This window comes from Mauremys mutica, chromosome 1 (assembly GCF_020497125.1).
Source record: "Mauremys mutica isolate MM-2020 ecotype Southern chromosome 1, ASM2049712v1, whole genome shotgun sequence".
Lineage (NCBI taxonomy): Eukaryota > Metazoa > Chordata > Testudines > Geoemydidae > Mauremys > Mauremys mutica.
Window position 1 is genome coordinate 84,097,763 of NC_059072.1, and position 288,358 is coordinate 84,386,120.

General features: G+C 45.1%; 5 protein-coding genes, 1 long non-coding RNA gene and 2 other non-coding genes across 16 annotated transcripts; 3 read left to right on the forward strand and 5 right to left on the reverse strand.

The window, feature by feature from the left end:
* Nucleotides 1-12,558: 12,558 nt before the first annotated feature.
* Nucleotides 12,559-21,070, reverse strand: LOC123376087. Its single transcript, XR_006581680.1, has 3 exons — nucleotides 20,991-21,070; nucleotides 13,842-13,925; nucleotides 12,559-12,662 (listed from the first exon to the last, which is right to left on the reverse strand). It is a non-coding gene; the product is annotated as an uncharacterized LOC123376087 (long non-coding RNA).
* Nucleotides 21,071-73,617: 52,547 nt separating this feature from the next.
* Nucleotides 73,618-73,781, reverse strand: LOC123362305. The gene has a single exon (XR_006576413.1). It is a non-coding gene; the product is annotated as a U1 spliceosomal RNA (small nuclear RNA).
* Nucleotides 73,755-76,584, forward strand: SNRPF (small nuclear ribonucleoprotein polypeptide F). The gene is made up of 5 exons (XM_044978814.1): nucleotides 73,755-73,773; nucleotides 74,174-74,385; nucleotides 74,558-74,683; nucleotides 75,420-75,484; nucleotides 76,478-76,584. Exons 1-5 carry the CDS (start codon nucleotides 73,755-73,757, stop codon nucleotides 76,542-76,544), a joined length of 489 nt encoding a protein of 162 aa, XP_044834749.1. The 3' UTR covers nucleotides 76,545-76,584.
* On the reverse strand, nucleotides 75,067-127,902 carry CCDC38 (coiled-coil domain containing 38). 6 transcript variants are annotated; one of them, XM_044981305.1, is made up of 15 exons: nucleotides 127,819-127,902; nucleotides 123,086-123,415; nucleotides 122,687-122,781; nucleotides 118,423-118,597; nucleotides 117,379-117,446; nucleotides 116,051-116,391; nucleotides 109,828-110,096; nucleotides 108,650-108,775; nucleotides 95,044-95,155; nucleotides 93,689-93,752; nucleotides 93,162-93,313; nucleotides 88,663-88,798; nucleotides 85,432-85,637; nucleotides 80,210-80,303; nucleotides 75,067-77,430 (listed from the first exon to the last, which is right to left on the reverse strand). In XM_044981305.1, the coding sequence occupies exons 2-15, from the start codon at nucleotides 123,150-123,152 to the stop codon at nucleotides 77,323-77,325; spliced, it is 2,013 nt and encodes a 670-aa protein (XP_044837240.1). In that variant the 5' UTR covers nucleotides 123,153-123,415; nucleotides 127,819-127,902; the 3' UTR covers nucleotides 75,067-77,322. The 6 variants fall into 6 exon arrangements, with proteins under 6 accessions (XP_044837240.1, XP_044837249.1, XP_044837233.1 ...); XM_044981314.1 differs by lacking the exon at nucleotides 127,819-127,902 and having other exon boundaries at nucleotides 123,086-123,179; nucleotides 123,349-123,809; XM_044981298.1 differs by lacking the exon at nucleotides 127,819-127,902 and having other exon boundaries at nucleotides 123,086-123,182; nucleotides 123,349-123,809.
* Nucleotides 127,903-128,176: 274 nt separating this feature from the next.
* AMDHD1 (amidohydrolase domain containing 1) lies at nucleotides 128,177-160,995 on the forward strand. Of its 2 annotated transcripts, XM_044981351.1 has the most exons (9): nucleotides 128,177-128,484; nucleotides 138,282-138,388; nucleotides 142,369-142,433; nucleotides 151,568-151,845; nucleotides 156,610-156,835; nucleotides 157,820-157,944; nucleotides 159,613-159,706; nucleotides 160,129-160,289; nucleotides 160,713-160,995. In XM_044981351.1, exons 1-9 carry the CDS (start codon nucleotides 128,348-128,350, stop codon nucleotides 160,816-160,818), a joined length of 1,299 nt encoding a protein of 432 aa, XP_044837286.1. In that variant the 5' UTR covers nucleotides 128,177-128,347; the 3' UTR covers nucleotides 160,819-160,995. The 2 variants fall into 2 exon arrangements, with proteins under 2 accessions (XP_044837286.1, XP_044837293.1); XM_044981358.1 differs by lacking the exons at nucleotides 128,177-128,484; nucleotides 142,369-142,433 and having other exon boundaries at nucleotides 138,293-138,388.
* Nucleotides 160,996-165,598: 4,603 nt separating this feature from the next.
* Nucleotides 165,599-192,330, reverse strand: HAL (histidine ammonia-lyase). Of its 3 annotated transcripts, none has more exons than XM_044981365.1 (20): nucleotides 192,028-192,327; nucleotides 191,560-191,620; nucleotides 191,360-191,387; nucleotides 190,739-190,813; nucleotides 190,566-190,638; nucleotides 190,405-190,471; nucleotides 190,172-190,209; nucleotides 189,961-190,086; nucleotides 181,299-181,438; nucleotides 179,601-179,648; nucleotides 177,385-177,532; nucleotides 177,201-177,296; nucleotides 177,027-177,085; nucleotides 176,254-176,334; nucleotides 175,343-175,408; nucleotides 175,092-175,257; nucleotides 169,960-170,094; nucleotides 168,606-168,714; nucleotides 168,434-168,503; nucleotides 165,599-166,440 (listed from the first exon to the last, which is right to left on the reverse strand). In XM_044981365.1, exons 1-20 carry the CDS (start codon nucleotides 192,272-192,274, stop codon nucleotides 166,291-166,293), a joined length of 1,983 nt encoding a protein of 660 aa, XP_044837300.1. In that variant the 5' UTR covers nucleotides 192,275-192,327; the 3' UTR covers nucleotides 165,599-166,290. The 3 variants fall into 3 exon arrangements, with proteins under 3 accessions (XP_044837300.1, XP_044837305.1, XP_044837313.1); XM_044981370.1 differs by having other exon boundaries at nucleotides 192,267-192,287; XM_044981378.1 differs by lacking the exons at nucleotides 165,599-166,440; nucleotides 168,434-168,503 and having other exon boundaries at nucleotides 168,605-168,714; nucleotides 169,960-170,039; nucleotides 192,028-192,330.
* An 11,209-nt stretch (nucleotides 192,331-203,539) lies between these two features.
* Nucleotides 203,540-235,658, reverse strand: LTA4H (leukotriene A4 hydrolase). The gene is made up of 19 exons (XM_044981390.1): nucleotides 235,480-235,658; nucleotides 230,652-230,782; nucleotides 223,148-223,268; nucleotides 221,476-221,544; nucleotides 218,500-218,604; nucleotides 216,068-216,120; nucleotides 215,117-215,189; nucleotides 214,650-214,790; nucleotides 214,402-214,425; nucleotides 212,244-212,314; nucleotides 212,019-212,130; nucleotides 210,002-210,146; nucleotides 209,809-209,912; nucleotides 209,325-209,395; nucleotides 208,078-208,132; nucleotides 206,714-206,809; nucleotides 205,870-205,952; nucleotides 204,620-204,724; nucleotides 203,540-204,206 (listed from the first exon to the last, which is right to left on the reverse strand). The coding sequence occupies exons 1-19, from the start codon at nucleotides 235,630-235,632 to the stop codon at nucleotides 204,074-204,076; spliced, it is 1,845 nt and encodes a 614-aa protein (XP_044837325.1). The 5' UTR covers nucleotides 235,633-235,658; the 3' UTR covers nucleotides 203,540-204,073.
* A 250-nt stretch (nucleotides 235,659-235,908) lies between these two features.
* Nucleotides 235,909-235,980, forward strand: TRNAD-GUC. Its single transcript has one exon. It is a non-coding gene; the product is annotated as a tRNA-Asp (tRNA).
* Nucleotides 235,981-288,358: the final 52,378 nt, after the last annotated feature.

Genomic DNA, 288,358 nt, shown 5'->3' on the forward strand with positions numbered 1-288,358 from the left:
ATGGCGGTCAGCTGAACCCCGAGCATGCGGGCAAGACTCTCCAGCCATACCCTCTGGAAAAAGGTTAAGAATATCATATCATTGACCCATTGTACTATTTACCAGTTTGGCACTTAATTGACCTATTGACTAAGCCCGTTATCCTATTATACCATCTCCTCCATAAACTTATCTAGCTTAATCTTAAAGTCATGAAGGTCCTTCGCCCCTACTGTTTCCCTCGGTAGGCTGTTCCAGTATTGCACTCCCCTGATGGTTAGAAACCTTCGTCTAATTTCAAGCCTAAATTTCCTCACTGACAATTTATATCCGTTTGTCCTCGTGTCTACATTAGCACTGAGCTGAAATAATTCCTCTCCTTCCCTGGTATTTATCCCTCTGATATATTTAAAGAGTGCAATCATATCTCCCCTTATCCTTCTTTTGGTTAAGGAAAACAAACCGAGCTCCTCAAGTCTCCTTTCATACGACAGGCCTTCCATTCCTCGGATCATTCTAGTGGCCCTTCTTTGTACCCGTTCCAGTTTTAACTCATCCTTCTTAAACATGGGAGACCAAAACTGCACACAGTACTCCAAATGAGGTCTCACACCAACGCCTTATATAACGGGACTAGCACTTCCTTATCCCTACTAGAAATACCTCGCCTAATGCAACCCAAGACCGCATTAGCTTTTTTAACGGCCACATCACATTGCCTACTCATAGTCATCCTACGATCAACCAGGACTCCCAGGTCCTTCTCCTCCTCCGTTACTTCCAACTGGTGCGTCCCTAGCTTATAACTAAAATTCTTGTTAGTCATCCCTAAATGCATAACCTTACACTTCTCACTATTGAATTTCATCCTGTTACTAATACTCCAGTTTACAAGGTCATCCAAATCTCCCTGGAGGATATCCCGATCCTTCTCCGAATTGGCAATACCTCCCAACTTGGTGTCATCCGCAAACTTTATCAGCCCACTCCTACTCTTGGTTCCCAGGTCAGCAATAAATAGATTGAATAAAATAGGACCCAAAACCGAACCTTGAGGAACTCCACTGGTAACCCCCCTCCAACCCGACAGTTCCCCTTTCAGTACTACCCTCTGCAGTCTCCCCTTTAACCAGCTCCTTATCCACCTCTGGATTTTCATTTCGATCCCCATCTTTTCCAATTTAACCAATAATTCCTCATGCGGTACCGTATCAAACGCCTTACTGAAATCCAGATATATTAGATCCACCGCATTTCCCTTGTCTAAAAAATCTGTTACTTTCTCAAAGAAGGAGATCAGATTGGTTTGGCACGATCTACCTTTCGTAAATCCATGCTGTAATCTATCCCAGTTGCCATCGGCCTCCTACTCCGTAACCACTCTCTCTTTTAAAATTTTTTCCATTACTTTGCATACTACAGATGTTAAACTAACAGGCCTGTAGTTACCCGGGTCACTTTTTTTCCCCTTCTTGAATATAGGAACTACATTAGCTAATCTCCAGTCAAACGGTACAATCCCCGAATTCAGAGATTTATTAAAAATCATCGCTAACGGGCTAGCAATATCACTCGCCAATTCCCTTAGTATTCTAGGATGAAGATTATCCGGGCCCCCCAATTTACTTCCGTTAAGCTGTTCAAGTTTGGCCTCCACCTCAGATACCGTAATGTCTACCCCCATATCTTCATTCCCATCGGTCCCTCTATCACTATTCCTTAGCCCTTCATTAGCCTCATTAAAGACCGAGGCAAAATATTCATTCAGATATTGTGCCATTCCAAGATTATCCCTAATCTCCACTCCGTTTAAAGTTTTAAGCGGTCCCACTTCTTCCTTCTTGGTTTTCTTCCTATTTATATGGCTAAAAAACCTTTTGCTATTGGTTTTAATCCCCTTCGCTAGGTCCATCTCCACCCGTCGCTTTGCCTTTCTCACTGCATCCCTACACCCTCTGACCTCAATAAGGTAGGTTTCTTTGCTGATCCCTCCCATTTTCCACTCCTGGTATGCTTTCTGTTTTTTCTTAATGACCCCTCTAAGACGCTTGGTCATCCAGCTCGGTCTAAAACTGCTACCTACGAGCCGTTTTCCCTTTCTCGGGATACATGCCTCTGACAACTCCTGCAATTTCAACCTGAAGTAACCCCAGGCGTCATCTGCCTTTAGATTCCTAAATATGTTGGTCCAGTCCACTTCCCTAACTAGTCGCCTTAATTTAGTAAAGTTAGCCCTTTTGAAATCGTAAACCCTAGTCTCAGATGCAATATTGATTATCCTCTCATTAATTTTGAAACGAATTAGCTCATGATCACTCGAGCCAAGGTTGTCCCCTACAACTATTTCCTCAACAAGGTCCTCATTACTCACCAAAATCAGATCTAAAATGGCATCCCCCCTCGTCGGTTCAGCAACTACTTGATGGAGGAATTCATCAGCTATTACGTCTAGGAAAAGCTGAGCCCTATTGTTATTACTAGCATTTGTTTCCCAATCTATATCTGGGAAGTTAAAGTCTCCCATGATCAAGCAGTTCCTATTAGTGTTTACCTCCTTGAAAACATTAAAGAGCTCTCTATCCGTCTCCAAGCTAGATCCCGGCGGTCTATAGCACACCCCAATCACTATCCCTGGTGAGGCTCTGGTAGTTTTCTTCCCCAATGTGACCATTGCCCACACAGACTCCGTATTATCCATTGCATTGCTAGTTATTTCATTACATTTCACCTCATTATTGATATACAATGCTACTCCCCCACCTTTACCTTTGCATCGGTCTTTTCTAAACAGCACATACCCTTCCATACCTGTACTCCAGTCATGGCTATCGTTCCACCATGTTTCGGTTATTCCTACGATATCCGGTTTCAATTCTCGGACCAGGAGCTCCAGTTCCTCCATTTTATTACCTAAGCTTCTTGCATTGGTGAACAAACATCCTAACTTTTGCTGTTGGGCTCCTCTCACTCTTTTCACCCCGCTCGGTAGGGACACAGTACTAACAGTATGACCTGTCGATCTAGTATCCGTCCCCCCCCTCTTCCTTACACCTAACCGTCCCCCTCTGGCTATATCTGTTTTCCAACACTGGCCTATGTCAGATGCTTCAGAGAGCATGAGCAGAATAGGGCAATTATCGAGTGATCCATCTCCTGACATCCAGTCCCACCTTCTGTCAGCTAGTGGTTTAGGGACACCCAGAGCATGAAGTTACATCCCTGACAATCTTGGCTACTAGCTATTAGAATCATAGAAATATAGGACTGGAAGGGACCTCGGTAGGTCATCTAGTGCAGTCCCCTGCACTGAGGCCAGACTAAGTATTATCTACACCATCTTTAATTGGTGTTTGTCTAACCTGTTCTTAAAAACCATCAATGACAGAGATCCCATACCCTCCCTAGGTAACTTGTTCCAGTGCTTAATTATCCTTACAGTTAGGAATTCTTTCCTAATGTCTAATCTAAATCTCCCTTGCTGCAATATAAACCCATTACTTCTTGCCATGTCCTCAGTGATTAAGGAGAACAATTTATCACCCTGCACTTTATACCAACCTTTTACATACTTGAAAACTATGTCCCCACTCAGTCTTCTCTTCTCGAGACTAAACAAACCCATTTTTTTAATTCTTTCCTCATTTTCTATACCTTTAATCATTTTAGATTAGCTTTCCTCTGGACTTTCTCCAGTTTGTCCACATCTTTCCTGAAATGTGGTGCCCAAAATTGGATACAGTACTCCAGTTCAGCCTCATAGTGCTGAGTAGAGTGGAAGAATTACTTGTCATGTCTTGCTTTCAACATTTCTGCTAATGCAGAATGTTGTTCATCATTTTTGCAGCAATATAACACTGTTGGCTCATATTTAGTTTGTGATCCACTGTACCCCCTGATCCATTTAGGCAGTACTCCTTCATAGACAGTCATTTCCCATTTTGTATTTGTGCAATTGATAAGGCCTTCCTAAGTGCAGCACGTTGCATTTGTCCTTATTGAATTTCATCCTCTTTATTTCAAACCATTTTTGCAGTTTGTCAAGATCATTTTGAATTCTAATCCTGTCCTCCAAAGCACTTGCAATCCCTTTCAGGTTGGTACCATTTGCAAACTTTTTCAGTGTATTCTCTATGCCATTATCCAAGTAATTTATGAAGATATTGAACAGAACTGGATGTAGGACAGATCAATGCAGGACCTCACTCAATATGCCCTTTCAGCTTAACTGTGAACCATTGATAACTACTCATTGAGTATAGTTTTCCAACCATGCATCCGATGAAGTGGGTATTCGCCCATGAAAGCTCATGCTCCAATATGTCTGTTAGTCTATAAGGTGCCACAGGACTCTTTGCTGCTTTTACAGATCCAGACTAACACGGCTACCCCTCTGATACTTGACATCTTACAGTAGGTTCACTGAGGCTGTATTTCCCTAGTTTGCTTATGAGAAGGTCCTATGAGACAGTATGAAAAGCCTTACTGAACTCGAGAAATATGATTACAAAATAGTGGACATGATGGACCTATCCTCCATGCTAATATTTCTTATACAATATTGGAATTGCAAGAGCTACTTAAAGAGCGATCACATAATCTGAATGTATTTGTTAATGACTTAGGCCTAGATTGTCCCCCACTAGCTCCACACAAGAAGGGTCTCCTTTGCACATGGGAGCTCCTGCCCCTTCTCCCAAAAGGGGGCTCAGCCACCACATCAGCAGATGCTAGAGAAAGGGATGGAGACTCAGCGTGCGGAGAGGGACAGGAATGAGTGGGTCTGTCACAGGGCCAGGAGAATACATATTGTCCTCTCTCAAGCACTGTGGAAATTAATCAGAAAAAATAATGCATCCTGGGAGCGCTGGTGTTTGCCACTGCCAGGGAAAGGCCATGGTAACATGGCTGCAATGGAGCTGTGCTGCCAGGTTGTTGTGGGAGCCACATAGGAGCAGAACCAGTGCAGGGGCAAAGGGACTCACACAGATGATTCTGGCCTCCTGTGGTTTCTCTGGAACTTCTACAGATCCTGGGGATCTCACCCACATTTGAGAAGAGTCCTTTAGCCTTTGCTGCTGGGACCAAATCCCGACCTCCCAATAGGATGAGCTAAGGGAATTCTGTGAGGGCCTCTTTGTGGGAAGGATGTTCTGGGGCTGACTTTTAACAGCACGCATACCAAGCTAATTTTAGACAAATACTTCCCTGAAATGACCCCCATTGCCCTATTAAATCAGTTTGGACTGTATGCATATTTTTGCATACAATCTCAAAAAAAAGTAAAAAAAATAAGGTTTACTTTTTAACTAGAAGTCTGTTCAAAGATCACCCCTCTCTGTATTGGCATCCATATGTGTATTCCTGTTATAGTTTAACAAAGAGCCTTTAGGTGAGGTGCAGTTTTACAGATATTCCGCTTAAAGTAATCAGATATAAGCACTGTTGTGTGTGTCATTTGGCTTTTGCCAGTGAGTTCACTCCCAGTTCCAGAGAGGAGAATGGTGGGAAGTTCAATCCTGTATCCTATTATCCAAAGGGAACATCACTGTCTAGTGCTAGAGAGGGGGGATAAGACATGAACATTCTTCCCCAATGAACATACCTGCAGGATAACTAGATTTAGTAGAGATGTTTTAATTATGATACACAATCTCATTAGCCCACAAGAATGCCCGCGGGTTTTTTCTGTCCTACAGCTATGCAGCATTCATTCCTCTAAAAACAAAAGTATCATTTGGTACAATAAAATTCATCAGCAGATGTTCTAGCGGGATGGCACAGTGCAGTGAAAATGTACTGCAGCTTTAGAATCCATGGGGCCACACTCTCAGCTGATCTAGATTGATATAGTTCCATAGAAGTCAATGGCATGATGCTGGTTCACATGGATCTGACCCAAAAGGTAATCAGATATTGCAGCATCAGGCCATCTGCCACTAAATGGACAATGTCTTATAAATTGTGTCTTAAGCTTCCAAAACATTTCCATGTGACAGTCATGCTAATCAGCTCTTTTGCACTATTCCTGAATGGCACTAGCAAAACGCGAGTGTAGCCTGATTTGGGGTGTGTTAATAATGCTGATTTAATTTATCCACTTAATGTAATTAATTTTTAATTAATTAATAATATTAATACATATTACTAATAATTATTATTGATATCAATTAGTATGGGTTTAGGCTCGCCAATTTGTTTGATCAGAAGATAAAGTTCATCCTGAATCAGGCTTCACATAGTTTAGAAAAGGACCTTCGGGGGTATGACAGGAAGCTTACACTGAGACAGATATAGTCATAAAGACCTTTTATTAAAATCAATGAAATAGTAAGCAAATGGTAAAACAGTTAGAATTACAGAATTACAATTGAATTACTGTTATTCAAGAGATACATATGATAATACAATATTATGTGCTGCAAACTTTGGTTAATACTCACACTCTGTTTTAATAACCCGGTGTTGGAAGATAAGGGACCACGCCTTTGGCGGTTCCGTTTTTACACCTCTAGCAGAGGAAGCTAATGAAGAGCTGTTAAAGCTGTTTACTCTTTAACTTAACTCAATTAGCCTTAAGCTGAAATAAAGCTTTAGGGAAACCAAGCTTAGCCTAGTCCCCTTAAAGCTTAAAGCTTAAAGTTTGAAAAGAAACAAAGTACGGCCTATTAATAGTTAATAGCCGTCGTAGAGGGGTAGCATCGATACGTTGTTGAAGGTGGAGACAATGAAGAGTAGACGGGTGGGTAGATTGCCTCCCAAATGGCGAGATGAATCATCTTTTTATAGGGCATTGGTCAGAAATCCTTCCTCTTATGCCCAAATTTCATCCTTCCCCCACAGAAATGTTAGGGTACACTTATCCCATAGGCTAATATGTATGTGCATATGGATGACAGGTATGTATGCACTTGTGGTGTACTTGTTAGGTCTGTGGATACCACTTTGAAAAATCCCCTTTGCTATCTTTCATTGTCTATTGGTTTAGGCAAAAGGTCTCTAGACATCTGCATGGGTGTTTTATCTATTTTTACTTTTCTGGGTAAGTGTCCCAAAATGTGCCTTAGCTTAACATATAGGGTTTTGGCCTGTAGGTCTCTTGCATTCCTGCCAAACTTATTTTTAATATAAATCTATAACCCTATTACATCAAATACTCAAATTTATAAGAAAAGATATATTTATACAAACAAGCAGATTAATCCTTAGGGCTACAAGAGGAATCCAGATTAATTCACTACGCACCCAGTTGTAGATTATTCCATGTTTGCATTCTGACAGGGTGAAATTCACCTCAGTGGAGAAGAAGGCCTGCCCACAGAGTGCCCTCTGGAACACTTAAGTTTGAGAGCTACTGGCTTATCATTCATTCATTCATCATTCATGCCCGTCACCCCAACCGGGGTATGGGCCGCCAACCACAGATCTCCAGAGTCTTCTATCCTGGGCCATTCGCTCTAGCTGGTTCCAGGTATAGCCCATTTTTTGCTATCAACCTGAAGGTCGCGTCGCCAGGTATTTCTTGGGCGGCCTCTTTTCCGCTAATGCCTAGTAGGGTCAGGTTGTTGCTCCTCATCTCTGCTGCAACCTGCGCCGTCTTTCCTGACTCGTACATCGTCCTCACGTTCCATGTGCCGATGGTAATCCTCCTGGTTGTAAGAAGGGTGATCGGCTTAGTGGCTTCCTCGCGGCTTTCACCACCCAGCGTCATGCGTCTTCGAGTTGAAGACCCTTCTTTTTCCAGGCTAAAAGTCTCTGTTAACTCTATTGTTGGCGTTTCTGTAGCAAGCTGATTTTTACGGGGTGGAGTTGCTAGCCCCACGCCCAACCCTCCTCCTTTACCCTGACTTGGGACAGGCAGATGGCCCCAAAGGACCTCTCTGGTGAAGTTGCTACTGGCTTAAGGGTGCTCATTTGATCGCGCCCCCCACGCTTCTTTGTGTCTGTAGTCATTTACGCCCCACCCCCGCCACACAAGTACATATACTGCTATATGCTGCAGCGATGCGTCACTTGAATAATTTTTGGCTTCTTTGTTTTTCACTGGAGTTGGGTTTTTTCCCTGCTGCATGAATGAGCCAACCATCCATTGTAATAAGAGCTAAAGCAAAATTGCGATTTTGGTCCATGCTTACAATTAAATGTGCAACGCTGCATTGTAGAAAACGGATTAAATGTACAGATGGCAACTACTTTGTATAATGCTATGCAAACAACAGAAATCTGTCAAAATGCACAGCGCCTTCTGAGGACCTGATATGCCTGGAGGAATCAGCTTTGCTCGTTATTCATTGCTGTGGGGAAAATGTGCACCGTAAGTTGTTTTTTCCCCCCTAAAGCTTCTCATGACCCCTCCCAATACATTCCACACCCCCATGGGGGACCGCCCTCCGGTTTGAGAACCTCTGCCTTAAGCTCTGAATTAAAGGCTAAAGTGATGAACAGGGGGTCTTCTGCAATGGAGTGAATTTCAGCCACAGGTCATGAAAAGCACACCAAAGAGATTTCTGACTCATATTTTTGCTGTGTTTTCTGTAAATATTTGGCGACTGACATAAAAGGGGTTTTAATTGTTGGGTGTGTGTGAATGGCAGTGAACAAAGTATTGGAAAAGCGAGGAGTCTGCAGCATTACAATATCCACTCTCCACTCCTTTCAGTAAGTAGACTGAAGTGATATGTTGCAATATAATACAAAAGGATCACAAGACTAGGGTTCTTACACTTGTAAAGACATGTGGTTCGTGTATTGTCTTGTGGCTTGGTTTATCCTTACATTGTGTGTGCTAGAAGAAGAACACTTATGGTGTCAGTAATGAGAGACTAATTAGGATGTTTGAGTGAGGTTTCCCACATATCTACAACTGAACCCTCAAGGGATGAGTAGTAAGGAGGTCCCTAAGATCTTGTCTACACAGGTTTATAAAAGTGATTGAACCTGCCTGAGGCTTTTGACTCCAATTGGTTTTGAAAAGGAACCTGGTTAGAATGTCTAGGAGAATTCCCCAATGTAAACAAGACATATGAAGCTACATCTTTAGTCCACTTCACAAGGGCAAGCAATTCCACTCTGTTCATAGTGGCATGGGCAGAAGGAAGAGTCTTTCTCTGTGGAAAACCTCAAAATTTTGGTAGATCTGGGTCCTGTATAAACTTAAGCCACTGCTGAAGTAAGGGGAAGAATCTGATCCTCTGGCTACAAGCTGAGGCTTTTAAAGTCTGTATATTAGTATGTCATTTTACAGAGAGTTTGTCACTAGGACTAGAGATTTGCCTATTTTAAGAAAATAAGAGCCTGAATCAAATTCCACTGAAATTAATGGGAGTCTTTCCAATGATTTCCAGGGATTTTGGATCAGACCCTAAGTTAGCTAGCTCTTGGACTTTCAAACGAGACCCATCTCTAATTTTTTTAAAGCCTTTGGTTTATAACCCTTGTGCTTTTTTTCTTTTTTGCAGACTACTGAAATTCTTCCAACTGTTATCAAGCAAGTAGAGAAAGCACTTCACTGACTCATCACATTTTGAGACAGTTTGGCTCTTCAGTTTCCTGTGAGCAAGTTAGCTACAGGACAGTGCAAAGCAGTGCCTAAAGACTCACTCACACTTCCTCATTCAGTTCTTTTTTAAGCTAAGCTGTGTTTTGATATTAGTCAGAACCCCAGTAATAAATGAAGAAACCAGAGAACTTTACTTTTCACTGTACACTGTGATCAGCTTTTTGAGCAAAGTATTTGGCATGCTGGACCAGCATGCAAGGCAGATTGAAAGCCCATTCATGGGATTTAGTGTAATTGGAAGTCAAGTCACAGTAACATTATAGCAATGATAGCACTATTCCTAAGAAGCCTGTAAGGAGAATGGAATGCACCCAGTTTCTGCCTGCCACTGGGAAAAATGTAGAGATTCATTAGGGAACATGAAAAGAGAGAGGAAATCCCAGAGTTTTTCCATCAAAATCTTAATATAAGCTATGTAGAATCAAAGCTGAGGCAGTGTGGGTGTGTGGATTCTTCTTCTACCTCTTGCATGTGACTACAAAAAGGGATGATCCTTTTATCAATCACACACTGGCCTGCTTCTGAAATGGGCTGCCAAAGCACTGACTCCTTTTAACTTTTCCTCTTTACCACACATTTTGGACAAGCTGGAATGAAGGGGAACCAGCTAATCTGCACATGGATCGGGGGGAGAAGAGAAAGATGTTGGTGGGGAGTAAACATGACTTGCAGTAGAATCCACAATTTACTCACTAGATTATTGCAGTCACCATTTTCTTTGGATCTGATGTAACCTTTGCTCCTGCTGGCTCCCTTGCTTTTCTGCATTATTGACCTCTAACTATCAAAAAGATTATGAAATTTAGGTGCCAAAACAACCTATGACAGTGAAACATTTTAATTCAATTGTCTGGTCCCTAGTACTTACAGTAAGTCATTACTGAGCACTGTTACCATCCAGTTCAGCTTCCATCCAGGAGAGGGCTCACTAACAAGCACAAGAAAGTACTACAGTAACTCCTCACTTAACGTCCTGTCCCGCTTAACGTTGTTTCAAAGTTACGTCGCTGCTCCATTAGGGAACATACTCATTTAAAGTTGTGCAATGCTCCCTTATAACATTGTTTGGCTGACTTTACAAGGGAGCATTGCACAAGTTCCTCTTCTCAGCCTCCTCCCCCTCCCTTCTTCCCTCCCTCCCTCCCGGCGCTTAGGACTTTCTGGCAGGGAGGGAGCAGGGAAGCTGCCCCACCCCCCGGGCAGGCAGGGCCACCCAGAATGCAGGGGCTTTAGGGCCCTGGGCTAAGGGGGCCCTGGGCCCCTGGCCTGCAGCTCTAAAGCCCCTTTCGGAATGCAGCCTTGTGAGCACGGGCCGGAGGACTCAGGAGGAGCAGGGGCAGCCGCGCAGCCAGCGGCCGGAGAGAAGCGGCGCTTTCCCCATCAAAGGCGGCTGGAGAGAAGCGGCGCTTTGAAGGGGAAAGCGCCACTTCTCTCCGGCCGCTGGCTGCGCGGCTGCCCCTGCTCATCCTGAGTCCTCCGGCCCGTGCTTGCAGGGCCGCATTCCGAAAGGGGCTTTAGAGCTGCAGGCCAGGGGCCCAGGGCCCCCTTAGCACAGGGCCATGCAGCCCCTAAAGCCCCTGCATACCGGGTGGCCCTGCCTGCCCGGGGGGTGGGGGGGGAGGGCGGGCAGCTCCCAGAATCGTGGCTCTCAGAATCGTGGCCATGGGGGTGGTGCTGTGCTGCACGGAGCCACCTGCGCACCCCCTGCACCAAACAGGAGCTGCCCCAGTAAGTGCTCTGCACCTCCTGCCTGCCCCAGTGCTGAGCCTCCTCCCGCACCCCCACCCTGAGCGCCCTCCCGCACCCTAATGCCCTCCCAGACCCTGCATCCCTACACTGAGTGCCCTCCCACACCCTAACTCACTCCCAGACCCTGCACCCCCAGCCCTGAGCCCCAGGGGTAAGCCAGAGGCACCTCCCCACCACAGTACAGTACATAATGTCTTTTGTCTGCCCCCAAAACATTTCCTTGGAACCTAACCCCCTGCATTTACATTAAATCTTATAGGAAAATTGGATTCGTTTAACATCGTTTCACTTAAAGTTGCATTTTTCAGGAAGATAACTACAACATTAAGTGAAGAGTTACTGTATTTGAGGACAGAGGAGACCTGGCTCAGGGGAGAGCTGGGAGCAGCCTTAGAGCCAGAGTAGCAGGCCAGAAACAGGAGCTTGGGAGCTGGCTATGCAGGGAAGGCTGGATAGCAGACAGCGTGGGAGCGTGCAGGAATCCACAGGATCTTACTTCATTCATAGCCTGCAGTCTGAGAGCTAGAACTGGAAGGCTTGAGAGCTGGATAGAGACACACTGTGTTGCTGACTCAGGAAGCCAGGAGTAGCCTCAGCAGGAGGACAAAGGGCTGCAGTACGCAGGCAAGAGGACCGTGTGGAGGGGTTACACTGGGACGTCATTCCCCTGTACTGGGCTACAATAGGAGCAGGGCTGACATCTGTAACTAAATAATTGCATCGTTGATCTCAGGCAGCCTTAATTAAGGAATCCCCAGTTATTTCTTGGGAATCTGGGAGCATTTATGGGAAACCACCCAAGAGCAAGAGAGTCTGAAGGGCCTCGGGCTTGGAACACCTACAGTGCTTCCCTCCAATCATGTGGTATACCCAGCATGATGAACATGTCCATGATATACTACTGAGCTGGGAAATCTTTCTGCGGGTACTACTGCTTTATGTGAACCATGAAAAAGCCCCCCACTCCTACACTAAACTGCAAAGTCTTTATCAAAATCCTCTGAAGTTACAGTAGAACCTCAGAGTTACAAACACCTCGGGAATGTTTGTAACTCTGAACAAAATGTTTCAAAAGTTTACAACTGAACATTGACTTAATACAGCTTTGAAACCATACTGTGCAGAAGAAAAATGCTTCTTTTAACCATCTTAATATAAATAACAAGCACAGAAACAAATCTTGTCAAACCTTTTTTTAAAATAACTTCCCCTTTTTTAGTAGTTTACATTTAACAGTACTGTACAATATTTGCTTCCCCTCCCCCCCACCACCTGTGCTGCCTGATTGCGTACTTCCGGTTCCAAATGAGGTGTGTGGTTGACCGGTCAGTGTTCGTAACTCTGTATTCATTGTTGTGCAGATGAATTCATTTGTCCACTAGGGAAAGAAAGTGACATCTAGTGTCAGCTATGAGACAAAGACCATGGCGACATGCATATACAATTGTAGCACTAAGTACCACAGCCAGGGATTGGCAGACTAGGGCGTGTGCTGGTTACACTCACTATGTTGGTAGAAGAAAAAGTAGGGACGTAGGGTCTGCTATGCTGACTGTACACAGCCACAGGATTCCTCTTGGACTTGGCTGATATTCCTGGGGCCGGATACATTGGCTTTACAGCCAGAATTTGCTGACGTGTGGTACAAAGTGGCCAACGGACTGATCATGTATTGGGACCTCTGAGTTAGCTGAAAAATATGTAAGCTGACATATAGGTGCTGGGGACTATTTTTGGGATTGAGAAGTAGAAACTTTGTTGTAGATTCTTGTCCTGGCTCTGCCACTGATTCATTCTGTGGCCTGGGGCAAATTCTCTCTGGAACAGATCAATCTCTGGTGTAGCACCCATGATTTCAATTAATTTAATCAGGCTTAAATTTGGCTCTGTGTCTGTTTCCCCATCTGTAAAAATGCTTAACTGGTTAATGTTTGTATAATTCTCTGAAAATATAAAATATCATATGTGATAAAGTAGTAGCTTCCTACTGTCTAGGTATCTGAGGAGACAAAAGTGCATTGGTTTATCCTAGGCAATATATGAAATATCTAGTGCTGATGAACTTGTACCCCCCATATGCTAATTTTAAGCAGGAGTATGTGAATAACTGGTGTCTAGGGCTAAGAGCTCTCACACTTGGTCAAGTTACAACCCTGTCTTCAGAATTTTGAGCACAGGCTTGTTAGACTGGGTTCGATGCCTATCCATCCCAATACACCTTTTCCCAGTATTGGTATCCCAGCACAGCTTTCACTTAGGCTATTGGTAGCCCCTCCAGACATACTGTATGTCTTGCTTTTTGATGCTATGCACATGCAGAATCGAGCCCTGAGCATAACTGATCTCTGATAAATCTACAGAGGATGGAATCTGAATGATCAAAAGACAGATTAACCACCCTTTAATGTAGTAGCATCCAGGAGAAGGGAAACGGGAGAAGGGACACATTTCCCCCTGAAATGGTATGATGCATCTGATGTTTTTCTGAGAGTGATTTTCAGTCATGACTTTAAGCAGAATGAAGAATATAACGTGGAATAGATCATTAGAGGCTTACCAATCCCATTCATGCACCTTGCTTATGCTGGCAGCTCTCCACGCTTCCCATACTGAAGGCCTGATCCTGAATTCCTGACTTATCCTAGGAAGGTCAAGGGAAGATGGGATTGAGTAAGGGATTCAGGACTGGGCATCAAGTGCAGAGATCACTTCGCCCACGACTGAAATGCAGCCACTTCTGGGGTGAAAGACAATAGATCAAGACTTCAGATTGAATGCCATTACACATAGGCCTGCTTAAATACATGGAGATTTTATATGATAAAACCCACACACAGGACCACTTCCATTAGGCAACCCGTTCCTTAAGGGACCACTTTAAAGTAAACCCAGTGTTTCCAGAATAATTTTGTTCACTTGCAGTTAAAGGCTACCTCTACTGGGAAACTGACTTTTCTGATCCTTCGGGCTGTTAGTTAAGATCATTTTCATTGTACATACATTTATGGGTTGTGAGGGGGAGTAGAGAAGAAGAGAAAGAGCACATCAGATGGCAATTAGGAGTGACCTGAAAATACGTAGCAGGATGCTACTTCATTTTTAGGCATGACAGTTCTAACATCCTACAACAGTTGTACACAGGATGGGTTAATCTATATACTACCTCTACCAAAACAGTCTGTGTGGGTGGGGGAGTACAAGTGAACAAGCCTTCATGTCTGTGTCTTTTTCTCACCATTGTCACTGTTTTCCTGGGTCCCAGTCTTTCCTTCGTCTTCTATGTCTCTCCCCAGATCCCACATATATTTCCCTCCCACCATGTTCTGTATATTTTCCCTCATTGTCTAGCTCCCCACCTGCTCTCTATCTCCCTCTGTATCCCCAGTCTAGCACCAATTCTTTCCCTCCCTTTCTCTTTCCCTTCTCAGGGTTCCCCCCTCCACATTTCTTTTGCCAAATTATGTTAGGAGATTGTGTGGGAGAAATTATTGCCAAAGAGTACAAGACAATTAAGTAATAAGGGAGACATTAACGCATGGCAGACTATACTTTTCTGGGCAATTATTACATATCTCGTTTTGTGGTATAAGGCACGAGTCCAAAAGTCAAATCATTTTAGGTTCACAAGAAAAGAGAACACTATTCCACCCCTTCCCCCCACCTTTTTTTAAAGGAATTTAGATCTAGTGAAAAGTGCCCTGTGACAGCCCTGAAATCCTCTATCCTCACAACTGGGACAGCTGTGATAGTGGTAGCGCAAGTATCCCCTACAGTGCCTCACCCTCAAGTCACTTCTGCAAGGACCACTTCCAAAGACAAGAGGGTAGTTTAGGCCCCCATCCCACAAAGAGTTACGCTCATGCTTAACTTTAGGCACTGTGAGGAGTCCCACTGAAGCCAATGGCCCTATCACTGTGGACTAAAGATAAGCACATGCATAAGTATTACTGGAGCCTAAGTCTTCATGCCCAGTTTAGCGCAAACTGCTGAGCCAATTAGTGTACTGGTATCAGGGGCTGCTCCAGGCACCAGCGCAGCAAGCGCGTACCTGGGGCGGCAAGCTGCGGGGGGTGGGCTGCCGGTCACTGTGAGGGTGGCAGTCAGGCAGCCTTCGGTGGCATTTCTGCGGGAGGTCTGCCGGTCCCGTGGTTTTGGCGGCAATTCGGCGGCTGGTACGACGAAGGCGCGGGACGGGCAGATCACCCGCAGAACTGCGTGACCGGTGGACCGCAGAAACGCCGCCGAAGGCTGCCTGACTGCTGTGCTTGGGGCAGCAAAAAACAGAGCTGCCCCTGACTGGTATGTTTTCACCTTAAAAGCTCTATCATAAAATATAACAAAAATTGACAGCATGTGTAAATAATAAGAACACAAGAATGGCCATACTGAGTCAGACCAAAGGTCCAGCTAGCCCAGTATCCCGTCTTCTGACAGTGGCCAATGCCAGGTGCCCCAGAGGGAATGAATAGAGCAGGTAATCATCACGTGATCCATCTCCTGTCACCCATTCCCAGCTTCTGGCAAACAGAGGCTAGGGACACCATCCCTGCCCATCCTGGCTAATGGTCATTGATGGACCTATCCTCCATGAATTTATCTAGTTCTTTTTCGAACCCTGTTATTGTCTTGGCCTTCACAGCATCTTCTGGCAAAGAGTTACACAGGTTGACTGCGTTGTGTGAAAAAACACTTCCTTTTGTTTTAAACCTGCTGCCTATTAATTTCTTTGGGTGACCCCTAGTTTTTGTGTTATGAGAAGGAGTAAATAACACTTCCTTATTCACTTTCTACAAATCAGTCATGATTTTATAGACCTCTGTCATATCCCCGCCTTAGTCGTCTCTCTCCCAAGCTGAAAAGTCCCAGTCTTATTAATCTCTCCTCATACAGAAGCTGTTCCATACCCCTAATCATTTTTGTTGCCCTTTTCCAATTCTAATATATCTTTTTTGAGATGGGGCGACCATATCTGCATGCAATATTCAAGATGTGGGCATACCGTGGATTTATGTAGTGGCAATACGATATTTTCTGTCTTATTATCCATCCCTTTCTTAATGATTCCCAACATTCTGTTCGCTTTTTTGACTGCCGCTGCATATTGAGTGGATGTTTTCAAAGCACAATCCACAATGACTCCACAATCTCCTTCTTTGAGTGGTAACAGTTAATTTAGACCCCATCATTTTATATGTATAGCTGGGATTGTGTTTTACAATGGGCATTACTTTGCATTTATCAACATTGAATTTCAGCTGCCATTTTGTTGCCCTGTCACCCAGTTTTGTGAGATCCTTTTGTAGCTTGGGACTTAACTGAGTAGTTTTGTATCATCGTCTGAAAATTTTGCCACCTCACTGTTTACCGCTTTTTCCAGATCATTTATGAATATGTTGAATAGGACTGGTCCCCATACAGACCCTTGGGGGGACATCACTATTTACCTCTCTCCATTCTGAAAGCTGACCATTTATTCCTACCATTTATTTCCTGTCTTTTAACCAGTTACCATGACTAAGAGGACCATCACTCTTATTCCATTGGTGAGGGAACTTGTCAAAGGCTTTCTGAAGTACACTATATCCACTGGATCCCGCTTGTCCACATGCTTGTTGACCTCCTCAAAGAGAAGAGAAGTTTAACCCAGGGTTTTAGGAAGAAATTAGGAGTGAGCCAGGAATTTATTAGGTTTATAAGTTTCTTATAGGCTTGTAATCTTGGTGATATGAATGTACTTTGGATTTTACCTAAGGGATGAGATCACAAAACATCTGGAGATAAGTGAGCTGATTAGAAACTAGTCAGTGTGGTGTAAGGATGAATTTAGAAATATAGTGATATGTTTTAAGCAAAAACCACAGAAATCAGATAGGATGAAGCAGTGGATTGCTAAAAGGAGATTGACTCAGTTATAAAATAGACTAGAACACTCAAGCTGCACTCGTAGGGCATCATTTTTCAATGGATGCGCAGATGGATGCAGAGTTACAGTAGTTTAAGATAAGTTAGAAAGTTAACAAAAGGACCAATGCTGCACAATGCTGAGAGCACCCAGGACTGGATTAAAACACTGCCACTATGGACTAACTAGGGTACTAACTCCTGGAGTCCGTGATAATTTGAAAAAAAAATCAGTTTTAATTAAAAATTGTTTCTAACTCTCATAGTTGCAGCACTAATCTTGAAATAATGAACAAAGACATCTGCCAGAGTCTGCAGAGAGCCTGAAACAATAGCTCTGAGAATTGTCGACTGCCTGCCTCATCTTTCTGGGTTGTTAACTCTGAAACCCTGTGCCAACGCTACCCTAACAGAGGGCTCTATGTGTGTAGTGCCCTCACTGTAACTAGCCCCTCATGTCTCTCCAGGGTATTATCAGAAGGGGCCCCCATATTCAGAGGGGTGAATAAGGGCTGAGTTCTCCGTCCTCCAGGACGTATCCCAGGCTGCCTGAAGAGATGGACCAGAGGTCCAGGTAGTGCAGAGGCTCACCTGCTCAAACAGCTTTGGTAGGCTCCCATCAACCCAACAAGACAGCTCTTGCTTGAGGAGCCCCTACTGCTACCATCCCTGGGAAGGTTAGGGCCCTGCTGGAGGAAATCTAGTCAGGACACCAGGGCAGGGCCAAAAGGGGATCCAGGTGAGGTTGTGCCTCGGTTGTCTTAATCTTACCCTGAGCACACACTAAGGTTCTGCATCATCAAAACACAAATAGGGTACTTAAGAAATGTTGCGCTAGCCAGAGAGGCCATGGTGGATGATGTCACACCAGACAACTGTGTAGTGAAGTTCTCAGATGTGGCTCGGTCCTGTGAATCCACAAAACTCTGTGTGTGTGTGGGGGGGTCCTCCCTGGGGCAACGCCAGATTGGGTCAGGGAATGTGCCCGTTCACATGTCAGTGGAGAGTTTGAGACCATGGTGTGCTGGGGTGGTTTTTGTCCATCCCAGTGACATGGCTGAAGAACATGCAGCGCCAGTTTTCAGTACAATGATCAACTGAAAGAAGGCTAGATGTCTGCAAGGATTATGACTTTTACAAAGTAAACCAGTTTATGCTAAGGATTTGGTGCTGACAGCACATAGGGAATGTGCTTAGCTGCTCAGAGTCTGACTGTAAGAGGGCCCAGGTTTCTGACCTGAATAGCAATACAGGTAATATGCAGGTTTGTTAGATCCTGAAGTTTGTCTCAGTGTGAAGACGTTTGTGTGTCCATAAGCAAGACAGAGACTTCAAGCAGGAGGCAGTGAGACCTGTTTGTCAAAGAACGTCCTGTTTGCTGCTACCATTTGAACTCTGCTTGCAGCCTAGGTCAATGAACTCATCAGCGCGCTCCATGGCATTTGATCACACCTGCGCCAGTGATTCTGGTATCCTAGCTCTGAGGTTCTGGAGTCTTCTGCCATAAGGCATTCAACCCCATAATGTTGGCAGCATCTTTGAGATCTTTAATTGAAGTGAATTTTCTTCATTTTGGATTGACTTGAAACTACATTTTCCCATTCTGAACCAATTTCAACAGAATGTTTTGACCAAAATATTTTTTTCATTTTGTTCTCAATTTTTCAAGCAAAATGTTTAGCACTTATCCAGCTGTTTGCATCTTCATATCACTGCATAACATTAATCCTCACAATAGGGAAAGAAGCAGGTAGTGCTGTATGTATTGTAAAAATGGGGGAATAGAGAGAAGTTCATTGAACTACCCAGGAGTACACAGCAAGCCAATGGCAGAGCCAGGATTACAGATGCAGAACAGAAGTTAGGTAAAAAAAAAATGGTGGTACTTTATGTGGGATTTGTTAGATTATATTTATAATAAAATGCCCCTTTCTGTGCACACTCTTAACTCCCATTACTCTTTATCTCCAAGCATAGAAGTCTTCACATTTCCAATCTCTGGGTTGATTATTTCAGTGAATAATGCTTACACCCTGTGTATACAGCTTCCAGAGAAAAATGTGGGTTTGATTCCGACCTCTGACACTGAGGGGTACTGTGCCTTGTAAAAGCAACATTTATTGCAAATTCACAACTGGACTGCGTAAAGCAGTACCTTGTAAAATCAGCTACTGCAAGTGGCTCTGTGTGTATGAAATATGCTTTGGGATTTATTTAAGTATAATAAATTCAAGATTTCTTTAAAGAAGGAAAATAAAGCCAGTAAAGAAACAACTTAGTGTTTCCATAGAAACAACACTGATATTGTTGCTGGGACGTGGGGTTTCTTTACATTATCATAGGTTCTTGGTGTAAGAATTTTAATTTATGAGTTAAAAGCTTGTGCTAGCTTGTACCCAAGACCTTGTGTAATATTAACTGAATTATGTCAAGCATTTTCTGTCAGCTATGAGATTTGTCATAAATCACAAGAAATCTTGTAATAATGTAGTTCTGGGTTTTATGTCTCCAAAAAGCCCCTTTCATAATGGGAAATACTGACTCTTATGTTCTTTAATGTCTTTCTTTCCTCCCTCCCCTTAGGCTATCCTTTTTTCTTTCTTTCTTCCCTTTCAGGGAAGTTAGAGCTTTTCCTTTTGAATGACTGGAGAAAAATCAAATATTTAGTTCAAATCCATGTTTGTGTCTTCTCTGTCACTCTGTAATGGGACAATTTCCCAACGTCTGCACAGGTGTTTTAATACTTGGGGCCCCATTTCAGATTTGAACACCTCCAATCATTCCACATTTCAGCTGTCAAAGCAGCACTTACAAATCAAAGATAGGCTCACACTGAACATCTGGAATTGAATACTTCTGCACTACATTCACATCTGAATCTCAATCCAGATTTTAATCCAAACTTTGCGGCTCTACAATGACTTATACCAACATTGCAGATCCAGACATCCCCAAATGTTGTTGAAGTTGGTGTGACCTGCTACTTGCAGATTCCCCCAGCGTAAGGCTAATTCATGGGGATCAGAGTCATTCCTATATTCTCTCATAAGGCCAAGAAAGAAACCACCACCTTTCTGACACAAAGGACAGCGAAAAAAAGGTAACATCTGCACAAAACCAAGGAGAAAGAACTAGACTGTGCAACCCGCATACTGGGGAGCGCTTACTCACACATGTAGGTCCTGGGCATGCTCGCAGCTGTAAGAGTGCAGAGTTCAGTCTATAATGATCAAATGCAGGCCAACCAAAATAAATGAGACTTGCAGCATGTCCAAAAGGAAGCCACTGAGAGGACTCCCTTTGGAAGGAAGTCCATACTGGAGGACCCCAGCCAGGAAAGCCCTGATTTGAGCTGAAGCTAGGGACCAAACACAGATTTGTTTCAGATGACTATAACCGCTAGGCAATGACATAAAGCAAAAGGCGATTGCTTAAGTGTTCATGGCTGTACAGTGGCCAGCCACCTCCTTAGCAGCCCCATGTGGCCTGTCTGTGGTGCCATACTACCAATTTTTTTCTTATTCAGGGCCCCTTAACTCACACTTTACAGGTACTGTAATTTAAAACATTCCCCTCCTGGGGTCCCATTTATTTAGTCCTTAAAAACTGTCCCTCCAGGCCCCCAACCTGAGTTCATTCACTCTCTCTCTTTAGGTAAGGCAATCCGTAGCCCTTCTTCCCAGAGGAAGGCCCCAACTCATAGTCTCTCTGGCTTTACCTGTGTGGAGCTCAGCCCTCTGACTTCTAGGCCTCCAAACCCTTCTGCTAATCAGTATCTTTAGTAGGAGCTTGGCCTAGTACTTACTGAGCTGAAACTCAGCCTTCCGGTTCTGGCTTCCAGGCCCAAACCTTTCTCTCAGCAAGGGTCTCTAGGAGGAGCTCTTCTCTGTTACAGCTCCCTTAGCTTCAGAGTCCTCCCTGCAGAAGCATTTCACAATTTTCTGTACTTCCTTCCTTATTACAGCCTCCTGCTGCACTTTATATGGCAATCATCCTGATCTCTCTCAACTGTGACTTCTTCTGTAATCAGGGTTGGCTAGCTCCAGCCCTTAACAGGCAAGCCACCATGTTACAAGATCCTAAATCAGAAAGGACTTTTTATTAGGGTTGCCAGGTGTCTGATTTTTTACCAGAACGCCTGGTCGAAAAGGGATTCTGGTGGCTCCGGTCAGCACCACTGACTGGGCCGTTAAAGGTCCAGTTGGCAGTGCTAAGGCAGGCTAGTCCCTACCTGTCCTGCCTCCGCGCTGCACCCCGGAAGTGGCCAGCAGGTCCAGCTCCTAGGCGGGAGAGGCACAAGGATCTGCATGCTTCCCCCACCCCAAGCACCGGCTCTGCACTCCCATAGGCCGGGAACTGCAGCCAATGGGAGCTGGGGGTGGGAGGGCATGCCTGTGGGTGAGAGCAGCATGCAGAGCCCCCTGGCCCCCACACCTAGGAGCGAGACCAGCTGGCCGCTTCTGGGGCGCAGTGCAGTGCCAGGACAGACAGGGAGCATGCCTCAGCCCTACTGCTAACCAGTAGCCACATGAGGTAAGCCTGTGCCCCAACCCTGAGCTCCCCGCAAACCCAGAGCCCCCTTCTGCATCCCAAACCCCTCCTCCTCGGCCCCACCCCAGAGCCTTCACCAACAGCCCAGAGCCCTCACCCCCTCCCAAACTCCAAATCCCTGCCTCAACCCACAGCCCCTCCCACATTCTGAATCCCTCGGCCCCACCCCCCCGCCTGGAGTCCCCTCCTGCATCCCAAACCCCTCGTCGCCAGCCCCACCCCAGAGCCCGCACCCCCAGTTAGAGCCCTCATCCTCTCCCACACCACAACCCCCCTGCCCAAGCCCAGTGAAAGTGAATGAGGGTGGGGAGAGTGAAGTCAACGAGGGGGGGGGAATGTAGTGAGTGAGGGGCGGGGCCTTGGGGAAGGGTAGGGGCTAGGTGTTCACTTTTGTGTGATTAGGAAGTTGGCAACCCTACTTTTTATAACAAAACTGAGACCCCATGTTTGATCCTGTAGCATATTGATAGCCAATGCAGATCTGGAAAAGTAGGATTGCCAACCCTCCAGATTGTCATAGAATCTCCAGGAATTACAGGTTAATCTTTAATTAAACATTATGTCATAGGATGAAACCTCCAGGAATATGTCCAACCAAAATTGGCATCCCTAGGATGGAATAACACATTTCCTTGCTTCAGTGCAAAAGAGCAACTATATTTTGCAATTGTTGCAGCCTCTGAACCAGTTTAAGTGGAAGCCTAATTAGTCTGGCTTTAACTAGCCAAAACGAACACAGGCCAACTTGGTAGAGAGTTTGTCTGAGTCGTCCCCCTCACCCCCGCCTCCTCCTGGATTTCAGCAAGGGAGACGTACTAGAAATAGAATCAACCCAGCAGTTTTTCAGCCTGAGCAAATAATTGACTATCATAAACAATCAGTTTATGCTCAGTACCTTATTATTCCCAGAGAGCGCTTAACGTACAGTACATTCCAATTTCAAAATATGAAATCAATAAATTAATGAGTCCATCAAATGTAGAAATCTCCAACATATTCTCCGTAGTAGAAACACATGAGAACTCAAGTTGCATCTGGTTTGACTTGATTATAATAAATACAGCTTGCTGTTCCATATAAAATAAAAAATGTAAGCATAGCCATGAAAGTTTACCCAACATTTATGGAGGGGCAGTGGAGGAAAGTCAGTCTTGAGGTCTAATATTTCTTGCTTATAAAACAGCTGCCATTTTTCAAGTTGATGTTGGCCTCGAAACATTGGGGAGAAAACACATTCCTCACCAGTGGGAGAATGCATTTCTGCAGTTGAGTCATATTTTAAGAACTCAATCACAGCTAAGTCTTCAGGGAAAAAATGAGCATCAGCATTCTCCTTTGGACTTGTCAGGTCCAGAGGTCTCTACAATAGCATTCACAGATGAGCAATTTTCCATTCTGTTTCTTTTCCATGCTAAACCACACATCTTCTTAGCTGCACAAAAAATGTGGTGGTCTCTCTCCCATCCCGACCAGAGATTTAAAAGCAAAAGGTGTAGTGAAAACCTATATTACTAAGAGTATTTTGCTCAAATATATTATACTACATTTACCAGGAGGATATCAACGTATTATCCTCAGTTAAAAGTAAACTACAACTGGAAAAATAAATGACATCTTGTGATGCATAAACATTGCTTTTTCAATGTGTTTGTCTACAATGACCCTGCTTCTTCAGTCTATCCCTATTCAGCAAAGCATTTATGCACTGTGCTGAATTGGGACCTTAGGCCTGATGTACCACTGAAGTTCCATTTAAGAACTGAAGATGGCTTTTAGGGGGGAATTAACTGATATGCATAGGCCTTATGCTGGCCCTCTGCAGAGGAGTGAATTACACCCTCACAGAGCTAGTCAAATATTGTATAATGGATTTAAGCCATTTTTGTTTGTGAATCATTTGTGAACCAATTTTGATTTCTGTGCACTTATTTGTAAATATTTGCTGACTAGCTGGGCAAATTATTTTCAGACTCCGGGTGGCTCACAAACTGTTCACTACAAGCACTGACTAATCATTATTTGCAATTCATGATGCGTGAATGCTAACATGGTATTGCTTTTGATCACTCTCTCAATGACTAAACTTTCTAACATGAAAATGACAGATGGTGAATAGTGACTAATGAACACCTGGTATGACTCCTTGACACTTTTGGGATTCACAAATATTCTGAAGAATTCTGGCAGTTACCCAAATATTTGCAAATACTGATGAGCTTGCCACCATAGTTAGCAGGGAATTTAATCTGAATTGTTTATTCACCTATATATTTTTCTGAAGCTGTTTTTTCTATCATACAGCTACTTGCTAATTTGAAAAATTCAGTAATTCTCAGTAGAACTCCAAGTCATAATATGAATCAGTGAGGCTCTCCTATACCTATATTAAAAATTTTTATCTGTAATCTTGAACTGTCTTCAGGGATAAGTATTTTACTGACTCATTCTCCATTCCCCATTGTGTTTGGGGAAGTTCTTGCTCTCTCTTTCTTTTATTCCCATCCCAATCCATGTGGGTGAAATGTTCCCAAGATAGATCCTTCTCTCTCCCCTAATGCATCCTTGGATTGTAGTGTTCAGTAGCTACACTAGGTGGTTCATAGGCCACTGAGCTATGGTAGCAGAAAGCAGAGGGGGAGCACTGGTTTGACCAGTACTCAGAGTGGTGATCAGCAAGTTGAAACCCTATTTCTTCCTCTGCCTCCCATGTGCAGCACTCAATCATTAGACACTAGCAACAGTAATGTCAGCTACAAGCAGCAGCATAATGGAAGAAGCCCAGCCAGAATGTTGTATCAGTTGAGGCCTTGTATTTTGGTCTCAAAGTGAGGCAAGATGCATCTAAAAAGGGTTTTCTACATTTTCAGGCTTGGCAAGAAATGCTGAATATACTCTTCCTGTGACAGTGTATTTTAAGTCAGGCTCTTGTATTAACATCGGTACTAGTTAAAACTGAAAGAATTTAGTTTACTTTTATGCTGTCTAGCACCTGACTGTTTGGGAGAGGAGGGATTTATCTGGAATATCATTCAGCTGGGGAAGTGATGCTAGGCTGATTTGATGCAGGGCTGCATCCTGTTCACTTCATTCATATGAGAATTCCCACTGATTTCTATGGATCTACTCCTGTAAGTAAAGCAAGCAGGATTTTCCCCAGGATTGGTTTTGCCTTCTAATGCTCAGGTGCTAGCAGAATTCTGCAGAGTTTGGATTGCAAATAAGGGAGGGGGATGTTAATTTTAGCTTCCCTCCCCTAATCCCTCCTCCCCACCCTGAATAAATTCTTCTTCTGATTTTAAAAATGTAGGTTTTGTGAAATCTTTTCTAGGCTAAGAGGGAGATTTCCAGATGTGCCCAAGAGATTTAGGAGCTTAAGTACCATTTTCAACAATGAATTAGCCATTTAGGCACCTCAATCCCCATGACTTTCAATGAGATTTAAGCTCCTGAATCACCCTTGAAAATGGGGCTAAGAGCTTGTCTTTATAGGGCGTTATTATGGAATAGCAATGCCTGAGTAACTCCTGAATACCTCAGTGTGCGGATGCTCTTATTCCCATTAGCTTAATCCACTTTAAATTCACACCCTACCTAATTCTGGATTACCTTGCATGTACAAATAAGCCTTTAGATGCTTTTGAAAATATTACCTTAAGGCCCGATTCTGATCTCACATATGCTAGATTTACACCAGTGTAATTATTGATTTCAGAAGAATGAGCCCAGATTTGCACCAGCATAAGTTTTAAAATCAGGACTTTCCTTCCATGTTAGCAAAGGTATGTTTCTGCACATCCAGCTTATGTTCCACACTGCCCTGTGAAAGTAGAGGAATGACATGCATTTTAACAAGGCATGTGTGTGAATTCCATGCAGGATGGGACTAGGAATGCTGCCTACAGGTTTTCTTGTGCAGATATGCACGGGAGCCTTACATCCACCTGAATTACTTCTGCTGGGCCATCCCATCTGTTTCTTATTTTTTTTAAATGATAAAAGGATTTAACTAACACACTAAACCAAAAGAAGAGGAAAACAAATGGTTGATGTTGCCAGATGGAATCTTGTTTGTTTTATTCTGCATGCAGTAGGCACAACAGCTCTAGCCTTTATATGTTGCTCTACAGGACTCAAGCTCTTGGTAGCCTGATTAGCATTACATCATGAGAAATAAATAACCGAGATAGAAACAGAAATAACAAATAGCACAGGGCAATTGCAGTAAAATATTGCTTAAGGGGAAAATCATAGTTCCGGAGGCTGTGGAATACAGTAAAGCCAAAGGCTGAGAGAAATTAACTCAAACAGAGAAATTATTTTGACTGCTGTTGACCTCACAGTCAGTCAATATAATATTTTCCTTCCCCAGCCCCGTTGGGGGAAGGCCACTGGCTGGAGCAATCTTCAAAAGCTAGAGGAATGGGGCAGGTTCTGGAGCCTTCTGTCCATTATTTGAGCAGCTTGGGGCATCCTTAATGAGAGAGGTTGAGCTGACAAGGTTCTTGGGCTCTCCTCAGAAACAGAAGTCAGGCAGGGGCAGACTTGGGAGTGGGGCATTTTCTCTCAAGCGAGCGGGGAGGATGGGGGCGGGGGGGAAGAGGAGGAGGGCATGCTTCATGAAACTCCTTCCCCAGCAGGACACATCAGCACAGTTGTTTTTCCTCTCTAACAGCAGCCTATGCCTGCTCTGCTCCTCTCCCTACTGCCAGCTGGCTCGTTCCTTGGCTGCAGATGGGCCAGCTCAGGCCACTAAGATATCTGGGGGAGGGAGTTGCAGGCCTAAAATAGCAAAAGAATGTCCATGTCATGTGCCATTTTAATGCTGCTGCAGGTGTTGGCCTCTTCCAGGTGCAACATTAGATGACATCAGTGGTGGTGGTGGCATTCACCTAACAGCATTGCCCTGCTGTGTGTGCTGTTACTCACTTTGGAGGACAATAGTATGATCAATGTGCCTGATCCAAAGTTCCTTGAACCCAACAGGAGTCTTTCCATTGACTTCAGATGAGGCCCTGTATTTGGTCACATGACCCATTTTTTACCACTAGGATTTGGAAAAATAAATCCCAACAGATGATAAGTCTCTTTCCTCCTCAATGGAGCCTGTCATGGGGTGCATCCCTCACTGCCAGACTGGTGCCTCCTCCTGGTCACTTTGGGGATTAGCTCAAGGCCAATGCCCTACCTCCAGTTTGCACACCATTGCTCTGACTCTCCGTCTGGTCCGTGGCCCCTCTCTCAGCCTCAGGAACTGCCATATCTTCTTCATACTCAGGCCTCTGGCCTTGCCACCATCTATGTTCCTCCCTTCTGGGAGGGGTGAGAGGAAGGACATATCACAGTCTTATTGTCCAGCCACTTCTCCAGAGGCAAGTGGGGGGGACCCAGGCCCACAGGGGACCTCAGGGCACTTGGATCAGCCCCACAGCCAGCCAAGAGCTCCCTCTTGCTCCCCCAGTTCCTCCCAGCAGCTGCTCTGTCCAAGGTGCTTACAGGTCTCTCAGCCCTCTAGCAACACAGTCCTTATTCCATGAGCTGCCAGCAGCAACTGACCCACTCTGGCTCTGCAACTCCTTTTACTGAACTCACTGGGCCCTGATTGGTTGCTCCTTGTATCCTCTCTCTGATTGGCTGTGCCTTATGCAGCCTCTCTGGGCTGCATGGACCACTCACCTCCCCTGCTCCTTCTGAGACAGGGCATAGTTAACCCTTTCTATACCTGTGTGGGGTAGGCACCTCATCACAGAGTCCCTGATGTTTTTGTCATGAACAAGCCATAGTTGTAAGGGTTTTCCAAGAAAACCAGCAGCATTTAGCTAGAAGTGCCTGCTGGCAGCAGCTTGGCATTAGGTTTCTTTGTCAAAGGATGACAGATCGCACGTTTTTCAGGAGGAAGTGAAGTCCTTTTGATATAATACTATCATGCCAGGCAGACAGCCCTGCCTGTGTAATCCACTTTGTGCACAATAACACATTGTAGCATCCTGACTAGGGATGGATGGAGGTGTGATGAAGTGGGAATTTTCTGTAGTATTTTTATGAGTTCTATTTTGTGCCGTAAGTTTCTCCCTATATGTTGCATGGCTACCTGATGAGGTAGCAGGAGGACTAAGTTTGCGCTCAGCACAGACTAAAAGACAAAGGTGTGTGTGTCAACTCCCTGTCTGGGTGGAATGAAGAGTACATCAGGAACTGGTTGAAACTCACCCAGATCAACAAAGTGGCCAGAGAGACAATGCTAACTCCAATGACTCATTAATTGCCCTGTCTCTCAGCAGGGAAGCTGAACAGGCAGGGCCGGCTCCAGGCACCAGCGCAGCAAGCAGGTGCATGGGGCAGCCAACGGAGAGGAGCGGCACTTCCGGCTCTTGGGCAGCAATTCAGCGGCGGGTCCCTCTCGCCCCTTTTGGAGGGAAGAACCTGCTGCCGAATTGCCGCTAAAGAACAATGCAGCGGCGGTAGAACTGCTGCTGAAGTGCCGCCGATCATGGCTTTTGGGCGGGGGCACCAAAATGCTGGAGCCGGCCCTGTGAACAGAGACACCTTCAGAACAAAGGGTAGTGATCAATGGTTCCATGTCTAGTTGGCAGCCGGTATCAAGTGGGGTGCCCCAAGGGTCGGTGCTGGGGCCGGTTTTATTCAATATCTTCATTAACGATCTGGAGGATGGTGTGGACTGCACCCTTAGCAAGTTTGCAGATGACACTAAACTGGGAGGAGTGGTTGATACGCTGGAGGGTAGGGATAGGATACAGAGGGACCTAGACAAATTAGAGGATTGGTCCCAAAGAAATCTGATGAGGTTCAACAAAGACAAGTGCAGAGTCCTGCACTTAGGACGGAAGAATCCCATGCACTGCTACAGACTAGGGACCGAATGGCTGGGCAGCAGTTCTGCAGAAAAGGACCTAGGGGTTACGGTGGATGAAAAGCTGAATATGAGTCAGTGTGCCCTCATTGCCAAGAAGGCTAATGGCATTTTGGGTTGTATAAGTAGGGGCATTTCCAGCAGATCGAGGGAAGTGATCATTCCCCTCTATTCAGCACTGGTGAGGCCTCATCTGGAGTACTGTGTCCAGTTTTGGGCCCCACACTACAAGAAGGATGTGGATAAATTGGAGAGAGTCCAGCAGAGGGCAACAAAAATGATTAGGGGGCTGGAACACATGACTTATGAGGAGAGGCTGAGGGAACTGGGATTGTTTAGCCTGCAGAAGAGAAGAATGAGGGGGCATTTGATAGCTGCTTTCAACTACCTGAAAGGGGGTTCCAAAGAGGATGGATCTAGACTGTTCTCAGTGGTAGAAGATGACAGAACAAGGAGTAATGGTCTCAAGTTGCAGAGGGGGAGGTTTAGGTTGGATATTAGGAAAAACTTTTTCACTAGTAGGGTGGTGAAGAACTGGAATGGGTTACCTAGGGAGGTGGTGGAATCTCCTTCCTTAGAGGTTTTTAAGGTCAGGCTTGACAAAGCCCTGGCTGGGATGATTTAGTTGGGTTTGGTCCTGCTTTGAGCAGGGGGTTGGACTAGATGACCTCCTGAGGTCCCTTCCAACCCTGAGATTCTATGATTCTATGATTTTATGAGGCTGGGGAAGCTGGGAGCTCTCTCAGTTGGGGACTGACTGAGAGAGAGACACAGAGAGAGCCTAAAAATGGAGTTTCATTACAGCTTGTCTGAGGCTCTGAGCTGACCAAAATGGACTCTGCTTTAACCTGCATTTATCTGTGCTAACCTAATTACTTCCAATGCTGTGTTCCAGTTGAGGACTAAACCCTACTGTTTTGAGAAAAAAAAATGCTGCTTGAGTGTCTCTGTAAATACTTGGTGAGATGCATTAATCCCTCAAGAGTGGATTAGTCTCTACCAAGAGTCTGGCTCAGTTGGACTCACTGATTAGACCTCACAGTGTGAAGCAGGAGTGCTGAAGCCCAGATGTTCAGTTTCCAGCAGTGGGGAGACCACCTAGCCTACCCTGCAGGAAAAGCAAGAACCCACCTCTTGGAGTCTTGCACATGGAAGGGGCTCCTGCTAGAGACTGTTCCAAAGCTGGAGTTTGGCACTGACCTCGTGGATCCGGGACAGTAAGCACTTCACTGCGGAGCTCATCACAGTATGACAATCATGGTTTTGGAGGATATTGTGAAAATTTTTTCATGCTAGTTTTTGTTTGTTTTTTTCAATGAACAACAAACAATTTTTTTTTCAGATTTTGAAAAAAACATTGTCAGTAAAATATATTTGATGGGTGGAGAGGGGGCACGGGGGAGGGGAAATAATCAGTTTTCAAAAACCAAAAATATTTGCTGAAAATTGAACCAAAACCTGAAAATGTTGATCAAACAGCAACATTTTTACTGAAAATTTTGGTTTAAAAATTGGGAAACAGTGACCAAAATGAACAATTTAAATTTTGCTCAAAAAGCCATTTTTCACTGAAAAAATGTTTTGATGAAAAAATTTCAACCGGCTCTATTTGTTTTCCTGAATCAGGCTCCTAATAATGAATAAATCAGCTGTCCAGTGGAGCTTCCTTTCTTTTTAGATATATGCAGTCACAGCATCATGCCCCTTCCATTTCTTTTTTATATTTGTTGTACAATAGAAGAATAGTTTTGCTAGATTTGTAGTAGAACATGCCTTGGGCCAAGTTCTACACAGTTATATTGGTGTAAAACTGGAATAACATCACCACCAATGTATATCCAGCATAAGAGCAGAATCTGCCCCATTTTCAAAAGTTGCTCAGACAGTGGTAATGGTAGCAAAATGACCACGTGCAGCTGTAATAGGAGCAGCCAGGGCCAGCTCCAGGCACCAGCATAGCAAGCAGGTGCGTGGGGCGGCCACTGAAGAGGGGGGTGGCACGTCCGGCCTTTCGGTGGCAATTCGGCAGCGGGGCCATCACTCCCTCTCCGAGCAAAGGACCTGCCGCCGATCGTAGCTTTGTGTGTGTGCGCACGCGCTTGGGGCGGCAAAAACACTAGAGCCAGCCCTGGGAGCAGCATACAGTACGCCTGCCTGGTGGTGGTTGTTGATGACTGCATTAGAAGTGTCATAACATACTCTATCATTAAGCAACTGCTTTTGATATGACATGGCAAGAGAATGAGTTTGAACAGCAAAAAACAAACAAACAAAAAAAACAGAATCAAAAGCTCATGCCAAAAACAAAACAAAAACAAAACACCCTCTTTCAAGGGTGATACTTGGAGAAATGTTATCAGGAACTTGGAAGGATTCAGGTAGCAAGATACATGTCCCACCCAAAAACATCCTCACTCTGAGGTATACATATTTTCCCAAACATACTTTGGCTCAGGTAGGTTTATTGCTGAAATCCTGGTTACCTAGCGTAATAGCAAAGCTAGTTTGTAATTATGGTGTCAAGCTCTGAGTACTACTAAGATATGATCTTTTCATATTATCTGTTTCTTCTGTGTTTAAGAATACTCCTCATTTCAGAAAGAGAAAAAGTTCCTTTATTCGTAGGGTTACGGTGATCAACAGACTGTATTTATTAGTGTACTTTTAAGATTGCCATGGTTGCTCAGTTTTGGATGAGTGTTCATATATTGTAGATAAGTGGAAATAATAAATAAATATTAGAGCATTGCATATCAGGTGAACCTGTCATTACAATTTACTATCATTACGCTGGTCCACGGCCATGTTCAATCAAATGTTCTAGATATTATAGTAAACAAGGGAAAACATAAGCTAAGCTCTGGTAATTATGTACATTGCTCACAAAGAAGAGACGGCTTCTTTTAATGTTAAAATGGAAACATGATAGTTTCTGCCTATCTAGTATCAGGACTTGGCTGTAAGTTGCATACTGATATTACTAGCATTATGTAAACAGAATTAGACTTTGCTTGCAAAAATCTTGATTTTTATTCTGTGGTCTTTAGCAAATAACACATGGCTTTTGCTTATTCCCAGCTGGTTAAGAGCCAAAAAGCTGACACAGTAAAAATGCCTGATGATTGTTTCACTTTGCAAAGAGTTAAAAGATAGAATTGTGCTCATTTTGGTGTGCTGGAGTTTGCATGAACACTTTTCTTTGGTTTATAATCGGTAAGTTTGACCCCCTCACCTTTGCATTGAGTTTCAGTGAACCCAAAATGGAACTTAGTTGAAACCATGAGATAGTCGAGGTTTCAACAAAAAACCATCAAGTGGCCCAAGCTTGCTGGAAACTGGACTCAGATTTTCTGAAAAGGTTCATGAACCTTAGTAAATGTTTGGCCATATCTGAGCTGAGTTTCATGTTTGTAACAAAACCAGGTGAGTTTCATATGCTTTGGGGCTTTGTAACAAATGTTTTGCTGCATAGCTTTTAAATAAACATGTTCTAACCTCTCCTCTAGTTGCAGAGCATTATTCTTCAATGAGAATGCCTCTTGGGGTTGGTGTTTCTTTACAGCACTAAGCTGTTTGCAAAACCCACAGAAGGCCAAACTCTATTCTCTGTTACACTGCTGTAAATCCAGCATAATTCCATCAGTTCCGCTGAAGCCATGTTTAAGTGGTGGAAAGGTCTCAGGCTGGCCTTCTACAGAAAGGGGAGTCATTCACACCACAGAAAGTGGGTAATGGTAGCACAATTAAGTGAATCTAAGGATTTCATATCTGAGCAGGAGTGCAAGGGGAATTTAGGTAGGCAGAATGTCTCCATGCTGGAATTTAACCAGGGCACTGTGGTTAGCATCCCTTCTCTGGCAAAAAGGGCTATTAATGACTATAAGTGAGCAGGATCTTAGTTTTCCATCTCATTCAAAAGAGCATCTCCAGCAGCACAGCATTTGCTCACACCATTTTTATTATTTATTCATAGAGGGGGACACTGAAATCCACCCCCGGGCAGAGAGCTAGCACAGGCCCGTGCATCACTTAAATTCCTCCTAAATCCTACCTTGAGGACTTACATGGTACTTAAATGGTGACCAGACCTTGTGCTGGCCCTCTCCATAGGGCTGGATTTCACCCTCAGCACCTAGAAGTGTGCTAGGTGCCACACAGACAAATAAAAGAGGTGCTGTTCCTGCCCTTTAGAGCTGTCAAATTAGACTGGGGCTTTGGTTCAATACTGATTTAGAGGGAAAGAATCACCTATTGAATTTCCCAGACCACTCCCCAGAGCACCATGGGGTTTTCCAGTACTTCCCACCCAAGCACTGACCAGGCCTGAACATGCTTTACTTGTGAGATCTGAGGAGCAAAAAGCCTCAGGTTGAATTATCACTATTGCATAGTGTGAGTCCAAATTTGGAAACAATGATACATGCATAGCCCAGAATTTAAAAGCAGTATGTAAACTGACTTAGACTTTGCTTGCAAAAACTTGATCTTTTCTTTATGATAAGGTTAGAGAAAGGGATGGGGGAACATACAGTAGATGCGAAAGCTTTTGTAAGTTAGAGAGAAACTTTAAAAAAAATGTTTAATTACTTTCTGTAAAATATGTCAGATTACAAGCTTAGCCATCAGCTCCTGATCAAACACAAACTATACACTGATGTGGGTATTAAGTTCCAGAGGTTGCAGTGTCTTTAGTCATAGCTGCATGAGAAAGCCATGGATGTCCTAAAAACCAGGATTCTGCAACTCTGTGCAACAAACACATTGCTTGAAATGTATGCCAGTATGGCCCCCTTTCCAATGACCATCAGTTCCAGCAATTATCACCCTTAGTAAGAACTCTGAGCTAACTAGAATTCCCTCATCTGTATTTCCTCTTTAGAAAGAGGTGAATGTCTGCTCTTTCTTATTTTATGCTCCTTTCCTTTGCTAACTTATCTGAAGATGTTTGGGGGATGGGGTGGGGAATGAACCTTCCAATTGACGAACAAGAGACAAGATTTGATTTAGTTACATTTGAGCTATCCACTCCTCGCAAAACTATCCAGACTTTTGTTGCTAAATCGGATCATTAAGGCTAAAATACTCACACACTGGTTTCATTATTTCTAGTGAGAATTATTTGCTATGTACTTATAAAAAGCGGTCTGAAAAGTATTTTCCCCCTATATATAATGAGCAGGGATTTTTGTGTGTGTGTAAAGATCTCTACAGACTACAGATGTGATTTTGCAGTTCTTGCCTCAGACAGATTAAGAGATAAATATCTTAATCCTGAAAGGTATCTAAAATGTTATAAAAGGGGTTAGAAAAGACAATGAGAACTTAGGGCTGTCCCATTTTCTTGAAACTCATTCAGTTACAATGAAAGAAATGCTTTAACTTCTGTAAGGAGTGTTTAATGGTCTTGGAAGAAAGTGCACAAAAGCTAAAAAACATCTCCTGGAGAGTTTAAAACCCACTCTCCTTTTAAGATTTTTTTTCCCTATTGAAAAGTACTTTCAGAGGAGCACATTCAAGTGTTTGTCTGTAGAGGCTTTTCATAAGTAATTAAAAGTTTTTCTGTAGAGCCACCATATCATAAAGTGGCGGTGGTGGGGAGAAGTCCTTCCCCAGAAATTGGTCTTTCCATGCTAAAGCACATGTACACCCAATAACTGTAACTTGTGCATATGCCAATAGACATGACATCTGCTTCTCCCTATGAATAGTTCCCAAGGCTCATCAGGCGATTCACTGTTGGTCATATTTGTCCTGTGGTTTTGTGCTGACCACAGCCTTTAGGCTTCTGATCTTATTTCCATCTCACTTGCAAATCCTTTGTCTGAAGCACAATGAGGTGGCTATTGGTGCAGATCATTTGATATGAAATTATAAAATAATAGTGTCCCTGGTGCTTGCCCCTAAGACACTAACAGTTGCTCAGACATGCAACTCTACAACCTTTGTTCTTTGGATCTTTTTCTTTGGGTTATTTTTGGCCTGGTTGAGCTTTGCATTTTCCCTCTTTGACTCCACTTCAGCTTTGATGCTACAACATGAACAAGATACTTTGAAATGACCTTTGTTTTCTAGTTAGGGCTGTAGTGCTGTAAGATGCTGCACCACCAAGTAAAGCCCATCTATTTGAGAGTGCAGAAATCAATTTCAAATGATAGTTTGTATCATCAATCCAATGCCTTTGAAACCAGAGGCTGATGGCCTTCAAAACCTGACTGATAGCAATATGAGTAACTTTAGGAAAGTGAGGAATCTTTAGGAAAATGAATGATTTCCTTCTTAGAGGAAGCCTCAGAAGGTCAGGAGCTGATTATATCCAAACTGGTTTCTCGTTCCTGGAACTGAGTAGCTCCTTGGGAACTGGATATTGGTGCCTGGGCTGAGATTTCTGGAAAAGAGGGGATTGTCTGCATGCTGTTTGGAGGGTCTCAGTTCGGGACTGATGTGTTTGTGTAAATAAAGTAAATTTGACTTAGAGTATCATTGATTTCTTTCACAGGAAAGTCGATCTGCAAGGACCTAGAATTCTGCTACCACTTGGCAGAGGGATAATACTGGTGTCACAAGAGGGACACTGATGTCAGAAGAACAAAACAACAAGATATACTGGGAAGCACCTGAAAAGAGCTCAGAACAAAAATTTAGCCCATGAGGTTTGTAAATTTCTAGGCTGGATTATAATTATGAAATGAATCTGGAACATTTCAATACAGATTGGCTGCTTGAGACAAGGAGAGCCAGAACCTCTCACTGAATTCGCAAGCTATTTATGCAAGAGACTAATACTGCTGCTTTATATTTCCTTATCTAAACAAAATAAGTTCCCAAAGGCACCAAGAATGGTGGAGTCTATTGCACAGAAACCTTTGAATATTAGCTTCTGTTTCAGTTTTCATGTGACATTGTATAACAGGGGGCACTCACCTTTTGAGCGCCTCCTGTGGCTGTGTGTGGTACTGCAGTCTTTTTCCTTCTCTTGGCACCCCTGTAGGTTATCAACCTCGCTTGGTGGGTCTTCAGTGGCGTAGCCCTCTGGTTGTGTGTCAAAATGCGGGTAGCAAAGAGTCCAACAAATACAGTCTATCTGCCCTCACTAGGGTCTTCCGCCCCAGCTCTGAGTCCTTTAATTTCCTTCCCAGCAAGCCTTGTTCCCTTCTTAGGATTTATACCATTTCGCTGGCGGGGGAACCTGGGCCTGCCCACTACCCTGGGTTCCAACCCAGGGACCCTATAAACAGCAGCCACATACTGCTCAAGTTGACTTGTTGCTGCTGCTGCTGCCCTGGGCCTCTTCCCACCTGGCCCCTTTATCTTCCCCCTTAGCTCAGGGTTAAAGTTCTCAGGTCCTCTCTCTCCCAGCTTAAGTAAATGCAGCTAGGACCAAACTCTGGCTATCCCTCAAGTGCCCTTGGCCATCTGCTCCCAGCCAGGCACTGACCTCCTGCTAAGTCCCTGCAGCTCCTTTTATCTGAGCCTGATGGGCTCTATTTCGCTGCTTCCGTGCAGTCTAGGCAGGCCTGGAGGACCCATTTTGTTGCTCCTTTCCTGTGGTGGTGTGTTGTAGGACAGCAGGGCCTCTGGCAGGTGGCTATGAAGGCTTGATACACCCTGTCGCACATTGGTATTAGGAACTGCAGCAATTGGAAGTTTATCTAAGCTTTGCTATATATGCCAGGGGAAGGTAGACCTCATGCTCTTCTTAAAGAGCTGGACTGCTCTGTCACGTGCCTAGACTTGGTTTTCACTACTCAGAAAAGCCTCATTGTTTGTACACTCATAAGCTGAGGACCACCTCCATGAACATAATTTTATCTTGCTGCAGTCACACGCGTACGTTTTTCCATGAGTATACGCGATCATATCCACTTGGGTTTATTTCAAGCTCTTTTTATCAAACGGCTTCTGTTCTGGAGTTGAGGAACATCTTTGGAGAGAATGATCCATCTGTTCTCACTGGGGGTAAAATTCACCACCGTGCAGACAGCCAGAACAAAATGGGGTCATGAGTGTTGCACCGGCCTGCCCTGGCTGGAACTTTGCACAAGGGTGAATGCCCTGGTGTATTTAACTCTGGGACGTAAGGCTGTGCTTTTTTAATGACGTTGTGTGATTAGAGAGAGACAATCTCATTTCAAGTCCTAGAATGGATTGGAGCTCAAAGTATCGATTGCTTTTGCTGCCCCATCACAATCGAAACGTATCCATTTTGCTATCTACTCTCACCCGAGGTCACTTTTCGCATTACTGCTTTCCAGGTTCCGCCTTCAAACTGAATGGCCAGATCCTCTGCCGTGGCTGAAGAGCACATAGTGCCCGCCAGGGCCGCCCAGAGGATTCCGGGGGCCCGGGGTCTTCGGCGGCGGGGGGCCCTTCCGTTCCGGGACCCGCCGCCAAAGTGCCCGAAGACCCACGGCGGGAGCCCCCCGCCGCCGAATTACCGCCGAAGCAGGACCTGCCGCCGAAGCGCAGCCCGGTCTTCTGTGGTAATTCGGTGGCGGGGGGGGTCCCCGCCGCGGGCCTTCGGGGCACTTCGGCGGCGGGTCCCGGAACAGAAGGGGCCCCCCGCCACCGAAGACCAGGCTGCGCTTCGGCGGCGGCGGTAGGTCCCGCTTCCCCCCCGCCCCGGCCCCAGCCTCTTACCCGAGCCCGTCTCCGGCGGGGCCAAAGCTCCGTCCCACTCAGAGCTGCGTGGTGAGGGGGCGGGGCTGGGAGCTCAGCCCGGAGCTCACAGCCCCGCCCGCTCCCCACGCTGCTCTGAGCGGGGCGGGGCTCAGGCCCCGTTGGAGCTCCCAGCCCCGCCCCCTCATCACGCGGCTCGGATCGGGGCGGGGCTCAGGGGCTCGGCCGGAGGCTCCAGGAGAGGGGCAGAGGCGGGAGCCTCCGCTCTTCTCTTGGGGGCCCCTGCGGAGCCCGGGGCCCGGGGCAAATTGCCCCCTTTTCCCCCCCCTCTGGGCGGCCCTGGTGCCTGCTAGGGGATGGAGGGATGTAAAGGTGATGTAAAGCTTACCATTGCATCTCCCAGCTCCCCCAGCCCCAAGGGGCTGAAACAGGGAGAGCCCAGCCATGCCTCCTTTCCGCCAGCCATGCCCTCTATGCTGGTAACAGGGGACAGGTGGCTGAAGAGCATCTATGATATCTCTATGCTACAGATGGATTCCCCTACATGGGGTGATCCTTTCGTGGCTAATTCCACCAGCTTTATGGCTTAGCAGTAGTATGGACCAAAGCAGCTCCGCCACACCCAAGAACCTCAGCCAATATGTTTTCCTTACTTCTCTCTAGCTGAATTTCATTCCATTAGTTCCTGTCCATGTTGACAACCTCTGCACTTACCTCAGTATAAAGTTGGCTATCAGCACAGGTGTTTGCAACACCTCCAAATTTAGCATCATCGGTTAATTTAATTGCTATGTTGCTTACAGGTCTCCATTTCCAGCTCATTAATGAAGACGTTACAACCTCTCAGAAGCTTTCAGTATCATGTACTCCGTGTTGTTGCTCCAGTGTCTGTTGGAGATTACTGGTGGGCAAGGAATGTCTCCATTGTGGCTGGAATATCTGTGCATCTCCCTAGTTCAAATCCTGCCTATGAGATATGAACTATACACTGTGATTTTGAACAACTGTGCACAGACTGTAAATACCTAGAGAGCGAGGCCATTCTTCCTCTGTGCTTGCACATCTCAAGGAACATGAGTTCCTCATGAGTGTAGTGTTTTGTGGTTTAGATTACTTCAGGAAGTGTGATTCAGGAACATTTCATTATTACCTCCAATACAGCTGATCTGTAGCAATGGCCCACATTAGTTCACCTTCCCTCCCACCCTGCATTATTAGCCTAAAGTATTTCTTTTAGCATCATCACTGCCAAGTTGTATTTCACTGATATTTATGACATTTGTCATGTACAGCAGAACCTCAGATACAAACACCGAGTTACGGACTTACCGGTCAACTTGACACCCTGTGAAACTGGAAGTCATCAATCAGCTAGTGGCGGAGACCAAAAAACCCAAACAAACCAGCAAATACTGTACTGCCTTGGGGGTTTAGCTCTGGGGCTCACAGCTTCAGCCATGGGGGGGTTGGGGCTGCAGCCACAAGGGAGTTTGGAGGACTGGGGTTCAGGCAGGAGGGATCTGGGGGCTTCTGACCCTTGGGAGCACTGGGGCTCAGGGTTTTAGACTGGGAGGAAGCACTGGGGCTTGGGGTTTCAGTCACAGAATATCAGGGTTGGGAGGGACCTCAGGAGGTCATCTAGTCCAAGCCCCTGCTCAAAGCAGGACCAATCCCCAGATAGATTTTTGCCCCAGATCCTTAAATGGCCCCCTCAAGGATTGAACTCACAACCCTGGGTTTAGCAGGCCAATGCTCAAACCACTGAGCTATCTCTCCCCCTCAGTCCCACAGTTCTGTTCCCGGCTTCAGCCGCGCAGGGGTCACTGGGGCTCGGGAATTTAGCTACAAGGGGACTACTGGTTTCAGCCCCAGTGCTCCCCACCCCATAGCTAAAACCCCGAGCCCTGGCACCCTCTGCAGGGCTGAAGCCCCAAGCCCCAGCACCCCCTGAGAGGCTGAAACTGGGAATGGAGCCATGGGACTGAAGCCCCAGGTGCTCCCCCCAAGGTCTAAAGCCCCGAGCCCTTTGCTGGGAGTTCTCACAGCCCCTAGGGTCAGAAGCCCCACCCCACCCCCTGTGCCCGGAGTTAGGGTACATTGTTCTGGAGCATTGTTCTGGGGTCTCCAGGAATTAAAGATTATGTCATTTGCTGAAACCTCCAGGAATACATCCAACCAAAATTGGCAATTCTGCCTGGAATCCTGACCCCTCCAGCCCCCGCGTGACTGTGGCCCCAACTCCCTGGTGGCTGAAGTCCGTAACATCATGTTCAGAGTTACAGACAGACAACCTCCATTCCCGAGGTGTCCATAACTCTGAAGTTCTACTGTACTGCCTGCCATCGCTCACTTTCTTCTTTCCTTCCTATCTGTCCTCTATAGATTGTACCCATCAAGAGGCAAAATAATTCTGAGAAGTTTTGCAGTAAGCCATAATTACTACCAACAATAATTCTTCTTGTTCTCACTACCCCATTCCTTTCATATATAGATACTTCATCACAAAAATATTAAAGTTCTAATACATGTTCTGTTGCAGAACACCTCTATCTGCTGTATTATTTTAGTGGTTGTAAGTTTATACTGTACAGGTGGAGTTACAGTAAGCAAAGCTGCCTCTCTTGCCCTTCCTATTGTCTTTAAAGCCAGCCTAACAAGCCTGGTTTGATCCCAGGCTGTTAATTTAAATCATATACAGAAATGGGTTATTTTCCTTTGAAATGACAGAAATTCTCAATTACAGCCACTGGCCACTTTCAAAGATGTTTTTAACAGAGTTACAGCAAACTTTGATCATTTTCCTGTGATCTAGGTGTGCGGTAACGCTACTGAAAATCAACCCGAGGAAGGCTGTTGTATCCAAAAACCAAAGGATTTCTTTAGTTATAAAAAGAGTCCAATTCTCTTCTTTGATATGCATAAAAAGCTGGTTTTCTTAATGGGTTGTCAATTTTGCAATAAAGCATGTAATGTAATGAAGATATGGAAATAAATGAAGATACTTCCAAGAATGGTTTGACATTTCTCCACAAGTATAGGCCAACATTTTTTAATTTCGGAGCCTAAAGTTAAGCACTTATTTTTATGCACCTATATGAAAAGTAGCCTACATTTCTGATTAGTGGAACAGCAGCAGATGTTCCTGCTGCTGCTAATTTCAACATGGTTGTGCTGCTGAAAAGGGCTAGTGACTTTCACTGATATATGTACACTATATTATGAATGTTTGCAGTATAAGAAAAAAAAGGCTTTTCTTAAAAGTGAAGCCATTTCACTGTGTGTGTGTGTGTGTGTGTGTGTGTGTTAGAATTGGTAGGAAACAAGATGTAGGTCATCAGACCTTAATTACCCACCAGTGATGAGTCAATAGGGAGCCAGAGTACTCAATAACCACAGAGTTTGCACTCTGCAAACTCAGATTAAATATCCATCTTCTCTGTTACCAACCTCTAAGTCAATGACAGGTACCATATTTCAGGCCCTTAGTCTGTGCACCAAACTTGTATTGACATCAAGAGAGTCCAATATGTGACGAAGGCAGCATGTGATCCTTACTGATGTCTCATGTAACCGCTCACAGCGGATTAGAAGCAAAAACATCTCTCTCATATACAATGAATATTTTACTCTGCAGTATCCTTCTTGGGTTCTTAGGTGAAATTCACTCCTATGCAAATTCCTTCCTCTCCCCTGCTTTAAAGGTTTGTGAAGCAGTAGCTTAAAGTTAAAGTGCAGTTATAGTCAGAAACGACCACTTCCGGCTTACCTGCTCCCTCCCGGTGTATGTTTTTGGGTTAGGGTTACTGCCAAAAACAAGATTTTACTCGTTCACATTACAAACAGCACAGCTGGGGAAGAGCAAGTTTGGGATTCTATTCTGCCTCATGCTTCATCAGCAAAATCGTCAGCTAAGCTCTGATTGCAGAATCAGAATTACTGGTGATTATGTAACTGACAGGGTACAACCCTACTTTCAGACTGGCGTTGCAGATAGCAGTGAAGTGCTATCACTTAGGTAAATCATCTTTTGACTAGAGAATCAAGAACGGTTTATATGGATGTTACAGAGATAATAAGTATGGAGATTGACATTGCAACGTTTCCCCCCACACTTTAGACAACCTTTAATTTTGAACTTTAGGTGTGCTAATGTGGATGGACAAGGTCACCTGCCATCAGATGTGTGAGGTCAGAAGGGCCCCTGGTAAACAGTGGACCATTGCTAGAGCCCCATGTTTTTTGCTAACATGCAATAAAATGAAAAACAAAATAAAACTAAAACTTTGTCCCAGCAACTTCCGTAGCTCCTGATGATGCAGAGAGTGGACAGGCCAAATCTGAGTGAGTGCTCCTGTGACCTGGTCGATGGGATTGCAGCGCCACTCACTCATATTTGGCCAGCCACCCCGCACTGTTATCATGATGGAGCAGCAGCTGGGCCAAACCTGAGCAGTGCTGCGACCCTGTGTGCCATGCCCAGAGCAGAGAGCTGGGCCCAGCCCTGCGGGACAGGAGCTACAGCAGCTGCCACTGTGGGATGAGGTTTTAGTTTTATTTTGTTTTTCATTTTATTGCATGTTAATGTTATTTCACATTATCAAAAAAGACAGGACTCTAGCAATGATCCACTGTTTACCACGGGACCTTCTGACCTCACACATCTGACTTTAGGTGAATTATCCATCTACATTGTCACACTCATAGTTCAAAATTAGACTGAACCTTTAAATTAGACTGCAGCTGCTGCTATGGGGTGAAGTGCAAGACAGACTTGCTCTGCATTCCCCCAGGATCTTCCCACCCCCCAGGCCTCCCACACCTGTTGGGCAGGAGAAAGGAGGAGAGTCGAGACAATGAAATGCCAAGAAATCTCCCCCAACCACCACAAAAAAACCTATAAAATTCTAAACAATACAAAGAATTTCAGGAGCCGGAGTCATTGGCGGGATTTTTCACACCACTGACTCATGCAGCTATGTTGACCTAAATGTTAACTGTAGACCAGGCCTGTGACTTGGACTACATGCCTGCACGTGGGAGTAAGGGTGGAGGTTAGGAGGAACATGGGGATGGGGGGGTGTTGCCTCCCAAACTGGATACGTCACACAGGCAACATGGGGGGGGCACCCAGATTTCTCCCTTTATTTGGCCCTGCTTCCTCCCCGTGGAGGAACGTCCGGGGGAGCAAGTGGTGATGCCGGGAGGGCTACGTAAGGGCAGGGCAGGAGAGCAGCTCCTGACCCTCACTGCAGGGCTCCACCTTGGGGCCATTTCAATTTTACTAGCCTATAAAATAAGAGACTTGCCCCAGAAACACAGACATCGAGACACAGAGGCCACATTCTAATCAGAGCCGGTAACATTGTAGCAAGTGAACATAAGCTCTGAGCTGCTTCCCAAGTGCCTGTGTAGTTACAGCATTGACTGTGTCAAGCCCAGTGAGTGACAGTGACCAGGGAAGGTTACCTGTGAGTGGAATGTGCTTAGGCAGATAGGCAAAGGGGCAGGCTTTAGCGATGGATTTGTTTGATGTGTGCATTGGATGTTTATGTATTTCTAAAACTAGGGAGACATGATTCAGAGCTACATGAAAGTGCTCGGTTCTGGTTATACAAGAATTTGTTTTTATGCTAATGTTGATTTTTAAGTGGTAGCTGGTAAACATGGCAAATAATTAAGTTAAAACAAAAATTAAGGGTGATTAAATGGACGTAAATTGTTTTTGTGATTCCAAGTGCACTGTAATTGAAGTACCACTAATAATTGGTAAAACCAGAAGTTAGACCTATTATTAGTAGTATTAAGCCCCTTGCTCTCCCTCCCCACATATAGAAGTCAAGCTTATGCCTGTACACATTTGTGTGAGCGACCTGAACCTTCTGTCTGCGAGCATAGGAGCGAGCACACGCTGTGTTCCTAGCTAATCACACAGAGCAGGTGGGTGGAGAGTGCATGAGGAGGGCAAATGAGTGAAGCCTTGACTCCACCTTCTCTATTTGCTTGCAGTACAGCTGAACCAGCCCAATAATGCCATAATTTTCCACTGCTGTAGACCAGTTGGAAACATCTACCCCAACCCCTGGAGCAAGGAGGGAAGCAGGGGGGAATTGGGACTCAGAGGAGGTGAGTCTTTCTCCCAGCACCACTCCTGAGGGGGTGGGACTTAAAAGCCACCTCACCTATTGCTCTGGGCTGGCCTAAAATCACAATCTAGCCCAAAACATTTTTTATTTTAAAAGACAAAACACGGCCTGTAAGAGTAGGCTAATGCCATCTCATCACTGGGATATCAGCTTGTTTTTATTTCTTTTGTAAACTAACATTCTGACCTTGTTTTCTTGATCAAACAACAAAAAGAAGGAAGGAGAGATCGAGAAAGAGAGAGAGAGAGTGAGTGAGTGTGTGTCCTTACATCCGATTGAATAACTATGGTTTTATTATAATCTCATACAACCCCCTACTGGCCTCAATTTTTTCTCCTGTGCGTTTCTTAGAATGGCTCTCTTTCTCTCTCTCTATATATATAAACTCAATATTCTTCACTAAGTCACTCTGTTCAATATCTCTTCTCTAAGGGAAAAGGATAGTTTTATCAAGCAGCACTGGTTCTCTGTACTGTTCTGCCATTCAGCCTTCCTCAGCATCAAACCCTGGTGTCCTATATTATTTTAAGTCACATTAAAATCACAATGGGGACATTTGGCAGGAATTGACTATATCCCAGTCTAATGAGTTGTCAGAATTTCTGCAATGTCACTCGTCTTCCAGGCAGGTTATTATTATGAAGGCTGTCAGAGGTGGGTGAGGATGGGGTGAGCAGTACATTCTCCAGTCAGCAGGGAGCTGAGACTCTGTTCACATGGGATCAGCAGGGAGCTGTGGGAACATGCCTACCATGCAAGCATCCACCAGGACTACCATTTAAGAGAGCTCTAGGGGTTCATGGAAAACTCAGTGAGGTTTCCTCTAATGTATGCCCTAATGAGCCTTAGGAGGGTGTTCTGCCTGCCTGTATGCCTTTAGTGTGGTAAAGCAGAGTGGACATTCTCATACAATAGTAGGCTTAAATTCAGCTTCTCACCAAAGCCTAATTCATGGGCGGAACAGCTTTTCTAATACCTTTAGAAGAGAAGTACAGTAGGTCATTTCAATAACTAATTGGAGTTGACAGTTGCATATCTATCCATCTCTCAGACCTACTGACACGTTGTGAATAACGGGGGTTGCTGTATTCCATTGACACTCAGCCACTTACGGAAGAAGAAGGTTTTATATTTACATGAGCCTAGATCCTCAAAGGATCAATGGACGTTGGGTGCCTAAATACCTTGGAAGATCTGGACCATGGTGCTTTACATGTTCAAAGAGACATAAGCGAATTAATCCTCACCACACCCCCATGCGGCAGGTAGATCAGTTAGTGTTGTTATCCCTCTGTGCCACCAATCCCCATCTGTAAAATGGGGATAATAATGCTCCCTTTCGCCCACCTTTTATTTTATAATCTCTTCAGGGCAGACACTGTCTCTTGCTATGTATTTGTACAGGGCCTAGCACAATGGAGCGCTGAACTGGTTTGGAGGCCTCTAGACACTACCATAATGCCAATAAAATAATAACAACAATGCTGCTTTACAGATAGAGATGCTAAAACCAGAGATTACCAGACTTGCTCGAAGCCATCTGCCAAGCCTGGGACTAGAAACCAGGTCTCTCAACTCCCTATCCCATACTTAATATGCTAGATTGTAGTGTAAACAGTTATGGCTTTTTATTCTGCATTGGTTGATTTTATGTTGGGGGACAGTTCAGCCATCCTTTATCATAAAACAGCATGTCCACCTGCTAGTTCACATACAGATATTGCTGCTGGAGCATGCATAAGGTCAGTACTGTTGACTCTTCCATTAGAAAGCAAGCATGTATCACCCAGATACAACAGTTAACATCCAGAACTCCTCAGTGAAGAACCTCATAACTACTTTGGAACACAATTCTAATTACACATCGAGCTGGCAGTCTTCCTTGTCAATATAACAACATCAAGAATGTCAACAACAAATCAAACACTGTCACTTTACACGTGGAAAGAAGCAACCCTCTCTCCAGGAGTGGTTTGTGCTAGCTTGGGGAATTTTCACTCTGTGTTTACTTAGGTCTACTTTTTATGCTGGTGCCCTTGAAGCTCTCTCAATAAATCGCTCATCTCAAACATCTGATATAAAATCATTTAGCTACATTTTATGCTTCTTCAAAGCCTTCTTCATCACTCATTAATAGTTAATTCCACACCAGATAAGAAATGTAGAGTATGCCAAATTGGTTAGCACTTTGGTCTGGGACCAAAGGAGACTGTATGGACTATAATGCTGCTTGCATTCACACAACAAACCAGTAACATGTCCTTTCCTTATCCACCAAGTTTTAATTGCTATTGATTTTAGAATCTGGATTTTTATTGCGCTCAGATATTACAGTGATGGGCAGCAGTATAAAAGCCTAAAATGGATAAAACAGGAACCAGGTAAATGATCTATGATTTGCCCAAATATTTTCACGTAAGGATCATTTGGAATGCAAAAATATATCAGATTCATTCTTTAAAAAAAACCCAACAACACTGGTAATGTGGGAAATACGTTTTTAAAAACCAAGTAAATGCAACACACACTAGTAAAGAGAGCTCAATTTTGTTATGGTGGTGTGATCACAGAAGCTTTTGCTACCATACACTTTTTAATTAGTCCTCAAAAAAATATTCTGCTTCACTTATATGGAGTACAGTAAACAGCTATATAAAATGCATGAGGAATTAAGTAAATAGGCTTTGTTCATATGTGTTGACCTTTAGAAGACAAAGATGATAAGAGAATGACATTTCTGTTTCCGCTTGTATTTATCATGTAGCAGGTCAATGTTCCCTCATGAAATATACAGTGATTATGATACAAAAATAAACTCAAGTGAAATTCTTCGCTTCACACTTCAACAATCTTCCAGCCGTACAAATGCATTCATGCATGTCTAGCTGTCATTTCCAATCCAGACAATTTTTAATAGCTTTAGTTATTCTGAGGTGCTGCCAGTTTGAGTGACAACCCTGATACCTGTAACTAAACGGTTAATCTGTTCACCATTGTGAATGTAATCAGTGGTCTGAGACAATAGAATTCCAGTTTTTTTGGTGTCTGAAATAAAATGGTTTAGTAACATACATACATTATATATGTCTATTATAACAGAGAAAGAGAAAATATATTTTAAAGATGACAAAAAAATTGATTTTCTTTTTGCCAAAATGGTATATTACATGTAAGATTTAAGGCCTGGTCTGATGTCACTATTCCATTATGGATTTTTTAGTATAATTGAATGTCACATTGCAGTTTCCTTGTTCCAATCTCCATTAATGAATTTAGTGGTATTCTTGACTTGAAAATGCTGTGACCATTACAGGAACCTTACCAAGTGTACCAAGACACGGTGTGCAGTCCCAAAAGTGAGAGAAGAAAAAACAGCAACAGTAGAGGGTATGTAGCTAGTTTTCCTCTCTATACATTCGGTGCATATGCGACAGCTCTTCTCAGGCAACTTTAAATTTGCTGAGCTGGCAGCTCGGAAGCACCTTACCTGAGGTCTTATTCAACTTGGCCCATTACAAAGGTTACATTTTTTCACTTGGATGAGCTATTTTATATCAATACATTTTTCTTCCACATCAGACATTCAGGTCTTCACTATTTTCCACTCAACCTGTCAAACATACTAATTTTGACCATTGCAAGACACACAGCCCCCATCTCACTCAACAACTGAACTTTCCATTTTTCTGACAGTATTTCATGGCCATAAAAACATAAGAATGGCAATACTGGGTCAGACTAATGGTCTCTCTAGCCCAATATCCTGTCTTCCGACAGTGGCTGGTTGCAGATGCTTCAGAGTGAATGAACAGAACAGGGCAATTTATCAAGTGAACCATCCCCTGTCACCCAGTCCCAACTTCTGGCAGTCAGAGGTTTAGGGACACCCAGCACATGGGGTTGTGTTCTTGACCATCTTAGCTAATAGCCACTGATGGACCTATCCTCCATGAACTTACCTCGTTCTTTTTTTCAGCCCAGTTATACTTTTGGCCTTCATAACATCCACGGGCAACAAGTTCCACAGGCTGACTGTGCGTTGTATGAAAAAAGTACTTCCTTATCTTTGTTTTAAACTTGCTGCTTATTGATTTCATTGGGTGACCTCTGGTTCTTCTGTTATGTGAAAGCCTTTTTGATTGCCACTGCGCATTGAGCTGATGTTTTCAGAGAACTATCCACAATGACTCCAAGATCTCGTTCTTGAGTGGTAACAGCTAATTTAGACTCCATCATTTCGTAGGTATAGCTGGGATTATGTTTTTGAAGGTGCATTACTGCACTTGTCATCATTCAATTTCATCTGCCATTTTGTTGCCCAGTCACCCAGTTCTGTGAGATCCCTTTGCAACTCTTTGCGGTCAGTTTTGGGCAATTTATCTTGAGTAATTTTGTATCATCTGCAAATTTTGCCACCTCACTCTTCACCCCCTTTTCCAGATCATTTATGGATATGTTGAACAGCAGAGGTCCCATTACTGATCCTTGGAAGACCCCACTATTTACCTTTCTCCATTGTGAAAACTGACAATTTATTCCTACACTTTGTTTCCTATCTCTTAACCCGTTACTGATCCCATGATTATTTACTTTGCTTAAGAGCCTTTGGTGTAGGGCCTGGTCAAAGGCTTTCTGAACGTCCAGTATCAGGGCTGGCCTTAGGGAAATGGCACCCTAGGCAAACTTGTGTTTTGGTGCCCCTCCCATCACCCCTGGGCCCCACGGGCTTCTTGGGCTCCTCACCCCCCCATCACCTCTGGGCTTCACTGCCTCCCCTCCAGGGTTTAATTTATATTGAAAGAGGTGCCAGAGCTCAGCCCCAGCACAAATTAAGTACTGGAAGGGCAGCCTAATAGCAGTGGCTGTTGGCTGGGCACCCAGCTTTGAAGGCAATGCCACTGCCAGCAGCAGTGAGGAGTAAGGGTGGCATGGTATATGGTGTATTGCCACCCTTACTTCTGCACTACTGCTGTTGCTTGTGGTGCTTGGTGCTGCATCTTGCCAGAGCCCGCAGCCCTCTGGCCACTCCTGGCTCAACAGGGGGGCCATTTCAGATTTTTGAGGGATGGGGGGCAACTTTAACTGTGATTCCAGGGGCAATTTAGGCAATCCCAAATAATCCCAAACATACTGTATAAGTAGCAGATTGGAAGAACTGAGTGTGACAGATAATAATTTAGGAATTAGCTGACAGGAGCACTGTATCTAATTTCTATATAATGAAAGAAAAAAAATATATACAAATTCCAACTTTGTACACTATCTTTGGTAGAGATAAATACAAATAAATAAAATCTGTTTAAAATCTGCTTACTTTGTCTAACAGATAAATGCTATGCTACTGCCATTATCTCCTTTTTTTAATCAATTGTCTTTCACACCACTAAAAACATGTTTATTTAATTTTAACATGTGACTGAGGTTTTTTTCCTCTTTCATTAAGATAGGGAATTTATTTTTATAATTATTTTGGCATTTACATTTACTGATCACAATCATGTACATGACTCACTAACATTTGACTCCATCATTGCTATTAGTATCATACTTGCAACTGCATTTATTTCCATACGAATTTTAAGTTGTTTTACAGCTATAACTAAAAATACTATCTGAAAATAAGCGACCTTCATCTGCACAGTGTCTAAAGTTGTGTGTTTAGTTAATTTTTTTTAAATTGTCACTGCTAAGGTGAGTACAATCTAAATTTACACTCTAGAAGGATACTAGTATTTGATTGTTCCATTTTAAATAATGAATGACAAAGCAGACTATGGTGGTAAAAGTAATAATGATGATTACTCCGGCCAAGACAGGTTAGGCATTTTAGAACTCACGAATCAAAGAATTAAATTTAAACATAAGAGGGAAATAAAATTATGAAAGGCACAGACCAAACTCTTAGGTAAATACATCTGGTCGTGGTGACTTATTACTGTTTAATTTCTCAATTTGTTCCAAAACCTCCTCTAGTAACACCTGTCTGGGACAGTTTCTCAGATTTGTCACCTAAAAGGAATGTGGGAATCTCCCTCACATCCTGTACAGTGAAGACCAATACAGAGAATGAATTTAGCTTCTCCGCAACAGCCTTATCGTCCTTGAGTGCCCCTTTAGCACCTCAATCATCCAGTGGCCCCCACTAATGTTTGGCAGGCTTCCTGCGTCTAATGCCCTTATAACAATTTTTGCTGTTAGTTTTTGTGTCTTTTGTTAGTTGCCTTTCAAATTCTTTTTTGGCCATAAAGGAGTGCCCTTCCTGACTCCGTTAAATGTAGGATTGCCAATAGTATTAATTGCTCTGATGAAAACATACTGTATAAGTAGCAGATTGGAAGAACTGAGTGTGACAGATATTGCAATCCCATGCAATATCTTTGGGGACCACATTGCCCTAAGTTAAGATATCACTGTGGGCCAGGGATTGTATGTCACTCCGGGGGAAGAGTTACAACAGCGCCTCCAAAAACCAAAACGGGGGGGCGGGTGATTAAGATGAATTACTTAGGTTAAGCGCATTTCCAGAGAGCTACCACCTTCTGGAAAGGCTGTATATACTGCTCAAACTAGGTTTTCCAAAGACCAACAGACAAAGAAAAGGCTTTTGACATAAGAAGACTGGACTTAAACTGACTCAGGACCTTCTTTCTAATCCAGCAAATGGACAGGACCTTCTGTCCAAGAGGGCCCCAACCATTGTGGAAGGATTGAAAAAACTTTGGCCTATTAGGGACCCCCAAGCCTGATGGGTGACCCCGGTAAGCTTTTAGTATGCGCATAGGAACTTTATTTTTGTATATGTTTTTTCTATAATTCTTTTACATTAAGAATAAAGGTGCTTGCTTAGAACGAGCTGTGTAGTAGTCTGTGGGCAATACACTTGTCATAGTGCCTGGAGAGAATGCGAAGTGCAGGCACTGGCCTTTAGGCAGACTGCTTTGCTGAGGATATCACAGTGTAAGACAGGGAGCTGTGCAGCTTTAAAACCCTTGGTTGGAAGGGAGTGGGACAAGGGTTCATCCCCAGAGACAGGTGATGGCTGGTCTTGACTGGGCACTCTTGACTAGGACACCTGAGACTTGACTGGGCACTCTTGGAGTGGACCACGGAGGGGGGAATACAGGAGCACTTACCCTGATACTGTGGCACTGAGGTCCATCAAGATCTACCATGGAGACTTACCATGTGGGATAAAGCTATGTGAGTCTGATGAATGATTCTTACTCACAGCTCCCAAAAAAAAAAAAGCAAGGAGAAAAAAACCCCAGAGCTAGATTCTGAGCTGTGCCTCCTGAAAGGTAAATTAAAGAAGGTGCAGCCTTAGGCAGCACTGGGGAGTCTGCTGTAACTGAAAGAAACTCCTGGATTTACTTTAACTTATACAGGAGGCTATTCTGGCCTCAGCTCAGATGAGAATCTGGAGGTTGCCAATGTGGCTTAAAGCCAATTTTCCTTCCCTTTTCCCCAGGCTGAACCTCCATTAGTTTACCTTTCAGGAGGTGCAGTTCAGAATCTAGCCCAAGAATTTAAATGCCCAGATGATTAATTATTTCATAGCTGTAGATCTGAGCAAAGACAACCAGCGAAGTGCTTATCCCTTAATCTCAGCCTGCTTCCTGCACCTGTCCAGTTGGTGCTACAAAAATATCAGTGACATATAAAAACCGCAGCACTGTGAGAACAGCATATAGCAAAATAAACAACACAGGGGCTAAAGGACCAGTAGTATTACTTCCATATTTAATTAATTACATGAAGTTGTCACAGAATTCCCAGTCTGCAGTGCCAGATAGGCACAGACTCTGGGGACCTTGCCATAGGAGATACAGCCAACTTGCTGCAGAGAGTCTTGGGCTAAAGGACCTACATTTGTGGGTTCATGCTCCTGAAATGTGGTCTCTCAGAACACATGCACAGTGAACACTGATAGACTTTAAAAACACTAGGGTATTTTTTCAACTAGGAAAAAACCCTCTACATATGCTAAAACCCAAACACATTCTGCCTCAGCTTAATCTCTAGCTGCTCCTGCCCCTGGTACCATATTTCCCTGGGGAAGCCTGGTACTCAAAAGATGAAATAACTTAAACAGTCACTAGAGGGAGCAATACTAAAAGCAAATATATAGTAATAATAAAGACATAAAGAGGTTACCTTTGATTTAGGGAGTAGGCCCTACGTTTGAATAGTGATTTTGGGAAGCTACTTGAGAAACTTGATAGACCTTTAATAGGGCTTAATTTAACATCAGCCCCTTTAGGGTGACTAAAGTTGATTTTAATGAAGGGGAAAGACACTTTTTCAGATCTTGGGTTATCACTTTTTCCTTGTGACCCCAAGTCACTGCTGTTCCTTGTAAATAAGGCTTACCTTTCCCTCCATTTTTGCATCAGGTGTAATGAAAGATTAGGGTGGCTGAAATATAACAGAAACTGTTGATGTTCCCAATGTGAGCTGATAAAAACAATATTTGTCTTAGATGTATCTACAGGACCCATCAATATAGTAATTCTGTTCTTTCACCAAAGGCTTCCAAACCTGAGAGAGGTACGCTGGGTTGTTTTGGTAGCTGCAATTGTAGTAACTATAATCTTCTTTCATTAGCTATTTGCAAAGAGATAAGCATTCCCTGGCAATGGGTAGGCTGGGACTCATTCTCCTCTGTCCCTCTCCAGCTTTCTGAAGTTTCCCTTTGGGCACTGTCACCTACTTTGTTTCTAAAGTTGCCAACCCTCCTGGTTTTGCCAGGAGCTTCCCAGAATTAGGCTCTCTCTCCCAGAGGCTACTGAAGCCAAACCAGGTGATTTTAGGCTCTAAAAGTCTGGCAGTGCAGCGGGGCTAAGGCAGACTCCCTACCTGCCCCGGCTACGTGCCACTCCTGGAAGCAACCAGCACATCCCTGAAGCTCCTGGGAGCGTGCAGGGGGTCTCTGTGCGCTGCCCCTGCCCCGAGCGCTGACTCCATGGCTCCCATTGGCCGGGAACTGCAGGCAATGGGAGCTGCGGGGGTGGTGCCTGCAGGCAGGGGCAGCACACAGAGACCTCCTGGTCCTCCCCCCCACCCCCCGCCGCCTAGGAGCTGCTGACAGAGGGATGTGCCAGTTGCTTCTGGGAGCCACTCAAGGTAAGCACTGCCCGGCCGGAGCCTGCACCCCTGGCCCCCTCCCACACCTCAGCCCCCTGCCCCAGCTCAGAGCCCGCAACGCTCATACCCTCCTGCACCCAAAGCCCCTCCCAGAGACTGCACCGTGCACCCTTTCCCACACCCCAATCCCCTGCCCCAGCCCACACCCCAACTCCCTCCCAGAGCCTGCACCCCTCACACCTCTTACACCCCAACCTCCTGTCCCAGCCTGGTGAAAGTGAGTGAGGGTGGGGAAGAGAGAGCAACAGAGGGAAGGGGGATGTAATGAGTGGGGCTGGGGGCATGGCCTCAGGGGAAGGGGCAGGGCAAGGGTGTTAGGTTGCCAACTGTCTAATCCCACAAACCCAATTTGTTTCTGAGGGTCATGAATGGAGGACAGCACCAGTGTAAATGAAGTCGACTGACTGACGGCCTTAAGGACTAGAGGGTCACACACTTTGTTGCTTCCTTGCACCCACTAGGGGCTCCTTATATCGCTCCACTCCCCCCACAAGCTCCCTCTTTGCCACCCTCCTGTAACAATCTCGGGGTTAATTAAACAACAAACCACATAAATGAGAAAGGAATACAAACTTTTAACAAAACAAACTGGAGAGTTTCTGTGGTGAACTGCTGCACACAGTCACACGGTGTTCCCCACCCCACCAGGGCACAGCTCTAAATTCCTATGTTCACAATACTGTCCCTTATGAACGAGTATCTCTAAATTATAATCTACTATCAACATATCTCTACATCTCCACTCTCCCTCTATTTAAGGGATTCTCTGCATCTCCTCACCCCTTCTCTCATGCCAGATGCTCTGCATCCCCCCATATCTTCTTCCTTCCATATAATTGTCCCCCATTCTCCCCCAACATGAGGGGCTCCATATGCCCCCATGTGTCCAATTCTCCCCGCACCTCCTTCCCCCTACCAGGGTCCCATTCTTCTCCACTGCCAGAGGTTCTGTGTGCCTCCCCATTGCCCCTTCTCCCCATACTGGGGTCCCTCATCCTCACCTCTATGCCAGAGGCTGTGTGTACCTCCATTCTCCTCTCTGCTACATGCCAGGGTCTCTGTGTGTCCCCCATGACTTCCTCCCCACATATGGGAGAATATGGGACCCTGGTATTGAGAATGGGGGGCATGGGAGAACACAGAGATCCTGGCATGTCCCCCATACTCCCCTCCCCCATGCCAGAGAGTCTGTGTGCCCTCCATGCCCACCTATTACCCCCATGTCCTCCTTTCCCCACCATGCCAGTGTCTCCCATTCTCCCCTTCCCCATCAGGCGTTCCTTATGTTCACCCATTCCTACTCCCCGTCCTCATATGTTGTGCAAATAGAAAAAGAAACAACCACCCCATATGGGAGTGCACAGGGGGATACAAAGCCACATCACCTTAGATGTTACTTTGAGAGGCACAATCTCTTCCCCACTTTCCTGGGATGCAGGGGAGGAAGCACCCGGCACCGTCCTTTGGGCTAGTGCACCCTGCTGCTTTAAGCATTTCAGGCTAGCTCTGTGGGCCGATTCAGGGAAGACAGAGCCAATGACTCAGTGACATTATTTGCATGGGTCACTGCTATTCGGCTGATGTAAGGGTTGCAGACTCAGACCTTTAAGTGGCTAGGTAAGTGACATACAGTAAGACATGGCAGACCTGTATAGATTAGCAATGACTCGTGAGTATTTCTGGAGCAGGAGTCACTTGACAGAGGAGGATGAGGATGACTCAGTATTGATGGATAAGAGAAGAGCTCTGCTTTTTAAATGCATGTTAGCTAGTTAACATTTCAGTGTCATGTACAGATAAAGTGCAGTATTATTCCTTTGACCCACCATTTTTTCCCCAGTGTTAACTACCATGCTGCTGACTTTATAATGAATTGTCTGACAGGTTACTTAAAGTGAGATTATTCAGCCATTAAAATTCTTTGGGTCTCCACACAATAATACAGTTGATTAAAACGGGATTGTTTATCCTTGGATTTGACGTCTACTATTACCTACATCTTTAATTGTGTCATTTAACCCTCTAAATCTCCTTCGCCAGAGGAAAGATTGAATAGGAGCTCTTCTTTGTACATTTATGGCAAGAATCCTTTCCCCACAAAACCACAATATGAGCTGAGGTGTTTTAAACCCCATCCACCTATGCATGTAAAGCCATAGAGTGTCACAGGTATGAACTAGCTTTCCCCCCTCCTAATTACGCACCTGAAGCATTCTGTCAAAGCAAGTAGTCACTTGCCTTCTGCAGAGGGATATCAAAGTAATATCACATCAGTTAGTTACTTTTATTTTCATTGTAATCCACATTGATCAAAAACAACAGATAATACTGATTCCTAAAATGTAAAATCTTTGCCCAGTAGTGCTCAGAATTGTGTACAGATATGCTAAGTGGCTATTGGTCATTTAGCACACGCGATACAGCGTCTTCAGATCCAAGCTGAGATATGGATAGATATTAGATAGAGATAGAGAGATAAAGATACAGGTTGGGCTGGTGGCATTACCTGTTGAGGTTTCCTGACACTTCCCACATGTCACAGCCTTAGGTGAGCTCTCTCTGCTGAACACTCACCTGGCTGCTGTGTTTGGGTCCCAACATGCTGGGCCCATGTACTTTTAAGATTCCCTGCATCTGGGTAGGCTACAGCACGGTCTCTTTCCTTGCTCCCGCTGGCACACTTCCCGGGTGCAGATGCTCTGTCTGCCATCCCTTCATGGAAGTGGGACCTCCCAGGCCATCTGCCTTAGACCCCCCCAGGATTAGTGCTAATTGCCCAGACTCCCAAGTTGCATAAGCACACCCGTTCCCAGAGCGCCGACTTTGTGGGCACTCGGGATTATAGTTGACCTCTCCACGTGATAGTGGAAGGGCATAGAATTCCTTTTGCAAAATCTGTGTGCTAACACAATTGCTCTTTACTCTCGACAGCAGAAGAGACATGCAGATCCAGGCAAAACCATAAAACACCTGCCCACCTTTCCTTATTTCAGTTTTCTCACCATGCTGGAGAGTTCTCTGGCTTAGGTCAGAGTCCTCTGGGATGTCCAGCACCCTCCTGCTGCACACATAGGCAGTGGATATCATAGGCTGGGGGAGGCTGTGCCTCCCCAACAGCTAGACGTGGTCCTGCCCATTCTCTGCCCTAGACTCCCCCCTCCTGCTTCCCACTCTGCATGGCTGGAGTCGTCTCCCTGTGGGGTGGCCCCAGCTCAGGCTGCACCACCTGCCCTCCTGGTGCTCTGGGGCTTGGGAGAGCTAGCTTGGGGCAAGGGCCAGCGGCTGCAGTGGGAAGGAAGGGAGGTCTGGGGTCAGGCACAGAAAAGGTAGGGCCTTAGGCGGAAGGAGTGGGGCTGGGGCTAGCCTTCCCCAGCCAGCGGTTCACGTGCCATTCACAGCCTTGCTTTCTGCTTCTGGTCTTTTCTTTCTGAACTGGTTGGTGAAAGAGTCCTCATTTTATATGGTTGCAGTCTACTCTGTTATGTGACCCCCTCAAGTGTTCAAACTACCCGACTAGATGATCCATTGCCTAGTCACTAGCCCGCCTGGGGGAACCAGCTGTCTTGGTGTGTCTACTGTATTTGTCCAAAGGTGAATTTGAATAGAAGACCATCAAGATTTAACATCCCTCTATTGTTAGCCCTGTGTCACCACCCTTTGGAATTTCCTTGCAAGATAGAGATAAAACAGACCGCAGAGAAGGCAGACTAGCCTTACAATCAAAATGGAGTTTATAGTTTGTTAAAGATATATACAGAGAGTTCATAATCTCACACAGAATTCATTAATTGCACATAGTCAGATTCCCTAAATCATCACACCATTATAAAACCTGTTTTTAGTTGCTTATAACTTTTGCCAAACTGTAAGTTTGGGCTGAAATTTTCCATAGCAGGTGTGTCAGGCTGACTTCTTTTGGAAAATTTCACGAAGGAAAGAAAGCGTAGTCATTTCCGAGAACAAAGCTAGAGAAAAAAGCATTGTTTTCCCCATGTGAAACAATTCAGGTGGCCTTTTCTTTTAAAATCTCTAAAGCCCCAATTATTTGGAGCAGGGATTGGGACGTGGCGAAGACATGACTTTTACCATCACTGGGAAAATCCACCCAAATTTGGCCAAGTTATAAGCCTCTGAAAAACCGTCGTTTGCATGTGCTCAGTGGATACTCTCAGATTTTAGCTAAATTCGTGGAAGTATGGCTCTAGCCTGGGGTTGAGTAGGTCCTTCCTTGCAATGGATGCTCTGGGCTGGGCTGGGTCTGGCTCCAGGCACCTGAACTGAGAGCAGGGAGCCTGTCTCCTTTGTTTTCAATGCCCCCCTGGCTGGGCCAAGGCAGCATGAAGGAGGAAGCTGTCTGACTCAAATGGAGAGGGGACAAGAGCTGCACCTGCAGGGCACAGGGCAGGTGGAGTAGATTGAGACAAGGAGCCTGGTATGTCAGGAGACTGTGACTAGGGGCTGGCCAGGTGGGGAGAGGGAAACTGGGACTGGGAGCCAGGGGTGAAATTGGTCAAGAAGCCTTTGAAAGCAGATTGGAAGTAGGAGCCAGTGGGGATGGGGAACATGGGAAGGCAGCGGAACGAGGGAACTGGAGGCCCAGGCAACGTTAATTCTGGCATTTCCTAAATGCTGAGTGCTTGACTTTGTAATATCAAAGTTCTTTTTAACTGTGTGTGTGTGTGTTTGTGTGTGTGTGTGCGCGCACACACCTCAGCTAATGTAAATGGGCATAACTCCATTGGCTCCAATAGCTACATTGATTTACAGCAGCAGAGGACCTGGCCCTTTAATTACTATCAGACCCTCAAATTCTTAATTTTTTTTCATACAAATTAACAAAAATCCTCAATTCAAATTGTGCTTATATTTTTAAAAGTTCTGCAATTTTGTTCACTAATGTTTGTTACTTATCGCCACCCCACCCCTTATAGTTTTAAAAATCTGTTCAGCAGCGCTGTTAAAAAAGTGTAACCTTAAAAAAAAAATCTTATGTAGATGGAACCCTGAAAGTGACTGATGAAATGATAGATTTGTAATAAATATAGTTAATGTTTAAACATATTATAAGATGTGACCCAAATGTAATCCTGGCTGTACTGCAAGTCAAAACACTAATACAGCCCCATTCTGAATTTCCAGTGCAGCTCATTTACAACAGGGAGGCCTCAGGCTTTGTGAGGAAAGTCTACCAGCAAATCTAGCTCTCCTGGAGAATGGCACTTCTGGACTTATGTGCTGCTTGAAATGACCCATATTCATACTGCTCAAGGGGAAATACATCAATTACACCTCCAAAAGAATCACTTGTTAAGGAGAAGCAACCAGATCCTATTCTTAGTGATTTTAGCAAGAGAAAATGTCTGCTTTATCAATTGTTTAACATTGGAGACTGCCCTTTGAAACTGAAATAAAAAGTTACCAACCATATAGGTTAAAAATATCATGGAAGTTAAAAAAAAATAAAATTAAAAAATCCAGATCAATTTAAATATTACTTCAGTTAGAAATGAGTAACCAACAGCAGTATGTAAAACTCGCTTGTATGTTCCAGTGATTGTTAGTTGGACTGACAATTGTCTCTGATACTTTAATGGATATTTTGCCAACCTCATGTTCAGTAGTTCTGAAAGAGCAGTGACTTTTAAAACTATTTAGTCTGCCTTTTAGAGAAAGATAATTATAATCCAACATATCACACCAAGCAATGCCTGTAAGATTTGGAATTATCCTAACCTAGATTCCCTATGTTATAAAATCCTATTTGGTGCTCTTTTGGCACAAAGCCAGCTACGAGTTTCTGTTGAGAAAACATTTGTGTGAAAGTGCAACTTCCAAATTCCTTCTGTACAATGCTTGATTTCTCCCTCTTCTTTGACCAGCACAAGAATTCCATTTTACTTTTCATACGGATGATTTTGTTTTCCCCACTACATAGTATCAGTTCCAAATCTTTAATGTCAAAACTTAAAAGAAACAACAGCACGTAACACAACAAAACTTTTCCAGAGGCAAAAGACAACAGCTGATAATTAAGGAAGTCCTATTATTACTTGGCACAGTATCCAGTTTTCAGAGACTTTTTAAAGGGCTTTCCTTTAGTGCAGCTGCATAATTTGTGTGCACACCATTTGCACATGCAAATGAAGGTTTTAAATATTAAATCAATATTTATGCATATATGGTTGTAGCGGGGTGGTCACCCACTCCCGCCCTGAAGGGTATAAAGACAGCCCTGGGAGAGGGCTGTTGCAGGGGGAAGCAGCTACTAGGCTGATTGGGGAAGCAGCCACAGCTGGGACATGCCCCAATCAGGCCTCAGCTGGCCCTATATAAGAGGCTGGGATCCAGGTGCTCAGAGACTCCCTCTAGCTTCTGAAAGGGAGGGACCTGAGTGGTGCAGGGCTGGGGAAAGGCAGAGGAGCTCCAGCCTGGAAAGCCCCAGGCTGTGGCCTAGCAGAAGGCCAATGGGGGTTGGAGAGGGCAGCCCAGGGTTAGGCAAAGGCAGCAGGTCCAAACCCAATCTTGCTGGTGATGAGTAGGCTGATACTGCAGTCTGCCCCAGGGTCTGGGGGCTAGACGATGACTGGCAGTAGCCTTATACTGAGGTGAGGTGGGGATAGTAGGTGGGGGTTCCCTGGGGAGGGGAGACCCTGAGACTGAGGGGTATAAGGCCAGGGGGCAGCACCCCAGATAACAGGGTCTGGGAGGGACATGGGGGCCAAGTGGCAGGCGATGCCTGCAGAGGGCTCTCTGGAGGCTGGATGAGCTAATTCCCAGAAGCGACCAGCAGGAGGTGCTGTGGGGTGAGTCTGCACCAGGTTACAATGGTGTACAATACTCACCAGTTGTAAGAGTTTTGTTCCTTTCCTACCACTATGCACATACTTACACTCACATGTGCTTGTCTACTCTGTTTTGAGTATTGTTGTAGCCTGTTGGTCCCAGAATATTAGAGACAAGATGGGTGAAGTACTATCTTTTATTGGACCAACTTCTGTTGGTGAGCAAGAGAAGCTTTGAGCCACACTGTTAGCACATGTAAGGGACCATTCAAGGTAGGTGCGCTAACTACTTATGCGGAACAATCTGTTCTGCCTGGCATTTTGCTGTGACACTGGGAGTTCCTTTCCTAGGCCTGAAGAAGAGCTCTGTGTAAGCTCAACAGCTTGTCTCTCTCACCAACAGGAGTCTCCGTGATACAAAATTAAGCCAAATGGTCTGACTGCATTTGAAAGGCATAGGGGCTCCTGGCTCCCACTCCTCAAGTCCTTTCAGTCCCAGGTTCCCTAACGCCACAAGAGGCAGAGGATAACAGTACCGACTGCCTAAAGTCTCACCTTGGGGCTTGCCGAACCTACCCTGCCTGGCTAGTACATCAGAGTCTAGTGTATCCTTGTAGGCATGGGGGAGATCAGTGGGTGACCTGCTTGAGGACAGTTACCCTGAAGCGTTCCAGAGTCCCTTTTGGGAGATGTAGAGCTACTGTGCTCTCTCCCAGAGCTGTCCAGCAACTGTCTGGAGCTTCCTGCTTTTAAATCCTTAGTCCACCCTTGACATGACTGACAGGCTCAGAGGGCAGGGTCAGCCTTCTCCATGGCAGTTTAATTCCTTTAATTTAATTCCTTTGTCACCAGTGCGGGGTTTATACACTTCATCACACCTCCACAGCTGAAAATAGCAATGAAGCCACAGCAGCACGGACCCTGCATGGACTGCCTGGAACCCTGAGTATGTACCCATATTGCTAGCCCATGATAGGGTCCACGCCACGATGTCTTCATTGTACCTTTAGCCATGCCAGCTAGATTAAAGCTCACACAGGTATGCATACACAAGTGTAGACCTAACCTAGACCTAAAACTTGGTGATATAGCGATACCCACAAAACTCGCCTAGTGGAGACAGCTTATAGCAACAAAACAGTGTTTTTGCCAGTTTAGCTTATCAGTTGGGTGAGCAAAATAAGCTATAATGGCAAAAATACTTTTATGGTGATATAACTTCACCTACACCACAGCTTTTGCTGGTATAGAAATGTTGCAAAAAAATCACACCCCTTACCAACACTGCTTGGGTTCCTTCAGAGAATGCCCCCTTGCCCAAGGTGTTGAGACCTGGCAGAGGCAGTATTCCCAATTTGGGGCCCAATTCCTAAATTTGAAGGGAGACTAGAGATCCTACCACTCTCTGGTCATATTGATAGGCGCTCCACTTGGTGTGCACTGAGAGGCTGATGGAAGAGGGAGAATTGTGGGAAAGAATTTTCCCCATCCACACAGGAATGCCTTTGCTGTCCCTCCCTCACACAAATTCATAGAGGTGGGTGGTTGTTTCTATCTCCCTTAGTCTCGGATACGCCTCTAACCTTCTTCTATGATCCTTTGGAAACTAATGCTCCTCCACTTCACCTTTCAGTCTCTCTTATTTTTGCCCAGCCACTCAATATTCCCTTTTGTCTTCATATTTTCCATTGGTCTTTGCAGACTTTTTCTTTCTTCTCCTCCATGTCACTCTCTCTGGCTGTTTGCAGCATTGTCTGTTAGCTGGGCAACAAATCCCATAATAACTTTTCCCCTTCAGAGAATAAGACCAATGTTCTGAAGAAGCTGAAACACTAAATGGAATTAATGTTCCTTCCTAGAATGAGATCCGCTAACTAAACTTACACAGTTCATAGCCTGCATTTGTGACAGGCTTTACTACTCTGGCCAGAGTGTTTTCCTCCACCAACCTGATCTCTTTCAAATCTGATGCCCATGGGTCTTTTGGCTCTCCTTGTACAAATGCTTGGATTGGGTTATTCAAAGAAAAGTCTGCCTACAGAGGGCATCCCAAGCAACACATTTGTATTGTGACTATCAGAATAACTCAGAAATATACCCTGATTATAAAGTATTTATTAATTCTATGTATTTGAAAGAGGCCCAATCACAAGTTACAGTGACAAAAATAAAATTAAATAGAACTCGGCCCTTACAAACTCTCCTCCCACACCCAACCACATCAAATCCCACCTGCTACAGCAGCCCACATAGATAGATGCACCTTGCAATGTGCCCTGAGGGTCAATGGACCAGGGTTATTTTGGGTCACGGTGGGGAGCTTGTTCCAGAACTGAGTGCCCCTCATGGAGAATGCTTTACTGCCAGACAACCCTCTTAAATCCACGGAGACCCAGTTCAAGAACGTCTGCTGACTGCAACTGTGGCAGGATGGCATGGGGGGAGAGAGAGGAGGTCTCTCAAGTAGTAAGGTCCCAAGCCTTGCTTTGTTGGTTACAAAATCAAAATGACCAATGAAGCTAAAGAACCAAATTCTACTCTGTTACACCAGTAAAAATCAGGATTAACTCTACTGAAGTCAATGAATCTACTTTGGATTTACGCTGATGTAAATACCTGGGAAGGCCCATTACCCTGCTGGACCTCCCCTTCTGGTGACACAACTCCACACTACCCTTTAATCAGGTCTGTGGCTTCAGGTCAGTTACTTTTCTTTGATTGCCACAAGCGCTTATCTACTGTGGGTTTTCTGTACCAGTGTAGCTAAACCAAAGTAGCTGCACCACTGGTGCAACCCCCTAGGGTAGATGCATTGTACAAGTGTAAGACGTGACTTGCTTGAAATGAGAGTAAGGTGCAGCAGTCAAAATTACTATTTACACCGATGCCCCATTTGAAGAAGGTGGAGGGTGGTTTGAACAATAAAGTTTCAGATCAAGAATTGAAAAAGGAACTTGGGTGGCTCTGAAGTGAGTCTAGGGCTGGCAGAATGGGATAATTGCTGGTAGTTCTCTCTCAGCAAATTCAGCTTCAACCAGGAAATAATACTGGACAGCTCAACTTTCTCACAGCAGTGAGAGCTGAACAGGAACCAGCCCTCTCTGGCTGATATTACAGGGTGATGGTGTGTGAGTGATGTCAGTCAGGGTTTGCACTTGCATAGATAACATAGTATAACGTATTTCTGCATTGAAGTGTCACTGCCATCGGATGTCCTGCTGCTTAATGTGTTTCCTTAGGAACAATATGTAGGCAGTTGAGTCAGTTTCCCATCCCTGTGCATAGAAACAAAATTTCATCCATACACATAAGGTTCAAGGGTTGTATTAATCTAAAACAAAAGCTCTTTCCTGATCATTTCCTGTTGAGTATTGGTCTAAATATCCTGGCCTAACGGCAGAGAAGAATACAAGTTGTTACCAAACCAGGGAAAATACAGAGGACAAAAGGGTGAAATTCACCCCTATGCAGAGGGACAGAGCAAGGCCCCCGTAAGAAAACTCTCCAACTCAGAATGATTTTATCCACACAGTAAACAGCAAATTGCTCACTGAGAAAAATGAGTCCATTTCCAGATCAACCAAGCTATGGAGTACTCAGAAGAGTACAATGTAGGACATTATATACAATGACACATTCTATGCTTTCGGCCAAACATCTCTTTCCATCAACAGCACCACACAAAATGGCAATGGACTCAAAAGTACAGTTAGTTAGACTACTGAAGTGTGGTTTAGTGCTCTGAGGAGACTGGGAGCCTACCAACACTGACTTCTTCTATGACCATGGACAACTCACCTAATCTTTTTTCTGGTTTGGCTTCATCCTTGGTAAAATGGAGCTAATAATAATTACCTACCTCTCAGAGGTGTTGTGAGGATTAAATAGGAATGCACCTGATCCTGCACCTGACTCCCAAAACTCTTTTAACAAAGTCAATGGGAGACATGAGTGCTCAGAATTACGAACAACCAGAGTTATGAACAGACCAGTCAGCCACACACCTCATTTGGAAGCGGAAGTATGCAATCAGGCAGCAGCAGAGACAAAAAAAAAAAAAAAGGCAGTACTGTGTTAAACATTAACTATTAAAAAAAATAAAGGGAAAGCAGCATTTTTCTTCTGCATAGTAAAGTTTCAAAGCTGTATTAAGTCAATGTTCAGTTGTAAACTTTTGAAAGAACAACCATAATGTTTTGTTCAGAGTTACGAACAATTTCCATTCCCAAGGTGTTTATAACTCTGAGGTTCTATTGTATGGCCGTCTTGGGCCCCAGTGTCTGCAGCTGAGAAATGCTATACAGGTGTTATCTATTGTACTAGTATTAATAGATACATATTTCTCCTTAGCAATCATATCAGGAAAGAACTAAAGTAGCTTCCACAAAGAAAATCTTCCTAAGCAACTGACCCTAATCTTGCAAATGCTTTGCCACAACACACTGTGTGGCTAATTCTCTGACTTCAGTTAATCTGAAATGTTTGGTTATGTAATATTTCCAAAACATGGTCGTGTTCATGCTTTTACTATATAATACTTCTTCCTATGTTTCCTTCTATTAAATTTACATTCCAATAAGAGTTGCTTTCTCAGCTGGCATATAGTGAGGCTTGGTAATAGAAATGCCAAAAGAATAAACTTCATCTGTTTGATTCTGATATTGCTTCTATTGTTCAACAGACATGGCTCAAGGGGCAATTATATGCATTTTGAGCGCTAACAAAAACAAAGACCTGAGCACACTTTTGGTATTTTATAAATAAAAATAATCATAATCGCCCAAATCTTCCTCCACCCAAATTCCCAGCGGCTGGGCCTGACACAGGAGGCCTCCACAGGGGCTAGGGAAAGAATCTTCCTCCATAGACCGTAAACCAACAGGTTAGCCCAGTGGTCCCCAACGCAGTGCCCGTGGGCACCCTGGCACCCGCCAGGGCATTTATGTGCACCCACCTAGTGCCCAGCAGGGGAGAGAAGCTGCGGCCCCGCGCCTGCTGGGGACAGAGAACTCCGGGGCTGCAGGCTGCGGGCGCCGGTGTTCTCTGTCCCCGGCAGGTGCGGGGCCGTGGCTTCTCTCCAAAGCCGAGAGAAGCCGCGGCCCTGTGCCTGCCGGGGACAGAGAACTCTGGGGTTGCAGACTGCGGGCGCCGGTGTTCTCGGCAGGTGCAGGGGCCACTGTTTAAGCTGGAGAGAAGCTGCGGCGCCGTGCCTGCCGGGGACAGAGAACTCTGGGGTTGCAGGCTGCGGGTACCAGTGTTCTTGGTCCCTAGCAGGTGCGGGACCCGCCTAGTGCCCACCAGGGGAGAGAAGCCAGGGCCCCGCGTCTGCTGGGGACAGAGAACTCTGGGGCTGCAGGCTGTGGGCGCCAGTGTTCTTGGTCCCTAGCAGGTGCGGGGCTGCGGCTTAAGCTGGAGAGAAGCCATGGCCCCGCCCCTACTGGGGACAGAGAACTCTGGGGCTGCAGGGACCAGTGTTCTGTCCTCTCGGCTTCTCTCCGCACTGCCCAGAACTGGTGCCAAAAAAAAAAAAATGCTCCAACTCTGCAGAATGGACAGAATGCTGCCCCGTAGCATGTGCTGCCCCAGGCACGTGCTTGCTCCACTGGTGCCTGGAGCCGGCCCTGTATGTGAGTAATTGTTGGTGCCCGCCAAACTTCTGAAAACATGAATGTGCTTCTGGCCACAAAAAGGTTGGGGACCACTGGGTTAGCCACTCCTTGGTTACTACTGCAGTCCTGAAACTCCAGCAGCCAGAGCCACTCCTGTTGCCCCGGTCTGTGGGAGGCAATATAGAATATAGAAAAGGCCCCTCTCTACCCCAGCCCCAAACCATTCTATGTGGTATGATCCAGAAGGAACTGAGGGCTCATCTACACTGCAAAGTTGCTGACAAAAGTATTTCACGGGTACTTAAAAAAGCCCCCCACGCGAAAGACAAACGTTTTGCCTACGCAAGTGGCAGTGTGAACATGGCTTTGTCAGCAGGAGCACTCTCCTGCCGACAAAGCTACCGCCACTCCCAAGCCTGGAAGTATTTTGTTGGCAAAAGTGCTGACAGAGCGTTTACACACACCGACTTTTAGCGACCAGGCTGTGTCGACACAGCCTGGTCACTAAAAGCGGTGTGGTGTAGACAAGCTCTGAGCGTAGCTGCTTGAGGGAGTAGAACTCAAGTGCTCACACACCCAATCCCACCCACCCAACCTTGCAGCTGAAAAGGATCTGTCCCACTGTATGTAGAGAACGAGGCTTTGATCCCTAAGCCCTTTAGCACCCATCAACCCTCAACCAGGGGGTAGGGCTACTCAGGAAGACCAGGGCTTTAAAAAGCCCACTCCTAAGTGACCAGAGGAGCTAGCAAACAGGAGCGGCTAACAGGAGTTTTGCGAGGGCTGTCTCCAGAGAGGGTGTGTGTGGGGGGGCTACATAAAAACTTAACATTCATAGACTCATAGACTTAAGGTCAGACGGGACCATTATGATCATCTAGTCTGACCTCCTGCACAATGCAGGCCACAGAATCTCACCCACCCACTCCTGTAACAAACCCCTAACCTATGTCTAAGTTATTGAAGTCCTCAAATCGTGGTTTAAAGACCTCAAGGAGCAGAGACTCCTCCAGCAAGTGACCCATGCCCCACACTGCAGAGGAAGGCAAAAAACCTCCAGGGCCTCTGCCAATCTGCCCTGGAGGAAAATTCCTTCCTGATCCCAAATATGGCGATCAGTTAAACCTTAAGCATGGGCAGGACTCACCAGCCAGCGCCCAGGAAAGAATTCTCTGTAGTAACTCAGATCCCACCCCATCTAACATCACATCACAGACCATTGGACATATTTACCTGCTAATAATCAAAGATCAATTAATTTCCAAAATTAGGCTATCCCATCCCCTCCATAAACTTATCTAGCTTAGTCTTGAAGCCAGGTATGTCTTTTGCCCCCACTACTCCCCTTGGAAGGCTGTTCCAGAACTTCACTCATTCCTTAAACTTCTTTAAACTTAAAGCCAAAAACACCCCCTGATAAAAACAACAACAACAACAAAGGAACAAGCTCCAGGAGTAAAAAGAGAATGCAGACAGAAGTCCAGCAACAGAGTGGGGGCTACCCAGTTTATTGCACCCAATGCAGCACGTATGACTACCTGCCCTGTGGGCAGGTGGAGTATGTGTGCATTTGGTGCAAGGAGCTCCTGACCCTCAGACCATGTATGGGCTTTGGAGACCAGGGTGGCTGAGCTGGAGTAGCTAAAGGAGACAGAGAAGTACAAAGATGAGACTTTCCTGGACACAGTAGAACAGTCCCACCCCTGGTCTGACACCCTCTGTGCTGTTGAGGAGGATGAAAGCCTCAGGGAAGTAGAACATCCAACTGGATGGCGGGATTTGATAGCTGCTTTCAACTACCTGAAAGGGGGTTCCAAAGAGGATGAATCTAGACTGTTCTCAATGGTAGCAGATGACAGAACAAGGAGTAATGGTCTCAACTTGCAGTGGGAAAGGTTTAGGTTGGATATTAGGAAAAACTTTTTCATTAGGAGGGTGGTGAAGCACTGGAATGAGTTATCTAGAGAGATGGTGGAATCTACTTCCTTAGAGGTTTTTAAGGTCAGGCTTGACAAAGCCCTGGCTGGGTTGATTTAATTGGGGATTGGTCCTGCTTTGAGCAGGGGGTTGGACTAGATGACCTTCTGAGGTCCCTTCCAGCCCTGATAGTCTATGATTCTGATATTCTATGATTCTATGGAGAAGAAGGAAATGATCCCATAGTTGGGACCCTCTGTGACTTTTTTACATGAACTGTGACCGTATAGATCATTGTTGCAACCAAGGTCCTATAGTTGCACCAAATCTTGTACAAAGGAGGTCAAGTAAGGCGTCTATGGAAAGGTTGTAATTTGCTGGTTATGATTATGCTGTCTGCATGTGTGTATCACTTTTGTATTTGAAGTTATGAATATTGGCTATGTACTTGTATCTCAATGCGTTTGATTCTAAGTAGCATCAATGAAGCATTTAGTCAACTTCTTGAGAATGGGCACTTACTCAGAATAATCCTAGCAAGAAACACTTAACTGACAATGGACTTTGGGAGATGCTAATCCACATCTGAGCTTTCCTGGGAACATTCAAACTAACATGTAAACAATGGCATCGGCCTACAAAAAAGCTGAATCATTCATGGATGTGTGACTTGCTCAGGTGACTACAAACTCCATCTTGTTGCTGTGATTTTTGCACAGAACAACAAAGGGGTTTATGCCCACAAGAGAGAATATAAAAGGTCCTGGAAGCCCCTCCATTTTGTCTTCAGCTGGCTCAAGAGATGGCCTTTCCACCCAAGAGATGCCTGAAAGAAACTGGAACAAAGGTCTGTAACTACGGGGGTGTGAGTGATTGCTGGACCCAGGCCATAAGCCACAATATTAATTTGAAAAGGATTGGGCCCAGACTAGGAAGGAGTCTAGTCTGTGAAAGAAATTTATTGGGACATCTCTGAGGGTGAAATTTACCTGTAATCAGTTTCCTACTGTGTTAGGCTTAGACTTGCCTGTTTTGTTTTATTTTGTTTGGTAACTTACTTTGTTCTGTCTGTTATTACTTGGAACCACTTAAATCCTACTTTTTATACTTAATAAAATTTCGTTTGTTTATTAATTAACCCAGAGTTAGTAATTAATACCTGGGGGAGCAAACAGCTGTGCATAGCTCTCTATCAGTGTTGTAGAGGGCGGACAATTTATGAGTTTATCCTGTATAAGCTTTATACAGATTAAAACTGATTCATTTGGGGTTTAGACTCCCAGAAAGACTGAATACTGGGTGCTGGAAAAGTCCCTGTTAACTGAGAAACCCCTGGGCTAAGTGAATCTTCACTTCTGACCACTGCACAGGGGCATGGCCCAACCTCTTGGTCTGTGGTGTAGCTGACCGGAGTGTCTAACTCAGTGGTACCCCAGCACATCTAGTGACAGTCTTGAGGGAGTTTCTGTGACCCAACCCGTCACATCCTCCTTCCAGATGAGGATACCTGTCTGGGGGAGGGGACTCCAGTTATTAGGAAGAGACAGGTATTAGTAATGGGTGAGTCCATCATTAGAACCATAGATACCTGGGTATGTGATGACTGGGAGAACCGCATGGTGACTTGCCTGCCTGGTGCGAAGGTTGCAGATCTCTTGGGACATCTAAATAGCCTTATGTGTAGTGCCACGACCACCGGCTCCTCCCAGCACATGTAGGTACCAATGACATAGGGAAGGATAGGAGAGAGGTCCTGGAGGCCAAGTTTAGGCTGCTAGGTAAGAGACTGAAGTCCAGGACCTCCATGGTAGCATTCTCTGAAATGCTTCCAGTTCCACGTGCAGAACCAGTTAGGCAGAACTGCAGGGTCTCAATGTGTGGATGAGATGATGGTGTAGAGAGGAGGGGTTTAGATTTATTAGGAACTGGGGAAACTTTTGGGAAAAGGGGAGCCTATACAGGAACGATGGGCGCCACCTAAACCAAAATGGAACCAGATTGCTGGCACTTAAAATTAAAAAGGTCGTAGAGCAGTTTTTAAACTAAGGGCTGGGAGAAAGCCAACAGGTGCGAAGGAGCATGTGGTTTGGACGGAGACATCCCTGAGGAGAGGATCTATAAATGGAGATTCCCTATGTCCTAATAAGGAGGAAAGGGTGGAAGAGGATAAAATACAGGTAAGATCTCATGAGAAAAACAGTCAAAAGAACAAAAGTCCCATTCAATTAAATCATGTAATGGCAGACAGCTAAAGAGTTTTTAAAAGGGCTTATATACCAATGCTAGAAGTTTAAATAATAAAATGGGCGAACTAGAGTGCCTCATATTAAATGAGGATATTGACATAATAGACATCACAGAAACTTGGTGGAATGGGGATAATCAATGGGACACAGTAATACCAGGGTACAAAATATATTGGAAGGACAGTACAGGTCGTGCTGGTGGGGGAAAGGCACTACAGTATATGTGAAAGAAAGTGTAGAATCAAATGAAGTAAAAATCTTAAACGAACCAAACTGTACCATAGAATCTCTATGGATAGTGATACCATGCTTGAATAATAAGAATATAGCGGTAGGGATATAGTACCAACCACCTGACCAGGATGGTGACAGTGACTGTGAAATACTCAGGGAGATTAGAGAGGCTATAAAAATAAAAAACTTCAACTATCCCCATATTGACTGGGTACATATCACCTCAGGACGGGATGCAGAGACAAAGTTTCTTGACACCTTAAATCACTGTTTCTTGGAGCAGCTAGTCCTGGAACCCACAAGAGGAGAGGCAATTCTTGATTTAGTCCAACGTGGAGCACAGGATCAGGTTCAGGAGGTGAAATATAGCTGGACCGCTTGGTAATAGTGACCATAATATAATTAAATTTAACATCCCTGTGGTGGGGAAAAACACCACAGGAGCCCAACACTGTAGCATTTAATTTCAGAAAGGGGAACTACACAAAAATGAGGAGGTTAGTTAAACAGAAATTAAAAGGTACAGCATCAAAAGTAAAATCCCTGCAAGCCGCATGGAAACTTTTTAAAGACACCATAATAGAGGCTCAACTTAAATGTACACCCCAAATTAAAAAAAAACATAGTAAGAGAACCAACCATGTTGTTTAACCACCATGGTTAAACAACAAAGTAAAAGAAGCAGTCAGAGCGAAAAAGGCCTCCTTTAAAAAGTAGAAGTTAAATCCTAATGAGGAAAATAGAAAGGAATATAAACTCTGGCAAATGAAGAGTAAACATATAATTAGGAAGACCAAAAAGAATTGAAAAACAGCTAGCCAAAGACTCAAAAAGTAATAGCAAAAAAAAATTTTTAAGTACATCACAGGCAGGAAGCCTGCTAAACAAACAGTGGGGCCACTGGACAATCAAGATGCTAAAGGAGCACTCAAGAACGATAAGGCCATTGCAGAGAAACTAAATAAATTCTTTGCATCGGTCTTCAAAGTTGAGGATGTGAGGGAGATTCCCAAATCTGAGCCATTCTTTTTAGGTGACAAATCTGAGGAACTGTCCCAGATTGAGGTGTTATTAGAGGTAGTTTTGGAACATTGATAAACTAAACAGTAAGAAGTCACGAGGACCAGATAGTATTCACCCAAGAGTTCTGAAGGAACTCAGAAGTGAAATTGCACGACTACTAACTGTCATTTGTAACCTATCATTTAAATCAGCTTCTGTACCAAATGACTAGAGGATAGCTAATGTGATGCCAATTTTTAAAAAGGGCTCCAGAGGTGACCCCAGCAATTACAGGCCGGTAAGCCTGATTTCAGTACAGGGCAAACTGGTTGAAACTATAGTAAAGAATAAAATTGTCAGACACAGATGAACATAATCTGTTGGGAAACAGTCAACATGATTTTTGTAAAGGGAACTCATACCTCACCAATCTACTAGAATTCTTTGAGGGGGTCAAGAAGCATGTGGACAAGGGGGATCCAGTGGATATAGTGTACTTAGATTTTCAGAAAGCCTTTGACAGGGTCCCTCACCAAAGGCTCTTAAGCAGTCATGAGATAGGAGGGAAAGTTCTCTCGTGGACTGGTAACTGGTTAAGAGGTAGGAAATGAAGGGTAGGCATTAATGGTCAGTTTTCAGAATGGAGAGAGGTCCCCCAGGGGTCTGTATGGGGACCATTCATAAATTATATGGAAAAAGGGGTAAACAGTGAGGTGGCAAAATTTGCAGATGATACAAAACTACTCAAGATAGTTAAGTCCCAGGCAGACTGCAAAGAGCTACAAAGGGATCTCACAAAACAGGGCGACTGTGCAACAAAATGGCAGATGAAATTCCATGTTGATAAATGCAAAGTAATGCACACTGGAAAACATAATCCCAACTACACACATAAAATGATGAGGTCTAAATTAACTCTTACCACTCAAGCAAGAGATCTTGGAGTCATTGTGGATAGTTCTCTGAAAACATCCACTCAATGTGCAGTGGCAGTCAAAAAAGCAAACAGCATATTAGGACTTACTTAAAAAGGGATATATAATAAGACAGAAAATATCATATTGCCTCTATATAAATCCATAGTACACCCACCTCTTGAATACTGCATGTAGATGTGGTTGCCCTATCTCAAAAAGATATATTGGACTTGGAAAAGGTTCAGAAAAGGGCAAAAAAAATGATTAGGGGTATGGAATGGCTACCGTATGAGGAGAGAGTAATAAGACTGGGACTTCTTAGCTTGGAAAAGAGACGACTAAGGGGGGATATGACAGAGGTCTATAAAATCATGACTGATGTGAAGAAAGTAAATAAGGAAGTGTTATTTACTCCTTCTCGTAACACCAAGGAGTTGAAGGCCAAGACTATAACAGGGTTCAAAAAAGAACCAGATAAATTCATGGAGGGTAGGTCCATCAATGGCTATTAGCCAGGATGTGCAGGGATGGTGCACATCCCTAGCCTCTGTTATCCGGAAGCTGGGAGTGGGTGACAGACAGGGGATAGATCACTTGATGATTGCCTGTTCTGTTTGTTCCCTCTGGGGCACCTGGCATTGACCACTGTCGCAGGACAGAATGCTGGGTTCGATAGACCTTTGGTCTGACCCAGTATGGTCGTTCTTATCTCTGTGGCCTCAGAGAAGGGCACATGATTTGGCCCATTAATAATTTAATCAGGGGAAGTACTATTTCTTTGAACAGTATGGAGGCAGAAGGAATTTGCCAATTATTTGGGGGGATAGAAATACATAGAGGAGTGGACACTCCCTGCAAGTCTAGTTGTTTACTGAATATACACATTTTTACTCACAGAGTTGAATATATTGAGCATTAAGCAGAAAAAAATAGCATACTTACTGTGTACAGTAGCCTCAGTCTCAAAAGGACCTATATATTGGGACAAATTCTTGTCTGATCAACTCCTACTAAATTACGATGCTAACACATGGATTACTAAATGTTACAAAGACAATATTTATTAGGGCTTAAGGGAGTTAGGAGTTATAACTACAGCAACACAGCTAAAGTTCATTAAGTGTAAGCAAGCCAGGAAGGGCATTCAGGGCACCCTATTGCCAAGGGCTGGTCCACACTAAGAAGCGGGGTCGAACTAGGGTACGCAAATTCAGCTACATGAATAGCGTAGCTGAATTCGAAGTACCCTAGTTCGAACTACTCACCCGTCCAGACGCCGCGGAATCGAAGTCCGCGGCTCCAAGGTCGACGCCGCCACCGCCGTTTGCAGTGGTGGAGTACCGGAGTCGACCGCGGCGCTTCCGGAGTTCGAACTATCGCGTCCAGATTAGACGCGATAGTTCGAACTCCGAGAAGTCGAACTCACCGCGTCGACCCGGCTGGTAAGTGTAGACTAGCCCCAAGAGAAGTAGCAGTAGTTCTATTGCTTGAGGTTTAAAACTATACTGCAGCTTCCAATCCTGCACTGGCAGGGACATAGACTAGATGAGCTATGTGGTTTTTTCTTGTTTTAGTTTTGATAATTCCATGTCCATATTAATTAAAATATCCTACTCTATACACTACTCTTTTAAAAAGAAATCCAGTTCACTATGCTTTGCTCCACTTCAACATATTGCAAGAAACACGGAACTGGAAAAAGCTGGCTTTATATGAAAAAAAGAGTATAACAGAGTTTCTTACCAGAAGGCTCCACCATACACCTCCAGACAGGCCTAATGCAGGCTAAGCACTGCCACCTTGTGGATAAATATATACACTCACACTACATTCACTTCTGGGATGAGATTGAATCTGGTTTGCAGTTTTGTAACCCCGTTGTTCCCAGTAAAAATGAACGGGAGTACTTGTGGCATCTTAGAGACTAACAAACTTATTTGAGCATAAGCTTCCGTGGGCTACAGCCCACTTCATCGGATGCATAGAATGGAACATATAGTAAGGAGATATATACACGACATACAGAGAACATGAAAAGGTGGGAGTTGCCCTACCAACTCTCAGATGCTAATTAATTAGGATGAGCAATTACTCCCAGGTTATTACAAAGACAATGGGGTTGAGGGAGTATCTTTTACTGCCTGGATCAACTTCAGTTGGTGAATCGGGTGTCTTCCAGAAAAATAAAAAATGAAGTTCTAAGAAGGTGGCAGTGACCCCTTTAGCTCCAATCCTGCAATGAGCTTTCATTTTTTAAAAACATTTTTTTTGCTCAAATTTAACAGGTTCATTCTCAGCTCAGGAATGAATCTATCATTTATTTGGCAATATTTGTAAGCAAAATGGTTGAGTAGTTTTCAAAAACGAAGAGAGCAAAATAAATTCCTTAAAGTTTTTTTTTTCCAGGGGAGAGCGCAAACGCAGTCCCCCACTATCACAAATTACGCAGTCGAGTTTCCCGCATTTGGGGAAATCGCAGGGGTCAGCACACCCGCAGTGCAATGGATGAGCCTCACCCTGGGAAAACCACCTTCGTGATCATGGTATCTCCACTGCCAGGTAAGTTTGTGAGGCACTTGGCTGCTCTGGCCATGGGGGAACTGGAGAAATAATGGGGCATGGAAAAGTCTATGAATTAAATAATCAGCTTCACAGCATTGCAGGGCGCAGTTCTGTGCACTGGGTCAGGCCACGGTAAGTAGTTTGCAGGGAAAGGCCCTGACCCTGCAAGGGGCTCCACGTGCTTTGGCTCCTCCCTGGGCCTTGGGGACAGTCTGTGTCCCCCCCCATCATAAAACCGCTAAGAAAGCGCAGATTCAAATTTTAGTCTCCACATACACGCAGGATTACGGTACGGAACCAGCTGGTACAGGTCGCCCTAACGCAGGGGACGGGGCGTGGCCTTCGACGCTTCCGTCTCCACGAGGGTCGCGTCACCACCCCCATTCCCGCCACTCAGCGCCCGGCTTTTCCGTTCGCGCGCTAGCCCTCGTGCCCAATGGGACTCAGGCTGCCGTGGGCGGGGAAAAGGCGAAAGGTCAGGGCGCCCTCCCGGAAGTGGAGGCGCGGACGTCACTTCCTGCTTTTCTCTTAGGCTCCGGCGGGCGCACGTGCGGCCCTGCGAGTAATTTTTGTTTTTACCGCTGCCTTGTGCCAGGCCGCGTTACCATGGTGAGAGGGGCGCTGCCGCGAGGAGGGGGCTCCCTGGGGGAGGGGGCCTGGGGCGGGTGGGGTGAGGTGAGGTGAGGTGAGGTGAGGTGTCGGGGCGGTGCCGGGCGGGGGGCTGGTCGGGAGCCGGGCCCCTCGCCCTGACCCCGTTGCTGTGGTGACTTGCGCCCCGCAGAGCTTGCCCCTGAACCCCAAGCCCTTCCTGAACGGGCTGACCGGGAAGCCGGTGATGGTGAAGCTGAAGTGGGGGATGGAGTACAAGGGCTACCTGGTGTCTGTCGACGGCTACATGAACATGCAGGTCAGTGGGAGCCGGGACGCGGCCGCCCCGGGGGAGGCCCCGAGGGCTGCTCAGGAGGGATGGGGGGGGGTCAAAGCTGGGTGTGTGTCAGGGGTCAGAGGGGGCCCAGAGGGGGCGTCTGTGTGTCATGGTTGTTCAGAGGGGATGGGGGGGTCCCACAGGCGGTGAGTGGGTGGGTCAGGGTTATACAGTGAGGCTCATAACGGGGGAGTGACTTGCCTGGTATCAAATAAGTCATCTGACAGGTAGGCAGGGAGCCCACTGCTCCTGCTCCGCTTAGCCCTGTGCGGAGTATCCACTCCTGCAGAGCAGCAGAGCAGCAGCTTTGTCCAAGGTGAAGGTAAGATTGGATTGAGAACTGATTAAAAGGGCTGTATAAGAACTGATGATTAGTAGTAGTAATTTATTGCTTTGAAGCCTGATGGCAAATGTATGTTTGTTTTTAATTTCCTCAAAAGTACACTTACAGGAAGTTTAAAAGCAATAGTTCTAAAGCAATAGACAATACTTGGCTATATATTACACACTTGTGGTCAAATTCTTAAATGAAAAGTGAAACATAATAAGCTACATGCATAATAAAATAAAGTGCTCTAATGAGGTATGAGTTACTATTGAACAGACTCAGTCTCCAGAAGGGCCCATTAACCCTTGTAAGGCTAAAGTCACTCTACTGATTGCTGGCTGAGAATTTTCTTCAAACAGTTATGCTAATATATTCTTCTTTTTCTAAAAGCTTGCAAACACAGAAGAATACATCGATGGTGCATTGTCAGGACACCTTGGTGAAGTTTTGATAAGGTAACTAGCAAATTAGAGTATTTCATAAGTTACGTAGTAGACATATTACATTTGTAGATAGACATAACAGTTCAACTCCTAATACTTAGCCTAAAACAATCTGAAAGCTTGCAATGTTAAAGACATTAATTGTAGTATCCATTTCTGTGCTAAACGGTGCCAGACAACACTTTGTTAAAGGATAACACTAAAAACTATATTATTGGGGGGAGGGGGAAAGTAACACTAAAATATACAAATGTTTCATAATTTCTCCTTTTGTAATGATGTCTTTCATTGGTTCTCTTGGTTCTTATTGGATATTTATATGAATCTCTTGTCAATAGCTGAGGAAAATCTCATGCCTAATCAGGAAGTTAAATAGGCACTGAACAGTTTCACAGAAATGATACCTCTCCCTATTTAGAGACCCTTCAACAGGTAGCAGAGACCTCAATAAGTGTGGGGGGAGGGGAGAGTTTCAACAGAGTACTAATAAACTATTACATGCTTAACTTCAAGCACATGACTGTTTGCAGGAGCCAGGCCTTAATATATATTACATCAGATGTGAAAAAACCCCAGAATGTCTTCACTGCTTGTTCAGTAACACCTATTACCACTATCAGCAGAGAAAAATGCCATATATATTAAGGCCTGGCTCCTGCAAACAGTCATGTGCTTGAAGTTAAGCATAGGCATAAGTTTATAGGGTATGGGCCTAAAAATAAATTAGTGTAGTGTACAATGAATCTGTCATTCTTTTAGTAACTTATTTTCTCTGTTATAATGGACTGTTACAAAATGAACTATCTGAAAGTCCCTTGGACTGTGGGATCACCATCAACATATATTAATTGGTTAGACTGATAAACTTGATGTTTGGAGGTTTTTTAAATAGCTGGTCCAAGTTCAATTTGGAAAACATGTAACTTAGCTAAAAGCTAGTGTTCATCTGGGGAATGTCAACAAAAACATCTTTAAAATTAAGAGAACTTCTGGTTCTATTTACAGGTGTAACAATGTCCTGTACATCAGAGGAGTAGAGGAAGAAGAAGAAGATGGGGAAATGAGAGAATAAGTTTGTATATTTCTGGAAAATAAAGATCAGTTTTTCACAACTTTTGTTAAGGAGTCTGAAGTTTTACTGTACAAATTTCTATAAAATTCATAACTTGTTTTGTTTAGTGTATTCTCATATGGAGGGAAACTTTGAACTATATAAACCCATCTAATTTAAAGTCAGACTTTTTAAAGGTTGTTGCAAGATTAATGCTAGAGAGGAAATCTTTCAGTCTGAAACTGAAATAAGATTACATAGTTGATGGGATTAAATGACATTTTAAAATACTAATGTGTACTACTTTATTCTTAAAGGTGACTCTTGCATCTAAGTGGCTTCCCATGGTAAATTTTATCTTTAAAGTTGTGCATATCAACAGGATTGTGGCAAATCACTTTATGTAGCAAAGGGTGTCCTATCTCTTTCATTGCACTGCAGTTGTATTATAGAGCAGCTCAAAAGTCAATGAGGATTTTTTTTTTACTGTTGCAAACAGCTGTCTTTCTAAGTTGACGACACTGGAGTGTACTGAAGAAGTTATGGCATTTTTCTCTGCTGATAGTGGTAATAGGTGTTACTGAATAAGCAGTGAAGACATTCTGGGTTTTTTCCACATCTGATGTACAAAGTAGGTTTATTACTTACACTATGGATCCCTGCATGTTAGTGATAACTCCTCTTTGTTTGTAAGTTCTGTTAAACTACACTACAGAATATTAATCTTTTACTCTAGATGAACTGAGTAGGAAGATATACCTGCAACACCCCCTTTAAGGAGGTACAACTACTTTTAAACTCAAGTGAAAAATAACATATCATCTTGCATTTTTGTGTTGATCTCTTTCAGGCACACCTCCTTTCTAATCTCTGGAGGCTGTGAGCGAAATACCAGTTTTCTTCCCATCTGAAATGTTGGAAAAGGAAAGTGTTGAACATAAACATATACATCTATGGAGACTCATATTTTTATCATAAATTCTATTAATAGACTATATAGGGTTGCATTGTGAAATACTTTCACAGCTCCCTGTTGGGTGTGGAATTGCATTATGCCCCAATGATCCCAAGAGTCATTTTGCCCTGAAGTAGTCAAAGCTCCTGAAGTATGGCTGCTATATTACCTATAGAGAAAATATGGCCTCAGTGGCTGGATGGTGACACAATGGAGATAATCCTCAGCTGTTGTACATTTGCATAGCTCCATTGAAGTCAATGGAGCTATGACAATTTACAGTAGGTGAGGATCTCTCCCAAGGTCTCCTGCTATGCGTAGGTCTGGCACAGCATAGCCTTAGTCTGGTTTATAACATGCAGATTCTTCCTTAAGAATATAACTAAACTTTAAAATTTAAGAATAAAACTGTTAGTTGATTTTTTTAAATAAACGAATGTCTTCAACCACTGCCTGTGCATCTGGCCTGAAGTTCACAGTTGCTTTGCTGTTATCACCAGCTGAAGACCATGACCCTTCTGAGGCTGTGATGGCACATTACATCTAAGAGTGTAAACCCCTATGGATTTAGTTCAGAATGGCAAAGTACAAACCAGAACTAAACAGCTGGGGGTATTAGTGGAGTATGAAGAAAAATTAGTAGAAGAGAGAAGGTTCTGTGAATGCACAGACTGTCAGAAACTGGAGCACATAACAAGCTGTAAGCACCAGCTACTTGCACAGGAAAGAGAATCTTGGGTGGCTCAGTGCTGGGATGGCTCCTTCCCATGGCAGTAACATCAGTATGTGGCACTTACTGCCTTCTCTTTGATATGGCAGTATGCTGCCTTTTATTCTACCATTTACACATGCATTAACGCCTCATTTCCTAGCATGGGTTCCAGCCTGAGGCTATGGAAAGGCTCCCTTCTCAGCTCTGGAAGAAGCACCTCCCAATTCTAGTTTGTCAGCAGGCCTGACAATACTGCTGTTACCAAGATTAGAGGTAGAGAACAGAGAGAAATTGGAATCTACCGCTGTCAGTTTTCAAACCTTGTATTAATCTACACTCTGTAAAAGACTAAAAACACCCAGCTTTAACTATCATATGTCTGAAAGTTTTACCTATTTTTGTTATATGGCACCTAAAACAACTCACTGAAACATTAGAAATAACCTGTTCTTCAGTTTACTCTAATAACTTGCACTGCTTCTGTCATAATCAATTAAGGCTGGAGCTTACAAATACATATATGCATCATTTTACCTGTCGGTGTTACCCATGTACACAAGCATTTGCAGTACCTTAGCTTGCCCCTGTGAAATTCATTTTTCAAAATAGAAAAACATGTCTGCAAGACCCCAGCATAAGTAGAGCACCCACAGCTATTACACCTGCCTAATTTAAAAAACAAGACTATACTTCAAATTGTGTCCCTCTGAAGTTGAGATAAAATCAGACAATCTGGAAACTGCTCAGGTTTTTACATATTAATAGAGGGTCACATTCAATTCTCACACAACCCTGACAACGTGACACTATAACAGGTTGGCAACCTTTCAGAAGTGGTGTGCAGAGTCTTCATTTATTCACTCTAATTTAAGGTTTTGTGTGCCAGTAATACATTTTAACGTTTTTAGCAGGGCTCTTTCTATAAGTCTATAATATATAACTAAACTATTGTTGTATGTAAAGTAAATAAGGTTTTTAAAATGTTTAAGAAGCTTCATTTAAAATTAAATTAAAATGCAGAGCCCTCCCCTACCCTTTCCCCGACCGGTGGCCAGGACCTGGGCAGTGTGAGTGCCACTGAAATCAGCTCACGTGCCACCTTCAGCACGCATGCCGCAGGTTGCCTACCCCTGCTGTATAACAAAGTGAAAATTAGTTATGCTTATATAATCTTATATAATCTTAGATGTGTAATTAGTGTTACTGCATTTGCTTCATTATATAATTAAAATGTTCCTTAATATATACAGTCAGAGGGAAGAAATAAGGTTGGGGTGATAATGTTCTGTCAGTTTTCTGATTTTACACTGTTTTTTGGCTATAATTGAACAGCTGCACAACTCATTCTACATTTACAGACCTACTCAGTTTGAGTAATGATGCTAGCAGAATGTAGAGTAGTACTAGCATCCAGAAAATTATTAACCAGATAGTATTGTACATTTTATATAGTGCAGTTGAGGCCATGGAAACAGTTCAAGTATCACCCTCTTGAAATGTGAATTCTCTGCTGATTTCTAACTGCTAATGATGTGACCTCTTAATTAAATAAAAGGACCTTGAACTGGATCATACCTTAAATTTCCCTCAGCCACCTTCAAGTACTATTTTACTGAAATATTCAATTAGTCACTATTCAAAATAAGGACTAGATATTTTCAGTTAATCCACTAATTGGCTACTTGCATATTTTAGTGCTTTATAATTGAGTTTTCACCAACTACTAGTTAGCTCTTACTCAAAAAGGCCTGTGTGATGTCAAATTAAAAATGACAGTGGATTAACTATTTTTAGTGATCTACTACTACTGCAAATTTTGTAAATTTATTTACAGAATAGGCTAATGATCAGTGGTGTTTTTTGTTTTAGTCATAACTACATGCAAATTTCTCTCCTGCATAGGAAAAGTAAAGCTAATTCTAATATTTAACTTTAAAAGTGCTATAAAGGGACAGGATTTTTATTAAGAAAAATAAACATGGTCTCAGACTTTTCAGAAAAAATAAACTAAATGCAAACCTTCTTCTTTGGTGCTGCAATTGCTCTTTTCAGAGAACACTGCAGTCGTTCTTCCTGAAGTTTCATTTCTTGTTTCTTTTTTTCTTCACGTAACCTGCAATAGGGAAAAATGAAATTTGCTAGTGACTCATAAGGTATTAAAAGGAACAAAAAGGTCTGAAACTTTAACACAAACTCTTTTTGCTTCTTTAAATTTAATTTTGGAGGCAACAAACAGTAGCTTTGAAACAGTAGTTAATTATCTTGATTCAAGGAAGGTGTTTTCCTGAACTACCAGCAAAATGACTAAGGAGAATGAAGTGGGGCAGGTTTGCAGATTAGAATTTTTTTAAATTGGGATCCTATATAGCTTCTTGGTTTTTAGTAGAGTAATATTACTGTTTCAGATATCACATGGGATGATCTGTCCAGGAATTTGATGGAAGCAAAGCTTATTTCTTATAAAAGGGCATCATGTCTAACTTGCAGAGCAGCAGAGAAGAAAAAGGCACCCTGATGTTATTTCCACATAAGGCAGTCATTGCCTTTAATTTTTTTTTCTTCAAGACTTTTTTTTTTTTAAACTATACCCTCTCGTGCTGTGATTACATCAGCTCTCACAAGCTATGTGATGTTGGTCCTAATCAGCACACACCCAGATGGGACACTTCTAAACAACAACTGCATGACAGAAAGTGTTTTGACAGGACGAGACACTCCTCTCTCTCCATCTAAATTGAACTAACCCCACAGACTGGTGAGAAGGGGTATTGTGCTGCTGGAATTGCTGCTTTTGGAGACATAATGCATGACGACAATCGGTGAGGACCTTAAAATTCTCATGGGACTTCTTTGCAAAACAAAAATTAGCCAAACACTGACCTATCCAAATCCGAGCATGGGTAATCACACTGACATTTCAAAAGGAGGCAGATACAATATAGTTACCCAAATTGGGCTTTGGTCAGAACTAGCTAACTTTCTTTCATCTCTTTCAAAAAGGGCTATAAAATCTTTACCACATGTGCTCAGGTGTGGGATTTTATGTCTTCTCTGAAGGATGGCACATCTATCCAAAAGTACAATCTGTCCCTTCACATCATGCTGGGGTACTAGTTTAGTAATGACTCAGAATAAAGAATGGCCTTCCAGCTACATTACTCTCCTTTTTTTTCCAGGCATACTCTTTTGATGCTGTGTGCTTTGTTTATTCTTTTCTGGGGTGGGTATACAGTAGGCTGCAAACTGTAACTTACCAAATGTATGATAATAGGAGAAAACAAAGAGGCTTTACAAAATTCTGGTCACTAATGTAGCTAAAAGTTTTGCACAAAAAGTTTTGTATACTATTTAAGTATCTCATATGCTGATAAATCCCATAAGGGGGCAGTACAGTACAACTATTCACTATATTAGACATCACACCATACTGTTAATGCAAAAGTGTCACTTAAAAACAAAATGGTGACTTTGCAATAATGCAGAGGAATCCTTAATTATTGCTAAAACAAACCAACCCATGAACTCGTTTACTCACTTCACAACAGGCTGCCATGTAGAGAATCAAAGCTCTAGCCCCACATTTAAGCTCTGATCCTGCAAACCTCTATGCATGTCCTCTGAAGTTCTTAAATTACCAGAAATGATTATGCAAAATCTCTCCTCAAAAGAGCAAACCAACTTTTGAAAGAATTGAAACCATTTCAAAAAATTACCACAGTAATAAGCTGGTACTGGAGTTAAACTACCTGCATTACATCAGACTTTCATTCAAAACTCCTTACATTTGTAATAATTTTTTGGTGACTAGACATGATTGTCAAGGCAGGAACCTAATACGCCTGCCAGGTCTTTTATCTCTGTTTTTGCTGGGTAATTTAACACAAGGACAAAGCATGCTGTAACTGCCTTGACATCTATTTAACTTTGGAATTCAGCTAAAACAGATGCCAGTTTCTTTTCCCAGATAGTTACTGCCTTATGGCATCTTGTGGTGTCACACAATAGCAGTAGCTTTATTAATTGTCATATTATCTATGCTCCCACACCCCAAGTCAATGCAATTAGCACTGCTGTGATCGCTACACAAATACTATGTCTTGTTCTGGTGTCCACATTTCAAGAGGGATGTTGAAAAATTGGAAAAGGTTCAGAGAAGAGCCCTGAGAATGCTTAAAGTATTAAAAATCATGCCTTGCAGCAATAGACTCAAGGAGCTCAATCTATTTATCTTAACAAAGAGAAGGTTAAGGGGTGATTTGATTACAATCTATATGTACTTGAATGGAAAACAAATAGTTAATAATGGGCTCTTCAGTCTAGCAGAGAAAGGTAGAACATGAGCCAATGGCTGGAAGTTGAAGCTAGAGAAATGCAGACTGGAAATAAGATGTACATTTTTAACAATGAGATTAATTTCCCATTGGAACAACTTACCAAGAGTCATGGTGGAGTCTCTCACTGACAATTTTAAAATCAAGATTGGATGTTTTTCTAAAAGATCTGCTCTAGGAATTATTTTGGGGATGTTCTATGGCCTGTGTTATAGGAGATCAGACTAGATGATCACAATGGTCCCTTCCAGGCTTGGAATCTATGTGGCTAGTTTCTCAACAAAATGGGACTGTGTGTGTTGGGGGGGTGGGGCAGGATCAGCAGGGCCTTACTCCCTTGCTTCTGTGAAAGTAGTACAGCAAAGGTAACATGCTCACCCTCTCATCAGGAAAAGAATCTCTGCCTTTCAAAGGCAGTTCTCCTGCTGATTCATGGCAAGGAGCATATCTCCTCCGAATCCCTTCCTCCTGGGCTGAGAGGTCTGATACATGCTAAAGGTAGAAACAGCATTCATCTTCTGGTAGAAGAAAATTTAGTGCACCAGGGACTCTATGGCAGTTTAGAACAAGTGGGAGCATTGGGACTTGAAGGACACTTCCAGATGCAAAGGAAAACGCGCTGTTATTTGGAAAAGCCAAATTGTGTTTTTATGTGTGATGTTTTGAACATGGTTGACACTCCCTAATTTTAAATGGGCTATTGGTGTTCCAGAATAGACATCCGGTGCCATGCAGCTGGGGAGTAGTCGTATCTCTGCTTTGTTGTTTTTGTAGATCATCTAAAAGCAACTCACAGTCCTAAAACATTTTAATGTGACCTTGTTTCAACAGATACATCTGGTGTATTGACAGAAAATAAAAACCTTTTAGCTACTTGTATTTTTATTGTAATATTCATATAAAAATGTCAACTATGATATTCCAGTATACCACAGTATAAAGATTTAACTCATGATTTCACTTCCCTAACAAAAAACAAAAGCATTTTTATTATATAACAAAAGACGTGTAGACCTATTACTGCACCAAAAGTGGAAAAAATAATTCCAGAAATGCTTAGAACATAAAAATATAATTGGGGCCTTTTACGAGATCAGTGTTGTATTAAAATAAATATTTCTGAGGCGCTATGTGTATTAAACAGTTTATTTTATGGCTTTTCAAAAACGTGTGTGATATCACATTAAATGAACTGTTTTTCTGACCTGTGGTAAACCCAGCTTTGAAATATACTGTAGTGACATCCAAAGAAGGAGTGTTTGGCAAGATGTTTGCTCCCCTGAGAACTCCAACTCGATGCTATCTCACTATTAGCATATCACACGCTGTCCCCCTAACATAATTCATTTAAAAAACAAGTAACAGGAAAAACAGGAAGAAAAAATTGCCCAATCCATTTGTTTCCATTGGTGCATAGCTGTACAAATATAGTACCTCCAGAAAATGAATAGTAGGCTATTGAGGACCAACCAGACACTCTCATGTACAAAAGGGCAAAAAGTTGAACTCTAGTGCATTGTTAACGACTATAACGTGATGGTGTTCCTCTGTCCCATTATCACTATAACACATGGGTTAGGGTCTGCTCCCTACTCCGACTGACTTCAATGGAGCAGGATCAAGCCCTTAGTGACTTCCCTGGTTGTTTCTCTCTATTGTTCTAGGACTAGATTGCCCATCAAGTCATACGTTTTTGTCCATTTAATAAAAGTAAAAACATCTCACTTTGCTAAACCCAATAGGTTAGACATCCACTGGCTGACATTAGACACCATACAAGTCCTTCATATCCCATGATCAGAGGCGGATTATGGTTTCCAGGGGCCCTGGGCCAGAGCAAGTGGGGGGCCCCTCCCCACCTTTCTGTCTGCAGTCCTGCCCCTTCTGCCTGCGAACCCATCCACAGCCCCACCCCTTTCTGACTCCTCCCTGGGACCCAGCCTCTCTCCCATTCCACCCATCCCACAACCTGTTTGCTCCTTTCTGCCCTCCCCCCACTGCACCCCAAGACTGGAGAGGCTCTGTCCCCAGGGCCGTAGCAGGGAGTGAGAGCTCCTCCAGTCCCAGGGCCGCAGCAGGGATCCAGGTGCTGGGGCTTCCCTGCTACCCTCCGCACTTCTGCAGGGGACCAGGATTGGGGCACTGGGGGCTTCTCCTGCTCCGCCTGCCTGGCGCTTCTGCCAGAGAGTGGGTTCGGCATGGGGGCTTCACATGCTGCCCTGCGGCTTCTGCTGGGGAGGAGGTCAGAGGGGCTTCCCCTGACCCATCTGGCAGGCAGCAGAAGCAGGGGAGGCCCTAGTTGGCTGGGGCCCCTGGGCTCAGGCCCTGGGGCTAGTCTGCCACTGCCCATGCTGTGCTTCTCAGAATGTTGGCTTTATTTATGTCTGAAGGTGCTTTCAGACATGCCTTCACACATAGCTGAAGATCCGCTTGTATATGCCTCTCTAAAAAAAAAGGTGAATCTCCAGATCCTGCATACCATCTGCATTTGTACTGGAGGAGCATCTATTAGAGCATGTGAGCTAATGCATGTGAAAACTACCAACTGCCCTGATTTCACTACAGTTTTACCTCAAGTTAAGAACCTGCCTTTTTTGGGTGGGAGTAGTGAAAACTAGGCTCTAGATGTCTGATGCTGAAAATACCAAAGGTGCACTAGGAAGGCATGTAAAGTTATTTTATTATCTTAAGTACAAAACATTATGCTGCCCCTAATGTGATGCTATGTAGGTAAACATCTAATTTATGCACATCCAAAATATACAGAAACATTTGTTGTCAGAACGTCCACATTTTGCAAGATTAAGACCAATATTGTTAGTTAAATGCCCTTAGCCCGTACAAAGATTGTTCAGAATACAAATCAGGAAAGAGCTTGCTCATTTTATACATATTGAACATTCACTTTACCTTTGCCTTCTTTCTTTCATCTTAATTTTCTCAATTGCTTCAATATTTTCTTTTGGAACTGACTCCAACAATTCACACAATTCTTCAATTCGATTCTCTATTCTCCTCAACATCTGAATGGAATTAATGCTTGATGTGTCTACTTCTCCAACACTAACTCTGTACACTTCTGCAACCTTTTTAGTAAGTGAATGTAGCATTTTGTCCTTAGATTAAACAAAAAGAAATCTGTACGAGCCTATAAAATATTGCACGAGTGATATTTGAATATAATAGCATTTCTGTAAATGCCTTGAAAGCAGCAGACAATAGACACGTGTATTTACTATCAATCTGATAGTCAGATGTGATCACATCAATAAGCAGATGACTTTTGTGTTATGTGAATGGTGAAAAAACAGAAGCATTTTAACCTTATGAAAAACAACAAATACGCAGCCATGGAATCCAAAGAAATTCCACCTTAGTGTTTTGGTGATAAATACCTCACCCTTTCCTGAGCTATGGCTCTAATTCAGCAAAGTACTTATGTACATGCATACGTGTGTATCAATAGGACTTCTCACATGCTTACAGCTGGGCACGTGTTTAAGTCCCCAGCTGAACCGTGGCCCCAAAGGGGCAGCCCTGGGATCACCTGCAGCAGCTATACTGAGGTAAACTACAATTTATCCTGTTTACACTAGGATTTTATAACGTGTTATCTATCATGTGAAATCTACCTTATTACAAACAGCTGGGTTTTTTTTTCTGGTGTAGACATGGCCTTGGAACCAAGAAGCGGGTTTCTTTCACAAGAAATAAGCTGTGACAGTGTCAGAGCGGAATACTAGTTCTGCTACAGTTAAGGTTCGGACCAGTTTTCTGTTTAAAGGCGGACTTGTCTAAGTCCTCTAAAATCCGCAGTTACTCAGATTTCCTTGAAATATGGTGTGTCTTATGGGGGCATGGGTTAGTGATCCAAATTTAGGGTCATTGGACCAAAGGATTCCTGAGACACAGTACCCTCCCCCACAAAAAAACCCAACAGCTTTTCTTAAGGTTGACATATTTTACCAACTTTTTTTTTTTCCCCAGTTGGAGAGATTAAGCCATGGCTCTGAGCCTGGTCAAAATGATCTTAATCACTGGACATTTATGTCAGCTGGTACGTTGCATCCATTAACCTTTGTTAGCAAAATTGAAAACGGTAGTGTCAAGATAGTTAAGATTTCAAGTTAGACGCATGCCTAATGTGCAGGCATTAAATGGATTACTTGGCGCATGTATGAACATAATAACCAACAGAGTTTCTAGCTTGTGTGTTTTCACTGAAGGTGGATAGCTCAATGGGCTATGCAGCAGCCATTAAACCTGACTTCCAACCAGTGTCAATTTGAGTCCAATTTTGGGCAGAAATTTAAGAAAGAATTTAGCACTATGCCTTCTGACCTAGCTTTGTCAGGGGTGTGTGTTATTTTGGGGCAATGTAATGAAACATGAGAATGCTTGCTGAGGGAGAACAGTGGCAGGGAGAGGTTCTGGAGTTGCACTAAGGGAAAGGGGAGGATTTGGGGGATAGAGTAGCCTCAGGTGAGGGAAGACAGTGGGGTTAGGGACAGCTAAAATCCACCAGCTGGGTGACTTTGGGCCAGTCGCTTCACCTCTCTGTGCCTCAGTTTCCTAGCTGTAAAATGGGGAGAATGATGGAAAGTACTTTGAGATCTACTGATTAAAAAATACTATGTAATGGCTAATTCTTTTTGTTATTACCTAACTGCAACAGCGTATCACCCACAAACCTAAGCAAGAACTACAACTGCCTAAATCCTCACTAACTCCTACAACAAACCTTTCTTTCTTTCTGTTAATAAAAGAAAACTAGGAAATTCACTGACAAAACTTTGTGAACACACAGAATTAAGATTTCCTGGTAGTATCTCATGCTCTTTGTCAGAGTCACTGGGTGGCCGGCTGAGGCAGGAGCAGATGCTGGCTGGAGCAGGGGCTGGCTCGTGTGGAAACCCTTATGCACATGATGCCCTCTAACACTGTACTTTCACTTACCCATCATCAAACCACCCTAACTATTGACAAGTCCCATGGCATGAAGATCCCTGTGTCCCACTAGTGACACAACCTACACAACACAGTGCTGAAATGAGGTATATTGGATCTCTCAGTGTAGAGATGCACCTCTTTTCTTTGATCACACACATGGGGGCCAGGTAGAAGGGATCACCCTCATAGCAGCATACCCTCTTGATTGCAGTTTATCACAATCACAGTTCTTCCAAGCTGCTCCAGATAATCTCTCCACCATTCAATACAGCTAACTCAGTGAATGTAGTGGGAGTGCAGGCAGTTAATTCCTAGTGTCTATTACCAGCTTCCGGGAGGCAGAGTTAAGGTGACATGGGCCTCTAATTTAACACTTCATTTACTGGTTTTCAGAAGTTTGAATTTTGCTTGTTGAATTAAACTTTCTGGAAGAGTACGATATATCAATAGTCATCTTTAATTCAGTGTTAACAAAGTTTTTTGTCAGTGAATCAGCATTATTATTATCCAAATATGCATCTATTTACATATGTTCAATTCCTGAAAATAGACTGTGAACAGAATGGATTTTGGAAGCCAGGTATCCCAATTCAGGTTTGCACTGAGAATAAAGCAAAGATTTATGTTACTGTATCTTCTTGATCTCTGTGTATCTTCCTCTAGCACAACCTATATGATATTTTTATTGCAGACTCAGACCCCAGTCCCAGCCCCAGGGACTATGGTGCATATTTATATGAAGTAATTGCACAACTGCATAAAATGTATGTTACATTTATCTATCTTTGTGCTCAAATACTTGAAGTACGCAGTCTAAGGGAAAAAAATATAGGCTCCGATTATCCCTTTCCCCCCACAGTGTTATCTAGTCAGATTTACTGTACCATAGCTAGAAAGAAAAATGTGCTGACTTTACATCAGCAACTTGAATAGCTGCAGATAGTAAATGAAGTAATAATAATAATGAAGTATTAGACACTGCACAACTGATGCTGTTATCTAAACAGGAACAGATTAGGAGAGAGGGGAGGAACCACATGGAATACTTTATGCTACTATTTATTTCAAGGCATAAGAAAATCCCCATATCAGCACTTCTTTTTTTTCCTCTGTGATAAGAATAAGATTTTTTAAAGATGTAATTGCAAAATTTGTTCTCTTGATATAAAACATGTTTTGCAAAAGAATTACCTGGATTTCTGGATTAAACTCTCCAAAAGAAAACATTTTAGCTCTTAGTGCCAAATCTGTGCGTTTTTCCTCTTCATTGATGCAGGCAGCTTTAAGAATTTCTTTATGTCCTACAACAATACTTACTTTTTCTTCTCTGTGGGGAAAAAGAGATCTAGATTTTAGTCATATATTCTATGGATTCATTTTGTTGTGCAGTAACTACCACTCAGCAGTTTAAAATGTTCTTTTCAGACAACTGTTAACAGGGCCGGCCCACAACATTTTGGCACCTGAGGCGGGGAGCTCAAATGACACCCCCATATCCCCTCGCTTGGGCCAAAACTTTGAAAGGTCTCAATTCTGCCTTCTTCCTGTTCTACTCCTCTTATGGTACTGCTCTGATACCTACCCCAATAAAGAAGAACTAACAACTTAAAATGCCTTGTTCAAAAATTTTAAGTAACACTTTACTTTCATCCGACTAAGTGGGTATTCACCCACGAAAGCTCATGCTCCAAAGCATCTGTTAGTCTATAAGGTGCCACAGGACTCTTTGCTGCTTTTACAGATCCAGACTAACACGGCTACCCCTCTAATACTTAACTTTCAAACGCCCGAACAGCAAATGTAACTTTTCTTGTCTGCATAGTAAACACTGGCATTTTTATCTGTTTGAATAATCAAAGTAGTGCTTTCCATGCCTTCTTGGTTGCAAAGATTTGAACTTCTTCCTGTTGAAGGTCCACAGTCTGGGCCAGCTCATGTTCTGTTGAGATGGTTGCAAGGCTGACCAGCCTCTCCTGAGTCATTGTGGAGTGTAGATGTGTTTTTATTAACTTCAACTTGGAGAAGCTGCTTTCTCCACTGGCAACTGTTACAGGAAGTGTTAGACGTATGTGCAGAGCAACAAAAGCATTTGGAAAGAGAGTGGTCATCTTATTTGTGCACATATATTCCAGAACAGCCTTTGGAGTTGATCCTGCTGAAATGTATCTTCAAAGGGTTTTCAGTTTATCACCTAAATCACTCTCATCAATATTGCGCATGTCATCATGTGTCAACACTGTCTCTTGTGCCCTGCATTGCTGGTGTAGGCCTTCTTCAGGTAGAGTGAGGAGTTTTGGAATATCATACAACATCCCAAATATACTGCTGTGTTCCTTGAGCTGCATGAAACGTTCTTCAACTGAATGTATTGCACAATCTAGCACCTGCCTTCTCATGGCATGCCAGATTTCTAGCCAGATTTTTCCAGTCCTTTGTTCCTGTAGAACCCAATGTGGCTGGAACCTTAGACTGGAAGAGTTTACAACAAAAACAGTATGCAGCATTCTGGGTTTTTGAGTACATAAGCCATGGCCTCTCCACTTTGTCACCATTGGGGATATCATGCCAGTAATGTGTTGGATGGTAACTTCTATTTTCATTGTCTTTGGGGAACATGAAGTTTTTCACTTGCTGTCAGGGCCGGCTCCAGGGGTTTTGCTGCCCCAAGCAGCCAAAAAAAAAACCCGTGATTGTGATCTGCGGCAGTTCAGAGGGAGGTCCTTCGCTCCGAGCGGGAGTGAGGGACCCTCCGCCGAATTGCTGCCGAATACCTGAAAGTGCCACCCCGCTCAGGAGTGGCCACCCCAAGCATCTGCTTGATAAGCTGGTGCCTGGAGCCGGCCCTGCTTGCTGTGGCTCATACAGTACAAGGAAGTCCCTCCGGCTACTGCTCAAGTGGGTCCACAGTCCTGGATCATCTAGATTTAAGTAACTAAACTCAGCAGCAGCTGTTTCTTGTGCCTCCAACACACTCTTCTCTGATCTATATTTTTCTTCGGGAATGTACATGGTTACATCCATTTGAGATGGAGATATGGATGCTGCAATAGCTGCCAGGTCACCTGCACTCTGACTAACTGGTAGATCAGGCATCTCCTTACCACTCACATCCTCACTGGGGCTGGAAGGCTCACTGGGAACATTTGTGTCTATGTATCTCAGGAGAGCTCCTTCCTGCTTAGATAGAAAAGCTTCCTTTGCTTTCTTTCTTTTTCTGAATGCTGCCCCAAAGGGGCGTTTTCTTCTTTCACTCATGACTGCTGTTCTGTGCCAGCTACAGTGGCTCTCAACACTCTGTTGAAGGGGACAAACCTGAGTGAGGGAAGATATCAGTGTCTTAAGGGCCTAACTGGCTCCTACTACTTCAGTTGACTGCCTGTTCTCCTCAAGTGGGTTCAGGGAAGCAGCAGGAAACAGGAAGCTCCCTGAGAAGCTGGTGTTAATCAGTCCAAGCTCCTGGGGGTGCTAGAGGGGTACATAAGAGGCTCCTCCTCCTCTCTCTCCCTGCAACTCCTGCTGCTTTCTGCTATTCCCTCTCACCTTTTGTCCTGCCTGCCTGTTATATCTCTTGTGCCCTCCTTCCTCCAGCACAGCACTCCACCATCTCTGTGCATCTAGAGCAGAGAGAATACATATACACCAGCAGCAGACACAATTTTCTATACTCTGGGTCCTAGTGGCCCCCACAGTCTAGCACCTGAGATGGTTGCCTCAGTTCACCTTATGGTAAGACCAGCCCTGACTGCTAATATCTTAGAAACTGGCTATTCTAAGAAAAGGAAGACTTCAGAGCTCCAAAGTCTAAACAATAAATCAGTTTACCCAGGGGCGGCTCCAGGCATCAGCACACCAAGCGCGTGTTTGGGGCGGCACGCCGCGGGGGGCACTCTGCCGGCGCCGTGAGGGTGGCAGGCAGGCTGCCTTCGGCGGCTTGCCTGCGGAGGGTCCGCTGGTCCCGCGGCTTTGGCGGACCTCCCGCAGGCATTCCTGTGGAGGGTTTGCTGGTCCCGCGGCTTTGGCGGACCTCCCGCAGGCAAGCCGCCGAAGGCAGTCTGCCTGCCGTGCTTGGGGCGGCAAAATACCTAGAGCCGCCCCTGAGTTTATCACTTGTATGGAGAAAGAAAATGACAGGAATTCTTTTTTCATATAAGTTAACAATTTGAAAGCATTCTAGGCAGCTAGAACAAATCTTGGCATTATTTAAACTTCACTACAGTGACTGTCATCAGTCATTATCAATTGATACTATAACAAATAAGCATTATGCACTGTAGACATTAGGCAATTAAATAGAGAAAATGAACAAAAAATGGATTTTAAAAACTTTGACGTTAATTAAAAAATAAAATACAAATAAGCTGTGCATTTGTGAAAGGATATTAACACTGCTCACGTGCACCATTAGACAGAAGGCCATAAGGCATCTGTGAAGTAATATCTGCAGCTCACAAAGTAGCTTTCCTCCCAAAGTGCATACAAAATAATATATAGGGGTCACCACACTGTCCAAGGTGGATCCTGATTGCAAAAGGGATGGGGGCAAGGCCCTGACTCCTCCTGCTCCCCCAGTAGGTTGAGGTGTATTCCCACAGTCTGTTGAATGGGCCGGGAGGAGGAAGAAAGAGCCTCCTTGTGCCCTTCTGTAGGAATATAGGCCCTCATTAGATCTGAGAGAATTATGGTTTTAAATTGAGTTGTGATATTAGCATGCATGAAAGGCACAAAGCCTGTGACCAAAAAGAATGAGATCACGAAAAAAGAAGAGGAGTTGTGTTAAACTTGTAGTGAAACTTCAAAATACTTGTGTTATCTTATTTAAGGTTTGGGCTGAAATAATAGAAATAAAACGTGGGTTAATTGGGTACCAGGTGCATTACATAATTGGCTACATAAGAAACTGCTTCATCTGGCCTTAGCTAAAATCTGAGACATGGCAATGACATCACTTGTTTGCTAAGGGGAGTATACAAAAAATAACCTCTGAAAGGATTCATTGCTAATCCCTGCCTGACCATGCTGGAGCTGACCAATATGTGTCTAAGCACCCTGGGTTTAGCCCATTTGCAAGTATCTTGATCAAACACTTGTAAGTGTTCTGTTAGAGCTTGGATGTAGTAACTGCTTATTTGTTAGGCTTTTTAGGCATGTTTAGAGCAATTGTATAAATACCATTCAGCCTGACGAAGTGAGTATTCACTCACCGAAAGCTTATGCTCCAATACATCTGTTAGTCTTTAAGGGACCACAGGACTCTTTGTTGCTCCATTCAGCCTTTATATTTCATAAAGGCATTTATGGTTAAATGAGTGGCATGGTAATATCCTGCATAAATAATAATCTCAGCACCTTCTTCTCCACTCCATCACACTAGGCCAGGGATTATATGGCGCTTACTAATTACAAATGGGACATACATAACATGGAGCATATTTGTCTCCCCAGTCTACCCCTTTGCAACCCAAAAATGCCAAGCTGTGTAGTGAAACTGCTATTTTCTGTTATGTATCTACCTTATTCAGAAACTGTGCTCCTTCAAAATACCATATGAGCCATACTTAAAGCATGACTATGTTGAAAATCTCTCTGCTTTGCTGTTCAGGGAATAGGTCAGGTAATCAAAATATCCAGCGGTGAAGAGGTACCAACGAGCTTCTGAACTACATATTGCTCTCTCTAGTTCAATAACTTACAGTTTTGCCTTTATAATTGTTGCCATCTGCTCAAGTTCATCCATAGTTTCATCTAAGTCTTGGTTATTTTGGATCAATGCAAGATTTTGTTCCTCTAGCTCTGTGAAGATCTGAAGTAACTGTTTTGGATCTGTGAAATATATTTCTGGCACCTAAGATAGAGGAAAGAAAGATACATAGCATCTACTGGAAGAGGAGCATCTGTGGTAACTTCAGTTTTGCTGCAAATAATTCTTTCTAAAATTTAAAACAACAGAAAAGTGTTAATGACATGTACGGGGGGTATCTTAAGGAACTGATTAAGAAAGGTCTGTGGCTGATTTGAGTTGTTGTAGTGATGCAAAGCTGCTGGACCAGAGCTGAGAACCTGGCCAATGGCTTGAACATGTGCAACCAAGTACACAATCTGGCCCAGAATTTCTGCAGTTTTTCCATAAGAAAAATCAAGTCATTAAACGTAAAAAATAAATAAATCTCATTACTTTTCCAGAGTACACATGTTCAATCGAGAACTATAGTTTCATTACCATATCCATGTCCAAGTCTTTCAAGGAATCTTCATGAATTGCACAATCACTTTCGCTTTCCCACCTGATATAAAAGGGAAGGAGAAAAGGAGTCAGTTCCTGGTTTCTAAGCCTAAAATCCCAATCCTATAAAAGCTTTCTGATTTCAATGTGTGGAAAGGGAACTCCCATCATTGAAAAAGATGTTTTCAACTCTTTGAAGACTTAGGCCTTAGTCTTCTCCACATATGCACAATAGTCTTGTTTTCTCAACAACACGAAAGCACGCAGTGGAGAGAAGGGAGGAACTGAAGCTTTAACCAACAGGATTAAATTTGATTTTATAAAGCAACTCTCACACCTATTCCTGCACGGGAACTATTTCAATGCACTGTCCTGTACTTACAGAGTCGTCAGGACTCTATTGTACCTACAAGAATAGTTTCTGCCCTTTTCAACAATAGCTGCTTTAGAAGTGCTTCACAAAGTTGTGTATTATATACAGGTATTAATGACTGTGTAGGCAAACAGCGCAATTGTTGTGAGCTCAATAGCTCACACGTTGCCTTGGATATATCTATTTTTTAAATGGGACAGCCCTTCAGCAGGTTCCAGCACATAATCAAGGGCAGAAACATGGCAAAACGGATGGGCAAAACAGAGACGTCTATCTGCAAAGAAAAACAACATTAACTAAAAGAGGATGAAAAGAACGGCTAACTATATACGATGCTCAATTACAGTTCTCAATTTCATCCGACTCTGCTCCCCTTTGTTTCTCCCAGTCCTCTTGTCTTTCTATTCCACTGCTCTGTAACCAGTGCTGCACCTCCTGTGGGAGCCCCTCAGCCAAGCCTAACTGTGAGCCTTCAGCCACAAGCCAGTTAATTTTGCTGTCCCATCACAGGCACCTTCACCTGATACTGGTCTGGCTCCAGATGTTCACTGACAAAATTTTCATTCAGTCATCATACTTCTCCTGGTGTGAATAATCACAACAAACTCTTGGGCCTTCATCCATAAGTCACCTTAATACTAAGTTGTTGATTTAAAGTTGCTAGCATCGATGATTGTTAAATCCTTCTATCTACCAGATGTCAATGCTCAGAACAGAGGCTGACCTGGGGGCAGAGGAACACATAAATGTGGATCCTTCTAGTTGGCTTTGGCCATTGGTACCACTACCAAATCACTACCACTATGGAGGTGGGAGAATTATTGATAAACGTCCTTACTGTGGTATGTAGGTATCTGTTATAATTGCATTTCTTATTTTCATTTGCTCTCTTACTTGATATATTTTCTTCTTATTGTACACAGGAGGATGGAGAAAGCAAACTGAGAATGGAGAAAGCAAATTTTGTCTGATACTATACCTTGATGATGTCTTTTTTTTATCAGTCAAGATGGATTTGCACTCACTTATCATTTTCACTTCTTCACCCATGTCTGCTTCTGTGAGCTTTCTAGAAGACCTGTGTTCATTTTCTTCAAAATGTGAAGAGATAAAAGGATAAATTTGAAAGTAAATATGTATCCAAATTATAATATTATTCATCTATATGGACATGAACTTACACACTAAGGGGTATATTCTTATCTTGATCCTTGGAATATTACCAGCAATGGTCTCCAGACATTAAGGTGGTGTATTTTACCAGTTTGTCTATAACTATCATATAGTTTCTTTCTAAATATATATTAGATAAATACAAAGAAATCCTGTTTTCATAACTTGTAAATGAAACCAATATTATTTTAAGGCTTTTGAATAACAACAACTTCTTACCCATTTTAGAAAAGTCATTTGTGATGTGTTTTCCTAGCTTTGGACTTGAGGCACCAAGAAATTTTTCCTTTGTGCTGTGATTCAGTTTCTTTTTTCAGTGCCTAGCAGTGAAGCAGCTAAACTTCACCTCCATCTATATGTAGCTCTCTAATCAATACAGGTTGATATTCATCTCAATATACTTATTTTACAGATTTCTTCAGTGAGGAACAGAGTATTTAAGTGCTTTGCCCATGGCCACATAGTGAATCAGTAGCAGAGCTATGTAATCTAGAGTTCATAGCTTTTAACGCCAGAAAGGATCATTAGATTATCTAGCCTGACCTCCTATATGTCACAGGCCATTGAATTTCACCCACTTACCCCTGCATTGAGCTCAATAGCTTGTGTGGGACTAAAGCATATCTTACAAAAAGATGGTTCTATTCACCAGCGGATTGCTTTAGCCGCTAAGGAACATTAACAAATAACTCCTCAATTACAATACTTTTAACTAACTATTCAGTCATAAGTTTTCTTCATATTAACTTTCTATTATAATTTTTATAAAATATCAGAACCCTGAAAAATACACTAGAAAAGATATCTCATCCAAGTTCCATTTCATCATAAAACTTAAGTCTTGTCTGCACTGTATTTGCATAAACAAATTGTTTTGTATTATTATTTTCAATGGTGTTTTATCCTCTTTCGTTTTCCTTCTCTAGATATGGAAAGACGCAAGTCCTAAAATGTTCACTTAGGTCTGATCTGGAAAATGGGTATACACATGCTTAATGTACACCCAGGAGTAGTCCCATTTACGTCAATGGGACTACCTGCAGGTGTAAAGTTAAGTGCATATTTAAGTCTTTACAGGTTTGGGGCAATAAGCTGCAAAACAAGGAGCAGAGCATGGTCCAAAATAGGGATGCAGAGTTTCTAATTTTCCATTGTTTATTTGTATAATCACCATCTCTCATACATATACCATCATGTTTTGTCAATGTAACCTAGGCCTATATTTAGTAAAAGTTTGCTCAGAAAGGGAAAATTCCATTCACATCTCATATAACTCTTGAAAAAACTTTTAAAACTATCCTGGCCACACCTCCTACTTTTTCCTTCCTAGCATGTATTTGGAGAGGGTTCAGAAAAGAGCCACAAGAATGATTAAAGGATTGTAGAACATGCCTTATAGTGACAAACACAAGGAGCTCAATCTGTTTAGTGTATCAAAAAGAAGGTTACGTGGTGACTTGATTCCAGTCTGTAAGTGTGACAGATTGACAATATCCTGAACAAACCTTACAGAATTAAGATAATCTTTACCAAATTAAGTTAAACCTTATTGAGTGAGGGTTAACATTTTTGGAGTTCATGGCATTACAAGTGCAAATGTTTATGTACTATTGTGAAATTGTATGGAACTTCTTTAACAGAAAGACAAGATTATTGCAGTCCCTGGAAGGTAGGAGGAAGTTCAAAGGTTTTTTTGGAACAATACATCTGAAGTGGATTTCCTTAAGAAATATATTGAGGTGAAGGGAATGCAAATTCTCCCCCTACAAAGCCAACCTTTTGAAGCTATGCCCTGGGGGGAGATTCTTTGTATACTAACTACCTGGTTCCGGAGACTCCAGTTCAAAGACCCGAACCATATAATAAGGGAACTGAACATGTTACGAGGGTGCTTGTTCTGAATTGAAGGTCTGAACTTATAACCACAAGGACGCCCCTAGGATGGGTATTAAAAGACTGCACATGTCAGAACCCATGTGAGAGTTGGGATGAACTCTGGTAAGCTTATTACCATGCATGTATGTTCTCTTACTGTTTTTAATGTTTTCTCTGTAATGTTTCTTACCTTGAGAAAAATGAGTTTGCTTAGAAAATACTATGAGGTAACTTATATGTGTAGCAATTGCACTGTTCTCTGTCTTTGAAGAGAAAGCAAGCAAGTGTCCTAGGGCATCTGTCTGTGCTGGGAATGACACAGTGGAGGCAGGGAACTGTCCAGCCTGGGAATGCCCTGGGCGAAGGAAGAGAGACTGGTGTCTCCACCCAAGAGAGGCAACAGCTGGGGTGCTGAAAGCCAAGAGTGGATTCCCTTGCTGAACTACTGAAATACAGGTGCAGTTGGCCTTAACTGTGACAGTAAGAACCTACATGGGGAACAGAAATTTGATAACAGAGGACTCTTCAATCTAGGGAACAAAGTATAACAAGATCCAATGTCTGGAAGCTGAAACTAAACACAAACTCAGAATGAAGCACAAATTTTTAACTGTGAGGGTAATTCACCATCAAAACAACTTACCAAGACTTGCGATGGATTCTCCAACCCGGAACATTTTAAAATCAAGATTGGATGTTTTTCCAAAAGATATGCTCTCATTCAAACGAGAATTAATTCAGGGAAGTCCTGTGTTATACAGGCAGACAAACTAGAGGACCATAATTGTTCCTTTTAGCTTTATAATCTATGATTTTGTGAAAATAATATCTTAATTCCTTAGGGGTTCATTTGAGGAATAAGAATCAGAATACAACCATAACGCTCTGTTTCCTATACCATAATTGCAAAGAGGAGATAGCAATCCTTTATTTTGGGGTACATCAGAGGCAACTTGAGTTCTAGTTTCCCCAGTCTGATCAATTTGAGGTCAACTTGCCCCTCCTCTTTCTTCCACCCCCACCACAAAAAGAGATTCCTTCCACTATAGGGCATTTCCTCAAGTTTCTTCCCTACTTGCAGGAATACCAATACCTAGACTTATAGATGTGGCCATTTAAAACATCAATTCTAGTTTCTGCTGCCCTCATTTTCAAGTCAGAGGTCTTAAGGGCTGCCATAACTCAGAGCTTAGCCAGGTCCATGCATGCTCTAAAGTACTGGCATCTTAAACTACTTCGCTTTTCTTGGTAAAATCATGAGTTTACATGCCCCGTTCAACTTCTCAGATTGGAAATTGACCATGCCAGCAGAGAGCTAATGATGGAAACAAGAAGCACAAATAACTATTAATCATCCTTTCATGCAAGTAAAACATTACTCAATGTTACCTGATTCTTGACAATGTAGCTTCAACTAGCCAACTCCTGAAGTACTGTAGTAGGTGGTATCTGTGTTCCAAGGGAATCAGCAGACAACAAAAAACACCAATAACACTTTCTGGGACCAAGACAGAAGAGGTCGGATACGTCACATAACTTGGCAGCACTGTAAGTGCAACAAGTTAAACAGATGAAGACCTTACAGCCAGAACAGTGAAAGCCAGCATCCCTTCATAATGATAAAACCAATCTGGAGGGCAAAAATCTTGACCTTCAAACAAAACTTCAAATTAACACCACTACTTAGTCAGTCTTACTATGTGGCACCGAAACTTGCAGACTTGTGAAGATCTTATCATCTAAATTCCCATGTTTTCATAAACAGTTGCATTAGACAAATCCACAAACAAAGAGCTCTGGAGGAGGACAAAACAGAAACTGATAGGACAGGAAATTACAGAACGAAAGTGGAGATGGCTAGGACATAAATGGAGGAATGACCTGAACAACATATCCAAGATAGGAGTTGGACAATAACCCTCCCTTCTCCCCAGGGCTAGAGGTGATGAAATAGACCCAGGATAACATGGAAATGCACAAGAGAAGCAGAATTGAAAGCTATCAGATTGACATGGGAAGAAGCTAAGATTGCAGCAAGAGTCTATCAAGGATGGAAGGCTGTGGTGGAGGTTGTATGTTCCGGATGGCATAGAGTAAGTCAGGGTAGCCTAGGAGTGAATGCATACTTCCTTCACTCTGGTAGATGACTAAAAGAGTGAACTTTAATTAAACTGCAGCATTGATCAATATTTTCTATGCAGCTCTTTCATGATGAAATTCATCCTGTCTGCCCCTCTGTAATAGTCCGAGGTAGGGGCCGTGCCGTCTCAGGGGCTCAGGTCCTTGTCCCAGGGGCTGAGCCAACAAGAGTCAGTAAGTCCCAGCCCTAGGTCAGGGTGGGGCAGCACACCAGAATCCAGGGAGCTCAGATCCCACTACAGGGCTGAGCAGCAGTCTACGTCTGTAAAACCCAAGCCCTAGCTCAGGGCAGGCAGCACACAGGAGGCAGGGCTCAGACCCTCAGGCAGGGGCTGAGCACACAAAGTCACTAGTTTAAGCCCCAGCCCTCAGTCAGGGCGGGGCAGCAAAACAGCAGTTCTAGCTCAGGTCCTTAAAGCAGGAGCTGAGCAATAATCATAGTTCAGGGCTCAGGTCCTTAAAGCAGAGGCTGAGCAGTAATCATAGTTCAGGGCTCAGGTCCTTAAAGCAGGAGCTGAGCAGTAATCATAGTTCAGGGCTCAGGTCCTTAAAGCAGGAGCTGAGCAGTAATCAAGTCAAGAAGCCCCAAGCCCTCAATCAGGGCGGGGCACCAAACACAGCAGTTCTAGGCTCAGCTCCTCACAGCAGGGGCTGAGCAACAATAAGAGTTCAGGGCACAGGTCTGTGCAGCAGGGGCTGAGCCAGCAAGAGTCAGTAAGTCCCACCCCTAGGTCAGGGTGGGGCAACAAACAATAGTCCCAGGGGCTCAGGTCCTTGTCCCAGGGGCTGAGCCAACAAGAGTCAGTAAGTCCCAGCCCTAGGTCAGGGTGGGGCAACAAACAATAGTTCAAGGCTCAGGTCCTGGTCTCAGGAGCAGAGCAGCGGCATCAGTCTCAGGAAGCTCAGGTAAGGGCAGGCTTCTCTGCCTGAGTGCTGGCAGGAGGGGGAGTCTGCCACCCGTGAGTGGGGTGGCAGGGGGGACACAGGCCCACCCACTCCACTGTGTCCCAGCCCGGGGCCCTAACAGCGGCGTGGATCCGCTACAGTCAGTGGGGATCCTGGCCGCAACACACTGACATGGGCACATCCGTGCCCTCAGCCGGACAGGGTTCGGCTACCCCCGGGCTGCATTCCATCTCCCCCTCCTCGGGTACCTGCTCGTCGCTGGGCTCGGCAGCGGGGTCCCACACCATGGGTTCCTCAGCGTGGTGAAGGCGGTCTAGGTCGGGCTGCTCCTCCGGACTCGGGTCAGGGGGCCGCTCGGGCCGCTCCTCGGGGTACCGGGCTCGGGGCAAGCTCGGCCAGTCCACCTCGGGGTACCTGGCTCGAGGGAGGCTCGGTCGGTCCGCGTCAGGATACCTGGCTCGAGGGAGGCTTGGTCCATCCACGTCCGGGTACCTGGCTCGGGGCAGGCTCGGTCCAGCAGGAGCCCGATCAGGAGCGTCTGTCCTCTCCGGCTGCTGGGCTCCAACTGAGTGCTGAGGCCGGGCTTTTGTACTTCCTGTCCCGCCCCTTGACTTCCGGGGGGCAGGAACAGGCGGCAGTGGCTCCGCCCACTGAGGTGGCTCCGCCCACTGAGGTGGCTCCGCCCGCTGAGGTGGCTCCGCCCGCTGAGGTGGCTCCGCCCGCTGAGGCGGCTGTTCTGGTTCCTCTCGCTCAGGGGCCGTCGGGAGCCAGGCCGCCTCACTACACGGCCCCCCCCTCAAGGCTGGTTCCCGAGCAGCGGGACCAGCCCATTCCACACCCCCCAGCCGAGAGAGGAAGTCCGCGTTCGCATGGTCCTTACCGGCTCTATGGTGGACCGTGAAGGCAAATGGCTGGAGGGCCAGGTACCAGCGCTGCACCCGCATGTTGTGGTCCTTCATCCGGGCCAACCACTGAAGGGCGGAATGGTCGGTGACCAAGGTGAAGGGGACTCCCAGGATGTAATATCGGAGCGCTTCACAAGCCCACTTTACGGCGAGGGCTTCCTTCTCGACCACCGCATAGTTTTTTTCGCGGGGAAACAGCTTCCGGCTAATGTACAGAACCGGATGCTCCTCACCCCCTACGTCTTGGGACAAGACAGCCCCGAGTCCCACTTCTGAGGCGTCGGTCTGTAAGATAAACGGCTGGTTAAAGTCGGGGCTATACAAGACCGGCTCGCTGCAGAGGCACGTCTTAAGAGTCCGAAAGGCCCTGTCGCACTCAGTAGTCCAGTTCACCTGCCGTGGGCTGTCCTTTGTTAGGAGCCCCGTTAAGGGGGCTGTAATCGTCGCAAATTGGGGAATGAACCGCCTATAATAACCAGCCAAGCCTAGAAACTGCCGCACCTGGCGCTTCGTGGTCGGCGGGGGGCAGTTTGCGATGGCCTGGACTTTGCCGATCAGGGGTTTTACCTGCCCATGCCCGATAGCATACCCCAAGTACTTAGTCTCTTGCCAACCGATGCGACATTTTTTCGGGTTGGCGGTTAAGCCGGCCTTCCTCAGGGACCTCAGGACAGCGGCGACTCTCTCCAGGTGATGCTCCCACTGTGGACTGTAGATTACCACGTCGTCGAGGTAGGCGGCGGCATAGTCCTGATGGGGCTGGAGGAGGCGGTCCATTAGGCGCTGAAAGGTGGCCGGGGCCCCGTGGAGGCCGAAGGGCATCCTGGTGAAGTGGTAGAGACCGGAGGGAGTGGCAAAGGCAGTTTTCTCGCGGGAGGCGGGCTCCAGAGGGATCTGCCAATATCCCTTACTTAGGTCTAGGGTGGTGATATAGTGGGCACTCCCCAGGCGGGCCAACAGCTCATCTATCCGGGGCATGGGATAGGCATCGAATTTGGAGATGGCGTTAACGCGTCGGAAGTCGATACAGAAGCGCTGCGAGCCGTCGGGTTTGGGTACCAACACTACCGGGCTGCGCCACTCACTCTGCGACGGCTCTATCACCCCCAAATCCAACATTGCTCGTACCTCCTTCTCTACGACCTGCTTCCTATGGTAGGACAGGGGTCGGGTCGTCCCCCGGATCACCACCCCCGGCTCTGTCTGGATCCGATGGTATACCAGGGAGGTGTGTCCCGGTTGGTCCGTAAAGGTGTGGGGAAAAAGCTCGGAGGAGGCACCGGGTCTGTCGGAGCTGTTCCTCGGTTAAGGTCTCCCCGAGCTGGGGTTCCTCGGTGTCTCCGGGTTGGGGAACCTGGGGCCCCAGTTCCGGTTCTGGCGGGTAGGGGTTAATCAACAGCCCTTCTCGCTCCTTCCAGGGTTTGAGGAGGTTGATGTGGTAGCGTTGGATCTTCTTCTTCTTCCGGTCCGGCTGATTGATTTCATACGTGACCGGGCCCACCTTTCTGACCACCTCATATGGCCCTTGCCACCGGGCCAGGATTTTTGATTCACTGGACGGGAGGAGGAGTAATACCCGGTCCCCGGGTTGGAAGTCCCGAGTCTGGGCGCCTCGGTTATAGGTCTGGGCTTGCGTGTCCTGGGCGGCTTTCAAGTTTTCCCGTGCCAGATCCCCCGCCTGCTTTAGGCGCTCCTGAAGTTGAAGCACATACTGTAAGAGACCCTGGGCCGGGGAGGGAGCCTGTTCCCAGGTTTCTCTCATGAGATCCAAGAGGCCCCGGGGTCGCCGCCCATACAATAATTCGAAGGGGAGAACTTCGTCGACGCCTGGGGGACTTCTCGGATGGCTAGGAGCAGGGGCGGAAGGAGCTGGTCCCACCGGCGAAGGTCCTCTTGGGGAAACCGACGCAGCATCCCTTTCAGCGTCCGGTTAAACCTCTCCACTAATCCATCAGTCTGGGGATGGTAGACAGAGGTGCGGAGTTGCTTGACCCCCAGGATTTCGCAAACTTGTTTGAGCAGCCGGGACGTGAAATTGGTCCCTTGGTCCGTGAGGAGCTCCCGGGGTAGGCCGACCCTGGCGAAGACCTTCACCAGTTCCATGGCAATGGTGCGGGCTGAGATGTTCCGAAGAGGAATGGCTTCGGGGAACCTGGTGGCATAGTCCATCATCACCAAAATATATTGGAACCCCGCGCTGCTCTTCGGGAGGGGCCCCACCAGGTCCACGGCCACGCGTTCAAAGGGGGTTTCCATTAAAGGCATCGGTATCAACGGTGCCTTAGGGGTCCGGGCAGGGGCGGCCAACTGGCAGTCCGGACACGAATTGCAATAGTCCTTTACTTCTTGGTACACCCCGGGCCAAAAAAAACGCCCCAGGATCCGGGCCAGCGTCTTGTCGTGCCCGAGGTGCCCAGCCGCTGGGACATCGTGGGCCAGCTTCATGACCGCCCGGCGGTGACACCGCGGCACGAGAAGCTGTGTCCGGATCTCCCCGGTGCGGGGGTCTTTCTCCACGCGGTAAAGGCGCTCTTGTTGTAGCTCAAAGTGCGGCCACTGCGCCGCTCGCTGGGGGTCGAGAATAGCCCCATCTACGGAGGCCAGCTGCTCGTAGATCTGTTTAAAGATGGGGTCGGCCCGTTGGTCCCGGCAAAAGTCTGTGGGTGTCGAGGGATCCCCTCTTCCCCCTCGGGGAGGGTCTTCACGTCCTCCCGTGGAACTGGTAGGGACGGGGGTCTCCCCTTCTAATGCCGGCGTGGCCTGCGGGCTACCCTCGAGGTGGCGGCGTAATACAGTGGTGAAGTCGGGCCAGTCCCGACCCAGGATCACCGGGTACGCCAGCCGGGGTGCAAGCCCCACTTTCATCCGCCGGGTGATCCCATCAATGGTCAATTGGGTCTGGGCGCTGGGGTAGGCTCGTATATCTCCGTGGATACACTGCAGTGGAATCTTCTCGAGGTGACCGTCCGCCGGCGGGCCTAAGTCCTGGCAGACCAGCGTTTGGCCACAGCCTGAGTCAAGGAGGGCCACCGCCTGGCGTCCCTCAATGACCACGGGCACGGTGATCTTGGCCACTTGCGGACGTCGGGCACGGCCTTCCCCTGAGTAGACTTGGCCAAATGCACACTCCATTTCAGGGCAATCCCGCTGCAAATGGCCGTAGTTTCCGCAGGAGAAGCAGGGCCCCAAGGTGGCTCGCTCCGTCCGCGCCCGGGGCCCGGGGTCACCACCGGGGGGTTTCCGGCTGTACTCTCTGGCTGTGGGCGCCGGGGTCCGTGTGGGTCTCCCGGAGGGCACGGCCACCCGGGCCCGGCCCTCTACGCTACGGGAGGGAACACTTATGGCTGCCCGTGGGGGCGGCCCCCTCTTTTCCGGGTTGGGGCGCTCCGTCCGGACCGGGACAGCCCGGCCAGTTGACCCCGACGGGGTCTCAGCCGCGAGGAAGTCCTCCATTAAGGCAACGGCCGCGGACACCGTCGTCGGCCTGTGGCGTAGGACCCAGGATCTTCCCCTCGGCGGAAGTACATGGGCAAATTGTTCCAATACAACCTGTTCCATCAGCTCTTCCGGTGTCCGGCGTTCGGGCTGTAGCCACTTTTTGCAGGTCTCCCGTAATTCCTGAGCCACCATCCTCGGCCGGGCCCCCGGGGGATAGGACAGACTCCTAAAGCGTTGTCGGTAGGTCTCGGGGCTCACGTCTAGTGCGTCCAGAATAGCGGCCTTCACTAAGTTGTAGTCCTGGGCCGCTTCCACCGACAGACCTCGGTAGATCGTCTGGGCAGTCCCCGTTAAGTATGGGGCCAGGATGGTGGCCCACTGTTCCTGGTTCCAGCCCGCGACGACAGCCACCCTCTCAAAGGTGACGAGAAAAGCCTCCGGATCATCCTCGGGCCCCATCTTCGTCAACCGAATTGGGGGGTTGGGTCGCGGGGCTCCTGCGGTGCCCCCGGGTAGGGGTTCCCCCGGTCGGGCTAGAGCCGCTGCAAGCTGCTGAACACATTTCTGCTGGAAATCCTGGTGTTGGGTAACCAGGTCCGTAATCAGCTGCCGTTGTTGGACCCCCAGCTGCTCTACGAGTTGCTGCTGCTGCAGCTGGTGGGCGGCCTGGTGCTCCTGTTGGTGTCGCGCCTGGGCCGCCTGCTGTCGTTCCTGGCTCTCAGTGATGAGGGTCAGGCGCTGGGATAGGTCCATCTCTCTTGCGGGAGATCTCTCTCCCGTCGCCCCCTTTTCACCGGTGTCTAGAGTTCGTGCCCACATTCTGGGCAAAAGGGTCCTCAGAGAAGGCACCACGTGTAATAGTCCGAGGTAGGGGCCGTGCCGTCTCAGGGGCTCAGGTCCTTGTCCCAGGGGCTGAGCCAACAAGAGTCAGTAAGTCCCAGCCCTAGGTCAGGGTGGGGCAGCACACCAGAATCCAGGGAGCTCAGATCCCACTACAGGGCTGAGCAGCAGTCTACGTCTGTAAAACCCAAGCCCTAGCTCAGGGCAGGCAGCACACAGGAGGCAGGGCTCAGACCCTCAGGCAGGGGCTGAGCACACAAAGTCACTAGTTTAAGCCCCAGCCCTCAGTCAGGGCGGGGCAGCAAAACAGCAGTTCTAGCTCAGGTCCTTAAAGCAGGAGCTGAGCAATAATCATAGTTCAGGGCTCAGGTCCTTAAAGCAGAGGCTGAGCAGTAATCATAGTTCAGGGCTCAGGTCCTTAAAGCAGGAGCTGAGCAGTAATCATAGTTCAGGGCTCAGGTCCTTAAAGCAGGAGCTGAGCAGTAATCAAGTCAAGAAGCCCCAAGCCCTCAATCAGGGCGGGGCACCAAACACAGCAGTTCTAGGCTCAGCTCCTCACAGCAGGGGCTGAGCAACAATAAGAGTTCAGGGCACAGGTCTGTGCAGCAGGGGCTGAGCCAGCAAGAGTCAGTAAGTCCCACCCCTAGGTCAGGGTGGGGCAACAAACAATAGTCCCAGGGGCTCAGGTCCTTGTCCCAGGGGCTGAGCCAACAAGAGTCAGTAAGTCCCAGCCCTAGGTCAGGGTGGGGCAACAAACAATAGTTCAAGGCTCAGGTCCTGGTCTCAGGAGCAGAGCAGCGGCATCAGTCTCAGGAAGCTCAGGTAAGGGCAGGCTTCTCTGCCTGAGTGCTGGCAGGAGGGGGAGTCTGCCACCCGTGAGTGGGGTGGCAGGGGGGACACAGGCCCACCCACTCCACTGTGTCCCAGCCCGGGGCCCTAACAGCGGCGTGGATCCGCTACAGTCAGTGGGGATCCTGGCCGCAACACACTGACATGGGCACATCCGTGCCCTCAGCCGGACAGGGTTCGGCTACCCCCGGGCTGCATTCCATCTCCCCCTCCTCGGGTACCTGCTCGTCGCTGGGCTCGGCAGCGGGGTCCCACACCATGGGTTCCTCAGCGTGGTGAAGGCGGTCTAGGTCGGGCTGCTCCTCCGGACTCGGGTCAGGGGGCCGCTCGGGCCGCTCCTCGGGGTACCGGGCTCGGGGCAAGCTCGGCCAGTCCACCTCGGGGTACCTGGCTCGAGGGAGGCTCGGTCGGTCCGCGTCAGGATACCTGGCTCGAGGGAGGCTTGGTCCATCCACGTCCGGGTACCTGGCTCGGGGCAGGCTCGGTCCAGCAGGAGCCCGATCAGGAGCGTCTGTCCTCTCCGGCTGCTGGGCTCCAACTGAGTGCTGAGGCCGGGCTTTTGTACTTCCTGTCCCGCCCCTTGACTTCCGGGGGGCAGGAACAGGCGGCAGTGGCTCCGCCCACTGAGGTGGCTCCGCCCGCTGAGGTGGCTCCGCCCACTGAGGCGGCTGTTCTGGTTCCTCTCGCTCAGGGGCCGTCGGGAGCCAGGCCGCCTCACTACACCCTCCCAAAGTCTAAGCCAGGGGTTCTCACAACTAATTGTTTGGTGGCCTCATACCAGAGAATCTGGAGCCAGGGACAGGAACTGCATGGCTGGAGCCAGGAATCAGAGCCCACTGCTGCGCAGCTGGAACCAGGGGCCGGAGGCTGAAGTCCAGCAGCTGGAGGCCAGAGCCGGGGTGTATGTGTGTGTCAGTAACTGCTGCGCCGCAGTCAGAGCCTGGGGCTGCATAGCCAGGTTCCTGAAGTCCTGCCGCTGGAGCCTGCCGCCCAAACCTCCTCCCTACAATGTGGGTCAAGAACTCACCTTGTTCCTGCAGCATTGTGCCCCACCTCTCTCCAGAGGTGGTGTAGGGTGGTGCAATGAGGAGCAACATGGAGAGAGTGGGAGGGGCCAATGTTTCCCCCCCCCGCACCGCCCAGGAGGCTGTTGTGGCTGCATGAAAAGCCCTTGGTGGCTGCATGTGGCCACGATGGCCGCATTTGGTCTAAACAGTCAGGCTTTGTGTTGGGAATTCCGCAACAGCAGCAGGGAGGGAAAGGATGGAATCCATACCCAAACCTGCAGCCAGGCAACAGAGATACAGTGCATAATTTCTATGGCCACTGAACAGTGACTACAGCCCCTTCTAACTCCTATGAAAGGGTGCAGTGAGACTGGATCAGCATAAGCACCAATCTAGTGGTCTTTTACCTGCCTTGCCCCAATAGGCTCTTTTGTGTCAGGCTATTTGAAACTGAGGCCTGGTCTACACTACAGAGTTAGGACGACATAAAGCCGTCGTAAGACGTAAGGTAAACGTTGCTTCCACCGACATAAATCGCCGGCTACACTGACCTCATAACTCCACCTTTGCAAGCAATGTAGCCCTTAGGTGGAGGTAGCCAGGGTGGCAGCGTGTCTGTGTAGACAATGTGTTACTTTGCCTGTTTTTGGCTGTCAACCCCATGCAGGGCTCAAAGCTGGAGACACCCCTACCCTCTCTGGGGCTGACAGTCTCAGCTGTCAGCCCCACATGAGGCTCACAGCTGGAGCCCCCCGCCCCAGGGCAGGAGTGGGGACTCCAGCTGTCAGTGCCCCACATCGTTAAGTTGGTGGAAGTATTTCTGGTGAAGACACACACCACTGACAGAGGGGGCATAGTGTGGACAGGAAACAGGGCCGGCTCCAGACCCCAGCGCGCCAAGCACGCACTTGGGGCAGCATTAGGGCGGCAGGCAGCTCCGGCGGACCTTCCACAGTCATGCCTGTGGGAGGTCCACCGGAGCCGCGGGACCAGCGGACCTCCCGCAGGCATGACTGCGGAGGGTTTGCTGGTCCCGCGGCTCGGGTGGACCTCCCGCAGGCATGACTGCGGAAGGTCCGCTGGAGCCGCCTGCCGCCCTGCCAGCGCACCCTCCGCAGGCAAGTCTGCAAGAGGTCCCCCGGAGCCGCGGGACCGGCAGCGCGCCCCCTGCAGCATGCCGCCCTGCTTGGGGCGGCCAAATTCCTAGAGCCACCCCGACAGGAAGCACCACAGTAAGTACTGCGATCACTGTATGTCAGTTTCACTTAGGTTGACTTAATTTTGTAGTGTGCACTCATATGTCTGGCTGCTTCATCTATGCACCCTCTGTCCCTGCTCCTCACAGACACAACCCTACTAAAGGGAGGACCTTGAATGAACCCCCTATGACTGTGTGAATTTTACCATCAGTGAACAGGAATACCTTCCTCACCCTACTGCATAGACCTCATACCTTTGTTATCATGCACCGCCGTTCTCTGGTGACAACTCGCACTTAGAGCTGATGCTTTCCTATTGTGTCCAGCACTTTTCTCAAAGGAGCTGAAGCGCCTGTCTGTACTTGCTGCATAGAGTCTATCTAAAGATATAAACAGCACTATAACTAAAGAGCTTTACTAAAAGAAATGTGGCTTGACTGACAGTAACAACAAAGCTACTGCTCTGATTTACTGTGAAAGCAAGTGGAGAATATAATGGGATCTAAATAAAGAAAAACGTAAAGGAACTTTTTATCTGAGGTACAGCTTAACCAAAAAAGCTCTTCCAACTGCTACAGGGAAAAACAAATAATAATACAGGAAATGGCCTTTAACAGTAAGGTCTTGTCTGCACAAGAAACTTGCGCTAGTTAAGCTAAAATCAGTTTTTAATTTGATTTAGCTTAACTGGTGCAAACCCCTGTGTAGACACTTCTTATACTGATTTAAACCTGATTTAGAAGATTCCTTACCAGATTAAGCTAAGTCAATGCAAGACAGGCTTAAATTAATTTGAGTATCCACACAGAGGTTTCCACTGCTTTAACTAAATCAATTTAAAAATACACCTTTAATTAAACTTTTAATATAAACAAGGCCTAAGTGAGGTGTCTATAAAAAAATAAACATTCACATTAGAAAGCTAGCCTAAACAGGCTTCAAAAGACACAACTCACTAATGGGGGCTTAGGTCAGTCACATTATTTACCCCGAATTGCCAACCCTACATGTTCAAAAAATCATGAGTCAAGACCCCAAAATCATGAGACTGGCTTAAAAATCATGACTTTTAAAAAAAAAATAGGTAATAAATTTGGGGTTCTTTTTATTTGTCTTCTGGTTTCTGAGTCTTTAAGGTGCACTTGCTTCATTTTTTTTCAAGCTTTTCTCTGTAACCATGAGGGCTAGAAACTTACTTTTTTAAAAACTGAAAGCTGAGCTCTCATACAATCTGTGGATTCCAGAAGCTAGGGTTTTAAGGGAAAAAAACACTGTAATTGCAAGATTTGTGGTAAAATTACGAGAGTTGGCAACGCTGAAAGAGAATCAGCATTTGATCACTTCATTTTTGAAAGGCCTGACTTGTGTGTGTTTAAATTTTCAGCCTTAATCACATTTATATAGATTGTGCTTTATATTTTCAGATACATACTTTGCTTTAAAAAAATAGAACCATGGCGTGGTTGGCGTGGAATTGAAGAACTTATCTTCTCTTTGCGTGCACTTTCTTTTTCTTGGTGTGGAGTGAAAGCACATGTAATCATTTCTCTCTGCATGATCTCTCTTTCTCTCTGTTTATCTATTCTTGCTTTCAATTTTTTTGTTCTCTGTTCTTCTTGCCATTCTTTAGGAGAAAGTTTCATCAAAAAATCTTCATAATATAAACTCTCCATGAGAAGGAATTCGGCATTTGCAATTTCACTACAAAAATATGTTAGAATATACAGTTAATATACAAGCAAATATAAAAAAATGTGAAGTTTAAATTATATCAACTTAAAATGACATTATCTTAGTCACATATTACACTGGCATTTTTCAAAATATCAGTTACTGAGAAACCCTCTCATATCTGGGTCAGGAGGTGACTTCAAAGTTCCTCCTTAGCATATGGGCTCATACTTATTATAGATAGTATGGTGCAGAACTAAAAAGGTATGTTGAACTGTTGACAGCCTTTCAGTGAAACACTAAACACAAGTTCTTTCTGCTGATCTCTCAGGAAAGTGAATGAGAAATTTCTTACCTGATCCTTTTCTTTCTGCTAGCCATCTCTCTCCCCATTTATCCCTAATGGGTTAATGTCCCCCCACTCCAAGTGTTGTTTCTGGATACTGCAGGACTAAGCACCACCCTTCAGGTCAGGCCACCAAGCCATTAGAAGAGATCTTCCAGAGCAAAAGAAACACTCCAGCAACTGATTTATTAGTATTTAGAGAACTTCCTGATATATTATAAAATTATAAAAAGGGGTAAAAAGCAAGGGTGATGTCATGGTAAGGATCTAGTACAGACCACCTAACCAGGAAGAAGAGGTGCCTGAGGCTTTTTTTTTAAACAACTAACAAAATCATCCAAAGCACTGGACTTGGTGGTCATGGGGGACTTCAACTACCCAGACATCTGTTGGGAAAATAACAGAGCAGGGCACAGATTATCCAATACATTTTTGGAATGTATTGGAGACAATTTTTTATTTCAGAAGATGGAGACAGCTATTAGGGGAGAGACTGTTCTAGATTTGATATTGACAAATAAGGAGGACCTGATTGAGAATTTGAAAGTGGAAGGTAGCTTGGGTGACAGTGATCATAAAATGATAGAGTTCATGATTCTAAGGAATGGTCAGAGGGAGAACAGCAAAATAAAGACAATGGATTTCAAGAAGGAAGACTTTAGCATCCTCAGGGAGTTGGTAGGTAAGATCCCATGGGAAGCAAGTCTAAGGGGAAAAACAGTAGAAGACAGTTGGCAGCTTTTTAAAGAGACATTATTAAGGGCACAAAAGCAAACTATCCCACTGTATAGAAAAGATAAGAAGTATGGCAAGAGATCGCCCTGGCTTACCCAGGCTTCAATGATCTAAAAATAAAAAAAGAGTCCTACAAAAAGTGGAAACTAGGTCAAATTACAAAGGATGATGTCAAGGTTCCTTCCTCACTCTAAACTCTAGGGTACAGATGTGGGGACCTGCATGAGAACCTCTAAGCTTAACTACCAGATTAGATCTGGTTTTGCTGCCACCACCCAAATTATTTATGAGCCATTTGGGAAACTCTGTCTACCTCCCCCGCAGAATATCTCCCTCCCAACTATAACCCTTCCCTGGGTAGCCTTGAGAGACTTTGCCACCAATTTCCTGGTGAACACCGATCCAAACCCTTGGATCTTAAAACAAGGAGAAATTAACCATCCCCTTTCCTTTCCCCCACCAATTCCTGGTGAGTCCAGATCCAACCCCCTTGGATCTTAAAACAAGGAAAAATCAATCAGGTTCTTAAAAAGAAAGAAAGAAAGAAAGAAAGAAAGAAAGAAAGAAAGAAAGGTAAAAATCATCTCTGTAAAATCAGGATGGAAAATAACTTTACAGGATAATCAGATTCAAAGAACCCAGAGAAACCCCCTCTAGCCTTAGGTTCAAAGTTACAGCAAACAGAGGTAAACTCTCTAGAAAAAGGAACATTTATAAGTTGAGAAAACAAAGATAAACCTAACACACCTTGCCTGGCTGTTACTTACAAGTTTGAAATATGAGAGACTTGTCCAGAAAGATTTGGAGACCATGGATTGATGTCCGGTTCCTCTTAGTCCCAAGAGCGAACAACCCCCAAAACAAAGAGCACAAACAAATGCCTTCTCCCCTCAAGATTTGAAAGTATCTTGTCCCCTTATTGGTCCTTTGGGTCAGGTGTCAGCCAGGTTACCTGAGCTTCTTAACCCTTTACAGGTAAAAGGATTTTAGTGTCTCTGGCCAGGAGGGATTTTATAGTATTGTACACAGGAGGGCTGTTCCCTTCCCTTTATAGTTATGACAGATGAATATAAACAAATAACACAAGCATGTAGGGACAAAATTAGAAAGGCCCAGGCATAAAACGAGATCAAACTAGCTAGAGACATAAAGGGTAACAAGAAAACATTCTACAAATACATTAGAAGCAAGAGGAAGCCCAAGGACAGGATAGGCCCGTTACTCAATGGGGAGTGGGAGGGGAAATAATATCAGAAAATGTGGAAATGGCAGAGGTGCTTAATGACTTATTTGTTTCGGTTTTCATCAAGAAAGTTGGTGGTGATTGGACATCTAACGTAGTCAATGCCAATGAAAATGAGGTAGGATCAGAAGAGGCTAAAACCCTCTATTTATCCTTTTGTCAGCACTCTCTGATATTTACTGTGAAGGTTCCTGAAACTGACGGCGGGAAGCCAACACAAATGTATCCTCCTCAAGATCCACTCAACCCAAGTCCATAAGATGATCACCTGCAAACTCAATCATGTGAAGCATGGATAGCGTGTGAAGCAGAAAGTGACGTGCACACTAAAATACACAATTGTACGTATGTACAGATCCAAAGAAGAAAGAACACACTAACACTTAAGAAAACGAAAAACACAGGAGCGAAGGCACTACAAGACTGAGCGTGCTGTACTGTAAACAAAAGATGGTGGCCTTCCGGCTATTACCAGCCAAGGAGGACACTATATATGATGTCACTCCTAGGATGTCCCATATGAGTAAAAGCTTGGCAGGACTGCTCTTCATGACACTGCCATCTCTGACGTCACATTTTTCCTGATTTTATCGGCAGTTAGATTATTTATTTATTTAAAAAAGTTTTGAAAGCACAGTCAGGATTTTACCCGTAGCAGCTGACCAACAAAACACTGCCTTAGGAGGCTGATAGCAGGCTTATTTGTAGAAATCCTAATTTTACCAGTGCAACTATCATTTTTTCTCAGCCCTGGCCTCCTGCCTGTCAATAATGAACAATTAGTGAAGGGTAAGGGCAGGATAGAGTAAGGGAATTTGTGTAGCCAGATGTGTATATTTTGTCATATTTGAACGAAAATGTCTATATTTAGAGAGAATCTTCTTTTCCTATATCTCCTTTATTTATCAACCAATTTTGATAAAATTTGAAATGGAATCAGTTTTTTCTTTTTTAGAGGCCCCTCATATTGCGAGGCCCTAAACTGTAGTTTAGTTAGTTTATGTCTTAATCCGGCACTGTCTGAAGACCTTGGCATTTTGGATCGAATGAGATGAACAGGGTACAAGTGGCATGTGTTCTCCATATATGCTTGAGATATATCTTTAGATCACTAGAAATGCCCATTTGGCACAACTTTCCAAAGGAGTGCTAAAGGTTAGAACAAAACGATGGAAGAACTATGACCAAGGAATTGTGGAAAGAGAAATTTATCTTGACCAGAAAGATTTCTGGAGCTATAAGAACAGTGGTGGGTAACCTGCAGGCTGCACCAGCATGTCAGGGTAATCCGCTGGTGGGCCGCGAGACTGTTTGTTTATGCTGACCGTACGCAGGCATGGCCGCCTGCAGCTCCCAGTGGCTACGGTTCACCGTTCCCGGCCACTGGGAGCTGCGGGGAGCAACAGCCAGCACATCCCTGCAGCCCGTGCTGCTTCCCCCAGCTCCCATTGGCCAGAAACGGCAAACCATGGCCACTGCGAGCTGCGGGTGGCCATGCTTGAGGACAGTCAATGTAAAAAAACCGTCTTGCAGCCTGCCAGTGGATTACCTTGACAGACCGCAGGTCACCCACCACTGTATAAGAATATCCTTTTCCTCAACATCAGCGGTGTGGTTTTCATACAGAGGAACCAATTAAAAAACCCGCTTTTCTGAGGTAATGGTGACTAGAAAGGCCAGCCCTTGGCTTGTCTAACCTGTCATTCTGATTAATCTTGGCATCTGATAATACCCAAATAGAGAAGCCAATGTACCTCCCTACAGAATGCCACTATGGCCAATACTCATGTTTCTATGGTGCTTACACCTCTACCCTGATATAATGCTGTCCTCAGGAGCCAAAAAATCTTATCGCGTTATAGGTGAAACCGCGTTATATCAAACTTGCTGTGATCCACCGGAGTGTGCAGCCCCGCCCCCCCGGAGCACTGCTTTACCGTGTTATATCCAAATTCATGTTATATCGGGCCGCGTTATATCAGGGTAGAGGTGTAGTTGTATGACTCCAACCAACCATCCTGGAGAAACTCTAGTATAGCTGAGATTACCAGAACTTTGTGATTGTCATTATATTTGTATTACAGTAGCATCTACAGATCAGGGACCCACTGTACTGGGTACAATACAAACATTTTTCCTCTTTCCCCTCAAATCAGAAACTTAAATTTGTCCACATCAATGAATGAGATTTCCTGGTTGTATTTTTAAATTTTTGTTATGCATGCATGGTTACCGCTGGCTGTTTACAGGGTGGAAGTAACATGCTATTCATCCTGGCGTGGGGACCACACAACCAAGAGAGGTCTGGCTAAAAATACCTCACTGTGGAAGTAGCTTGACTGAGATCCCTGGGCGTCTGCACCCAAGTGAGTAGTGTAAGGACAAACTAGGACCACTTGGCCTTTACTCAGTAAACAGGAGTCATTTTAACATGAGAATGGATTTCTCACTTTCCCCTTTATCATCCCATGAAGGTTCAGCTTCCTGGGGAGTGGAATCCTCAGATGTCTCTCTTCTTGTAAAGTTCTCTCAAAAAGCTTTACAATGTGAAATGAAGAACTATATAAAACTAAATTATACTGAAGTATTCTGACATGTAGTTTCATCTTCCAGCTTTTATCAGTCAGCTATACAAAATGACTAATATTTTGACTGATTTAAAATGAAGCACTGAGGGACAAATTCATCCCTACTGTAACTCCACAAAAGTGAATGGTATTATGTTAATGATAGGTTATTTAACAGTAACTAAATCCCCATATATTATTCTGTGTACAGATCTCAACTCTGATGAGCTACCTGGATGCCAGCCATTGTTAAAAAGAACAATGAACCCATTCTCAGTTTTTGTTTCAGACAATTTTCACACTAAAACCTAAAGTTTACATAGTAAGTGAAAAACATTCACAAACTAGATCCAGGGCAGACTGTCCTTTTTACCATCTTAACAGCTTTGCTAGCAACACTATGTCCCCACCCTCAAACTTGTGCATGTACCAAGCTGAGAGAATCTCTAATATTATCCTTATACTTAAGCGTGCGCACACACACACACTCTCTACTAAATACACAGTTCACACAAATAAAATACTAAAAAAAAACACCACACCACACACACACACACACACACACACACACACACACACACACACACACACACACACACACACACACACACACACACACACACACACACACACACACACACACACACACACACACACAGAAATCCAATCTAGCAAAATAGCACCTGACATTGGGATGGCAGAGAACACCCTCACTCCTCACAGACCTGACCAGGTCAAATCCTGACACTGCCTACTGCCTCTTTGCAAGCCTACAGGTCTCCCAGCTCTCCACTTGTCCCCACTATCATCTTTGGTTATTGGTTTAAAGGAGTTTGGTCTGTCAGAATGAAGATACAGTACCATACTATGTACTGCTGTAAAACAGGTCTGTGAAACTGTCTGCTGCACTTAACTCACTTCATGGGGATCAACGGGTGTCGGGGACAGGCCCAAACTGCACCTACAGAACAGCTCAGTGTGGCAGTGGGTGAACCTCAAAGATTAGTTCCCCCCAGAGTGTTCTTCAGAAGAGAAGAATCTGTGCCACTGTTACCATAAAAAGAGGAGCACATTTGTAACATAAAAGTCTCACCTTTTAATAGCGAAGAGTTCATTAATAGCAGACTTTACATCTGCTGCCATTTCCATTTTAGATTTTGTTTCTTGGGCTGCACTAAAAAGTAACATGGAAATATTACAAAGATGTAGGTGTGCAGTTTTCGGTAGATCAAAAATTAAAACAAACATTAACTGTAATAGCGATTCTAACATTTTAAGGGCATCTGCAGAACTTCGGTCGTTTTCTTTCAGAAATTCCTCAAACGCAATTGTATCGTCTTCTAGCTTTGCTTCAGCAGAGCTGGCCTCTTTCTCGGCTTGCATTGCTAATTTTTCCAGCTTCTTTATAGTTTGTTTTTTCACTTTTACTGCGTACTAGGAAAAGAGAGTGGGGAAATGTTATGTACAAAATGTTGTCCAAATGTATTTTGCATTTGTATTTCATCATTTCAGGGAGCAAAGTAAACTCAGCAAGACGTGCTCAGAGAGATACAAATAGTTGCCCTAATTCAGACAAGGATATACAGCATGAATTAGTGTCCAAAATACATTATTTCGATGCTAAGTTTACAGATTTAAACACAGTGTCAAGAAATACAAAACCAAGAATCCGATAGTTATATTTTTCACTCACACTACATATACCAAGCCTGACTCTCTGTTTTCCTAAGGCCACTTTATGCTGTTTTGGCAACAGAACGAGACCTTAGAGGTAACAGAGCTTTCCCGAGGGACTATCCTCAGTGTAAGGGTGTTCCTCGGGCAGTACAGAGCTGGCAAAATGACTCTGTGCTGGTCCCCAGCCCAGGGGACAGCGCTGCAGTCCTGCTGGAGGCATGCAGCCTGAACGTAAGTTAAAAGTTAATGGTATGGAAAAACCTGCACTGTTGTCTGTGATATATCTGATCTTCAGATATACTGAGAATTTCTGTCTCCAGGGATATCAATTTGGCAAAACTTCTAAGTAAGGCCTGACTTGTCACTGAATTGGTAATTGTAGAAAAAAAGCAACCCATCCATACACTTTTATTATGATGAATGTGAGCCTTACTCAACTTTTTTTACCAAATTCAGGGCCAAGTCCTTTAAATACTTAAATATGCGAGTTAGTTTTACTCACACGAGTAGTTCCAGTGACTTAGATGACATTGAGTAGTCTTACTGTGTTTGCAAGGTTAGACATGCAGACTAGCGTAGAACCTCAGGTCAAGGTGCCTCTTACCATCACAAAAATTCAGACTTGGACATAAACAGAAATATTCTAATCTAGTTACTTGCACTATTTTTATTTCACCTAGTGTGCTTTTATAACTACATTTTTCAGAAAACACCAGCCATAAAAACAACAACATTTTAGGGTACCTGCAGCAGAAACAACTCCTTCTGTTCCTTGATATAATCTGTTAAAGACTGTTTGTCACTTTGGCAACCTTTTAAGAAAATTTAAATGTTGTTAAAATTAATCTGATGATGTTACTATTATTCCTCCAAATTCCATGGTACAAGATCCCATAAATTACATTTGCATTCAAAGATTTACAATACATTTTATATCTTATTTAGTTTGATAAGCAAAAAATGACATCATAAGAAGTCTTATTGGGATTAGTTTCAAAGAATTAATTGATTAGACTTTCCAGTGCTCTAATGTTGAAAACAGCACATTACATAAAGGAACAGCTTTTTGCAGCAGACTAATTCTTAGTACAGTGGTCCCCAAACTGTGGAGCGTGCTCCCCCCAGGGGGCACAGAGGAACATTGGGGGTGGGGATGTGGCAGAGCCCAGGTCAGCTCTCAAAGGGGATGGGGAGGGAGTGCCACTTAGCCCCACTCTGCCCCCAGCCCAGCTCCAACCCAGCCACAGCTGCACTCTGCCCCCTGCTCCGCCCCCAGCCCAGCTCTGCCCTCATTCCCTCTCTGCCCCCAGCCCAGCTCCGCCTCTAGCCCCATCCCCAGTTCAGCCCCCAGATCTGCCTTCAGCCCAATCTCCTCTGCTGAGGAAGCCATAGCTGTGCAGAAATGGAAGTGGAGGGGAGGGGACACAAACAGATTCCATTGCTGGTAAGGGGGAGGGGAAGTTTGGGCACCACTGTATTCGTAACAGACTGTGGTGGTGGTGGTGAGATGGGGATGCAAACATCTGCACTTTCTTCAAAATTTGGATGCAAGAATCCTGAAAACTGACCTGCATGCCCAACAGTCAGATCCTGCAACCAAATCCCTTTGCCTATAAGGAGCTCCACTGAAATCAGTGGGGTTCTATGCAGGTGCAGGGGTCCAGTTACAGGGATCCAGTTACAGAATCTGGTCCTAAATGACAGTTGTATGATAGATGAAAATCAACGTCAAAGTAAGCAACTCTGACATGTGTATAACAAAATGTAAAGCTAAAAGAGTGTACTCACATTTTGCAAAAGTAAGAGCCCAGTTGGGACCAGAAGTAATATACCCTTTATCTATTGTAGCCCGGGTCTCTCTTTCAATGACTGAGTCCATCTTTTTCACAGAGTCTCGAGACTTTGCTCGTGATGAAAATGTGCTCTTTTCATGGACCTTCAAATTCTGTTGAGCGATTTTATCCTGCATTTACAGATTTTCAGACAAGTGTGTTTATTAATAACACTATGAGCTCTTCGGGTAGGGACTTACCTTTCTGTAAAATACCATACATCTACGGCACTGTATAAATAATAACTCAGGGCCCTGTTCTGCCACCCATATTCCATTTATTACCAAGTCCTGTAAAGATTTATGCATTGTTTAACTTTACTACTATGAGTTGCTCCATTGATTTCAATGGAACCACTCATGGTGGTAAAGTCTAGCACATGTGTAAGTCTGCAGGCCTGTGGCCTTAGTCTGCAAGTAGTCCCATTGGTCTTAATGGCACTACAATACAGGTAGAGGCATGGGCGCCAACTTATATGGGCTCCTGGGGCTTTAGCCCCAGGAATATTCACAGACAGGGGCTCTGCTCCAGCAATATTTGGAGCTAGGTTTCTCCTCTGCACTGCCGGCAGCCCAGAGCCCTTTAAATCCCAGCTGCGGCCGGGAGTCAGAGGGCTCTGGGCTGCCCGCTGCGGCGGGGAGCTCAGAGCCTTTTAAATCCCAGCCGCGGCCGGGAATCAGAGGGGTCTGGGCTGCCTGCAACCGCGGGGAGCCCAGAGCCTTTTAAATCCCAGCCGCGGCCGGGAATCAGAGGGCTCTGGGCTGCCCGCTGCGGCGGGGAGCTCAGAGCCTTTTAAATCCCAGCCGCGGCCGGGAATCAGAGGGCTCTGGGCTCCCCGCCGCAGCGGGCAGCCCAGAGCCCTCTGATTCCCGGCCGCGGCTGGGATTTAAAAGGCTCTGAGCTCCCCGCCGCAGCGGGCAGATTTGAACATCTCAAAATTCAGGAGTGCTCAAGCTCGGTTTGGGCAGCTTTTACTTCATTTCTCCCAAATCAGTTTCCCCTGCAAGGTGCCAACTGAAGGTGTTGGAGAACAGAGAGATTGGGTGGCCTCCTAATGCCTGGAAAAGAGACAAAGGCCGGAGGAGGGAGTGTCAGTGCCTGTGCGGACTTCTGGGAAGCGCATGGTGTGGAAGGGGATGCTGGGATGCTTTGGATCAACTCCATACAAAGCCAGTCAGGACTCTGGGGGAGCCTCCTCTCTCGGAGCATACTGTCTCCAGGGCAAGAAGCTTACACCTTCCTGGGTCTGACCTCAGAGCATTCAGCATGCCCTTCCACCTCATGCACTTTCCAAAGTGAGTCTGCCCAGGCTGGTCCTGGGGCAACCAGAGGGCCCTGCACCCCAACTCCGCAGTCAGATGTGACTCTCAGCCAGTCAGTAAAACAGAAGGTTTATTAGATGTCAGGAACACAGTTTAAACAGAGCTTGTTGGTACAGAAAACAGAACCCCTCTGTCAGGTCCATCTTGAAGGGTGGGGAGCCCAGAACCAAGTTCTGGGTCTCTCCCCATTTCCCCAGCCAGCTCCAAACTGACACTCCCTCCTCTGGCCTCTGTGTCTCTTCCGGACAAGGAGGCCACCTGATCTCTTTGTCCCCAACACCTTCAGTTGGCATCTTGCAGGGGAAACTGAGGCACCCACACAGTATTCAGAGAAAATATTAAGAACATTCCCACTTCATCACAACAGGTGCAACAAAATATAATACTGTATATTGAAGTAGGCAAGTGCTGCTTCTGACTTTCCACTTTTAATTGACCCTTGTAATCTTGTGGCACTGACGCGTTGTAGCTTCATTTTATATCGGCTTACAGGGCGGGAGCGGGGGGGCACCACCATTTTGGGCCCCACCAAAAATTATACAAACCTGCCGCCTATGGGTAGAGGAAGATACTCAGTGTGAGTAAGGGTGGTAGAATCTGGCCCTTAGCTTGCACACAGTAATGGCCCTAAATATATAAGCACTCTTTCCGTTTGCTGAAACAGTTCAGAAGAACAGAGTGTCTATGAATATTCATACACATATAGTTGTATTAGATATATAAATTAAGATGCTATGTGAATTCATCTTTAAAGTACATTGCATAAAAGTCACTAAAAGAATAAGCTTTCATAAATTTCTTTAAGTTATTTAATTTATTTATTATTAGAAACATAGAAATTAGAGATGAAGAACTGGTCATTTCACCAGTGCAAGATTACACACTACAGTACATATATTATGTAGTATGTACTCCTAACAAGTCTTTTGACCTTTGATTAGAATGTTATATAGCTAATACACAGTAAAACACAAGAGTTGTGTGTGTGTGTGTGTGTGTGTGTGTGTGTGTGTGTGTGTGTGTGTGTGTGTGTGAGAAAGAGAGAGAGAGAGAGAGTGTGTGTTTCTTTATTTTCTGTGTTAGCTATTTAGGGTCAGCTTTTGGGTTTGGATTTTTTAAATCTTTTGAAGCCCTCATATTCTTAAGAACAGCCAGAGAAGGTTATAAGGTCTAGCTGAGAAGCAATTAAAGTACCATCTGTTGCTGGGAGTTAAACAGCTTGAACTATAATTCTATGCTGGGCAGACCACTGGCAGCCAGGACATCACAAAAGCCCTGATTCAACAAGATACTTAAGCACGTAAGTACTCCCATTGACTTCACTGAGGGCATGTCTACACTGCGCACAGGTCTAACTAAAGGGGTGTGAACAGCAGTGTGCAACAAAGTGCTGCACTGTAACACCCCGTGTGGACTCTGCAAATACAAACTTATAGGTCCCAAGTTCACACTAATGCAGGAAGTTTGCACCTGCAGTGTCCACACAGGGCAGTTACAGCCCAGCACTGTGGTGCACACTGCTATGTGCACCCCTTTAGTCCAAACTGCAGGGCAGTATAGACATGCCTTGAGACATGCAAAAACACGATCTAAACTGAAGCGTCCCTAACCTCTATTTTCCAGAAGCTGGGAATGGGTGACAGGGATGGATCACTTGATGATTACCTGTTCTGTTCATTCCCTCTGAAGCACCTGGCCTTGGCCACTGTCAGAAGACAGGATCCTGGGCTAGATGGACCATTGGTCTGATCCAGTATGGTTGTTCTTATGACTACTCATATGTTTAAAGTTAGGCACATGCTTAAGTTCCTTGCTGAATTGGGATCTAAATCAGTAGGGAACTGGGGGACCTACAAAAAAATTGAACGAGACAACTTGGCAATGATGGGTGGCTTTGGAATGCTGGCCTGAGGGAGAATGTTTCATTTTCTATTCTGCTGGGTCTGAAGCATGCAAAGTTTCTGGGCACAATGGGAAGGGGGCACAGAGTTCCATCATTTTTACTTTTGTGAAGTTATGACAAAAATATTTTACACCGAGAAAGTAAGTTTTACACAAAACCTAACTGACCTGAAATAATGTGAAGTCCAAGAGCGTATAACAAATTTGCATTTGTTCTCTGGATTGGTTCCAGAAATTTAGAAACAAGTTCAGTTAAATCAAGGCAATTTCTGAATTCAGATGAGCTCAAAGGCTGTGGTCAGCCCTGAAGGGTCAGTGACCTACAATACCTTTGCAGTTAGGACACAAGCTTAAAAGTACCATTCAACAAAACTCACTAACAAAAAACAATTCTCAGGACTCCCATAGTCTCTTCCTGTATGAGTGAACCTCCAATCATTTTGCAAATATTAATAAATTTAGCCATACAATAAAACAGTATGGGAAGAAAGTATTATGAATCCCATTTTACAGATGAGGAAACTGAGGCACAGAGCTATTATGTGACTTACTCAAAGTCAGGACTACAACTCAGAATACTTTACCCTGAGTTCTGTGCCTTACCCACTAAACCATACTTCAGCTCTTAGGCTGAACGTTCTAGAAATATGCTACTAGATGACTATATCTGGGGCAGCCTGATTTTTCCACTCTTTTGAAAGCATGTACTTCCTTTGAGAAACTACTGCAGGAATATTACATATACACATCCAGCATCAGCTAAAAGATATTTAAAATGCAGTATTTACCACCATAAAAGTTTGTAACACATTGTACTAAACTGGGGAGGTGGGGGTATTTATCTGCAGACTTTTCACCACTTTGTTTTGTTTGATGAAATGAGTTCCTTTCCCCCTAAACAGGGGAACTTGACAGTTATAGGTAAAGTACCTTAAATTAATAACATACATAGACTTAGCATGGGCTCTGACAATTAAACCTGACACAAACACATACCTCTTTTTTGGCCCTACACTCAATGTCTCTGTAAAGAAATGGCTTGCAGTCCACAATTGTAAAAGGAGTCTTCTTTTGATTATCAGTGTCATAGTCTATAAAAGATGAAAGGGAAAAAATAATATTCTGACACCTTTTTAAAAAACCACCATGTAAAATTCAGTCCAAAAAGCTGTTTTAGTGGAACATTAAGCTTGTGATTCAAACTCAGGAAATTAAAAGTGTGTGTTACTTTGGCACCCTTCATTCTATCCTCTCCCGTATACATAATTCATAAGTGCTGTACTGCGAATGTCACCCTTCGAGCACAACAAGCCCCTTCTTGTAGTTGTTAAGCATTACACAAAATTCACATATGGTATTTATTTGTTTATTTTTTTAATCAAAACATTTTTTTACCAAAACTAACGCCCTGAAGTCTAGGCGTCTGGGACTGGGACGGTGGAAATAAGTCTTCTGATGCCATCCCTACTTTCTGAAATTCCTTCGGGAACTGCTGAAATAGACAAAATGGAAAAAAAGCATTAGCATTAGAATATTAAATCTGGTAAAGACTTGAGGCCAACTTGTCTTTTGGTTTATGCATAGAGACAAATTGAGTAGTAAGGCACATAATTAAATACAAACATGCACAAACACAGGTTTGGGTTTTATGCACATACATGGGTGTACTTGCAAGTTTTCTGTGAGCACAATATGAAGATCTGTTGAACACTGGACCCAAAATATCTGTGGAATAATTGAAGCAGTTTTAGCAGTACATACCACTGTGGGGTCTCTCATCAATTTCTATTTTAATGCATAAAATAGTGTCACCCGAGACTACCAGAATATCCAGCGAGAACTCCTGGAACAGCTCAGGGACATAGGATAGGATTCACAAGTTACTCAGCTGCCTAAACCCCACACTTAGGTGCCTAAATCATAAGCACCTAAATCCCAGGTTTGGCTCCACTGAGATTCACAAAACTCCCACCCCTACTCTGTAGGGGCCTAACCTCCTGTGGCACCTATGTTTCTGCCTCTGAGCATGAGCACTGCTGCCTCACTCTAAGTGTCCAGGTGCCTATCTCCCGCCTAAGCCCCAGAGTGATTCACTAACCACATTTGCCCATCTATCTTGTGTGAGGGGCCCAAGCTGGTAGGTGTGTTCAGATGCTGCCTACCAGCTCAGGTCACATTCAAAATCCAGCCAGAGGAGAAAGTGATGGTGCTGCCACCAGGGGCGGCTCTACCTTTTTGGCCGCCCCAAGCAGTCATGCGCGGGAGGCGCCCCGGAGCCGCGGGAGCAGCGGACCTCCCACGGGCATGACTGCGGAGGGTCCGCTGGTCGCGCGGCTCGGCTGGACCTCCCGCAGCTGCAGACACTTCGCAGGTCCGGCGGCTCCGCTTGAGCTGCCGCAGTCATGCCTGCAGGAGGTCCAGCCGAGCCACGGGACCAGCGAACCGTCCGCAGTCATGCCTGCGGGAGGTCCACTGGAGCCGCGGGACGAGCGCCCCCTCCACAGTCATGCCTGCGGCAGGTCCGGTCGTCCAGGTCCGCCGGCCCAGCCTGCCGCCCCCCCGGGAAAGGGCCGCCCCACGCGCGTGCTTGCCACGCTGGGGTCTGGAGCCGGCCCTGGCTGCCACCACCCACTCTCTAACTTTTGGCTCAGTGGCTAGAGAACTCACCCAGGGTGCGGGAGACCCATATTCAACTCTCCCCTCTGCCTGAGGGAAAGAAAGTGTTTAAATGCGGGGGGAGGGTTTCCCATCTCTCAAGAGACTATTCTAATCACTGAGCTATTGGATAATCTGAAATGGAACTCCCTCAATCTCTCGTGCTGAAGCAATTTCCCTGTGGATAAACAGAGTCACTGGAGCAGCAGGACAGAACCATGTGGGTGCCCTAACCACTAGGCTACAGAATTAGTCTGTCTCTCTCTGGTCCAATCTAGAGTGGAACAGCTTCTACAGGAGAGATTTAGGGAGCCCCCATCAGAATATCCCAGAGTTCAATGGTTGGACCACTCTCCTGAGAAATGGGAGACCCCTTTTCCAATCCTTTCCCCTCATCAGACAGACAAGGAAATTGAACCTGGGTCACCTGGGTTAGAGTGCTCTAACCACTGGGCTAAAAGTTATAAAGCAGGCAGCAGCAGCAGCACCTCCTCATCTAGCCATTTGTGTGTAGTTAGGCACCTGCCTAACTCATTCTCACAAGAAAATGCCTTAAAAAGCCGCCTGACTCCAGGAGAGGGGTTCCCTGTTTATGAATTGCTAACAAAGATAGGTGCCCAAGTCCTAGCAGCAGGGAGGCGCCTACCTCTGAGAGAGCGGGTTAGGGCTTTGCAGTGCCGTAACAAGGGCGAGGCCAGTGAGGCACTTGCCTTGGGTGCGCAAAGCAGAGGGGCGCAGCTCTGCCGCAATCAGCGGGGCTTCAGCAGCAGCTCTACTGCTGCCACTTCTTCGGCAGCAATTTGGCGGCGGGTCCCTGAGTTCCTGTCAGAGGGAAGGACTTGCTGCCTAATTGCCACCACCGCTTCATTCATTCTTCGGCAGCAATTCGGCAGCAGGTCCTTCCCTCCGACAAGGACTCAGGGACTTGCTGCTGAATTGCTGCCAAAGAATGAATGAAACGGTGGCGGCAATTCGGTGGCAGATCCTTCCCTCCAGGGACTCAGGGACCTGCCGCCGAAGAGCCTGGAGCCAGCCCTTGCCTCGAGTGCAAAAATTCCTTGTTATAGCTCTGGGGCTTTGCACACACCCCTGTTGTTGGCAACTCCCATTGGCTAGCTTAGCCAGCTTCCTACTAAGTATGCTGGCTTTTCTGGATCACAGTCTAAAGCACCTATCTCTGTCCATTTATTGTATAGGGAGCCTAGGGAGCCTAGGTGCCTAACTCAGGTTTTGTGAACCACAATCTTGTTCCTGTGATTTTCTAGGCACCTAAAAGATAGGCCTTATGACCCTGAGCATCATAATGCCCAAACTCCTTTGTGAATCTAGCCCACACTCCTTTAATCCTCAACCAACCCAACAGCTAATCCACCCTCTGCTTTAAGGGGGAAAATGGTTACATCATCTCCATCATTGCCCCGGCTCACCAGTGGGGAGCATGATGCCACATCATTAAAGATTTCCAAACAATGTCAATTACTAAAGAATTTAAACTACCTTCAAAATATTTGTTCCTACCTCACAGTTTGTCTGATCTGAAGAAGAGGTTAGCTCAATAAGGCACATCCAAGAAGCCTAGCACACCTGCCACTTTTTGTTTATATACACAAAAATGTGTTGATATTATATTTTAATCTACATGTTACAAGAAAAATATTGACAAACTGGAGGGATTCTAGAGAAGAGCAACAAAAATACTCAGGGTAATGAAGAGATCATTGTATGTAAAAAATTAAAAGAACGAAGCAATGACTAAACAGGAGAATGCAACTGTAGTCTACAAATATTTTATGGGCATACACATTAAGGAAGAAATGAGGTACTGTAATATATAGGAGTCTGCCTAAAAGTGAAAGGTTGAAACAAAGGAATGGAAAATTTAGGATGAATACCAAGAAAATCTTCCTCTCGGTGAGATGAGTTAGGCTGTGAAACAGTATCCCTGGGAAAGCTGTGAAAGCCTAATTATTCTGGGCTTCTAAAAGTACACTGGACAAAGCATTAGTGTACAGGTAGTATGGAACAATCCTGCATTATCAGGGAGATGGGATGGATGATCTAATAAGTCTTGTGCACCTCTAAGGTTTGAGAATGTTGTAGAATCCTGGAAGATGGTTGGCTGGCAAGAAGGTACATTTATATTGACCTACCAACAGCACAAGGAGAACATGGGGAAAGATTTCAAACTTAAGTCCTTAAAGTTAGATTTTGGCACTGAAATAAAAATTGCCCAATTTCCAGGGTTGTTGAGCACCTGCAGAGCTCCAATTGACCTTAGTGGAATTTGTAAGTGCTCAATTCTTCTGGAAATAAGGCCACTTTCATTTAGGTCTAAATATGGAATTAGAAACCTAACTTTAGACACCTAGGTTAGAAGATTTTGTCCACAGCATTGTATTGTTCTCTTTTCTTTGAAGAGAGAACACCTAAAATGTTCATTTTGTGAGTAAAAATTCCTACTAAAACTCTCCTGTCTCCAGCTCTATAGGGGCAGTAAAATCTAACATTTATTTTTAATCTTGGTGGAAATCAGATAAATGATAAATTCCCTAACCAAGTTTGGCAAGAGGCATCCGGCACACATGGGGCTGGATTCCTGTGATTCTGGGCAGGTCAGGAACTTTAAGGGTGAACATTCCAAATTAGGAACCAAAACATTCCAGGCGCCTCAGTCTAACTGTAACATGAAAATAAGCAGATGATATCTGCATTTCCATTCCCACCACAAAGCAGGATTAACCGGCCACTTGGGGGATTTGCCTAACAAGGGGAAATCTCCGTCTGGCACAGAGCCAGTATAGGACATGTGGCCAGAACCACACTTCCACTCTAGCAAACCCCAACCGGCAGCTCGGCCCCACTGGGAATATTACAAGCCAGTACCATTTGCAGGAGTCCTTCTGGCGGATCTCTAACTTGCAATAGAGGAACCCCTACCCAACTCCACGCTTGAGAGAGCACAGAGACACACAAGCACTCAAGTATCAGAGGGGTAGCTGTGTTAGTCTGGATCTGTAAAAGCGGCAAAGAGTTCTGTGGCACCAACAAATGTATTAGAGCAGGAGCTTTCATGGGTGAATACCCACTTCATGGGATGCATGGCAAGCACATCCTGTGCAGTGCCATTAACAATCCTCAAACCACCTAAGCCAACCCCACCCCCATCCTCATCTGGGCCCAGCAGAGCCCAGCCACTCCTGAGGGCTCGCCCCAGGCTTGCTGACAACAACGGGGGTGAAGTTAGTCTCGCCCCTCTGCAGTTACGCGCCTCGGAGAGAACAGGGACGTGTAGCCAGCGTTGGGCTGGGAGCCTGGGAGAGGGGCAGCAGCAAGCTGGCCCCAGGCTTCTACATCGGCCGGGTTGGCCCCCTTGCCCCTCCCAGGAGAAGGGGGAAGCTCCCGCCGCAAACCTCAGCTCCCCCCTCCCCCAGCCTAGACACACACACGCCCCCCCCCAGCCGCTGCTCCCTCACCGGGCGAGGGGGCCAGGAGGGGCGCGGCCGAGCACGGGGGCAGCCGCACGGACGGGGACGGGGTCCTGCCTGGAGACTGTTGAGCCAGCGCCGCGCGGGCCCGCTCCAGCCTGGGCGCAGAACGAGAAACGCCCCTCCCCCCCGTGCCTCAGTTTCCCTCCCCCTCCGCGCTCGTCCCAAGCCCCGGGGGCCAGGAGGAGCCCGCGCGCCCTCTAGCCGGCGGCAGCCCTTGCAAAAGCAACCCCAGCCCAGGGGCTTGGCAGATCCAGGGGCTGGATCCTTCCCGGGCCCCGCGCAGTCAAGGAGCTTCCAGCACCGGCCCCTCCGCCCGCAGCGCTGCGGGGGGGGGGGAGGGGCAAGAATCCAGCCGAGAAACTCCATCGCCAGCGCTGCCCCGCGCTCGGCCGCTGCCCAGGAGACTTTGAGCTGAGCGCGGGGTTCACCCCCCCTCCAGTTGCTGGGCTGCTCCTGGCCTCTGCCTGCGGCTGCTGTGCAGATCCAGGGCCTGGGGGGCTCTCGCTGCACCGACATGGCTGGCGAGCACAGGCTCTTGCTGCACAATGCCCAACAGCTGGTGCTCATCTGCACCAAAGGCGAGAAGTACCTGCTGCAGGCGGGCATGCAAAGCCTGGCCGTGCTGGACAATGCCAGCGTGGTGATCGGCAAGTAAGTGTGCTCTGCGCGCCTGTCCCCTGAGCCCCCGGCGAGGCACGGGCCTGAACAGGCACCTGGCGTGATTCAGCCAGATCTGCTCTCCGCATTCCTGGGAGCCCTCAGGTTCAGAAAATAAAGTCTGGTGCCGCATCCAGTTATTCCTTATCTCTTTTTAAAAGGCAGATTCTTCAGTTCTGCAGGCTCGCCATCAATTCAGACAGCGACCTGGCATTTTGGGGCGATCAGATGCCACAAGTGCGTTAGAATTGAAAAAGTGTTGTTTTTTTTTAAATCTGAATCCACAATAAAATATTCATTGCTAGTTGCTGAAAATGCTTATTCATTGCTAGTTGCTGAAAATAAGGAAATGCTTATTCATTGCTAGTTGCTGAAAATAAGGAAAAATATGTTATTCTTCGTGTTGTGGATTAATTCTGCCAAGAAGAAAAACTGCAGACTGGAATCCAGAATCTTAGCTTTTTAGTCAAGGGAATTCCAGTTGAGAAACAAAGTTACTTTGTTGTTTTAAAAAGACAAGCGTTGTCTTAAGTGTGCCAACACACTTGTGACTTAAGTTGCTATGCCTAAATCTTAAGTGTCGGAGTGCTGAAGGTGAGAGAGGACACACAAACTCTTTTTAAAAGAGTATGCTGAAAAGTAATGTAAATTATGGAATAATTATATTCTTGATACTTAGAAAATGATTTAGCCTCTGTCCTAAAAAAACCTTAAGCACATAGTTAACTTTATGCAGGAGTAGACCCACTGAAGTCTTTACTCAGTGTCTAAAATTAAGTATGCAAGTAAGACTTTACAGGATCAGGACCTTAAAGCCAACATAAAAGGTAGTGTTTAAGAGGAACAAATCTACATGACAGTATGGACTAAACCAAATTTTGTAACTAGATCCATATAACACCAAAATGACATTTTTAAAAATTCTGAAAGTTCTGTGAAATTTTGTAAAGAAAAATTTAAAAAAGCATAGCTTGTAAGATAATTTAAAAGTCTGGACTTAAAACAAAGTCTTGATAGTAGTGAAAGAAATAGAATGTATATTTTAACTTTGTAAGTCAGTTGTGTTGCTAACTTTTCTTTGACAAACCAGGTCACACTGATAGTCTGACAAGATGAAAACCTGTCTTTGAAAATCCCAAAATGTAATTAAACATCTTTATAAATGTTGTTGCACATCAAATTGCTGCAACCTCATTGTTTAGGTTCCTAATGTGTCCCCCATCCCCACAGTAGCTGAGCAACAATACAAAGTTTCATAAAAGCTGAACAACATTTTAAAGTGGCTTAAAATATTTGTTGTATAGTTCATAAAAAGTCTATCTCCAGTCTGTCTAGACTCTGAGTGTATACTTTGTACATAAAAATAATTGGCTATTGTGTGTGCTGTAAAACTTATGTTTTCTTCTGTTTGGGATGTTTTGTTGTGACTAGGGTACAACAAATGTTTGAAGAGATTACTGGATTCTGTTATTATTTATTCAGGACTTGGACTATTTAATATCAAGGGCCTGGCTCTTAAGGCTATTAAGACATGTCAGCTTGTTTGTTGACAATGTTGAAATCAATTATATTTTTTCTTCTAATTTTTTAACTGTCAGTATTGATTTTCTTTTCCCCTCTGTGTTGATTTATTTTTGTCTCAGACTATACAACAGGGTGAAAAGGAGATTATGATTAGTTTTAAATTAATCTTTCATAATTTTGATTACCTCAGTCAACATCCCTCTAACTATTCTCTTTGTCAGGCTACAGAGTAGCAGCCGTGTTAGTCTGTATCCGCAAAAAGAACAGGAGTACTTGTGGCACCTTAAAGACTAACAAATTTATTTTAGCATGAGCTTTCGTGAGCTGCAGCGAAGTGAGCTGCAGCTCACGAAAGCTCATGCTAAAATAAATTTGTTAGTCTTTAAGGTGCCACAAGTACTCCTGTTCTTTTTGTCAGGCTAGTCTTTCTAGGCAAGTCCTGTCATGTCACTGACCACACTTTCTGCCCTCTCTGGACCTTTTCATTCTCTGCTTTAACTTTAAATGAAGTAACCTGAACTCAATAAAGTAATTTAAATCAGGATGTACCATTGTTTTCAATATTACATTATTTTCTTTCCTTTTTTAAAATGCTCCCAATCATCCTATTTGCCTTTTTAAACTGCTACTAAGTACTATGTATTACACAGATGTCTTCAATGAGCTGTCTGTGCTGAGTCTCAAGTCTTTTACTCCAGTGGCTCTAAAATGGTTGTAAGAAGAGGAGACAGTGTAGAATGTCCGGTTTTTGACTGGAACCCTGGTCAAAAAGGGACCTTGGTGGCTTCAGTCAGCTCTGCTGACTGGGCCGTTAAAAGTCCGGTTGGCGGCACAGCGGGGCTAAGGCAGGCTCCCTGCCTGCCATCATTCCATGCACTGCGTGGCTCCCAGAAGCAGCAGCTTATCCCCCCTCCAGCTCCTACATGTAGGGGCAGCCAGGGGGCTCTGCGTGCTGCCCCTACCCCAAGTGCTGGCTCTGCAGCTCCCATTAGTCAGGAACCGCAGCCAATGGGAGCGGCGGGGGCAGCACCTGCAGACAGGGCAGCTTGCAGAGGCACCTGGCCATTGCTCTGCATAGGATCTGGAGGGGGGAAATGCCGCTGCTTCCAGGAGCTGCTTGAGGTAAGCATTGCTGGGAGCCTGCACCCCTCATCCCCCTGCCACACCCCAACCCCCTGCCCCAGCCTGGATCCCCCTCCCACCCTCCAAACCCCTCGGTCACAGCTTGGAGCACCCTCCTGAACCCCAAACCCCTCATCCCAAGCCCCACCCGAGAGCCCGCACCCCCAGCCAGAGCCCTCAGATCCTCCCACACCTCAACCTCCTGCCCCATCCCAGAACCCCCTCCTGCACTCCAAACCCCTCAACCCCAGCCCAGAGCCCCTTCTTGCACCCCAAACCCTTCATCCCTGGCCCCACCCCAGAGCCCGCACCCCCAGCTGGAACCCTCACCCCCTCCCACACCCAACCCCCTGCCCCAGCCCACTGAAAATGAGTGAGTGAGGGTGGGTAGAGTGAGCGACAGAGGAAGGGGGGATGGAGGGAGTGGAGCCTCAGAGAAAGGGCGGGGCCTCAAAGGAGGGGCGGGGCAGAGGGTGGGACAGGGGTGTTTGGTTTTGTGCGAGTTGAAAGTTGGCAACCCTATGCAGAATTGCCCCATCACCTCTAAAGCCCATGGAAGCCCCTCCTCTAAAATACCACATGATTAGGGGGGAGTGGAGTTCAATGACCAGTGTTTGGCCAAGGAAAGTCTATTCTTCCTGGTATCATCCCTAAGCAAACCTACAGGAAAATCCGTGTGGGTTTGAAAGCTAACCTTAAATACACCAACTCTTGCGGATTCCACTCCATGCTATCTACAAGGGGCAAGTGTACCCTTCAGGTGTAGGCAGGGAGGCAATGACAGCATGGTTCCTCTGGAGGACAAGAATGCTCTGCAGTTACTGACTGCAGGGATGCTGTACATTGCTAACCCACAACAGTGCAGTAGTTTTAGTTAACCGAAAGAAAATAAAAACTACTGTTAATCATTAAGCATAATTAAAATGATCCCATAGTTGGACTCTCCTTCCAGATGATGTTATGGTATCCTCTCATACTGAGGATACCCCTCCAAGGGAGGGAAACCCTTGTATTAAGAAGAGACAGGTAAGAATATTGGGGGATTTGATTATTAGAAATTTAGGTAGTTGGGTTTCTGAGGCTGGCAAAACCTCATGGTAAATTGACACCTGGGTGCAAACCTCTCGAGACATGTAGATAGACTTATGGGCAGTACTGGGGAGAAGTTGGTGGTCACAGTACATGTAGGCACCAGTGACACAGGGAAAGGTAAGAGAAAGGTTGGAGAAAGGTTCTGAAGTGCTCTCAGTTCCTCAGGCAGGGGTAGTTAGGCAGAACTCAGGGTTTTGATGTATGGATGACACAATAGTGTTCAGAGGAGGGATTTATGTTTATTAGGAACTGGGGAATGTTTTGGAAAAGGAGGAGTGAATACAGGCAGGATGGGATCCACATAAACCAAAACAAAATCAGGTTGCTGGCATGTAAAATTTAAAAGGTTGTAGAGGAGTTTTTAAACTGATGGCTAGGGGAAAGCTGACAGGTGCGGATCCCATCCTGCCTGTATTCACTCCTTTTCCAAAACATTCCCCAGTTCCTAATAAACATAAATCCCTCCTCTGAACACTATTGTCTCATCCATACATCGAAACCCTGAGTTCTGCCTAACTACCCCTGCCTGAGGAACTGAACTCTGAATTTCATCTGCCATTTTGTTGCCCAGTCACCCAGTTTTGTGAGCTTTGAAACTCTTTGCAGTCAGCTTTGGGATCCACATAAACCAAAACAAAATCAGATTGCTGGCATGTAAAATTTAAAAGGTTGTAGAGGAGTTTTTAAACTGAGGGCTAGGGGAAAGCTGACAGGTGCAGAGGACAGACATCCCTTAAGGTAGGATTAATTGAAGGGGATATTCTATGTCCTAGTAAAGAGGAGAAGATAGAAGTTGATAAAGTACAGATAGGAACTGCAAAGAAACAGAGGAAAGAGAGTTCCAGTCAAATTCTACTGAGGAAAATAGAAAGGAGCATAAACTCCGGCAAGTTAAGTGTGAAAGTGTAATCAGCCAGGCCAAAAAAGAATTTGAGGAGTAACTAGCAAGAGACACAAACACGAAGGCCTGGTCTACACTGGGGGCGGGGTCGAACTAAGGTACGCGTAGCTGAACTCGAACTACCTTAGTTCGAACTACTCACCCGTCCAGACGCCGCGGGATCGAAGTCCGCGGCTCCCCCGTCAACTCCGCCACCGCCGTTCGCGGTGGTGGAGTTCCGGAGTCGACGGGAGCGCGTTCGGAGTTCGAACTATCGCGTCTAGATGAGACGCGATATATCGAACTCCGAGAAGTCGAACGCTACCCGCCGACCCGGGCGGGTAGTATAGACGTAGCCTAACAGTAAAATGTTTTTAAGTACATCAAAAGCAGGAGCCTGCCAAACAGTGAGTGGAGGCACTGGATCATCAAGGTGCTAAAGGAGCACTCAAGGAAGACAAAGCTGTTGTAGAGAAGCTAAATTCATTCTTTGCCTCAGTCTTCATCCTGCATCAGTCTTCACATCCAGGGGCGGATTCGGCGGCACGCTTGCGGGAGGTCCGCCAAAGCCGTGGGACCAGCGGACCCTCCGCAGGCAAGCCGCCAAAGGCACCCTGCCTGCCGCCCTCACGGCAACCGGCAGAGCGCCCCCCGTGGCTTGCTGCCCCGGGCACGCGCTTGGCGTGCTGGTGCCTGGAGCTGCCCCTGTTCACATCCTGCAGAGGATGTGAGGGAAATTCCCACAGCTGAGCCATTCTTTTTAGGTGAGAGATCTGAGGAATTGTCCCAGGTTGAGGTGTCAGTAGAGCATGTTTTGGAACAAATTGATAAATTAAACAGTAATAAGTGACAAGATCCAGATGGGATTCACCCAAGAGTTCTGAAGGAACTCAAATACGAAATTGCAGAACTACTAACTGTGGTATGTTGCCTATTGCTTAAATTAGCTTCTGCACCAGATAACTAGCAAATAGCTAATGTCATGCTGCATTTTTAAAAAGGCTCCAGAGGCGATCCTGTCAAATACAGGCTGGTAAGCCTAACTTCAGTTCTAGGCAAATTGGTTGAAACTATAGTAAAGAACAGAATTATCAGACACATAGATGAATACAGTATGTTGGGGAAGAGTCAAGGGAAATCATGCCTCACAAATCTGTTAGAACTATCTGAGGAGGGTCAACAAGCATGTGAACATGAGTAATCGAGTTATTATAGTGTATTGGGACTTTCAGAAAGCCTTTGACAATGTCCCTCACCAAAGGCTCTTAAGGAAAGTAAGCAGACATGGGATAAGAGGGAAGGTCCTCTCATTTATCAATAACTGGTTAATAGAGTGGAAACCAAGTATAGGAATAAATGGTCAGTTTTCACAGTGGAGAGAGGTAAATAGCAGGGTCCCCCAAGGGTCTGCATGGGAACAGTACTATTCAACATATTAATGCATGATCTGGAAAAAGGAGTAAATAGCGAGGTGACAAAGTCTGCAGACAATACAAAATAACTCAAGATAGTTACGTCCAAAGCTGACTGCAAAGAGTTTCAAAGCTCACAAAACTGGGTGACTGGGCAACAAAATGGCAGATGAAATTCAGAGTTGGTAAATGCAAAGTAATGCACATTGGAAACCATAATCCCAACTATACATACAAAATGATGGGGGTCTAAATTAGCTGTTACCACTCAAAAAAGAGATCTTGGAGTCATCTTGGATAGTTCTCTGAAAACATCCACTCAATGTGCAGCAGCAGTCAAAAAAGCAAACAGAATGTTGGGAATCATTAAGAAAGGGATAGAAAATAAAACAAAAAAGGTATCATAATGCCACTATATAAATCCATGGTATGCTCAAACCTTGAATACTTTGTGCAGTTCTGGTCTTCCCATCTCAAAAAAGATACATTAGAAATGGAAAAGGTACAGAGAAGGGCAACAAAAATCACTAGGGGTATGGAACAGCTTCCATATGAGGAGAGATGAAAAAGACTGGGATTTTTCAGCTAAGAAAAGAGACAACTAAGGGGGGATATGATAGAGGTCTATAAAATCATGAATGATGTAGAGAACGTGAATAGGGAGGTGTTATTTACCCCTTCACATAACACAAGAACCAGGAGTCACCCAATTAAATTAATAGGTAGCAGGTTTAAAACAAACATAAGGAAGTATTTATTCATACAGTGCACAGTCAACCTGTGGAACTCATTGCCTGTGTATGTTGTTGTCTGTTACAGCCGCCACCCTGCTGCATTCCTTTCTGTTTTCCTCTCTGTGTGGCCGCCCCCCCCCAGCCATGGGGCTAGCAAGAGTCATAGCCTGGCCCTGCTCAGTGGAATGGCCTTTGCAGACTAACCGGAGCCATTGCTCTGCTCAGGTGGGGGTGGGCCCCTGCCTCCTTTGTTCAGACCTGGGCTCGGTGTAGGGGGCACTGCCCAAGAATGCAAGACCTTATATGGCCACATAGCTGAGCATGTAAGTCATGCCTGTGATTTAGGACTTGCCCGGACATGTCTGTGCTCACCTGAAGTCTTCTCTCCTCCCCTGTAAGAAGGGGAACCAATCAAAGTTACTGGCGGGAAACTGCCTAAGTTTGCCTATATAACCAGACATTTTCTAAGCAGACCTCGGAGAAGGTCCTTACTTTGCCACCTGGTCTGATGAGCTAGGGGTCTTTGGGAGGCCCTCCCCCCGCTCTCGTTTGTTTTTGAGCGTACCCCCGTTTTTAAACTCCCCTCCCACAAACAACGAATTTTGCCTGGAGATCTCCTGATTATTGTGAACGAATTGAGTCCTCTCTGTGTCCTCTGATGCTGCTGCTGTGCCTGCCTCTGCTGTTGTCCTGGGGATTGGTAAGAACTCTCTCTTGCAGACCCTCCCTGTTCTAGCTGCTGGCTTTTTCTTCCCCCAACAGACAGACCCAAGTTAACTCCTTAGTCTGCATCTGTAATCTGTTTCTGGTTCTACAGCTCCTTTGCTGCTAGAAATAAGCCTGTGCCTCCCTGAATTCTATCCTGGGCAGCTCACTTGCAGTTGCTCCACTGCTGCAGCCACACCCGTAAAGAACCACCCCCTAGTATAAGGTGCACTCATTAGGTTAAGTTAGGTTTAGCATTATACTCTGTAAGATAGGCTTAGAGAATTGTTGCATTGTGTTTTATTACTTGCTACTTTGTGTAGTCTTGGTTAAGTTAGATCATAGATAAGATTTTACTGTGTTTTGTATAATTGTGGTTAAGTCTGTCTTTCCACTGCAACCCCCCCCCCCAGCTTCTTTGTGTCCCTCTGACTCCTTACAGTCTGTCTGTTCTCTGTGTCTCTCTAAGTTTAAATCTCCCTCTGCTCCACCACGTGCCCCTCTTCCCCCATCCCAATCTAGCATAAAACCCCATTGGTTACTTTTTCCTCTCTGATACACCTCACATTCTATATTTACACCACTGTGACACATTTTTACCTAAAATTGTTTGTTATTTAACATATTTTTTCCATAACTGTTAGTTGGATATATGCTGCTGTGACTCACCTTTCTACATAGAAATTGTTAACTGCCTGTTACATTTATACCTCAGTGTTAATTGTTCACCAACTGTATTGTACCCCACTATTGAAACCCCCTATACTGTTCACCGAAAGAAACCCCTCCCCAATTGTCTACCTCAACAAACCCCACACCCCTCACCATTAAATTTTCCCTGTTTTTGCATTTTCTTAATAAAGTTTATTTTGCACCCCACCCGTGTGGTAATTGTCCCCCAAGATCCCCTACCTGCTGGCAGGGACAGTTGTGAAGGTCAAAATTATAACTGGGTTTAGAAAATAATTAAATAAATTCATGGAGGATAGGTCTGTCCATGACTATTAGCCACGGTGGTCTGAGATGCAACCCCATGCTCTGGGTGGCCCTAAACTTCTGACTGCCGGAAGCTGGGACTGGATGACAGGGGATGGGTCACTTGATAAATTGCCCTGTTCATTCACTCTGAAGCATCTGCCACCAGCAACTGTCAGAAGACAGGATATTAGGCTAGAGGGACCAATAGTCTGACCCAGTATTGCTATTCTTGTGGCCATGAAATTCTGTCAAAAAAATGGAAAGTTCAGTTATTGAGTGAGATTTGGCAGGGTGGTGGTGGTGGTCTTGCAATGGTCAAAATTAGTATGTTTGACAGGTTGAGTGGAAAACAGTGAAGATTTGAATGTCTGATGAGGAAGAAAAATGTATTGATATAAAATAGCTCATCCAAGTGAAAAATGTAACCTTTGTAATTGGCCAAATTGCATAAGACCTCAGGTAATGTGCTTCCAAGCTGCCAGCTCAACAAATTAAAGCTGCCTGAGCAGAGCTGTCTCATATGCACCAAATATACAGAGAGGAAAACTAGCTACTTTTGGGACTGCACACCGTGTCTTGGTACACTTGGTAAGGTTCCTGTAATGGTCACAGCATTTTCAAGGCAAGAATACCACTAAATTCATTCATAGAGATTGGAACAAGGGAACTGCAATGTGACATTCAATTATACTAAAAAATCCATAATATCATCAGACCAAGGCCTTAAATCTTACACGTAATATACCATTTTGTTGCCAAACGAAAAGCGTCAGTTAATGATTTATCTTGTGGCAAAAAGAAAATCAATGTTTTGGTCATATTTAAAATATACTTTCTCTCTCTGTTATAATATACATATATATGGAAGACAGGTTATACTGGGCTAGATGCTCCATTGGTCTGACCTGGTACGGCCATTTTTTTCTTCTTACATTCTTATTTCAGTAACATAAGAACAACTTGAGGATACTGTTGCTTTGGTAATAAGTACACTGGGCTAATGCATACATTGGCATTTGCCTTTGAGTTACAGGATACATACAGATATTACTTCATAAACAGAAAGGGCCCACAACTTATCATCCTAAGGGAACAATGATGGCAGGGCATGGGAATGGCCGAGGCTTCACAGACACTTTGAGGTCCACTGGATTTCCTCATAGATCTCAAGGCATCCACATGATTAGCAAACAATCTTCCCTGTCCATTTTCAGAGTCCTGCAAACAATGACCCCATCACATCTCTGAAAGGGTGATGATTCAGGAGCTTCTAAATACAACTTGCTGAGTTTGCTTTTTAAACAAACTCACTCAGACTTGTTTGTGCATTGTTTGTTTTTGCAGAGATGGCTGTGTAAAAGCTGTAGGCTATGCAGATGCTATTCGCCGGCAATTTTCAGAAGCATCATTTGAAAAAACTATTGACTGTACTGGGAAATGCATATTGCCAGGTTGGTGTATTTTCTTCATATTAATGGTGCAGCTCAGCAGGGCCGCCCAGAGGATTCCAGGGGCCTGGGGTCTTCGGCGGCGGGGGGCCTGTGGTGAGCTGCAGCCGGTTTGCACCGGATCGCGCGAACCGGTTGTTAAATTTAGAAGCCCCCTTTAGAACCGGTTGTTCCTGGAGGGACAACTAGTTCCAAAAGGGCTTTTAAATTTAACTAAAGCTCTAGCTGCTCCCTACCCTTCCCCCAGCCCCAACTCACCTCACTCCGCCTCCTCTGCTGAAGCTCCTCCGGCTTCTCCTCCCCCTTCCCAGCTTCCCGCGAATCAGCTGTTCACGCGGGAAGCTGGGAGGGCTGAGAAGCAAGCAGCGCTTCCACCAGGTGAGCTGGGGCTGGGGGTGCCAGCGGGAGGAGGGCTCCAGGCATCGCGCCGCTCGGCGAGGTCATAGCTAGACTCTGGGGTCGGGCGGCTGGGCTCCTGCCCCCAGGGTCCAGCTGCGACCTCGGCTGGGCGGCACGGCTTCTGCCCGGGTCCGGCCCCCGGGTCCGGCCAGGCGGCGCAGTTCCTGCCCGGGCGGCGCGGTTCCTGCCCGGGTCTGGCCGGGCGGTGCGGTTCCTGGCCGGGTGGCGCGGTTCCTGGCCGGGTCCGGCTGGGCGGCGCGGTTCCTGGCCGGGCGGCGCGGTTCCTGGCCGGGTCCAGCCGGGGGGCGTGGTGGGAGGAGAAGCCGGGGGGAAGCTTCCTGCAGGTGAGCTGGGGCAGGGTGGGGCGCGATGAGGACTCCAGGCGCCGCCGGGCCCTGCTCCAGCCACTGCCCGGCCCCAACTCCGGCCGCACGGCGCGGCTCCGACACTGGCCCCAACCCCGGCAGGGGTAAGAGGCCAGGGCCAGGGCCGGGACTGGGGCGGGGGAGGAGGGGTTGGATCGGGCAGAGGTTCTGGGGAGGCAGACAGGAGATGGGGAAGGGGGAGTTGGGTAGGCGCCGCGTGGGAGTTCCTGGGGTCTGTTGGGATGGTGGTGGATGGAGTTGGGGCAGTCAGGGGACAGGGAGCGGGGCAAGTTTGGCAGGGGGTGGGGTCCTGGGGGGGAGTTAGGGTTGGGGGTCTTGGGAAGGAGTGGTCAGGGGACAAGGAGCAGGGCAGGGGGGGTTATGGTTTGTGGTTTCTGAGGGGGGGCAGGACGTGGGTGGGGGGTGTACTCACTGGGCGGTTCCCTACCGGGTCTTCGGTGGTGGGTCCTTCAGCCGCCGGAGCCATGCCGCCGAAGACCCAGTAGGGAACCGGTTCCTAAGATTTTGGCAGCTCATCACTGCGGGGGGCCCTTCCGTTCCGGGACCCGCCGCCGAAGTGCCCCGAAGACCCGCGGCGGGGCCCCCCCGCCGCCGAATTACCGCCAAAGCGGGACCTGCCGCCGAAGTGCAGCCCGGTCTTCAGCGGTAATTCGGCGGCGGGGGGCCCTCACCGCGGGTCTTCGGGGCACTTCGGCGGCGGGTCCGGAATGGAAGGGCCCCCCGCTGCCGAATTACCGCCGAAGACCGAGCTGAACTTCGGTGGCGGGTCCCACTTCAGCGGTAATTCGCCGGAGGGGGGGTCCTTGCGCCCTGGAGCAGAAGGACCCCCCGCCGGCGAAGACCGGGAGCGGAAGAAGCTCCTGGGCCCGGCCCCGCAAGAGTTTTCTGGGCCCCCCGGAGCGAGTGAAGGAGCTCCAGGGGCCCCGAAAAACTCTCCTGGGGGCCCCTGTGGGACCCGGGGCTTGGGGCAAATTGCCCCTCTTGCCCCCCACCTGGGCGGCCCTGCAACTCAGAATGGCTAAACTTGTGTATAGACAAAATACAGGTTCCTCAGTTACTCAAACACTCCAAGCTTCTTTTCTTTGTATAGACTCATAGACTTTAAGGTCAGAAGGGACCATTATGACCTCCTGCACAATGCAGGCCACAGAATCTCACCCACCCACTCCTGTAACAACCCCCTAACCTATGTCTGAGTTATTGAAGTCGTCAAATTGTGGTTTGAAGACCTCAAGCTGCAGAGAATCCTCCAGCAAGTGACCCGTGCCCCATGCTGCAGAGGAAGGCAAAAAACCTCCAGGGCCTCTGCCAATCTGCCCTGGAGGAAAATTCCTTCCCAACCCCAAATATGGCAATCAGTTAAACCCTGAGCATGTGGGCAAGCCATACATAAATTATGCCCTTGGGTATTTGAGCAACTAACCCCTTCCTTCACATCATCCCCAGGCAGTTGAGACCATTTACAGTGCCTTTGCTCCCCTCTGGAGGTTCAGCTTGAATCAGATGAAGGGCGGGGCCTTCTTGGTTCAGAGACCAATTCTATGCAACTCTGAGAAGGCCCCTTAGACTACTTCTCTGGCTAGCTACAATGCTTGTTGAAAAGTCTATTCATTTGGGCCTGTTTACTTTTTCATTTTCAGCTGTTCTTTCTCCTTGGGTTATTTATTCTTCTGTTGGCCAATTTTTTTTTGGCAGAGTGACTGGCTCTCTCTCTCAGCCACCTATTTGTTTTCCCTGTTATTTTAACTTTTGTAAAGTACCCAGATATAAAATACTATGAACGTCTCTGTTATGTAATTGTTTAAGGCCTAGATTGGCACTTCACCTGGAGCCCTGAATAAGGGGCAGCATGTAGCTATTTCCACCCCTCACCCTGTCCTGGAACAGTCCAAGCAGGTAATTGTGACTATAAAGGGTCCACAGGGCTATTCCTGGCTTCCCTCTTGCTCTAGGGGAAAGGAATCTGAAGAGGAGCCGCAGATTATATGGGCAAAAGGGACCATCATGATTATCCAGTCTGACCTCTTGTGTAACACAGGCCATAGAACTTCCCTGAATTAATTCCTGTTTGAACTAGAACATATCTTTTAGAAAAACACCCAGTCTGGATTTTAAAATTGCCAGTGATGGAGAGTCCACCACAACTCTTGGTAAATTGTTCCAATGGTTAATTATCCACTACTCTCCTATTCCAATAACAAGTTACTTCCCACTCCACACTAGCTCAGGTGAGTTGGTTGACATGCTGAAGTGGCAGAGTCAAAGCTCCACAAATTCCCCACCCTTTTCGTTCCCCTCCCTGTCTACTCATGGAGCCTAGTCTCCCCACCCTGCACACAGACTGGTGATTTGGATCAAAGTCAATGGGACTTAGGTGCTTCTGAAAATTTTACACAGTGTAAAGTAAATCAAGTGTCTTGTATTTATGAACTGGCATTTAAGCTGCTAGACGTGTTCTCTGACAGGGACTCTGGCACTCACCCAGACTAATTTCAGTATCTTTACACAGGAAAAGCTCCCACTCAAGTCAGTGGTCTATTACTAGGATAGGTGCCACAGGATTAAGCCCAATATATGCAGCTTGCACTTTTAAAGGGACATCAGCATGAAATCTAATTGGTGAGTTTGAAGTGAGTTGAAATTATTTCAGGGTATACACCTCCTTGTAAAGTATCAGAGGGGTAGCCGTGTTAGTCTGGATCTGTAAAAGCAGCAAAGAATCCTGTGGCACCTTATAGACTAACAGACGTTTTGCAGCATGAGCTTTCGTGGATGAATACCCACTTCTTCGGATGCAAGTCCTTGTAAGTCCTTCTGCCAATTTTCCTGTTTTTAAGAAATGTTTCTCTCTCTCCTGTTACTGTGTGAAAGACCCAGACAAACAAAATGGGAGAATGACTGACAGACTTACTATACAGGAGAAACAGTTTAACTCTACACCAAGTGCGACCAGATAGGCTAAAACACCTCTGGAAAAAAAATGTTTTTCTTGAATATCTTGATTATAGTAATCAGAGGTGTTTTTTGCAATAATATGAGGTAAAAACATTTTTCAAACAGAAGTATAGCATGGTACGGGTTTTTTCTTCAGTTGATACTGTCCCTTTAAATTTGCTTGCACTTTCTTGATTTTTTCCTTTTCCCAAAGAATGAAATTTTGCAATGTGTATTTATTTTATTATTGTTGGGTTTTTTTAGGTTTGGTAGATGCACATACCCATCCAGTGTGGGCTGGTGACAGGGTCCATGAGTTTGCAATGAAGGTAATTTCACATAATTACAGAGTTGTTGTTTTTTTCTCATATTTGCTTTCATACACAACCATCTCTGCTTTCTCTACACTTCTATTTCTCATCTCTGGAAAGTAAGATCAATTACTTCCTATGTAATTTAGGATGGGAGAGGAAGCAACGGCTTTTGGAGACCAAGAACAGAGAAAGATAGAGGGTTGAAGCCAAAGGAAAAGAAATGGGGAAACAAGGAGCAAGAGGAAGAAGGAAAGAGAGAGCAATCCGGTGGTGGAGGGGAAATGAAATAGGGGAGACAGAAGTAAGAGAACAAAACTTATAAAAGGGAGATAAAATGACAGTGAGTGTAAGAGTCCAGTGTGGGGGCTCGGCCCTCTCAGGTGCGGCTGGGAGCCAGGCCACCTCACTACGCGAGGCTAGGAAGCAGTTCAATCTCCAGAGTCCGAGCCCTAGGTCAGGGCGAGGCAGTAAATAGTAGTACACGAGCTCAGGCCCTCAGGCAGGGCTGAGCCAAACCAACAGTAGTTAAGGCCCCAGCCCTAGGTCAGGGCAGGGCAACAAACAGTAGTTCCTAGGCTCAGACCCCCAGGCAGGAGCTGAGCAAACAAACAGTCTCTTATGCCCAAGCCCTAGGTCGGGGCGGGGCAACAAACAATAGTTCACAGGCTCAGACCCTCAGGCAGGGGCTGAGCAAACAAAGTCAGTAACGCCCAGGCCCCAGGTCAGGGCGGGGCAACAAGCAAAAGTTCAGAGGCTCAGGTCCTCAGGCAGGAGCTGAGCAAACACACAGCAGTTCAGGGGCTCAGGTCCTCAGGCAGGAGCTGAGCAACAAGCAGTAGTTCAGGGGCTCAGGTCCTCAGGCAGGAGCTGAGCAAACACACAGCAGTTCAGGGGCTCAGGTCCTCAGGCAGGAGCTGAGCAACACTGGTAAGTCCAGGCTTCTGGGCCTGAGTGTGGGTGTGAGGGGGAGACTGCCACCCGTGAGTGGGGTGGCAGGGGGGACACAGGCCCACCCACTCCACTGTGTCCCAGCCCAGGGCCCTAACAGCGGCAGTTAGTCTGCTGCTGTGTCGGTGGGGTCCTAACTGCAACACACTGACATTGGCTCGAAGTCGGCTGTAGCCAGATTGGGGTCAGCTACCCCCGGGCTACTTCCCATCTCCCCCTCCATTGGTACCTGCGCATCTCTAGCATCCTCCGCCATGTCCCAGACCATGGGCTGCTCGGGGTGCTGGGCGCTGACTAGGTCGGGCTGCTCCTCAGGACGCGGGGCGAGGGGACGCTCAGGCAGCTCCTCGGGGTACCGGGCTCGGGGAAGGCTCGGCCAGTCCTCCTCAGGGTACCGGGCTCGGGGAAGGCTCGGTCCAACAGGAGCTCGGTCAGTAGCATCTGTCCTCTCTGGCGGCCTGGCAGCAACTGAGCGCTGGGCCCGGGCCTTTATACCTCCTGTCCCGCCCCTTGACTTCCGGGGGGTGGGGACAGGCGGCAGTGGCTCCGCCCACTGAGGTGGCTGTTCTGGCTCGGCCCTCTCAGGTGCGGCTGGGAGCCAGGCCACCTCACTACACGGCCCCCCCCTCAAGGCTGGCTCCCGTGCAGCGGGGCCAGCCCCTTCCATACCCCCCAGACGGGAGAGGAAGTTCGCATTTGCGTGGTCCTTCCCGGCCCTATGACGAACAGTGAAGGCATAGGGCTGCAGTGCCAAGTACCACCGCTGCAGCCGCATATTATGGTCCTTCATGCGGGCCAACCACTGGAGGGCGGAGTGGTCGGTGACCAAGGTGAAGGGGGCTCCCAGGATGTAGTACCGCAGGGCTTTACAGGCCCACTTCACAGCGAGGGCTTCCTTTTAAACCACCGCATAGTTTTTCTCTCAGGGGAACAGCTTCCGGCTGATGTAAAGAACCGGATGCTCTTCCCCCTCTACCTCTTGGGAAAGGACGGCCCCGAGTCCCACCTCCGAGGCGTCCGTCTGTAAGACAAATGTCCGGTTGAAATCGGGACTGTACAAGACCGGCTCGCTTCAGAGGCTTGTCTTGAGTGTCTGAAAGGCCTTGTCGCACTCACGGGTCCATTTCACCTGCCGCGGGCTGTCCTTCGTCAGGAGCCCCGTTAAGGGGGCAGCAATCGCTGCGAATTGGGGAATAAATTGTCGATAATATCCCGCAAACCCCAGAAACTGGCGTACCTGGCGTTTCGTGGCGGGCGGGGGGCAGGTTGCGATGGCCTGGACCTTGCCTACCAAGGGTTTTACCTGCCCATGCCCAATAGTGTACCCCAGGTACGTAGTCTCTTCCCAGCCAATGTGGCATTTCTTCGGGTTGGCTGTTAACCTGTCCGTCCGCAGGGATCTCAGGACGGCTGCGACCCTTTCTAGGTGGTTCTCCCACCCAGGACTGTAAATGACCACGTCATCTAGATAGGCGGCAGCGTAGTCCTGATGTGGCTGGAGGAGACGGTCCATCAGGCGCTAAAATGTGGCTGGAGCCCTGTGGAGGCCGAAGGGCATCCGGGTAAATTGGTACAGGCCCGTGGGGGTGGCGAATGCGGTCTTCTCCCTGGAGGCTGGTTCCAGGGGGATCTGCCAGTACCCCTTACTTAGGTCGAGGGTGGTAATATAGCGGGCCTCTCCTAACCGGGCCAACAGCTCATCTATCTGAGGCATGGGATACGCATCAAACTTGGAGATGGCATTAACACGCCTGAAGTCGATACAGAACCGTTGTGAGCGGTCGGGCTTCAGTACCAGCACTACTGGGCTCCGCCACTCGCTTTGTGATGGTTCAATCACCCCCAAGTCCAGCATAGCCTGTACCTCCTCCTCAACGACCCACCTCCGGTGATACGGCAAGGGCCTGGTCGTGCCCCGGATCACCACCCCAGGCTCAGTCTGGATCCTGTGATGTACCAGGGTAGTGAATCCCGCTTGGGCCGTGAAGGTGCGGGAGAAGGCTCGCAGGAGGCACCGGGTCTGTTTGAGTTGTTCCTCTGTTAGGGTCTCCCCAAGCTGGGGTTCCCCGGGGTCCTTGGTATGGGTTACCTGGGGTCCTAGCTCCGGTTCTGGCGGGTAGGGGTTAATCAGAAGACCTTCTCGTTCCCGCCAGGGCTTGAGGAGGTTGACGTGGTACCACTAGATCTTTCTCCGGTCCGGCTGGTTGACTTCATATGTAACCGGGTCTACCTTCCGGACCACTTCATATGGCCCTTGCCACTGGGCCAGAATCTTCGATTCGCCAGAGGGAAGGAGGAGTAATACCCGGTCTCCGGGTTGAAATTCCCGGGTCTGTGCGTCCCGGTTATACGTCTGGGCCTGCGCGTCTTGGGCGGCTTTCAAATTCTCTCATGCCAGGGCCCCCGCCTGCGTAAGGCGCTCCTGGAGCTGGAGCACGTACTTTAAGAAACCCTGGGCTGGTGATGGGGCTTGCTCCCACGTTTCCCTCATGAGGTCCAGCAGGCCCCGAGGTCGATGGCCGTACAGCAGTTCAAAGGGTGAGAACTTGGTCGACGACTGGGGGACTTCGCGTACCGCCAGGAGCAGGGGTGGAAGTAGCTGGTCCCATCGGCGGAGGTCCTCCTGAGGAAACCTACGCAACATGTCCTTCAGCGTCCGGTTGAATCTCTCAACCATCCCATCGGTCTGGGGATGATAGACGGACGTCCGCAGTTGCTTTATCCCCAGGAGTTCGCACACTTGCTGGAGCAGCCGTGAAGTAAAGTTGGTCCCCTGATCCGTGAGGATCTCCCGGGGCAGGCCAACGCGGGCAAAGACCTTCACCAGCTCAGCTGCGATGGTGCGGGCTGTGATGCTCCGGAGAGGGATTGCTTTGGGGAATCTGGTAGCATAGTCCATTATAACTAAGATATATTGAAACCCCGCACTTTACCTCCTGGTGTACCCCTGGCCAGAAGAAGCGCCCCAGTATCCGAGCCAGCGTCTTCTCGTGACCGAGGTGTCCGGCTGCTGGGACGTCGTGGGCCAGCTTCATGACCGCCCGGCGGTGACACAATGGCACGAGGAGTTGAGTCCGGGTATCCCCCGTGTGGGGGTCCCTCTCGACACGATACAGGCGCTCCTGCCGCAGCTCAAAGTGCGGCCACTGCGCCGCTCGATTTGGGTCGAGGACAGTCCCATCCACGGTGGCCAGTTGGTCGTATGCCCGTTTGAGTGTGGGGTCGGCCCATTGATCCCGGCAAAAATCCGTGGGTGCCGAGGGATCCTCCCCCACGCCTGGGGAAGCATCTTCAGGTCCTCCCGTCGGGTTGGTGGGGTCGGGGGCTTCCACCTAGTCTTCCTCGGTCTCTGGGGCCTCCCCTTCCAAGGCTGGCGTGACCCGCGGGCTGCCCTCAGCGTGGCAGCATAGGACTGCTGGAAACTCGGGCCAGTCCCAACCAGGATCACCGGGTACGCCAGCCGTGGAGCGAGTCCCACTATCATCAGCCGGGTGACCCCATCAATGGTCAGTTGGGCCCTGGTACTTGGGTACGGCCGTATGTCCCCGTGTATGCACTGCAGCTGAATCTTCCCCAGGCGGTTGTCAGGCTGAGGGCCTACGTTTTGGCAGACCAGCGTCTGGCCGCAGCCTGAATCGAGGAGGGCCACTGTTGGGTGTCCCTCAATGACCACGGGCACGGTGATCTTGGCTGCTTGCGAACGCCGGGCACGGCCTTCCCCTGAGTAAACTTGGCCAAAGGTACACTCCAGTCCTGGGGAGTCCCGCTGTAAATGGCCATGCTCTCCGCAGGAGAAACAGGGCCCCAGGTCCGCCCGTCCCGTCCGTGACCGGGTCCCGGTGTTACCTCCAGGCGGGTTCCGGTAGTCTCCTCTTGCCGCGGGAGCCGGGGTCCGAGCGGGTCTACCGGAGGACGCTGCGGCATGGGTCCGCCCCCCGGGAGGAAACTCGTAAGTCCGTCCGGGTGGGCGTCCCCTTCTTCTCGGGGTTGGGGTTCTCCGTCCCTGGTGGGGCTGCCCGGGCAGCCGGACCCAGCGGAGCTTCAGCCGCGAGGAAGTCTTCCATTAGTGTAACGGCGGCGGCCACTGTCGCCGGCCTATGCTGGAGGACCCAGGCTCTTCCGCGCGGCGGGAGAATGTGGGCGAACTGCTCAAGTACCACCTGTTCCATTAGCTCCTCCGACGTCCGACGTTCGGGCTGTTTGCAGGTCTCTCGAAGCTCCTGGGCCACCATCCGAGGCCGGGCCCCCGGGGAATAAGTCAGGCTTCTGAACCGCTGTCGGGAAGTCTCTGGACTCACATCCAGGGCGTCCAGAATGGCAGCTTTCACCTGGCTGTAATCCTGGGCTGCCTCCACCAACAGGCCTCGACAGACCGTCTGGGCAGTCCCAGTCAAGTACGGGGCCAGGATGGTAGCCCATTGGTCCTGGGCCCATCCTGCGACGACTGCCACCCGCTCGAACGTGACAAGAAAGGCTTCAGGGTCATCGCCGGGTCCCATCTTCGTCAGCCGAATTGGGGGGCTGGGCCGCGGGGCCCCTGCTGGGCCTCCTGGCTGGGGTTCCCCAGGTCGGTCCAGCGCCGCCGCGAGCTGCTGGATACATTGCCACTGGAAGTCCTGGTGTTGGGTAACCAGGTTTTGAAGTAGCTGGTGCTGTTGGGTCCCTAGCTGCTCTATGAGCTGCTGCTGCTGTTGGAGCTGTGCGGCCTGCTGCTCCTGTTGCTGCCGCGACTGGGCCGCCTGCTGTCGCTCCTGGTGCTCCGTCACCAGGGCCAAGAGCTGGGACAGATCCATCTCTCTGGCGGGAGGTCTCTCTCCCCCGGCCCCCTTCTCACCGGTGTCGAGAGCTCGCACCCACATCCTGGGCGGAACTCCTCAGAGAAGGCACCACATGTGTAACCCTTCTGCCGGGCCGAAACAATAGCAGCAAGGGCCGGGTTCAATACATAGGGGTCCCTTCCTCCACAACATAATGCAAACCAGCTCGAGCCCCCACCCAGTGACCTGGGAAAATCTTACACACACCCCTGGGCGCCTCGAGGAGGCAATACTTCCCCTCTCGCAAGCACAGACTCTTGGTGTAGCAGAAAAGGTTTAATTACATGAGATAAACAACAAGCATTAAACTGGGAAAATACCTCAACTAGAGTTCATAGGTCAAACCGTGAGCAAAGACCCACCCCAGCAAATTGGGCCGTGTCCTTCTCTTGGGGCCCTTGAGTCCAGCAACCCCCAAATCACCCACAGTCCCAAAAGTCCCACAATCCAAAAGTCTCTGTCCCGGGTCAGTGCAGCCCCAGAGTTCAAGAGTCTCTCTGCAGAGGTCCCCCTCCCCAGCCTGGGTAGAAAGGGGCACCTTACGTGGGTTCGGGGCCAACTGCCCTGCCTCTTCGTGGGGTTCTGCTTCCACTAGTCGTCCCTGCAAACAGCTCAGCTCCGCTTGCTCTGTGGGCTGCTCCGCTCTGCCAGCTGCTCTGGCCCACCAGCTGTCCTGTGAGCCACTCTAGCCGTCCTCACGAGCTTCTTGGCTCCACTCACCCAGGGCTGCACAAACTGCTCCACTCCGCTCTGCCAGCTGCTCTGCTCCACGGTATTGCTTCAGGCTCCCCCACTCATAAGCACAGTACTCAGTGCTCTCAGCTCAGCAAGTCCAGCTCTTCAGTGATTTCAGCTCTTAGTGATTCCAGCTCATAGTAGGGGAGCCCCAGTGAGTTCAGCTCAGTAACCTGTATCTAGATTCTTAAGGGAATCAAAAATTAACTCTGACATTCCACAGTGGAGAGAGGCACCAGTGGGACTGGTGCTTCTGGCTCACACAAGAAGCCTGCACCACTCAGTACAGATCTCTGTCCCCAGCCTCTCTCCTTTCAATGGGTTTTGGAACTCATGTGCCCCATCTAGCAAGCGCTATCCAGCTGACAATGAAACCCCCCATCACCAGACAATTTTGTAGTTCCCCATTTACCCAATCAGGGTGACAACATTTCATTCCTCCTGCCCCAATAACAACGAAATTGGGGCTCTCACAGCTGTGAAAATAACCATCCCATGCTGCTTTGCGGTATGCTAAATGGGGTGGGAGTGCTCATGCAAATAACCGAAATACCAATGCAACACTTTAAACTTCGTTCTGCACTCCCCATAATTTACCACCAGATGTCAGGGTGGGGCTCATCCTGACTCTGCTTACACATGTAAGAGTCCGGTGTGGGGGCTCGGCCCTCTCAGGTGCGGCTGGGAGCCAGGCCGCCTCACTATGCGAGGCTAGGAAGCAGTTCAATCTCCAGAGTCCGAGCCCTAGGTCAGGGCGAGGCAGTAAATAGTAGTACACGGGCTCAGGCCCTCAGGCAGGGCTGAGCCAAACCAACAGTAGTTAAGGCCCCAGCCCTAGGTCAGGGCGGGGCAACAAACAGTAGTTCACAGGCTCAGACCCCCAGGCAGGGGCTGAGCAAACAAAGTCAGTAACGCCCAAGCCCTAGGTCAGGGCGGGGCAACAAGCAATAGTTCAGAGGCTCAGGTCCCCAGGCAGGAGCTGAGCAAACAAAGTCAGTAAAGCCCAAGCCTTAGGTCAGGGCGGGGCAACAAGCAATAGTTCAGAGGCTCAGGTCCCCAGGCAGGAGCTGAGCAAATACCCAGCAGTTCAGGGGCTCAGGTCCTCAGGCAGGAGCTGAGCAACACTGGTAAGTCCAGGCTTCTAGGCCTGAGTGTGGGTGTGAGGGGGAGACTGCCACCCGTGAGTGGGGTGGCAGGGGGGACGCAGGCCCACCCACTCCACTGTGTCCCAGCCCGGGGCCCTAACAGCGGCAGTTAGTCTGCTGCTGTGTTGGTGGGGTCCTAACCGCAACACACTGACATTGGCTTGAAGTCAGCTGTAGCCAGACTGGGGTCGGCTACCCCCGGGCTACTTCCCATCTCCCCCTCCATTGGTACCTGCGCATCTCTAGCGTCCTCCGCCGTGTCGCAGACCATGGGCTCCTCGGGGCGCTGGGCGCTGACTAGGTCGGGCTGCTCCTCAGGACGCGGGGCAAGGGGACGCTCAGGCAGCTCCTCGGGGTACCAGGCTCGGGGAAGGCTCGGTCCAACAGGAGCTCAGTCAGTAGCGTCTGTCCTCTGTCCTATTACTATCAGTAGGCCAAAGTCCAGTTCATTGTGTCTTCTATCTTCCTTCCTCCCTTCCCCTTGTCCCCTTTTTAAAAACCACACAAGTTACAATGTGATATGCATTCTAGGTTTTGCCTTTAAATCTGCATTAAGAAAGGGGATTTGATGTTCTAAAGCGGTGTTTCTCAACCTCTTAGGTACCAGGGACCAGCTTGCTCACTTCCTAAACTGTATCAGGGAGATCTCAAGGACCGGCACCGGTCTCTATAGACTGGTTGTTGAGAAATGCTGTTCTAAATTACATCACTCCTTTCTGCAACTCTTCTATCTCTGGAGATGGTTCTGTGCAACCTAAGCATCAGACACAGTCCTGCCCTCCTACAATGGACACTCTTGTCCCAGTTTTCTGGCTGGTGGCTTTTACTAGAACAGGCTGTGTTAAATCCAACTGAATGCACAACTGGGAGGAAATACTTATTTCAGCACTGAAATAGGTTTTTGTTTCGTTTTTTTTGCAGCATGACATCACTGCCAGAGTCTTTTGGGGGCCAGATTCAGCACTGATGCAGGGAACTTGTCTCCCTATTTAGTCCCCTATATGATCTAAGGCAACCACAAGTGCTGCCCTTGCTTGTGCCACGGCAGTGAGACAGAATTTCTAGGTCACTAGCCCACCCCAAAACACCAGCTGCTCCAGTTGGTGTAGTTGGCCACAGAGCTGTCTCTGAGGCTCCGGTAGACAGTCTCCTGCCATAGAGGTATTCCTTTGCATTGCTTTGGCTGGCACAAAGGGGCCACGGCCCAGGGGTGAATTTCCCTGTTACCTTTTCTCATCAACTTCATTTCCACTTCAGTTCCTTTTTTCCCCATGAAAATGAATTTGTGATGGCAGGCCAGGCTAGGGCTGATAACCACTTCCAGACTCAGGGGAAGGAAATCTTCAGGAACATTCCTTTATGAAGTTTCCCCCTCATAGTTCCATCACTGAGATGGGTTTTTTTCTGTGCCCTCTCCACTGTGGATTAAGCCAGATGCAACCCACAGAATCTCTTGAAGAAGGTGAATAGAATACTCATGTTTAAAAGAGAATTTTGTTTTTAGCTGGCAGGTGCTTCCTACATGGATATTCATCAAGCTGGAGGGGGAATACATTTTACTGTGGAACACACCCAGAAAGCCTCAGAAGAGGAGCTGTTCAATACTTTCAGACACCGACTGCTGCGTATGCTCAGAGCAGGAACCACTTTGGTCGAATGCAAGAGTGGATATGGTTTAAACCTAGAAACTGAGCTTAAAATGCTCAGGGTGATTGAACAGGCTAGACGGTTACTGGATAGCAACATTTCTTCTACGTACTGTGGAGCTCATTCTGTGCCTAAGTAATGTGATTTATTTTTTTCTTGTTCTTTTAAACAATATTACTCTCATATTATTTCATAAAACACGAGTGCAGCTCCTGAGTGAATAAAACTACGAATTGGTGGCAGATTATACAGAAATAAATGAGGAGCAACAGTGCCAGGTGGGGGGTGAAGGAAGCTGCAGCAGAATTTGGCTTCCTCACACAGTTTATTTGGTGGTTTTGAGGGTTCATTTTTTGTTCTCCCCAAAATGGCAACAAAGTGTACAGTATTAGAAATAACAGCATTCAACAGAGTAATGCTTTCCTACACTGAACATAGAAGTAAGTGAGGGAGCGTCCTGGTGTGGTAGTGGTCAGTTATGAAAAAAGCCAGACTATAAGGTTTAAACAGAAATCGACTGGATTCAGCCAGTGGGCATGTAGCCATCCTTTGCGGTTACCCACTCCAAGCTGTATGGAAGTTTTCAGGAACTCCTTTTCAGAAAGTCTTTCTGCTTGAATTTGCTACTGCCATCAGGCCTTAAGCTATCTGTTTTTCATTTTAACCAGCTAAGCGAAAACAATATTATAATATTTAATCATCAGAAATTTTAGTATAACAACAACTTGATGTGCTTCCATTCAACCAGTTAAGCACTGTATCCTGTGAGTGAGTGTGAGCCCAGCATTTAGGTGTTACTGCCAACAGGAAGCACACTCTGGTTATCTAAATAATCAGACTATTAGCACACATTCTGGTAGGTCAAGAGAGGTCCAACTGTAGTATATTAACAAAACAACCCACTCTTTCTCCTTTAGTAGCTTTTTTTAAAATATATTTTTATTTCCAGTGAAAAAGATAGCTACTTGGGTTTATGAGACTTCACTATATTACGGAGTTAATGTCATAAAGAATGACAGCAGATGTCCTGGACAAATGCTCTTGGACAAATAAAAGTAGCACATTTTGACAAACTGAGAAGTGGGCCTGGTGAAAAACAGACATGTAACAGAAGAATGCATAAAACTGTAGAAATCATGTACAACAGTGTCCTAAAATGATGCACCTCCAAGAGCTCACTGCACAACAGCACCTACCCATCTCCCATTACATTCATGTCAGTTTCTCCTGCTTTTATCAATGATTAACCTATTTCTCCTAGGTTTAGTATGTTCTTAAATTTCTCATAAGACGTTTTTAAGGGGGGGGTAATTTTATTTTTTTTAATCAGAATTTTTAAACCAATTTTTTTTCAGTTTCTCTTCGGTGGGTTTTTTGGTGTTTGTTTTTAAACCTGGAGAATTTTGACCAAAATGGCCAAAGCGCCATTTTTTGTCAAAAACATTTTTTTTAACAAAATAATTTCAAGCAGCTCTAAAAATTAATCAGCAATAGTTTACCTCAGAATACACCAGGTGTTATGCAGATATAAACTCTCATTGTCAACATAGGCCTGGTCTACACTAGGGGGGGGTTCGATCTAAGGTACGCAACTTCAGCTACGCGAATAGCGTAGCTGAAGTAGAAGTACCTTAGTTCGAAGTACTTACCCGTCCTCACGGCGCGGGATCAACATCCGCGGCTCCCCCGTCGACTCCGCCACCGCCGTTCGCAGTGGTGGAGTTCCGGAGTCGATGGGAGCGCGTTCGGAGTTCGATATATCGCATCTAGATGAGACGCGATATATCGAACTCCGAGAAATCGATTGCTACCTGCCAATATGGCGGGTAGTGAAGACGTACCCATAGTTTCAGCCTCAGGGCCTGATTCTGCTCTCATGATGTAAATCAGGTCTAACTTCAACGAAATCAGTGAAGATACACTGCTGTAAACCAGAAGAGAATCAATCAAGCCCTGAGTTTCAGAAATGAGAAAATCATCAACTTTTAATTGCCTGAAGCCAAATCAGTATATGGCACAGTCTATGGTGACCCAATTTTGTAGGGTGACCAGATAGCAACTGTGAAAAAATGGGACAGGGGATGAGGGGTAATAGGCACCTATATTAAAAAAAGTCCCAAAAAATGGGACTGTCCCTTTAAAAATGGGACATCTGGTCACCCTACAGTTTTGGCTTCTTAAGAGTTTCCTCAGTTCTGTTTACAATTCAATGCCTCTAGAAATTTCCAGGTCTGAATTCTGCAGGTCTTCTCAGGTCCAGACCTCAAATGCTTTAGACCCTCTGTATACACACAAAAGGATATTCTGTAAGTGATTTTTAGTGGCTGTTAAAACTATTGTCTTCCAAGACATCTATCTCAGTTCATGCCATGTTTCTTTCATAGAATCATAGGGTTGGAAGGGACCTCAGGAGGTCATCTAGTCCAACCCCCTGCTCAAAGCAGGACCAATCCCCAGATTTTTACCCCAGTTCCCCAAATGGTCCCCTCAAGGACTGAACTCACAACCCTGGGTTTAGCAGGCCAATGCTCAAACCACTGAGCTATCCCTCCCCCCCCCAGAATTAAAATCAATGGCTCTCTGAACTCCCCCCTTCTGTTGCTCTGGACATGTAGGGGTTAACTGTGGACAGGCTGGTTCACCAACATTAATAATTGGAGATATACCAATCTCCTAGAACTAGAAAGGACCTTGAAAGGTCACTGAGTCCAGCCCCCTGCCTTCACTAGCAGGACCAATTTTTGCCCCAGAGCCCTAAGTGGCCCCCTCAAGGATTGAACTCACAACCCTGGGTTTAGCAGGCCAATGCTCAAACCACTGAGCTGTCCCTCCCCCTCCTTCACCCTTGTATTCCACAAAAAAATGTGTAGTTATGTATAAATTATAGAAACTTTTAAACAGAGATAAAGAACTAACCTCAAAACCACTGTCTTTATTTAAATTCTTGCATACACTTGTATACACATCTGTTATAAAACAGAACTTATCCGTTGCTCTAGGCACTCCTTGACCATGTAAAATAGACCACTCCTACAACACTCCTTAGGTTAATATAACCAAATCAAAATCTTATAAATCTTCTGACCTTAAACCATTTCAAAATCATTTTCCTTAATCCAGAGCAAAACTGTGGCATAATACCTCCTAGTGACAGTGAGAAATGCTTATTAAAACCTTCTAAAGCTGTCACAGTAGCTGTTACAATGCAATTGTGTAACATCCTGTTAAAAGTCATGTTCATGCCAGTTTCTACATTTGTGTTACTGTAGTATGAAATCACAAATTATGACCACTAATGGCAGAAACATCACCAGAGGTTCTTTGCACCAACAGTATAGCCAACTGTTGTGTTTTTATAGCAAGTCTTGCAATATTTGGTATTTTCCAGGTCCTGGAATCATGAGATTCTCAGCTTTTTTCTTTTTATTAAGTTTCCAGCCTTCATGGTTACAGAAAAAGGTTCGAAAACCACAAAGGCTCAAAACCCAGAAGGCAAATAAAAATCCACCCATCTTATTTTAATCACGATTTTTAAGTCAATCTTGTGATTTTTGGGATGCCTGGCTCATGATTTTTGAACATTTAGGGTCAGCAATATTTTCCAGACTGGGCAGACATTTTGAAAGTGACTTCCAGTGCTGTTTATTAGAACGATGGCCGTCTTTCAGTGTATCTGTTTGGGGGCATTACAGCAAGTAGAACAAAAAGAGTGGAATCATACTTGTCTTCCCTCCCATTTCTAAAGGCTCTAGAGTTAATTTTTAATCGACCTTCTTCCACAAACTGCTGAGCCAAAGGAGGGAAAGAGAGAAGGCTGGACAAGGCAAAAGCCAAATCAACCCCAACAACTGTTTCAACAAGTGAACAAAAGAGGCAATCGGCTAGATTCTGTTCTGGTTCCCAGCCATGCAACCTCATCTGTAAATGTGAGCAGAATTTGACCCCTTTCACATTACTGCCATTGTAAAACTCCAACAGACAACTCCAAACATCAAACATATATAGCATGGTACACTGTTGTTTTTGTTTGTTTTACAGTGGCTGAATTAAGGGAAGAGATGTCACTGTAGGTCTTTAGCCTCAGTAGCTATCATTATTATTTTTCTCTCTCAAAGGTACAAAGAAATAAAAAGCCCTATATAGCTTTTTTAAAAAGGCCATTACTGACCTCCCATAGGCAATCTTCACATACCAATGGCATTCCAGAGTGGTTGTGACAGTCACAGCAGCATAGCCCCTTGCTGGAATGACTCGATAAGACAAAACCAGCTCTCTGTGACTGTGAAGGACCTAAAAAAAAAAAGAGAGAGAGAGAGAGAGAGAGAGAGAAGTAAGTTTAAAGTCAGTTTTTTGCTGAATGCCCCTGTTAGCTTTGATATTTCAGGTCTCTACCACTCGAGTTAATGATTTTTTTTTAAAAAGTGTCTGCAAGTTGCTTTTAAGGATAAAATTTAAGCAGTTCAGAATGTATAAATAGAAAAGTAGAAGATTTTTTTTTCAGGGCAAAAAACATTTGTTGGCATCTAAAGAAATCTGGTTTACAAATAAAAGGATATAGCATAATCCTTTAAAAAGGATATTAGAATTAAGTCATGTTTGTGTTATATGAATTACAATATTTTTCTTCTTGCATTGTTGTTTTTAAAATTTAAATAATAAACTAGGCTTAAAAACAAGGCAGCAATTGAAGTAAAATTCAGTGGCGTAGAAATGTTCAGAAACATTATCAACAAAGATAAAAAATATATGGTCAACTGTATTTTTGTCATATGCTAAATGTCTGAGGATTTTTTCGTATATACACCTTTTAAAACTAATATAATTATTACATACATTAATTACATACAAGGTTCAAAGACTAAATCATTCTGTGTCTTTGTAACATTTTCTTTTCATTAGAGGGAAAAATGCTACTGAAGCCACAGATGACATTATCAATAACCATCTCCCTAAACTGAAGGAGCTGAACCTAAGTGGTGAAATCCATGTTAATAACATAGATGTGTTTTGTGAGAAAGGTGTCTTTGATCTGAATTGTACCAGAAGAATTCTTCAGGCTGGAAAAGAGATAGGGTTACAGATTAACTTCCATGGTGATGAACTCCATCCAATGAAATCTGCAGAGGTACTTCTTCATTCTGTATGCTTTAAGCCATTTTTGCTTTTGTCTTGCCTTTGGGAGAACTGATGCTTTGAGAGATTTACAATATTCCAAATCAATATGTTGTTCTAGAAAAGTATGATAAATAGTTTGTGAAATAAATCACAAATACCACCAATGTGCAAAGTTGATGAGTTAAAGATGTGGAACCCTTGATCTTTATTGGTAACTTGTCTACTGGCTTTTCAAATATTGACTTAGCTTATCCTCTGGTAGTGAGGTCAATAGGAAAGATGGATATCTGTGACCCTGTTCATTACCGGTACAAAGTATAGTTTTGGTACACTACTTTAAAAATATTTATTTTTTCCTCAGTCATGCAGTTCATATCTTCCCAACAGTACAGACATTCCCATTGGCAGCAGCGAATAACAGCAATTCTGTAAGGGGGTGTCAGAGTCCATATTTCGTCATCATTTGAGTAGCGCCTCCTTTTAATCCGCTCTCATTAGTCTGCCAAAGCTTAATTTTGTTGTATTTGGAGAAGATCAGTCTGGACCAATATAGAATTCTTTACAGTGGGTAGCTCTAGAATTGCATAGGTCAATTTCTCCATTTCCATAAGAATATCAGTTTCCATCAACTCTCTTCTGCACAAAACCTCTTTATAATTTTATCCATAATTGTACAATTGTTTATATTCATTGAGTCAGTTAAAATTCTGTTCAGGGCATCAGCCTGACCAGATTCTTTTGATTACAGTTAAAAAGGGGTTAATAACTTTAATAACTTCATGAAAGCTTTACTGCAGTAAAATTTGTCTTAAAATTACTTATTCTTTAGAGATCACTCTTTGAATTTTTTTAACTAGTGTTTTGTAAATAGGCCTTAGGTAGCATCCTAATGAATTTTCTGTCCAAGCAGATTGATAGTAAGAAAATAGCTTCAGTGATTCCTTGGTATCTGTTAGTAATTTTTCTGTTAAATCTTTTGTGATAATCTGCTTAGCTCGGAAGTCAACTAGGAGCCCAGGCTATAAGTCACCTGGAAGAAATTAGTGATGAAGGCATCGCTGCAATGGCAAGTGCAAAGTGTGCGGCTGTCCTTTTACCAACCACTGCCTACATGCTGAGGTAATGCCATTTTGACAGATTGGAAATGACAGCCAAAACTAACAGCAGGACCATTCTTTGGGCTCAAGAGTCTCATATTTCAGAAGGTTCTTATCTTCCTTAACTCAGTCAGGGACCACGGAAAATGGCCACACCCGTAAAGGAGGCTAGATGGGCCTCCATACATCTTATTTACTATGAGGTCCCATAAAATCTAGTCAATGCCCTATTTCTGAGATGCACTCAGATGGGTCCCCAGCAACCTATCTGATGCATTAACTAAAGCAGCTAGGCATTAACTGAAGATGTCACCTTGCAAACTGGATTTTTCGGTAATCCAAATTTTATTTGCAGTATGTACATTTGCTCATTTGTGAAAGTTTCTTCTATATCTGACTTGAGGAAATGGACCACTTATTGCCTAACAAGCTGAAAAGGGTGCATGTAAAATTTTAGCAATTTTGTTCAATTTTTACCCAGGCAACATCGGGTATTTTCTCAAAAGCTCTGTTTGCTTTTGACAGATATTTAACATACAGATCCATAAACACCTATTAAATGGGCAACCTCTTTGTGTCCACAAGTGTATGTCTACTCTGCAATCGGGAGGTGTGACTTCTCTGAGGAAGTGTGACTGCAGTGTGATAGGCAAGCCCAAGCTAGCTTTTGATTGAGCTAACACACTAAATATAGCAATGAAGCTGCAGCAGCATGGGTGGTGGCATGGACTAGTCACCTGAGACCCTGATGATGTGGTTGAGCAACAAGCTCAGGCTGCCACAGCTTCCCTGCTCTTGTTATTTGAGCTGGCTAGATCAAAGGTAGCTCATCTTTGCCTAAGCGTGCTGCAGCTGAACCTCCAAATTGCAATGTGGACATATCCTAAATTAACCAACAAGGAACTGAAAATCAAAACCAAACAATAGCTCCTTTGTTGGGTCAGAGAAGCATTTGAATTGGATTGTTGTGTATCACCTTTCCATTCTCATACAAAAACTCTCTGTGATGCTGCCAAGAAGCCAAATTCAGGATTGAGGAAGTCATTTGACTAGCTAATATAGGGCCAGACCCTCAGAGGCACTTTGCACCAGAAAAAGGGTCTGATACTGAGAAATGGGGAGTACCTCCAGTAACGTGCTCAACATCTTCACCTCCTTTTGACTTCATTGGCAGAGTAGCGGGGAGTACTTAGCACCTCACAGGATCAGGCCCCCAAAGCTCTCGCTGGCTGCACTGAGAATTGTAGTTGTTCGGTACGTCACAGGTTTGGTTCAAAGATTCCAAGCTGTGCAGCTAAATTATAGGACAACGAGCTCAGAGTTTGACCTTTGTTAGCAGCTCTTTGCTCCCTCAGATCTGTGCATCCAAGAAATATGAAAGGGGGAAGGGAAGTGAAAAATGTGACCACCAGCACCTAAATGACGAGTCAGGTCTTTTATATCACTGCACTAATCTGAGAGTGGCTGCCACCAAAATTACAGCAGCTTCAAAAGCACAAGGTACCAGATTCCAGCTATAAAATCAATGGGGTGGGTAGCTGAGAGCAGAATTTGGCTTCTGGTTTCCAAAGTGATTAGTGAATCTAGTTACACCCTGTATACAAACCCAATAATACATGGAATTTTTCCTGGTGTAATTCAAAGCATAATAGCTAAATGTACTGTACTGACAAATCTATTTTTTTCCTAGACTGAAGCAACCTCAAGCAAGGAAAATGTTAAAAGAAGGGGTTATAGTTGCTCTTGGCAGTGATTTTAACCCTAATGCGTACTGTTATTCAATGGTAAGCCATTCTTAATGCATATTACTGCACACAAAATGGTTAACAGTCTTCTACTGTCACAACACACGAGTAGTTCTTGCTCACTTAAAGGGAGTCTTCTTAAAAACGAGACAGAGGATCAGATCCTCAGCTTAGATGAATTACACCTGCTGAGGATCTGACTCAGAGTATTTTCTCCAGACGTGCCTCTCAGGTCAAGAGGCTCACTTTTTTCACATCTGCTTTGGGAGGCTTGGCCAGTTATGGAGGAGGAAGGAGCATCCTGTGTTCCCAGTTCTTGTTTTGGAATGGACAAGATGCAGGAGACCAGTTACCTGTGTCAGCCTGCTTGGGGGCTCTGGGCCTCCCCAGCATTACACAATAGGCAGATGACCTAGTTGCATTATTGGTAACTCCTGTTTTCCCCTTTATTTTTGTATTAGCCCATGGTAATGCACTTGGCCTGTGTAAACATGAAAATGTCAATGAAAGAGGCTTTAGCAGCTGCCACCATTAATGCAGCTTATGCTCTTGGAAGATCCGATATGCATGGCTCCATAGAGAATGGCAAACAGGGAGATCTCATTATCATTAATTCATCAAGGTATGTACAGTATTTAAATTGTTGTTTAAAACCTAATTTAACATAAGGGGCCTGATTCGCCACTGCATTGTGGAGTCACTTACACCTGTACTTTAGTAGCATTTTACACTGGCTTTGCATTCATTTTCAGTAGGTATAAACTCCAGAGGAGAATATGGACCAGGATTTTTAAGATTAGATACTCATAAACCCTAATACCACAACTATTTTGAAAGCACTTATTACATGGAAACAGTGCAAGGGATTCTATACTGATTTGTGCATCTGTAGCTTACTGTCTTACTATAATACTGAGACAAAGGATCAAAACATACTACTTGCTTCTCGTGATTCAGGCTGGCCAATTTGTTCAATGTATGCTCTGTATGTGATCTGCTTTTGTGAAAATATTGATATTACATAAATGTTTTACTGTCTTTTTAGATGGGAGCACTTGATTTACCAGTTTGGGGGACATCAAGAATTGATTGAGTATGTTATTGTTAAAGGAAAAGTTATCTACAAAAATGAAAGTGTTATGGGCTACTAAGTACTTACTGAAAGATGGTGATAATTTAGAAGGATATTAACATGAAAATGATACTGAAGGGTTTCAGTTACCCAAGAGCAACAGACAACTTGGATTTATATTTTACTGGTACATTATTTGTATGCTCAGCTTACTTGCTCTATATTGAAATAAACTTTACTAAGCGTTTCCACTCAACCCTTGGTCATAGCAAATGCAAACCTATTATTTATACCTTTAACATAAGACATTCTTGAAACAGAGACATGGAACAAAGAGAACAAAAAAACCCTACAAAGGCAATGAGCTAGTGTTCAGATTCAGGTCATATTTATAGGCTAGAGTGGAGGTCAAAGGGTTAATCCAGGATAAAGTTTGGAATCAATGCTGCCAAAATCTTGCAAGCAGTTCTCATAGGCAGTAAACCGCACATGCAGGAGTCTTGTGAGCTCAGCTGATGTCTGAATATTTGTCACGTTGAAAGTCAGAAAAAGATTTCCACAATCTTGGGACAGACTTTCCCAAAACAGCTGTTCTGATGTACTTTAGGCTGGATCTGAACTGAAATACATGTTTGTGAATGCTGACCTGAGTTTATAAGCCTTTTGTGTTAGTGGGTTGATCATGAATATAATAATCCTCCAACTCGGGCTAATTTTAAGTGGTTTGAAAGTTTGGATTTCCTTTGTGAGGGCATCTTTCCCTTCCTCTTTGTATGTTTCGGTGGCTTGCATACTCATTTGGAGACATTTACAAACTATTATAGCCTATCATACCTCCATCTGCAACTTCAAGACCTTTGTGTGGCTTCTCCATATAAAAAATACGCACATACATGCTCCATGTTCGCCGCTCACATAGACTACAGTATGTAGAGGAGAGGGCAATACAGCCAGCAGTCTAAACCAGGGGTAGGCAACCTATGGCACATGTGGCAAAGGCGGCACGCGAGCTGATTTTCAGTGGCACTCACACTGGCTGGGTCCTGGCCACTGGGCTCTGCATTTTAATTTAATTTTAAATGAAGCTTCTTAAACATTTTTAAATCCTTATTTACTTTACATACAACAATAGTTTAGTTATATATTATAGACATAGAACGAGACCTTCTAAAAACGTTAAAATGTATTACTGGCACGTGAAACCTTAAATTAGAGTGAATAAATGAAGACTTGGCACACCACTTCTGAAAGGTTGCTGACCCCTGGTCTAAGCCATCATATGCATAGCATGTGGTTTTCTTCCCTCCAATACTTGCTATCACTAGGGCTCTACCGCTAATTTGACTGATCAAATATTCAGTATCTGCAGAGTGAAAAGGTCTCAGTTTTGTTAATAAGATAATGTATGAAAGTAAGTGAATAGTTTACAAGTCTACGGAGCTGTAATGTTATTTATAAAAGGCAATTACAAGGACAGCCTTTCAGAGACTAGTTCTTTATCATTAACGAGGCCAATCACATTTTGAGCAGCGTGTAAATATTTGAAACCCACCACAAACATGAATCGTTAACCCTTATTATGAACCTCTGATCTGTCAGAGCCTTGAGTTTTCTATTTACTTCAAAAAATACATAAGCCCAAGTGAAGTGTGTCATATTCCTTTATCCTAATTTTATTCAAGCCAGAAAAGCCAACTAAATACATTTGTGTAATAATTTAACGACATGCCTATCACTAAACATTCTTCACTGCAAGCAGATGTTATACCAGTTGTGGGTGTGGACCTCAGTGTAACACCTGTGCTCTCCCACAGACAGTTTTTCCTTAAACATCACTCTGATAACTTTGGTAACTTTTTTGGTAAAGTTACCAAAGTTATCAGAGTGATGTTTAAGGAAAAACATGTGTCTGTGGGAGAGCACAGGTGTTACACTGAGGTCAATTGGTGAATGTCTCAGATACTAGTTCAAATATTTTTAAAATGCAGTTCTGCTCTGAACGGTGATGCTACAAAAATGGCACAGTGACATTCTGTGCTTATTGGCTCTGAATGATTTTCAGCTCAAGTACACTCTATTTACAAGTAAAAATGTTTTTCTAGCTGCCAGCCCTACAAATCAAATTAGGATCAGTGAGTCAAGCTGGTCTCTTTCCTTCTCACCTGTCATCACCGCCAATAAAGGTCCTAGAAGCCAAGCTATGCCCTCAGTGACATCTGTGTAACACTGTTACATCTTTGCAGCCCCAGTGAAGGTAACTGATTAGAACTTAGTAAAAAGATTCTTCTGAAAATGCACAAGGAAGAACAAAATTCAGCTGTCATTGCCACAGAAGAGAAGCCCAGTTTAAAAGAAACCCTATACCTGTAAGCAGGTATCACTGAATACAAACTGGGGGCAGATCTGGTGAGCAGAAGAGTGACAATTTTACACAGTCCCTTGGCAGAATTAGCATTGTGTTGAAGTCAACACAGTCAGCTTGCCAAATATATTTGAATCAGGCTCAGGTATGCTGTGGAGCTGGCTTTCTGTGTGTTAGGAGTAGAGATGAGTGAACAGAGATGTCTGCTCTGCAGAAGCATCAGCCCCTTGGGGGTGGCGTAAGAGGAATATTACAACCCAAGCTAATGCTCACCCTGTCATATTTATGCTGCTTCCCTCATAGGAGGGTTGTCTTGGCCACAGGCAGCAGTGAGGACTGAATTGTGTAGCGGCACTGAGGCCTGGGTCAATATCACAAGATCCCCACTTGCAATGCACAAAGCTTGAATTAGGCACCTAGGCTCCATATACAATGAATAGGGAGAGACAGGCATCTAAGAATGCAATCCACAAAAGCCAGCAAGCTAGGCAGGTAGACACCTACATTAGACAATGGGAGATCCTGACCAGAGGGAGTGTCCTAAGCTCCACCCCCTCATGGAAACAGGCTACCAAGTCCCAGCTGCAGGGAAGCACCTATCTCTGTTTAGCAATCCACAAACGTGAACCCACCTCCTAAGTTGTTTCTTGCAGGAATGAATTAAGTGCCTGCCTCATGCCACACAAAACAGCCAGAGAAGGAGGAGGAGGAGCCACTCCTGCCTCCACCTTATACCTTTTAGCTTAGTGGGTGGAAAAACTTGCCAAGGATGTGGCAGACCCAGGTTCAATTCCATCCTCTCTGGCTGAGGAGGAGAAGGGTGACTCCCTGTCCCGTTCAAATCCTCTCTCTCCAAAGAGTGATCTAACAACTGAGCTGTGGGATATTCTGATATGGGGCTCCCTTAGAGTGACCAGATGTCCTGATTTTATAGGGACAGTCCTGATATTTGGGGTTTTGCCTATTGCCCCCTACCTTCTGTCCCGATTTTTCACACTTGCTATCTGGTCATCCTAGGCTCCCCCAGTCTCTCTTGTTGAAGTTGTTCCACAGTGACTAAATAATTAAAGAGTCATTGGAGCAGAGGGACTGGACCCTGGATCTCCCACCTCCTAGTGGATGCCCTAACCACCAAGCTACACTCATGTGCTCTCTCTCTGGTCCAGTGACTAACTATTTATACAGAGTGATATAATCAGACAGTTTAAGACTTATGTGCCTAAGACAGTGGTTCTCAAGCAGGGGTCTACGTATACCCCTGGCAGTACACAGACATCTTCCATGGGGTACAGCAACTTATCTAGATATTTTCCTAGTTTTACAACAGGCTACATAAAAAGCACTAACAAAGTCAGTACAAATTATAATTTCATATGGACAATGACTTGTTTATACTGCTCTATATCTTATACACTGAAATGTAAGGACAATATTTATATTCCAAGTAAAAATGAGAAAGTAAGCAATTTTTTCAGTAACAAGGTGCTGTGACACTTTTGTATTTTTATGTCTGATTTTGTAAGCAAGTCATTTTTAAGTGAGGTGAAACTTGGGGGAGTACTCAAGACAAATCAGACTCCTGAAGGTGGTACCGTTGTCTGGAAAAGTTGAGAGCCACTGGCCTAAGTACTTTTGTGGATCAGGGCCTAAGTCTCCATGCAGATGTCTGATGAACCATAGAATTTCAGATTGTGGCCTTCTAAATCCATGGATGGCCCAAGTCCCTTACCCGCACCACTTCCCGTTGTGATGGGCAATTTGCGACGTTTCTTGGCCCTTGCATTCTCTCTCACGTCCCTCCTTCTTCCCCCCCGAGCTAATATTTTGCTTCAAATTTTCATTATAACATATGAAATAAAACCCCACAGATATAGATGTGCATGGAAATTGGCTCTGGGCTTGCCTATATATATTTTAGGTGTGACTCCATATTCTCTGGAAAACTAACTGAGTTAGGTATATTCTATTGGTAATAACACAGCAGGTGTGCTCTGGAGCAACAATCCATGTGCTGTTTTGTAGGGGTGTTGGAACAATTTTTATGGGGGGGGAGGTGCTGCAAGCAGAAACCGTGTATTTGGTTGTTGTTACTACTTCAAGCCAGGGGGTGCTACTGCACCCCTAGTTCCAGCACCCCTGCTATATTAGTGTCCATACAGCTTTTCTGATTTGTGAAGAAGCTGCTATAAAATGCTCTCTCATTACACAGGACTGTTTAACTCACACTTGATCTGCACCATGTTTGAGGTGCACGTAAAACAAACCAATCGGGATAAAAGTATCAGACAGTTTTGCTCAGGCTGGAATGCAGCATGTCAAAAAGGTCTAACTCAAGAGAAACAGGAGCATGAAATCTAGCCTGATGTGCTCCAGTCCTCAGTTATACGAACACTGACGAAGCCTGAGATAAATAAAAAGCCATATCCGTACTCAAAGGATGGCACAACATGAAAACAATGTTTAAATAGAAACAGAATAAAAAATACAATCCAATTAATAGCTTTAAGTACCCTCTTTATTTTTCAAAGAGGTGGAATTTAGCAACACAGCCCCCTCCAACTGACATTAATGCAAAATTATCTGACCAGCTGCAGAGTGGGTGGATTACATAGTCATAAATAGTCAGGATTATTCACATGAAGAATTTACTTTTTATAGGAATATCGTAGTTTGTTTGCTTTGTAAAGCAGTAAGGAGAAGGTAACCCCAGGAACATTCTGCCATTGCAGTTAGCCAGCTCCATACTAGGTAACGTGTCCAGTCCACAGATTTTTTTTTGTAAATAAGGATATTAGGCCAAATCAAGCAGTTCTTAGGCTAAACTCCCATTGGCTTCAGTGGAAGTTTTGCCTAATTAAGGACTGTACGATTTGATGCATTTCTGATTAAACTGATGACTTCATGTTTGATCTCATTTGGCCAAATTCAGGGCCAGCATTAGCAGGCGCAAGTCCACTGAAGTCAATGGAGTTGTACCAATGGTGTATCTAGACCATTGTTTAAATTAGACCATCAGTAAATTCAATCTAATCCACTCTACCATCTGACACCATCTTTTTACAGGTGAGACAACTACCTATACATGCTTCCTTTATATCCCAGGAAGAAACCATGTCGTATCATAATAAAACAATCTCCATCAAAGAAAGCACTGGAAAGGATTTTCTAGGTACCAGACTTCATAGCCCATTAAAGTTCATCCTGATCACTGTGATCAGTCCCAACACATTTATTCATTCTCAATGAATCCAGAGAAAAGGCTGTGGGTGAAACAGGTCTTGATTCAGGAATATGCTCCCGTCTATATTTTTCAATGTAAGGTTCAGCTACTTCCCAAACCTACAAGACAGAAAGAGCAACAGCAGAGTCAGACGTGAAGGCTGAAAGATTTTATGTTCAAATTGAGACCAGGGCCGGTGCAAGGATGTTTTGCGCCCTAGGTGAAACTTCCACCTTGCACCCCCCACCCTGAGGTGCCCCTTCCCACCCCCGCAGCAGCTCCCCCCTCCACCCTGAGGCACCCCCTTGTGGCAGCTCCCCAACCTCTGCCCTGAGGCACCCCTCCCACCCCAGCTCATCCCTGCTCCGCGCACGAGCACGAGCACCCCGAGCACGCCATTGCTGCTTCGCTTCTCCCGCCTCCCAGGCTTGTGGCACCTAAGCTGATTGGCACCGCAAGCCTGGGAGGTGGGAGAAGTGAAACAGCTTACCCCTGCCCTGCCTCCTCCCCGAGCATGCCCTGGCTGCTTCACTTCTCCCGCCTTCCAGGCTTGCGGCACCAATCAGCTTAGGCGCCACAAGCCTGGGAGGCGGGAGAAGTGAAGCAGCCACGGCGTGCTCGGGGAGGAGGCGGGCAGGGGGTGAGCTGGGGTGGGGAGTTCCTCTGCGTGCCGCCCCCCCTACTTGCTGCAGGCAGCCCTCCCCATGCTCCCCTGCCCCAGCTCCCTCCGCCTAAATGCCGGCGGCAACCAGGGAGGCCGAAGATCCAGCCGCTGCGGTCGCTGCTGAAGAAAATGGCGCCCCTCAATCCCAGCACCCTAGGCGACCGCCTAGGTCGCCTAAATGGTTGCACCGGCCCTGACTGAGACACACGTCAATGTACAAGATTAGAGCACCCTGTGCAGACACTAGCAGGGCATAACTGACTGTAATAGATATACAGAAATAAATTGCATGTGGCCATCTAAAATAGACATAGGGTCAGAGATGGTGGCTGAAGAGCGAGACTGCTACTGAGTGCAGGAATCTGTAGGGACATTACAGTTTTGCTGAGTAAAGGGGGATCTGGGTGCAGTCGCAAGGGAATGGTATATAGCTTCTGTCCTGACTGGTGCAAGGTGAGTTTTCTCAGGTGGGAGGAAACACTGCATCTCCTACTACCCAGATGATGTCATAGGGAGGGATAGGAGCTGGTAGGGATGTGTCCCTTGTGTCTTATAGAAAGCATCTTGTCATGCAGGAGCCAGGGTAGCATGAATGGAAGACTGGCACGGCCAAGAAAGGTCAGTGATGGGGAGCACTGGCAAGGAATGGCAGATCTGACCAGACTTTGGGTCTCGGACTTACTAAGGAACCTAAAGGTTGGAAAGTTTCCCTTTTTCTCCTTTATCATTCCCCCTAGCCGGGCTGTAAGACAGGTGGGCTACTAGGGTCCATATGGCTGCAAATAGTTTGATAGATCAGTAGAGACCTCATCTCTCTCTCTCTCTCTCATTCTTCTGTTAGTTAGACTTTACAACTGTAAAAAAACAAAGTGGGTTCCGAACCCTCTAGCCGAGCACAAAGTAGGGCTGTGTTAATGCACATCCTCTCTGCTGTTCTCTCATCTTTGCGCTCCTATAGTTTGCCAGGCCCTCTCTTGTATCTGGTCTTGAATTGGGTAACAAGCTCTTTGGGATATGGACTATCCTCCTACTCCCTGGCCCCTGTCCTGCAATGAGCTCCCCATGGATAGTACTCAGCAAGTGTCCACAGTCCCACTGACTTTAATGAGGCTCCATGTGGATGCAGGAGACTGCCTTCATGGGGCTTATTGCAGGACTGGGCCGATATTTGTAAAGACCTGTCAGTTTCAATAACCTAAGTCATTTATCAATAACACAATGGAGGGACTCATTTTAAAATATATTATTTTTAAACTAAAAGCATCCCTTTAAAAGACTATGACAAACTAAAATCTCCACACATATTCCTTCAGAGATGGTAATTAAATTAGGCATGTGAGGAGATGAGCTGTTTTACCCCTGACACATCAAGGACCATTTTAAAAAAAGAACTACAGATCTCTTCATAAGGAATGAGCTATTGCACAAATGCCAGTATCAACACCTGCCTTCTGCTCCACAAGCAGCCTGTGAGCCGCCTCAATGTCTGGGGCCATGAAGCGATCCTTTAGCCAAGGCCTGAAAGGTGACAAATTGAGAACATTAGCCAAACATTAACCAACACCGTAGTTAGCAGGTCTTCAAAGCTGTAACCTTTGGGAAAACGTTATTTGATTTTACCTTACAACAGAGCGCACAAGGTCATAGACTTTCTCCAATGGGGTGGTTGTTCTCAGGGGGCGTAGGAACTCAATGCCCTGGCAGGCTGCAAGAAGTTCAATGGCCAACACTAGGAAACCAAACAGTGTAAGGCAGGATAGTGGGTTTTAAGATGTACAACACATTGAACGTTTACATATGGAGAACCTCTAAAAGGAGCTTGTTACTGTTACTTAGTACCTCACAACTTCAAAGAGCTATGCAAAGTTTAATTGAGGCAGATAAACAGAAGACCCATTTAACAGATGAGGAAACAGATGGAGGTTCTGGCAGATACTTAAAAACAGTCTCTGATTTTGGATGTCCAGACGTGCTGAGCCTGACTTTTCAAGGTTCTAAGTGCTCAGAGCGCCCATTGTCTTCAACTGGCATGCTGGCTGCTCAGCACTCATGGTGTACTCCAAGTACACCCCAAAACAGAGACATCCTAAATGAAAGCCCTTCCCCAGAACTAAATTAGATGTAGCGATAGGCCTGAGCTGTAGAATTCAGATCCAGTTTTGAAACTCCCAGGTGTGCTGGGGTGTCCAGAGATGGAGTTCGGTTCAGGCCCACTTCTCATTAGTATGAGAACTCTGGTCGAACTAAAAGATCTTGATACATAAGTATTGGAAAAGCTTGCACAGTATCTGCCTGTCTAAACAGTGGCATTTGTCCCTCACTTACACAATGGCCAAATTCTCCTAAGGAAAATGTTACCTAAGACACATTGTTTTCTCTAGTTACACGTTCACTTTGCTGAATGTACAAAATGATAATACTTAGTATTTTTAGAGATCTCTACAACTTCAAAGAACTCCACTGTATAAACCCATGTACGAGCAAATTAGGGTGACCAGATGTCCTGATTTTATAGGGACAGTCCCAATTTTTGGGTCTTTTTCTTATATAGGCTCCTATTACCCCCCACCCCCGTCCCTATTTTTCACACTTGCTGTCTGGTCACCCTAGAGCAAATTGTACATATTGGTTTTCGTGGTATGTATTGTTGTGTTCTTCCAGCAACAGCTGAAATTTGTATTTTAAAAAAGTTACAACTTTAATCATTCGAGACAAAGATGAATGGAAGAATTTTGGCTTAGTGTCTCTTTGATAAGCCTTTTTGTTTCAATGGAACACACTAATATACATTCTCAATAATATTTCTGCTAGAAAGAAATTAAAGTAATAACTTAAAACAATATCTTAAAAGACTTCTTTAAAATGACTGAAGGGTCCATTTAAAAAAAAATGATGCCATGTAGAAGAAAGGCATTTAGTTTTAACCTAGTTACAATACAGTAGATCTGTCTAAAAATCAGTGTCTTAATTTTACCTTGTTCAACATGTTCAATAACTTTCAATGCTTTTCGTGCAGCCCATCCGCCCATGGACACATGGTCCTCTGTAGCAGCACTGGTTGAGAGAGAATCCACAGAAGAGGGGTGGCACAAGGCTTTATTCTCAGAAACTGCAAAAGTCCAGTGTGAATAAATGGTGTACTGTATGGACAAACAGGAGCTAGAAACAATGGCTGAGTCTAAAACACTGCAGTGAAGGATCCAGATCCATCCATGGTAAGTGCATGCCCATAGTGTGGCTTGACTGAGCCATCTGCAATATCTAACATTCAAGCCATTTTGCCCCTGAAGACAGTAATATTGTACATTGATCATCTGATGCTGATATTAACCCAAATATATAAAGGTAAATATTACATCCAGAGAAAAGATCTTGTTTAAAATAGACCACGGGTCAGCTCTTCAGCCCAGCTCTGGTGGTGCAAACTAGCTGCAAAACCTCCCCACTATTCCTCCTCCGCTCTTGGCATCCTCAGTGTAGAACATTCCCAAGAGAAAGAAGATATGGCTGGGCAATTCCAACACCCCTGAAATCCAGAGCTGTTTGAATGGCGTCTTAAAGCAGCCCCCTAGGATGCCTTAACTTATGTCAGACCAGCCCCCAGCTGGCCCCAGGATCTGAGGAACATAAAAATTGCTTTCCCCTTCCCCCAGCATCCAGCCCAGCAGGGCCAGATTGAAATATCTGGTTCAAATGTGGACTCTATCTATCTATGTTTTAATACTCAAAAGAATGCCATTTCCCAGTTTTGACCTTTCCAGTCCTATATTCTACAGTGGCACTTGGTCCTTTTTATCTTCTTGTGCAACTTTCTGACTAACTCAAGGACAACTCCTTCCCCTGACCTTAAATGCTTTTCTGCTGTGTATGGTTTGGGTGCTTCTAGCTCTAACAGAGCTTCCAACAGCAATAAAAGCAGAGAAAGAAAAAGGCCCTGAAGAGCCAGAAAGTGAGCTTCATAGTGAAAGTACAAGGCTGGGAAATAGTCTTGCCATTGCTTTATTTTAGGCCATTGGTACTTTACATCTCAAAAGAGATTGGCTTGCCCAATTTTCTTTTAATGATAAATACTGTCCAAAACGTAGCATTAAGAGGAGAGGCCGAGAGACCACGAACTGAGGCAGCAGTCAACATCTGCAGAACTTGCAAAACTCCCCTTGAAAGTAATGGGAGTTTTGCCAGAGTAAGGATTCCAGGAAGTTGTTTGGAAGGCTGTCTGTAAAATGCAGTCTCACTTTAGCAGGGGGTTAACAAAGCACTTATTCACAGTATTCTAGTTTCATCAGACCTAGATCTTTCACTGTGAATCTGACTAAATAAAATTCACTTGTAGCCCCCTTGCCACAGAGAAGCAGCTCCCATATAAAACAACCCAGAATCAGACTGAAAAAGCAGCTGTCTCCCTTGCCTGTGCTGGAGGGATGCACACAGCTCATAGAGAATTGGCCATACAATGATTGGCATGCCTGGGATGGGACACCAATGGCAGACTCCAGAGCACCTTCACATGGCTGGGGCATGTGAGCTGAGCCTGGGAATCAGGATGGAGGACTTGGAAGAGAAGCAGTCTCAGAGTTACTCTGTGCAGTAGAAGGGGCGACAATCATTTTGCCTCTCCCAGTCAGAAGGTCCTGGACTGACCCCCAGTTTCCCTACCTCCAAATCAGAAAGCCCGAGGTCCAAGATGAGACTGCACCAATGAAGACTGAAAGCCAGATGAGTCTGTTAAGGCCTCCTCTCCCGCGCTGTTAGGCATGCTAGAGTCTCACCAGAAACAGAGCTGGAATCAGAAGTCTCTCGTCTGATACACGCCTCCAGTTGTAACACTGGATATTCATTTTACTTTCTCATGTCTGGTCGAGAAGTTGGCCTGCCTGTGGATCTTTGTTTCAGCATTTCTGCAGATAGAATCCTACCTGAAACGTACCTTCAATATACTACCCATCTGAGAAAACAGTTCTAAACTGCCCAGCACCAGCCCACTACTGCTACACAGAACAATCAGAGTAACAAAGCATGCTATGACCAAATGGTCAGAGACCAGGAACTGTACACAGAAGTCAGAGTTCTTATCAGGACTCTGGGCATTCTTGGGACACACAATATTGAAGATGGGTGGAAGGCTGAGCCCCACACAGAGCGCCAGGCCCGCCAGTCTATTGACTCAAGCTAGTGAAAGGAGTGGGCCCCTCCACAGCACTGCACAGGAATCACATCCTTCCAACAGGACAAGTGGTGAGGCCTGTCAGAACCACCTCACCTCAGCATACACTATTTGACAGACAAGCGGTCAGCAATGGCCTCATAGTATCACTCCTTTACAAGCCTTCAGCTACTCCTGAGAGGTCAGAAGACCACAATTACCTTACATGGTAGCTCTTTCTGACTTTGAGGGAGAGGACAACATTGGGTATCAACACCAGCAATTTACTTTTCAAGTGCCTGAGCCCAAGCTCTCTGAACGGATTGGTTCACACTGGAGTGCAAACAATCAGGTTAATATCCCAGAACCATGGTATGCTTCACCAGTTCATGATGTCATGCCTTATCTACCCATCAGGTCACCCTACAGTGGAGAAAAGAATGTCCAGGCCATTCATGGTCAAGAAGAAATCAATGACTCTGGCTCTGAAGGTGGAGAACATGACATGATGGTCACACCCTACCTGAGCCTAGATAGGTTAAGACCACCATAAAGTTATCCTGTGATTCACTGAGAGTTCCTACGGATGTGGTACATAAATGGATAGCACCCCAAGAAGGCTTTGTTGTTATGACCTCTGAGACAGGGCATACAGCGTGTAACATTTGGTATGTCCCAGAAGCACACTCTCATGTATGCACCTCTGTATGAATCAGGGGTTATATAGGTCTGAGATTACATAGCCCAGAAGAGTATTTTCTGTATTTTATATGTTTGCATATGGTTTGTTTTAAACTTGATGAGGCCATCAAAGTCTGTAGATAGGGAAGAGTGTAGCCCCCTTGCTAGGCTGGGGACTTCAGAGAAACAGCTCCCAGCAGCTCCCACATACCACAGCACAGACTCAGAGACTGGAACTACAATGGAGACTGCCTGTCCTGGGTGGGAGAAGGGGAGAGACAGCCTGTGGAGGATGGGCCAAAGTCTGACTGACATGCCTGAGTTACCAAGAGCAGACCCTGGGAAAGCTTGCACATGGGCTGGGTCATGTGAGCAGAGCTTGGCAGGGACCTGTGACCAGGGGGAGAGCTGGCTGCAGGGAGTCAGGCTGGAAGAGAAACGGCCTCAGATTTGCTCTGTGCAGTAAAAGGGGAGATAGGAAGCCATTTTTATTCTCCCCATGAGAAGGACCGTGCCTGCTCCGGAGCCCCCAGCTCCACAACAAAGATGAGTCCTGAGATTCTGCTGCACTCCTGAGAAATGAAAGCCAGCTGAGCCCATAGGCCTCTCCAGCACCAGAATCATTGTTGTGGGGTTGGTTAAGGCCTCATTTATTTAATGTCCTTGATTCCTTTGCCTGTTCTCTTCCCCTCTTTTAATTTACCTCCATCCCTTCTGTGAATAAAATGACTGTGTTGGGTTTGACTTACTGTACCTGTGAATTGTAATAGCCTGGGGCTCATTGGGCTTGTTACTGGTTTATGCACCCAACCACTAGCTGGAGACACCGTGCACTAAGCACCCAGGGCCTATTGCTGTGTCCCTGAGAAGGAAAGATTAAGGGGCTCCACACCACCCTTGGAGATTGGGGTGTCCCAGAAGGGGAGGGCTACAGATAGAAATAATATGTTTTGTGTAGAATCAAAAATAAAATTGTTTGTACATAGATAATTTGCTTTCTAGCTTTGTTGTGCTTTTAGGGCCTGATTTTCCTGAGGTGCTGGGTACTTCTAGCTCCTACTGATTTCAAGTGGGACTGTGGCGCTTAACCATTCCGAAACTCAGACTCCAGTACTACAAAGATTTAAGCACTTGAGTAATTATAGAATCAGAATAATAGAATATCAGGGTTGGAAGGGACCTCAGAAGGTCATCTAGTCCAACCCCCTGCTCAAAGCAGGACCAATCCCCAACTAAATCATCCCAGCCAGGGCTTTGTCAAGCCTGACCTTAAAAACCTCTAAGGAAGGAGATTCCACCACCTCCCTAGGTAACCCATTCCAGTACTTCACCACTCTCTGAGTGAAAAAGTTTTTCCTAATATCCAACCTAAACCTCCCCCACTGCAACTTGAGACCATTACTCCTTGTTCTGTCATCGGGTACCACTGAGAACAGTCTAGATCCATCCTCTTTGGAACCCCCTTTCAGGTAGTTGAAAGCAGCTATCAAATCCCCCCTCATTCTTCTGTTCTGCAGACTAAACAATCCCAGTTCCCTCAGCCTCTCCTCATAAGTCATGTGCTCCAGCCCCCTAATCATTTTTGTTGCCCTCCGCTGGACTCTTTCCAATTTTTCCACATCCTTCTTGTAGCGTGGGGCCCAAAACTGGACACAGTACTCCAGATGAGGCCTCACCAATGTCGAATAGAAGGGAATGATTACATCCCCCGATCTGCTGGCAATGCCCCTACTTATACAGCCCAAAATGCTGTTAGCCTTCTTGGCAACAGCGCACACTGTTGACTCATATCCAGCTACTGGATAATCCTACTGTTGCCAACATTTTTGTATTTCAAAAATAAGGGATTGTTTTCTTAGCACCCCCGACTCACTCCAGTCCCCAATGTTATCATCATTATTATCATTAATAAATGAACATTACTCATCTAAATTCACATGGGGCATTTCTTGCTGCTTTTTGCAGCACTCAGCAACGCCTGATCTTGTTGTACAGAGATGAAAAAATAAGGGATGACCCTTATAATAAGGGACTGTTGGCAACCCTAGCTGGACTGCTCACAGGCTTAGAGCTAAACACATACATAAATCTTGGCAGGTTCAGGGTCTCTGAAGGGGAGACAGGGCTGCAAACCATATCAGATAGCTCAGCTGGACATGGGGAGAAAAGAAGAATTTACCACTGGAGCTGAGAGCTGCTTTTTCTGGGGGTTCCTTTATCAGTACTATCAAACTACAACAGTGGTAACATTGCCAGTCTTGCTTAGGTCTTTGTGTACTCACCCAGTGCCGCTGCTGTGCAGTGAGCAATCATGAAACCAGAATTCAGACCCCCTTCGGTGACTAGAAATGCAGGCAGCTCACTGAGAGATGGGTTGCATAGTCTTTCAATCCTTCTTTCACTAATTGCAGCAAGTTCATGGACACCAATTGCTAGGTAGTCCAGAGCCTGCAAGAGAAGCTCTTGATGGAATCAACTGATTTTTTTAAAATTTTCAGAAAATAAACTAATATTTCTCCAAATGCTTAATTACCTTTGCAGGGTATTCACCATGAAAATTTCCTCCAGAAATGGTCTCTCCCCTTTCAGCAAAAACCATCTTTAAAGACAAGTTAAGGTGTGAACATGAATGAAGAACTGCTGACGTACCACACATCTCTGGATAACCAGAATATCCTATCTGAAAGGAGGAAGAATTGATGTGCAAATGCATATGCATATATAGCATAGCTTGCACTTCTGCATGTTCAGTTGTCAGAAAAATGTAAAAACAATGCCCAGTTCTCCCACCATACAGATACAGATGAATAGTGTATTTTATTAAATAGGCTGGATGGTCAGCAGGTGAAGGCTATAAGGAATGCAAAGCCACACTTGAGCACAGTTTCTAGTGTAATTTTCAATTGCCAGTGGTGCTCTCGCCAATGGAGGTGAAATTTTATATATAGTGAGCAAGATGGGCACTCATCACTGCTATCAGCTAACACAAAGGAGCATCTTTTGTACATACCTTTATTCTTAAGGAGTGGAATTCACCCTTGTTCAGAGCACCAATGCAAGGCGTATGCACAGAGCTTCCCAAAATGAGCTCACACAGCTCTTAAAAGTGGTGCATAGCTCTTATAGTTACCCTTTGTAGAACTCAAAGTGCATTCTAGAATGCAAGTTTTGCCAACCTTGTGTCAACTGACAAGTCACTGTTGACCTTCAAGTCCAATTGGCTGCCAAAGTTCCCAGCTACCCTTATAACCATGTAGGCCTTGATCCAGCAAAGCACTTAAATGTGTGCTTAACTTTAAGCAAGAGAGTCCACTGACTAAGCACATATGGAAGTGATTTGATGGATCAGGGCCATAATTTCTGCTTCATTAGCTAATAATTATTTAGAAGGGAAAAAGTAACCTAACAGAATTTTACTAAGAAACTAAATCATCAAAAAGATACAGGATTGTCCGTTGCACTGTTAATTTCGGTCGTGATTATGTCCTTTACAAAAGCTATTGTGTCATTCGCCACACCGTGGACCTAAAAGAAACAATAGCAATTAGCCACAGGTCATGTCTATTTATAGTTCATCCTCAAGACACAGATCCATCCAATTCTACTTTCGGAGAGCACACTTCTGCCTTGACCCCACTCCCAGAGTTGGCACTCACACAGGGATACAGACTTTGATTTGATGTGATAACCAGAGAAATTGCTATTGTGGAATGCTAGATATACTGTATTCATTAAAGATTTGACTTACTATTATTATGACATTATAATATGATAATGACAACATAAATGAATAATTGTTTGTGTGTTTGGGTTGGCGTCCCTTCGTTCCTCAGCCACATATACAACCTCTATCTGGTCAAGAAAGTACTCAAAGCTTAGTTAATTGGTCAATGTACATTAGGTATTATTAAGGAATTATAACTAAACTTAGGAAACCCCAGTTCTTTAGATTTTACACAGGTAAAGCTCCCACCAATTTCAATAGTTTTGCTTGTGTTAATATGGATTGAGTTCATCGAAAGTTAAAAATCACTCCTGTGTTCAAGATCCAGGAACTACTTATGTCTCACTTAAGCCCTATTTTGAGCTGAATGGGAAATAATGTAATTGCATTATTTTAAAAGGAGACAACCAACATTTGACTGACATTACACTGGGACTGGGATTCCACTGCCACTAGCCTATCCCTGTCTGAGGGAGTGGGAAACTCATTTTACCTGAGGGCAACAGCGCAGTGTATATGCATCCTGAACTCTGTCACAAAATCTGTGACTCTCTGCAAAACAAAAGGAAGGTTCTTATAGAAAAGGCCACATGTCACTGTTTTAATTCCCTGTCTGTCCTGGAAATCAAATAGGTGACTTGCATAGCAGGAAGCAAAGATGTTTCACCTGCTATTTCTGATGGATGATGGTCAGAGTCTAAAAGTGACCTAAATCGGAATGCCACTTCAATCTGCCCCGGATGGGCACGCACTGCATGGATATCTGTTAAAACAAATGAAAGAGCATTACACTTTTGCTTTTCCCTCTCCAAAAGCTTAGAGAAAGTGAACACTGAAAATTCAGTACCAACCAGTGTCAAAGGCTCTAGTTGTACCCTTCAGGACTTCAAGTGTTAGTGCAGCAACAATGTCCGCTTGCCTAGCAATAGCGCTGGCTCGTTCCACTGCTTCACATCCCAGAGAGGAGATCATTTGGGTTCCATTGATAAGAGCCAGGCCCTTCAGAGAGATAGCAGGTGTTTATTTTAAGTGAATCTGTTGCAGCCTTACATATGCCACAGCCATTGTAATTTTCATAATTACACGTGTCAGTTAAAGAAAGGCCTTTTCTAAGATTCCTGGATCGTCATTAAATGAATCATAAAAAGGGCTATAGATGCTATGGTCTCAGCTATTTGGTTATTTTTTGATACAGACAAGCCACCAGTTACTTTGAAGTTGTTACATCCCCATGTCTCCCAACTGGGAGTTGTTTTCCAATAGTTAGTTTCACTAGCAAGCCAGTTATAGCCATCTGCTATGACTGCTGATCAGCTCAGGGGGTTTCTGGTATAGGTTTGATGAAACCTAGCAAGCCAGATATACAGCTAAGGCCCTAAGGACTCTTCCTGTCATCCCAACATGCAGATGACTGTCTAAAGTCAATGGGAGTAGTGTGTGTACTAGGACTACAGGAGAAATCACAGGCAACAATCCACTTCAAGATCTCAAAGGGCACAACAAACACTTCCATTTGTCCTCTCTATGGGTCCCAGGACAACTATATTATGCAGTGGCGAATACTAAACATTTACATTATTGCAGTAAAAGTGGAGGTACTTTTCCTACAATAAAATAGAATGGTTATGTGACATCATTGCTCTAAAGCAAACGTTTACTTTTAACTGTTAGTCTCTATATGTACCTTAGAAATTCTACCATGTTACATGAGGTTTATTTCATGTGACTTCAAACTTTGTTTAAGGGTACAGGATAGCTTTCTTTTTCATTTTCTTTGCAAGAGTAACCCTTCTACTGATTTTTGACAAAATTACTAAATTCAGCTCTAGACATGAAGAAGATGAGGTATGAAAAACCCCCCACCAAAGCAAGGAAACTTAGGGCAGGTTTATACTGCCACTTAAGCTGATCTAACGTATGTTGCTCAGAAGTGTGAAAAAGACCCATCAAACTCTCCCCCCCGCCCCCGCCCCAGCAGCACAAGTTTCCCGCTGTCCGCACCGATGCTATGTCAGCGGGAGACTTGCTGTTAGACTTAAGGTGGAGATTCTGTTTTAACTCACCTTGGGCCTATTCTAAAGCTCACTGAAGCCAGGGAAGTCTTCCCATTGGCTTCAGCAGACTTTGGATCAGGTATCTTGCCGCATGTACTGTAGTTATGACAATTACTGTGGTCCACCATCAAGAGCACTGGAATATCTTACATACTAAGAACCTACATGTCAGTTTATGTGGGTAAGATTTCATCAGCCTGGGTTTTTGTTTAATAAATAGATGAATATGCTTACATAAATAAACATTTATACCACGCTAATGCTAGTTACTGCTTATTAAATATCACAAAATGTGTTTAAGTTATAAAATGTGTTTCTTTCTCTAAACTACCAACGCAAAAAACCTTCTGGTCCCCACAATGCAGGATAAAAACCATCTGAATTACTAAAGGTTTTACTTAAACAAAACCCATCTCATAAAATAAGGGCTTGTCTGAACACAATACTTCTGGTGACTGCCAGCTGAGATGAGCCCCGAGCACTGAAATGTAGAACAGAGAGCTGACAGGTCAGTTCTGCAGTAATTAGTGCAGTGTGCAACAGCAAGAAGAAGATGATTTGCACTGGTTTAGTTGCCATGGAAGTGGGATGCGTCTACACTGGCACTACACCAATTTAATTTCCACTGATGCAGACTTACTTTAGATAGAATTGGGGTAATTTCCATTGATGGATGTCCAGGAAATCACTGACGGTAAAAAGTGTGTGTGTGGATGAATGGCAGTTCCCAGTGGAACTTTTATAGACAGGACCTAAGTTTTACCCTGGACTGAAGCTTTGTACACAGAGCTTCTATAAATGATTGCAGTTGAACTAAATCACATGTAAGTGGGAGGTGAAATGGAAATGCTGACGTACCCTTTACTGTAGAGTCTCTAATGGGTTCCCTGTAACAGATGTCTAATAACCTTCTGGAACTGGATTTAAAATAATAATTAATTCATCTCACTTTTAAAATATGGGCAACGTATGCATAAAGTAACTACCAATTGGCTAGCCTTGGTTTTCATTACCTCCTTTGGTTTCAAGGTTATCGGTTTCAGGCCATGGGCTTGCAGCACCTGTAAAGCAGTTTATTGAACAGGGCGTTAGTGAAAAATGCCTTTCAATACACTGATTGGACGACTTTGTTGATTGCATACAACCCTCTTTTTTATCTTATGCTAATGAACATTTTGGAATATTCCACAGTAAAGGGAGGGGGGGAAAGCTTTTTATGCACTAACATTTAGAACCCTGTTTTGACCTGGCTGCCTGAACTAATGCATGCTCTGTCCTATCACATGACACACCTGGCCTTCAGGTCCAATGCTGTCATTCCCCAGGGCCAGCACAGCCTGGGACTAGGAGTGCTCGAGAGGTGGTGCAGTCGCAGCCCATTAAGGAGTGGTGGCATTATTCCACACCATGAAGCAAAGACTCTTATGGCAAATGAGGAAGTATTGCTTTGATTCTGACAAGAATCCTACTCAGTCCTCCTCAGCTGGACAGATTGTAAATCGAAAAGAGAGACCTGCTGAGGAAGTGATGACGGGGAGAAGCAGGAAGAACAATAGCAGGGAAGAGATGCTCGAGCCCCCAGAGGAGCTGCAGAAGACTTTTCCACCAACAGCAAATGCAGTTAGTGAATGGAGGAAGGATGGCTTTTGGTTAGGGCAAGTAACTGGGAATCAGTAGGATGGGTTCAATTTCCAACTCCGCTACAGACTGCTTGACTTAAATGAGTGTATCATTAAATGAGATTAAATTCCTTAATCTCTTTGTGCCTCAGTACCCTTCTGTAAAATGGAGATAATTGCACTTCCCTATCTCACAGGGATGCTGAGAGGCTACATACTGGGGAGGTGCTCAGATACTATGTTGATGGGAGCCATGTCAGTACCTAGGCAGATAAAGAATGGAATAAGCTACCGAGGGGTGTTATGGAATCTCCATCATTTGAGAGATCCACGGCTGGATCAAACACTGAACTAATGGGGATGGAATAAATTTAAAAAAATAAATCAATTCTTCCATGGTGTAACTGGGTAGACTAAATGATGCCACAAAGATCCCTTTCAACCCAAATTAATCTATTGAAAATGTTATATGTTTAAGTCATGTGTTTTCAGCTTTACTGAAGTTTATACATCTGCTTCTTGCCATTATAATACATAACAGAAATCTTAGTAACTCCTCTCTCCTCAGGAGAGAAAAAACCCTAAAAGTCTCCATTTACTTTTAGCATTTGAAACCACATCATTAATCCTCGGTTTTGTGGGATTATCTCAGGTTTGGTGGGCCAGTTCTGATGTTTGCAGGACAGAAGGTGCGCTAACAAATCTTTGGAGCTGGTACAACATGACATCTTGTCCATCCATCCAGATTTGGGCACTCATCAGTGTTGGATCTTTCATCATGTTGCATTACTGCAAGGTCACCAGGTCTGTCTAGGCATTATTGATATGCCAGACATGGTGGTATCTAAACCCCAATATCATGATGCCTGGTGTTTGTTTGTTTTGTTCTATTCTTATGCCTCATTTTTCAGTACAGAAACAAATACTTCAATCACAAGAAAGTGACACACAAAATCCAAAGGATATAAAATGTTGTGAATCCATCGCATAGTTCTGATGAAAATTTTTCCCTTTGTTCTCATAATACACAGTCTACTCAGAGCCAATTGGAGGCAGACAAAGAAGTCTAGTAGTCAGACACATTGATCTTACATATTTAGCATCAGCCCAGCCACTCTTTGGGGACCACATCTTTCCTTCTCCTATGAACCCCAAAGCAAGGTGAGAAAGAGGGGCTAAGTCTCCACTGGCTCCAACAGTCCCTTTCTCGGGGATATAGGGCAGGCAGGATGCTAGGAAGAAAGCAGAAATCAGACTTTGGTTAGAGCCATCCATTCTCTCCTTGAAACAGAGACACAGGCACGTGAATCTGCCCTGGTTGCCTTGAAGTGACATATTGGAATAGCAACCAGTGAAATGGCGAAGCATCACCCCCCTTGCAAACTGGCATTTGTTAGTTTTTCCTAAATTAGCTCCTGTACCAATCGTTTTTAGCTGATAAATCAAAACAAAACAAACCTGATACGGGATTAAATTTTTAGTGTAGCTTAGTCCCACAAAGGCCAAGAAACTCAAAGTTAAGGTTGAAATTCCAGCTCCAACGTAGGGATGAGAGAACCTCAGCTGTGTCACTACATCTGACAACCATTGGTGGGGTCACAAGAAAGGCTCCCACTCAGCTCATCATAGCATAGAATAGAATCATAGAAATATAGGGCTGGAAGGGACCTCAAGAAGTCACCAAGTCCTGCACTGAGGCAAGACCAAGAAAATCTAAAGGGCTCAGTCCTAAGAGGACTCTTTAAAAGTAAGGAACCCACTGAACTGTTGGCTGCCTTTGAGCAGCTGACTGGAAATCTAGGTCCAACTACAGGTCATCACTTTGGCATCATACATTTGCAGAAATTGCAGTGCCTCAGCAAAACTGGGCTGAGTTTCAGCCTTTGAGGGACACCACGCTTATGAGAGGATGCAGCAGACAGCATCTTTGCTCATCCCCAAGTAGAGTAAGATTTAGCCAGGGCTGGCCTTAGGGGTGGGCGACGTGGCTAATGACCCAGGGCGTCGTAGTCAGGGGGACGCTGGGGTGAAGAGGCAAGGGGCTCAGGCTCCCCCTTGGTGCCTGCAGGGTGCAGCCTGGTGCGATAGGAGCACCTGCCTCACTGCTCCTGAGTGGAGGGCCCCTGCTCGCCACCCCACCTGGTTTCCCAGCCCAGCTCCTAATCCTGCCTCCATACTCGGCAAGCCGGCAGGCTCCTTCCCCCCGCACCCTCTGGGACTGTCCCAGCCCAGCCATTACTCCTTCCAAGGGCAGCCTGAATGAGAGCGATGCTGCCCAATGGAAACGGGAGCTGGAAGATGCCAGCCTCTTCAGGGTTGGAAGGAGAAGGGAGCTGAAACTGCAGGGAAAGAGACAAGTCATTCTGAGGGGTCCTGACCCCATGTCCCAGCTCCGAGGGGGCCCCTCCCTGTGTCCTCAGGTCCCAGCCCCCCAGCTCCCAGGGGGCCCCTTCTGTGGCCCCATTTTCCAACACCCCCCATGCCCACCCAGCTCCCCAGGGGCCGTTCACTGTGCCTCCAGATCCCAGCCTCCCAGCTCTCAGGGGCTCCCCCTTTTTCTAGCTCATTCCAAAGCGAGGTGTCAGTGCAGGGCATTTGGGATATTTCAGGAGTGAACTTTCCACCATCACCACCCACCCTAGCTAGATCCAGTGCGCTGGAGCATTTGCATTTTAACCTCCCCCACCCATAACCCACCTTCCTTGGGAGTGGGAAGAGGCACTTGAATATTGGGGATGCTCAGTAGTGGGGTGTGGGGAGAGATCTGCCCTTCTGAAGCCCCCATGTCACTGTCCCCCTGCAACCCCACAAAAATGAGACTCTGTACTACTCTGGTGCCCTCCCCTCCTTCTGGGTCTCTCTGCCACCACAGCCCTTTGGTGCCCTCCTGTCACTGCTCCTCCCCTTGGGCTGCTGACCTGTTGTGGGGAGCCCAGAGAGGCAGCAGGGGCCAGGGCAATGTGGGGAGCCTGGGGAGGCAATGAGCCAGAGATGTCAAAATACAAGTTCAGCCAGGAAGCTATTTTCCCTAAGGCCAGCCCTGGATTTAGCCCCTAAGCTACTGCAGTTGTTGATGTTACTGAATATTTAGAGACTCAAGTTTCTCAGATCTAATTAAAGCACCATTTCCCAGACCTTTGAACACTGAATCCCATTCAGGAAAATGAAAGCAATCACACACACCCCACTGTCAACACTTTCACGTTTTGTAAAAAGTCCTGTATAGATCATCTGTGCCCTCCATCTCCCCACTAGTTCTGGAGGGTGCACCCCACACTTCAGGAAATCCTTATTTAGTGGCTACTTATGCACCAAGGCTGAAATGTTGGTTCCTTCAGCCCATATATACATATATGCTAGGAATGATTGGGCATTTTCATTTAAAAAAAGAAAATCAATGGCACTCCATGTTCTAGAAAGTACAGTAGAACCTCAGAGTTGCAAACATCTTGGGAATGGAGGTTGTTTGTAACTCTGAAATTTTCATAATGGAACAAAACATTATGGGTGTTCTTTCCAAAGTTTACAACTGAACATTGACTTAATACAGTTTTGAAACTTTACTATGCAGAAGAAAAATGTTGCTTTCCCCTGCTTTTTTTTTAGTAGTTTACATTTAACACTGGAATGGGTTACCTAGGGAGGTGGTGGAATTTCCATCCTTAGAGGTTTTTAAGGCCAGACTTCACAAAGCCCTGGCTGTGATGATTTAGTTGGGGTTGGTCCTGCTTTGAGCAGGGGATTGGACTAGATGACCTCCTGAGATCTCTTCCAACCCTAATATTCTATGAGTCTATGAACACAGTACTGTACTATATTTGCTGCTTCTGCTTTTTTGTCTCTGCTGCTGCCTGACTGTGTTCTTCTAGTTCCAAATGAGGTGTGTGGTGTTCATAACTCTGAGGTTCTACCATATATTTCTCAGTTAAGACACTTCAGTCTGGCATAGAAGTTTCAATTAAAAATCATCCTGAAATCCAACAATTATATTTTAAAAAAATGGCTGATAAAAACTTGACAGAACTTTGTATGTCAAATTTTAGCCCTAAGCTGTTGTCTACAGTAGGACTCCATAATTCCTCAGCATAAGGGTTTATAATGCAAAGGTACACAGGCCTGTTAATACAATAACAACTAGATCCACAGCCACTATAATTACATTGGCCACAATTTTCAGAAGTGATTAGTTATTTTCAGTACCTCACTTTTGGGTGTCCAAGACAAATTGAAGAGATCTGATTTTTACTACAGTTTCTGGAAAAACCAAAACCAAAACCAAACCAAACAAACAAAAACCCACCCCCACATCCGGCCTCTTTAAGGAGTCTAAAATTGGTCATGTAAAAATCTTACTGGTCACTAACACTGGAGTATTATATTACCGGTGGTACATGGTTTACGATACACTCCTGGCTTCTTCTCCAATGTTTACAATAGATTTGAACTTTTCAGTCTGAAAAAAAGGTTCCACTGACATCAGACCCACTGCTCTAGTGAAAAAAATAGGTGAAAACTAAGTTAGAAGAACCACCATTTTGAAGCCATGGATACCTGGAACTATTCTCCTATTTGGGAGAAAGAGTAACCACTGCAAAGCCTCAGAATCCAACAGGAAGCCAAAGCCACCCTGAAGACCTTACTGGTTTTTCCTGCTTTGCAGGCCCCCTTCTCCATGGTGGCATGGCTCCCTTATGTGACAAGCTGCCATTGGATGTAGAGTTGGTTGAAAAAATGTTTTGGTAAAGAGTAAATTTACCAAAAAATGCATTTTTCAGGGCACCGAAATGATGTGCAAATTCAGGGCAAATTTGGCAATTAGTTTCAGCTGAAAAAAACCTGAAAACGAAAATTTTGGAAATGTCAAATCAGTTTATTGAGGGATAAATTGAAATCAGCCATTTTGAAACTATCAAATCAAAATGACATTTTCAAAATGAAATGTCAAAGCCAGGGGTTTTCCAAACAGGGGTCGCTGCTTGTGTAGGGAAAACCCCTGGCGGGCCGGGCCGGTGTGTTTACCTGTCCCGTCCACAGGTCCGGCCGATCATGGCTTCCGCTGGCCACAGATCGCTGCTCCGGGCCAATGGGAGCTGCTGGAAGCGGCAGCCAGTAAGTCCCTCGGCCCGCGCCACTGGCCACCCCTTCTAGCAGGTCCCATTGGCCCGGAGCAGCGATCCACGGCCAGCAGGTGCTGCGATTGCCCGGACCTGTGGACGGGGCAGGTAAACATACCGGCCCGGCCCGCCAGGGGCCTTCTCTACACAAGTGGCGACCCCTGTTTGAGAAACCCTGGTCAAAGCAAAATTTAAAAAAATGTAAATGTCATTTCAATTCGACATGAGAAATGTTTCATCCCAAGTGATATTTTGGAGGATTTTCATTTTCGTGAGACAAAATAAAAAAAAGTTTGTATTTCATAGAATCATAGAATATCAGGGTTGGAAGGGACCTCAGGAGGTCATCTAGTCCAACCCCCTGCTCAAAGCAGGACCAATTCTCAACTAAATCATCCCAGCCAGGGCTTTGTCAAGCCTGACCTTAAAAATCTCTAAGGAAGGAGATTCCACCACCTCCATAGGTAACCCATTCCAGTGCTTCACCACTCTCTGAGTGAAAAAGTTTTTCCTAATATCCAACCTAAACCTCCCCCACTGCAACTTGAGACCATTACTCCTTGTTCTGTCATCAGGTACCACTGAGAACAGTCTAGATCCATCCTCTTTGGAACCCCCTTTCAAATCCCCCCTCATCCTTCTCTTCTGCAGACTAAACAATCCCAGTTCCCTCAGCCTCTCCTCATAAGTCATGTGTTCCAGCCCCCTAATCATTTTTGTTGCCCTCCACTGGACTCTTTCCAATGTTTCCACATCCTTCTTGTAGCGTGGGGCCCAAAACTGGACACAGTACTCCAGATGAGGCCTCACCAATGTCGAATAGAGGGGAATGATCACATCCCTTGATCTGCTGGCAATGCCTCTACTTATACAGCCCAAAATGCCATTAGCCTTCTTGGCAACAAGGGCACACTGTTGACTCATATCCAGCTTCTCGTCCACTGTAACCCATAGGTCCTTTTCTGCAGAACTGCTTCCTAGCCATTCGGTCCCTAGTCTGTAACAGTGCATGGGATTCTTCTGTCCTAAGTGCAGGACTCTGCACTTGTCCTTGTTGAACCTCATCAGGTTTCTTTTGGCCCAGTCCTCTAATTTGTCTAGATCCCTCTGTATCCTATCCCTACCCTCCAGCGTATCTACCATTCCTCCAAGTTTAGTGTCATCTGCAAACTTGCTGAGAGTGCAGTCCACGCCATCCTCCAGATCATTAATGAAGATATTGAACAAAACCGGCCCCAGGACCGACCCTTGGGGCACTCCACTTGAAACCGGCTGCCAACTAGACATGGAGCCGTTGATCACTACCTGTTGAGCCCAACATTCTAGCCAGCTTTCTATCCACCTTTAGTCCATTCATCCAGCCCATACTTCTTTAATTTGCTGGCAAGAATACTGTGGGAGACCGTGTCAAAAGCTTTGCTAAAATCAAGGAATAACACATCCACTGCTTTCCCCTCATCCACAGAGCCAGTTATCTCCTCATAGAAGGCAATTAGGTTAGTCAGGCATGACTTGCCCTTGGTGAATCCATGCTGACTGTTCCTGATCACTTTCCTCTCCTCTAAGTGCTTCAGAATTGATTCCTTGAGGACCTGCTCCATGATTTTTCCAGGGACTGGGGGGAGACTGACTGGCCTGTAGTTCCCCGGATCCTCCTTCTTCCCTTTTTTAAAGATGGGCACTACATTAGCCTTTTTCCAGTCATCCGGGACCTCCCCCGTTCGCCATGAGTTTTCAAAGATAATGGCCAATGGCTCTGCAATCACATCCGCCAACTCCTTTAGCACCCTCGGATGCAGCGCATCCGGCCCCATGGACTTGTGCTCGTCCAGTTTTTCTAAATAGTCCCGAACCACTTCTTTCTCCACAGAGGGCTGGTCACCTTCTCCCCATACTGTGCTGCCCAGTGCAGCAGTCTGGGAGCTGACCTTGTTTGTGAAGACAGAGGCAAAAAAAGCATTTAGTACATTAGCTTTTTCCATATCCTCTGTCACTAGGTTGCCTCCCTCATTCAGTAAGGGGCCCACACTTTCCTTGACTTTCTTCTTGTTGCTAACATACCTGAAGAAACCCTTCTTGTTACTCTTAACATCTCTTGCTAGCTGCAACTCCAAGTGTGATTTGGCCTTCCTGATTTCATTCCTGCATGCCTGAGCAATATTTTTATACTCCTCCCTGGTCATTTGTCCAAGCTTCCACTTCTTGTAAGCTTCTTTTTTGTGTTTAAGATCAGCAAGGATTACACTGTTAAGCCAAGCTGGTCGCCTGCCATATTTACTATTCTTCCTAGACACATCGGGGTGGTTTTTTCCTGCAACCTCAATAAGGATTCTTTAAAATACAGCCAGCTCTCCTGGACTCCTTTCCCCCTCATGTTATTTTCCCAGGGGATCCTGCCCAAGAGCTCCCTGAGGGAGTCAAAGTCTGCTTTTCTGAAGTCCAGGGTCTGTATTCTGCTGTTCTCCTTTCTTCCTTGTGTCAGGATCCTGAACTCGACCATCTCATGGTCACTGCCTCCCAGGTTCCCATCCACTTTTGCTTCCCCTACTAACTCTTCTCTGTTTGTGAGCAGCAGGTCAAGAAGAGCTCTGCCCCTAGTTGGTTCCTCCAGCACTTGGACCAGGAAATTGTCCCCTACACTTGCCAAAAACTTCCTGGATTGTCTGTGCACCGCTGTATTGCTCTCCCAGCAGATATCAGGGTGATTAAAGTCTCCCATGAGAACCAGGGCCTGCGATCTGGAATTTTGAAACAAACTAGTCCCCTCATCCCCACCCAGCCTCCCATGACAGACTTTTTGGGTTGGCCACCAAACTGAAAAAGCAGCTATTTGTTCACCTCTGACTGAATGCCTCATCTCCTCTAAAGTCAAAGCCACCCAGTGACTTTTAGCAGCATTAAATGCCTTTGAGAATTTCCTAGCTCCTGGTGCTTCCGGGATCTCCCTCAAGCCCGATCAATCCCTGAACGTGTGGAAGAGGCAATGAGGAGTCTGTGGGACTGAGGAAAGATGGAGAGAAGGGCATAAGGTGACCAGATAGTAAGTGTGAAAAATTAGGACATTTTTTGGGGGGAGGGCATAGTTGCGTATATAAGACAAAGTCTCTAATATCAGGATGGTCCCAATAATATCGGGATGTCTGGTCACCCAAGGAGGGCAACAGGCAGTGTAGATTCTCTTCCTTTCCCTCTGTGGACTTAGAAAACTCTGTGACTAAATTCATGTTCCTTTATTTCCCATGTCACATCATGGAAGGCAGCACAGGGTTCACCTTCCTGAGTTCACCCTGATGTGTATAACCGTAGCGCCTCTATTACGTAGCTTTATGTCCCCAGAACAATGCAAAAACCTTATATTCATATAAACAGATTTTAAAAAAAACAGTGACTCTTGTGCTCAGGAAAGATTATGGATTGAAAGAAAACCATCTAAACTGAAGTTTATTCACAGAATGAGTATAATAGCAGACAGACAGTGAGAGGAAGTTTGCAGTGGCTCTCTCATTGGCGGGACTATTTCTAGGAATGAAAGGTAGCTAGTTTCCAAGGCCACCCTGAACTTCCCTGCTGAGCCTACCAGCAATGATATAAGTGGCATCAACTGTTTCAATGGTTTTGTTAACATGATTAACTGCCTACTAGCAACCAGCCTCAGGCCAGCTACTCAGTTAGGGCCCACTTCTGCAAGTCTTACTCACAGTGAATTATTCCTATGAGCCCTCCAACTGATTTCAATGGAACTACTCACATGAGTAAACATGTCTCAGTGGGCCTAGCCCTGCAAACACCTATGTGATAATTTTTTTTCCAGGAAGTAGTGCCACTGAACCCAAAGATACTCACATGAGTGTTAGCCAGATCAGTGAGCAACTGTTGCTGAACTGAACCCCTAACAGAAAGCCTCGCAGTTCGAGAATCAAGCCCTTAGCAGACAGGTAGTCACTATGGTGATAGATGAGGTATAAATGCCTAGAAAGAGTAATATTTCACATAGGCCGCTTTTCAAATAACTGATAAAGTAACAGCTTGCACTGACTATTAGCCTTCAGCTGCTTTTGAACTGGCAACCTAGTGTCTTCTCAGGTAATCAGCCCTGAGCAAGCATTCTTAATTCTGCTTTCACTGTGTGTTAAATGCACACAATGGAGTTTATTTTCATGCCAAAGTGTTACCATAATATAATGACCCAAAGGGACAAAAGGAATACAACTGCAAAAGGTAATCAGAAGTGCTGCCTTTTTCTCCCCTCCCAAACTATACCACTGTTCTTCCACCACAAATTCTGGCTCGAAATTAATAAAACTATGAACACTTAATAAAAACAAATCAATAAAGAAGGTAGCGGTTGTGGTTATGATACTGGACTGGGATTTGAGAGATCTGGGTTCAATTCCTGGTTCTGCCACAACCTCCCTGGATAATGTTGGCAAGTGAACTACACTCTCTGTGCCTCAGTTCCCAATCTTCTGCATGCTGTATACCTTTGTCCCATCTTGTCTACTTAGACTCTTTGAGACAGGGACTCTATCTACTTGTGCAGTGCCTAGCACAATGGGCCTGTGAACTAGGCTGTGGTCTCTAGGCACCATTGTAACACAAAGGATAAAACAGCTGTATTCATTTCTAAATATCTTTTTTACCATTAAATGCTTCAATAACTTGCTGGAGAGTTTCCAGTGAAATTCCACTGTATCCTTTTGCTAAGACATTGATCCTGAGAGCTAAAAGCATGCGAGATCTCTCTGGGATCAAAGGCTTCCCGACACCTGCAATGACAACATTCTCAAGGTTACAAACCCCAATTCTAACAGTTGTGGAAGAGAAACAAATTTGAAATCAATTTCCCACTACCTGCGGAATGTGATCGAACTAAATTCACTTGAAGTTCCCTACAAAGAAAGAAAAGTCATTTAAAAACCAACTTCCAGTGTTCAAACAGAGAAAAAGTTTTTCACAAAACTGAGCAAAAATATCCCTCTCCTTTTAGGAAGAAAAATGGACTAAAAATGTACACTGTAGAAATAATATGGATCTACTTTCTATATCCATTTTCTAAATTAAAGAAGGAAATAGATACAACATACTTGAGTCTACTAGTTGGAATAACCGTTCGAGCAAACTTCCCAAAGCCAGTGGTGATTCCATAAACAACTGAAAGAAACAGATATTTCAGATAAAGAAGAGAATCTAACTAAAGTCAGCTAAAACTGACAACAAAATGAAGTTAGAAAAGAAAAAAAAATACCAGTCTGTTCTTTGACAATTCTTTCAATCACTTCTCTTGATTGTCTGACTTTCACTTCAGCTTCAGGTGTGAGCTAGAAAAACAATAGTGTCAATATTCATTCCTCTATTACTACTTAAAAAACTAACTAAATAAAAAGTATTTGGAAAGTTAGAGTCTTTCAAAATCTTTACCTTGATCTTGTAGAGCCCCTTTCCTAAATTGACCAGGTCCTCTGGTGTTAAACTGTTCCCATCTAAATAAATATACTGTGCAAAAGAACTGCATTGTAGTGAGTGTCACGTATATGTAATCAATTTCTAAGCAATCATAACTAAGTAAATACAGTGAAAGCTTAATAGTGAACTGGGTTACAACAGCGTTCAGCCCCGTTCTCATTCATACAGTAAGAACTCTCTCAGAGAAGCATTAGCAAAGAACAGCTTATTGTACGAGAGGTAACAAGTTAAGCAGTCATCATGGATGATCCTGCAAACAGTGCAGAGCAAAGTGCTGCTGCGGTAGCATTGGTGAAGTTACCCACAGTAATAGAAAGCACTACACTTGGTAGTAAATGTTTGCAGGAACTTACTGAGTCCTACTGAAAACAAATAGTATATGTCACAAACAGCAATTCCATTTGAAATGTTCTGTGGGGTCCCACTCTGTGTCATGGGCAAATAAAGAAAATAGGTTTTCTTTGAATACTGCCATTTCCCCCACCGTGATAAGAGGATTTCACCCTACTTCACCTTCTAACATAAAAAACTATTGGAACTGGGGCACATCGTATTAAGATCATTACTGAGCCATACCTTTTCTGGTTCTTGATATCTGCTATATCTGAAGCCATGTAAAGGAAAAAAAGGACATTAAAAACCCACACAAATAGCTGCCATTTAATTAGAGTTTTTGAAGGAAGCCCTTTGAAGGGGGAAAAAGTGCTAAGCATTTTCAACTTTTGCAAATCTAAGAATTGTAAAAATTAACCAAAACAATGCTCAATAAAGGATACAAATCAACTCCTTCTAGATTAGATGCAATGAAATCTGAAGACATTACATCTCCTTCTATAACTACAATGAAGAATGGGAAAAACAAACAGAATAAAAAAAACGTATTGCCCACAGTTTGTTGCTACAGAGTATTTTTCGTTAGCTAGAAAAAACATCAGTGACAAGAATTCTAATTTGCAGCCAAATGTATTTAAATGTCTTAACAAACATACAGTAAAAAGGTAGTTACCACACACAAAAATCCAAAACCTACAGCCAAACTGTATCAGATCCCACCCAACTGTATGACACAACAGAAGACCTAAAAAGCCTTCTCAAAACTGAGTTTGCAATTTAGTATTTTTTCTTAAATTGTAGATTTGCTATATCACAGAAATCTAACGTTTCAAGATAAACAGAAAATACACACTTTGGGTCTCCTAAGCAAGTGCAGTCACCCTATAATTTGTCATTGCAGGTTTGCTTACCAACTTCAACAAATTCATTGTCCTCTAGTGTGTCCTCCAAAGTATCATCAAGATCCAGCAAGCCAAAGCTTTTGCACCTCCGAACACAGAATTTCACTTCTTCCACTGAGGCAAAGCCCCCATTATCAGGCTTGTTTTTCATGTAACGTCTCACAGCTTCCTTCCCCAGCCATCTCACCGTGCTAGTGCCAGTTAGGCAAGGCACTGCTAGCCATTCCCCTCGGACATGCACTGTGTACCTTGGCATACTTCTCCTCTGCCTACGGTTGTCCCTCCACTGAAGGCGGCTGTGGTGTGCATCAGCCTTGCGTTTACCACGCTATAGCCTAAAGAACAGCACCTGACTGGATTCCAATGTCCCAATCAGGAAAGGGCAAAAATCCTCTCTCCACCCCCAGATCCCTGCCTTCACAAATAAGTTAGTGTATTTAACAAACTTTATCTAAAAGCCAACCCTAGCAGCAAACCTTTTCCTAGACATGGGATGTGAAACTGCTGACACAGGAGTTATCTTTTGAGATTGTGCCAAGAATGTAGCACCAACTCCTTAAAGGTATTTAGGCGCCTCTATATCTTCAAGGGTCTGGGCTGTAGAGTCTAAATCTAGCTCTAGTTTGTAGAACAAGAATTTCCAAACAGATATTTCAAAAGGATTCTGGCGGATGTTTTTATGGGGCTTTGGTTGTGCATTTTAAAAAAACTTTCAGTGTTTTAAACAAGTTCTTTCCAAATGGCAACTCCATCCTCTTATGAAAAACCCACGAAGGACAAGGTGGAGTGATACCCACATCATAACACACACCACTATGGACTGACACTAAATGACCCTCTTGGTAGGACTGAATAGACACTGAACTATGAACTCACCTCTAAAGATGCAGTCTCTCTAGAGCAGTGTAAGGCCAATTGGCAGGGCAGCAAGAGGAAGCTTGTATTACTGATCTCCATGCTGGAGCTGTTTCTCAATGTTGGCTGTCGGGCACCTTTTACAAGCACTACAACAACTTTTTAAAAAGTAATATTTACTGCAGACTCGCAGCACACAAACTACACAAACTAACACTGGCATATCCCATAAGAATGAGTTACATTTTAATGTAAAAATGGTGAAACCAGCTTCTCTGCCACTTCTTTAGACACCAAATTTGCTTGCAGGCCCAACTCTGCAAGTTGTAAAGCTGAACAGCACTGAGCACTTGTGGGCTGGATCCCAGCCAGGGCAGCCCTTGGCTCTGGAATTGTATAAGTGACGCTTCTTACACAGGGTCCAAACATCAATCAGATTTTGCCTAAATAAGGAGCTAAACCATAGGATTTTAATATCATTGCCCATGCATAGCTGGTACTTGTTCCCAGCTCCTCTGTACACATGCGTACACTCCAAGTCAGCACGAATTGTTTAGGGGAAGGTAGATATCACCATCCTATCAGCTGGGAGAGAGACTTTACTCCCTTCGTGGTGTCTATATTAATCACTGAAGGGCTCCCCTGCAACCAGGGTGACTATGGACAGAAGGACATACTAGGAATTCCCATAAACCACTGAGAGCACTGCTGTACCAAGTAGGGTGACCAGATCACCCCACTAAAATAATGGGACACACTGGGGTGCCATCAGCCCTGCCCACAGTCCACCCCTGCTTCTCCTAGGCGCCGCCCCCACTCTGCCCCAGGTCCCATCCCCTCCCCTCCCCACTTGGCCTCCCCCCCCCACCGGGCCCTTCCTCATCCCCCGGCCTGCTGCTGGCTTGCTGTGTCCCTCCTCAGTCCCCCACCCACTGCTTGCCTCCTCGCCCACCTGCTGCTCGCCTCTTCACCCCCCACCACTCACCCCTACGGTGCCGACTTCCCCTCTGCCAGCTGGGTGCTCGCCCACCCCCCGCCTCTTCCCCTCCTTCCCCCAAGTTCCCGCCCCTGCCCTGCCTCTTCACCTCCTCCCCTGAGCGTGCCTTGGCCCCGCTCCTCCCCCTCCCTCCTGGAAAGCGCTAAGCACCGCCAAACAGCTGTTAGGTGGTGGGAAGTGCGGGAGGAGGAGAGGAGCAGGGATGTGGCATGCTGGGGGGAGGGGCCAAGAAGGAGGGAGCTTGGCTGCAATTTTTCCCTGTCAGTGCTCCAGCCCCAAAGCACCCATGGGGTCAGCACCTCCCTCCCGCTCACCTCCTTACCCGAATATTGGGACAAATGGTGTCCCGATCATACATTGATTGGACGCGGGACAAAGTGTTACATATCTGCACAGTCCCAATTTTATCAGGACATCTGGTCGCTAGCATTGAGTTTTCTTTGTAGACTCAGGAAGCAGGAAGGGATTAAAATATGGTGTAGAAAAATGCCAGCTTGAAGAGCACCAAGTAAAACATATACTAGGTATTGTAGGTACAAGTGCTGGCAAGCCACGCTGTCTCTGCATTGAACCATTCAATAGTACAGAACAGACATTCTGTTATGCTAGCTTTAGTCACTCAGGACAATGGCCCAGTGAGGCCGGTGAGGAAAGCCAGCCTTAACCAATCAGAATGAAGTAAACAGGTGTATCAATCATGTAGTAGTGAATAACCTGTATGTATGAGAGAAGTGAATAAAAGCAAGAGTCCGGGACTTTCCTGGGACGCCTCACTGCAGCTCTGTCTCGTCTCTGTTTCCCGATACAACATCTGGTGACCCCGACGTGATCCAGACACAGGACCCCCGACTCATCGGCTGGCTTAGCCTTGGTGCACCACAGCGCAACGCGCTCCCTCGTGAGTAATGGGGGGGGATTTATCCATTGAGCAAAAAGATCATGCAAAAGAGTTATTGAAGCTTATCAAACAGGACGGGTGTACTGCAGTATCGTTACGGCACTTGGAGGAATTGCTCCGAGTGATTGAGTATAAGTGCCCATGGTACTCGAACCGAGGCTCCCTAGATCACTCTGATTGGATAAAGATCGGAGAGGCATTGTTTAGGGAACCTCGAGCCGAGATCCAACATATTCTGTTGTGGCAGCACTGTTCAGCTGCGGTGGGGAGATTACAAAAAGAGGCGTCCCCCTCCGCACCTCCCTTGCTCTCGGTAGAGGCACCTCCCGCCTATCCCCGAGTGCTCCCACCAGCCCCTTTGTTAGCACCAAAAACTTCTACACCAGTGGTGGTTCCACTGGGGCAGAAGTCCCTTCATCAGGGCGCTGTCTGTGCCGCCCTTGCGGCGGCGCGGGCAAGCGGGCAGGACCCCTTATTGGAAGAATGGGAGGGAGAAATCCCTTTGGTGTTTCCTCTGTCTTATGACCCTCCCAATGAGGCAGGTGAGGTGGTAGCTCGGCACTCCACCCTCCCGTACTCAGATGCTGCAGGGATCTGGCTGCTGTGGAAGGCTTGTAATGACAGCTACCTCCACCTAGCAGCCTGTAAAGAGGAGAAAATAGCTCTAAAAGAAAAACTATCCCAATTGGAAAAAGGGGTAAAAAATTGGAAAGTAATGGCTCATTGGGAAAAAGAGGCTTGGGACCCCCGAAAAACATGGAAAGAAAATATGTGAAACAACCATTGTAAGCTGCTCTTTTAGGAATTAAGGGTTATAGTGCTTAATATTTATCAGGTTTTTTTTGTTTTTTTTTTTTTTTGTGGTTGGTTGTTGTTCACAACTGTTGGGAAAATGTAAAAACAAACAAAACAAAAAACTGCATCAAGATTTTCAAGCCTCTGCTGCAAAAGCAGAGAAATAAAAATGTATGTAGTACTCAAACCCAGTTAAATGCCCTTAAGGTTGGGTACAGAGAGTTAAAACAGCACTCTCACATCTTACAACAGCAGTAACATCAAAAAAAAAAAAAAACATTTGAGACCCCAGAAGGGGCAGGTTTTTGGGACCCCTCTGGAGAGTGGAAAGGGGACTATTTGGGTAGATTCCTCCTCCCAGGGCCACAATGCCATTGCAACAGTAACAACAGTGCCTGCTTCTGCCTCAGACCTCCAGGCCATGGCAAAGTGGCTGGGGATTTTAAAGTGAAATTTATTTTTTTTGCACCACTTAATTAGCATTTGTGCAGCCCCAAGTACCAAACACACTGTGGCAGAGACTAAGCAGGGTCTGCCATGTGGAAGCACTGTGCTAATTTATTTTTAAGCTTTTATCTTTCAGGCTCTAAAACCAAAACATCAGGAGAGCTGGTACCAGCTGAAGAGTTATAAAATACCATGGTTATAGTGTCGCGACAAAGTCTATGTTCTGTGTTCTGTGTTGCATGTTCTCTGTTGCATGTTCTGTGTCTGTCTCTAGTGGTGTCCTGTGCTAGCATTGGGTCCAATACTACACTAGACAGAGCAAATGTCTTTTCCTCTCTCTACTTCCCCCATGTCCATCCAACTTATCAATCACCACTTGTGTCCAAAAGACTTTGGTCCCCAGTGCATCAGGTTTATTTTTGTTAGGTTTTCCACACTTTTCTCTATACACTCTGGTTCTACTTCCCCAAGTCTTAAATGGTAGTTCTTGGGTCCCCATAACCTGTAAGACCTTGGCCCATAATTGCAGGGCCCCATCTTTCAGGTCCCCAAAAACCTCTTAAGTACAACTGTTAAAAATAGGAAATTCTGCAACATTTTAGCAAATAAATGTTAGTTTAAGTCCAAATCAGCTTAATCTTGCATGACAACTGTGGTCCTCCTACAAAATCTTATTTCTTGTGTGTGCTTAAGAACCTCAGAAACTTTTATTGTTTGATGGCTATTGCAGCATCAAACTTGGACCTCATCTTATGTGTCAATGTACCCAATTATTGTAATGGTTATGGTTTTATTGTACTCCCAATTATTATAACTATAATTGTTTGAATTTGTGTTTAGGTTATATCTGGTCTTTAGTCAATTGTAATGGTTTTAGTTATATTCACCTGGTTATAATTGTTTGGTTTGTTTACAATAGATCACCTGTGCCCTACCATAACAACAACTACTGTAATGATCATAGATCAAGGGGCAGAGTGTTAGCAGTCCCCAGTAGATAAATGTAAATGCAATGTCAGTACTGTTTTTACTAAACAAATAACAACTTATTACTGGTATAATATATTCTTTGGATGGTCCCCAACCACTACTGGCATCCTACCAGTAATGCTACATCCCTTGATAGTTGTCTTAGTATTAAATTGTATTTGTATTATTGAAATGTTTAGCATGTGCTTTTGGCACAACCCATGTTGCCTCACAGTACCTTCTTTTAAACAGGTTACATAGAAAGTGACACTAACGAGTATATGTATATCGTAGTGTCAAAAGGGGGATTATGTAGGGATATTAAAGAAGGTTTATATTAAACATGGTTTATATAAAAAATAATTTATTAATTTATTGTTAATTAATACTTTATAACTTAAGGTTTATGTTAGAAGTAAATTTGTGATGATTTATTGATTTATTCTTAATTGATACTTTATAACTTAAGGTTTATGTTAGAAGTAAATTTGTGATTCCCAACATTTAGCCTCTAACTTGCAAGCCACCAGCTGTGTCTGTGTGAACCCTGCTCAAAGAGATACTTGGTATAAAACTTGTTAAGCTCAAAGAAATACTTTGTATAAAACTTGTTAAACATTAATTATCTCTAAGTAAGCCAAAACAGTAGCTGTTATAGTGTATAGATAGAGACCCCCACCCTCTGTAAGTTTTCATCTCACTTTATCTTTGCTTGTTAAAAGACAGGGAGTCTCACATAAATTGGTAACACCCCAAAAGGTAAAGAGACAGTGAAATAGATGTGATTAAGATAGAGAATGTATGTGAATGAATGCCTAGTTTAAACAATGAATGAATGGTTAGGGAGTCACCAGCCTGAAGAATTCAGTGTTGGCTGACAACATGGAGCCAGCCACCTGCTGATTGATTTAGCAACAGCAAAATGAAGCAACTCTCATGAACTGACATAGGGAAAAATCCCTATAAAACTGGACTCTAAAGAATAAGGACTTTGAGTCTATGGTTCTGCTGCCAGCCTCCAAGAGCATCAGATGCATCTGACACAGACTCGGCTCCATCCTCATGACCAAGATACCTGGCCAGTAACTTGGCATGAGCAACATCTAGGCTGGTAACTATAACATCTATACAGAACCTGAATGAATGATTGTGTGAATGAATATATGTGCGTGTGCAGGTTATACAGGAACCTTTACCTTTCATACCTTAAAGGACCCCCGTTTTGGCATGACGCAGCAATTACCCCTTAACTTTTGCTATTTGCTCTCACCAACCCCGCTGCCAGATGTGCTTACAGTATTTACGGACGGAAGTCCACACCGTGGGGTTCTCTCTTGGCGTGACCCATCTACTACTCACTGGTGTTCTCTGTTTACCCTACCCCAAAGCTCCACCCAGCGTGCTGAGCTGGCTGCAGTAATTTTAGCCTTTAATCGTTTTTCTATGCAACCGTTTAATATTATCACTGACAGTTTATATGTAGCCAATGTTGTTTCAAATATTAGTGGTAGCTATGTATCACCAGCGCTAGATAAAAATTTGCTAGCTTTGTTTTTAGCATTGCAACATCTCATTCATTCCAGTACCGATCAGTTTTTTATTGCTCATATTCGAAGCCACCAACCTTTCCCTGGCATGTTGACAGAAGGCAATGCCCAGGCGGATGCCCAACTCAGGGCATTCCCTTGTACTTCTATAGAAAGTCATGCCCTACATCATCAAAATGCCAAGGCATTGGCTAAACAATTTCAGATCCCTCTCTCTGATGCTCGAGGTATTGTTCAACAATGTCCTCAATGCACCCTTAACACACAGGGTCCTCCCATAGGGGTAAATCCCCGTGGTCTCGGAGCCAATCAACTTTGGCAGATGGATGTTACCCTTTTTCCCCCCTTCTCCCCTTGGAAATACCTGCACGTTGTCGTCGACACGTTTTCTGGTTACACTTGGGTAACTGCCCAAAAAGGGGAGGCTACCAAACATGTTTGTAATCACTTGATTCACAGTTTTGCGGTAATGGGCAGCCCCGCTGAGTTGAAAACCGACAATGGCCCTGCTTACTGTTCCTCCGCCATGGCCGCATTTTGTGCCCGGTGGGGCATTCTCCACAAATTCGGCATTCCTTATAATTCCCGGGGTCAGGCCATTGTTAAAAGGGCTAACCGCACCCTAAAGGAGGCCCTTACTAAACAAAAACAAAAAGGAGGAGTGCCCCTATCCTTGCCAGATAAGGAAGAATGGCTGGCTCGTGTCTTGTTTACACTGAATCATTTGAATTTAACTTTGTTTAATAATCAGTTTTTATCTAGAGCCCAGCGCCATTATAGACAGACCGAGCCCCTTCCGGCGCCGAAGGTGATATATCGCAAGTTGCCAGGACCAGAGTGGAGCCTGCCTGTGCCACTCATCACCTGGGGCCGGGGTTACGCAGCAGTGTCAACTGAAACCGGCCCTGTGTGGGTTCCCGCTCGCTTTGTGAAGCCGTGGAGAGATGGCCTGGCATCAGGGGCTAAAGAATCCCATTCCGGATTTCAGTCTAACCCTGACGGATAGGGTGGACAAGATTGACAAGGCCCGAAAGCGTGGCACACCTAACACTGCCATAACTTGGGGGCAGGTCAAAGCTTTATCACGGCAGGCTGAACATGTATTAGAGCAAACTAAGGTGGATAAGACTACAGAAAATTACTTTCTTGCGCTAGTAGCCATCTTAAATGCTAATTCTCTTTGTTGGATTATGTACATTTGTGTGACCGTTCTGTGTTTGCCGCAAGGTGTTGCAACCCCTCTCCCTTCCACCAATGTGTGGGAGACATTTATTCTGCCATGGGGTATTGCAAAATCGAGCGGCTATAGATTATTTACTTATGCTGCATCATTATGGATGTGAAAAGGTTAATGATATGTGTTGCTTTAATATTTCTGATCATCATCTTTCAGTTGAAAATCAACTCAAGATAATTAAAAATTTAACAGATCAAATCAGATACAATCCAGACCCCTTCTCGGGATGGTGGGATTGGCTCTCCTCATGGCTTCCTAACACTGGGTGGTTGCATCAGCTTGTCACCTTTGGAGGACTCACTGTACTCTTACTTGTGCTATTTTGCTGCGGCATTCAGTGTGTCCCCTCATTTGTTTCTCTCTTCATTAAGGACTGTCCGTGGACTAACCCAGGGCCCCCTCGTAAGTATTAGTCATGTTAACAAAACAAAAAAGGGTGAGATGTAGGTACAAGTGCTGGCAAGCCACGCTGTCTCTGCATTGAACCATTCAATAGTACAGAACAGACATTCTGTTATGCTAGCTTTAGTCACTCAGGACAATGGCCCGGTGAGGCCGGTGAGGAAAGCCAGCCTTAACCAATCAGAATGAAGTAAACAGGTGTATCAATCATGTAGTAGTGAATAACCTGTATGTATGAGAGAAGTGAATAAAAGCAAGAGTCCGGGACTTTCCTGGGACGCCTCACTGCAGCTCTGTCTCGTCTCTGTTTCCCGATACAACAAGGTATAATGTCTATTTCATCTTGGATAGCATCACCTTTAAAGAAGAAGACATACCCTCTTCATCTTAAATGGTCTCTTGCAACATGTTTACTGTTGTAGGAGCAGCAGTGATCTGTATGCTACGTATAACCTGTATGCTCAAAAGGTCTGTTACACTTCCCCCCTCCCTTTGAATACCTACGAAGTGGCTTTTCCCCACCCCTCCCTCCTGGAATGCTTAAATAGCTGGAAGATCAGAAGAGCTCCTAGATAGATAAGGAGTCTGGGACTCTAATTAGGCAGCACTCACACACGCAATGCATGGACACTGGCGGAGGTGGAGTGTGACCAACCAGATGTGGCCAAGTCATCTCTAGTTGCAGGCCATGAGGAGCAGGTCCTTAAAAAGGGGAAGGGGCCATGTGCTCAGGAGTGCACTCACAAGCTTGTACTTTGCAGGGACCACCTGGCCAGTGGTTCGCTGTGTTGAATTCCATCATGCCTCGGGAAGACTTATCTTCATCGCACTGCCCATCGCTGTGCTGTGAGACACTTACCTTGAAGGATCCTGATATCTCTAGTGCCATGCCTGTCCTGGGAGCATGAGTATGCGAGTGTGAATGTGACTCCCCACCCACACTTTTGAGCTTAGCTATCAGTATAATAAACGTGCTGCTTTCTGCCAAACTCTGGTGGGTCATTAGTCCTCCCTAAGCTTACTAGCTGACCCAATTCTGGGTAACATTTACCACTTATGCTAAACGTTTCACTTTGTACGTAACCATGACAGTGATTACGTTTCCAGACCTGAAGAACTATGTAGCTCAAATGCTTCTTTCACCAACACAAGCTGCTCCAATAAAAATTGCCTCACCTGCCTTGTGTAAGATATACCAACACATTTACTCTACACATTACCTATTGTATCAGTGCTAGCATGAGGAAAGGCAGATATTTTCAAGCCATTAGGAAACTATTATAAATCACATTTAATTAGTATAGACTTGTAGGAATTTGTGGAAGAGAAAAATTTGAAGTCAATTTCCCATTATCTGTGGAATGTGACTAAATTAAATTCACTTGAAGTTTCCTACAAGGAAAGTCATTTACAAGCCAAACAATTTCAAAATTGTGTTCAAAAATAGAAAATGTTTTCACAAATCTGAGAAAATATCCCTCGTGGTTTAGGAAGAAAAATGGACTAAAAACGTACACTGTAGAAATCATATGGATCTACTTTCTATACCCATTTTATAAGTTAAAGAAGCATGCAGATACAATATACTTGAGTTTACTAGTTGGAACAACAGTTTGGGCAAACTTCCCAAAGCCAGTGGTGATTCCCTAAACAACTGAGATCACTCGAGAGAGAGAGAGAGAGGCTTTTACATTTTAGACAGCAAAGCAAACAGCAGGTATCTGCAGTGAGGTAAGGCAGACTTCTCAAACCAAGATAGCATTTATTAGTCACCTGGAATATAGCATCTACAAGTCTTAAGCTTACCTTTCCAGTGTTACCCTAAAGACAGACTCCACATTGGTGGAAGCAATGCCTTTGTCATGCCGATTCGCTGAGATCCATTTTGACACTCTCTCCCCATCTGTCCTCCGTTCACAGCAACAGCCCTAAGAGCAGTCTGTTCACACCTGATCGTTTCCCAGCTGCACCCATGTGGTGTTCACATGTCCAGCGAGTCTCTGCTTCCCAGTTCTTGGGGCTTCCATTGTCTCTTCCTGATCATCCATTAACAAATGGAACAGGACATATTCACATATATGTGAATGTGTCTAGTATCCAACCAGACAGCTACATGTTTCAAACACTCAGTGCACAGCAGTACCAAGTGCATAGGGAAACCAAGGCGGACATAGGGCTCAAAAAAATAGTAGCAAATTTCTCCCCTTCATCATAGAATAACCATATTTTGTGTGTGTGTGTGAGAGAGAGAGAGAAAGAGAGATGGAGGGGGAAAAACATTTCCCCTAAGTTAGAGTATACAATGGAAAAGGAAGAATCCTTTTCCAAATGGCATGGTCTCAACCAGACATTAATACTCTACGCTGAGTAGTAAGACGGGAAAGAGTGGCTCATTAAGGCTTTATCCACAGAAAACTATAATGATTTAGTGCAGCTCCCTCCAAAGGAAGCGCTTTCAGTTTGAGTGCCTTCTATCAAGTTAATTCAAAAGTTTCTAACTAGGACTTGAATAGATGATCAGGAACAGTAAACATGTATTCACCAAGGGCAAGTCATGCCTGACCAATCTGATTGCCTTCTATGATGAGATAACTGGCTCTGCGGACATGGGGAAAGCAGTGGACGTGCTATACCTTGACTTTAGCAAATCTTTTGATACAGTCTCCCACAGTATTGTTGCTAGCAAGTTAAAGAAATATGGGCTGGACGAATGGACTATAAGGTGGATAGAAAGCTGGCTAGATTGTCGGGCTCATCAGGTAGTGATCAATGGCTCAATGGCTAGTTGGAAGCCAGTATCAAGCAGAGTGCCCCTAGACTTCATCTACTGCAACTTGAAACCATTACTCCTGGTTCTGTCATCTGCCACCACTGAAAACAGCTGAGCTCCAGCCTCTTTGGAACCTCTCTTCAGGTAGTTGAAGGCTGCTATCAAACACCCCCTGAGCCAGCTAGGTAAAGTCAATGGGGCTACTCGTGCTTAAATCCCTAACTGATTAAGGACCCATATCAGGACTGTTTACATAAAATACAATGAACCAACAGAACACAGGACAATTTTTTTTTAATTTAAATTGTTTTCAGCATTTTGACGTGTTTTAAAAAAAAAAAATTTTAAACCAGCTATGAAGCTGGCCACAATGCCGAAAAATTTAGTTCTGAAATTTCAGCTTGAAATATTGTGACTTTTTTGTCAAAAAACTGAATTTTGACAAGTAGCTCCAGCTGTTACTGTATGTATCTGTTGTAATGTATGTACTGTAACTCATGTCATACTTTAACTCATGTTAACAAAACCATCAAAAAATCAGGGGTGGAATGAGAAACAAAATTGTTCGGCTACTAAAGTAATGTAGGCCACACAAGTAAAAACATAGGTTTATACAACATGATTTATTCTAGAAATCAGAATATTTGAAGTCAGCAAGGAAAAGCTATTTATTATGACATTTTTATTGTTACTTTCTAGACTTGTTGATTGTACAAGACCTGACAAGTTGGCTGTTTTATTAAAAAGATTTTTTTTCCAAATATTTAAAGACTCAGGACTTCAACTGTGTGTTGCTGCGTGAAAGCTTGTATGAAAAGAAAAAAAAAATTTCATCCAAAATTTGTAAAAAAGCCCACACGACTGACAAACACAAATGCATCTCAGAAAAGTCATCTTTTCCTTTAAAGTACTTTATAATTTGTTTGTACTAGAGCCATTCATTCATCTCCCATTCATTTCCAAAATTTCATTCGATGTACAAGACTGAAGTTTTTAAACTTCATCTTGAAGATCCATTTAAGCCAAATTATTGCCACAGTAGCAGAAAACAAAGTCAGATAGATAATAAAGCATGCATGTTAGCATAATGTGCAGAGTTACAGTTGTTTTAGTAGTTTGCCATAACTTTTTAAAGAAATTAAACAGTCTGTCCTTGACCCACTTTCAAGTCTTTGGCCACCAGCATTGCAGCCACTGGGTGCATGCACACTCTGTGCTGCATGAACGAGCTGACAGCTTGATCACAAGATTTCTCAAAGTTGTAGAGATCCCTGCAAAAAATTCCACAATATAAGTAGAAATAAGAAACTAGTCTAAATATGGATTTTTACCTGAAAGTTTTATTCTTACACTGAAGATTTTATATTAAGATTATCCTTTATATAATGGCTTTCCACTCTGCAATCTATGTTTGCTAGGTTTTTATGTTAAAAAATTGATACAATAAGAACTTCAATTTATCCTGCACATATAGAAATATTCATGTTCAAAGTGCTCTGGAAGTTCTATAGTTAGTCACTTCCTTTAGAAGGATGCAGATTTGATTATTTTCCTAAGAAGTCTGCTCCAGTTCAAAGAGGAATTAATTCAAAGGAGTCCTATGGCCTGTGTTATACAGTAGTGTCCACAATTTAAAATTAAAAAAAAAAAAAGTTCATTTGTAAGTTCTGCAGATGAGACTTACCTAAACAAGGGACGAGTAAACTTCATCCTGCCTTGTTCTGTAGCCATTTTTAGAGCCAGAGGAATGGCTTCTTCCCACTTGGCTTGGATGCAGAGGCGTAACCATCTGAAAAATTTCATTCGATGTAAAGATGAATTTCACCTCCAAGTTGGCTGCCAATTTTTGTTTGTAGCAGTTTTCAAAATTTGTGATCTTCCACTACTAATATCCAATATGGTGTTCCCTACCTCCATCCTAAGAATGAAGAGGTCATGCTACCATACATGCAACATGACATTCAGATACTAAGTACTTTAAGTTCATAATGAAGCTGAACTGGGTCTCTGGGTTTCCCCACACTGACTTTTGCAATTTTATTTCTCTTATAATGATGTATAGATTAGTACTATGATAATGCCCAAAGGGCCCCGTTGATTAGGGTGCTGTATGTTTGGGGGAAGTCATTACATAGTAGTAAGTGTCTATTTGCACAAGCTCATCTATTTTGTTATAAATATAAAAATAAAGCAAAAGAAATAGAACTCCATATCATTATGTGAACTGGGAACTACACTAGCAACTTAAACAATATAGGTTTTGTCAATGGTAAATAGCAAAGGATTACTGTACACTGAGACAAGACAAAATCCCTAACCATTAAAACACTTTGTGGCAAGTTTATTACAATGGCAAACTAGGCAATTTTGCAAGTTTTTATAAGTTATAATATAATACCTCCCAATAATAAATATGCTTTTAGAGTTCCAACAACATAACTTGGGGTACAGACATCTTTTAAGGGTGTATAAATACAAGATACAAAGGAATTTACGGTGATAGGCGTAAACTAGAATTAATGGGAGGAAAGGAATATTTTCCTCTGATATTTTTCTTAAATTTCCATGTAAGTTTTAACAATTGTTTACTTTAAAGAGAGCATGAACCCTGTGAGGAAAGGCACATCTAAAATTAAGTGGACAAAGCATTAGGACTTTTACTACAGGGAACAATCACACTGGCAGGGGAATAGACTAGATGACCTAGGTGTTATCGCTAATTGTGGATGCTCAGACTGGAATACATTTTCCCATTTCATCATTAATTAGCATGTAGGAACACTGCACATGTAAAAATTACATTTACTAGAAGTTATTACTATTCATGTGTGTCCTATTGCGTTTTTGTAGAACAGAATTTCTCAAATTGTGCATAAGGTAGTATTTTCCCTTATCAAACACTTTTCATGAAGCAATTTCCATACTATTACTAACCTGAATCTTATTTCAGAATTGTTTACAGCATTGAAGTTATAAACTTCCTGCATTCGCTTTACATGTGACACTGGAAGTGGTGCCTAAAAAAAAGTTGCAAAATTAGAAGAATGAGTAAGAGGTATATTTCAACTGATGTTCTCTGAGAGGAAGAAAGACCTAGAAAGAAGACTTTCACTACAAGGGAGAGAATATTTAACAAAAAAACAATGGCTACTGGTAAGTGCTTGCATATTCTCTCCCTTTGCTCCACTCCACCTAACTAAAGAAGGGGCAAGGGATAATATGGTAGTTATTAAGGCTCTGTCTACACTAGCACTTTTGTTAGCTAAACTTTTGTCAGTCAGGGGGGTGAAAAAATAACCACACTCCTGACCAACTTAAGTTTCACTGGTGGGAGACACTCTCACCGCTCGGTGGGGGGTGGTTTAAAATATAGAGCGGCTACAAAGGAGACCAAGGTCCATAATATAGACAGCGTAAGTCTGTGAAACTTTAGTACAGACCCAGTATTATTGAAGCACTCCAAACTGGTTACAATTTTATTCAAACCTGTATCACGCAATACATAAAAGCTAAATTCAAACAAACACAATCACTTCTCAAATTTTGTTTATGCCTCCTTAACTGAAAGTCTCCTGATGTTACTCATCAAGTGAATAATCAAGGAAGAATGGGTTTTGGAGACCTCTTACTGGCTGTCCCAAAGAAAAGCAAATGATTTAAGTAGGATGAATAAGGATCTTTAGAAGTGTTGGGCAACGTATTAGCTCCCTGTTTTTACAAAATAGATTTGTGCCTTTGCTTGCATTCTTAGGTCAAACTACTCCTAGCCTGCACTTACCTCCAGCAGCAACAGTGCCAGAAACTCAATCAACTGATGGGATGACAAATCCTTTAGATCTGCTGAGCTGAATGTGCACAAATCACTTTCTTTGGCCTAAACAAGCAAATAAACACAACAAACAGTTTATAATTGGCTTTTTCAGCGAAGACATCATCTGTCTGCTTTTGTTTATGGACACCTACATTTAATTTCAAGCTACTTCATGTAAAAATACTGCTTTTAGGGTTTAAGTTATGAGGTTACAGAAAACAAAGAAGAATCAAAAAATGGGAAAGCTGTGGGGGTTGCTGAGTGTTTTTTTTGTTTACACCATTTAATTTCCTATTAAAGATAATGAAATAAAGTGAAAAGTAAGTTTAGGAGATTCTTATTAAAAAGTATCAAAAGTTGAGTACAACATTGCAATGTGTACTTTTTCATAAAAAGAATCTTTGGCATGAGGAGAATTAGGTTGAAGCAAATGCGCAGTAAGGCCAAAACACACAAAGTTGGCAAAAATAAGGATGCTACAGTCCCTTGGAAAACTAAAATGAAGTTACTACGAATGATCAATGATTTGTTGTAATTGGCGTTGCTGAATTTTACCAAGGATTACATATTGCCTGGTTTATAAAGGAGGGGCAGTGTTAGTATGAACATATAATCGGTAAAGGAGACTTACTTCCACATCTGTGCCTTATCAAAACAAATTTTGAAATTGCAGTCCTAAGGCATAGGGCAGGGGTCCCCAACGCGGTGCCCGCGGGCTTAATGCGCCCATGTGCTGGCCCCCGGGAGAGCACCCGCCGAAATGCTGCCGAATTTCAGCGGCATTTCAGCAGGGATGCCTCTCGATGACGACGCTTGTCACTGACAAGTGACGTCATCGAGAGGCGTCACTCCTGAATTTCGGCGACGCCTCTCGCTGACGCCGCTTGCCATCGACAAGTGACGTCATCGAGAGGCGTCGCTCCCAAATCGGCAGCATTTTGGCAGGTGCTCCACCGCCGCAGTGGTCCTTTGGCTGGCGCCCGCCAGCCAAAAAGGTTGGGGACCACTGGCATAGGGTAAAATATGCACAGTGGGATTCACCATTTGCACATTATCTGCATGCACTAGATAGTTAGCTGTGTAAGTACTTAGTTTACATGTACAATGCATTCTCATATTTCAAGAAGTTGCAGCACCTCTACAGACTCTTTTGGAAAGTTTAGCCTATGAAATAATGCAAAAATTCATGGCAGCATTTCCCTCACCAGACACTACTGTCTTTGGCCTGTGAGGATGATGTGAGCCCTTCCCTTATTATATAGAACAAACAACTTGTTTGTCATAGTTAAAAAAAATCTGTAAGATGTCTGCAGAATTCTTTAACAACTCACTTTGGTCCATCTTTGGCTCAAGGCAACACAAGAATTTGATAGTGTCATATCGTATCTAATAAAGATGAAAAACAAAGGATTACATTTTTGAAATGTGAATAACTCCAAGTGCATTTGACAGGCATTGTAGCACAGGCTGTGTAAAAGTAGCAAGATAACCTATAATTGGGCTTGGAAGGATTAGATTTTTATCGGTAAGTGTTGGTAAACAGATTTCAACATCCACGAAAAAACCAATGAAAATTGGAAATAATTTCAACAACTGAAACTTACAGATAGGCAAATTAAGCAAAATGGCATTTGAGAACTTATTAGAGTTAAAACTGGTGATTCAGATTTTTGAATGAGGCTTGTTACAAATGGACTAGCAAATGAGTAGTATGGTATGATTTGTAGATTTAGGAATATTTTATTTTGACATGTGATGTTGACAATTTGCCTATACCTGTTTATAAGGCTTTAACTTTGTGAATCTCAAAGTGTCACTAAATAATTGTCTGATTCCTCCCATAATTTCCTACAACTGTGAAAACATAAACCAATAAAAATTGAAAAAAAAAATGCTTAAAACTCAACTTTCCACAACTGTGAAAATTTAAAAATCAATAAAAATCTAAAAACAAAACCATCAATATTATCTGTTGAAGTTATAAAAAATAAAATTAAAATTCTGCGAAGCCTATTTATAACGTAGGTGTGCAATGCAATATGTGGAAAATCTGCTACAATGAGAGTCGACACAGAAATGCATTTCCATGCTCCCCTTTTTTAAAGTAACTCCACTCGTCATGGTATTTGTGACTTGTGTTGTGAATATTGCTATTGCTCATTGATAGCCCCATACAGTATTAACTGCAGATGGAGTAATATCTTGTAGTCAACCTCAGAATGTAAACACATTCAGAAGTCGTATCTGGTTGGACAGTGGGGGGTGGGGGGGAGGAGAGAGAAAGGCTGTTTCTTGCAGAGATTTCCACTGGGGAAATTACACTTTGAATTTTTTCCATTTTCTGTGGCAATTTTCCAAACCAAAAAGGCATGCCTTCCCCCAACATTTCTCAGTTTGGAAAATTATCAGAATTCATATTCCTCCTCCCACACCCCCGACTTCCAAACATTTTCAGGAAATAAGGTTTTGTAGAAGTTTTCTGACCAGCTCTAGTACAAGTTATTCAAATAGTTAATTGATGTCTGGGAATAACACACAAATTTTAGGCGAGAAAGACAAGAGAAGAAAGCACAATTACGTTGGTTTTACTGGTGGCATGCCAGGGGTGTGCATCCATGCATTCCAGTCAACTTTGTTGAGAACATCCACCTACAAACAACACAGATCTTTATTCAGTTTACCATCTACGTGTTTTTTCTCTAAAGAGTTTGAAATTTGAAAGTTAGTTCAAATCTTTTGTTTTGGTTTGTAAAAACAGCTTTATGTAAAGTGCTGATTCCTATGTAGTTTACTTTTGAATAACTGTATTTTGAACACATGCACTGTAACCCAAACCCATGTTTGTAAGATTTTATGCTACATCTTTACATATTCTCTATATAGGAATAAGGGTGAAGAGGCATATAAGACATCTCTTTTAAAAAGGCAGTAATACTTTATCAGCCTATTTTACTCTGACCATATGGAGTATCTTCAGCTTCCTGAGCTATGCCACAAGTAGAATACATTCTGACAGTTTCACACAACTGTAGGATCTCAATTAGTCTGAAGCACCATCCAACCTTATCCTTGAAGTAGGAATACAAGAACTTCTTCCAATCTTCAGTTACAGCACTCTTATAGGCAAACTGCTGAATATAAGCCTTCAAGAAGCCAATGAAGACATCTAAGTTTAAAAAAATGTATCAATTAACAAAGCCAAAGTTTGAAAGCAAAATAAAAATCCTATTTTAAAATAGAACTATTAATGCTCACCTGGTCCTCCAAGAAGCTGTTCAAGGTGGAAAAGCAAAGCAAAGCCTTTCTCATATGGAACATTAGAATATGCAACATCAGGGTTTACTTCATTCAGCTTAGGGATCAGGTTAGTGAAAGGGCTTGTGTCTCCAAGTGTATTTATCTGTAACAATATTATACACAAATACTCACCCAGAAAGGCTCCATAATTCGCACTGATTTGCAGCCATCTTATACAGTTATCTTCCATCCAAGACCAAGATTACCATGCTTTGGTGCACATGGCTCCAGCTCAGGGGTGGGCAAACTTTTTGGGCTGAGGGCCACATAGGGGTGGGGAAATTGTATGCAGGGCCAGGACAGGGGGTTGGGGTGTGGTGTGCAGGAGGGGGCTCAGGGCAAAGGACTGGGGCAAAGGAGGGGTGCAGGGTGCAGCAGGGAGCTCAGGGCAGGGGGTTGGGGTGCAGAGTGTACAAGGGGGCTCAGGGCAGGGAGTTGGGGTGCAGGAGGGGTGCACAGTGCAGGCAGGGGGCTTTGGGAAGGGAGTTGGGGGGCAGGGTACAGGCTCCCTGCATGCCTGTCCTGTCCCTGACCCTGCGCCGCTCCAGGAAGCATTGCAGCCCCTGGGGGAGGAGGGTGGCAAGGGCTCCGCATGCGCTGCCCTTGCCGCGCCTCCAAGTACCTCCCCTGAAGCTTCCATTGGCCATGGTTGCCTGTTCCTGGCCAATGGGAGCTGCGGGGGGGGGTGTGTGTGCCTGGAGGCAAGGGCCCGGGGGCCGCAGGGACGTTGGGCCAGCCGCTGCTGAAAGCGGCACAGGGTCCACAGCACCACGGGGAGGAATACCGCGGGCTGGATCCAAAGCCCCGAGGGGCCGGATCCAAAGCCCGCAGGATGTAGTTTGCCCACCCCTGCTCTAGCTCATCCCACTTGCTGAAGTTCCAGAATTAGTACAGACTACCAGCCCACCTTTTCATCTTAGGGCTGGTCTATACTACAAAGGTTTTGTCGGTATAGCTATACTGGCAAAGTCCCCTAGTGAAAACTCATCTTATACCAGTACAGCTAACCCACCTCCCTGAACATCATATGCTAAACGGTCTGCATAGCTGTGTTAGTTGGGGGTGAGATAGTAACATTCTTAACTGATATAGCTATGCTGGCCTTTTGATCATGCTCCCATGTTTTGTTTGTTCCCATGGCAACAGCCTCTTTCCCCATACTGAAATCATACAGTTTATTTAGTGCTTCAAGAAAACAGAAGTTACCACTGACAGGATGAACAACAAAACTATTAATCCTAAAGGGGTGAGACATTTCTTTTGGGAGACTCTGGAGGAAGGGGAAAAATAGACAATTTGTCTCTGGCTTAACTTCTTAAAAAGTCTTTGAAAATGCAACTACTATGACCATTTAAATTCTCCTCCTAGAGACACAAACCAAGTATCAGGATTCCTGATCTTCAATACTCAGTTTGGTACAGGGTGGAACACCTAGGCTTTGTTGTGTATTTCAGTTCTCTCTCAGACATTTCAGTTGCTTGTATCACACTTTGGAATGTCTGAGAAGGATGGCCTTGGCTATGGCTATCACAAAAAGGCAACTTTTAGCTGCTCACTGGTACGCTAATTGCTTTAAAGGGTTTTAAAAAGCATACACTCTTGCAGTATGTCCTGTACATTAAGGGTTCACCGTTATTCACTAGCTGTTGCAATATTCAGGAGTAGTTCAGGATGAAATTCAGCCTTTCAGAAGATCCTGCAATCTTTAAAAGATCCCTGAGACTTAAGGTCTTTTTGAAAATGTTACCATCCTCTGTATTCTAGCAGAGTCATGTTTATATTGAACAATATAACTTGTTGGTTCATAAACAAACCTGAGAGAACAATGGTACTCAACTACCAATGCAAACATTTTCAGGAGCATTACTATTATCATTTTCTGCTGCATATTTCAGGGAAACATGACAATAACTTAATTTTTATGAGTCATGTTTAAACATAAACATACAATAAATTTCTACCAAAACTAGCTTACCGTATTTTGCAATTCTCTCCAACCTCCCAAAGCTTGGAAGTGCCTGAACTGTTCACCAAACAGCCGTCCACCAATTCTACGTTCCAAGTAAACTGTGTGTCCCTCATTTAGCCTAGAGAATTATCAAGAACATTAATTCATGTGAGATGGCAAAGCCATTTCCTCAGAACTTCTATATGGTAGATAAGAGCCAATTGTTTGTAATGCACTCAGTATTACACCTACCAAAAATGCTCCCATGTTTTGTTTGTCACCAAGTTTCCTGTCCAGCTATGAGAGATTTCATGGGCAATAACCTAAAACAAACAAACAAACAAAATAACTCATCCCATGTCAAAAGTAGATTTAATTAGATTACCCCAGAGAATATACTGTCAAATCCCAAGGGGTGGAGAGGGGGCGGAAGGTAAGAGGGACGGCAGCAGGAATCACAATGGTTTAACTATTATATATTCAAAGCGGATTGCCATTTATTGTAAGTAAGCCTCTGGATATCAGATTCACTCTTGTGTTACAATATCCCACACCACACACTCTGTGAAAAAGTAGTTTTCAAATTGTGGTCTGTGGACAACAGAGCCTTCCCTGGTTGGCCGCGCTGATCTGGTTGGTCACACAGTGCCAGCTCTTCTTGTTTCCAACTGCTAAATCACATTAAAAGAAAGATTATTTAAGGTGTTTAGTGCTTTCCTGATAATACGTTTCCAGGTAAGCAAATGCTGTAGTGCAGGGATGTTATTTCATTACAAATGGGAGGAGATATGATTCATGAGATCATGAATAGAATGGGGAAGCATATGAGATACTAAAAATGTGGTCCACTTTGAAAATTTTACAACTGCTGTTGGAAGGCATTACAATATTATGTTCATTTAAGGGACTATATTCCTCTACTGGAAAGATTTAATAATTAGATGAAATGCCAACCAGACTCCTCTCTCCAGACAAACATTAAAATATAACTAGGACATGCACTGACGTACAATTTCCAATTAAAAAATTATTCACAACTTATTGCAACCAGTTTTAGTGCCTAGATACCAGACAAACAGGTCACCAATAAATACCATTAGCATAGGACCCTGAAGAATCCCACCTTTTCCTCCAGAATCAATTTAGCTACATTTTTAACATGGCTTTACCAGTGGCTTGGCTATTCCTAACTCAAATATGTGGGATTTATTTAGAACTAAAACTGCTCCCCTTTAACATTCTTGTGATTAATTATCTGTAGCCCACAGTTCTTAAATTGGTCAGAGACAGAAACTTTCAACTTTTCTGCCTCATATCTGATTAAACTGTATCAATAGAAGTGTGCATGCTAGTGTGGCCCAGAAGGAAGACCAACTGAGTACAGTGGCTGGGAGTTCAGTATAGTAGTAATGTAGATTTCTCATAAGACGTAGTGTTATTGTGGCTGTGAACTTTCAAAGGCTTTAAATGGCTGAGCTGTAGATTTTATTCAGGGATTCTCAGGACATACTTTTTGGTGGCCTCAGATTGCAGCCACCAACTCTTGCTGGTGGCAGCTCTCACACTTTTTCTGAAAATACTTAAATTAGTTTTAGGAAAAACAAATAAGTATGTACATATGCACATCATTGTAATTTATTTATTCCTAGCTATTAAGTCTGTTGTGAAATATGATATTAACAAACATACAAGTATCACGTTTCACAGCAGACTTACTCAGCTCTGCCAAGCCTGCGGACAAATTAAGCCCTGGATGGGAGGCTAGGGGAGACAGTGGGAGGGGGGTTGGGGCTAGAGCCTGAAACTCCATGGCCAGAGCCTGCCACTCCCACCACTCCAGGTCTGAAAGCCAAAGCCTGAGCCCCACCAGCCCTGGGAAAGTGGGAAACTCACCAGCTGCCTGTTCCTCCAGCATTGTGCCCCAGATGTCTCCAGAAGGGAGCAAGGCCCAATCTCTGCTGGCGGCCCTAGCAACCAACAAGGCAGTGCATCCAGGAGCAACAGGAAAGGAGAGGAGTTGCTATTTTGGACCCACACACATAGCCCTCAGGACGCTATGGGCACAAGAAAAGCCCCTGGTGGCCGCATTTGAGAAACACTGTTTTAGAGGGTCATTTCATTTGTCAATATAGTTAAATGGGAAGCAGGAGATTCCTCCAATAAAGATGATATTGTTCTGCAAAAATGATAGGGACAAGATTTCCCTGCACCTGAAATTTTTTTGGTATTAAACTGACCTACTATATATTTTTCCATTTGGTAACTAATTAACAGAAAATATATAGGATGTCTAAATGAAGACTTAAGATTTAGAAATATATTTCATATCTTCTCTGCCAGGAACGATTTAAGATTTAACTTAAAGTTATACAGTATTTGGTTTGAAGACCTGAATAAAGTTTATACTTACATTTGACAGCGATCTGTCACCTGCCTAGAATAGACAAACAAATCAAATTACCTCATGGTTCAAGTTAAACTCAAAATTCATGCACTACAAACATCTGTTTCATGGAAGTTCTATGGCTCTGGTAGTCTAAGGATCATTTTATTGTTCTTTAAGGAACATAAATCCAGAGTTCTATGCACACCTGGATAGATTTTGGAATAGGTTCTGATGGAAAGCAGAAGAATAAAGCGCATACATTTCACACTTACCAATAAAGTAGGAGTCACAAAAGTAAGGCAGGGGTTCTCCATACCACCATAAGGAAAAGAGGGAGGCAAGACTAGCAAGTCATACTGTCCCCACACATAAGGCCCTGCCAGATCTTCTGCTGTTTTCAACATGGCTTCAGTCTGAAACAAAAATTCACATTGATTTTTAATGAGATTTGTAATTACAATTAGTAAATACAGGCTGTAAGTATGATCCTAATGCTCCACACACAAGTTTCTCAGACAGTTTGAGAAGTTCCACATGCAGACCAATGGCAAGATTGTGCCTTGTCACTTGTGTAGCAAGATCAGCAGTTATTTGATGTTCCTTTAGAAGAATAAAACACTTTCTTTGGTGGAAGTCAAGAGAGGGGAAAAAATTAAAATAAGAACAATTGTAGTGTTGGCTGTTTATTCTTAATACTATGTAAAGTGAGTGAATAGTGAGCAAACTCTTTGTAACTAACCTCTGCAAATTCATATGCAGATTTATCCACCAGCTCCTTCTCAGCCCACACCAGCGTCCTGGGGCCAATCTGTCTGTAGAAGTACAGATTTCAGTTAGACACTGAACTTGAATTGATGTTATATGGGAAGCCAATGCATACTGGAGGATGGGTTTAGTATACTCACAGTAGCCCATATTACTGAGGAGAGGCTCTGGAGAAACCCCCACCACCCTCATTTCTGGAATGGGGATTGGAGAGAGGAGAGAAGGAATGACTAATTTAATTTAATTTTAGACACACTTCTTTGCTTATAGACTTAATGTTCTAGTCCTCCACAGAAGGACAGGTAGGAAAGAGATGCAAGTGCAGTTAAAAAAAAATAAATCAAATACAATCAAATCACAGGAAATTATGTTTTTTGCATTGACTATCTAGATGGGGGATAAACTGAAGTTCATGCTTTTTAAAATATTGTACAGTGTTAATACAGCACCACCAACAACAACATTCTGGGCCAGATTAAAACATACCGTTGTGCAAATGAGTGATCGGGTTGAAGCTAGTATATTATGACTTATGGAAGGGACAAAGGCTAGTGAGAGAATAGTTTCTAGTTATTCTTAGGACTAAAAGGCTGAGAAGAGAGGAACAAAGACTCAGTGGCTGGATTCCGTTCCATTTCTTTCCCTTACAGTGAGAAAATGGGCTCAGTAGCCTTCTCTCTTGTGTTGTGGCTAGATACTCCTAGAGGTGAGAATAATAAATGAAGACTTAAAGAATAGCTAATACGCTCAGCAGTGTTCCGGGTTGGGGGAGTACATACTTGAATGTTATATGCAGGAGCATCCTAACACCCTTCCTCTGACCAAGAGGTTTTTTCAAATTAGGATCAGGAGTCCAAGTAATGTAAAGACTCTCAAACTTTCTGTAATTGATAAAATTTAGCCAATGTGTACCATACACACTTACCTGCTTTCCAAAGCCCCAACCACTAACGCAATCAAGTAGCAAGGTATTGGAACCTAATGGAAGATATTAAAATCATCTATTTAAAATCCTAGTTGTTATATCAGAACTATCACCCACCAAGTTAATCAAAGGGAAAAGTTATATAAGCATAGTTGTACTGTACATTCATTTTCTTCACAACCTTCTGCCCTGCATTAGCCCCCGACCTTGTTTTTCTTCTGCCTGACAGATTTATTAGCCAGTGGTAGTAAGAAGCAGTCCTCATTTGCTCCAATACATTTGTTAGTCTATAATGGAAATTTCCACTACATGCATCCGATGAAGTGGGTATACACCCACGAAAGCTCATGCTCCAATACGTTTGTTAGTCCATAAGGTGCCACAGAACTCTTTGCCGCTGCCACATGGGGGTGCAGGGACACATAGGGATGGGGTGAGGGGTGGCTGAGGGAGGGTGCGGGGATGCCTGGGGGATGGAAGGTGAAGGGACACACGGGGACAGGGACAGATGTGCCTGACTGAATGGGACAGGCTAGGGGTCAGCATTTCCTGAATCTATTTTGTTATCTGTATTGTTACAGACAAATTTGCTGACAAGTATTTTGAAATAACCAAAATTGAAACTGGAATGATTATAGTATGTCAATTTGACAAAATATACAGAATTTTAAAATATTATGTGCAGAATTTTTTTTTTTTTTTGTCACAGAATTCCCCCAGGAGTATAAAAGCTCAGGCTTTCACAGTTCAGGGTATGGCAGTGTTGTCACTTTGAAAACTGCACTGCAGTAGCTGAGAAGATGGGACAGTTGCTGAAACAGAGTACTAAAAAATGAGGACTGCAAAAGATGCCGGCACAAATCCCCAACCATACCATGGGGCTCTTATCCTCATAGGAAGGGTCAACAGTCTCCTTCCAGTTTCCAACATGAAACAATCCTTCCAGCCTCCCCTCTCTTCCTGTAGGTCTTCCCCAGGACACTCTTCCTTCCCAAACTAACCACTCCAAAAAGATGCAAACACCTTCACTCAGTTTTTCAAGCCTAAATCCCCTGCCTCTTCCACATTTGTACCTAAGAGCACTGTCTCTGAAACCGAATACACACTATTCAATATTGACAAATACAAAATCTATAATTTCGTGCAAAGTCTGGTTGCACATTTGCATTAATTCATGTTAGTCACATGCTAGGATACTTCACTGCTCTAACAATTCATTTTTAAGTGCCACTGTTTCATGGCAACATAGCAGTTTAAAGTTATATACCAGATACACCAGGGAGCCTCAGAGATGTATTTTGTTCCGTGTATGGTATCTTGTACATTGAGCAACACTAGAGAGATTAGTCTATCCGCTGGCTTTATAAAACAACACATAGGCAGGAAAGGGATTTAAGAATATAGAAGAGGGGTTCCCAACGCGGTGCCCACGGGCGCCATGGTGCCTACCGGGGCGTCTAAGTGTGCCCACATACTGGCCAGCGGATGAGCATCCGCTGAAATGCTGCTGACAAGCTGCATCATCCAGAGGCGTCGCTGCCGAAATGCTGCCAATTTTCAGTGGTATTTCGGCGGCGACACCTCTGGATGACGCTACTTGTCGGCGGCATTTTGGCGGGCACGCCTATTGACGTTGCCACTTGTCAGTGGAATTTCGGCGGATGCTCGTCCGCCGCCACAGTCCCCCATGGCTCGTTGTCTGGCACCCGCCAGACAAAAAAGGTTGGGGACCACTGATATAGAAGATAAACACAGAAACAAATTTAATTTCTGTATTTGGGATCAAAATGAACTGCTGTAATTCTTGTTCCTCTTCTTGTGGAAAAACTCCCATGGTGTGATTATGTCCTTCATTTATTATCAAACTAATTATAATTGTCATTAAATACAATCAATTTGTGATCGCATTGAAAGGATCACATCACCACATGATTTTGGGGGATGTATTTTACATGTTCACTGGAAAAGACTCAAGAACAGATGCTCAAATCCATGTATTTGTGTTCTGACAGGTCTTCAAACTACAGGTTGGTAAGTCACCAATGGTTTAAAGTTTCAGATCTCAGTGGATAACAGAACATGAACTTTTTTTTAGAAAGGCTGTTCCTCATTGCACCTCTGACCCTCATGGCCAAGGACAAGTAAGTGCTATGGAAAAAATTCCGATAAGTTTGGCAAGGTTAGGGCCAATGACAAAAATACACCAGACTATAATTTGTTTGATGGAATTTGTTGCTTTTTTAAAAAATAAAACAAATCTCATCTTGTTCACATGTGCAGTAAAGGTTCCATGAGCCTAAATATTATGAATTACAGTACATAAACAAGTCTGTGCTTGCGTAGGTTTCATGCACACAATACTTTAAATTAATACAAATCTGTGCCTGGCTTCGTGGTTTCCTAGTTTTTGTTTAAAAGACCATGGATCTTACCTTTTGACTGAAACGATATATCTTCCTATTGCAGTCTTCTGGGTCAGGCAACTCTCCATCACGATTGGCACTCATGAGAGCCACCAGTTCTTTAGGAACAGATACCTAAATAATGAGAGAGGAAATATCCAATTATGAGGGAGTCTAAGTAAGCACAATTGAGATCATATCAGTCATCTTTGGAAAGCATTAGTCGCCCTCAAACATTATACCACATGCTGGGAGCTGCTACAGCAAGTAGCCCCCACTATATTTAGGTTATGCTAATATTTTACATTTAACCTCTCTCCCCCTCTCATCTCTGCCACAACTAGAATCTCACGTCAAGTAGAAATAGACAGTTTGCCCTCCCTCTAAAACAGGCAATGCTTCATCAGCCAGAAGGGTTGCTTTAGATGATGCGTGTTTCTTATCCCTATTTAGATTCCCAACTCGCTGTCTCAATGCACTCCCAGCTTTTACTACCTCAAAAAGGAGAAAGGGGGGGGGGAGGACAATATTACCATCACACCAAGATCCTTTGTTCTGATGTTGGCTTTTTTTTTTTTTTTTTTAAAGAAAGGATTAATGAATTATTTAAGGGATAGTTAACTGAAAATTTAATCCCTCTGTAAAATGAGTTAAGAGTAGTTTTCAAATATCTCCTTCATGCCAATTTTTGTGGTATTACAATCAGATTTTCCTGATTTCAATAGCCTCCCTCCTGTTCCTATGCAAAAATTTAAAAAAAAAATAGCAGGAACAGAGGGAAATGACTCAATATACAGGGGAAGATTGCAAAACTGTACACAGAGTGCCGTCAAATGCACAAATAAACAAGTTGAAATCAACAGATGAAAATATTATTTCAACATTTCAGGTATGGTAATCTTAGGCATTACCTGTAAATAGATTTTTCACAACGTGACTTTAAGTTGACTCTATAGCTTTAAACATTCCCATATTTTGAAACATTCCCACATTTTTAATTTAGAATTATTACTCAGCAATCACCCTGTACCATAGGCCAAACCTCAACAAACCTTCCTTATTGCACAGGATTTGTAAGGCTATGAAGACTTCATAATTGTGTTTATTTCAAAACGCCCTTACTACCTCTTTATTTCTTTTTGAGAGTTTGACAAGTCATTGAGGCAGTTTATACCGATTAAATACTTCCCATATTGTTCAGCTGTCTACCTAAATCAAGAGACTCTTATGGAAAATCAAAGGGAAGTTTATCTAGAAAGTAAACTCAGATTCAAAATGGAATGCTTTGTGTACAAATGCCAGACTAAGCAGGTAAAACTACTGCTTAGAAAAAGATCATCAGGAAGCCTGCATGACCACCTTTATTCAGTAACCTTTCAGAATCTCCCCCAATGTCTCTCCCAGAGTACAATGCTGCTCCATCTTTATCAGTAGGCCAACTCTATTAATTTCTCAGTCTCCTATGGCAGTGGTTTTCAAATCATGTGTCACGACCCAGAACTGGGTCATGGAATGGAAGCCACTGGGTCGTGGCGGCTCTGGTCAGCACCACCGACTGGGCCGTTAAAAGTCCAGTCGGCGGTGCTGCCCGGCTAAGGCAGGCTAGTCCTTACCTGTTACGACACCGCGCTGTGCCCCAGAAGCAGCCACCAGCAGGTCTGGCTCCGAGGCAGGGGGGCCATGGGGCTCCACGCACTGCCCCCACCCCGAGCACCGGCTCTGCACTCCCATTGGCTGGTTCCTGGTCAATGGGAGCTGGGGGGGAGCAGTGCCTCCAGGCGAGAGCCAAGCAAAGCCACTTGCGCACCTCTGCGCAGGAGCCGGACCTGCTGCTGGCCGCTTCCAGGGTGCAGCACGGTCCAAGGACAGACAGGAAGCCTGCCTCTGCACCCGGGCTACACTGCTGACTGGGAGCTGCTGGGGATAAGCCCGTGCCCCAATCCCCTGCTCCAGCTTTGACTCCCCTCCACCAACCGAGAGCCCCCTCCTGTACCCCAAACCCATCATCCCCGGCCCCACCCCAGAGCCCTGACCCCTCCTGCTCCCCAACCTCCTGCCCCAGCCCAGAAACCCCTCCCATACTCTGAACCCCTCCCACACCCGGCAGACCTCACCCCAACCCTCTGCCCCAGACCTGAGCCCCTCCCACACTCCAAACTCCTCATCCCCAGCTCCGTTGAGTGGCGGACATCAACAATTTTCTTCAACTGGGTCGCCAGAAAGTTTGAAAACCTCTGTCCTAGGGAGTAAGCAGGCTTATGACAGGTTTCTGTGTATGAACAAAATATGTAGCTTGATTTCCATATTCAGAGTTCCCCAGATGGTCTGAGAGCAAAGAGCTCATTTTCAACATCTCACATAAAATGAAATTTCTGTGGCTGCAGCATCATCCTCTTCCTCGCCTCCCAACCCAACTTCAGGTAAAATGACTGATCTGTGGTCTTTGAAAACCTGTCCTCCCGCTTCAGCCTCAACAGATCACTCTGCACATTAACCAGGAACCCCACTGATCTGAAAAACATGGTTTACTTTTCATATGAGGGGGGTTCAGCAGAGTGCTGCTAGTGCCTCAGGAGGGACATCCTTTCCCCTTACAAGTTAGAGAAATGCAACCAGGGAGACAGGCAGTTCTGAGTTATAGTAAGGTAAATCCCCATTCGGTGGTTTCATAATGCACCATATTCTGCAGTTTGTATATGAAATCCCTCAAAGAAATCTCTGCCTGCCAATATACCTACAGATTGAATTCTCACACTATTTCCACATCCCTTACTAGAGGCTGCCCATCAGGTGATAAAAGTGTAAAGCTTTTAATTGACTGGCTATTTTAATTGCAGGGTAGAGTGAAAATTTACATTAGCAAGTTGCTATCTGGCAGTGAAATCTGAATGTTCCAATAAATTCCTTGCAAGCAGTCTTGTTCACAGAAAAGCCTGCCAGTTAGAAGAGGCTTCCCCATTCTAGTTGTGCTCTTCATTCAGATATGCATGATTTGTGTTCATCTACCTCTGCATAGTAGGTTAGTTTCACAGAAGGTGTGTCCTGGCAAGGAAGGATGGCTCTGCAGTGGATAGCCTGGAAAAAGACAAATTACGAATATTTCTTATATGCAGCATTTGCAATACATTACACAAACATATGGTGTACAGTGACAAAGAGTAGGAGGCAAACAGAAGGTCAAAGTAATATCACTAGCAAAATTGTAACGTTGCATGTCAGCCTGCTGTCAAAGTCCTAACAGCCCAGTTTCTTCCTAAAGGGCCAGTTCTGCTCCTTTCCCATACAGAAAAGGAAATCTGTCTAGCAAGTGTTTCTGGGTATAGGGCAACTTTCACTGCAACTGCAGGAGCATCAAATAATATGGGAGGATATACTGGGAAATTAGTATGTTTTGAACTACACATGTGCTATTAATGCATCTTCAGCATTACAGAAAAACTCTCAGTGAGAAAGAAAGGAAGCATAATTTCTCAGTTTTATAATTTAAGGCCAGAAGGGACCCTCAGATCATCTAATCTGACCTGTAACACTACCACGACCCACACAGTGAACCCAACAACCGAAATTAAACCAAAGTATTACAGCACACATGAGACTAGATGATTTCAAGCAACAGGCAGAGTATATAAGTAATTGAGGCGCACCAATGTCCCCACAATGGCAAGGGAAATGATTAAGTGAGCTCTATCCAGATAATCCTGATAAGTGACCATACCCACATGCTGAAGAGGAAGGTGAAAAAATTCCAAGGTCATTGCAAATCTGATGCAGGGGAAAACTTCTTCCCAACAACACATATGACAATCAGTTAGACCCTGACCATGTGAATAAGAACCATTCACCCAAGCACCCGAGACAGAGACAGAGAGAGAATGCTCAGTGCCACCTCAGACCTAGTTTGAGATGTTTTAAAAAATTAAAACATGGCTCAAAGCCAAAATAATACAAGTGTTGTAAACTGTTTTGGGGTGAATGGTTTTGTGCTATTTTAGTTTTATTATCCAATGGCCAAATTCTGCCTCAAGTTCTCCAGGATGGTTCTCAGATGTGTATCTTGATATCATCATCCTGCTGTATATTGTGTGTGGTTCTACCATTCTAGCTTTCAGTTAAATCTGTTCCTCTGGATTATGGCTCCCTGTATAAGAGGGTTTGACTCCTCCCCACCCCAATATTTTAAAGCACACTTCTTCCACTGTTTACACTCTTCAGGGGGTAGCTTGTTTAACTGTAATAGGAATCCATACTTCCTACTTTTTGATGGTCTATGCTAGTTTTCATAGCTAAAGACTTCCTAGAAGACATAACGCTATAGAAAAAAAGTTAACTGCCATGATGTACCAATTGCAAGAATTGAATTATGAAAGCAGTTTGGAGATATTACAGTAAGTTTGCCATTATTAAGTTTTATAGCCTCAGCACTAATAATGCCTTCATTTTTATAGTGTTTTAATTATTGCCAAAGGCCAAGGGTAAAAATTGTGGACTGCTGTACTTTCACTTACTACCCTTTAGATAACAAATGTCACGTAGGAACAAATGTGATAGAGTTATACAATTACTTAGAACCTATACTAAATAAACCTACAATTTGTGCTTTCCCCTGTTACCCTTTTTTAAAGTATGAAGGATTATTAAGGTATATAGATAACATATAATTTCAGAAAGTCCTCCTAACCTGACACTGGCTGAAGAGAAATGGATGTTTCTTCCCCGAAGTCTGTTCTGGAGTAAGCCACTGGAGAGCTGAAGATTTTGGAGAGGTTTCAAAAGAAGTTTCCACAATCACATCTTGTCCCCTGCACAAATTAAACAGGTAAGCGTTTTCTGACATGCCCTGCGTGTTAGAGAGGTGAATTGTAAGGCAAAGACTTTCAGGAGATACTATAATACTGAGAGTTTCTCAGCACTGTCTCAGCTGAAGTGAAGATATCAATAAGTTGTGTACCGAAGCCACTTTTTGCTTGTGACTAGGGTACAAATGTACCAACAACTACCCATTATGTTTCAAATGTTAATACCCTCCCAGGAGAAGTTCTCTTTCATCCTCTAATGAGAAATTTCTCCTCTCCCCAACCGAAAAGGAGCTAGAAATTGGGTTTTCCTTCAAGAAGCCTCACAAAGGTTTCCACAACTGTTCAATAGCATACCATCAAAAGCTACTTACCACTTCAGTATGGAAACACAATAGTGAGCCAGGCAGAAGTTAATTAAACCTTTTATGTATAGACACACATTCAAGTAGTACCTATCTTAAAAATGTGGGCTTTGTGTACTTCGGAATGAAAAATATTGTATGCCCCACTGGAATTAGATTGAATATCCTATTTACTGAATATAAGCAAAAGAACGGTTGAGGAAGCAAGACTGGCACATGAACAATCCTATTTAATACCATTAAAGAGAATATATGACACACCCCAATTTTATTCAGAACTCATGATTCAACAGTTCATAATCAATGAAGGCAAAGAGCAGTAAATCAGCATTTGCCTTATCCACTAACAAGAGATCTAAGATACAAAGGACAATTTCTACATGCCAGTTTAAAAAAAAAATCACTGCTGTTAGTGGTTGAAGTATTTGACCATTACTCCCTTTTTATGAAAGTTCCTAGATTCACAAATGTGAATCTCTCTTTGGTATCAATCCTAATCATAAATTAAAATTAATGGTAGTTAAACTCAGAGAAGTTGAAGCAACTAGTCATACATTTTAGATAGATCAGCCAAGCAGTTTGCAGTATTATTAAAACACATATTTGACTATTATTTAGTAATCTAAAAATTCATTTGAATCATTATATTGTACATATGCTTATGACTAAGTGCTTGTGCTTATAGCTATAGCTCATTCCTCCATATCACTGTTTTGTTACACCTCATCTCCCACACATGCATGCTGGGTTGCATCTAAAACCAATTTCTCTCTATAGGTGCTGTAAAGTGCACAGCTGGGGTGGAACAGTTGCTTGTTTCTCTTATAAAAAGTCTAGCCCGAAGTCACAGCTACAAGCTTTCCAAGAAGTAAGAGCCAGAGGAGACTTTCTTCAAAGCCCACCGGTAATGTTTATGTTTAGCCAGAGGAGTCACTACTGTGCAACTCTCCTTTCTCTCCCATTTTACCCACACAAATAAAATGAGACCATTACTTCCACAATCTGCCCAGTACCCACTGGCTCAGAGAGTGAGAGGCGATTACTAAGGCTGTCAAAAAAATTAATTGCGCAATTAAAAAAAATTACATGATTAGTCGCACTGTTAAACAATAATAGAATACCATTTAAATATTTTGGATGTTTTCTACATTTTCAAATATTTTGATTTAAATAACACAGAATACAAAGTGTACAGTGTTCACTTTATATTTGTTATTACAAATATTTGCACTGTAAAAAAAGAAATAACATAAATAACAAAAGAAATAGTATTTAATTCACCTACTACGAGTATTAAAGGACTTTAGAGCCTACAAGCCCTTGTTCAGCCAATCACTCAGACAAACAAATTTGTTTACATTTGCAGAAAATAATGCTGCCTGCTTCTTGTTTACAATGTCCCTTGAAAGTGAGAACAGGCATTTGTATGGCACTGTTGCAGCCAGCATTGCAAGATATTTACATGCCAGATGCGCTAACGATTCATATTTCCCTTCATGCTTCAACCACTATTCCAGAGGATATGCGTCCATGCTGATGACGGGTTCGGCTCAGTAACGATCCAAAGCAGTGCAGACCAACACATGTTCATTTTCATCATCTGAGTCAGATGCCACCAGCATCTGTAATTTCTGCATCAGAGTGTTGCTCTTTTAAGACTTCTGAAAGTATGCTCCATGCCTCATCCCTCTCAGATTTTGGAAGACATTCCAGATTCTAAAATTTTGGGTCGAGTGCTGTAGCCACCTTTAGAAATTTCACAATGGTATCTTCTTTGCATTTTGTCAAATTTGCAGTGAAAGTGTTCTTAAAACAAACAACATGTGCTGGGTCATTATTTGAGACTGCTATAACATGAAATATATGGCAGAATGAGGGTAAAACAGAGCAGGAGATAGACAATTCTCCCTTAAGGAGTTCAGACACTAATTTAATTAACACACTTTTTTTTTTTAAACGAGCGCTATCAGCATGGAAGCATGCTCCCTGCAATGATGGCCAAAGCATGAAGAGGCATATGAATCTTTAGTGCATCCGGCACGTAAATATCTTGTGGCACCACCTAAAACAGTGCCATGCAAATGCCTATTCTCACTTTCAGGAGACATTGTAAATAAGAAGTGGGCAGCATTATCTCTCGTAAACGTAAAAAAAACAAACTTGTTTCTCTTAGTGATTGGTTAAACAAGAAGTAGGACTGAGTGCACTTGTAGGCTCTAAGGTTTTACATTGTTTTGTTTGAGTGCAGTTATGTAACAAAAAAACCGCTACATTTGTAAGTTGCACTTTCATGATAAAGAAATTGCACTACAGTATTTGCATGAGGTGAATTGAAATATACTATTTTCTTTTATCATTTTTACAAAGCAAATATTTGTAATAAAAAATAATATAAAGTGAGCACTGTACACTTCATATTCTGCGTTGTAACTGAACTCAATATATAGGAAAAAGACAAAAAACATCCAAAAATATTTAATAAATTTAAACTGGTATTCTATTGCTTAACAGTGCGATTAATTTTTTTGAGTTAATCGCGTGAGTTAACTTTGATTAATCAATAGCCCTAGTGATTACCATGACCCAAACTTGCTTTTCCAGAAATAGTGGCCAGTTTTGATGACGTAAAACAGACAACTTCAGTCATCAGTCTAATTCAAACAAGGCAAGTCCAATATACAATAAACAGCTTTCAGCTTGGGTACATCACACAGCAAATATGGTAGGGTCTCAATTGTTAGAGACATTGAAACAGTTGTTTGGCAGTGGCTTTTTGACTTAACATTTTAAAGAAGCTTGCTGAAAATTAATTCATTCTCAACTGAGCTGCCAAAACCTGAGTTCAGATTCTTAGGGTTTTACATTTGCACAGCTGTAACTGGTGAGCTGAACTTGCATTCTTTGTACACTCATATTCCCAACTGACTAAAATGGCAATTTGAGGTTTGCCAGGAATACAGGAAGAGGCCCCTATATAGAGCAAAGAATACAAAGACTGCAACTCTATACACTACTTTAGGCATTAGTGATGTTGGCAGAAGATCTTGAGCAATCCCCTTGCTTAGGAAGCTTGTAGCAGAAACGCACAGAACTCAGGGCTAGAATTCAGGCCTTAACTAGTGAAAACACTTAGGCCTTGGCTACACTGGCACTTTATACCACAATAAAGCCTCCCAGAGAGCTCCCCGTCCACATTGGCAAGGCACGCAGAGTGCTCTGACTCCCTGGCTAGAGCAGTGGCGTAGCCAGGTAGAGGGAACAGGGGGAGCGATCAAAAAAAAAAAAAAAAAAAAAAGGCACCACCCGCTGCGGCGCTTTAACTCCCCCGGCGGTGCTCTGGGTCTTCAGCAGCACTTCGGCAGTGGGCCCTTCACTCGCTCCGGGTGTATTCGGTGGCACTGAAGGACCTGCTGCCAAAATGCCGTCGAAGACCCACGGAGTGAGTGAAGGTCCCACTGCCGAAGTGCCACCGAAGACCTGGAGCGCCACCGAGTGAGTAAAATAAAAGCACTGCAGTGGGTAGCTGATCATAACTGTAGTAGTATTGCAGGAGGAAACAAGGGTCTTCCCGGTAGGCAGAAACACCTTAAACTTCACCTTGAAGCCAGTAATTAACCAGTGCAGATCATAGACTGCAAAATTGCAAACTTAATTATCAAATAGCAAATGCACACCTTTAATCAAGGGGGATGATGTAATCACTGCCATTGCTTCCAGTTGATTCACCTACCTAGCAATGTAATGTCTTATATTGATTGAGCTTCAACCAGTCAGCCCTCACTCATGCCCATTTCAGAACTATGCTGGAGAAGAGTTAATTGGTTATTCTTGTAGTGGAGCCTTGAAAATCAACTCCCGACTGGGAGCTCTGAGTCAGGCTGTGTGTTCCCCACATACCTAACTCACCTGCAGGCTGTATGCAAGTCAACAAGTATGATTAGAATTTTGCATGCAATTTGGTGTATAACTCCCTACTTAGTGAAGTCAAAATGGAAGGAAGGAAGTTCTTGGAGGCTACCTTCATACACCGTAATGATTTTGCAGCTTAATAGGATTCCTCTTTATAGAAAGTAGCTCCTTTAAAAAGGCTAGGAAAGTGGATATTCACTCCCAATGTTGCCTTGGTGCAGTTAGGCTGTTTGTGAAACCAATGGGGTACTATAGAGTTTATGCAGGGACTAAAGCAAACTCATCCCGGGTGGAACTCTAACCCCAGAATTAAGTTCAACACAATGTGTGGAAAAAATATTGCTGAAACTGTGTCTCCTTGAGGTACTATTCCCATCTGGGCCCTCCTACTGTTGCAAACTGGCTCTCCAGGAGCCACCTCCATACTGTATATAGTTATTTTTCTCCTGCTACCAGAGGAACCTAGAGAAGAATGGGAGCAGCTGTCAAATATGATAAAACACGAGCAGTGGCACCATAAGTTTTATGCTATGGAGACGTTATTAGCATGGAGCAGCTTCTATATGTCAGCCTGCATAGTCAGACAGCTGCAGTGATGTGACAATGTCTACTCAATGTGACATATCAATACTCTGCATTTTTTCAACCTGGCCAAAGAATCTGATCAATTCACATTGACAGCAGGGGTAAGGGTGGGAAGCAAGATTTTTTTTTTCCAAGAATGGAAACCCATGTTTATGCTTCCCATATTTATTTTTAAATCCTTCAGTAATGAAAATGATTTCTACCATGTCACATGCATGCAGAGACAGCAAGCAGGAGGAGATAGTAGCTTTGTTAAGAAGTCTGTTTCCTGTCTCAAATTTCCTCCCAAATTTTTTCCACAAGTTCACTATAAGGAACAAATTTAGATTGTCCCTAACTCTAACAGACTATTCTCACCTGATGATTTTTAAATTTTGGGAAAAAATTGCTTTTTTAAAAAAATGAGCACAACATTTAATGATGAAATGTGAAACATTGACTAAGAACCATGAAATAGAAAGTATCAGTTAAAACCAGTCTGAGTCAGCCAACGGCAGCATCTTAATGACATAACTCATCTAATGAATTATGTGGTCTCTGCACTGCCTCTGACGCATTTACTGAGATTTTAATTTATTTGTGGTACTGGTTTAAATTGATTGGAATCACTAAGGTACAAAGGAGGAGAGCTGTACTTTTGAAATTTAAGTATGTCACAGAGATTCCAGCCCAGTCCCCCTGTTTGCAATGCACTTCATATTTAAATAAATTGAAAAAAACAAAAACCACCGCTACTATGGACATTTTTGTGAACACCTTCTGCTGCAAGGGAGTGGTATAAGGCATATGGTTAAGTATGAGTTAGTCTCTCTTCCCACACACGGCTATGTGCAATGATTTGTGTAACGCCCCGAAGTAACAAGCTTAAGAAGCTATGAAGATAAATCTTGTTCCCAGGCACTAACCCAGCCAGGGGTGCGATGCAAGGTACTGCCAGCACGCTGAGCTGCCATTCATGTCCAGGGTTATCATCCCACTCTTTGTGGGGCACATGAACAATTCCAACTAAAAACTCGATCAGAGGAGAATGTTCAGCACCGCAGGATGCTTTGATGTCTCAGCACAGGGCAGCACGAAGAGTATCTGGTAAAAAAGTGAACCGCTGCTGAGCATCAGCTGTACCTGCCCCACGCTTCCCAGACGCACCTCCCGAGTGGGAAAAAGATCAAACAAACCCCTCGTTCAATTAAAAATACAAACTAACGAGCCCATGGGGCTGCAGCCCCGAGCCAGGACAGATGCAGCAGCAAGCGGCACAGGCGGGAACTAGCTCTGTGTGGGACGAGCCTGACCCAGACAGGCAGGGAAGTGGGGCAGTTCTGATTGCCCGGCTGCTGGCAGGGCTGGTCCCGGGAGCCCCCGGGAAGAGGCAGTGGGTGGGGGCCAGCAGGGGAGTCCAGGGGATCGCCCTCTCCGCCCCCTGTGCCACAGCCCCTTCCCCTCCCAGCAGAGCCCACCCCTGCCTGGGCGGCGTGTGCCAAGCAGGGCTCAGCTTAGTGAGCTGGGCAGCTGCGGGTGGGCGGGAGCCTCCTCCTTCTCCTCGCCAGGGAGCCAGGCAACCAGCCAATGCTGCCTGCAGCCCCAGAGCGAGCCAGCCGGGCGGGGGATGCAGTGGGTAGGTGCGGAACGGAGAGCCAGCCAGCGGCCGCATACAAAACCCGACTCTGGACTCCGAGTCCGGAGCCCCGTGCTGGCTGCGCAGAAAGGCGCAGCTTTTGGAAAATGTCCTCAGAGGGAGTGGCTGCACCCCCTGCTCCCCCGCTAGCTACGCTACCCGCTCCTGGTACTCCACCTCCATGAAGGATAAGGGCTGTTGTGTATTGGCTGAGACGCCCTAGGGCCAGTGTGAACAAGGAGTTACGTTACCCATAATCCCCTTAAGTTAAGTGGCCTCTCCAATTTGTTGTGAAATCGAATGCCGAAGTGCCTTTTCAGAGCTCCGTTTCAGACAGCAGTTGCTTATCTGCAACGGGGCAAAGCAAATGTTTACTGAGTGAGTGAGAGAGAGGCAGAGGGTATTGGGGGATCTGAACTTACAAGATAGCGTGCTGAACACTCTTAGCATGCCAAAAACCCTCTCTCTCTCTCCCCCCCATACAAACAACACACTCTACCCCACCCCCCTCATTTGAAAAGCACATTGCAACCACTTGAACAATGGGATAGCTGCCCATAATCCACCACTTCCAATGCCGCTGCAAATGTAGCCACGCCAGTATGCTTGCACTGTCAGTGTGGACAGACTGGAGCGCTTTCCAAAGGCTGGTTTAACCCAAAGCGCTCTACAGCTGCAAGTGTAGCCAAGCCCTCAGGGTTAGGGTTAACTATAAAAGAAACCCATCAACACAATTCTGAGCAAAAGCAAACTTGCACAAACCAGCAGGAGTACAAATGTGATCACTTATGGGAAGTGCTAGAATGTCTGTGAAATACTTGGCACTTTTTCAGTAAATACTTCAGCATGCCACTTTTGTAGACTATCCCTAGCAGGTCTGTACAAAGAGAGGAGGATGCAATCAGGTACGCATACCTTCTCAGTTCAAAAGGAAGAGTGATTTCCAATGGTGTCCCTTTGAAACTATGTCTTTGTCCAAGAGCAAATTTTGCCTCCTGTCCATTAACAGCCACTTTATGTATTTGAAGGTCCTTTGTATCCAAAACCTGTAAACAAACAAATGTTACGTGCTGACTGCAAAATACCTAAGTAACACTTTAAACACATATGAAATGTATCTTTCAAGAACTCAGAGCTGCCCTGGAAAATATCTTTGCCTAGTGAATTAGGTCAAACATCTAGTAACTATGTTACATCTAGAGGAGAAAAGGATTTGTTGAGGTCAACAGCATTGTTTCTTAAATCTACATTTAACACTGTTCCTGTTTGTTTTCAATTCATTAATTTAATTTCACCATATCTGTGACTGAGAGACTATGTGTATGGCTAGTGTGACAGACCCAGACCAGTGGGGTACAGGAGTCTGGTAGAGGGCAAATATACTGGTCACTGGATGAGTAGTTTTCTGTTCCGAGTGACCAGAGCAGGGGCTGCACTAGAGTAATCAGGAACCTACTGGAACCAATTAAGACAGGCAGGATAATTAAGACACCTGGAGACAATTAAGAAATTGCTAGAATCAATTAGGACAGGCTAGCTAATCAGGACACCTGAGTTTAAAAAGGACCTCACTTCAGTTTGTGGCATGCATGTGAGCAGCTAGGGGTGCTGAGAGGGAGAAGACATTGCTGGAAGACTGTGGTGTACAAGCATTATCAGGCACCAGAAGAAAGGTCCTGTGGTGAGAATAAAGAAAGTGTTGGGAGGAGGCCATGGGGAAGTAGCCCAGGGAGTTGTAGCTGTTGTGCAGCTGTACCAGGAGGCACTCTAGACAGCTGTAGTTCACAGGGCCCTGGGCTGGAACCCAGAGTAGATAGGAGGTTTGGGGGGGGAACCCAGACCCACCAACTCCTGATCAGACACAGGAAGAATTGACCTGGACTGTGGCTTCTACCAGAAGGGAAGGTCTCTGGGCTGTTTCCTGACTCACAGGGTGAATCTGTGATGTGAGCAAATCTGCCAATAAGCACAGGACCCACCAAGGTAGAGGAGGCACTTTGTCACACTAGACACTGCAGTGTAGACATAACCAGCAAAGGACCCATCAGATTAGAATTAAGTCCCATATCTTGCATACAACCCTCCTCTTAATACACCTCTGAATAGTAGGCTTTTCCTCAACTGCATCACATTGATGCCTATTAAATGTGTGATCCACTATAACCCCCCAGATCCTTTCCAGCATTACTACCACCTAGCCAGTTACTTCCCATTTTGTAGTTGTGCATTTGATTTTTTTTTCACCTTAAGAGCAGTACTTTGCCCTTATCTTTACTGAATTTCATCTGGCTGATATCCAACCAGTTCTCTAATTGTTCACAATAATTTTGAATTTTAATCCTGGCATTCAAAGTGCTTGAAACCCTTCCCACCTTGGTGTCATCTGCAAATTTTATAAGCATACTATCCACTCCTTTATCCAAATCAGTAATGAAAATATTGACTAGCATGAGACTCAGGACTGACTCCTAGGGAACCCCACTGGATATACCCTCCCACTTTGACAGTAATCCATTGTTAACTACTCTTTAACTATGGTCTTTCAACCAGTTGTGCACCCACCTTTATAGTAGTTTTATTTAGGCCACATTTCTCTAGTTTTTTTATGAGAATATCATGTGGGTCTGTGTCAAAAGCCTTACTAAAATCAATATATAGCATATCTATTGCTTTCCCCATCCACTAGGCCAGTAATCCTATCAAGAAAGAAAATTAGGTTGGTTTGACATAAGTTTTTGACAAATCTATGCTGGCTATTTCTTATATCCCTAGTATCCTCTAGGTACTTACAAATTCATGATTTAATAGCTTGTTCCAGTATCTTTCCAGGTATCAAAGTTAGGTGACTGACCTATAATTCCCTGGGTCCTCTGTTCCCCTTTTTAAATACAGGTTCTATATTTGCCCTTCTTCAGGTTGCTGGAACTTCACCAGCCCTCTAGAAGTCCTCAAATATCATTGCTAATGGTTCTTAAATGGCTTCGGCTAGTCTGTAAGTAACATAGGATTAATTTCATCATGCCCTTTTGACTTCAATACATCTAGCCAGGGCTGGCCCTAGGAGGGTATGGGGCTTGGGGCACAGGTGCTGAGTTTTTATCTGCCAGGGGGCTGCTTCCTCTGGCTCTGCTCAGGCCCTGCCCTCACTCCACCCCTTGCCCCAAGGCCCCCATCCTGCCTCTTCCCTGCCCAGTTTTGCCCCTCCTCTGAGCCCACTGCACCCTCACTCCTCCCCCCTCCTCCCCAAAGCGTTAAGCACTGAGAGGAACAGGGAGGTGCTGACTGGCAGGGGGCATACTGTGTGGGGGGGGGAGGGGGTGGAAGGTTGGTAGGGGGGGACCCTGACTCTCCATACTCTAGGGACAGCTCTAAATCTAGCTTATCCAAATAGTCTATAACCTGTTCTTTATTTTGGCTTGCATTTCTTTCCCTCTTGCCTTGTTAATATTAATTGTGTTGAGTATCTGGTCACTATTAACTTCTTTAGGGAAGACAAAGAAAATAGGCATCAAACACCTCAGCCATATATTGAGGTCATCAGCTCACCTCCCATGCTAGACCTACATTTTCCTTTATCTTGTTCTTAATGCACTCAAAGACAATGTCTGAAATAATGGCTGCCATCATATGCTAGTTAAGGGATGCTAACCTATGAGTGTATGGCTTATACTGCATAAAATGTGCACCAACAATCAGGGTGGATTTGATTTAAATCACTAATCAGGAAGCCTTGATTTAATCAGGGTAGATAAAAATCAATGGCTTTTAAAAATCAATTACTTAAAATCAGGCTTTTTTGACAAAAGGCTTTTTCCCTCAAAAAGCCATCCAAAGATAGTTTTAATTAAGGTACATGATAGCTCAAAGATCTCATCATGGAATAGGGACTATAACTTCTAATTCTATACTATGAGACAATATATTCATGTAAAGTTTTGTAAATGAATTCCAATAGTTCATGGATTAGGGACCCAATCTTATGGGATTCCAGGGGCTTCTGTATAAATTATTTAGGTTAATCTTTCTATCTATCCAATGGGACTCAGTGATCAGTCTAGAAGATACAGAGATGCTTAGTTTTGCAGTTCTCAAACTCTGGATTTGTGTCTCCAGAGATCATGCCGGTTAACAGCAAAAATGTTTTTAAATAAATAGATAATATATAGAGGTGAGAAATAACAGACCTCAACCTTATTGTCCCTCTGCAAATTTGCGTAGAGTCAATCCCTTACCTCTCGAAGTGCAAAGTTTCAAAAAGTTCAATGAATAGAAGATTGTTGGGGGCAGAATAGATCTCACATTTTTCTCCAGATTTCTTCTTGTCCAGAAGGGAGGGACAGGTAGTGGAAACAAAGTGAAACTATTTGAGCAGCATATTCCAGGAGTCTTGAGGTCTTTCTGAGTGTAGCCTTCATTGATTTGAGATGTATCATACCATTCATTCACTCACTAGAAGGGAAAACCTATAATGGCAGCAGGCCATAGAGACCCAGTTTAGGAATATGTTAATCAAGTTCCTCTACCTGTGGGTAAGACAGGCATGCATGCAAAATGCAAACAGTGCAACAAAGAAATGCAAGGCCTGGTTGTCACAATGAAACAACATCACAAGAAGTGTTCCTTTTCAGGTGGAAGCTGTGTTGAAAATGATAAAAGGAACATTTTTGAACATGCAGGATCTTCAGGTTGGTAAACGTTTTTTATTTCATACTTTCTTAAGGACTGTCTGTCTTCCTTCTGGGCTATTCTTGAATTCTCATGTTTGAGCAAAAAATATAGCCATTACTCTCCGGTGCCATTCCCAAACTGGGTCTTTTACAGAACTCATTTACAAAACTTTTCTTAAGCATTACATGAATATATTGTCTCATCCTATAGAATCAGAATTTATAATCCTTATTCCATGGTGAGATCTTAGTTTTAATTTATAGCACCATCTTTAGAGAAAATGCTTTCCTCGAAAAACCTATCAAAAAATCCAATTAAAAAAAACTTAATGTTTTTAAATCAGTGTTTATCCAGCCTAACAATGGTTCTCACTGCATATTCGCTCAGTCTCAGCTCCGCACCCAGCCCCCTGCCCCCCTCGCGGCGATCTCCCAGGGCGGGAGCCTTACCAGCCCAAAGTACAGCGGCCCCGGAGGCACCAGGCGCGGCGCTTCCAAGGCAGCAGCGAGCGCACCAGGATCCGGGCGCGCCCCGGGAACGCGGACCCGGCACCTCGGGGCAGCCCAGCGCGGACAGGCGAGCGGGGCCCTGGGGGCGAAGCGCCGCCTGCAGCGGGCCCCGCCGTGGGGGGGGCGCCGCCCTGACTCACAACCCTCCGCTCACAGCCCAGCGGGGCGGGGGCTGGACCCCCGCCCCCGGCTCCCAGCCCCGGGGTGTCAATGGGGGGGCGGGGTGACCCCCCCCGGCTCCCAGCCCCGGGGTGTCAATGGGGGGGGTGCTGACCCCCCCCGGCTCCCAGCCCCGGGGTGTCAATGGTGGGGGGGCGGGTGACCCCCCCCGGCTCCCAGCCCCGGGGTGTCAATGGGGGGGGCGGGTGACCCCCCCGGCTCCCAGGACCGTTGGGGGAGGGGGGAGTCCGGGCCCGGCCGTCCCAGCCGGCGCGCTGTTGACGCCTCCCGCTGCAGGACGCCCCTGAGTCAGTGGCCGGAGGGTCGCGGTCCCGCAGTCCCCCAGGCCCTGCCCCCCCACCCCATTCCCGGGCGGCCCCGCAGCAGGGGCCGGGCCGGGCCGTTACCAGGCAACGCAGCCCGTCCCGCTCGGCCCGCACGGTGAGGGCCGCGGTGCCCCGCAGCGCCCGGCTGCCGAAGTCCGCGCGGCAGCGCAGGTAGAGGTGCTGCGTGAGGTGGTCGGCGGCGGAGGCGAAGGAGCTCGGGTCCGTCTCCGCCATGGCTCGGGCTCGAACTCGCCCTGGCGCTGGAGCAGCGCCGGCTGATAGAGTCCGGGGCGGGGCCGCGGCCGGGGCGGGGGCCGCGCGCGGGCACTTGGGAAGGGTAGTTCCGCACTGGTGGACAAGGGCTTGAGGAAGGGCCCAGGAGGGCAACAATGCCCATGATGCATTGCGGGAAGCCGCGCCCAACGCTCTTTAGGGACGGTTGAGACTCTGCCCAGCAGGGGAGAGTAGCAAAGGACTTAGGGGTTGGATATGAAGGTGGTGTTATGCAGCTCCTCGTTAGTATAGTGGTAAGTATCCCCGCCTGTCACGCGGGAGACCGGGGTTCGATTCCCCGACGGGGAGGCACCAGTGTTTTTGGTTTTTTTCCTCTCTTTTTCTTTCCCCACCGCTTGTTCTGGAAGCCGGTGGCCCGTTAGCTGGTCAGGCCCCGATCCCCAGCGCACGGGCCATGTCCTGCAAAGCTGCCCCACTGCTGGCGGGGCAGGACCCTCGCCCATGAAACCAGCGGCAGCGTGAAGCGAAACCAGCGGGTCGGATGCAGGCGCTTGGCTGCGGCTGACGATCGCTCCCGCCAAGCACAGCGCTCAGCCGCTAACCTGGCCTCTAGTTACTGGTTGGGCGCGGACCGGGTGCTCGGCGCTGTACCTGTTCCGTTTCAAGCCCAAGACCCTGCGTCACATGCTTAGTGATTAGTCACAAATCAAACCTGTTCATAAAACTGGGACAGTTAGACACATTTCCCAAATAAAAAAGTATTAAGAAAAAAGTTTAAATTGTTTAAATGTTTTGGTATTTTGAAAATAAAAGGTTTCAATTCTCTGGGTCAAAATTATTGTTTAGAAATTTTCAGCTAAATAGACTGAAAGAAGTTGAAATCAAAATTGAAACAATCTTTCCATTGACCCCAAACAAAATTTCATTTTGTTTAGTTCATGAATATTTTCAAGGTTTTTTTGTTGTTGTTGTTTTGGTTTTTTTTGGTGTCCCATTCAGATAGGGAGATCAAACTCTCACATATTAGTGGGATGAGAAGACAGTTTCCCAATCCTCTCTTGTGATCAAAGACATACATGAGACCAGGATTTGGGGGGAGTTCATAAATGACAAGCCCAATTTTCATTCACTTATTTTCTGAAACTCTTTTTGAACTGAAATTTTCCATGATTTGTTTCTATCTGAAGATGAATTATTTGTATGAATTTGAGCAAAAATGGTTCAACTATTTTGAGCATGAGAACATTAAAAAGATTTTCCCATAAGTTATAAGTAACCTTTCTAGAAGGAGATCTGTGAAGCAGGCTAATATATTGCCTTAATTTTATAGACCCAGCCTACAGATCATCACTGAAAATGTAATTTGGCTCTCCCCACAGAATAAGTTAGCCGGCCTTAGGAGTTCTAAACAAATTATTCTATACCAAAAGTGACATTAAGATGCTACCATAGTTGCAGAGTTCAGCATTCAAGTTAGGACATACCACAATAAAGATTGCATGTCAGGGCCGCCCAGAAGGGGGGGCAAGAGGGGCAATTTGCCCCAGGCCCCGAGCCCCACAGGGGCCCCCACCAGAGTTTTTCGGGGCCCCTGGAGCAGGGTTCTTCACTCGCTCCGGGGGGCCCGGAAAACTCTTGTGGGGCCGGGTGCAGGAGCTTCCTCTGCTCCTGGTCTTCGCCGGCGGGGGGTCCTTCCGCTCCGGGGCAGAAGGACCCCCCACTGGCGAATTACCACCAAAGACGGAGCGGGACCTGCCGCCGAAGTTCAGCTCGGTCTTCGGCGGTAATTCGGCGGCGGGGGGCCCTTCCCTTCTGGGACCCGCCGCCGAAGTGCCCCGAAGACCTGCGGCGGGGACCCCCCCTCCGCCGAATTACCGCCGAAGACCGGGCTGCACTTCGGCGGCGGGTCCGGCTTTGGCGGTAATTCGGCGGCGGGGGGGGCCCTGCCGCGGGTCTTCGGGGCACTTCAGCGGCGGGTCCCGGAATGGAAGGGCCCCTTGCCGCTGAAGACCCCGGGCCCCCGGAATCCTCTGGGCGGCCCTGTTGCATGTATCTCCATTCCCTAGATGCGAAATGCCTTAAGGATGAAATTTATTCCTGTGCAGGGCCCTAGTATAAGATATACACACGATTCTTCAGTTCTCAAAATGGAACTTTAGTGGCGTCTATATCTTGTGCTGGCCCTCTGCCCAGGAGTAAATTCTATCCAAGGCACACAGGAAAGGTAGTTCCTGCAGCAAGCCTCTTATTGTGTCTACAGTAGTAGGAACACTTATGAGTTTCACTGCTCGTGAAGTTTGAGTGAATAAACAATGTGACTGGAGCTGGCTGAAAAATAGAAGTCCCCTCCTGAGAAAAAATGTGCATTTTTGAAAAAGCATTCATCCTGAAGTGGGACAGAGAGGCAGAAAATGAAACTAACAAGAGTCTTCCAGGCAGGCAGCTAGGAATCTGACAAATTCCATTTTGGTTCTCCTGAAACCATTTTTCCTGAAATGCATTCACATGAAAAATTTAAGGTGAGGATAACTATGAGCTCTCTGCATTCCTTATACTCCACTTGTACCTTCACTTTCTGGCAACTTGGGTCATTTTTTCTCTCAAGTTTGTAGCTCTTTTGAATGGCTTCTTGTCCCTTAGCCTCACAAGTTTCTGGGGCTGATAACTGTAGGCAGCCATTCTGAGATTGATTGTTAAATTGATTATTGTCCATACAGCTAATTTTTGTTTGATAGTATTGAATAACCAAGTGAATGTATGGGTAACAAACTAGTTGTAAAGATTATTGTAGTAAGACCAAAGATATGACAGGCCTTATATTTTGCCTCAGGTTCTTTAACACTGGTATTTATCAGAATGACACTAGCAAGGCATTCACTAGCTTTCTTAACACCCCCAGAAAAGTGCTGCATAAAAATGATGAACTGGCAGCTAGGAAACAAGCTATCTAATCCACTGTTGTCCATTGATTTTGCTACATGGAGTCATGATGATTTCTTGTACATTTGGTGGACATCAAGACCAGTAGCTGAGATGCAGGTAGGAACTCTATCTGCCTTCCCAACATGTATTTTGAGAAAAATGAAGGTTAATCAGTCTATGGCAGCGACCAATCCTTACCCACTGTCGTCTAGATTCTGGTTTTCCCTAAGGTGAGAAGGAAGAAAGCACTGACGAATTTCATCTCCATTTGAAAAAATGTCAACCTATCATAATTAACATCTGACCACTGCTTCCTTCCTTTGGCAGCTAATGCTTTCACAACACCACTGCCCTGAAGATAGTTGTCAGCAGAAAAAAGCCACACAGTTCCTTTGCGTTTTAAATTTGGTATGAGATACATTTCAAATGTTCCGTTAACTTTAAGAAGTTCTGAGAGCAGAATCTGATACCAAGCATTTAAAATTTATTTCCAACGCATTTATACACTCAGACTAGATCTTGAGCTGGTTAAGTTGTAACTCCACTGCAGTCTCTGGAACTATACCACATTATATCAGCCAGAGATCTGTCCCACATTGTAATGAAACAACCACATATGTGAAAGTGAGCATTAAACATTCCGGCAACCGCTTACATTAGCATTTTATAGGGGCAATCACCTCTCCAAACCATACTGCTGTGTCTCCATAATAGCTCATGATTAAAGTAGATCTGATGTCCGCTCTTTCCCTGATAGCCCTACTTAGAATGTTTAAATACAATCTTTTGCAGAAAAACAGTTTAGCCTCTGTATGCGAACTGTCTAATCATTGATTTTTCTAGATAGATAGGGTTGAAATGTATGATTTTTATTAATATATCAATAATGTATTTGTTCTTGGGCAACTCTAGATTATTTGTTCATAGTATCCTTTTTCTCTGAGCTGCTCCAGCACAGCTTGTCTTTCAGAATTATCCTTGGCATTTGTTCTGGAGACAAATCTATTGTTTCAGTATTTGGGGATATTTTACAAATGTAACAGCTTATTAAAAGTGTCACCTTTCATTCTCCACCTTAGTTTTAGGGTGAGTTTTACTACTTTAGTTCTATTTTGAAGCTTTTTCCAGTATCTTATAGTTGATCCTTTATTTTTTTTTTTCCCATATGTAATCAAACTTTTGGCTCCATAGTTTCCTAGTGGTACACATGACCTGAATTTTCAAGAGTGACCAGTGATTTTACATGCCTCCATTTTTAGGTGCCCCAACTTCAGACAACTTATGGAGGCCTACTTTTCAGAGAGCAGGTGCTCAGCATTTTAAGTTGTCTCAAGCTGGTCACCTACAAATTTAAGTTCCCCAAATCACTAGCCACTTCTGAAAAAAGCAGACCCATAACCTATGGGTACACTGTTATATTAACTTACTACTTTTAAAGCCTCTAGTTTCAAGCCACAATAATTCCACCTCCACTCCATTACATTATTCAGCTTTCCCATCAGCTTTTTTTTTTGTTAACACATTTGATTATTATTACAATAGTACCTGTTGATAAGGGCCAGAGTCTCATTAAGCAAGGTGCTGTGCAGACAGACAACAATTAGCCTACTCAGCATTATGCTTGCCTCAATTTTTTTTCAGTTAAACCCATGATGATGAAATCTTTAAGATGAGCACATATCTAGTTCCTCTTTTCTCAGCCCACTGTTTACATCTGTGGACAGTGTATGGCAGAAACCCACCTAGTGAGCTAATTTCTTCAGCCTGAAACTTGTAGAAAAGTAAAGAGATTGACAGGCATCTTAAAATTAACCCCAGCTGGTTGAAAGTTCATTTGGAAGAAATGAACTGTGGTAAAAAAATGTTCTTTGTCTACACAGGATTTATTGGCTTCATAGTCTTCAATCCAACTAAAATATGTTTTAAGAACACATTTCTAGAAGGCTATTCAATGAAATGTTCTTCAGTGCCTCTCTCCTGCAAAGAGTGGGTACTTGGGAGATCTCTGAACATGTAGGTCTCTTGGTTCTCAGTATGGGACTGGATCCTGCAAGGTAGTGAGCACTCAAGCACATGCTTAGCTATAAACATATGAGAAGCCCCACTGAAGTGAGTGGGACTACTTAAGTGCTTAAAGTTAAGCAGGTGCTTAAGTGCTGTGCTGGACTGAGGCCAAAATGCTCATCACTTTGCAGAATTAAGCCCTTTAATCACCATTGTAACCATCACATTTCCTAGTATGTGCACTACATCCTAGGAGCTGTATAAGTACTTCATGCTGTTCAGAAGGAATACTATGTGGAGCCCTTTTGGTCCTACAAGACCTGTACAATAGTGGATATGTAGAAATACATCCATCTCCATAGAGGCTTCACATCTGAGGAGGCTGCTTCTCATTAGTTATGTTTAGCTTATGTTTTAGCTAAGCTCAAGGCAGTAGTCCAAATCTGTGGTACCCTAGGCCTAATTTTTTTTTAAGATGAATTCACCCCTTTTTGAGAGCTACTTGGTTCATCTTAGAGGTGGTGCAGAGCTGGCACAGCACTAACTGGGCTTTCCACATACTAGATTGTAAATGTAAGTGGAAACTACACATGGTTCCAGGAGAGGTTAGACACTGGACATAGTCCTCTGCACTAAGCAGTAGAATCATAGAATATCAGGGTTGGAAGGGACCTCAGGAGGTCATCTAGTCCAACCTCCTGCTCAAAACAGGACCAATCCCCAGACAGATTTTTGCCCCAGATCCCTAAATGGCCCCTTCAAGGATTGGGCTCACAACCCTGGATTTAGCAGGCCAATGCTCAAATCACAGAGCTATCCCTCCCCCTAGTCTGATGCCTCTCACACATATGCTCTTATGCAAGAGTGAGGGCACCAAAGGCTTGTATGAGGAAACACTGACTTATGTGTGATCCTTATTAGGTTTGGCAGAATTTGATTATTATTATTATTTTTTAAATAATTTTGATAGGTATCACTATTTAAAGCATTTTTTTCGGATTTTTATCTCTGTTGTAAGTAAATCCAGGAGAGTCAGCCTCAGGTGTAAGGGGAATATTGATATCTGACTGAAATCTTTTCTTAATGAAACAGTTTTGTCAGTAGCCATTCTTTGTTAGTTGTCATGCTTTAGCATGGGCAAGCGTTTCCCATACAGAAACACTTCCCCACTTTCAGCCAACTAGTTGCATAGATTCAACAAGTGTTGGATTTCTGATATGTAGTGTTCGAGAACTGGATGCTATTGAGAACCCTATGGGAAAATAACAGATTTCACAACCATATGTACTTTTTTTTTTAAGTGGTAATCTAACAATTTGTGATCTGGCAACTGCAGTAGTTTACCAAGGAAACATTCTTACGTCTGGAAATAAAGCTTTGAGCCTGTCCTACACCACTTAGTTTATGAGGGAAGGTGGTATGTGTGTTGCCTAGGAGCCTCACAAAAAGTAATCCCCCAGTGTTTCTCCCAGTCTTATTTATTTCTGATAGTCCATTGAATGGAGGAAATAAAGCCTTACAAAGTGGGGAAGTGCTTCTGTATCACAACCGCTTGCCCATGCTAAAGCATGATAACAGACAAAGAATGGCTACCTGCCTTTCAGACAGTTATCAATATTCCCCTAAAATCCAGGACAGCGCTCTCATCTCCCCATCCTGTTTTACATGTTAAACCTTTTAAGGTTTCTTTTAAAACTTTGATATGATTATAAACTCTACGTTTAGCAAAAGAACATGAACAGATGACAGTTTTAAATTATAAAAAGGAGAAGCAGGGAGTGGGTAGGTATGGTGGGGCAGTTACTTCAGATAATGGAGTCATAGGCTATATAGCTTTAGCTCTGAATTTTGTGTGATCACAAAGCTATGGCTTTTGTCTTTTAATTTTTTTTATTGTAAAAACTAGCTCAGTGGTTTGAGCATTGACCTGCTAAATCCAGCATTGTGAGTTGAATCCTTGAGGAGGCCACTTAGGGATCTGGGGCAAAAATCAGTACTTGGTCCTGCTAGTGAAGGCAGGGGGCTGGACTTGATGACCTTCTGGGGTCTCTTCCAGTTCTATGAGGTATATATTATATTATATTTTATTATCAATTGTGAATTTTATACTGTACCCTAATTTTTAAAGCTTTCTTTACAAATGATTAGTCTTTAGAGCAGTTTTTGTTTGATTAGCTTTTCTTGTGTTCTGGTCAATTCACTTAGGCAAAACTCTAAGGGTACGTCCATACTACCCACCTGGGTCGGCGGGTAGCGATCGACTTCTCGGAGTTCGATATATCGCGTCTCATCTAGACGCGATATATCGAACTCCGAACGCGCTCCTGTCGACTCCGGAACTCCTCCACCACGAACGGCGGTGCGGAGTCGACGGGGGAGCCGCGGACTTCGATCCCGCGGCGTCTGGACGGGTAAGTAGTTCGAACTAAGAGTTCAGCTACGCTATTCGCGTAGCTGAACTTGCGTACCTTAGTTCGACCCCCCCCCCCAGTGTAGACCAGGCCTAAAAAGCAAACTAGTGCTACCCTTTAAACATTTAGAAAGCTATGACATGTCTTTTTACTTTTATCTTTAATTGTAAAACCCTGGTTTACATGAGGATTTTGTATAATATTGCTTTTTCTCCAGGAACTTATTTCTTCACAATTTACATTCTTGCAAACTATTTTTACAGCATTTTTTTTCTTACTATGCAAGTCATTTTGACCAAAAAAATTACTAAAAACATCTTTAATTATCATCCCTGTGACCCAATTTAGATATTTAGTTATGGAAATTAAGTGAGCTTAATCTATTTCCTGCTCTTGGAATTTCTTTCAGATGTCAAAGCATGCTTACATTATTTTTAAAATTTGACAATATACTTTTAATTTCAATTTATTTCAATACTCAATTTTATTTAGTTTTAATCCTGTGATGAAAAATTCCTTCACTGCAAAAGTTAGCAGTATTTTAAAAAGCAAAAAGGGATGTGGGGAAACATGCTGATTGAAATATGCCATATGCTCATTTCTCTCCTTAGTAGTTACACAATCATTCATGTTGACATATGGCTTTTGTCTTTTTAAGCTTTGTTTTTAATTGAAACACATATTTACATATGGGTTATCTATAGTGACATTTCCCACTGTTTTAAGTAAAAAATTTTTGGAAGCCCCCTCAATTGAGGATTTTTATAGTATACACTGGCATGTAAAGCTTTCTTTACAGTGCATAAGAAGAACAGTTTTTGTTAGGTTAAGAATTTCTGTAGTCATTACTTTCAAAATAAGCTAACGCTATTTTTGAAAGGATAGGGTAGTGTATCTTAAACATTTTTGTTTCACTAAAGCTCTACAAAACATCTACTAGACTGTAAAGACAGGTCTTCTTTTTATGTTACTGTGTATTTCATTGATGAATGAGCATATGGCATATTTCAATCAGCATGAAGGAGTAAGATAAAGCATGTTTCCCCACATCGCCACCCTTCTCATGCTTACTCCTTCATGCAATTACTTCTCACAGGATTAAAACTAAATAAAGAAGGGTGAGAAGGGCTGGTCTTTATCTTTATAACATCCCTTTTTGCTTTTTAAAATACTGCTAACTTTTGCAGTGAAGGAATTTTTCATCACAGGATGGGTGAGAAGGGTAATTACATGAAGGAGTAATGCAATTACAAAAGTATAGCTTCACTTTTTAAATGTTTAATTATTTAATGACAGTAGATGCTGAATTCAAAAAGTTAAAGCTTTGTGATCATTAAAAAACAAATTGTCAAGATCACATATCAAAATATACGGAATAAATCTCCTTAAATCAAACTAAGTTCTCAAGCAGCATTTTTCTTTCTTTGCCTATCTGTACTTTTTTATTGATAGAAATATGCTTTTGTCTGTTTGTGTTCGTATGGTGGAACGAACATTTACAGACAAAAAGTCTAATCCTTCCAAGCCTACTTACCATGCAAAGGAAATGGACTATTCAGCAGGGTAATGTGGCAGCATCAGTGTGTGCTGCTGTTAATGCCAGATTGGCCTCACCTGCATTTTCTGTTCACCTCACCCCATTTTACTTTGTGTTTATTCACACTCTGCATGGTGCAGGATCAAAACTTCTCAAGGATTTGACTGGAGAGATTCCTACAAGTGTGTTTTTGCCTCCATAGCTTTGACGTATACACTTAAACACATGCTTAAATATGTTTCAACTTTAGTTCTGCTGAAGGCAGTGGAACATTTAAAGTTGAGCACATATTTAAATACTATTGCCAGCCCCAAACATTTAAAAAAATAATGTGTGAAGTCCTCAGAAAGCATGATTTTTAATCCAAATTCTGAGTCTTAAGAACAGAATTTTGGCCTACATGAAGTAAATTGAAAATAGATTCCAGAGGAGGGATATTCCTCTCCACCACAGCTCTCTTGTGTAGCTGCTCTTAGAGTCCCACAGCTGACCAGGGGAGTATTCCCCTAGTGCAGGGTTTGCACAAAGTATCTACACTTCCTTGTGAGCCCTGCACTGCGAGCACTGGCACAGTAGGCAGGCCAGGGGTGCTGCTGGGACAGGCTTCCTCGATTACTCCAGAGGCCACACCAGCTCCAACAGCAGCCCAGAATCAGAAAGATGCAAAAATGGCTTAAAGCCACGGTAGCCACTCCTCCCACATGGCTTGAGTTTTGCATTGTGCCTCTTAGATCATTCCCCACTCCCGCCCCCTCAGACTAAATAGACCATTGGAACAGTCTTTTCTTCATCGGCAGCTTTTTCTGGCCACTTGCTGTTTCCCCTGGGGAACATTGGCTATCTATGTGATGGTAAGTGACAACATAAGCCAACAGCAGATAATTATGTTAAATACTGCCATAATGGCTCAGAGAAATCAAGTCCATAGGCATCCAAGTGGGGGTAGGATCAGGAGTGAAAGTAGGGCCGTACCCCCCAGTACGCAGTACTAGCAAGATATTTCTAGCCGGTATGGGGTACTGGAAAGACGTGGGGCTAGGCCCCCCGCTCCCTCCCCCCGTTGGCGGTGGAGCTGCGCTCTGCTCCTTAAAGGAGCAGAACGTGGCTAGGGAGGGCATTCAATCTTTATATGGCTTTAACAGCACAATACATATGCTAACAAACTTTAACAAAGGCTTTGCTTAAGTTTGTTATATGTACTGTGCTGTTTTACTTTGGTCAGGACTGGAGTCCTCAAGAGGGGAGAAGTGGCGGGAGTGGGTGGGATGGAAGGTATTTTAAAACAATGTTTTTGATTTTCTCCCCATTGGTCTGAATTATCCATGACATTCATACTGCATCACATCAAGTCCAAATCATTAGAGGACTGCCTCTGCTTGCACTGACCAGAGGATGTTTGGATTCTGATGTCAGCTCAGTTGAGCAGCCTGACAGAAATCAGTGGTAGTGTCCCCAGTGTAAAAACATAGAATTCTTTTTTGCAGCCAAACTAGTCTAACATCCATTTTGTTAACTGGAACTGAGCAACAAAACAAAGAATATAAATGCCTCATTTTCCAGCTTTGTTGGTGAGAGAACTATAAGTGAAGATTATAATGCTGGACACTTAACGGCCTTAAACCAACTGCCTCAGAATTGGAACGTGCTAAGAACTTTGCTGAAAATATGTTCCTCATCTTAGCAACTGAGCTAAGACTTATCACATGTCTGCCCACCTTTATTAGAATGAAGCTCCTTCTGATCTGACAACTCAGGCATTGTCAATTTCATCCAGAACAATTTACAAACTTGGAACCTAATCCCCTTAATCATTTGATCGATTCCGTTGAAGACAATGGGACTATTTGCATGACTATGGACCACTTTTGTGGTAAGCGTTTCAGGAGTCTATTCCTATAAAGGAAGTTGAATGAAATGCAATGTTTGGGTACAATACCATAATGCAATTTAAGATACAGGTCTACATAAAAGTTGTCTTTTAAATATATATATGTTGAAATGGCTCCTCACCCAACTCCCATATAAACAGACTGAAATACTACATATTTGGGGGGGAAGTGGGTAGTTAAGTATGTTGATGTTTGTATATACAAACACCCATTTCATCACTGTACTGGAAAATATAGTTGAACTTAATTTTCTATGGAATTTGAAGAAAGTTTAACAGTCCCAATTGTTTTCTGTGTTAATCAGTGTATACCTGAAAAAATTACAGGCCTTCTAAGAGAAAAGAATCAGTCCACACTTACTGGGAAAAAAAAATCCTTCCAACTGGTATTCAGAAGAGTGCTACAAGACACATACATAACCTCATGAGCAGAGGATGGAGAGGATTCCCTCCCACATTATGACCAGCAATAAGTAAAATAATAATAAAATCTCAAAGAAGCAGAGGTTCACAGGTTTGCAAACCTAAAAACCTGTGTTATGCTTTTAACTACCTCAGCACATAACTTTTTAATGTTCATAAACCTGGTAACTGCAAAGAAACACTGAAGCCCATTAACCTGAATGTGTGCCAGCCAATATGGCCTCACTGACTAACGGCGCAGTTACACCTGGTAGCGGGGTGGTCACCCTCCTCCTGCCCTGAAAGGGTTAAAAGCCGGCCCTTGGGAAGGGCTGGGGAAGCAGCCACAGCTGGGCTATGCCCCAATCAGACCACACCTGGCCCTGTTATCAGGGCTCAGGGAGGAGCTGGGTCAAGTCTCCCTCCAGCTTAAGAGGGAGAAGGACCTAGCTGCCTGGGAACTAAGGGTGCAGGACACAGAGCAGGGCTGGAGAAAGGCAATTGGGGCTGGGGAGCTCCAGCCTGGCAACTCCCCAGGCTGCAGGCCTTGAGCAGGGCCTAAAGAAGGCACTGGGGCTGGAGAGGTGCAGTCCAGGGTTTAGGCAAAGGCAGCAGGTCCAAAACCCCCCTTGCCAATGAGTGGCTTTTACACTGCAGTCTGCCCCAGGGAACTCAGGGCCAGGTAAATTGACCTAAGCTATGCATAGCTATTCGCGTAGCTGAAGTTGCGTATCTTAGGTCAACCCTCCCCTCCCCCCAGTGTAGACCTAGCCTGAGGCAAGGTGGGGATAGAGGGTTGGGGGGTGCCCCATGGAGGGGAGACCCAGAGTGTGGGGTTACTACCTGGGGGCAGAACCCCAGAGTAAGGGGTACCGGGGTCCGGGAGGGACATGGGGGCCAGCGGCAAGCAGGGCATCAGCCTGCAGAGGGTGCTCTGGAGGCTGGAAACGCTAATTCCCTGAAAGACCAGCAGGAGGCGCCATGGCAGTGAGTCATGCCCCACTACACACGAACAATTAAAAATAAACCTTGCCCTTTTAGGCGAAACAGAGTCATGTCACTGGCTCCATCTCTGTTGTTACAGAACAGATGATAAAACTCCAGTGGTGCATGGTGCTGGCACATAGGGTCTCAGGTATGTGGTGTGATTTTTCAGAATCTCCTTTGGGAATAGTCATGTAGGTGAAATAGCTGGTACTTATGATTATGCTATTTCTATGCATATTCTATGTATATTCATCTTGGTATCGGAAGTGAGGAATATTAGCTATGCTTACTACATGTTTGCTCCTGTGGTAATGCCCACAAGATATTTAGCCAGCACATGAAGGGTCAAGTCAAGTTGAATGGCCCATTAAGGAACACTTAGCTCACAATGGACCCTGGAAAATGCCTGTCTCCACTTTAATGGATTTTTCCTATAAACATTCTAACTAGAAAATGGGTGGAGGTGATGGACTTGTAACTTGCCCATGTGACTCCAAACATCCTCTTTCACAGTGAGATCAGATTTCCCTTCACTTGGCAGAAGCTAAAAGGCCCTGGCCTGGAAACATCTCCATTTTGCCTCTTTCCTGCTCCGGCCTATGAACATACGCTACTGGGAGCATTCTAACCAAGGGACTGAGTACTTTCTAATGATTTGGAAGCAACCAAAGACTTGACTTAAGCCAGCAGTTTATTCCCTCACTGCTACACACCTGTTCCAAGAACTAAATTCATAATCCCAGGAGCCAGACTTGAACTCTCAGCCTGCCTCCAGAAAGGTAAAGCAACTGCATTTCCACTAGGTAGCTCTGCAACAAATGTCACTTTAAACCTACGAAACTAAACTTCAGTCATATGCTGCTGTTGCATGGCACAAAAATAAAAAAATTGGGCAGATAGTGAAATTGATGACAGTCAAATTGAGAAACCAAATTTAGCTAGCTAGTTAGGTTTTTATTAAGTGGTTGTTGGGTTAGTATGGGTTGATCACAATGTCAGTGCAACAAACATTAATAAAAATGTTCAAGCGTAAAGTGGAGGATGGATATGGAGAAAGTAGGGCCTCTAAAAAAAAATGACAAATGAGTCACCAACACCGCACAAAGCCATAGACAGGCCAAATCTACAGCATAATTCTCGGGGTAACCCTTCTGATGAAAAGCAATACCTAACTGTGTAGTCGAGGGCTCAATTTGATGAATTCCAAAGGAAAAATGATTGGTTGTTTGCATCTAGTGGAAAGCTGGGGTGTAGAACATGTAGACACATTTCCAATTTAAAGCTTTTCTCAGCTTGATGCATGAATATCGCTTCCCAATGGACTGAATGTCAGATTTCATCTTTTGGGAAAAACAGAAAAACACAGCTCACATCACTTTGAAAAAAATTAACAAACACAAAAATTCAGCTGCTCCCACTGAAGCTACAAAACTTCTAGAAGCAGCTAAGAAAGACAGGTAAGAGGGAGTGTCAGAGGGGATGGGGAGAGTGTGGGGGCCCTGGGTTGGGGGCAGGGAGGAATCACATGGAAGGTCATGTGGGGAGGTCACGTGCCCCCCCTTGTGTCTCTACCATGAGTGCAGTACCAGTAAGAAATGATTTCTACTTGCACCACTGGGTAGGGTGTTGATAAATCTTGTGTACTGTTTCATAATGAGTCAAGGAAATGAACATTTTCGCATTTAACCCTCTTGTGACACTTCATCTTACAAAGTTTCCCTCCTGAACTGCAGTGGGAGGAACAGCCTATACACAGTGTTTAGCCCTCCCCGCTTGCTATGTAAAGATTATTGCATCCCAACGCTATTCTTGCTGGCAGCAAATCCAAAAAGGGTAGGATTCCAAGTGTTGGAGTCCCTCACAAACAAAGAGGCATCTGAAAATACATTGCTACTCTGGGACTCAACCCCTGCCCAGCAGATCAGATGTTTCAGGTCACAGTTCAGCTCAGAGGGACAGTGTTGGCCATTAATGGGCTGCCAATATTTTCTTAAGGGGCTCCGTCAAATTCTCCCCCAGTTAACTTGTGATAAGTCCTGAGCGCCTGTGCTCACAGGAGAGCAGAGTGACTGTCTGGGGGAATCTATTCATTCAGTTTCTCATTTACACACAACCAACTGTTTCCTTAGAACCAGGGGTGGCTCTAGCCATTTCGCCACCCCAGGGCGCTTTGCCGGTCGCCGGTCCCGCAGCTCCGGTGGACCTCCCACAGGCACGTCTGCGGGAGGTCCACCGGAGCCGCCTGCCGCCCTCACGGCAACCGGCAAAGCGCCCCCCGTGGCATGCCGCCCCAAGCACGCACTTGGCGTGCTGCGGCCTGGAGCCGCCTCTGCTTAGAACCATGATAGAGGAGGGAGCAATATCACTGGGCAGACACGGGTTAAAAAAGGCTTAACTGGAAATTCTTTTTAGGAACAACAAAAAAGGAAGAAAAAAAAGAATATTGATCGAGCAGTTTTCAGGCCATGTAACATGAAATGGACATGAAGATCTTGAAAGGGATTCAGGGGTGTGATATATATATAAATCAAGGGTAGGCAACCTATGGCACAGGTGCCAAAGGCAGCACGCAAGCTGATTTTCAGTGGCACTCACACTGCCCGGGTCCTGGCCACTGGTCTGGGGGCCTCTGCATTTTAATTTAATTTTAAATGAAGCTTCTTATACATTTTGAAACCTTATTAACTTTACATACAACAATAGTTTAGTTATATATTATAGACTTCTAGAAAGAGACCTTCTAAAAACGTTAAAATGTATTACCGGCACGCAAAACCTTAAATTAGAGTGAATAAATGAAGACTCAGCACAGCACTTCTGAAAGGTTGCCAACCCCTGGTATAGATATATACCAGGGGTTGGCAACTTGATTGAAACTTGGTACAATCTAGAGTATTCAGAAGAAGCAAAAAGGATTCCTCAGAACCCAGAGATGTGTGATCTCTGGAAGAGGTGAATTAGTAGTATCCAGGCAGGATCTTGTGGGTTAAGGGATTGATCTGGGATTTAGGTGGTCTGCATTCACTTCCCAGCTCTTCCACAGACTACCTATGTAACCTTGGGCAATGTAGTTGTAGCCCTGTCGGTCCCAGGATATTAGAGAGACAAGGTAGGTGAGGGAATCTCTTTTATTGGACCAACTTCTGCTGGTGAGAGAGACAAGATCTTGAGCTACACCGAGCTCGTCTTCAGGTCTGGGAAAGGTGCTCCCAGCAGCATACCTGCCATTTTGCCATGATGATGGGAGTAACTTTCCCAGACCTGAAGAAGAAGCAGCTGTGTGTGGCTCGAGAGCTTGTCTCTCACCATCAGAAGTTGGTCCAATAAAAGAGATTCCCTCACCCACCTTGTCTCTCTAATAACCTTGGGCAAGTCATTCAGGGTACATCTACACTGCAGTGAAAGGCCCTGCAAGGAGGGTGGGTCTCAGAGACCAGCCTAGCTGTGTGACTCCAAGTCAACTGAGGGCTCTGAGACTCAGTGCTGTGAATTTTTTTATTTGCAATATAGATGTACCCAGAGTCTGTCCCTCATTTTCACATCTGTTGAACAGAAATAATACTCTTTTTTCCCATCCTTTGTCTGATCTGTTTGCATTGCAAGCAGGGACTGTCTTTACACATATACACAGCACCCATTACAGTGCAGCTCTGAAGCCTCTAAAGGTATATCTGCAGAGCCTGTAGCAGTGAGCCTCCCTGTCTGGGTCAACACAGCAGGTCAGTGGGGCTTGTGCTAGCTGTGTAGACAGTGCTTTGAAGTTGCAGCTTTGAAGCCCACCCCTGGAGGCTTCAGAGCCTGAACCACAATTTCAAAGCTTTGTATCCACAGCTACTTTTAGAGCATAAGCCCTACTAGCCTGAGTCTGTTGGCCTGGACAGGAGGTTGGCTGCCACAGGCTGTGTAGACACACTAAAGCTATGTCTACACAGCAGTTAAACACCTGCAGCTGGCCCGGTTGCAGGGCTGTAAAATTGCTGTGTAGACATTCAGGCTTGGGCTGGAGCTCAAACTATGGGACTTTATGAGGGGGGACATTCCCAGAACTCAGGTCTCAAGTCTAAGCTCGAATGTCTACATGGCAATTTTTAGCCCTGTAGCCTGAGTCCCGTGAGCCCAAGTCAGCTGACCAATGCCAGTTGTGGTTGTGGTGCGGGTCTTTTATTCCAGTGTAAACATACCCTAAGTCAGGGGTGGGCAAACTTTTTGGCCCGAGTGCCACATCTGGGTATGGAAATTGTATGGTGGGCCATGAATACTCACGAAATTGGGGGGTTCTGGTGTGGGAGGGGGTGAGGGCTCTGGCTGGGGTGCGGGCTCTGGGGATGAGGGGTTGGGGGTGCAGGAGGGTGCTCCAGGCTGGGACCAAGGGGTTTGGAGGGCGGGAGGGGGATCAGGGCTGGGGCAGGGGGTTGGGGTGTGGGAGGGTATCAGAGGTGAAGGCTCCAGGCAGCACTTACCTCAAGCAGCTCCCAGAAGCAGCGGCATGTCCCGTCTCTGACTCCTATGCAGAGGCATGGCCAGGCGGCTCTGCGCACTGCCCCATCTGCAGGCACCACCCCTCCAGCTCCCATTGGCCATGGTTCCTGGCCAATGGGAGCTGCGGGGACCATGCTTGGGGCGGGGGAGCATGCAGATTCCCCTGGCTGCCCCTACATGTAGGAGCCGGAGTGGGGACATGGCACTGCTTCCGGGAGCCATGCGGAGCCTCAGCACACATGGAGAGGGGCAAGTGCTACTGTAATTCAAACAATAATCCAAGTAGGTGAACATCCAAGACAGTTCAGTCATTCCAATTTTCCCTTTAGTTGGGTATCAAAATGTTAACCAGGGGTTCACATAGTTTCCTAATAGAACACTGGTGTTGGCCAAAGGCATTCAAAAAATGCAAGACAGGAGATTGGGAGGTAGGAAAGAAGACGACATGCCAGGAGAAAGGTACTATTCCTTAAGGTTCCTCACTCTCCCAGTCATTACAGTGGTCATGGCAATCAATTAACCTGTTCTGAAGAGTCAAACTGCACCTGAAATTCCTGAAAGCTTGAGCTGAGTGCCAACATCAATGAAACCAGCTCATTGATCTAAATCAGCACTTATGATTATTTGCCACTTTTGCGTGGCTTTTCAAAGCTAAAGGATCCTTTTTTTTTTTTTGGTGTAATGATGGCCAGCTCTGGGCCCCCAGAAGGGGCGGGGCCTCAGGTGGAAGGGGCAGGACTGGGGGGTCAGCCTCTCCCAGCCAGCCCATCCGCACTGCCTGGTGCACCCTGCCCGGGGCTCCGGCAGCGATTTAAAAGGGCCCAGGGCTCCAGCTGCTGCCACGGTAGCAGCGGCCGGGAGCCCTGGGCCCTTTTAAATTGCTGGGCCCCAGGACAGCTGCATCTTTTACACTCCCTCCCCCCAACGCCCCGTCAGAGGCCCTGGCAGTAGGGTCTCTACCAGCAGGACCGCCGGGCGGGGAGGGAGGGCAAAAGGGGCAGCGATGTTAACGTTGGTGTGTATGGGCTGGTACCGGCGTCCACTTCTTACCAGTACGCTGAACCAGCCCACTTTCACCCCTGAATGATGGTCAATATCACAAGCTGCTTTCCAGCCAGTCAGCATAGAAGATTTAAATATTTAATCTGCTAAATATTTTGTGGCATTGGTCCTGTTCTTTTCTGCACATTTATGTTGCAGAGTAAATACTAATATTAGTGAGAGGAGAAGCAATATTTCAAGTTACCTTTCAAGAAATATTCTTATCAGGTCTGTTAAAGGGCAAGTCACTCTGTCAAGATTTGGGGACTCAATCTGCCAGACCACTATGTATAGAGAATCAGGGAATTGCCACTTTTGCGGAGTTTTCAGTGTGATATTCCCCTTTCTGTAGAATCCCCATGCACCATTTACATCCATGATAAGTAGCCCTTTTGTGGTGCTAGGCCATGAGCTGGTGCTCTGCACCGAGGTGAACTTTGCCCTCAGCTGCTAATGAATCTCTGAGATGAGATTCTGGGGAGAGTTTGCTACATCTTGGATTTTGATAAAGGGCTACAGTGCAAGGTTGCCAGAGCTACACAGACCTGCTCTGATTTAGATGTGTCATCCATTGTTCCAAAGTTTGCAACATAAAGAGTGCTGGATATGAAATTCTCTAATACAATGGAAGTTGCACTAAGGATCACTAGCCAGCCCCCTCTTACGTGAGCACTTTAAAATATTCCCAGAGTTTCAAGTCCAATTTTAGCCTTTTCATTTAAAGATTGTTTCTGCCAGGCAAGTGGCATTTGCTTGTCCCTACAGTGGCTACCCATTTTTAACTGATAACTCTGGGGCACTGTCTCCTCTCCGTCTGAATAGTGCCACTTATACACCTGGTAGGAATGGAAGGGTGCAATTTCCTCCCACGCAAAGGCCTAACAGAAGGGCTAGGCACCACCTAAGCCACTCTAGAGTCCCCAGCATATTGGGTTTGAATGAATCAAGAAGTTGAATTGGGGGAAAATATTCCAGAGGCTGGAAGCAAAAATAAAGGAAGATTGTAGAAACCAATGTGAACTGAAGCTGGCTAATTTCACCTGTTTCCTAATAGCTCAATTTGTTACCTGCAAACTTCCTTCTGCAGCATTTCTGTGCAATTAATCTTGCAAATCCTAGAAAAATTAGCAGCATGTATTGGATTAGATTAGCTCTCTACTGTAGGCTTGGTTTGACAAGAATAATTGGACATGGGTGAGGCCTCATTTCGTGGGAGACAGGATTAGGGAGTTAAATGGATCAGCAGGCTGGAAACAGAACAAGTGTACTAGCTAAAATAAAGGGGGACAAGATAACAACTGATAAGATAAGCCTGGAACACAAGATAATGTAAAGAGTAAATCATGCATGGACAAAGCATACTGGACAGGGATTGGTTCCTACAAAATGACCAAACCAATCCCCAAATGTGTGATGCAATGTATAGTAAATGCAATGTAATGTGTAAATGTATATAAAGGAAAATGTTTGCTGTGTAATTTTGGCAGGGCCGCCCAAAGGGGGGTCAAGTGGGGCAATTTGCCCCGGTTGTGGGGCCCCCCATGAGAGTTTTTCAGGGCCCCTGGAGCAGGGTCCTTCACTCGCTCCGGGGACCCCAGAAAACTCTTGTGGGGCCCGGGACCTCGGAGCTTCTTCCGCTCCGGGTCTTTGGCAGCAATTCGGTGGCAGGGGGTCCTTCCGCTCTGGGACCTGCCGCCGAAGTGCCCTGAATCCCTACTTAGAGGGCATCTAGTCTTGTTGTGAACTGTGACACCTATAGTAGGACTATAAAGAAAAAAATGTTTAGAAGCACAGTAATTATGGCTATTACAAGATAAAGGAAATATATTGGCTGCCATTGATATGAAGCAGGCATCCAGATTACCAGATCTTGTACAAAAATTGTATGCACACCCGCTCTTCTGTCTGGAGGGAGGAGGCAGGGTGTGGGAGAGGAAAGAATAGTGGGTGTGTGGACACTGCAGTTACTGTTTACCCGATTGTCTTGGGCCTCTTTGTCTTTGTGAGCTCCCAGACTGTTAGACTCAGCAAAAGTCCACTGGCATTCGATATAGGAGTCTTGTCCTTGCTACCACACACTCCCCACTGGAAATTTACTCTTAAATAAAATCTGAACAAATTTACCGCACCCAGGTTAAATGTGCCGTAAACACTGATTATTTCTTGTGACCCATGAACAGTAACACTGCAGTTACTGTTTCCCGATTGTCTTGGGCCTCTCACCATGCTGAAGTCCAAAGATCAGAATCAATACAGCTTTCCTTGAGTTCAGGGCAATGAGGCCTAGTGATCGGAGTCAAGGTGGCAGCCCTCAGGTACAGGGCCAGGTGGGTGAGCGCTCTAACCGTTGGGCTAAAAGTTATAAAGTAGGCTGCGCCACCTTTTCCCACTGCTTTGTGTGATGAGGCAGGCACCTAACTTATTCCTGCAAGAGATGTCTGAGCCCCCTGACTCCAGGCTGCTGGTTCCTGTTTGCGGATCTCTCAGCAGAGATAGTTGCCTCCTTGCAGCCCAGGCTTAAGCACCTATCTTGGAAAGAGAGGCTGTAGCCCAGTAGGCTAGTGTGCCTTCATTATATTCACTGCTTTGCATTATATTCAGCAGTAAGGCAAGCAGGGCTGGCTCCAGCATTTTTGCCTCCCAAAGCAGCAAAAAAAATAAAATTAATAAAATTAAAAAAAAGCCGTTGTCGGCGGCACTTCTACCGCCGCCGCGTCATTCTTTGGTGGCAGGTCCTTCCCTCCAAGAGGAACTGAGGGACCCGCTGCCGATATCTGCATCTGTGGACCATTGCTGCGGATAGCAGTGCGGATGCGGATATAAATTTGTATCTGCGCAGGGCTCTGACAGTAAGAGCCGGGTGGCCAGCTGTGAAGAACCACAGCACAGATTCTCCACATGCCCTGGGCAGGGGGCCTGAGGGGCAGGGACACTGGGTGGGGGCGGGGTGCTGCTTGGGCCCCACACCTAGGGCAGGTGGAGGGTCCACCGCGGCTCCCACAGCTGCCCACCTGGATCCTACCGTGGCTAGGCTGCAGCTCTGAGCTACCCCCTCCTCCAGAGTCGGGTCGGGGAGCTGGCAGCTGTGGGGAGTCTGGGTCCCTCCAACTACCCTGGAGGGGCTGGGGGGCAGGGACACTGGGCGGATGGACTGGGACATTTGGTGGGGGGCTGGGAGGGTAGGGACAATGCTGGGTCTGGGACATTTAGTGCGAGGCTGGGGAGCAGGAACACTGGGCAGGGGTGCAGGGACACTGGGCAGGGGCTCCTTGGGCACCCTGCCCAGGGCAGGTGGAGGGTCCTCTGGGGCTCCCCACAGCTGCCAGCATGGCTCTCCATGATCCTACTCTAGCTGGGGAGGGGGGTAGCTGGGACCTACAGCCTGGCCACAGTAAGAGCTGGGTGGGCAGCTGTGGGGAGCCATGGCGGACCCTCTATCTGCCCGCGGTGCGGGGGGTGGGGAGGGTGAGAGCAGCCTGGCTGAGGGCAGGTGGGGGGTTCGTGACTCCACACGGGCTCCCCACAACTGCCCATGGCTCTCCCCGACCAGGCTTCGGCAGGGGGATGCTTCAGAGCCCCAGCCCGGCCACCAGTGTAGAGCCCTGCAAATCCACAGATATCTGCGGATCTCCACATCCGCAGATAATGTTTGCACATAGCAGGTCGGATGCAGATACACATTTGTATATCCGTGCAGGGCTCTACCTATAACCATTGAACAGACAGATAGACAACGGAAACCCTAAGTATTGGAGAACTGAAAATAGAGCGTGTAAAGGGAAGTTCTGACCACAGCTACATGCCCCACCACAAGAGTGTCATGGCAATGAATTGATGCATATGAACAAGTACATGAGCTACATCTGCAGATACCTAACCACAAAAGGGCTTGACGTATATCAGGGTGGCCAAACTTACTGACCCTCTGAGCCGCCTACGAGAATCTTCAAAAGTTCAAGAGCTGGGGCGTGCCTGCGGGGCTCAGGGCTTCAGCCCCACTCCTGCTGAAGCTCAAAGCCCTGGCAGATGCACACCATGTGGCTGAAAGACTGAGACTCTTCCCCCAACTGGGCAGGAGCCAGAGGCAACATATGTGTGGGTCACATGGAGTCACAGGTCCACCCCCAGATTTTTGCCAGGGTTTGCTGGGCCCGCTTGGTCATATGATGGTGCTGGGAACTCCTCCCTGCACAGCAGCTGCTGGAGCCAGCAAGCTGGGAGCTGTGGCCAGGGGGAGAGGCAATGGCAATGAGCTTGGAACGGCATGGAGAGCCGCTGCTTTTGCCTCTCCTTGTGGTGCTAAAGCAGCAGCCCCCCTCCCTGCAGCTCCCAGCTATTTGCCACTCCCTCTCTACATGGAGCTCAGAGCTGGGAGCTGCAGGCAGGGGCCACTAAGGTCAAGGGGGGGGGACATGACTCAAGCTGTTGGTGCGGCAAACCTTTAAATTGTGCCTTCCCCCAGCAGGCACCAGTCAGAAGCCCCTAGCCCACCACCCTGGCACAGGGCAGAAGACTCGAGTTCCCCCCCCACAGTCTGGTAGGTGTAGAATGGAGCGGGGAGAGTGTAGGGAGCTCTGTGAACTACACTTTAACTATAAAAGAGCCTGTAAGGGTGTGGACTCACCCCTGAGGCCCCTCCTGCTGGTCTCTCAGGGAATTAGCTCAATTTCCAGCCCGGCATGCCCTCTGCAGGCCGGTGATCTGCCACAGCTTGGCCCCCATGTCCCTCCCAGGACCCCAGTGCCCCTTTAACTGGGTGCTGCCCCCCTGGCAGTACCCCCACAGTTCTGGGTCTCCCCCTTCTAGGGGAACCCCCACCTCACCTCAGTGTAAGGCTACTGCCAGACACCATCTAGCCCCACTCCCTGGGGCAGACTGCAGTATACGCCGCTCATCACAGGCAAGGTTGGGTTGGACCTGCTGCTTCTCTCTCTATAGCTGGGCTGCCCCTCTGCAACCCCAGTACTTGTCTTAGGCCCTCACTTAGGCCCACAGCCTGGGGGTTTTCCAGGCTGGAGCTCCCCAGCTCCTCTAGCCTTCCCCCAGTGCTGCTCCACTCCCAGTACCCTTCTCCCTCTACAAGCAGAGAAAGACTCCCAAGCTTCTGGCTGCCCTGGCCTTCTTATAAGGCCCGGTTGGTCTGTTTGGGGCCTGGCCCCAGCTGCAGCCACTTCCCCCAATCAGCTGGGGTTTTGCTCCCTTCCCCAGCCCTCTGCAGGGCTTTTCCAACCCCTTCAGGGCTGGAGCGGGTGCTCACCCCGCTACAGAGTCACATGCGGCTCATGAGCTGGAAGTATATGATAATAAGTTGAGATCACTGATATACTAACCTATAGAAGAAAGACACTCCAACATTAGTAAGGTGAGGAAATACAAATAAGGAAAAGGGGAAAATCCCCTACTGAATATGCATCAAACATAGCTCAATGGAACATATTATAAAAGTTGCATCCCAGCCTAGAGGCGGGGGAGAAGGAGATGTAGTCCTTGGGAGGTGCTAGAATGATGGCTACTGGTGATGAGGGAGAAGGTAATGGTGATGAGGAACATGATGGCTAACATTTCAGGTTATTCTACAAGGGATGGTGTGAGTATATAGATGTTCAGATGTACATTTTGTACTATCTGTGACGGGTTCCCCCCAGGGTGCCACTTGGAACTGGGGTACCACTGAGCATGCCTAACCCACCAGCCTGGTCTCCCTTTACACCGTTTTGCTGAGGCAAGCCAGCCAAGTCCTCTCTCAGGCTTCAGACTGCACTTAACCAGCACACATACAGGTAGAGACACACCCAGCTGCAGCTATACACACAGATGCTGAGATCAGCTCTGCATGGGAAGGCTCAGCTAAGGAACTGCCCAATACTTAAGTACACACCCCCTTCTGGAGTGTAAACCCTAAATTATACTGTCTTGTGCGGTGCACAGAGAACTGTACAGTGTAAGCTCATAAAATTCGCCCCTTCCCTTAATGTGGAGAGAGATATGCAACAGCTTTCTGCCCCAAGTTATAATTTCCACACACTGGTTTTAGACAAAACAAAACATGTTTATTAACTACAACAGATAGCTAAGTGATTATAAGGGATAGCAAACAGATCAAAGCAGATTACCTTAGTAAAAAAACGAAACTGCAAACTGAGCTTAACACACATAGCCAAACTTCATAACTTCACACACACCGATAGCACATACAATCCAATGAGATATTAATGTTCAACAGATAAAGACTTTTAGAATGATACCTCTTAAGACATACTTTGTACAAAACATATCCTAATTACATGACAGTGGTGAATATTGGGCTGTCACGGTGTCACACTATCTACCTTCCTGAGTTGGGATGTTTGTGACTGTGCTAAATGTGTTAATAAACTATTTGTAAAGATAGAAGAGTTCCTATAGTGTGAGTGTTGCAACTGGGCACATTAGGGTTCCCAACTATATAATAATTTAAATAATACTGGGCCTCATCTTGGGACAAGAACCTGTCAACCCTCAAAGTGATACCTGGGGTTCTTAAGTAATCGACATATCTATAATCTACAGATCCAACTATATGGCTGGAGTAAGCACACCCTGCCCCTTGTTGGCCTCTCCCATTGGCTAGCTTAGGCAGCTCCCCACTTCGTGTGCTGGTTTTGTGGAACACATTTCCCCTATCTCTCCCCATTCATTGTATAGGGACCCTAGGTGTGGATCTCAGAATTGTTCCTATGATTTTCTAGGGGACTGGAAGTTAGGCTCTGTGATGCTCAGATTTGCAACTCCTAAGTCCCTTTGTGGATCCCACCTCTAGATATTACTAGCGTGTCTTAAATTTGCCATGCCCAGCTAGCCACTGAAAATTTGGTCCCCTTTGCCATGGCAGCCACAGCTAAGCAACTCTTTTGAACAGCCTCATGGTAGGTAGATAGATAGGGATATAGAAAAGAGGACTGCTTACCTTGGCTAGTGGGGATGGTTTGATTTAATGTCTGATAGCATTTTAATCTGTAACATGCAACCTATGTTCTATAAGAATAGGCACACAATGAATTACTGAATAAAATAATCCATAGTTTTAAACAGAAGCAGGGCAGGTTCTACCCTGTCAGACACAGAGAAGTTAACCCTTGGTGACTTGAAATTATAAACCACTAGGGCATGTCTTTATTATTAAATTCCTTAAATTAAAGGCTTGCTTAGTGATTCTTAATTTGGATGACACAAAACCATGAGATGGGCTAGTGAGATCAAAACACCACTGGTGATGAGGATAAACACAAAATAAAGGCAAACATATGCACACTGCACATAGCTGAAAGAAAAGGAAACAACCAACAGATGCACAGAAAGGTATACACAGCGGACCAGATCCACTGCTGATATGAGCCATCTTTCAATGGTGTTATGATGATTTACACGTACTGGGGATCTGGCCCATCAGGTTTGCTTTTCAGCCCAGCCTCAATCAGGTCTCCCTGACTATAGGTGCAAATCACTGTAGGTCAACTGATATAATTTCGACATCTTACTTTCTGAGGCCTGGCCTACACTGCGACTTTCGGTCGAATTTAGCAGCGTTACCTCGATTTAAGCTTGGACCCGTCCACATGATGAAGCCCTTTTTTTCGACTTAAAGGGCTCTTTAAGGGCAATTTCTTTACTCAACCTCCGACGAGGGGATTAGCACTGAAATTGGCCTTGCCGGGTCAAATTTGGGGTAGTGTGGACGCAATTTGACGGTATTGGCCTCCGGGAGCTATCCCAGAGTGCTCCATTATGACCGCTCTGGACAGCGCTCTCAGCTCAGATGAACTGGTCAGGAAGACAGGAAAAGGCCGGCAAACTTTTGAATCTCATTTCCTGTTTGGCCAGCGTGGCAAGGTGCAGGTGAGTGCAGATCTCATCAGATCTCATCAGCAGAGGTGACCATGATGGAGTCCCAGGATCGCAAAAGAGCTCCAGCATGGACCAAACGGGAGGTATAGGATCTGCTCACCATATGGGGAGATGAATCTCTCCTAGCTGAACTCCGTTCCAGTAAACGAAATGCCAAAACATTAGAAAAAGTTTCAAAGGGCATGAAGGACAGAGGCCAAAACAGGGATGCACAGCAGTGCCGCATGAAAATTAAGGAGCTAAGGCAAGCCTATGTAAAAACCAGAGAGGCAAATGGCTGCTCTGGATCAGAGCCCCGAATATGCTGCTTCTATGTTGAGCTGCATGCCATGCTAGGGGGCACAGCCACCACTACCCCAACCCTGTGCTTTGACTCCATCAATGGAGAATCACGCAATAGGGAAGCGGGTTTTGGGGATGAGGAAGATGATGATGAAGAGATTGAAGATAGCTCACAGCAAGGAAGTGGAGAAACTGGTTTCTCCAACAGCCAAGATGTGTTTTTCAACCTGGACCTGGAGCCAGTAACCCCCGAACCCACCCAAGGCGTGCTCCCGGACCCTGAAGGTGGAGAAGAGACCTCTGGAGAGTGTGCCTTTGTAAATATCACACATGGTTTAAAAGCAAACATGTTTAATGATTAATTTGCCCTGGCATTCACGGCCAGTACAGCTACTGGAAAAGTCGATGCTCAGGCTGCTGGAAGATCAAACTCATATGCTCCAGCATATGGTTGAGCTGCAGGAAAGGCAGTAGGAGCACAGACCGCTGCTACAGCCCCTGCATAACCAACTGCCCTCCTCCCCAAGTTCCATAGCCTCCTCACCCAGATGCCCAAGAACGTGGTGGGGGGCCCCCCCTCCGGCCACCCAGCCACTCCACCCCAGAGGATTGCCCAAGCAACAGAAGGCTGGCCTTCAATAAGTTTTAAAGTTTTTAAGTTTTAAAGTGTAATGTGGCCTTGTCCTTCCATTCTCCCTAACCCCACCCGGTGCTTCCCTCCTCCTTCACCCCTCCCGGGATACCTTGGCAATTTCCCCCCATTTGTGTGATGAATTAATAAAGAATGCGTGAATGTGAAGCAACAATGACTTTATTGCCTCTGCAAGCGGTGATCGAAGGGGGGAGGGAAGGGTGGCTAGCTTACAGGGAAGTAGAGTGAACCAAGTGGGGGAGGGGGGGTTCATCAAGGAGAAACAAACAGAACTTTCACACCGTAGCCTGGCCAATCATGAAACTGGTTTTAAAAGCTTCTCTGATGCACACCGCATCCTCCTGTACTCTTCTAACCACCTTGGTGTCTGGCTGCACGTAATCAGCGGCCAGGCGATTTGCCTCAACCTCCCACGCTACCATAAATGTCTCCTCCTTACTTTCACAGATATTGTGGAGCGCACAGCAAGCAGTAATAACAATAGGAATATTGGTTTCACTGAGGTCTATCTGAGTCAGTAAACTGCCCCAGCATGCTTTTAAATGTCCAAATGCACATTCTACCACCATTCTGCACTTGCTCAGCCTATAGCTGAACAGCTCCTGACTACTGTCCAGGCTGCCTGTGTATGGCTTCATGAGCCATGGCATTAAGGGGTAGTCTGGGTCCCCAGGGATAACTATAGGCATTTCAACATCCCTAACGGTAATTTTCTGGTCTGGGAAGAAAGTCCCTTCCTGCAACTTTTGAAACAGACCAGAGTTCCTGAAGACATGAGCGTCATGTACCTTTCCCAGCCATCCCACACTGATGTTGGTGAAACATCCCTTGTGATCCACCAGTGCTTGCAGCAGCATTGAAAAGTACCCCTTTCGGTTTATGTACTCACTGGCTTGGTGCTCCGGTGCCAAAGATAGGGATATGGGTTCCGTCTATTGCCCCACCACAGTTAGGGAATCCCATTGCAGCAAAGCCATCCACTATGACCTGGACATTTCCCAGAGTCACAACCTTTCGTAGCAGCAGCTCTTTGATTGCGTTGGCTACTTGGATCACAGCAGCCCCCACAGTAGCTTTGCCCACTACAAATTGATTCCCGACTGACTGGTTGCTGTCTGGCATTGCAAGCTTCCACAGGGCTATCGCCACTCGCTTCTCAACTGTGAGGGCTGCTCTCATCTTGGTATTCTGGTGCTTCAGGGCAGGGGAAAGCATGTCACAAAGTTCCATGAAAGTGCCCTTATGCATGCGAAAGTTTCACAGCCACTGGGAATCGTCCCAGACCTTTACCATTATTCGGTCCCACCAGCCTGTGCTTGTTTCCCGGGCCCAGAATCGACGTTCCACAGCATGAACCTGCCCCATTAACACCATGATGTGCACATTGCCGGGGCCCGTACTTTGCGAGAAGTCTATGTCCATGTCTATGTCCTCATCAATCTCGTCACCGCACTGCCGTCACCTCCTCGCCTGGTTTTGCTTTGGCAGGTTCTGGTTCTGCATATACTGCAGGATAATGCGCGTGGTGCTTACAGAACTCATAATTGCCGCGGTGATCTGAGCGGGCTCCATGATCCCAGTGCTATGGTGTCTGGGCTAAAAAATGGCACGAAACGATTGTCTGCTCTGACAGAGGGAGGGGAGACTGATGACATGGCTTACAGGGAATTAAAGTCCACAAAGGGTGTGGCTTTGCATCAAGGAGAAACACAAACAACTGTCACACAGAATGGCCCCCTCAAGGATCGAACTCAAAACCCTGGGTTTAACAGGCTGTTGATTTCACGGAGGGAGGGAGGGAGGAAGCAAATGAATACAAAACAAATCGGGTCTATTTCTTATTTTGATCCACTCCATCTATCTTTTACATCTTTAGGGTGGCAGCAGACGGTGCAGTAGGACTACTAGCCATTGTCATCTCCTGGGTGCTCGGCAGAAGATAGGAATGACCTGGCTGAGTCACTCCCATGTCTGCCCAGGCGCCCCTGACTGACCTTACTGAGATCAGTTAAAAGAGCACCCAGGAATACAACGACAATGGCTACCAGTCGTAACACACCGTCTGCTGCCAAAAGGCAAAGAGCTGCTGCTGTGTAGCAATGCAGTCTCACGTCTGCCAGCACCCAGGAGACATATGGTGACGGTCAGGTGTGCGGGCTCCATGCTTGCTGTGGTATGGCATCTGCACAGGTAACCCAGGGAAAAAGGCGCGAAACGATTGTCTGCCATTGCTTTCACGGGGTGGGGTGGGGTGCTGATGACATGTACCCAGACACGACACTGTTTTTGCCCCATCAGGCATTGGGATCTCAACCCAGAATTCCAATGGGCGGCGAAGACTGCAGGAACTGTGGGATAGCTACCCACAGCTACCCACAGTGCAACACTGCAGAAATCAATGCTAGCCTCGGTACTGTGGACGCAGTCCACCAACTTAATGCACTTAGAGCATTTTTTGTGGGGACACACATGATCAACTGTATAAAAATGATTTCTGAAAAACCGATTTCTATAAATTCAACTTAATTTCGTAGTGTGGACATACCCTGACTGTGCCTACATATCAGATACTTAGACCTCTGATGTCAATTGCTCACACATCATTTCAAGTGCGCTTGCAAACTGCGGTAGCCAAAGGGAGGTCAGGCTTTTAAATCTAGCTAGCTAGCCTGTAGATAAAAGGTGCCCAAGAATTTGTAGAAGGATATTCAAGTAGACATTCAATTTATATTGTGGCATATGCTGAATATTTTTTAGCATCACTGCAATTTCACTGCTACCTGTGCTTTTCATTTGTACTTTTGAAAACTGGGAATACTAGTTATTTCATTTGGATCCTTTGATGTAGTATATGTGTTCTGCAAATAATTATTGCTACAGGGCCCAAATTACTGCAAATTATCTATGATTTCTCTTATGGATGCCTGACAGTAGAGACTCCCTCCGCACACAAGAAGAGCTCAACCCATATTATCATGTATGTTAAAAAACATTGATATCATATGGCATGTTTCTTATTGAATTTATTGTGTGATGTACTTTCTAGTCCATAGTGAAAAGCCAAGTGACCAACAACATTTTATATTTTGATGTCCTCCTGATGGTGGCAGTAGCAGAATTTACAATCTAGTTTGCAGAACACAATGATCTGGTAGTACACATCTTTCTTATGTCTCCAAGAGGAGCAATTGCCTAGCATTTTGTAACATTATTTGATTAGGAACTGTCTTTACTGTAGTTCTTTCCATCTGTATCTAACCAATGTGCCAAATTCTCACTTAAGCACATGCCAGATAAACAATTCAGAAACACATGCTTCTGAAGCAGTATTAGGCAGAAGAGGGCTAGCTACCCCAATTTTGGGTCCCTTGAAAACATACAGAGAATCCATTCTTCAAAGCTTTCTTGGTAGGAGTCATGAAGGAGAATAATGGGGCATTAGGAAGGAATCTGGGGATGTGGAGCAGATTTTTATGCACGTCAGACACAGCCACCCTATCCAAACAACGTCCCCCCAGTACACATCTTCCTCAGACCACAGGATGCGCTGCATGAGGAAAGCTTTCTCTGAGCTCTGCACAGCCCAGCAGTACACATTAAACAGTTTATAAGCACTTATTTTGGGGGGAGAATCTGTTTTTTTACTAGCCAGTCATAATTTGCCCCCCAACTCATTTGTTAATAAAAGCAGCAGGGCATTAAGATGATTCAGTTGGGGAGTAGAACAAAAAAGCATCATGACTGGTACATGGCAGACTCATCTCAGCCCCTCTGTGGTTAGGAGTAAATGCTCCTTGATCTTCACTAGCTGTTGCTTCAACTGCCGCGTTTATGGGGGGTCTCAAGATGAGGTTTTTCTTCTGTTTTCACTTGTTTTGTACTTTCAGATTTTGGCATGTTTTCTAATCTTGTTGATTTGATGCTCTGCGACAACAGTGCCATGTAAAAGGGGAAAACAACAGCTATTGCACATTCCAGGGGCTCGCCACTGTTTTTGTACAGCTCCTGGGACAGAGATGGAAGCTCCCATTCGTGGCACTTCCCTACATTTAGCCTAACCACAAAAAAGAGCATCTTACTGGCCAGGATCAACACAGAATTGAGCAAGGAGGGGTCATGGGTTTCCCCTTACCACACAGGGAGGGGGGCGGAGACTGAGAGCACAGTGGAGAGTAGTGATACAGCAGAGGGATGCACATTGTTCTCCCCTTCAGGCTATGGCTATGTTATCTTTTCAATAGACATGAAACTGCCAGGGACTGTGGGGGTGGGGTGCATGCTCCAATGGAACCATGCTGCCAGAGAGTGCGGAGGAGTGGGGGGTGGGAGTGACTCTCCCCTAGTACCATGATGCTAGGGACTAGGGCAGATGTTCCAGTTGGACCATGCTGCCAGTGACTGTGGGGACCAGTCAAGAGCTGGTATGAATGATGGTACATAAATGGCCTATAAATGTCCCCAGCTTCCCACAGATCCCTGGGGTTTTGGCTAATCTGGGAGATGATCTGCAACTTTTTATGCAGGGGATGTGGGGGGCGGGGAAATCTCACCCACCTAAAAAACAGAGGAGGACTACCTCAAAGAGTGCCTCACTGAAATCCCCCTCATGCATTCCAGAGAAATCTTACCGGAGGGGACAACCCAGGCTATTATTATTACTATATATTATTCCTTTTTGAGTGGTCGAGGGGGGTGCTAAATGCTGCACAGAAACAAAGAGTGACCCTACTTAAAGATCTAACAAGCTGGATTCAGACATCATACAACCACTGAGCATAACAGACAAAAAGACAGGAAAAAAGAGAGTTGGGACAATGGTTGCAATAAGAATAAGCAGTTACATGGTAAGACACTTACACAGCTTGATGACTCAATTAGATTAGTTTTTTTTATTTTTTTAAACTCAATTCTTGTAGAGAACACAGTATAAGTAAGTTCTAAGAGGGATTTGAATGAAAGGATTTCTTTCCACTGAAGGTCTCCTTAAGTATCATGCTGCAAGCAATGAATGCCTAGAAGTCAAACAAAAATGGATGCATTCATTGCCAAAGACAGATACTGATACAAGTACTCTTGAGAAGAGAATGCAAGCCATGAATACAGACAACCTAATTCTGATCTCATTTAAACTGGTATAAATAAGGAGCACTTCCACTGAAATGTAAGGAATTACACACCACTATAAAACTAGTGTGTAAGAGATCAGAATCAAACCCTGAATACTGAGTCTGCTTGGAGGCCATTGTTAAAGAAAATGCCTCTGTAAAAAATGAGAGGTTATTGAAAATTAAATAAAAAATAGGATAGATTCTGGGAAACCAGGAATGTGCAATAGCTATTGTTTCTTAGTCTTAACACAGGTCTGTACAGAAATGAATTTTGAGCATTAAAAATGTATGAAGCTTTTAGAATCCCTGGAAAGATCATTACTATGCAATGTAATTCTATATTTCTTGTTATTTTCTCTGTGATAATACAAAACACAAAACCGTATCAGTCTGATTGCCCTCCACCTCAACAATTTAGAAGAGGGAGACTACAGATGTGCCTTAACACTGCAAACTGCTTTGTGTGTGTGGCCTCCACTTGCATGGAGCCCCAAATCAATAGGGCTCTGCCCAAACACAAAAGATTGCAGGACTGAAGCCTGAAATAATCTAGATAGAATCAGGGTTATCTGATTTGTTACCTAATCCCAGTTTAACCCTGACCTTTTCCTCAATGTAGACACAGGTTAGCACTCTTTACCTCAGTTTAGCTGGTCAATGTTAACCCTGAACTCGCTCATGGGAGCACTTCCAATGGGTATATTCTCAGAAATTATGTTAACACATAATGAGTTAGCATCTTAGAGTTAAAACTAATAATTCTATGTGGCTTCCATCCCACACTACCTGCAGTTCAACGTCAATTCTTGGATTGTCCTGGGGCAAAAGCACACAACTGTAACCCGGGAGATCAAGGTTCTACCCAATACTCTGCCTCTGTATTCCCACATGTAACCTTGAGCATCTCACTCTCTATGTACGTGGTAAAATGATGCAGTTTATGGTTGCCGTGCTCATTATTTCACACACACTCTGTATTTTGCCTTGTTTTTTAATCACTAAAAAGAATATTCATCATCAGAAATTCTGGGAAAACTGAAAGATCCTGAAAGCAGCAACACATTTAGGCACCATATAGCAATTCACGATGTACATTTGCCAATACAACACCTGAAACATGCCTCAGGAGCGAGACAGGCTTGCAGGAAAACATGAAGTTGTCTCAGTGGGGCTGTTATGTCAGAGATAGGCACCATATTGTGAGGTGGGCAGAGTGTAAGTCCAGGAGAAGCTAAAGTAAGCCCTGGGGTGAAGAAATTCCATTTCAGAAATATTCAATGAAGCAAAGCAGATAAGATCAGTGAAATGAGTTCTTATCTGCATTTCCACGAGGGAGCTAACTGCAGATAAAAGATAATGCTTTTTGCACCATATGTAACACTGTATTCAGTTGCATCATAATCTGTTATATAAAGCATCCAATAATATTCATCCAGTTAAATCATTTGATTAATTGAACATTCTAATACCTCTTAAACAAAACAAACAAAGCAAGAAAGATTATTGTCTCCTGCAGTCAGGGGCGGCTCTAGGATTTCCGCCGCCCCAAGCAAGGCGGCACGCCGCGGGGGGCGCTCTAGCGGTCGCCGGTCCCGCGGCTCCGGTGGACCTCCCGCAGGCGTGCCTGCGGCTGCTCCACCGGAGCCGCGGGACCAGCGGCCCCTCTGCAGGCACGTCTGCGGGAGGTCCACCGGAGCCGCCTGCCGCCCTCCCGCTGGGACGCCGCCCCAAGCACGCGCTTGGCGCGCTGGGGTCTGGAGCCGGCCCTGCCTGCAGTGGAACAGCTTACGCACATTTTCAGTGTCAGTGTTGGAGTGACATTCTGTAAAATTTATATATATATATATATATAATTTTAAAGTAACTTGCACACTAAATAATGAATGATAATTAATAAGAATTAATCAACACCCCCAAGCACTGGGAATTTTAAAGTTAGCTCCTTCTTTATAATGGGCTGAACCTATAGTGACCAGACGTTCCGATTTTATAGGGACAGTTCCAATATTTGGGGCTCTGTCTTGTATAGACGTCTATTACACCCCACCCCCGTCCTGATTCACACTTGCTATCTGGTCACCAAACCCTCAAATCTGAACACCCCTGAACTTGGGAGCTGAGGCCCATCTTTATCAGTAGTTATGTTCCAATGTTTTTAATGTCAGCGTTAGGGTGACCAGATGTCCCAATTTTATAGGGACAGTCCCGATATTGGAGGCTTTTTCTTATATAGGCTCCTATTACTCCCCACCCCCGTCCTGATTTTTCACATTTGCCGTCTGGTCAGGCTAGTCAGTGTATTTTACTTAATCTCATTGATCTTCACAGCAACCTTGTAAAGAAGTGAAGTATTGGAGTGTGCTAGCTAGTGTATGTGTACTGCTGCCCTCTACTGGCTGGAATTAGAACTACTCACCACTATGCCCAGATTTTTAAAGGTATTTAGGCATTGCAGCACTCAGCATTGCAATGTCTATTTAGGAGCCTAAGTCTTATTTTCAAAAGGGATTTAGGTACTTAGCAACCAGTAAGAATCCCAGAGAGTGCATGGCTGGGTTTGCTTGTTCTTGCTCACTTGCTCAGTGTGAGGCTCTGGGTTAGAGGCGGTCAGTCCTGGTGGTTAGAGCCAGAGGGAAAGAACAGGTACAAGGGTCGAAGGCAACTGCAGAGTTGAGAGCGGGGCCAAGGGAAGTGCTAAAACTGAGGTCCAGGGACAGTTTGTGGAACAGAACGGAGGTCAGAATCCATAGACAAGCCAAATCAGGATTGTAATTGGAGTCTAGATATAGTCTTAAGAACATAATTTATAAAAGTGGCCATACTGGGTCAGACCAAAGGTCCATCTAGCCCAGTATCCTGTCTTCTGACAGTGGCCAGTGCCAGGTGCCCCAGAGGGAATGAACAGAACAGGCAATCATCAAGTGATCCATCTTCTCTTGTCTCCTGAGGTATGTAATATTATGATCTAATTTAGGTTTTTGGGTGTGCAGGTGCTGGTGGCCCGTGATATACAGGAGTCAGACTAGATGATCTAGTGGTCACTTCTGGCCTTAAACTCTATTACTCTGTGACTTTGAATGATTTGCCAAGACTCCAGCCTGGGTCAGTGTCAGAGCTGAGCTTAGAGCTCAGTATTCCCAGCCCCTTGCTTAAACCACACCTCTTTCTGACATAGAGCGTAATCCCTCAATTAGTAAATTGTTCTATATTCAGCTTGTATTGAGTTAGACTTGCTGCTTTTCATTTTACAGTTGTCTTGGGCTCACTCCACTATCCCTACAATGTCACTACTAGTCATGCATCTGACGAAGTGGGTATTCACCCACGAAAGCTCATGCTCCAATACGTCTGTTAGTCTATAAGGTGCCACAGGACTCTTTGCTGCTTTTACAGATCCAGATTAACATGGCTACCCCTCTGATACTTGACTACCAGTAAAAAAATCACATTACTGGATGCAGGGGAAACTGAATAATTCACTGAATTATTTCAGATTGCATACTGTTTTATTACATTAGATCAGGGTTTCCCAAGTCTTGAGTCATAGCCCTCTTAGGGGTGGTCACTAGGTCATATGAAAAATATAACACTTTGCAGAAAATAATTCAATACATTGAACATTATTTTTTTAAATGATACTCAAAAGAAGCCCTGCAGTACTGTGTCTATTTTAAGACATCGTTTTCTTGTAACCTGAAAACTTTAGCTAGTCACTAAAGTCCAGCTGCTAGTGGATCAGTGTGAATTGGTGTTTCAGAGATTCTAAAGCTAGAAGGGACCATTGTTCTCATCCAGTCTGAACTCCTGTATAACACAGGCCATTGAACTCCCTGAAAATAATTCCTGTTTGCAGTGTAGAATCGGAGTGTGGGCCATAGGCTGCCACAACTTCTGGAAATAAAACAGCACTGGGGAGTTCCAGCATTTACCTTCTATATAACAATAGAAGCCACATTAAAAAGCATATAACATGTATGCCACAAAGTGCAAGTCCCCCTGTACACAGAGTTTGACCAACGTGTCACTGAATTGGAAGACGAGCTGTATTTGCTGAAATTGCTACGGTCAGAGGGTGCTGCTGAGCCTCACGTGTCCAGGTTGCATGTTACTGAGTATTTGTTGGAGCTCAGTTCTGACTGAGAGGCAATAAAAACAGGTAAGTCATTTGGTGAAAAAGATTGTGCCAAGTGGTTCCAATGAGAGCTTAAGTTAAGAACAGAAGTGCAGCTTGTCCTGACAAAAGCAGTGCTCACCCCTTGCTGGCACCTTTGATAATCCATCTTGGGTGGTCTGCTTAGCCCCTTTGGGCACTTAAACAAGCTGAACGTGAATGTTTGGTCCATGCATGACAGAGCAAAAGCATTCAGCAGAAAACTTGGACATCAGCTTTCCTGAGCTCAAGGAGGACAAGTGGGATCATTTCTTCTTGTTTCAGACTCATCAAAGAGAACTGAGGAGCCAGCTGGGAACCATCAGAAATTCCTGATTGAGCTGATGACCCACAGAGAGGAAAGAGGTAGATTACCAACCCCTTCTTCCAAAGTGCTGCTGACATGAGAGCACCGCCTACCTCTTTAGCACCATCATATCTGAGTGCCTTCCAAGTAATTAAAAAATAACAATAAAAACCTCAAGAATAAACCATCTCTCTCTTCCCCACCTGTAGAACTAAAATCTCAGATAGTAATAGGATATTTTTTACGAGCGCATTTAACTGGGTCAGATTCATCTGTAAAGAGCTATGTTGGAAAGTTAAGTTGAAGACATTAGTTTTGCCTTTGGTTCTGGGTGTTGTGGGGTATGTGGTCATTCCTATCTCTTATGGGGGTGAATTACATAGTCGAGGTCCCATACCTGTCAGCCTCTTCCTATTGGGCGACAGTTTCATTATTCCAGTATATCATAGCTGTAAAGGGAGGTCATGGTCATGGATGGAGATGTGATCTCTTAGATAGCTCAGGCCAATCTCATGGAGGCTTTTGATGTTAGAACAGAGACCTTGAATTGGGTGCTGTATTTATTGGGGACCAGTGTAGAATTGAGTGATGATTGTGCTGTGTTCCTGCTGCCCTGCTTTGCTCAGCAGATGTGTTGCTGCATTTTGTACCAAAGAAATTTTTTCAACGTGCATGAGTTGATTAACCTTTAGATACAATGAGTTTCAGTAAACTAAGCCTGAAGGTCACAAATGCATGGATCACTGTAGCAAGATGGTCTTATGGCCAGCCACAAGCAGAAGGGAGCATTTTGAGCTGCCGTGTCTATTTGGCTAGGTAGCTGCATAGGAGTCCAAGGGATGTAAATGTGAAGAAATATTTTTAGTCACTACACAGTGAGTAAAAGGAGATGTTATGGAGGAGGTGAATTCTTCAAAGCACTTTCCTCTTCCTACCAACATTTACCTTTGAGTTGCCTGGGTTCAGCTTTAGCCAGCTGTTCTTCATCTCTCTGACAGGCATCGGGAGAGCTGAGTGATGCTGCTGCTAATTATCTGTGTGAAAGCAGTGGAGAGCTGGGTATCATCTGCATGTGGCTGGCATTTCATCCCATATTGTCTAATCAGGTCCCCCAGTGGCTTCATATAAATGTTGACTAGGATGATAGACAGAACTAAACAATGAGAGGCCCTGGGAAGAGGGTTCTGGGAACAGATGAGCAGTTGTCAATTTTGTCTTTCTGGGTTCAGTCTGAGAGGCATTTCTGTTCACCCACGCAGCTTCTTGATGGTAGAGCAGGGGTATTTGGTGATCAACGGTATCAAATACCATAGAGAGATCCAGCAGGATGAGGATGGAGGAGGTCATCCACCAGAACAAGTGCTGTCTCTGTACCATGCCCTGGCTTGAAGCCTGGCTGGGAGGGATCCAGGATACTGGCAGCTGGTGTTTGCTTCTTACAGACTCTCTGATGGACTTTCATTAGAGAGAAACCCAGCAAAGTTCAGCTATTTCTAGGGAAGACTTTATGGTAGTTGCATAAGTCTTGAAAGTTCTCATCCTGCTTAAGTCTTGGTATCTGCACAAATCAGGTTTCTCTCTAATGGTGGAGATAAAAACTAATCACACTTTCCTGTCTGTCTTCTCATTAGAATAACATTTAGAAAATAAAAAGATAAATACTAGCAATTTCTTCTGTACCCTGTGTTGTAGGAACAAAATCCTCAGAAGCCAAAGGGGAAAATATGTGGACTAAATCCATAGTTTGCTGACTGAAAGTGGGAAAACTGGAAAAAATCAGATTTTATTAGTGTCCAGGCATTTTGAATTGTTTGTCAAAAGTTGTGGTTCATTAAAATGACGTTAGCACTCAGAAAATATCAGATTGAATGCCGTGTCATTCCACATAGGCCTGCCTGTCTCTCACCATGCTGAACTGGTGAAGAGGAAATGCTGTTTCCAGAGGAGCTGAATTAGTGCTGGGAATCAGCAGATGAAAAAACGATACAATAGCCTGTATTTGTAAATAGCAGATGATGGATACAAGGAAATTAGTGAAGAGTGGCAAAGGGTTGAATTGGAAGTGAAGACCAAACTACTTCTCACCTCCATCCACAGCCCCTTTATGTCAGACTAGTGCACTTTGACAAGACAGTGTGGGGAAGCTTACATTGCTTTTACCCGTTTTGAACTTGGTCTGTGTATGAAGCGAGATAATTTAGTTTCCTATGAATGGCTCACCTTTCATAAGCAATAAATTCACACACACACATAATGTGAAATGGAAAAAGTACTTACTTGAAAGAGCATTTACTGGATTTGGTCAGGATAATTGTCTTTCCGATATCATTAAGAGATGAAATCTTTGTATGTTAGATTATTAGTCTCAATTTTCTGAAGAAGTTGAATATTACAGTTGTTCAAAAATAATGAAACATCTATGAAGGGACACAGAGATCTACAAAACTGGTCAGTAAATGGATTCCCTGCAGAGCTGTATCTTCTTAATAGTCCTCCAATATCTGATGTGGGGAGGCTCTTACAGGTTGAATCCTGTAACAGCTATCTAAGCTAGTTGTCCTGCACTAATAGTTTTCCTGAATTTTGAAAACAAAATGAAGTGAATACAGTGGAAGGAGAGATGAGAGGAAACAGGGAAGGGGGAAATGAATGAGAAAATGGACTGTATTGCTAACAATCTTCTGAAGTGATTATTGCTGGTTTTTGAGAAATTCACTATAGTAAAACCAGAAAGTCTGAGGTATTCTTCCACTTCTAAGACACCTTTCTGTAACAGAGCTTTGTATTGCAGGAATCAAGTAGGAATGCAACACTGTTTTTTGTTTGTTTTTTTTAAAGCGAAGTACTTGCGGTTAAAAGGCCTCATCCATAGCTCAGTCAATGCAAAGACTCCAATTGACTTCAGTAGACATTGGATCAGACCCAAAGTGTGGAGCTGGGAATTGGGAGAGTTTTGCTCTATGCCGAGCTCTGCCACAGGCGTCCTGCATAACCCCAAGCAAGACATTTAAGTTCCGTGCCTCAGTTTCCCCAATTTTTAAGGATTTATTGTACTTCCTAGAGGTATTGTCAGGCTTGATACTTTGTAAAACATTTTGATACCCTTAGAAATAAAAATTATAAAGGATTAGAGGCTGGTAATGTAATTAATGCAAATCAAGATGGGTTTATGGAAAATTGACCCTGTCTAACTTGATTTTTTTAATGAGATTACAAATTTGGTCGCTAAAGGTAATAGTGTTGGCGTAATATACTTAGACTTCTGTAAGGTGTTTGACTTGGTACTGTACAACATTTTGATTAAAAAACTAGACCCATATAAAATTAACATGGCAGCCACTAAATGGATTAAAAACTGGCTAACTGGTAGGTTTCATAATGTAACTGTAAATGGGTAATTGTCATTGAGAGGGTGCATTTCAAGTGAGGTCCTGCAGGGATCGGTCTCAGCCCTATGCTGTGTAACATTTTTATCAATGATCTGGAAGAAAACACAAAATCATCACAGATAAAGTTTGCAGATGACACAAAAATTGGGGGAAGTCGTAAATAATGAAGAGGACAGGTCACTGATTCAGAGCATGGTAAACTGGACACAAGCAAACAACATATGTTTTAATATGGCTAAATGTATACATCTAGGGACACAGAGTGTCAAGCTGTCTGGAATGGGTCATGACTGTGAGTACCAACCTCAGGGCAGACTATCTAGGAAGAGGGCACAAACCTCAAACTGGTTGTATGTTCTATAATTAGATATTACCAACCAAATAACAAGTGTGAACTCCAAAAGCACTATAACAGCCTTAACATGGAGTCACAGACAGTCCCCTTGGGCACTCCTTCTATCTTGCCACCCAGGCAAGCCTGCCTTTGTGATAGATGGCCCCTTACACCAAAAATCACAACGATATTCAAGTTACTCCCAGTTCCAAAGAACCAGTCACTTACCCCAGGTCAACTGTACTTCAGATCTCAAATGAAAGATAATGCTTTGTAGCCAATACTATAATAAACTATAAAGATTTATTAACTAGGAAAAACAAAGGTTAAAGCAAGTAAACATACACAAACAAATGAGACGCAGTCTTAGGTTCCAAAAGATGATAGTAGCTGCTATAATATGCAAACTTTATATGTTCTTTAGGGCTAAGCCCGGCAAAACAGCTGGAGGTCTTTGCTTGTTCTTAGTCAGGGGTCTCAAACTCAAATGACCCCGAGGGCCGCATGAGGACTAGTGCATTGGCCCGAGGGCCGCATCACTGACACGCCCCCTTGCTGCCCCTGGCCCCACCCCCAATCCACCCCTTCCATGAGGCCCCGCCCCTGCCCTGTCTCTTCTCCACCTCCTCCCCTAAGCGCGCGCAGTTTTAATAAATATATACACTCAGTAATGCACCTCACTCAAAGGACAAAACACGCACTTAGATTTACTGCCTAAGGCTCTGGGAGGGAGTTTGGGTGGGGGAGGGGGTCTGGATGCAGGCTCTGTGCTCGATGCAGGCTCCAGGCTGCGGCAGGGGGTGGGGGTGCAGGCTTTGGGACGGAGTTTGGGGATAGGAGGGAGTGCAGGGGTGAGGGCTGTGGGGCTGAGGGCGAGGGGTACATGATGCAGGAGGGGGCTCAGGGCTAGGGAAGAGGGTTGGGCTGTGGGGTGAGGGCTGTGGATGAGGGGTTCATGATGCGAGGGGGCTCAGGGCTAGGGAAGAGGGTTGGGCTGTGGGGTGAGGGCTGTGGATGAGGGGTTCATGATGCGAGGGGGCTCAGGGCTAGGGAAGAGGGTTGGGCTGTGGGGTGAGGGCTGTGGATGAGGGGTTCATGATGCGAGGGGGCTCAGGGCTAGGGAAGAGGTTTGGAGTGTGGGGTGAGGGCTGTGGATGAGGGGTTCATGATGTGGGGGCGCTCAGGGCTGGGGCAGAGGATTAGGGTGTGGGGGGATGAGGGCTCTGGCTGGGGCTGAGGATTAGGGTGCAGGGGGATGAGGGGTTCATGATGTGGGGGTGCTCAGGGCTGGGGCTGAGGATTAGGGTGCGGGGGGAATGAGGGCTCTGGCTGGGGCTGAGGGTTTGGGGTTGGAGAGGCTCAGGGTAAGGGAAGCCTGCCTTGCCAGTACTGGCGGAGGGCAGGCACTAGGACCCTGCACCCTAATCCTCAGCCCCAGCCAGAGCCCTCATCCCCCCACACCCTAATCCTCTGCCCCAGCCCTGAGCGCCCCCACATCATGAACCCCTCATCCCCCCGCACCCTAATCCTCTGCCCCAGCCCTGAGCGCTTCCCTTCCCCCCCCCCAGCCCGGCCCCGGCGGGTCCCGCTTCCCTTCCCCCGGCCCGGCCCCGGCGGGTCCCGCTTTTCCCCCCCCCTTACCCGAGCGCGTCTCCGGCGGTCCCGCTCAGAGCCGCGTGGTGAGGGGGCAGGGCTGGGAGCTCCACGCCGAGCGCAGCGCTCAGCCCAGAGCTCCCAGCCCCGCCCCCTCCCCACGCGGCTCGGATCGGGGCGGGGCTCAGGCGTTCGGACGGAGACTCGGCGCTCTATGCGCCGAGGCTCCAGGAGAGGGGCGGAGGCGGGAGCCTCCGCTTTTCTCTTGGGGGCCCCTGCGGAGCTCCCCTGGGGAGCTCCACGGGCCGCAGGGAAGAGCTCCGCGGGCCGCATGTTTGAGACCCCTGTTCTTAGTGCTTTTTTCCCCTTTAGAGTCCAAGCAGCAAAAAGAACCTAGTTTCTCCTTGTCAGGGATTTTATCCCCAGAGTCCAAGCTGATGGGATGTGTTCGTGCACAGCCCACAGGGCTCCTCTTCCTGGTGCGGGGAGGGGGGAGGAATGCAATAAATAAAGTCTATGTTCTATGATGTCTCACAATGGCTCATTTGGTTTCAAAAGCCTTCTCATTGGGCAGGACCTAATATCTTCCGTAGGAAGCCAGCCTTTGCCTTAGAGAAGGTTTCCCTCCTGTTTGAGGAGTTACAGAGGTTTACAATGTAGACCATGGGTGGGCAAACTACGGCCCGCAGGCTGGATCCAGCCCGCCAGCCATTTTAATCCAGCCCTCAAGCTCCCGCTGGGGAGTGGGGTCTGGGGCTTGCCCTGCTCTGGCACACCAGCCAGGGAGCAGGGTCAAGGGCTGCTGCACGGCGCTCCCGGAAGCAGCGGCATGGCCCTCCTCCAGCTCCTATGCATAGGGGCAGCCAGGGGGCTCCGCTCTGCACGCTGCCCCTGCCCCAAGCATTGCCCTCGCAGCTCCCATTGGCCAGGAACAGCAGCCAATGGGAGCTTCAGGGGTGGTGCCTGCGGACAGGGCAGCATCCAGAGCCACGTGGCCACACCTCTGCGTAGGAGCCAGAGAAGATACATGCCGCTGCTTCCGGGAGCCACTTGAGGTAAGCGCCACCCAGAGCCTGCACTCCTGAGCCTCTCCATGTGCCCCCTGCCTCAGCCCTGAGCCCCCTCCTGCCCTCCGAAACCCTCGGTCCTGGCCCGGAGCACCCTCCTGCACCCCAAACCACTCATCCCCAGCCCCACCCCAGAGCCCGCACCCTCAGCTGGATGTTATAAGTGAGATCAATACATGCAGCATTCTACAAGCATTTTCTCAGGTCTAAACACTACACATATTCTTATCAACTTAACATCTATTTTAACAATGATAACACACAGCTGACCCAGATTGGTTTCCAGCTATGCATTTCTCTGTATTCAGTGAGGGGTAGGGGCCTTGGCATAAGCTGGCACCTGGTCAATTAGTATCACACTTACATGACTGAGGACTCTGTCCTGGGAAGTAGTGACTCTGAAAAAGATTTGGGAGTCATGGTGGATAATCAGCTGAACATGAGCTCCTAATGTGATGCTGTGGCCAAAAGAGCTAATGCAATGCTGAGGTGTATAAACAGGGGAATCTCGAGTAGGAATAGAGAGGTTATTTTACCTCTATATTTGGCACTTGTGCGACCACTGCTGAATACTGTGTCCAGTTCTGGTGTCCACAATTCAAGAGGATGTTGATAAATTGGAGAAGGTTCAGAGAGGAGCTACAAGAATGATTAAAGGATTAGAAAACATGGCTTATAGAGATAGACTCGAGGAGCTCAAGTCTATTTATCTTAACAAAGAGACTTGATTACAGTCTATAAATATCTACATGGAGAACAAATATTTCATAATGGGCTCTTCAGTCTAGCAGAGAGAGGTATAACATGATCCAAAGGTTGGAAGCTGAAGTTAGAGATTCAGATTTACCTAGGGTCATGGTGGATTCTTCATCCCTGTCAGTTTTAAACAAGATTGGATGTTTTTCTAAAAGATTTGCTCTAGGAATTACTTTGGGGAAGTTCTATGACCTGTGTTCTACAGGGGGTCTGAACAGATGATAATAATGGTTTCTTCTGTCTTCGGTATCTATGAACCTATAAAAAGTGCTACCAGCAGGGGTGGCTCTAGGATTTCCACCGCCCCAAGCACAGCGGCACGCCACGGGGGGCACTCTAGCGGTCGCCGGTCTCGCGGCTCCGGTGGACCTCCCACAGACGTGCCTGTGGAGGGTCTGCTGGCCCCGCAGCTCCAGTGGACCTCCCGCAGGCATGCCTGCGTATGCTCCACCGGAGCCGCGGGACCAGCGACCCCTCCGCAGGCACATCTGCGGGAGGTCTACCGGAGCCGCGGTCCCAGCGGACCTTCCGCAGACATGCCTGCGGGAGGTCCGCTGGAGCTGCCTGCCGCCCTCCCGCTGGGACGCTGCCCCAAGCGCGCGCTTGGCGCGCTGGGGTCTGCAGCCGGCCCTGGCTACCAGAGTGCAAAGTGTTATTACTGAGAATAAATAAACTCATTTTACAGCATGGATCAATTCTTTATTTTTAAGATGTGAAGGATTTGGGAACAGTTCCATTAATAAAAGAGTCCCACAAATGACATTTTCTCTTGTTTGTACTTTGAATGTCATGCACGTGTTTATTTAGCTCTGTGTGTGTATGTCCCTAGATGTAGCACAGGGACAGAAGGACAGAGTCCCCCTCCCTCAGGAAGCTCTGACAGAGGATCTGTGTAAATGTGCTTCCTCTTCCTCTCACTCCCCAAACTTAAGGTCAGAGGATCTGGAAAATTCTCCTCCACCCTGTGGCTTGATCTGATGATTGTAGTAGTGCCTCAATTCCCCCTTTGCCTTCCGCTCCCCGCCCTTCCCTGTCCTCGGATGGTAACCCTTTCAAGCCTTTTCCATGTTGTTGTCTGTAATCCTTACACTTTGACAGGGAGGCAGAGACATTAAAGCCTTATGCTTTTACTGCGTGTTTGGGCCAATCTCAAGAGGTACTCAGGAGATTGGTTGTTTCTCTGAACCTTTCAGCTCTGCAGAGCTCGTAAGAACAGTGTTTCAAATGGTATTCTGAATCATCTCCTCCTGCTCCCAGCTAGATACAGGCAGTTTTCTCTCTCTCTCTCTCTCTCTCACACACACACACACACACAGATTTTTTTTTTAACTGCAAAAGTTTGGGGTTGAGGCAGTTTTACTGACAGGGCCTGGTGTGGAGGAACAAACACAAGCTTGAGAGTAGGGAACTTTTGCCTTCTAACTGCAGCTCTGTCACACAGTGGGGGGCCTCCACACTAGTAACTGCACTATTGCCAGCTGAACTGATGGGATTGCACCAGTGTTTACATCAGTGATGCAGCGCAGCTCTCGCGATCCTGTTTTGGGTGGGGTTATGCTCCACCTCTGCACTCAGCACTCTAGTTAAGTATTGCAGGGGCACTGCCCTTGGCTACCTTGGAATCATAGAACTGTAGGACTGGAAGGGGCCTCTATAGGTCATCTAGCCCAGTCCCCTGCACTGAGGCAGGACTAGGTATTAGTCCATCTCTGACAGGTGTTTGTCTAACCTGTTCTTAAAAACCTCCAGCGATTGAGATTCCACAACCTCCCTAGGTAACTTGTTCCAGTGCTTAATTACCCTGACAGGAAGTTTTTCCTAATGTCCAGCCTAAATCTCACTTGCTGCAATTTAAGCCTGAACCCCTCCTGCACCCTGCCTCCCAACTCCCTGCCCTAAGCCCCCTGCCTGCACCTCATACCCAACTCCCTGCCCTGAGCTCCCTCATACACATCAGTACCCTAACCCCCTGCCCTGAGCTCCCTGCTGCACCCTGAACCCCTGTGCATCCCAACCCCCTGCCCTGAGCTCCCTGCTGCACCCTGAACCCCTGTGCATCCCAACCCCCTGCCCTGACCCCCCTGCTGCACCCCAACCCCCTGCCCTGATCCCCCTCCTGCACTCCACAGCCCTTCTGCACCCCAACCCCCTTCCCTGAGCCCCCCATACACCTCGCACCTCTTCTCTGCCCCAATCCCTTGCCCTGAGCCCCTTCCTGCACACCGCATTCCCTCCCACATCCCGCACTCCCTCCTGCACCCCAACCCCCTGCCCCTGCCCTGCATACAATTTCCCCACCCAGATGTGGCCCTCAGCCCAAAAAGTTTGCCCACCCCTGATCTAGGCTGTATTTCCCTAGTTTGTTTACAAGAGGACCATGTGAGACAGTATCAAAAGCCTTACTAGAGTCGAGGTACATCACACCTACTGCTTCCCCCCTATCCACAAGTCTTGTTACCTTGTCAAAGAAGAATATTAGTTCCTGGCACAGCTCTCTTAAACAATGGCTTGTGATGCAGTTGGAAAGGCATTTGGGAAGCCCAAAGAAATCATATGAAAAAGGTTCAAATTGCCTGGGAAGTACATCTATTTTCACAACATATTCCCAAAATGGATTTCAGGCTAAGTGACCAGAACTAACTCTTTGCTCAGGACACCAGTCCTGAAAACACAGCACCAAGCATTTCCTCAAGGTGTCTCTCTCTCAGCAATATACATGGGGAAAGAGAGACTAGCAATTAATGGAAAGCATCCTGCAGTTTAGTGATGGAAGGTGTGTTTATCCCCCCCAGCCACCTTGCTAACCAGCAGCATGAGTTGCTTGAATGTGACCTTGACTGGGTGGAGTGTCACTTTCATGTCAGGATCTATATGATGGACTGGTGGGACAGAGTTGTTCTGAAGACTTGGGAGAGAGAACAGTGGCTGCAGAACTTTCAAGCAAGGAAGGAAACCTTTCTCTACCTCTGTGAGGAGCTGGCTCTCACGTTGCAGCTCCAGACCATTAGGATGATCACTGTGCTCCATGTGAAAGAGAGAGCAGCAGTCACCTGTGGAACATGAAGCCCACGCTGGGTACTGTTGTGCTGCATGGCAATACAGTCACAGTACTGCCACTCTTAAGTGTTCAGAAATCACAAATCAGGCAGCAAAAGTCATGAGATTTTCAAAAAAATAAATAAATTTGGGGTTGTTTTTATTTGCCTGCTGGTTTTTGAGCCTGTAGGGTGCACTTGAGAGACATTTTCAAGCTTTTCTCTGCAACCATGAGGGATGGAAACTCACTTTTTAAATAAAATGAAAGCTGGGTTTCTCATGTAGTCACTTGTCTCCAGGAGCCGGGTCTTTACAAAAAACACTAAATAGCATGATACACAATACAATCACAAGAGTTGGCAGCATTGCAATCAAATGCTGCAGTGTTCTGTTATCAAGGTGGCAAATGTGCCCCAAATTACATAGGAATATGAATATGTTTCCTGAACTGAGCTGGGACTACAGGCGGAACCCATATACCCATTCCATGTGTGCCCCCAGCAAACAAAAATATAGAATCAAATAATATAGCATCAAATATAAAACAGCGGTAAAGGTATGGTGATGTAGTCTTTGGTGAATCATCATGGCCAGTGGTTGAAGTAAACTGAAACAGGAGAGGGCGCTCTTGCCACACTGGCCAAGGAGGAAGGGGGAGCTGTGAGGGAGCCCTGCTTACCCTAGCAAAGAGAAAAGGGAACACTCCTCTGTTTTAAGCAGAGATGGGAAAACTGCACTCACCTCAATTCTTTCTTTACTTTAACCCTTTCGTGGCCAGTTCCCAAATGTTTACATAAAGTGGCCAGATAAAGTACATGATACTAATTTTTTTTTTAAATCTTTGGGCTTTTCACAGGCTGGAAGTGGCGCACACACTCCCCACTCCATTATAGAGCTTCTCTCAGACCAAGCATAACCATTCGGCATTGGGGCTTTTAAAACTTTCCCTTGGTTGGCCACCATTTTGAATTCAGTCACATAGCATGGCTTAGCCAACTGCTGTGCTTAGCTTGCTGGTTGGGTGAGGCGGTGGGAAGGGTCCTATTACTTTTGTTACAGTAGAGTTGGGAGTGAGGGAAGGAGAAGGAGAAGAGGGAAATTTTCATTCCCAGGAAGGCTGCGTCTGGTCTTTAAAAAACAATGGCAGTGACCATGCAGACCAGAAACTGGTCCCCAGGCCCGGAGTGTTCAGGCCACATCCACATCAGTAAAAATAACAAAAGACAGCAAGATACTTTGAGTAGAACCTCTCATCTCCTGAGCTGTCATTCCCCTGAGCTTACTTAGTTCCACTCTCACTGCATCTGCCTCCAAGAACAAGTCTCAGGACACTCACATGAGCTCAGTAGCATTTTTGTCCATGTCCCAGTTTCATTACTGGCACCCGGCAATGGTGTTGTCTTCTCCTGACTCCTGGTCTCTCAAGAGTCCAATGCAGGATGCCTAGGTGCTGTCCACAATCAAGTCCAGCTTGGTGGATACCTACATAACTGCCCAAATGCTCTAATAGCTCATAAAAAGGGCAGGTTTTCTTCCCTGCACCAGAGTGGCTGTTTGCATCCAGGTCTTGTTATACAGAACCTTGAGACCCTTTATCTTCTTCTGCCACTTCTATTCAGCTTGGATAGCAATATGGACCCCTGGACTTCCCTGTGAAGCCAAACGCTTCAGAGCTCCAGTGCAGTGGATGTGACCTTGGGTGACTGGGGCAACCCTCACTGGAAATGCCAAGGTCAGGGCAGGCTGCAAAAGGGAGTGCAGACACTCCCAGAACTGATGGTTAACACTGAAATTAAACTCACCAACCAGTCACAAATTGTGCTTCTGATCCCCCCATTAGTTTTAGTTAACGAGTAGCTAAAAAAAAGAAACCACACAGCCCCCTTTATTGCATTCCAGTTCTCTGGCTCCCAATCAGCACCTAGGTCCAGTATAGTGAGAAGTTATTTTTAAACTCTGCTCACTATAGAAAGTGTTCTTCTGACCCCAAAGGGCCAGCCACGTTACCAGATCAGTATTAGTTTGGATCTTACCCAAAATATCATGCTGCCAGACAATTCTTTAGTGTCTAAAAAAAAAAAATGGTTACTCACCTTCTCGAAATTGTTGTTCTTCAAGATGCGTTGTTCATGTTGATTCCAATCAGGTGTGCGCACGCTGCATGCACAATTGTAGGAACGTTTTCCCTCAGCAGCTCCTGTCGGGTCAGCTGTGGAGCCCCCTAGAGTTGTGCCTTCATGGTGCTCAATATATGACCCTGCCGACCCGGCCTCTCCTCAATTCCTTCTTGCTGGCTACTCTGACAGAGGGGTAGGAAGGTGGGTATTGGAATGGAAATGAACACATCTCGAAGAACAACAGTTACGAGAAGGTGAGTGACTGACTGTTTTTTCCTCTTCGAGTGATTGCTCATGTCGATTCCAATCAGGTGACTCCCAAGCTCTACCACGGAGGTGGGCTCGGAGTTAAGGAATCGCTGATTAGAGCACCACTCTGCCAAATGCTGCATCATCTGTGGTTTGTTGGGTGATTGCATAGTAAGAGGTAAACATATGCACGAGGACCATGTTGCTGCCCTGCAAATTTCTTGTATTGGGACTGGGGCCAGAAACGCCGCTGACGAGACCTGTGCCCTCGTGGAATGTGCTGTAAGTGCCGAGGCTGGGACCTTGGCCAGCTCGTAGCACATGCAGATGCAGGACGTGATCCAGGAAGATATTTTTTGAGATGAGACTGGGAGTCCTTTCATCCAGTCTGCTACCGCTACGAACAGCTGGTTCAACTTCCTGAATGGCTTAGTGCGCTCCCTGTCGGCTTTTCTGTGCTGCTTGTACGGCACCGGTGAATGTGAGCAGTGCTGGGTTGTCTATGCAGCCTGCGGTGCCGGAGAGCACCAGTGCCGAGGGTCCCTTAGACTAGAGTCCTTCCTCAGCACTGTGTCATGTACCGATGCCGGGGCACTCCGTACGGATGGGCTTGGTGCAGAGGTCCTGGTGGTCTGCAGCAGACTGGGGACGAAGGGTGGATTCCATGAGCAACTGCTTCAATCAGAAATATCACTCCTTTTCAGTTCTGTGGTGGAAAGCCCTGCAGATCTTGCACCTTTCTATCTGGTGCGTCTCCCCCAGACACTTCAGACACTATCGCTCATCGGCATAGGAGATCGCTCATTGGCATAGGCTTGCTGCAGGTTCAGCAGGGTTTAAAGCCTTGGGCTCATGGCATGCCACAGAACCCAGGGGCAGGGGGTTGGGTTTGGGGAAACCCTGCTCCCAAACCTCACTATATACGATATATACACTAACAACTAAGACTAACTACAACTAAACTAGGCTAAGCTAACTATATGAAAGAACACTAAGGGAACCACTTGCTAAGCAAGTGACTGCAGTTTCAATGACCGTCACTGGTGGTAAGAAGGAACTGAGGAGGGGTCTAGTCGGCAGGGTCATATATTAAGCACCATGCAGGTGCCATTCCAGGGGGCTCCACAGCCAACCCGACGGGAGCTGCAAACGGAAAACTTTCCGACGACTGTGCATGCGGCGTTCACACACCTGATTGGAATTGACATGAACAAGCACTCAAAGAAGAACTAAAGGTTTATTATAAAGAAAGAACAAGAAGAAAGTTGTTAAATGATAAAGCACTCAGATACCTACAGAGACTTCAAAGTCCATATATCAGGTTCTCAGCAGTATTGGTGAGTTTGCTGGCTTGAAAGTCCCTCTGGAACACATCCACAGCTTGGATGGGTCATTCAGTCCTTTGTTCAGAGCTTCATTTGTAGAAAACTTACTCCAGAAGTAAGAAGCAGGATTGAAGACAAAATGGAGATGATGCAACTGCGTTTTATATTATTTTTCCACGCAGCTTGTACTTCCTTTGTCCCAAACACAAGCTGCACAGCACATGGCATGGAAATGCCTTAGAGTTCTGCCCACAGGCGTGCCCCTACATGTCGTGCTGACTCTCAGGTGTAGCCCTGGGCTCCTTTCAATGGGTTCATTGTACAGCTGATGACCCTTGATGGGCCATTGACCAGGCTAGGCAGTGCTGATACCAATCTGTCTGGGGGTGTCACCCAGAAACACAGCATAAGTTTGGAAATACAGATTTACCCTACAGATCTATAACTCACCATACAAAGGTGATACACACATATAAACAAGATGATCATACTTGGCAAATCATAACATTTTCACAGAGACCTTACATGGCATATCTGGCACGACTCCTTGCAATTTTATAATATTGGTATCACTAATGGTCTCCCATATTCCATACAGCGTCACAGTGGGCACGTTGAAAGAGATGAAGCGGGGGTGCAATCCTTAGCTGGTGGCTGGCCTCTGGGGGGCCAGTTATCAACCAGCATTAGAGAAAATAGCCCCGGAATTACAGGACAATAACTGGCTCCTTTGCAGCTCCCCATTTTAGCTCAAAAGCAGAGACTCTGGCCCATTGTTGGGAAAGTCAGGGGAAGGCTGCACTGCTGATGCACATGTTGTTCCTATTCTGTGGGTAGATAGTCAATCCAGCATCTTTCAGCAACGCTAAATGCATTTTCAGAATATTTCATGAAGTCTAAAAGTGCCCATGTAAACCGGGATTATTTCATATTGATTTAATAGATTTATAAAGAATAATTCAAAACTCCCAGCTTCCATACTTAGCCTGATATTTTTGGTGTTACACTTAGACTGTGCCTGGCTTAGCAGGAGCAAAAGACACCCCCCCAAGTGCAAATTGCGAGTTTTGCCTCCATTTCTCCATTCTGTCTAGACTGAGCAAACATTTTAGGTTCTATCAGTTTTTGTGGTCTGCAATTAGAAAAGCTAAAAAAAGATACAGGTCGGTCTAGTTCTTCTGCATAGTGATTTATTGCAGACACATAGGCCAGGCACTGAACACCGCACCAACATGTCTCACCCGCAGAGTAAGTACTTTCTAATATTAGCACTGGCCAATGTGAGCAATACAGAGATGCCTACATAATTATACCTTGTTTGAAAGGCCTTACAGTAACTATACATGTGTATAAAGTGTCTTTCATTTAAGGAACACAAAGTGTTTGGGGCCTTAGTCTCATTTACACTAAGGCCCCTCTTATGCTACCCTGGCAGTGATGATTAATTCACTAGGGTTCGGGCTGGGGTAAACCACAAATGTTTGTATCCGGGGGTATCTAGATTAGCATTTACAGAGTTTCGCAATCGACTCAAGTTATAATAGGGTCACAAACTTTAGGATAAACATTCCCTTCGATTGTCAGCTCTTTGGGACAGGCACTGGTATTTACTGCCTGTACAGCACCCAGTGCAATGGGGCTTTGACCTGATTTAGGCATCTAGGCATTACTGCAGCAGAAATGGTAAATAAATAAATAATGATGATGATATTGTCCCCTTTCTTTCTTTGCATTTTTTGTTTGTTTAGCTGTTCTGAATATAAAACCCAGGCAGCTGGTATTGAACAAGAAGCACTAGCTCAGATCCCTGTACTGCAAGATGTCATATTTTGTATGAGGAGTCTCAGCTACTTTGAAAAAAGAACGTGGATCCATTTTAATTTCTGTGGGAGAAAAAAAAAACTATGGTCTTTATAAAAGTAATGAATTCCATGTACTTCAGAAGGTCATATAAAAAGCAACAGGAGGGCAGGATGGTGGGATAAAAGACTGAGCAGATTTACTTCCTAAATTAGAGGGTTTTTTTTTCCTTTCTCTTTTCTACACTCCCTGGGATGCCACAGAATAAGAACATCTTGTACTACACAAAGGAAATGAAAGAGCATTAAGTACAGGTATACAGCAAACATGGGAGTCAAAATATGTAGGCATTTCTAGAACAAAAGAAAAACGTGGAATGTAAGCTCATGTTAAGTAGAAACACACAATTCAATTTTATTGAAAACTTTACATTTTATCCATAGACTAGAACAAGAAACAAATGTACAGGAAAGATGTTGAATGTGATGAAAACGGGAATTCTCAGAAATCAATGCGACTGATTAAAATGGCACATGAATGTACATGGTTGCAGGACTGGGCCCCATACCTGTGTACACTGCTATCTGAATCTGAAGACACTGGACTAAATTCATCACTGGTGTAACTTCACTCAAGTCACTGGACTCATAGGAGGCATAAAATTGGCTCATGTCAGGACCTGAAAATTGAAGTCCACACAACTTTGCAGCCCGACAAAGTGATAAAGGGGTACAGGCTGGTTTGTGAGGGAGAAAGCTATCTAATTTGGTTTACTAAATTTAGGGTAATTGGTCACAAAGTCAAACCTTTGAGGCAGGTTAGAAGATGTGTAATTAAAGACAAGTTCAGCTCAGAACAGTATCTAATGATTTAGTGATGAGAGACATTAGAGCTACTGAAAAACTCGGTGGTAAGGACTAAAAAGTCACAACATGGATTGTAAACACTGTTGAGTTTAATAGAAAGGACCATACACGTCCCTTTTCATTACAGGCTAGACCAGGTT

What these genes read in the sequence shown, in the direction of transcription:
- CCDC38 (XM_044981305.1), bottom strand. Translation starts at nt 123,152, where the DNA reads ATGGCATCAGAAGACTTATTTCCACCGTCCCAGTCCCAGACGCCTAGA. An exon ending in AGGAGTTGTTTCTGCTGCAG is followed by an intron (nt 116,392 to 117,378) that starts GTACCCTAAAAT and finishes CTCTTTTCCTAG; the next exon opens with TACGCAGTAAAAGTGAAAAA. An exon ending in ACAATTATAAAGGCAAAACT is followed by an intron (nt 88,799 to 93,161) that starts GTAAGTTATTGA and finishes TTTTCCCCACAG; the next exon opens with AGAAGAAAAAGTAAGTATTG.
- HAL (XM_044981365.1), bottom strand. Translation starts at nt 192,274, where the DNA reads ATGCCAAGGTACACAGTGCATGTCCGAGGGGAATGGCTAGCAGTGCCT. An exon ending in AATCTAGAAGGAGTTGATTT is followed by an intron (nt 191,388 to 191,559) that starts GTATCCTTTATT and finishes ACATGGCTTCAG; the next exon opens with ATATAGCAGATATCAAGAAC. An exon ending in ATGGTGAATACCCTGCAAAG is followed by an intron (nt 175,258 to 175,342) that starts GTAATTAAGCAT and finishes CTTCTCTTGCAG; the next exon opens with GCTCTGGACTACCTAGCAAT.
- AMDHD1 (XM_044981351.1), top strand. Translation starts at nt 128,348, where the DNA reads ATGGCTGGCGAGCACAGGCTCTTGCTGCACAATGCCCAACAGCTGGTG. An exon ending in TGGGAAATGCATATTGCCAG is followed by an intron (nt 138,389 to 142,368) that starts GTTGGTGTATTT and finishes GGGTTTTTTTAG; the next exon opens with GTTTGGTAGATGCACATACC. An exon ending in TCCATGAGTTTGCAATGAAG is followed by an intron (nt 142,434 to 151,567) that starts GTAATTTCACAT and finishes TTTTGTTTTTAG; the next exon opens with CTGGCAGGTGCTTCCTACAT.
- LTA4H (XM_044981390.1), bottom strand. Translation starts at nt 235,632, where the DNA reads ATGGCGGAGACGGACCCGAGCTCCTTCGCCTCCGCCGCCGACCACCTC. An exon ending in AAAACATGGGAGCATTTTTG is followed by an intron (nt 212,131 to 212,243) that starts GTAGGTGTAATA and finishes ATAATTCTCTAG; the next exon opens with GCTAAATGAGGGACACACAG. An exon ending in TTTACTCGTCCCTTGTTTAG is followed by an intron (nt 204,207 to 204,619) that starts GTAAGTCTCATC and finishes AATTTTTTGCAG; the next exon opens with GGATCTCTACAACTTTGAGA.
- SNRPF (XM_044978814.1), top strand. An exon ending in TGCCAGGCCGCGTTACCATG is followed by an intron (nt 74,386 to 74,557) that starts GTGAGAGGGGCG and finishes TGCGCCCCGCAG; the next exon opens with AGCTTGCCCCTGAACCCCAA. An exon ending in CTTGGTGAAGTTTTGATAAG is followed by an intron (nt 75,485 to 76,477) that starts GTAACTAGCAAA and finishes TTCTATTTACAG; the next exon opens with GTGTAACAATGTCCTGTACA.